General features: G+C 47.2%; 5 protein-coding genes across 9 annotated transcripts in view; all 5 read left to right on the forward strand.

Moving 5' to 3' along the window:
• RAB36 (RAB36, member RAS oncogene family) overlaps nt 1–7883 on the forward strand; it is an 18136-nt gene extending 10253 nt beyond the window's left edge. For 2 of the 3 annotated variants that reach the window (XM_087705918.1, XM_014070021.2), the window contains exons 5-11: nt 573–674; nt 2348–2412; nt 2531–2582; nt 5265–5346; nt 6290–6380; nt 6656–6775; nt 7203–7883. In XM_087705918.1, the coding sequence (XP_087562044.1) occupies nt 573–674; nt 2348–2412; nt 2531–2582; nt 5265–5346; nt 6290–6380; nt 6656–6775; nt 7203–7264 (574 nt within the window). In that variant the 3' untranslated portion in view covers nt 7265–7883. The remainder of the gene's footprint in view (nt 1–572; nt 675–2347; nt 2413–2530; nt 2583–5264; nt 5347–6289; nt 6381–6655; nt 6776–7202) is intronic. The other variant, XM_087705919.1, reaches the window with a different exon arrangement.
• A 4559-nt stretch (nt 7884–12442) lies between these two features.
• Nucleotides 12443–124049, forward strand: BCR (BCR activator of RhoGEF and GTPase). Its single transcript, XM_014070014.2, has 23 exons — nt 12443–14183; nt 63225–63409; nt 65761–65865; nt 66293–66478; nt 67638–67745; nt 68362–68422; nt 69274–69326; nt 70189–70329; nt 75168–75289; nt 75914–76082; nt 76680–76799; nt 78609–78684; nt 79120–79224; nt 80129–80203; nt 80469–80566; nt 81540–81671; nt 88747–88806; nt 89687–89796; nt 104253–104392; nt 116715–116849; nt 117620–117725; nt 119253–119415; nt 121370–124049. The coding sequence occupies exons 1-23, from the start codon at nt 12848–12850 to the stop codon at nt 121457–121459; spliced, it is 3876 nt and encodes a 1291-aa protein (XP_013925489.2). The 5' UTR covers nt 12443–12847; the 3' UTR covers nt 121460–124049.
• On the forward strand, nt 43241–44688 carry LOC148048909 (uncharacterized). Its single transcript, XM_087705920.1, has one exon. It carries the CDS (start codon nt 43283–43285, stop codon nt 44567–44569), a length of 1287 nt encoding a protein of 428 aa, XP_087562046.1. The 5' UTR covers nt 43241–43282; the 3' UTR covers nt 44570–44688.
• Nucleotides 124050–127971: 3922 nt separating the features above from the next.
• SPECC1L (sperm antigen with calponin homology and coiled-coil domains 1 like) lies at nt 127972–197650 on the forward strand. Of its 3 annotated transcripts, XM_087705921.1 has the most exons (17): nt 127972–128050; nt 137318–137506; nt 143918–144077; nt 146404–148037; nt 149082–149289; nt 166585–166658; nt 168129–168304; nt 169795–169958; nt 170892–171014; nt 172277–172368; nt 173964–174054; nt 177295–177378; nt 177980–178136; nt 186010–186112; nt 192146–192262; nt 194752–194811; nt 195285–197650. In XM_087705921.1, exons 2-17 carry the CDS (start codon nt 137354–137356, stop codon nt 195372–195374), a joined length of 3486 nt encoding a protein of 1161 aa, XP_087562047.1. In that variant the 5' UTR covers nt 127972–128050; nt 137318–137353; the 3' UTR covers nt 195375–197650. The 3 variants fall into 3 exon arrangements, with proteins under 3 accessions (XP_087562047.1, XP_087562049.1, XP_087562048.1); XM_087705923.1 differs by lacking the exon at nt 170892–171014; XM_087705922.1 differs by lacking the exon at nt 195285–197650 and having other exon boundaries at nt 194711–194811.
• A 9174-nt stretch (nt 197651–206824) lies between these two features.
• On the forward strand, nt 206825–216511 carry ADORA2A (adenosine A2a receptor). Its single transcript, XM_014067969.2, has 2 exons — nt 206825–210466; nt 215512–216511. Exons 1-2 carry the CDS (start codon nt 210117–210119, stop codon nt 216374–216376), a joined length of 1215 nt encoding a protein of 404 aa, XP_013923444.2. The 5' UTR covers nt 206825–210116; the 3' UTR covers nt 216377–216511.
• The last annotated feature ends 42993 nt before the right edge of the window (nt 216512–259504 follow it).

The following is a 259504-nucleotide window of genomic DNA, read 5'->3' on the forward strand; positions in this document are numbered from 1 at the left end:
TACCATATCAAATGCTGCTGTAAGGTCTATGAAAGCAGCAAAGTTGTTGTAGGCATCATAAAAATAACAAATGTGCTTATTTGAAATTTAACTGTTCTTGGGCTTTTCTCAAGCTCACATCACTGAAATTTCAGAAGGAATGTGCAGCATATTTTTGACTACCACATTTTATTTAAAAGCAGAAGCTTCCGTTCCCTTTATCAGATGTCGGGAGCAGTTAAGTTCATCCCTTTTCTCTGCCATTTTGTGTTCTTCCCACGCTGATCGGCTGGCCTGTGTGCTGAACTGTTTGTCTGAACTGGACTGTCTCCCAAATGCGCACATAAAGGGACAACCGCAGCCTTTGGAAAGAACTTCCAAGATTTAACCCAAAGGTGATTTTTCAAGAGGCAGCTGGACTTTCTGGTTTTTCTTTGAAGACGTTTCGCTTCGCATCCAAGAAGCTTCTTCAGCTCTTTGCCTCTTGAAAAAGCACCTTTGGGACAGCCATGACCGGGATGACTGAGAATCTCCATAGACTACCAAGACTTAAATGAGGTGCTGTTTTTTCCCTAACCATTTTTCAATCACAGGTTTTGTAAAGAGGTTTTTGACTGGGATTACAAGGCAACCATTGGGGTGGATTTCGAAATTGAGCGTTTTGAGATCGCTGGGGTGCCCTACAATCTTCAGATGTAAGTTGGAAAGCGCTCCTGTCCCCATTTCCAGGTATATGGAAGGTTCACTGGAATAACCTTAAAGCAGCATTTCTGATGGAAAAGGCAGTCTTGAGTTTCAGAATGCCTTCGCTTGAGGGAGTTTGCATATTTTATGCGCATGCACTTACCCTGACAGACAGAGAATGAAGCGTGTACTCGGGATGTTGGGCATCGTGCTTCAACTCCCAGATTCTGTCAGCCCTCTGTGGTAGACCAGACTGGAACCCCAGAGTGCACAGATGACTTTTATTACAGAGTTATGGTGTAGATAGTCCTTGACTTATGGCCACAATTGATTCTGCCTGCTTCGGTCATATGTTGTGACAGTTGTAAGGTGGGCCACCCACATGACAGACCCGATTTTACCTCTCTCTCTTTTTTATGTGGTGTTAAACAAGCCCATTGTTAGCTAGGGGGCATTTTTGCTGGAATGCCAGTTATTGGCAAAAACATCGTCATAAATTGTGGCTACATGACCCTGGGATGCTTCAAACAGCTGTAAATGCAGACCATTTCCTTAGTGCCTGAAATGTGGTCACATGACTGCTGAAGAAGGAGCCATTCAAACTCTGGAATTGGATCGTAAATACCTTTGGTTGGGGGCGGGGGTCTGTTGTAAGTTGAGGACTACCTGTAACAGATTTTTGCAAGCCTGTGTGTGCCTGCCCCCTCGCTCTTGGGAAATAGGGTGAGTCCTGTCTGAGAAGCTTTCTCAAATTAGTTTCTGCCCCAATTCAGATTTTTTTTATCTGACTACTGCAGCTTTTCCTCCTGTCCCTCAAGGTTATTCCTTCTGCCTGCTAGAGACGCCCATCCAGCCCTGTAAGCTCAGATCTGAAATCCCAAAGCCTTTGATGAGGAGGGAGGCTCAAGAGTTTGGGGTCTATGTGGGCTTTCTTAGCTCAGCCTAAAAAGATGCCTCGGGCCCCATCGGAGCCCTCCAGGCAGAGCAATGGAGAGGGTTTCCCAGCAGAAAGCCTCTCTGGAGAAGAAAAGCTCATTCCGAGGGAGGCGATGTGCTTGTCCTGGCCTTGGGGCTTCTTCAATAGGCATGGTCTCTTAGGGCCTTCAGCTGAATGTGCCAATGAGGACCATAACCGGTGACCCAGGATGGAAGCTGGCTGGCTGGGATGTCTCGGAGGGAGCTTCTTCATTCCAGCCTTTATGGGAGAAATTGGAAACTCTGGCCAGGACTGGCAAGCCAAGATGGTTGTAGCCCCTGAGGGAACAGTCTTCCTGGGAAGACTGTTGAGCAACGTCTGAATGCCAAGCATAGCATCCCCATGATCACATGATTTACTTTCAGATGCTTGACAGCTGACTCATACTTATGGCGGCTGCAGTGTCCCAGGGTCACATGATCCCCTTTTGCGATCTCCTGACAAGCAAAGTCAAGGGGCAACCCAGATTCACTTCACAAACTTGTTAACTAATTTAACAACTGCAGTGTTCTTTTAACAAATGTGGCAAGAAACATCGTAAAATGGAGCAAAACTCACTTAACACTGTGTGTGTGTATGTTTTAATTTTGAAGAATGGGAGGAAGTTGTTCTTTGGGCTTCCTGCTTACTCTATACTTTAGCTCCGTCAGTGGGAGAATTTAGGTCCCCTCGGAGCCCCTGGTGACTTTCTCCTTCCCTCCTGCCCAGATGGGACACGGCCGGCCAGGAGAAGTTCAAGTGCATCGCCTCCACCTACTACAGAGGAGCGGAAGGTGAGCCCAGGGTGAAGACACACTCCTTCTTTGCCCCCCCCCCCCATCTTTGGCATGGCCAACCGGTGGCTCAGGTGCTGCTCAAACATTGCACAATCTTATTTTACTTTCTTGGCAGTGATTGTCACAGTTTTCGACTTGGCTGACATCCAGACTTTGGATCACACCAAGTAAGTCCTCTCTGGTTTTCCCTTGTGACTGACTGACTTTGCCTATCCCACTGAGCCACGAATGACGGGACCAGGTTTACTGGCTGAAGAAGATCTGCCTGCTTTTACACAAAGCCAAAGTCGAGCAAACCCTCTTACAATTCAACCAGTGTTTGGCCAAAATAATACCATGGTGGGAGACGTCAGTGATATGGGGTCGGCATACTAGGAGTCCGTGGTGGGTGGAGAAATGGCCTATTAGTGTCGCATCATGAAGCATTAAGCTTACCAGGATGATTAAAGGATCCGATCCTGCATACCCACGCACGCACGCACAGGCAACGGAAAGGCCTTCAAGCTGTCCTGTGCCATTTCTGTAACAAAGAGTCAAACTCGTCTTCACTTGGAATTTGAAATCATGGCTCCTCCACATTTAGCTGAGAGCCTTTGCCTCAGAAAAACCCCAAGCGAGTTAAATATTAATTTGCATGCGGAGAAGGGGCATGCGTGCATTAAACTATGTGGGGGACATGGCTTCACCCTGCCTGTCAATGAGGGAGGCACCGTTTTCTTCCTGCTGTGTGGAATCAAGCTGGGCAGGTCTTCCTAAAGGGCCCAGGAGGAGGAGGCCAAGGGAGGCTGAAGGCTTGGCTCGTCCTGATGCCCTTATGCCAGTTGACTCCGAAGCGCCTCTGCAGGCTGCGCGTGAGAGGAGGGCACAGCCATTCTGGGTTCTGATAAGCGGCTTCCCTCCAGCGTTGCCTCCGGCTCAGCTCCTTCGGGCTCCGGGGTCCTTTGGCTGGTGTGGTTTCACCCCGGCTCTTTCCAGAGGGAGGATCAGCTGGCTTAACCAGCCTGGGTGGGCAGGCGGCCTGTATGGGAAGGGCCTGGCACAGGGAGCGTCTTGTTTGCTGAGCAGGAGAACAGATGGTGCACCTTCCGTGCCTCTGCCCTCTGCCTCTCCTTTTTTCCGTATCACTCGGGGCATCACTGGATGAGTTTGCCGGTTCAAAGGAGCAACGGTGCAAACATGGGCAGATGGTCGGCCGCCCCCTGATTAGCTTTGCAGAGAGAAAAACAGGCTGAATGCTGAGAGGCAGAAGGCAGGGATCTATTTATTTAAAACGTTGCTCTAGCTCCCCCCGCCTTAGAACAGAGTCGGTGGTTCCCAATCAAGAATTAAAGCAACATAAAATAATATTAAAAGCCATAAACACCGACGAAAGAAACCAGGTACCATGTCAAGCTTCCAACCTGCAGTCACTCCCATCCCACCGTCGGGGGAAAGGGGGGTCTTCAGTGCATTACGGAAGGCCAGGAGGGAAGAAGCCTGCCAGGTTTCAGGCAAAGGGGCAGTGGCTACCATGGAGAAGATGGGCTTCCTACCTCCCATAAAATGGCTATATTTTGGTGAGGGGACCAGGGCTGTGCCCTCCTTATTTGATCTGGAATGATGGATAGAGGTCTTAAGGCCGTGGGAGTAAACCTATGGCACACGTTTTTGAGGACATGCGAGGCTTGGCCCTGTCAGCTCCATCTGTGCACTGGCCAGCTGATTTCGGCCTTGATTTTCTGCCATTTTTTGCCCTTCAGAGGCTTCTGGAGGCTTCCCAGAAGCGTCTGGAGGGCAAAAAACAACGCGCAAACCAGAAGTTTGGGAACTGAATTCTGGTTTGCACATTGGGTTGTTTTTCGCCCTCCTGAGGCTTCAGGGAAGCCTCCTGAAGCCTTTGGAGGGAGAAAAATGGCCCAATGGGCAACCTGGAAGTCCGTTCCTGAACGTCCGGTTTGTGTGTTGGGCCGTTCTTTGCCTCCCGGAGGTTTCAGGAGTTCCCCGAAGCCTCTGGAGGGTGAAAAACAGGCCAACACACAAACTGGAAGTCCGAAAAAGGGCCGTTTCTGGCCTTCAGAGGCCTTGGGGGGGGGGGCGTTTTTGCCCTTCCCAGGTTCCTAGAAACCCTCGAGCCTGGGGAGAGCGAAAAACGGACCTTCTGGTCTGACCAGAGGTTGGCAAACAGGCCTTTTTCGGCCTCCCCAGGCTCCTAGAAAGGGTCTGGAGCTTGGGGAGGGTGAAAAACGTGTCCACTGTGCCATCACGTGCCAAAAGCAGGAGGAGTGCAGGGGGTCGCACGCTCAGGCATGGGGGGGTACAGGCACATAGAAGTATGGGTGTGGGCACGCAGACGCATGTTCCCCCACCGCTTTTGGCACGTGATGGCACAAAGCTTAGCCCTCCCTGTCCTCGGGGAAGGCAGTTCGACAAATAACCTGGGTTTTGGAAGTGGTGAGCAGCATCTTGAATTGCACCTGGAAAGAGACTGGGAGGCAGGGCAGGGCAGGTCACGCCCCAGAGACACTACATGGGCCAAGCGTGGGGGGCAGGGATCGCTGTTTGTGCTGCTGTGTTCTGCACTAGCTGAGGTTTCTGCATGATTTTCAAAGGCCGCCCATCACAGTGATCCACATAGGGGACCCAGGTCCCTCTTGCAAAGAAGCTCTTTCTTTACTGCTCTTCCAGACCAGATAAGCAGGTGGAGGCTGCCCATTGCAGCAGGACAGGGAGAGGCATCTTTGGGGCTGGGATGGCAGAAAAAGGCCTCTGCAGGGGGACTTTTTGGCCCAAGCCAGGACTGATACAGGTGTGTCTTCTCAGTGTGTCAGATGATCCCTCCCTTGCTCACCTGTCCTCTTCTCCCTCTCCAGACGGTGGCTGGAGGATGCCCTGCGGGAGAATCATCCCGGCTCCAGCTTTGTCTTTCTGGTGGGAACTAAGAAGGATCTGCTGGTGAGCCTGAAGGAATCTCTCTCTCTCCCTCCCTCTCTCCTCTGCCAGAAGAGACCACGGGCATCAAGATGGCAGCCAAAAAAACAGGCGGAACTTCCATTACCCGGTTCTGTCTCCAATCTTGGTGTTTCTGACCATAACCTGTAGACAGGTGTTAAGAGACCCTGGTGGGGTTATCCCCTAGACCCATTCTTTTGGCATGGGGGCAGTTTATTTGATAGATCAAGAAGATGCACTGGGCGCCCTTATGAAGCGAATGAGGGTGGTGCCTTTGCTGCCCTCCACCACAAAAAGTCTGTCCCCTCCCTCTGCCCTGGGCTTTCCTTTCTCCTTTCTCTAGGGAAGCGGCTGCATCTCCCCATTATTGATTTTCTCAGGAAGCTCATTTGGGCTCTTCTTGGAAAGGGACGGGTGCTGTGGGTGAGGCTGGGGGCTTCCCCTGTGGAATCTCTTTCATGCAGACTAGGCCAGAAGGGCAGGGGGTATACAGAGGACCCCAGCCTGTCTGTCACCCCTCCCACCACATTCCTTGGTGTTGCTGGCCCCCTCCCTTTTCCCTTGGATGTAGGAAGGATCCAAGCCTTGGAGGGACTGCTGGGCTGGCTGTGTGGCCCCTGATGCCACGTCCCTCACTTGCGGCATTCAGGCCTGGCCCAGCCGCCTCTGGCCAAGGCGAGTCCATTGCCCTGATCGAGGAGATACTGGACAAGGGCAGCCACTCAGCCCCCAAGAGTCCTCATATGCCAGGCTGCAGTCAATTCTGCTCCCTCTAGATCTCCTGTGGAGGCCTTTCAAGCTCACTGCCCCACCCTATTCCTGCAACTGGGGATTCCCCCACAACCCCTCATGGCCTGGAAAGAGGGCAGTGGAGAGACAGGCATTTGGTTTTGGGGGGGGGGACAGCATCTCATTCCCCCTCTGTGGCTCTGCATTTCCATTTCAGTCCAATGCCGAGAGCGAGCGGATGGAGCGGGATGCCATCCATCTGGCCAATGAGATGCAGGCAGAATATTGGTCTGTCTCGGCCAAAACAGGTCAGTTGAACCCCAGGAAGGTAGCACAGCAGATCAGGGAAGGAATGGACCCCCCTCGCTTCCCCCTAGGACTGTCTGGAAGGTTTGGTGCCCTCAGGAGGCTTCCTCGCATGCAAGGGAGATCTTGGGCAACAAGACTCATGTGCCTTTGCTCTCCCAGCAAGCGGCCATGTTTGTCCCTTCTCTGACTAGAGGAGCAACAGCTAGCCAATATATCCACTTGCCGGGTTTTAAGGTTTTGAGGGGGGGTCTTCCCCTTTCTCCTCTTTATTCAGGGGAAAATGTCAAGGACTTCTTTTTCCGGGTGGCTGCCTTGGCCTTTGAGAGGTCTGTGCTAATGGAGCTGGAGAAGAGCTGCAACCGGCTGCTGCCAATCGGCACAGGAGACCTCATTAGTATGTTGGCCCGACTCCCCCCCTCCCCCTCCTCAGGACAGCAGTCAGAGGGGCTCTTTCCTTCTACAGCAGCGTTTCTCAGCCTTGGCTCCCTGGAGACGGGGGGACTTCAACCCTCTGGATTCCCCAAGGTGCTGAGTTGATCCCCCAGCCATCTTCAAGCGGCCACGGCTGAGAATGAGGCAGAGGGGGGGGGGGGCTCTAGGGGGCTCCTGCCCAGAAGCAGCTCCTGGGGGATCCAGTGGGGCTTCTTCTGCTTGAGCCCAGGGAAGGGCAGCATTGGCAGCCACTCTGGTTCAACTCTTCCGAGGGAGCGGAAGGGACATCCAAGCCCATCCTGGAAAACACAAATACAATAGCTGGCCTTTGGGGGTGGGAGGAGAGGAAACCTGTGAAGCCCCTTCCCTCCCTTGGTCTCCTCTTGCAGGAATAGAAGAAAACGTGGCGTCTTCACACGGATCTCATCCATCCAACCTGAACTGCTGCTAAGGGCTCCCAGGGGACCCACCGCAGTGCAGGCTTCCCCCATCACTCTTGGACAAGGAGGGAATCACTGGATCTCGGAGAAGCACAAAAGAGCCAGTCCCCACCTCCGCTGCTCCCAAAGCCTCTCTGAGCCATGGAGGCTCACCTGAGGACAAGACCAGTCTTTCTCTGGAAGGGCCCAGTTTCCCTGGAAGCTCTTCGTGCTCCAAATGCAAAGCATTTGCCTCCTTGTTACCTGGAGATGAGACGAACGGACCAGATCGACTGACTGGGCCAATTCAGGGCAAGAGCCCCAAACCAGCTGACTCTTCCTGGCAGCCGCAAATTCTACTTGAACTGGACATCTAGTTAAACCTTAACCACGAAATAGCTGTTAAAACCGGCAGGAGAAATTTGTACTTCAGAGTGGGAGATCTGGAGTGAGAAAATCTGGTGACCCCTGACTGTCTCCGACTTCAGGCCTGTCTACTGGCCTCTGGACACCAGAGGGTCTTGCTCTGACTTAATTGCCTGAATTACTTGTTAGTGTTGCTTAGAACGAACTGCCAGGGCAGCCCCTGTAAAACAGAGCTTTCTTTTCATGTCCTTTGTACAATTAAAGGCTCTGCCGGAAGGCCCAGTATTCTGTGCTGTGCTCCCCATCACTCAGTAAGACCTTAGCAGCAATTGGTGAAGCCCACTAGCCATGGCCCTTAGACTTATATATATGCCGCTTCACAGTCCTTTCCAGCCCTCGTCACGCGGTTTACAGAGTTGGCCTATTGCCTCCAAATCTGGGTCATTTTACAACCTCGGAAGGACGGAAGGCTGGGTCAACCTTGAGCCAGAGAGACTCCAACTGCCAAACTGCTGGCAGCCGGCAGTCAGCAGAAGTAGCCTGCAGTGCTGCATTCTGACCACTGTGCCACCAGAGAGCTGGGTTCAAGATGCCAGTTCTCACACTTTCGCTTCAGGGAGACCCCTCGGCTAGTGGTGGAGAGGCATGTCCAGCATCACAGAAGAACTCTGAAGGAGAAATAAATTTCCACAACTGCCCCCCCCTCGCCAGTGGACATTACCTGCAGCACCCAGTAGCCTTGCTGCATCCTATGCCAGAGCATGGCACTGCCCTTCTTGGTTGAAGGGAACATTTACCCATCCCAGGCAACGAACGTTTCCTGCCTCCAAACGATGCACTGTGGGAAATGGCTTTGTTTGCAGAGATTTTCCTCTGGGCTATAATTGTTTCACCACACAGAAGCTTTTAGTAGTATAGGTAGTCCTTGACTTACAACCACGATTGAGCCCAAAATTTCTGTTGCTAAGTGAGACAGTCACTTTTGCCCCTTGCCAGTTGTTAAGTGAGCCATTGCAGTTGCTAAGTGGGTAATAGTTGTTAAGTGAATCTGGCTTCCCCATTGACTTTTGCTTATCAGGTGGTTGCAAAAGTCATGTGACCCAGGGACACCGCGACGACCTTCATAAATATAAACCAGTGGCCAAGTGTTGGAATTTTGTTTACATGACCGTGGGGATGCTGCGACCATCATAAGTGTGAAAAATAAGTCACTTTTCAGTGCTATTGCAACTTCAAACTGTCACTAAGTGAAGGGTTGTAAGTCGAGGACCTGTATTGATGATGCCCAAGAAGTAAATGGCGCAAGCAGGCCTTTCTTTAGCCATAAACAGCCTCTGAATCCCGTCAAATAACATGTCGAGCCCAAATAATTTTGGAGGCTTTTTGCCATGTGGGGAAAGAAATCCTTCTAACGGGTAAGGTACCCCCATGCTCCCAGCACCCAGGAGACTGGCAACCTGTGGGACCTAGCCAGTTGCTGTGGAAGCTTCTGGCTAGAAGAGGTCCCTGGCTCTGCGCTGAAAGGCAGCCCCTCTCGGCTGCCTCTGAATTGGCCAGCAGAGAGTTGCTTTGGGAAGCAGATGCTGGCCCATGCGATGCATGGCGGGGGAACACACACTCTTCCAACCACAGATCTGCTTTGTCTGGAGATGCTTTTCTGTAGCATGTCTGTCATTCCTTCAGCAGGCAGAGAGAAAACATTGCTGCCTCTGGAGCTGATCTGGGGTGCCCCTGATCAGGCACTGCTGTCATAACATCTTTCCCACATCATCCCCAGCACCACAGGGCAAGAGTGTGCTGGGGGGGGGGGAGGGCCTGGTGCTGCTTTTTAGGCAGAAAGGAGACTGTTTAGGTCTGCCTGTGAACCGCCCGAGAGCCCAGTGGCGGGAGAGGCACAGCTTTGCCAAAGGATTCGGGTTACAAAATCACAGCAGAGAGAATTGTTTTCTTCTATTTTTCTCCCCAAATTGCAGCGCTGTCACTAAGCTTCCAGGCTGCACTGAATGTGACCATCTGATATTTCTCCCGAATCTCCTTTGGACCATGGATACATGGCAGTGTACTCAGACATGCATATGCAGTACATGCAATACAGTACACACAGTGCAGAGTCTACCACAGGGCTGTCAAACTCATGGCCCGCAGGCCAGATGCATCCCATGCTGACCATGCCTATGCCCAGTTTAGCGAAGGGGGGAAAAGTTGCGATACGTAACATGTTGACACAAGTTTGGACACTCCTACCATACTCTAAATGGAGGCAGCTTCCCTATTATGTGTCACAGAGGCTGCCAATTGCACCCAATAGCCAGACCATGAAATCCACATGGAAGACCAGCAGAGCCTGTATTGAGAGTGGCTCTTGTGCTGTCCCTCCTCAGCCTCTGCTTATTCCACTTGCAAACATTTGTCTTGTTTTTCAGAGTTTAAAAAGTTTCACACACACCCCCTTTGCTCAGTCTTGGTTCTTGCATATTTCCTTCAACATTCTCTCCCTGACTCTCTTTCCTACAGAGGCTGGTAGAGCCAGTCACCTTTTGGTGGTGAGCTGGCAAAATTTAATTTTGTGAATTTGTTTTTAAAAGTTGCATTAACCAGGAACCACACACTCCCCCCACCCTTGGTTGTAAGTCTGATTTGCAAAAGTATCATTGTATAGAAACACCAAGGAAAGTTCATTCTTTGTTTTGCAAAATGCCATGGGTGGGAAGGAAGGGATGTCATTATGGATACCTCTGGCTCTTAAAGTTTCTCCATCCCTCTCCCACCCTTTTAAATCTTTTTAAATTCCTTGTGGGTCCAATCACACTTGGCCAATGAACTATTCTACTCGGATAACAGGAAGCAATTTTGTAGCGATTGTGCCCTTCTCAAGACTTTCTGCTATCCTGGCATCAATTCTCCATGCTGCTCTTTTCCTCCCTTCCAGACTTCAGTCTGGAAAATTAGAATTGCAGGTTATTTCTGACTCCTTTTCTCAGCATCATATTGCCCACCTCAGAAGAGAACACGGAGAGGGCTACAGCATGCGAGAGAAGCCCACAGAGATAAAATAGATGACTTATTGAACCCAGAGAAGAAACAATTAAAAGAAAAATCTGCCTGGGATTATCTTAAGGCAGGGTTGTGTGAGAAAGTGAAATTTTAGGGATAGAATCAAGATCATGGGAAGTGTTAATACCACTTTATAATGCCTCAGTAACATCACACTTGGGATATTGGAATATTATGGTCTCCATACTATAAAAAAAGATGCTAAGACTAGAAAGAGTGCAGAGAAGAGCAACCAAGATGATTAGGGAACTGAAGGCTAAAACATACAATGAATGGTTGCAGGAACTGGGCATGTCTAGTCTGATGAAAAGAAAGATTAGGGATGACATGATAGCAGTCTTCCACTGCCTCAGAGGCTGCCACAAAGAAGAGGGACTCTAGCTATTCTCCAAAGCACCTGAAAGCAGGACAAGAAGCAATGGGTGGAAACTAATGAAGGAGAGAAATAACTTAGAGCTAAGGAGAAATTTCCTGACAGTGAGAACAAACCAGTGGAACAACTTTCCTCCAGAAGTTGTGAATGCTCCAACACTCAAAAGTTTGTAAGAGACTAGATAGCCACTTGTCTGAAACGATAGGGTTTCCTGTTTGAGCAGAGGGTTAGACTAGAAGGCCTTCTGCCTCTGCTATTCTGTTACAAACAAATCACCAGCATTAAAAGATACAGCAATTTTCACATGCTGAGAAAAGGAGTCAGAAATAACCTGCAATTCTGTGGCAGAAGAGGACAAGCCCTGGAAAGCAGTCTGAGCCCAGATTCTCAGGAAGAATCTCATGGCGAGATGTCTCAAGATCTTTCTGCTTCTCAGGCTTTGTTGATGCTCCTCAGTTTTTCAAGAGACAAGCAATGAGGTGCTGCTTCTTCACCCTCCATAAGACCCACAGCACCAACATTTGCCAGCCTTTGTGTTTTCCTTCCCATGGATCTCGGGGTTCAGTCTCTCCTCCAATGGAAAATGGTGCTCCAAGGACTGCAAGGACTTGGGGATCGATTCAGCCTCTGGGAGCCACAGGAAGCCACAGCCTCCTCCCTGACCACCAAGGGGGGCAAGAAGAGACTTTGGCGTTGGCGATGCCCTAAATACCTCTTGGGGGGAGGGTCCCCCTAGTTCTGCTGGCGCTGGACGGACTCTCGGCTTTTCAGAAGCTTCGCGTCTCCGGCGTTGGTTTCCATAACTAAGAAGGGATCGGAGGCGCCCCGCCTGCCCCCAAGAAGCTTTTGCTGGCTGGCTAGATCTAGGCCCTTCGGAGACCGCCCTCTTCTCCCGGGACCCGAAGCGAGTCTGCAGAGCGGGGATCCCGAGAGGGTAAGGGGCCGCCTCCTTTGGCGCCGGGTCCCGAGAGGAGGAAGCCAACGGCGGGAGGTTCGCCTGGCCCCGCTGTCCGTGGGAGGCGCTCCGGCAGAGCAGGGCGCACTCCCCCTGGCCTTTCGCTTTTGCCGAGCCCGGTTGGAGGCAAGGTCGCAAGGCAGCCCGCGCACACTCACCACACCGGCCGGGGAGGCGAGGCCAGGGACCCTTGGCGACCGCCCGGCAAAAGCCCCGGCCTCCGGAGGCGGAGCGGCCTTCGGAGACTCGGAGCTCTGACCGAGCAGCTACTCGGCCCCCAGCGCCGGCTCCCGCCTCGGGGAAGGCGAGCCCGGAGTCCGCGCTCTGCACGTGCGCAGAGGACGCGGCCACTCCTCGCCGCCGCCACTTTAAGGGGCTGCCCCGCCCCGCCCTCGCCCCGCCCCTCCCGCGCGGCCGCTCCCCAGAGGCAGGACGGGCCGGGCAGACGAGATGCCGAGCCGAGCCGGGCCGCCGCGTCACCTGGGGCTGGTTCAGCGCGTCCCGCCCCACCCCGGCTAAGCGCGGCCGGAGCACCGCGGGATCTTGGGCGGCGCGCAGGCAGACGCACGGGGAGGAGCCGCAGCCCCCCGCCTCGCACCCGCCCGGCCGGCCGGCGCGTCCCCCTCGCCTCGCCCGCTGCCTCTTTGTTCTTGCCTGCCGCCTGCCTGCCTTCCGCCGCCGCGGCTCGGAGGGGTGTGGGGCCCGGCCATGGGCGGCGGGGCCCAGAGAGCTGGAGGCGGGTCGGGACCGCCGCCGTCCCGGAGCAGCCCGCCCGCCGCCGCCCTCCGGAGATGAGCGTCGAGCGCTGCCCGCACTGCACACCGCCTTGATCCCGCCTTCGCCCGCGGCGGCGGCCGGCCCGTTGCCATGGTAGATCCGGTGGGCTTCGCCGAGGCGTGGCGCGCCCAGTTCAACGACGCGGAGCCGCCCGCGATGGCGCTGCGCTCAGTGGGCGACATCGAGGCGGAGCTGGAGCGCTGCAAGGCGTCGATCCGCCGCCTGGAGCTGGAGGTAAACAAGGAGCGCTTCCGCATGATCTACCTGCAGACGCTGCTGGCCAAGGAGCGCAAGAGCTACGACCGGCAGCGCTGGGGCTTCCAGCGCGGCCCCGAGGCCGACGACGACAGGCCCGCCCGCCCGCGCCCGCCCGCCCTGCGCAAGCTCTCCGCGCACAGCGACGGCAGCTCGGAGGCGGACGCCGCGCAGCCCGACCAGGAGGAGCGCGCCAAACCCGCTGCCTCGGACGAGAAGCCCCGGGAGGAGGGCGCTGCGGCGGGCTCCCCGGGCAGGGCGCGGCCGGTCCCCAGCTGCAATCGCCGCCGCCTGCCCCCCGCTGCCGCCTCAGTGGAGCGGGACGTCTTGGAGTCGGGCGCCAGGGAGCGCGGCCAGGGGGGCGGCGGCGCGGGGCTGCTGCGCTCCGGCCTGGAGCGCGGGAGGAAGGCGCCTTCGTCGTCGCCGCCGCCCTCGAGGCCGCCGGACGGCCGGGAGGCGGGCGAGAAGCCCTTCTACGTGAACCTGGAGTACCACCGCGAGCGCGGCCTGGTGCGCGTCAACGACCGCGACGTCTCGGAGCGCATCAGCGCGCTGGGCAGCCAGGCCATGCAGCTGGAGGCGCGCAAGAAGCTGCCGGGGCCGCCGCGGGGCCGCTCGGCCGACGCCGCCTATGACGACGGGGGCGAGTACGAGGACGCGGAGCTCAACGCGCGCTTTCTGAAGGACAACCTGTTGCTGGACGGCGCCGGCCGGCCCGCCTGGACGTCCGCCTCCCCCGCCGCCTTCCAGCCCTACCAGAGCGCCTTCGGGGGCGGCCCGGCGGGGACGGCCGAGCAGCCGCTCACCTGGCCGCGCCGCTCCTACTCGCCGCGCGGCTTCGAGGACCTGGGCGGGGGCGGCGGCTACACGCCGGACTGCAGCTCCAACGAGAACCTGACATCCAGCGAGGAGGACTTCTCGTCCGGCCAGTCGAGCCACGTGTCGCCCAGCCCCACCGCCTGCCGCCTCTCCCGCGAGAAGAGCCGCTCGCCCTCGCAGCAGTCCTTCGACAGCAGCGGCAGCCCCCCGACCCCGCAGGCCCCCAAGCGTCACCGGCACCACGCGCAGGCCGCCGGCCCCGAGCCCAGGAAGAGCGCGCCACCCTGGCCCTGCGACGGAGAGTCGCCCGCTGCGAGGGCCGCCGCGGACGGCTGTTTCCATGGCGACTCAGGTGAGCCCCAGAAATGTTGGTGGCGGGGATCTGCGGGCGGATTCCCGAGTCTTGGGGGGAAGGAAGTGGGTCCAGTCGGTTTCGCCCGATGGGTCTCGGAGGTCTCTACACAAACACAACACACCTGCGCAGCTTGGGAATTCTGTGGTGGTGCCAAAGTCTGGGGGTTCTTCCCCCTTCCCCTTTGCAGTCTGATAGCCCTGGGGGGGGGGAGAGGCAGCAGCTTCTTCTGGATCATTGTGGGGGGGCAGAGCCTGCTGCCATCCCAGCTCCTTCTCATCCTTCCCTGAGGTTGTGTCAGGCCTGTCAGATGCCACCAGGTTCAGAGTCTCTCTCCAAGGCCCCTCCCAAACAGCAGCTGAGTCCCACCTGCACCCGGGGTCCCTTTTGGGTTGCTGCGCAGCAGAGGCCAAAGGGGGCAAGGCCAGACTCTCCCACTAACAGGTGCAGGTGGCCAGTGAGTTACTGGGAGGCCTGGAGTCGCTTGCCTGGCGTTGGGGCTGCCATGGTTGAGCCAGAAAGGGCAAAGCTCCCCCCACCCCATTTGCTTCAAAAGGCAGTCAAGAGGCTCCCAAGAATCTGGTCTGATTTCCCTGAAAGAAATTCTGAGTTTCAGAAGAGGGGTAGTTGATGTTTCCTCCTGGCTCCCCAATCACTGTGCCCTGTGGTTAGGTTGAGACAGTTGGGGCCTCCTTTCTAGCAACAGCACCTGGAGCTCAGCTGACAGATCAGCATAATTTGGCCACCTGACTAGAGAGTGGATCCCATCTGTGGGTGTGGGGGGGTCTGTCTCACCACGCCTAAGACAAGATGGGCCCTGGCGCTTGCCCGCCACCTGCGGCAGAGGCCCTGGTGTGATTTTTCTTGGGACATTGGCCATGCGAGGCAGCTGACCCGTCCCTATGGCCCTGCAGCCCAGAGGGACCTGCCTGTAGGTCCTCCCTCCCCTTAAGGAAGAAAATGGGCCGCCTTTGCTTGGCAGTCTCCTGTCTGCTATTGACCCATCAAAATGGCTTGGAAGAAACAGGCAGAGCCCATTGTAGGTGGAAGGGAAGTGGCTGGAGCCCAGCTGCAGGCCCCCATGGGGAAACTCGGTGGTCAGTGGTTGAAGGGCAGGCCTGGAGGACGGAACGGGAAGCTGCAGTGGGTCCCAGGGGCAGGAAGGGTCCTGGGCGGGGTTCCATGGGGGGTCTCACTTCTGAGCATCACTTCTGTCTGGGAGGCTGAACACAGCTGCTGGGAGGCTGAGCTTGGCAGATGGTGGTCCTTAGCCCTGCTGCCCTGGAGAGCGAGGGTGGGCAAGAGGCAGGAGTCCAGGAAGGGATTAATAAAGCAGAAGGAGTGTTATTGTAGTCGCCCTGGGAATTATTGTCGCTGTTTCTCTGCCAGTTATGAGTGCCTCGCAAGGGTCTTCAGCCTGCAGGTTCTGTTTTTCTAATAGCAGCCATTAGATCCTGGCTTTCAGGCCTTGGCAGGGGGCCTGGAGCAGGAGGGGAGACCATAGCAAGGGGAATAACTGCAATGCTCAGCTCTTCACAACCAGGTTGGGCCCTCAGAGTGGAGCTTCTGGATGGAAAGCATGGGGGGAGGGGCAAGCCACAAGGAGAAATAAGTGCCCCCTTAGTCTCTGCTGCAGCATCATCCTCGCCCATCTTTCGGAGTTGATACTTAAGAAGGAGCTGCTTTTGGAAAGTCCAGAGTGCCCACTGAGGTTGGCACCTTCTGTGTTGGATGAGGTCCCCCGTAGCCCAGAGATGCTTTTGTCTGTGGAACCAGAACTGCTTGGAGGGTGGGTCGTTTTCTCCCTCCACCCCAGCAAATCTATATCTATCTATCTATCTATCTATCTATCTATCTATCTATCTATCTATCTATCTATCTATCTATCTATCTATCTATCTATCTAATCATCTCTCCTCCATTAGGTGGGTTTGCATTGCTAGCTTTGTTTGGCTTGATAACAGCTCCTTTGTGGGGCACAAGGGGGGTCTGCTCCAGACTGGGGAGTGGCCATCCTCCCAGGGGTGCCTTCAGGTGGCTGAGGGCTCTGCTGGTGTAGAGGGCAGAGAGAGAGGAGCTTGGGACATGCCAGGCTCCTGCTGCCCTTGCAAGGAAGAGCTGACCTGGAGTAACTCACGGAAAAATGTTTGGTCATCTGCAGAGGTCTTGGACATCCTTCCTTATTGCAGGAGGAGGTCCTTTCTGTCCAAGGAGGGGGCCATGAAGTGGGCTGCAGCTTTTGTGCAGGTGGTGCTTTCCAGATGTTCTGTCAACAGAGGTCAGGTGCCGCCCCTGCCCCTGAACATCAGGAGGGGGTTGTTCAGGTGGGCCATCTCAGGAGTCACCCGGAGACTGATAGATCTCAAGTGACAGGAGCCCCCTCCCCCTCCCTTTGGGGGTGAGTGGCCCCGTGGCTTTGTCTCTGTTCTGTGGAGCCGCAATCAGTTTCCGTCTCCCCAGCCAGTTAACCGTCCGTGACGAGAAAGCTCTGCCGATTTGGACATCGTTCAAAGCAGATGGCAGATCAAAAGTCTTCCAGCTGAACGAAGAAGAGCAGAAACCATTTTGGACAAACGTGGGGCTTGCTTGGCTCCGTTGCCTTATTTCATTTACACCTCTACCCCGCAGTGGCCTGGCGACTGCTTGGACACTTAGACTACCATCACTGCGCAGGTGACCACAGGGTTTGGGGTATAATCTGAACTCCTGGTTGTGCCATTGAAGCCCTACCTGTAGGTCTTCCAGCTACTTACAGGGCCGTCTCTTCTTCCAACAGCTTCCTTGGTCCCTGATGAGAATTATGGGGGGGGGGGTGTACCCCAGTGAAATCACAGGAGTGGGACTGAACCACATGCCTCTCTAGGCATCTCTATGGAGAGGGAGCCTCTGTTTCCTCCCTGTTCCACCCAGTACTGGGGCCTCAGGTGTGTGGCTGCCTTTTAGACAGATGCTTAACTTTGCTTGCTCTGCAAAGAGGAAGAAAACAGGTTGCAACTGGGCCATTTGCTCGGGAAGAGCAGGACAACAGCCGGCATGAATATATTATAAAAGGAATTTACCTGGAATCCTGTTGTTGACATCCTAAGGATTTCCTAGGCCAAGGAGGAGGCAGGTGTGACTGTGGAGGCAATTTTAAAAAGTGGCTTCTGTGCCCTGACCTCGCCTTTTGCAAGGGGTCAGCAGTTTCTAGGAAAAGGGATTTTGGCCTTTGTGCTGATTACATTGATCAATGCAAGGCAAGAATTATTTTGGATGCCACTTTAGGCCTGTGCTTTTCAACCTTTGCTGCTTCCAGATGTTTGTGGACTTCAACTCTCCTGGCTGGGGAATTCTGGGAATTGAAGTCTTGGACATCTTCAAGTGATCAAGGTTTAGAAACACTGTTTTAGTTAACCTTTTGTGAGCAGGTAATCCTCAGCCTACGATCCCAATGGAGCCCAAAGTTTCTCTTTTGCTTAATAAAAGACATTTGTTAAGTGAATTTTGCTCCTTTTTATGACTTTCCTTGCCGTGGTTGTTAAGTGAATCAGTGCAGTTATTAAGTTAGTAACCTGGTTGTTAAGTGGATCTGGCTTCCCCACTGACTTTGCTTGTCAGAAGGTTGCAAAATGGGACCATGTGACCCCAGGAAACAGCAACTGTTGTAAATATGAGTCAGTTCCCAAGTGTCCAAATGTTGGCCAAGTGACCCTGGGGATGCCGCAATGATGGGAAGGGTGAAAAAAGGGTCATGGGTCTCTCCTTCCCTGTGCCGTTGTAACTTCGAGCAGTCACTTAGTAAATGGTTGTAAATTGAGGACTACCTGTAATCTTTTGAGGGAATGTCAATTATCAGATTGAAAAAGAAGAAACTGCCCACTTTCTGGCTGCAGTGTGTCAGCCTCTGCAATCCTTTTCCAGTGAGTCAGCCTCTCCCTCTTTGGCAACACCTGGCAGCAGGTGGAGGCTTTTCGGCCGGGAGGCGCTTGCTGGGGGAGTGTTTTGCAGTGCTGGAAGGTATTACCAGCCTGTTTGGATGCATCTCTCTGTGTTGCTCATTGTGGAGGTGACCCCAAGGCTTTGCCAGGCTCTGATCATAATTCTCTCTCTCGGTGGATTCATCAGCCTTTCCCATGCTGACGTAGGGGAAACTGATCTGGGGTCAATATGGAGTACTGTGACTTGTTTTCTTGATACCTTTTTGTCATGTATTCGTTTATTGTTATTTGGTTTATTTATATCATACTGCCTTTATTGTTTTTATCAATAACTCAAGGCAGCAAAAGCATCTCGCTCCTCCTCCTGTTTTCCCCACAACCCTGCAAAATGGGCTTGGCTGAGAGTATTTTGCCTCAAAACGCCCAGCCAGCTTTTGTGCCTAAAGCAGGATTAAAACTCACAGCTTCCTGGTGTTGGCCCACAGTTACTCAGGCACTTTCATGCCTAAGGCAGGACTAGGATTCCCAGCCTCCTGAACTCACCTGATACCTTAACCCCCTAGACCAGTGGTTCCCAAACTTGGCAACTTTAAGACTTGTGGACTTGAACTTCCAGCAGAGCTGGCTGGAGAATTCTGGAAGTTCAAGTCCACAAGTCTTAAAGTTGCCAAGTTTGGGAACGACTGCCCTAGACAAATGTTTTTATGAGCTTCTTTAAAGCAAGTCTAGACATAAGGGTAAAGGGAAACAAGAAGAGAGAATAAAATAAAAATGAAAGACTTGAGATATTTAATTATGTCAGGGAGTTTTCCAATATAACATTAGTTGACTATGAATAATTGAATATATTGCATCACTTAAAATAGCCATTCCAATTACTACAAATTGGCTGGGGGGAGAGGCCTTGTCTTGAGGCGGTAGGGGCTCCTTTTGAAATCCAGCTGGCCACCTCTGGACAATCTAGGCTGGCAGCTCCTATCAGGGCTGGTTTAGCATCTCAACACCAGCCTTGCCAGCTCTGGATTCGGGCCGAATGAGAAGATGGGATGAGCACCAAAGCCTCAGGGGGCTTAGGCAGGAGAGGAACAATCAGGGGCTCCTTCTGAAGGTGGGGAGTGGGTGATGCTAATGCAGGGTGGGGGCAGAGAAGAAGCAGGAATCTTTTGCTTTCTCACTGACAGTCTGGGCTGTCCTGAAAGTTGAAATTTGCTCTAGTCTAGTGGCTAAGGCACCAGGAGATGGTGAATTCTAGTCCTGTCTTGGACATAAAACCAGTTTGGGCCAATCCATCTTTCTCTCAGCCTAAGAGGGAGGCAAACTAGTTCTGAAGCCTTGCCAAACAGTCTTGAAAGAGGGATGGAGAGAGGGAGGGGATGTAGTCATTTGAAATACTAAAAACAAGACAAATCACCCATCCAAGGCATTGTAATTATATTTGTGGTGCCTTTCAGTGGTGCCTTCTTGGCCTGATTGAGAGACTAGCCAGATGCAAAGCCTCTCTCTCTGCTCCCCCCCCCCACTCCATGTTGCTTTCAGTCCTTCTCAAGGGGGATCTGGCCTTGGAGAGCCAGAAGGGAAGGTGAAACATGAATGGCACCATTGATGTTCTGGCCGCCATTGTGAGTCTTCTGGGTCCTGGCCAGATGAAGGCAGAGCTGAAGGGAGAAGGTGGCTGGACTCAGGTTCCTCTGCTGTGCTGGCTGCTTCTCAAGAGACCAAATCAGTTTTCACTTCCTGGTGAAATGCAGACTCCCCCCACCCCACCCCCAGCCATTCCCAGCCAAGCGGCCTCTCTCCTTTTGCATTCATTTCTCGCACATGGGTGTGTTTGTCAACCAGTTGCAGCGTAGCTAAGCTGCCTGCTCTGCCTTTGGGCCTTGGGAGTCCGGCCTTCCTTTGGCCTGAAGGTGACACCAGAGACATCATTGAGCACATCATTGTCCTTCGGTGAAGCAGACTGTCAACCGTGGCACCCAGAGCTCTGGCTTAGGTGGCAATGGCAAACCTTCAGGCTGGAGAGAAGTGCCCTGGGGGCAGGGGTGTAAACCAGCCTGCCAAAGCCAGATCCGCCCCCAGATGCTGGATTTGCCCTACATCTTCCTCCCCTGGGAAAGGTGTGGCCTGGTGGAAGTGAGAGGTGGGCATCTAACCCATTTCTTCTTTGACCCCCGTGGCCGCATGAGGGGGCCTGTAAACCACCGGGCTGGGCGTTTTGCTGAGAGTAAGGCCTGTTCTGTATTCAGAGTACACTTTGTGCCACACACCAGATATTTAATTGGAAGCCTGCTAGGATGAAGCCGCATTTCAGCTTTGTTGCTCTCGTTTAAATCGATGGATACAAGCTTGATTTCCAACTGTAAAAGGATTTGGTTGCTGAACAGAATGGTCTTGAGAGGAAGCTTCCTCCCCCGCCTGTAGATGGCTGCTGAGACGGGAAAGCATTCAAGAAAGCTTTTCTTGGCCTCCACACATTCATAATAACAGAGTTGGAAGGGACCTTGGAGGTCTAGTCCAACCCCTGATCAGGAAGCAAACCCTACACCACTTCAGAAAAATAGCTGTCATATGTCTTCTTAAAAACTTCCACTGATGGGATATTGACAACTTCTATCTAGAGGCAAGCCATTCCTCATGTCAGGAAGTTTCTCCTTAATTCCAGGTTGCTTCTCGCCTTGATTAGTTTCTATCCATGGTTTCTTGTACTGCCTTCTGATGCTTTGGAAAATTAAGTTGCCCCCCTTTTTGTGGCAGCCCCTCAAATATTGGAAGAATGCTGTCATATCACCCTGACTTTTTTCTTTTCACTAGACTAGACAGACCCAGTTCCTGCAACTGTTCTTCATACGTTTTAGCCCCCAGCACCTATTCATCTTTGTTGCTCTTCTCTGCACTCTTTCTAGAGTCTCAGCATCTTTTTTATATTGCGGTGACCAAAACTGGATGCAGGATTCCAAGTGTGGCCTTACCAAGGCCTTATAAAGTTGTATTAACACTTCACATGATCTTGATTCTATCCCTCTGTTGATGCAGCCTAGAACTGTGTTGGCTATTTTGGCTGCTGCTGCACACGGCGGGCTCATATTTAAACGGTTGGACTTCAAGTTATTGAGCCAGGTACCCCCTGTTCTGTACCTGGGCATTTGGTCTTTCTTGCCTAAATGGAGAACCTTTACTTTTCTCACCATTAAATTTTCTTTTGTTAGATAGGGCCCAGTGTTCCAGTCTGTTGAGATCCATCTGGATCTTGAGCCTACCTCCTGGGATGTTGGCTATTCCTGCCAGCTTGTTCTCCTCTGCAAATTTGATGAGTTCCCCTTCTATTCCATCTAAATCATTTATGAAGACACTGAAGAGTCCTGGGCTTAAGATGGACCTTGGGCTTCCCTCCATGTAGCTGTGATTTCATTAAGGATTACCCGCTGAGTACGGGTTGCAGCCAGTAACAAACCTATTTGGTGGCGATGCTGTTTATCCCACATTCCTTGGGCTGCCCCTCTGAGCTCCTTGCCAGAAAGCTGTTTAGGGGCTCCTGCTTCCCTCTTGGTGCCCAGGCTAAATTGCCACATATCAGCAAAAGCTATAATACACTCAGTCTACAGTCCTGGGGACAGCATGGCCTCCCTGGGCCATTTCTACATCATTTGAAACTTGTCTCAGGCTTTCTGTTGACCCCTTTGATGAGAGAGCTGGGAGTTTGGGGATGTGTATTTGGTTGACCAACCCAGCTTAGCGGCTGGTGATGACATAGTGTTGTGGTAGCCCTGGTTTGCGTTGCTCTTGCCACATCAAATTTGATCGCATCACATGATATCACATGATGTGTTTTGTCTTTGTGCAGCTGGGGTAGGCGTGGCCTGTGTGTGATGCATCTGGCCTGCAGGCCACCAGTTTGGCACCCCTGTATCTTGACTAAGAGGCAGCATTTCCAATCGATTTACCTGCAGGGACCTGCCCCAAAAGAAAGGTTGCACACTTGGCCTGTTTGAGGTGGACGGAGGGATGCTGACTAAGGGCCCTGGACTCTGTCAACGTGTCACTTGCTTGGTCTCCATGGCAGTGTCCTTGCAAACATTGACCCCAACTCATTTCCTTGAGTTGCTCTCAGTGCTCTTCCATATCTTTCCTCACGGAAGGAGAGCCACTGTACTGGAGGAAGCATCTAGGGACTGGACCCAATGCTGAACACTATGAGTTTATCGGTTGTGTGAAGGTGAGGAAGATACATTACAAAGCATTCTTAGTTTATTTCTTTGTTGTCATGTCCCAGTTGGAAGACCCTGTTGGTAGTCCCACTTCACTTACATTTCTTTGTACACCCTGGACAATTGGCCCCAATTGCAAGAACAGCCAACTTGGCAGCAATAGCAATAGCAGTAGACTTATATACCGCTTCATAGGGCTTTCAGCCCTCTCTAAGCGGTTTACAGAGAGTCAGCATATTGCCCCCAACAATCTGGGTCCTCATTTTACCCACCTCGGAAGGATGGAAGGCTGAGTCAACCCTGAGCCGGTGAGATTTGAACCGCTGAACTGCTGATCTAGCAGTAGCCTGCAGTGCTGCATTTAACCACTGCGCCACCTTGGCTCCCAATCAGGCAGGAGAGCCAGTGCAGAGGTGAGGGAAGACTCTTTCCTATCGTGGTCAGAGAGGAGGCTCCAAATTTGGTTTGTTACATGTCTTCCAACTTCCTTTTTCTCCTCTTTGATGGTGCATTGAATGAACGTAAGGACATTCAAATCAAAGCCTGGGATTGTTTCTCCCCATTCTGTAGGTTGGGTCACCAGGACTTTCACCAAATAGCCAGTGAAACTCCGGGTCTCTTGGGCTCGTTGCTCTTCTCTCGGGGCTCAGAGCCTCTGGTCAGCTTAAGGGGGCTTTCATTGAGGGGACGGTGGGGTCCTCAGGAGGAAGAATAATAAACATCCACACTGAGGTCATGTTGCAGAGCTCAGTTTGTTAAGTGACCAAAGGACAGGAATCACCGGAGACTTTGGGTGGTGCATTTACTGGCTAATAGGCTGCTCAGTTGCCTGGACTTAAGGCAGTATATGGTACCTGGCTTTCGTAAATGAGGTTAAAACCATCCACATACAGGAATGAAATTTTTAAAAAGCCAATTACTTTGATCAAAAACAGTGCTGGAGGGATCTGCACTTCCACACCTGGACCCCGAGGCCTGCGGGAGGAGTCTGCTTGGGTGGGGCTGGGGGACTGACTGCTGCTTCATAAAAAGGAGGCGAAGTGTGACCAAAAGGAGGAAGAGGCGGCACCCCATCTCCAGGACCTGAAATTTGTGTTCCTTTGGCAATTTCTGGGACCCAAAAGTTGTCTGAACCGCAGCACACAACAGCTAGGATAAAGCAGAGATTTTTCTCAGGGGAACTCAGCCTTTGGCCCAATGAGCCTGAGATTGTCTCTTCCCCACAGAGACCCAAGCGCAGCTCCATCTTCCATGCGGAGATTCAGTGTGAAGAATACCTGCTGGGTCTCTGCTTACTTAAAACGGTACTGGGGCTGGGAGCCGGCTCTTTTGGGGGCTGTCCTGGCTGGGGAATGCTGGACTACAGGGGGAGAATCACTACCCAGGAGCCCCCCCCCCCCCCCTGGGGTTGTAGCTTCCTCTGGGTGATTGTAGAAATAGGTTCAAATCCTCCTCTTCCATTTCTTTTGTAGATCTAAATGGCCAGTCTTTCCCCAGGCTTATGGTTATGGTTCTGGGGGATTTCAATTTGCCTTCGCTCGGTGAACACTTTGATGGGGCGCAGGAGTTCATGGCTTCCATGACAGCCATGGGCTTGACCCAAGTAATTCGGGGCCCAGCCCACTCAGCGGGTCACATGCTCGACCTCGTATTTCTCTCGGAGCAGTGGACTTGTGATCTTGGTCTGAGGGGTAGTGAGATCATACCCCTGTCGTGGTCAGACCACTGCCTACTGAGGCTTGACTTTCGGAGACCAAACCCCCACTGTAGGGAGGAGGAACCGACCAGATGGTTCCGCCCCAGGCGACTTATGGACCCCTTGAGGTTCCAGACGGAGTTTGGGGTTATTCCTGATACCCTCGCCCACAGTCCGGTGGAGACTCTGGTTGCTGCCTGGAACTCGGCAGCGACGGAGTCTCTTAACTGGATTGCGCCACTACGGCCGCTCCGAGGCAGTGGATCCAGGAGGCCCCCTTGGTTCACCGAGGAACTCCGGGAGAGGAAGCGCCGGAAGAGACGCCTAGAGCACTTATGGAGATCCAATAAATCCGAATCGAACCGAGCACTTCTAACATCTTGCATCAAGGAATACATCAGGGCAATCAGGACGGCGAAAAGAACTTATATTGCCACCTTGATTGCCTCCGCTGAGTCGCGCCCAGCCGCCCTGTTCAGGATAACCCGTTCCCTCCTAAATAGGAGGAATACAGGGGATCCCCTGCAGGGTAGGGCTGAGGATTACGTCCAGTTTCTAGCGGACAAAGTTGCTCGGTTTCGGTCGGACTTGGACTCCGATTCCGCAGATCCAGCCGAGGCACAAGGGGATAATCTGGTAGACCATCGCTGGGTTGAGTTTCAGGATGTTGCCCCTGAGGACGTGGACAAGGCCATGAGAGCTGTGAGTGCCTCCACATGTGTACTGGACCCCGTGCCCCTCCTGGCTGGTTGCTAACAGCAAGGAGGTGACACGGGGCTGGATCCAGGCGGTTGTTACCGCCCCCCCTTCGGGAGGGGGTCTTTCCCCCCGCACTTAAAGTGGCGGTGGTGAGACCCCTCCTGAAGAAACCATCCTTGGATCCAGCCGTTTTAAATAACTATCGTCCAGTCTCCAACCTCCCCTTTGTGGGGAAGGTTGTTGAGAAGGTGGTGGCCTTTCAGCTCCAGCGGTCCTTGGAGGAAGCTAGTTATCTTGACCCATTCCAGTCCGGCTTCAGGCCTGGCTACAGCACAGAAACCGCTTTGGTCGCATTGACCGATGACCTCTGGAGAGCCAGGGACGGAGGCTACGCCTCCATCCTGGTTCTCCTTGACCTCTCAGTGGCTTTCGATACCATCGACCATGGTATCCTTCTGCGAAGACTGCGGGAGGTGGGGGTGGGAGGCACTGTTTTGCGGTAGTTCTCCTCTTACCTCTTGGACAGGTCGCAGTCGGTGTTAGTTGGAGGGCAGAGATCGACCCCTAGGCCCCTAACATATGGGGTGCCGCAGGGTTTGGTCTTGTCCCCCCTACTTTTCAACATCTATATGAAACCGCTGGGCGAGATCATTCGGTGGCATGGGATAAAATACCACCAGTATGCGGACGATACTCAGTTGTATCTGTCCGCCCCGTGCCAACTCAATGAAGCGGTGGACGTGATGAACCAGGGCCTTGAAGTTGTTAGGGACTGGATGAGGGCTAACAAACTTGTGCTCAACCCAGATAAGACCGAGTGGCTGTTGTGTTTCCCTCCCACTAATTCGGCAAGTATTCCATCTCTCAGGCTGGGGGGTCAAACACTACGCCCCTCAGACAGGGTCCGCAACTTGGGAGTCCTCCTGGACCCACAGCTGACTTTTGAACACCATTTGTCAGCTGTGACCAGGGGGGCATTTGCCCAGGTTCGCCTGGTGCACCAGTTGCGCCCCTACCTGAACCGGGAGGCTCTCACAACAGTCACTCGTGCCCTTGTGACCTCTAGGCTGGAGTACTGCAATGTGCTCTACATGGGACTGCCCTTGAAGAGCACCCGGCGACTTCAGCTAGTCCAGAATGCGGCCGCGCGAGCGATTGTGGGTGCACCTCGCTTCACCCACATAACACCTATCCTCCACGAGCTGCACTGGCTACCTGTTGATCTCCGGGTACACTTCAAGGTGCTACTTGCCACCCATAAAGCCCTTCATGGTAGTGGATCTGGGTACTTGAGAGACCGCCTACTGCCAATCACCTCCACTCGACCTATTAGATCCCATAGATTAGGCCTCCTCTGAGTCCCATCTGCCGGTCAATGTCGACTGGCAACCACGCGGAGGAGAGCCTTCTTGGTGGCAACTCCGACCCTATGGAATGATCTCCCCGTGGAGATTCGTACCCTCACCACCCTCCAGACCTTCCGCACAGCCCTCAAAATCTGGCTATCCCGTCAGGCCTGGGGCTAAAGACCGTAACCCACCCGAATGGTATGAATGTTGAGTTTTTTAATGACGTACTGTCCTACGTGTTAAATGTTTGTTTCCCCCCCCCCTTTTCGAGTTGTAAGCCGCCCTGAGTCCCCCCAGGGAAAAGGGCGGCATATAAATAAACTTCTCAAATCTCAAATCTCAAATCTTTCAATATTTTGGTAGCTAATTTTACAATCCTGATTATCCTGTGATTTTAAAAACTGGAACTCGTTAATGAGATCCAGTTTGGTCTCAATAATGAAAGATCCTGATTTAACAGATCACAACAATTGAGGTATTCTGTTTTTCCTTCAGATTTCTCTCCCCTTTTAACAACTACAGTAGTCTAGGAGTTCTCGCTTCAGTCATGAAGCTGGTCCAAGGAGGCTGTTTTGTCTGGGTGGGTTTCATCCACTTCCCCCCCCCCCGCCCAAGCACAGAGAGGCTGGCCACGTGGGTAGGGTGGATTGCTGAGATGCTTGGTGCAGGCTTCAGTCTGTACTAACAGACATGGCGGCCTCCTCCCATTGGCTCCTGACAGCCTTTGCCCTCCTGGTGCCCTCAGGAGCCCTGGGGCTTGCCCTGGACGGTGGCATTTCTCAAGGGTCACCCTCTCAGCCCTTTCCCACCGCTTTGTTCCTGTTTTGTGCATTGGGAGAATTTAGGGTATCTCTTTCCTTGAAGCATCTCAGTGGGTGTGCAAAAGAGCTATTTGCACTCTCGGAATCCCATCAAATCACCTTGCAAGTTAGGCAGCCATAGAAATGGTTAAATCATGACCAAACCTTCAGTCTTGGCCTTCTGATGTTTGAGCAAGCTGTCTTCTTTGAACAGAGAGCAAAGGCGGAAGGTTGCTAGAAGCAGCTCCATTCTCCAGGAGGCCCCTGGCTGCGTTTGCCTTGAGATCAGAGCAGCAAGCAGGGCCTGGAAGCCCCGGGGCTCCCTTGAGGTCAGTCCTGGCTGGGGCAGAAGCCCAAGGGGGCTGCCTTCCCTGCAGAGGATCCCTGGCCTTCCTTGAGGGAGGGGAGGTCTCTCATTGCCCCAGTGGGATTCTGTTTTTGGAATTGGATGCCTCCTCTGGTTTGCAAGCATAGAAGACCCCCATGCTTTTACAATGAGGCTATTCACAGCAGGTATCTACTGTAGAACCCAGGCCTTGTGCCAACTTACTCCTAATTCTGAGAGAGAGGGGGGAGGGAGGGAGGGAGGGAGAGAGAGAGAGCTTGGTGGGGCTTGATTCAGCCAATGTCCTTCTCCTCTGTGGGGGAAGAGCCTCTCAGCTTTGCCCCAGATCCCAGAGCTTGGTCAACACCCTGCTTGCCATCTTGGGTGAAGATTTGTCGCTCCGAGACTTCCTTTCCTCCAGAGAAGCCACCCATGGCCTCTTCTCCCTCCCCAACCAGGAACCCACAACTTTCCCGCAACTGGTGTGACTTTATTTCCAACCTCTCTCCTAGCAACTTCCTTTTTCTCTCTTCTCCTTCTCTCTAATTTTGGGGCAGTCTGGCAGCATGTCCCCATGTCCGGGAGGAAGTGAGGGTCCCCTCATCCCCACAGCAGTCTGGCTGCTGCCTCAACATCTTCCCACCACAATCCTGAGTAGCAGCCGGTCAACTCATCAGCCAGCTGCCCTCCAAGACCAGAACTGAGCACTCTTCTCCCTCCATTTGCTGAGTTCTGCCAGCACAAAGGCAGCATGCCAGTCCCTAAAACCATATGCCACACTCAACTCTTGAAGGAAGGCCAAACCAGGTTCTTCCTTTGCCCTGAAGGCAGAGCCACTGCTCTGGGAGGAGGATATGATGTTGGCCTGAAATGTTTGGCAATGAATCCCCACCCCACCCCCAATGCAGCACCATCTCTACCAGGGGTCTCCAAACTTGGCAACTTTAAGACTGGTGGACTGGTTGGGGAATTCTGGAGTTGAAGTCTACAATTCTTAACATTGCCAAGTTTAGAGGCCCCTGAGCTATACAGAAGAGGAAGAAGCCACCTGAGCTCCTCCCATAGAGCTGCATGCAGTAAGACTTGAGCATCTTTCTTGAGCATCAATTTCAGGGCAGTAGAAAGTTGCCATCCAGGTAGATCCTTGCCCATTCAGGCAAGCTTCAGCCAGCTCTTTCAGGAGGTAGAAAGCTCTAGGAAGTCTGTGGCTTGGAAACCCAACAGCACCAGGCATGGTGAGATGACCTCCAAGCATCTTGCTTCTGGACCAACTTTGGCATTACGAGAGCTGTGTCTCCTGCAACTTTCCAACTGCCTTTTCAGTGGTTTTAGGGACCATGATCTTCTGAGATCCCTGAAGGAGCAAGCGTCTGACCCTGACTCCTCTACTGCCTCCCTCTTGGAAGGCTCAGGGTGCAGAGGGATGATCAGATCTTAACTTTTCCAGCAGAAGGGGGCAGAGAAAGGTCCTCCCAGCTCAACCTCTGGAGGCTTTAAGCCAGAGGTCCCAGTTGCCTTCATGGGTTTCACTCACAACCTCTGGAGCAAGGGGGTTCTGTGGGATTTCCTGTCTTTGTTTTTCCTCTGAATCTGCAGCTTCCATTTTGTGAAATCAGCCATCAGGTTCTTGCTTTTCTGGCTGCCTTCCTGGAATGATGGGCTTTCATAGCCCGGCAGAAGGCTGGTTAAAGAGGGTATGGTGAAGCTGTTCACCAGGGAAGAGCATTTCAAGCTCGGAGCATAGGAGGAAAAAGAACCCCATCCTTGCCCTGATGGCACCGCATTGGATTCCTGCAGGGCAACTGGGTGGGGCTGCTCTTGAAGGACATTTGGAAGCTGCAGCTGGTGCAAAATGCAGAGGGGCTGCCAGTTCTGGACACACTCAGCTCCTGTGCACCATGAACTGCATTGCCCATTGGTGGGCATCCAAGTGCAATTCAAGGGCCTGGTGGTGACTTTTAAGCCCTTCAGGGCCTGGTGTCTGCGTCTCTCCCCAGTGGTGTCTGCCTGACCCATTAGGCCTGAATGGAACAGAGTCTGCTCTGCATCCCCCACGCGAGAATGCCTCTGGCAGGAGCCAGAAAGAGGCCTTTTCGGTGATGGCCCCTGTAACGTCGGCTCTCCCAAGATCAGCCTTGCCATGACCCTGCTTGCCCTTTTGGACCCACCCAATAAAACGGCTCTGCCTTTCCATCTGGAGCCTCAATATTGAGGCTCCGCCCGAGTGGTGGCTTCTTGGAGAGGTTTGTGAGCATCTCAACTGCTACTTTTGCTGTGTTTTGAATGATTTGTTGAGACTTTACTTCGTTTTTTGGCCTTAGTTATGAGACCTCCAGAGTCACGTAGGTGATGGAGGTGGCCATAGGAAATAGAAATTGGATTTTTTTTTGGGGGGGGGGCTCATTCAGGTATCCTGGGGAATCCAAATTAGGGATATGCAAAGCTCCTTGATCCAGGAATGAGACATTCGCTTCTGACCAAATTACTCTGTGATTTGGCATCCTGATTTGGAAGTGAATTCTCAGAAAGTGCCGTATTCTGATGAACCTGCCTTGTGTAGGTCTGGGTCCTTCCCAAGGTGCTTTGCCACCTTCTGGGTGGGAGGTCTGAGGGAGGGGGGCTGAGAAGGGAAGTGGGGTGGATGGAAACCTCCAAGTGTTGGAAAGCAAATCCTTTGGTAGCCAGGCCCATAAGCAGCAGCAGCTCAGCCCAGATGGGGAGAAAGCTTTCCCATCTCTCGGAGGCTCTGCTGTTCACTTGGAGCTGGCAGCCCTTCTTGCAGCGTCCGGATACAGCAGTTATTCTGGGTTAGCATTAAAAACTCCTTCCTGAATCTTGCCTTATTTTTGCTCTCTTGATCTTGCCCAAATCTGTGGTGCTTGGTGGGACGAAGGGGAATCCAGCAGGGCTGGGAGGGAAAGGGGACCGTCTGGGACTTTTGGGAATTCCCAATTCCCTTTCCTAAACCATGTGGGGCTCTAAGGCTTTTCTATCCAAGTGCAGAAACAAGCAAGAATTCGGCCTGGTGCTTTTCCCGTCAGTGGTGGGATAGCTGGGCGTTCTCTAGAGGCGGCAGGGAGCTTTCTCTTGGAACTCCTGGGGCAGAATCGGGGCCGGCGGCATTTGTTCCTCTCTGGCGGCATTGGAGCCGTGCTTTCTCCAAAGCTTTGAAAGGCACCTTCCGCTCTTGGCAACCCCTGCCCACATTGAGCTAAAGCCACAGCCAGGGATGTGGCTGGACTATTAACATGTAAATCTGCATGGTTTGCAAAAGATTCACAGAAGAGTTGGCTTTTCCACAAGCAGCACAAATCCTCTGGTGTTTCTCAGAGTTTTGCAGGAGCCTGGAGCATCTGCTTGAAAAATCACCCTAGATCTAATGTCTTTCTTAAAGCAGCACCGCCTTTTCCCAGGCTTTGCACAGAAGGGGGAGAATGGAGGGGGTGCTTTAATGAGCGGCAGGGAGGGGTTCTGCTTGTATAAGGTCCAGCGGACTTCTTCCTAATCTGGTGTGAAGGTTGTGCCTGAAAGAGGAACGTGGTTCCCTCCTGCCTCCAAATTGTGTGTGTGTGTGTGTGTTTTAGAGCTTTCCTTGTGTCCCTCAGATAGGGTCCGTAATCTGGGAGTCCTCCTGGATCCACACCTGACTTTTGACCATCAGTTGTCGGCTGTGACCAGGGGGGCGTTTGCCCAGGTTCGCCTGGTCCGCCAGTTACGGCCCTACCTGAACCGGGAGGCTCTCACAACAGTCACTCGAGCCCTTGTGATCTCTAGGCTGGAATACTGCAATGGGCTCTACATGGGGTTGCCCTTGAAGTGCATCCGGCGACTGCAGTTAGTCCAGAATGCAGCCGCGCGAGTGATAGTGGGCGCACCGCGGTTCGCCCACATTACACCCATCCTCCGCGAGCTGCACTGGCTACCTGTCGATCTCCGGGTGCGCTTCAGGGTACTGATGACCACCTTTAAAGCACTCCATGGTAGTGGATCTGGGTACTTGAGAGACCGCCTTCTGCAGATTACCTCCCTTCGACCGATTAGATCGCACAGATTGGGCCTCCTCCGGATCCCATCTGCCAGTCAATGTCGACTGGCGACTACACGGAGGAGAGCCTTTTCTGTTGCAGCTCCGACCCTGTGGAACGATCTCCCCGTTGAGATTCGTACCCTCACCACCATCCAGACCTTCCGTACGGCCCTTAAGACCTGGCTCTCCCAGCAGGCCTGGGGATAAGTTCTTAAATTACCCGCCCGAGTGTTGACTGTTGAATGCAAGTTGGTGTTTTATTATTTATCTGGTTTACTCACTGTTTGTCTTTTATTATTGCACCCCCTTCCCGTGATTGTAAGCCGCCCTGAGTCCCCTCAGGGAGAAGGGCGGCCTATAAATCTTAATAAATGTCAAATGTCAAATTGCTTGAGGAAGGAGCCAGACGAAGAAAAAGCAGCACGGGAGGGGGGGGGCTTTGTGGCTCCAACCATGGCTGTGTTGTGGGGCAGGAGGAGGGGGGGGCGGCATGGCCCTTTTTCTCCTGCAGAGGCCCAGCCTTGTGTGGCTGGCAGAGCCTTGAATAAATAATGGTGAGTGGCCGTGACTGTTATCTCTCTGCACTGCACTGCTGAAAGGGAGGCTCATCTCTTGCTCCAGCCACCCACCCCCCCCCACCCGAAACTGGCTGGCAGAGGGAACAAATGAGATTTCCAAGGAGGCTGGCCCAATCCCCCCCACCCCCCACTTCCAGCTTCCAGAGGCAACCTTGGGCCGGACTGCCTCCCCCCAAATGCCATCTCCAATTCTGGCTGGGCCAGAAGGAATCAATGAACCTTTCCATCCAAAGAGAATCCAGCTAGAAAAAGCATCCTGGAGGAGGAGGAGGAGGAGGAGGAGGAGGAGGAGGAGGAGGAGCAGAGCTTGGCAGACGTTGCTGGGGGTGGTTTTCTCTGCTGATGTTTGAAAGAATCCGTCCCACTGCACTCCTTGCCTCTATTGGAAGATCTTAATTGAAGATCCGTAACAGTGGCACGCACACGCACTACAATAAAACAATGCTCACTATATTTAGCAGTGCCAGGAAAGAAATTCACAAATCTTCTGAAAAACCATAGGAATAAAAAGAAAACTCTCTTGATACCTAAAGGAATGCAAAGTGGATGCCAAGTGAGTTTCTTTGGAAAGGGCACTGCCCAGCCAGGGTGGGGGCCACTGTTGCGAAGATCACGCCTTGCGAGTGCTCTTCTCACCCCGCCCTGCCCCAAGGTCGCCAGTAGCATGAGGAAGTTATAACTCAGGTTGCTTGCAAGGTACTCGGTGTGGTATATATTTGTGGTTTGCTAGCCCAGCATATTGTCAGCTGCTACTACCCAACACAGCAACAGAGCAGCGTTTGTCATGCAAGCGTGGCTTTCTCCTAATTCTCTTTTCTCTGGGCCTTAACTGCCCAGGCACACCCCAGGGTTAAAGGTTGCAAGGCCTCCTGACCCTACTTGCCTCTGAGCTTGGGCCCTGAGCTAATGAGCTGCCTTTAGAGGACGTTGGGGTGAACGGGACTGGCCTTGGGGGTGCTGGGTGACTGGGGCCTTTGGGGAGGAGTCATGCTTGGCGGTTTTGGTTTTAGGTGGCATGGTGTGAGAAGGGCAGCCGTCATAGAAGCAGATGAAGGAATGAATCAGATCGGTGGGTCTCATTGGTGCTCTGGTTGCTTCGGCCAAAGGAAAACTCAGCCTCCCACTGGGGGTCTCCTGAGGCTTCTGCCAATAAGGAAAGCGTTCCGTGAGCTGGTTTTGACTGGAAGCCTGCTGGCACTGGCTGGCCTGTCAGGAAGGAGAGGCTGGGGGCTTGGTGGCCCTGGAGACGGCCCACCCCTCTCCTCTCCTAGATGCCCACGGGAGACGGTGGCTCTGGGGGCTAGTTTCCCCTTGGGGCTGCCAGGTTTCCTTTCCTGCTAACATGTTCATGACTGGTGTGATATTGTATAAGCGTGTGCTAAGGCGTGCAGTTGACAGGCTGGTTGCAGTTGCGTGTTACTGCTAATTTAGTTTTGGTGTTAATGAATATGGAGCTTGTTCAGCAGCAGCTGTCTGAAAAAAAGTTAATTACATTTTGAAACAACCTAATTTGGTATTACGGCTCACTGTTTTGAAAGGCAAAAGGTGATCAAAAGATGCTGCAGTGTGAACTTAAAAGAAGCACAGGGGAGCCCCAGAGGAGAGTCACGGAGGTCAGGACAGTCTCTGTTGCAAGCCCAGGATTACTGAATTTTCTGCTCTGGAGGACAACGGTTATTCCGGTTTCTCAAAGTCTGCCAGCCATCTCTGGATTGCAGGAGGAATGTGCTGCCTTGGAGGGAAGGGTGAAGGGTGTGGGAAGAATGCTGGTTTGTGTATAGTTATAGTTATAGTTATAGTTATAGTTATAGTTATAGTTATAGTATAGTATAGTATAGTATAGTATAGTATAGTATAGTATAGTATAGTATAGTATAGTATAGTATAGTATAGTATAGTATAGTATAGTCTTTATTGTCATTGTACTTAAATACAATGAAATTGGTTTTAACCTCACTGGTGCAAAATTATAACAGAAACGAAAAAAGAAAGAAAGAAAAAACTAGCATGTGCATTGAGTGATTGTGGTTGTTTGTGGAGCATTCCATAGGCCCAGGCCCTAGCCACACTCGGAGCCCCCAGAGACAAATGTCCCCTGTGCCCAGCAAACAGGCTGGGCCTGTTTGGGCCAAGGGTTGGGTGGGGAAGAGCGGCCCTTCCTTTTTCTCCTTGGGGTCTTTGCCAGAGGAAGAGAAGTGGCTTCTGATTCTGGACTTCCTGCCTTTTCTACCTGTTCAGAGGGGGCTTCTAGTGCAAAAGATGGATTTCATATGAAATAAAACACCTGATGCTGCCAGACTCTCAAGGAAGGAGAACTAAATGTCAGGAATGCTGAAGTTGCACAGCCAACATTTGCCAGGTTCGGAGGCAGGAAATCTTTTCTGCTAAGGGAAAAGCTGAGCCCTATTTTATCTCTGGGCTGCCAAGGGCCAATTCTGTCAAGTTGCTGTTGAGGAAAAGCAGACCAGCAAGAGAAAAGCACAGAGTGGGGTGGGGGGTGCACTGGGGCACCTGGATACCGCCTTGGCCTCAGCTCAGCCTCCTGCCCCACCTGGGCATGTTGTTATTGCAGCCACAAATAGACTTCATGCGTTATAAAGAAGGCTCCTTATTCAAGACCGACAATATTTGGAGAATGTTGCATGTGAATTTCTCCTATGCTGGCCCATGAATTTGGGGAGTCCACAGGTAGTAAAGTTGTTGTAGCTGTCCACTCCGGGTCAGAGGGGAGCGAGGAGGGGAGGGGGCTGCTCTCTGTCTCCAAGTGAGACATCTCGGCAGGGCAAAGCACCTTTAAAGACCCACCCTTGGCCTTCAACCCAGGTGAGCAGGGAAGGGGGTGCCGGGGGGGGGGACAGGTGACGGCCGCCTGGATGGCTTCAGAGGCACAGCTCTTAAAGCCCAGAAGAGGAACCCAGGCTGAGCCTTGTTGTGCAGTGTGGTAGATCATCTCTGATTTGGGCGTGTCTTACATTTAAAAGAAAACCACACTCAGGTCTGAAACGTTGTGCTGGCAAAGCCTGCAGGTGGCTTTTAGGAAATGTCTAAATTCTCCTCTAAAATTAGACCTCCGGTGTTTTTCTCAGCCGGTCACTGCCGGCATCCTTACTTGCGCTGGGAGCTTCGAGGTGAACAGAGGAGGCATCCAAGTATCTCTTAAGCCAGTCAAGGATCTGTCAGGTTGGAAACCAAGTGCCCGCTATGTCAACCCAGGTCCTTCCTTCCTGAGTGGATCCCTCTTTGTCCCTTTCCCTAGCAGCCGCCCTCCCCCTCCCCCACCTGCCCTTGGGGGCCTAGGAAACGCCGGGGTGGCTTTCCGGCCGATGCCAGCATGATGGAAAGAAGCCGGCTCAGGAAGCGGCAGTGTGTGAGTTGAGCATTGTGTGGGTGTGCGTGGCGGGGTGGGGTGGGATCAGGCACAGCCTGTTCCATGAAGGTTTTCCTCCTCTGGAGCTTCTGGAGCCCCATGCAGCCGCCTCTTGGTTTTCCTCCTTTTTTTTAATATGGAAAGTGTTGCAGAGTATTTGGGGGTTTTCTGCTCATGACGGCTGCAGCTGCCTTGGAGTTTGGGAAGAAGTTTTATTCCAGGCCTCCCATTCTGCAAATATATTCTCACACCTCCTGCATTGTGCTAATCCGTCATGTTGGGATACAAGCAAGTCTGTGGATCCTGTCTTCGTGTATTATGCAAAGCCAGCCCATTGACACTCAAACGGAGCCTTGCTGTAACCCTACCTGGCAGGCCAGCCTTGCTCCTGGGTTGCAGTTGATGGGAGAACCGGAGGCTCCTACCCTGTTTCAAGGCTGCTCAGCCTCCTGGAAAGGCTCCCTCATCCTTGGCTGGCCTTCTTCCCAAACCTTGGAAGGGCAGCTTCAACAAAGGGCCCTCAGAGCAGGATGGTGGAAGGCGGGCCACTTACGTGGCCTTTGCTGGAGGCAGGGAGAAGAGCCCCCCTTGCAAAGGCCGGTTCTGCCCTTACGTTGCTGGTTAAACAGAATTGGGCAAATTGGAAGCCATGAGGTTGGGGGAAATGTAATAAAAAATTCACACTTGTTTCCTGCAAATATCAGCACTGGATGATCCTGTGGCAATGGGTAGACGTCCCGAAACCTTATGCAGTCAAAGCCGGTGGATGGAAGGTGGAAGGATCCCATGGATGAGGCAATGGATGGGGCAGAGACTCTCCTCTACCCATCCCACAGCCGGCTGAGTCACCTGTGGGATGGGGATGGCCCTGGTAACGGGCAGGCATCGTGAAAGCAAAGGCCCCAGGGACCCTTAAGGTTTGGAGGAGGAAAGAGATGCGCCCCAGCGTTGGGTGTTCTCTGCGGCTGCTGGCAGCCAGCAGAATGTCATTTTCTGGGGCAGTTACAGATTGCAGAAGCCCTCCAGGGGGTTGACCCTATATTTTCCATTTTTTTCCATTTTCCCTTTATTTGTATGCTGCCCTTTTCCCTGGGGGGACTCAGGGCGGCTCACAGTAAAAAAAAAGGGGGGGGAGGACAAACAGTTTCCAACATACAGACAATACAACATATTAAAAAACACAACAGCCACACAATTCGAGTGGGGTTAGAGTCTTAACCCCAGGCCAGCCGGGACAGCCAGATCTTTAGGGCGGCGCGGAAGGACTGGAGGGTGGTGAGGGTCCGAATCTCCATGGGGAGTTCGTTCCAGAGGGTCGGAGCAGCCACCGAGAAGGCTCTCCTCTGGGTAGTTGCCAGTCTACACTGGCTAGATGATGGAATTCGGAGGAGGCCTAATCTATGCGATCGTATCGGTCTAGTGGAGGTAATTGGCAGTAGGCGGTCTCTCAAGTACCCAGGTCCAGTACCATGAAGGGCTTTGTAGGTGATAAGTAGCACCTTGAATCGCACCCGGAGATCAACAGGCAGCCAGTGCAGCTCGCGGAGGATAGGTGTTACGTGGGTGAACCGAGGTGCACCCACGATTGCTCGCGCGGCCGCATTCTGGACCAGCTGAAGTCGCCGAATGCTCTTCAAGGGCAGCCCCATGTAGAGCACATTGCAGTATTCCAGCCTAGAGGTCACAAGGGCACGAGTGACTGTTGTGAGGGCCTCCCGGTTCAGGTAGGGACGCAACTGGTGCACCAGGTGAACCTGGGCAAATGCCCCCCTGGTCACAGCTGACAAATGATGTTCGAAAGTCAGGTGTGGGTCCAGGAGGACTCCCAAGTTGCAAACCCTGTCTGAGGGGCGTACAATTTGACCCCCCAGCCTGAGAGATGGGACACCTGGCCAATTCGCGGGAGGGAAACACAGCAGCCACTCGGTCTTTTCTGGATTGAGCACAAGTTTGTTGACCCCCATCCAGTCTTTAACAGCCTCAAGACCCTGGCTCATCACATCCATCGCTTCGTTGAGTTGGCACGGAGCGGACAGATACAACTGTGTATCGTTCGCATACTGGTGGTATTTTATCCCGTGCTGTCGAATGATCTCACCCAGCGGTTTCATGTAGATGTTGAAAAGAAGGGGGGACAGGACCGAACCCTGCGGCACCCCATACGTTAGGGGCCTAGGGGTCGATCTCTGCCCCCCAACTAACACCGACTGTGACCTGTCCGAGAGGTAAGAGGAGAACCACTGTAAAACAGCACCTCCCACCCCCACCTCCCACAGTCGTCGCAGAAGGATACCATGGTCGATGGTATCGAAAGCCGCCGAGAGGTCAAGGAGCACCAGGATGGAGGCGTGGCCTCCATCCCTGGCTCTCCAGAGATCATCGGTCAACGTGACCAAAGCGGTTTCTGTGCTGCAGCCAGGTCTGAAGCCTGACTGGAATGGATCGAGATAACTGGCTTCCTCCAAGGACCACTGGAGCTGAAAGGCCACCACCTTCTCAACAACCTTCCCCACAAAGGGGAGGTTGGAAACCGGACGATAGTTATTTAAAACGGCTGGATCCAAGGATGGTTTCTTCAGGAGGGGTCTCACCACCACTGCCTTTAAAGCGGGAGGAAAGACCCCCTCCCGTAGAGAGGCGGTAACAACCGCCTGGATCCAGCCTCGTGTCACCTCTCTGCTGTTTACAACCAGCCAGGAGGGGCACGGGTCCAGCACACATGTGGAGGCACCTACAGCTCTCATCGCCTTGTCCACATCCTCAGGGGTAACAGCTTGAAACTCAATCCAGCGATGGCTTACCAGATTATCCCTTAGTGCCTCGGCTGGTTCTGCAGAATTGGAGTCCAGGTCCGCCCGGAACCGAGCAACCTTGTCTGCGAGGAATTGGACGTAATCCTCAGCCCTGCCCTGCAGCAGATCACCCGTATCCCTCCTATTTAGGAGGGAACGGGTTATCCTAAACAGGGCGGCTGGGCGCGACTCGGCAGACGCAACCAGAGAGGCAATGTGTGTTCTCTTAGCTGTCCTAATTGCTCGAATGTAATCTCTGGTGCAGGTTGTTAAAAGTGCTCGGCTCGATTCGGATTTACTGGACCTCCATAAGTGCTCTAGGCGTCTCCTTTGGCGCTTCCTCTCCCGGAGTTCCTCAGTAAACCAAGGAGTCCTCCGGGATCCACTGCCTCGGAGCGGCCGTAGTGGCGCAATCCGGTTAAGAGACTTCGTCGCTGCCAAGTTCCAGGCAGCAACCAGCGTCTCCGCCGGACTGCGGGCGAGAGTATCAGGAATATTCCTTAGGGAGGGGGGGGGATTCTCAGAGCACCTTTCTCCTACAAAAAACAATCGTGCTGCTGTGGCCTTGAGAAAAAAGAGGGCGAGCACAATGGGTGAGTTTGCCCCCTCCCCAAGAAAATCCCAGATAATGAGGGCCTCTGTAGCCTGGGGGCCACCTGGAACTTCCCAGGCCCTTTCAGCAGGGACTCTTAGCAGAGGTGGCTTGAAAGGCACCTGAGTGGAGAATCCCTGGGCTGCAGCCTCCGTGACCACCATTAACTAAAAATGGAACGTTTGGCTTCAGTGCTGCCCTGAAATTCTCTGGCTCAGGAAGAAGTTCTGTGCTCCTGGCCTGCCAGCTAGAACCAGTTTCTTCTTTTTACAAGCATGCCGATTGCCCAACTTGAGGTAAACCACATTTTCCATAGTTGGCAGTGATGGTTTTAGTATTTTGGGTGTGGCTGCTGAGGGGAATCTCTTTAACTTGCGGATATTTATTTCTGTGTCAGTCATTTGAGATGCTCTGTGCTCCAAAATGTAGCGTGAAAGACTTTAATTCAGTAAATTTGCAGGAAGTATTAGTCACGGGAAAGAAAGATGATTTCTTTTCAAAACTTTCAGTGTTTTTACTGTTCAAGGGAAGCGGTTGACATCAACAGAGCCCGCCCTCTCAGGGCTGGGGATGATGGGGATGCTGAGTTTGCTATCGGCATATTATGACAGCTTATCTGAAGAGGAGACGTGCGGGCAATTTGGAAGTGAGATGTTCAACCTTCCATTGGGGGAAAAGATACCAATTAAGTTACTTAGTGGAAGGGCCCACAGCCCATGACTTGGTATCTCCACAATGCACTTTCCCTCCTGGCCTCTCCCAGAGGAAGGGAAGGCCTCCTCCTCAGTTTGGCCTCTTCCCCTTTGGTCCAGGCTGATTTCCTTACTCCTCCTGGCTCTCCGTGGGTGTGCAGTCTTTGTAACTTGAGAGAGGGCTACCACCACCATCTTCCTGGGCTCAGTCCAGGAACCAGCTGTCAGTGGTATTAACCACGGTTCCCACCAAACCACGTCTGCTGTTTCTTCTGTAATGATGCAACCATTCTCCATAGTGAGGGGGGAGGAGTATCCAGAATGGGTTGACCTTATCCTCTCGTGATTGGATTGAGTCAGATAAGCTCTTTGGGCAACGCCAGGAATCCCCAGTTTTTCTGACTCAAATCGATCGTGAAAGGTTGCTCATTCTGGATCTCCAGCAATTTACTAGGATCTAAGGGAAATTCAGTTGGATCCGTTGAGTTTGCCTCCCTGCTCCGCGCACAGCCTCCTCCTGCAGGATTGGGACTGCCACTAGCCCCCTGGGGCGGCACACTGCCCTGGCCACTGAGCACATCTGAAGACACTCAGTGAGGACCTTGGCCGGGCAGCAGGAGGATGGGCAAAAGCCTCCAGCAGGCAGCCCTAACCGCTGAGGCTTGTAAGTTGCTCCCCTCAAGGGTTAAGCAACGAACCAGGGCTTCCCTGGAGCGCCCACGCTGCTTCCATGTGGCCAGAGGATCGTGAGGAAGCCGAAGAAGCCGTTCCTGGCCACAGTGGCATCGGAGAAGAGGCAGGAGGAAGAGAATCCGGCTGGGAGCGCGCGCGGCAAGCTCTCTGGAGCACAAGCCACTCTTCAGGCACTTTTAAATTTCGTGTCCCTTTGCAAGCTGGGAGGACACACGTGGTCCAAGATGGCGGTGCCCAGCAGCTACTAGGAAGGAGAATCCCAGGCAGCTGCAAGCATGGACTGCAGCTCCACCGGAGGGGCAGAAGAGCAAGCATCCAGGTCAGTGGCTTCCCCAGAGACTGCCCGAGGAGGGGGGCGGGGAGAGGAAAGGCTAAATGCAAAACCAAGCACCTTTTCCCCAGGGCAGATCCAGAGGAAGGGGGGGTCACAAGCCCTCCAAGCCCTCTAAGTACGAGCGGAGAAGGCATAAGGCTTTAGAGAGGCTCTGCAAGAAGGCTGCCAGTCATCAGGACACCCCAGGCAAAGGGGGAGAAAATCCAGGCACTCCCTTATCCAGTGGAGGCTCAGTGGAGAATCCAGCCCTGCCAGCAAAGATCCCTATAGACACCTCGGGACTTTGGGGCTCTACTCAGGGGTGGCAATCCCATACCACCCCTACTGTGGGGGCAGCCTTGCCCACTGGCTTTCCCCTCTTGGGCAGTCCCCCTGCTCAGGGGAGCATCAGCCCCAGCCAAGCACCTCCCACAGGGGCACCCAACTTCCAGGAGTTAATGATGCAGGCTTTTCAGCAATACATGGCAGCAGCATTCCAACAGCCACAGCCTCAGGGCCCCCCCCTCCCACCCACCCCCAGGGCTTCTGAATTCCCAGAAGCCCAGGAGGAAGAGATTCACAGCTCCTCAGATTCATCCCAGGAGGACAGTGACAATAGAAGTGAGGAAGGTGAGATCAGGGAACTCAAGCTGTCAGAGGATGAAGGCATGCCTCCTCCTAAACCTACATTCACCGGGTTGTTCCAGCCCTCACTGTTCAAGTCCCTGCTCTTCAAGGCCAAGGCAACAGTCAAGCTAGGCAACAGAGCAGCGGAGGCCACACCTCAACACCAGGGCTTCTCAGCGGAGAACATCTTCGATGAGCAGGCCATCGAGGCAGACACCGTTCCTATGCCCAAGACCTTCCTCGACCTGATAAGGCGCCAATGGGCATCTCCTACAACTGGCCCCTCACCCTCCTCTTCAGACAGGGTGTTCTTCAATGTGGACCAAGAGCTGGCTAAGCTACTTGCGCAGCCCGCCATAGATGATCCAGTCGTGGCTCTTCATACAGCCACCAGCATGCCTGGGGAGCCAGAGGATGCCTTGAAGGCGGAGGACAAGAAGGCGGACCTCACCTTGCAGAGGGGTCATCAAGCAGCGGCCTGGGCTGTGAAAGCATCCATCACAGCCTCCTTCATCATCAGATCATCCTTGCTGTGGCTGCAGGAGCTACAGAAACGCACCCCCATAGCAGATGCCCGGTCACATTAGGACATCAACAGGCTGGCAGCGGCCATCCAGTTCTCATCGGATGCCACCCTGGCTGCAGCCAGATTTGCTTCCAGGGCGATCGCATCGTCGGTGGCATCACACAGGCTGCTGTGGCTACGACAGTGGCAGGTGGAGGTTTGTCACAAGTGGCGCCTGGCTTCGGCCCCCTTCACAGGGGACTCCCCCTTTGGCTCGGCTTTGCACCGGTTCCTGATTGAGAACAAGGACAAGAGGAAGGTCCTTGCCACTGCCCAGAAGAAAGGCAGCTTCAGGTCGACTCCATACCCCAGATGCTCCTACTCCCGGGGTCAGGACTCTGGTTCCTTCTTTCGGGGTCATGACTCCTTTAAGGGGTCAGAGGCAGGGTTCTCTGGAAGCAGGCAGTACCAGGGGGGATTTCCTGCTAGGCAGAGGTACCCAGACAGACAGCAGAGAGGCAGGCAGCAGAAGCGGCCCTTTCAAGGGGGCGGAGGAGGTAGAGGGGGGCGCTCCTTCTGCAGAAATTAAAGCTAGGCCCAGCGTTCTCCCCATTGGGGGGTGCTTAGCGCACTTCGCCGGCCGCTGGGACCTCACCTCCTCTGACAGATGGGTGCAGAAGACCATCAGGCATGGCCTTTCACTCGAATTTCTTTCCAGTCCCCCGAGCTTCTTCCGGATATGTCCGGTTTTTAAGAACCCGACCCGGAGGTTGCTGATGCAGGAAGCCATCCAACACCTGTTGGAGATCAGGGCGATCCAGCCGGTGCCTCCAGAGCAACAGGGTCAGAGGCACTACTCCATCCTGCTTGTCATCCCCAAGGCCTCTGGGGGCTGGAGAGCGATCCTTGACCTGAAACGCCTGAACCGTTCCATTCGCTATAGGAGGTTCAAGATGCACTCCCTGCACTCTATCTTGGAGGGGGCTAGACAGGGAGACTTTCTCACTTCAATAGACCTCGCTGAGGCCTATCTGCACATTCCCATTGCCCAGGATCACCGCAGGTATCTCAGGTTCTGCTACATGGGACACCACTATCAGTAGCGGGCCCTCCCCTTCGGGCTGTCTTCGGCCCCGAGGGTATTCATGAAGGTAATGGCAGCGCTGGCAGCGCACCTGAGAAAGGTCCTGGTGCGCATTCAATGTTACCTGGATGACCTGCTTCTGCAGTCATCTTCTTTTAGAGGCGCCCTGCGAGACCTAGACATCACCATGACAGTCCTGAGGGACCACAGGTTTACAGTGAACCTAGCCAAAAGTCACCTCCACCCCTCTACTAGTCTGATTCACCTAGGAGCCAGAATAGACACCCAGGTAGGCATGGTCTTTCTGTCACCTGACAGACAGATAGCGCTTAGACAGCTAGCCTCCTCGATAGCCAGGAAGCGCAAGGTGTCCTTAGCCACTCTGTCTAAACTACTAGGCACCAGGGTCTCTGCCATTGGCATCGTTCCGTGGGCTCACCTCCACACCAGAGATCTCCAATGGTTCCTCTTGCCGTTCCAGCGAAGGCGCACGAGCTGTTCACAGACCAAGGTACTTCTCCCGGTAGAGGTCTCCTGCTCCCTGACTTGGTGGACGTCCCCAGCGATCATGAAGGGCGAAACCTTCTGGACACCAGACCGCTTGACGGTAATGACGGACACCAGTCTGAGCGGGTGGGGTGCCCATCTGCTGGCTCAGATGGCACAAGGACAGTGGACTCAGGCGGAAGGGATTCACAACATAAACTGGTTGGAGCTCAGGGCGGTCTGCCTGGCCCTGTTACGGTTCCAGAACTTAGTCAGGGGCCAGCACATATTAGTCCTCACAGACAACATCACCACCACATAAACAGACAGGGGGGGGACCAGATCAAGGGCCCTCATGAAGGAGGCCAAACGTCTGGGTCAGTGGGCCGAAAGGAACCTCCGGTCTTTGAGGACAGAACACATAGCGGGGGTGGACAACACCAGGGCCGACTGGCTCAGCCGGGCCAAGGTGGACAACTCAGAGTGGAGGCTACAGCCTGCGATATTCGAGGAAGTGGCCGAGCGCTTCGGGCGCCCGGAGGTCAATCTGTTCGCCACTCCCCTCAACACTCAGCTCCCAAGGTTCTTCTCCAGGTACCGGACATGGGGGGGCAGAAGGGACAGACGCTCTGCGGAGCTCATGGCCCAGGGGTCTTTTGTATGCCTTTCCTCCCTTGCCCCTGATTCCCAGGGTCATACCGAAGATCCTTCAGGAGGGGGCAGAAGTGGTTCTGTTGGCTCCTCATTGGCCCCGGAGGCCTTGGTTTGCAGATCTCCAGTCTCTGTCGGTGGAGAGGCCCTGGAGAATCCCCCAGGAGAGGATATCCCTCAGCCAGGGGTCGCTGGAGCACCTGGATCCTCAATGGCTCCAGTTGACCGCTTGGCGATTGAGCGGAGCATCCTGAGGAAAGACCTCTTCTCCCCCAGGGTGATAAGAACTATCCAGGCTGCCCGCAGACCCTCCACAGAGCGCATCTATGGCTCCACGTGGCGGGCCTTTGACTCTTGGTGCAACTCCCGGGGGTACAACCCCATCCAGGCTACGGTGCCACAGGTTCTGGACTTCCAGGCGGGCCTGGATAGAGGGTTAGCTCCTAACACAATTAGGAGACAGGTTTCAGCCATCTCATCAGTTCTCCTGTGTGGCAGAAACCAGAGTTTGACGCACCACCCCATGGTCAGGCAATTCCTTAAGGGGGCCTCCAATCTCAGACCACCTACGGTACACAGGTACCCTTCCTGGGATTTACACAGGGTATTGGATGCTCTAATGGGCGCTCCATTTGAGCCGTTACGAACAGATTCCCTTAGGTTTCTGACCCTGAAGGTGGCGTTCCTGGTGGCCATCACCTCCGCCAGGTGGATATCTGAACTGCAAGCGCTGTCCACCAGGGAGGATCTCTGTGTCTTCCACCAAGACAGGGTGGTGTTACAGCAGGATCCGTCCTTCATCCCCAAGGTGTGCTCCTGCTTCCATCGAGCCCAGGAACTGATTTTGCCCTGTCCGGACCCTTCTCACCCATTGGAGAGGAAGTGGCACACTGGACGTAAGGAGGGCTCTGAGGATTTACCTCAGGAGAACCAGGCCAAACAGGAAATCCGAAGCCCTGTTTGTCTCCTTCCAACCAGGATCCCTGGGTAACAAAGTAACTTCCACCACTATTGGCAGGTGGTTGCGAACCTGCATTGCCACTGTGTACCAATCGCAGGGTTTACAGACACCAAATCATATCCACAGCCCACTCCACGCGGAGTGCAGCCACATCCACGGCCTGGGCCACACAAGCATCCCTGTCCGAAATCTGCAGGGCAGCCACGTGGGCTTCCCCCTCTCCCTTTGTTAGGAACTATAAGTTGGACTCTTTGCCTCGGCAGAAGCCTTGTTCCGCCGCAGGGTGTTGCAGGCAGTTCAACAGGCCTGAGTGGGGGACACGGGGCCTCAGGGGTCTCCCTCCCTAGGGACGTGCAGGCTTTGGTACATCCCATTCTGGATACTCCTCCCCCCTCACTATGGAGAAAGGGCGTTGGTACTTACCTGATACGCCTCTTCTCATAGTGGGGGGAGGAGTATCCAGCCCCTCCCTGACTATGTTTGTACGACTAAGTGTTATGTTCATTGTTTATGTAGTTATTTAAATATTGATGTTGAAGACAATAAAAGCTAAAAACTGAATCAAGAGTCTGGAGTGAATGATGCAACGAGTCAGATAGAGCTCTTCGTCATTAAAACTGGGGATTCCTGGTGCCAGGGGGCGTTGCCCAAAGAGCTTATCTGACTCAATCCAATCACGAGAGGATAAGGTCAACCCATTCTGGATACTCCTCCCCCCACTATGAGAAGAGGTGTATCAGGTAAGTACCAACGCCCTTTCTCCGACCTTGGAGACTAAGGTCTATCACAGGAAACAGCCGGAAGGATGAGGATTAATAAAGGGGCTTCACCCAGGACTTTTGATGCTATAGCATGAGAAATGGCCACATGATTCACAGAATAGCTCTAACGCATTGTGTTATGGATAATGGGCTTTTTTCCCCTCTGAGGAGACCAATATGCAGCCTTGTGCCCTTCTCCAGAATCGAGCTGTGCTGTGCTGGCTGCATCAAGGCCAGCGCTTGCAAGATTGTGGAGCACAAGACCCGGCACCACTTGCAAGGGAGCCTGGAGGGCAGGCATCTATAGAGTGATCTGGGCCCCCTCCACATTTCTTCTCCTCCCACAGTCTTTGAGTTGATGATATTGGTGAAAATCCTTTATGTTCTCCCTGTCAATGGCAGGAGGGCTGCTGGGCTTGTAGTGAGTCCATTGGAGTGATGCCTTCAGCACAGGATGGATAAAAATTGATGGGTTTTTTTTTAAAAAGGAAAAAATTGATTTTTTAAATTTAAGTTGGATTTTTTTTATTTTTATCAAATTTATTTTAATAAAATGCTTTTGGAGTAAAAATCTATCTAAAGATAGTTTTCTACTTAAGATACATTAATAATGTAATTTATTCAGCATAAAATGGACAGTTATGTAGCATGAGACTGTATATTCTGCAATATTGGGACTGTCGGTGAATCAACAGCAGGTCAGAGGAGGAGCCGCTGCAGGACAGATGACAGTAGCTCTTTAAAAATTATGATTTAAATCGAGTTGATTTAAATCAAATCCACCCTGCTTCAGCAACCTCTCTCTGTGGACTCCTCCTGGATCATCTAACTGGGGAGGGAGGGAGGGAGGGGAGGGGTCTTGGCTGTATGGTACCTTAGTGGCTCTAGTCCTACCTGCCCCCTTAAGTGGTAAGGAGGATTTAAGGCTCCTGATCTTGTTGTGGCCCTTGGAGGGAGAGTTCAACGGAAGGGTTGCACTACTTTTGCACAGGTGCAAGTGATTGCGTCTAAAACGTGCAGTGCAGGTTCTTCAGACTAAAGAAACACCTTGTAGTTCCAGATAGCCTCTGACAGCCAGAACTGTGTGGTGGAGATGTGAGGCTTGGTCACTCTGTTGCCTTACAATTGGTCCAAGCAGGAAACTTTGCTTGTGTCCGTTCATCCCTTGGACTCCAGCACCGATTCACTAAGTCCCTCACCTTGAAGTCCCTGAGGCCTGCCTCTCCTAGTCAGGAACGTTGGGCTGAGACTCCCAAGGGCTGAGAAGCTGCCTGGGTATGTCAATGCAGGGAGGTGCCGGGGGGGGGGGGGGGGAGACAGCAGCTGGTTGCCCTTTGCATCCCTTGCCAGGAAAAACAGCCTTGGTTCCTGATGGGTTGCTTCAGGTTTCCTGAAGTGTCATGAATTCTGCTTTGTGCTGTTTTAATGATGTTTCCAAGAGCAACTGGAGTGTTAATGTATTAAAGCAATTTATATCAGCTGCATCGGTTAGTTTCTGAGCTTGATGAAAAGTGTTAATATTAATCTGGTCTGGAATCACTGAGGGCTGGAAAACGGATGGGTGGATGAATGCGTCAGCTTTAATTTTTCCAATCAAAATAGTTTCTTTTTGGTTTTGCATTTCAATGATTCTGCAACAAATGTACATGGAAATTCATCTATGCTTTTCCTTCCCTGTTTCCCCGAAAATAAGACCTCCCCAAAAATATTGCAACACAGCAGCAGCCATGAGGTGACCACGCTCGTTGCCTCCTGCACCTCAAAAATAATAAGACCTCCCCGAAAATAAGGCCAAGTGTTGGAGTCAAAAGAAAATAAGACCTTGTCTTATTTTCGGGGAAACATGGTATTATGGTTTTCTAAGTAATATATATATATGTGTGTGTGTGTGTGTGTGTGTGTTTGCAGGCAATTACCCTAAGACATTTTTGTGGATTTTTCCCTAAAATGCTTATTTTTATTTTTTAATCTTTAAAAAAAAATTGAATAGAGAACTTGTGGGCTAAAATTTGGAAACCAAATCCCGTGTCTCAGTTTGTATATTTGTTCTGCATATCTGAATTACATAGACTTTCATTAGAAAGCCAGCAGAATAAAATTGTCTTCTCTTCCCTTTGGAGGGGAATTTACAGGCTGCTGCACTGAGATAAATCTCCCTCCGCTTTGTTCTGTGGGTTGGGAGGAGGAGGAGGGGGGTCAGTGTGTGTGTTTGGGCAATGAGGGTGCCCAAGCCTCCTTGGTTTCAGGATTGCCTCTTCCTTCCGGAAGGAGGTTTAGAGAAGGGAGGGGGATTTCTGCTGGAATCTGCTAGTTCAACCTTGATTTCTTTGTAAACAAACTAAAGCTAAAGTTTTTGCCCTTTTAGTGTGATGTCTTCCTGCCTGGAAAAGTGGACAGTATGAACACTTGAAAGGCTTTTGCAATTTCCTGCTTGACATTTCATTTCATTTCATTGCTGTGCACATGCATACACACGCACACATGGTAACCCGCCCGAATGGTATGAATGTTGTGTTCTTAAATTTGTATTGTTTTATATGTCAAAGTTTGTTTTCCCCCCTTTCCCCTTTTTAAGTTGTGAGCCGCCCTGAGTCCCCCCAGGGAAAAGGGCGGCATATAAATTTAATTAAATACTAAATACTAAATACATCCCTCGCCCTGGGCCAGCCTGCCTCTGGGAGGAGCCTTCCCCAACCATCGCTTGACAGGATTTCCAGCACTCGCTGCTCTCCTGCTCCCAGGGCCTGCTGGGCAGGGCAGAAGAGCCCCCTCCCCAACGGCAGCAGGAGCGGAGAAAGCAGGTGGCATCTACGGCAGGGTCCCCAAACGTGGTCACTTTGAGACTTGGGGACCAACTCCCAGCTTTGCTGGCTGAGAAATTCTGGGAGTTGAAGTCCACCAATCTTTTTTTTTATTAAAATTTTAAAAAAGCTTTTACAAATATTTACCTCCTCTTCCCTCCCCTCCCCACCCAAACCCATCCCCCCCACCTCCCCCCCAACCTCCCAGAGCAAATACAGGGTATAAATCTTTAACAATCATATTCTAAAGTAAACTAACAGAATTTAGCATCATCCTTCACTTGTACTTTAACTCCCTTTTGTTGAGCTAACTCTAAACAAATTATATCATTCCTTGCTTCTTCAGTCATAAACTATCTGGAGTTTCTTAGTCCCATATTTATTTTGAATATAGTCAATTCACCTTCTCCACTCCAGCTTATATTTCTCATCTGAATGGTCCTTGAGATATGCTGATATTTTAGCCATCTCTGCTAAGTTTGTTACTTTTAATGTCCATTCTTGAATAGTAGGCAAATCTTCCTTCTTCCAGTACTACGCCACCAACAATCTTGCTGCTGTTATTAAGTTCAAAATCAAATTAGTCTCTATAACAGAACAATCAGTAGTTATGCCTAACAAGAATAACTGAGGGGTAAACTTTATCCTTTTTTTAAGAACATTTTGCATAATCAACCATATTTTTATCCAAAATGCTTTAACTTTTTTGCAAGTCCACCATATATGATAATACGTAGCATCAGCACAATCGCATCTCCAGCATTTAGGTTGTAGGTTTGGATACATACAAGCCAATTTTTTGGGATCTAAATGCCATCTATAAAACATCTTGTAGAAATTCTCCCTCAGATTTTGGGCTTGCGTGAATTTTACATTTCTTACACATATCTTTTCCCATGTATCCAGCATTATTGGTTCTTCAAAATTTTGTGCCCACTTTATCATACAGTCTTTAACTAATTCTGTTTCAGAGTCCATTTCTATTAATAAGTTATATAACCTTTTTATATGCATTTGACTTTGATCCCTAATTTTTTTAGTAGATTGTCCTCATCTTGTGTAATACCAATTTTCTGATCTTTTTTCCATCTGGCCTGTAACTGTCCATACTGAAACCATGTTTGGATTACCATTTCCTCTTTTAGTACATTCAAAGGTTTTAGCTGTAATACACCTCTTTCTATAGTAAGAAGCTGTCTATATATGGTTACATCCTGTTTTTGTGCTATACTTATATTCTCTATTGCATGTCTGGGAATTGCTCACATAGATATCTTATCATTTAATTTATGTTGATATTTTTTCCAGACACGCAATAAAGAGTTCCTTAATATATGACTTTTGAAAGTCTTATCCACCTTCTTGTTGTATATCAAATAAGCATGCCAACCGTATACCAAATCATGCCCTTCGATATTCAGTAATCTATCCTCTGTTGAATTAATCCAATCACTAATTATTGATAAAACTACTGCTTCGTAGTATAGTTTTAAATTTGGCATTTTCAAGCCTCCTCTCTCACGTACATCTTGCATTATTTTAAGTTTTATTCTCGGTTTCTTCCCTGCCCAAACAAATTTATTAATACCCTTCTGCCATTCAAGCAAATTTGCATCTTTTTAAAGCATTGGTATCATTTGAATAAGAAATAAAAACTTAGGCAGAATATTCATTTTCACTGCTGCTATCCTTCCCAACAAAGACAATTGTAGTTTTTCCAATTTTTTCATCTCTACCTGTATTCTATGCCATAATGGTTCCTAATTATACTTATATAGTTTCCCATTTGAAGTTGTAATATAAACTCCTAAATATTTAACCTTGTTAACTCTCACATCCTGTTATTCTTTCTAATTCTTCCCTTTGATTAATGTTCATATTTTTAACCAACATCTTTGTTTTCCCTAGTTTTATTTTGAACCCAGATACTTGGCCATATTGATTAATCATATTCATTAAGACCTTAGTAGATTGCCCTGGTTGGGTTAAAGTTATAACCAAGTCATTTAAATAACTACCGTCCAGTCTCCAACCTCCCCTTTGTGGGGAAGGTTGTTGAGAAAGTGGTGGCCTCTCAGCTCCGGCGGTCCTTAGAGGAAACCGATTATCTAGATCCCTTTCAGTCGGGATTTAGGCTTGGCTACAGCACGGAAACCGCTTTGGTCGCGCTGACCGATGATCTCTGAAGAGCCAGGGACGGGGGCCATGCCTCCGTCCTAGTGCTCCTTGACCTCTCAGCGGCCTTCGATACCATCGACCATGGTATCCTTCTGCGACGACTGCGAGAGGTGGGGGTGGGAGGCACCGTCCTATGGTGGTTCTCCTCTTACCTCTCGAACAGGTCGCAGTCGGTGTTGGTCGGAGGGCAGAGATCGACCCCTAGGCCCCTGAATTATGGGGTGCCACAGGGTTTGGTCCTGTCCCCCCTCCTGTTTAATATCTACATGAAGCCGCTGGGTGAGATCATTCGAGGGCATGGGATAAAATATCAGTATGTGGACGATACGCAATTGTATCTGTCCGCGCCGTGCCAACTCAGCGAAGCGGTTGACATGATGTGTCAGTGCCTCGAGGCTGTTAGGGTCTGGATGGGGGTTAACAAGCTTGCACTCAATCCGGACAAGACCGAGTGGCTGGTGTGTTTCCCTCCCACTAATTGGCCAAGTATTCCATCTCTCAGGCTGGGGGGGTGTCAAACAGTACGCCCCTCAGACAGGGTTCGCAATTTGGGAGTCCTCCTGGACCCACAGCTGACTTTTGAACATCATTTGTCAGCTGTGACCAGGGGGGCCTTTGCCCAGGTTCGCCTGGTGCACCAATTGCGTCCCTACCTGAACCGGGAGGCCCTCACAACAGTCACCTGTGCCCTTGTGACCTCAAGACTGGACTATTGCAACATGCTCTACATGGGGCAGCCCTTGAAGAGCATTCGGAGACTTCAGCTTGTCCAGAATGCAGCCGCGCGAGCGATTGTTACACCTATCCTCCGCGAGCTGCACTGGCTGCCTATTGGTCTTCGGATATGCTTCAAGGCGCTAGTCGTCACTTATAAAGCCCTTCATGGTATTGGACCTGGGTACTTGAGAGACTGCCTACTGCCAATTACCTCCAATAGACCGATTATATCCCACAGATTAGGCCTCCTCCGAATTCCATCTACTGGCCAATGCCGACTGGCGACCACTCGGAGGAGGGCCTTCTCGGTGGCTGCTCCGGCCCTTTGGAACGAGCTCCCCGTGGAGATTCGGACCCTCGCCACCCTCCAGGCCTTCCGCAAAGCCCTTAAAACCTGGCTGTTCCGACAGGCCTGGGGCTAATGAGTTTTTGTCCCCCTCTCGAATGGTATGGCTGTTGAGTGTTTTAAATTGTAGTATTGTTTTGTTCGTGTTCTTTTTTCTTATTTGTACCCCCCCTGACTTGGTTGTGAGCCACCCTGAGTCCCCTCCGGGGAATAGGGCGTCATAGAAATATAATAAACTCAACTCAACTCATCCACAAATGCTCGTAATCTATATTCGTGAAGTCCACCAATCTTAAAGTTGCCAAGTTTGGAGAGTCCTGGTCGTCTGGATAGAAATGCTCTCTTCTGCTTTTAATTCTCTCCACTGACCAACTTGCACACCCACCCTCCCCTCCCTTCCCATCCCCTGCTTCCTGCGGAGCCCTGGCTGCTCTTGCTTCTTACCATGCCTGTAGCTTGTGAACGCTGTCCGAGCGCAGGTGCTGAGGTGTCCTTTGGGGATGGGTCTCCTCTGCCCCTCAGTGCCGAAGGGAAGAGCTTCATGGAAAGCTTGAAATGCAAATGGGGGGTGGGGTGGACAGATGGGATTGTGTTAGATTACAGGTATCTGGCTGGAGGCCTGCTCATCTGAGCCAGCCCCTGGAGCCCTCTTCTCTGAAGGAGGGGGGATTTTTCCTCCTCCACCCAAGCTCTTCCCCAACTCTCTGCTCTTCCAAGGCCAGGCTGACTGTTCTGCCTGAGTGGGGACATGGGTCCCACATAACCTTTGACCAGGGTTTGTTTTCCCAAAAGCTCCATGAAGAGCCGAGACAAAGCTGCCCCACACTGATGTGCAAGTTTGGTCCTGCATGCATGGAGTTGGAGGCTTTAAGGGCAGAAAGCTTTCTGACTATCAGGGTATTATTTGAAAAAAGTGGTGAGATTTCATAGAAGCAGCCGGGGTGCAAGGCAGCTTCATGCAGAGGGCAGCTGGGGCAAGGGGGGGGGCGGAGAAGAATAGGGAGGGTACACTTGTCCTCTGGGGATTTTGAGAATGCTGGATGGGGTGGGCTGAGCAAGGCTGGTGGGAGGGCGAGATGCCTACGAGGTCAGGGAAAATGGCTCTAGGCCAGCAGTTTGTTACAATGACCAGGCCTAAGTGTTTACCACTCCCTTCTCCCCAAAGCTGAGGATTTGGTCCATTGTTTGTTGAGCAGGAGAAAGAGGGACAAGAATCGACCTTTGCTTTGACTATAAATAAATCCTTTTACACTTGGCAATTGCTGGATTTCTCTTTTAATGGTAAACAGTTCCAGAGCTCTGCCTCTTTCAATCACTGCCGGCAAAGTGTCTGATTCACTTTATCACACACACAAACACACACACAGTGTGCTTATGTTGTTGGAGTTTAGGTTCTCCTGCTGAATCTACCTTCCATCTGAAGGATAAGTGCCACACTTGTGGAAAGGGGGCATTTTACCCACAGATGCACTAAGCTAGAAGTGTCAAACTCCTGTCATCACATGACGTATCATGGCTTTTTTCCCCTTCACCATACCTGGGGTGCCCAGTGTGTGATGCATCCGACCTGCAGGTTGTGAGTGTGACAGCCCTGCACTGAGCCCTTGCTGTGGATTGCGTAGTGAGTTTCCCACCTCAGCTCAAAGGGGGGGGGGGAACCAGAATTAAGGGGCCTTCAGGTCTGTAATGCCAAGCATTGAGAATGTCCTCCCTGCATTTCTTCCTGGATGGCCTCTGCAATAAAATTCCAAACCCTGATAATTCTGGTGCCACAGGCGGCTTCCTCAGCTGTTCCATTCCGTTCAGATCACCGTGTCGACCTAGGCTGTGGAACCTCCGGGGAGGGTAGGAGCTGCTGGTGGAGAATCGGCTTCTAAGGCCCGGACCAATCTGACAAAGGTGGTTTGGAAAAAGTTAACACGAAGTCCCTCTTGTCATAGCACTGATAGTTTTCATATGTGCAGGCTTGGCTAGCTGCTCTTCAGAGTGACCCACCCACTCCTTTGCTCCTTTTTGTGGGGGGACGCAAAGAACAATTCCACAGGAGAAGGGGATATTCTCCCTTCCCTGAAGCAGGACTTTGTAGCTGTGCCGCAAAGACCAGCTAGCAGGATATTCTTGAGGGTATAAAACTATTGTTTATTTTGCTGCCCGAGCAGAGCTGAAGGCTTTCGCTTCCTCTCTCTTACCTGTTGGGTAGCTTTACAACTTCCTCAGAAAGACTTTGGGACACCTTAACTGGAGTTTGTTTCTGACTTGCCAGCTGTTAACAGCCTCAATGCTAGCTTGGTTGTAGTCAGACTCTTTTTTTCTCACTCCATCCCAGCCTTTCCTCCACGCCAGAGATCATTCCAACACCAAGTGTGCCCAGCTACCTGCTTTCTGATAAAGTTGTCCAGTTTACTGTCCATTTTGAAGGTCTCTATTTTAGATCTTCTTTAGATCTCCATTTCTTTTAGATCATCTTCTACAACTCTGTTTGATAGTGAAACGGAAAGGCTGGTTCTACCAAGGAACAATCTCTCCATTGCCCTGTCAACTGTAAGCAAGAGAGCCGGCCTGGGCTTTGATTGTTGGCTGCGTTCTAGCCTAATCCTTGTGCCTAATGCCTTCCCATTCGCTTCCGTGACTGATGACTCAGACTTTCTCCAGGAAATCTAAGCAGCATCTGGTCACACCTGTTGTGTTGTGCAATTTCTCAAGAAACAATTAGTTCTTTCCAAGGCTTCCAAAGAACGGTCTGCTGGCTGCCATCATCATTAAAGGACCCACAGTCCTTCCCCCAAATTTTTTTGGGAAATCACATGTACCTTTCTTTCAAATTCCTCCATTCCACACAACTGCTTAAGAAACCGGATGCTAAGTTAATCAACTCCATAGGTTACTACATCATTTTGTATTTTGCTGATAGCTACTATGAATATTGATTTCCACCTTTTCCTCTGTGCCCTTTAAGGCTCTACCCTACTAAACTCTTTCATCTTGGGGCAGGGAGAAGCGAAGAAGTTGGACACATTTTGGATCCTGGGGTAGAAGAGGCAGACCAGAAGGGCTGCCCAACCACAGATCTCGGGAAGAAGCAGAGGCCATCCCTCTGCCCAACTCTTGGCAGTTCCTTGACAATACCTGCACACGGCCAGGTCCCTTGGCAGCCTCACCATCTGGCCTCAAGGAGAAGACCACAAAGCTTAGGAATGCAGGTGGGGATTGGATTATATCAATAGAGGAATGTCCCAGCGAAACTGGGAGATTTTTAGATAAGAAAGAGATTTTCAGCAGGAATGGACATTCTCCCACTGCTGGATCTACCCATATGGATGAATTCTGGAATTGCCACTGGAGTTGACCTACTGCCACCTCTGATGAAAACGCTTCTCCCAGATTCCAGCTGATGGGGGTTGTTAATTGCACCAGGGCTTGTATCAGAGTTGCTCTTGCTGGTCTCTGCACCACGAGGCAGATTTGTTGAACAGCCCCAGAATCTGCTGCCTGCTGCTCTGACAATATAGCCTCTGAACTGAACCTGCTGGTGAGAACGCAGCAGGGACAGGAAAAAGCTTGTGGAACAGCTGCTCATGTGAAAGTGACTTTGGCAGGAGTGACGGGCTGGGCTTCCTTCCAGAGAGCTGCACAACTCGGAGCTTCTGGTCCAAGAAGCCCAAAGCCGCTCCTCAAAGGGGCCCTTCAGCTGGTCAGGAACCCTCATTTTGACGTTTCTTAATGTTATCCATTCCTTAATCCACATCAGATTTGTTGCCTGATAATATAGCTCCCAGTCAGGTAAGCCCAGCCCTCCTCTTGTTATAGCATCTTGCAACACTTTAAGTTTTATTCTTGCTTTTCCCCTCTGCCATATAAATTTCAGTACCATTTTATTTAGATCTTCAAAATAGTCCTTCCCCAACCTAATTGGGATTGTCTGGAACAAGTATAAGATTCTAGGTAAAATGTTCATTTTAATTGTTGAAATTCTCCCAATCATTGATAATTGTAGATTTTCCCATTTCATCAAGTCCGTTGCAATTTGTTGCTTCAATCTAAGATAGTTATCCTTTTTGAGAGTACTACATCTAGCTATTAAAAAAATCCCCAAGTACTTGACCTTGTTCGTAACTTGCATCTCCAAAATTTCCGCCAATTCTTTTTGTTTTGATGGTAAGTTCTCTGTCAAGATCTTTGTTTTATCTTTATTTTCAAGCCTGCTACTTTTCCATACTCCTCAATTCTTTCTATCAATTTAGGTGCAGATTCAAGTGGCTCCTCAAGAATGAAAACTAAATCATCTGCAAACGCTTGTAACTTATAGTCTTCTTTTTTAATTGTCATTCCCTTTATTTCTTCCTCTTCTCTGATCCTTCTATTTAAAACTTTTAGCATTAAGACAAAAAGTAGCGGTGATAACGGGCAGCCTTGTCTCGTACCTCTCTTTATTTTAATAGGATCTGTCAATTCTCCATTTATCATTATCTTAGCTGTTTGTGGTATACCTGTCAGCCTCTGCTTTGCTGCTGCTTTTCGGCTGCCATTGAAATGGGGAGGGGAGCATGATATTTGGGAGGGGAATCATTATGGGCTGGAGGATTGTTATTAGAAGCTGTACTGACCATCTCTGCGCATGTGGAAGAAGGGAGTTTCCCGCCAAGGCCAACTGTCCAACATTCCATCCTGATGATGCTTTTTGAAGATATCTCCCACCTGACAGTTGGGTCAATTATTATTGGACTATGAAATGGGGTGCCAAGGGGAGGGGATTGAATTATACATGATATCCATTGCTTTCGCGCCAATTTATTCAGACTCAACTTTGCTTTGCTTTGCTATGCTACTTATCGTTTGTAATTAGTAAAAGTACACTTAATTCTAAGAATGGAGTTGAGTGGTTTATTTCCTGATTATTAAATGAAGGAGCACCTGACAATAAGCTAAGTCTCACCTCGCACCCAACCCGGAGCGAACACCTTCCGAGGAGGATGCCCTCACAGAAAAAAAAAAGATGTCTTTACACGACAGTGACCACGAAGAAGAAATGGGAGCAATGGCAGCACCATCATTAACAGAAATGCTGGGCGATCTGAGAGTGGAGGAGCCCACTGTTCGACCCAGGTGGACTTGGGGAGTGGGACAGAAAGAGGAACCTGATGAACCACTAACTGGAGTCACGAGGAGGAGGCCCAGGAAACCAGCTGCTGACTGGCGTGGCTCTAAGGATGAAGACTACAAGATGTCCCAAGCCATGAAACTCCTCGAAGAGGTGTGGGGCGAACGCCGGGCTCGAGAGAGTGCTGTGGAAAGGGGATCGGCGGAGGAACTAGAGAGAAGGTACCTGTTACTTAGCTTAAGGGAGACTGGGGGGGCCGAAGGGGAATGTGCACAAGAAAACCCAGCACCGACCTCTCCTCCTGCAGCTAGAGACATTCCGAGAGCGGGGGGGGCAGATGATGCCGGATGGCTAAGCCCCCCTCCTTAAGCGTAAAGTATGATGGAGAACCCAGTGGTTTGGGGTTGTTTATAATTCAGGTATGGAATTATATGCAAGTATATGGGCCTGATCTGGACTCTGATGAAGCTAAAGTAAGAATAGTGTTAATGGCCCTAGAGAAGAAAGCAGCTGACTGGATGGTCGGATTACATAATAGTGACTCCCCTCTCCTGAGGAATTTTGATGGCTTTATGGCAGCAATGAGGAGACGCTTTGACGACCCTCTCACCGAGCGACTAGACTAAAATTTACGACCCTCAGACAGGGGAAAAAGACTGTGCCTGAATATGTACAGGAATTCCAAGAATTATCAGCTTATATGAGGGGATGGTCTGAAGAAGCCTTGTTAGATCGGTTCGCAGATGGCTTGAACAAAGACGTTTACCAGCAGTGTGTAAACAGAAGAATTCCCGCCGCTTAGAACCTTGGTACGAACATGCTGCAGATATTGAAGTTGATTTGGCTAGACTTTGTTACAAGGAAGAGGGAGGAGCTGAAGATTCCCCTCCCCCCACTAAATCTCCCCTCCCAAAGGGGAAGGGGAGGATTCACAGGCAAGCCCAAGCCTTCCACCTGCTTCCACTGTAGGAAGGAGGGGCACCGTGCTGTGAATTGCCGAGTCAAGATGACCCACACTGCTCTGCCCCCTGGAGGGAGAAACCTGAGAAGCCTTCAGCAAGAAAAAAGAACCTGCTTTGAGAGGGGAGGAGATTTCTCGATGCTTCGAGCCAGAGGAAGGGGGGAGTGGAAGCCCCAGTTCGTCTGACGACAGTGACTGTTAGGACGCAGACTGCTGGGTAAGTTCCCGCTTGGGACCCATGCTTATCCCAGTTGAGCTTAAAGTGCCCTCTTCTGACACAAAGGAGAAAATTCTGGCTCTTTTAGATTCTGGTTGCTCACGTTGCATTATAAGCCCAGAGATTGTTGAGAAAATGGGCTTGAAACAGAGAGCTTTAAAAATCCCAATTGCATTTTGCCAATTAGATGGCTCTATTGCGGGGGGCAGTCCTGCTCATTTTTCTACTGAACCCGTCGAGATGTGGCTGGGAACCCACCAAGAAATGATAACTTTTATTGTGGCCCCAGGGATGGACCGGCCCCTTATTTTAGGACTCCCCTGGCTCCGTAGATGGAACCCACGCATTAACTGGAGAGATGGGTGGTTGCGGATTCGGTCTGCCACACCCCCTGAGAGGAAGATGGAGACTCCGGAGTCTGATGAAACTGTCCCCAAACTAGCGGCCAGAGGGCAGAAAAAAATTGAGGGGGAGGAAAGAATTCCGAAGGAATATTGGGACCTGAAAGATGTTTTCAGTGAAAAATCTTCTGATAAGTTGCCCCCCTCATAGGGCCACAGATTGCACCATTGATATTCTACCTGGGGTGAAGCTCCTGAAACCCCAAATATATTCAGTGACCCCTAGGGAGATGGACGAAATGAGGAAATTCATTGATAAAAACTTGGAAAGGGGCTTCATTGAACCAGCGAGGCCCAAGGTAGCTGCCCCGGTGTTGTTCAGAGAAAAGAAAGATGGCTCCTTCCGTTTATGTGTGAATTTCAAAAACCTGAACTGCATTTCTCCCCAAAACCTCTACCCTTTACCTCTAATTAAGGACATGCTAGCCCAACTAGGGAAGGGGAGAATTTTCACTAAATTGAAGATAGTATGAGAAGCATACTATCGGGTCAGAATTAAGGAGGGGGACGAATGGAAGACTGCTTTCAACTGCCCCCTTGGTTGTTTCCAATTTCGAGTAATGCCATTTGGCCTCTAGGGGGCGCCAGCGGTCTTCATGCAAGGAATTAATGACCATCTTTACAAAGGCATGATGGTCTATTTAGACGATTTCCTTATTTACACGGAAACATGTGAAGAACATGTGAAGCTTGTTCGCACTGTTCTGAAGAAACTCCGTGCTGCAAAACTTTATGCCAAGTTGTCCAAGTGCGAATTTCATCAGGAGAGGGTTGATTACCTGGGCTATCGGATCTCCCACAAGGGAATAGAAATGGACCCAGCAAAGGTTAAGGCTGTCACCGAATGGGAGGCCCCACGCACACGTAAGCAATTACAGAGGTTTTGGGGGTTTGCTAACTTTTATCATCAATTTATTCCCTCATTCGCTAAGATAGCTCTCCCTATCACTAACCTCCTTAAATCGAAAGGAGCAGCAAAGCCCAAGTCTAGCAAACTGTTGAACTGGACTATGGAATGTCAGGCTGCTTTCGAAAAGTTGAAACGCCTGTTTGCAGAGGAACCGGTCCTGAAATACCCAGACATGGACGCACCTTTTGTGGTCCAGGCTGATGCCAATGATGTGGCGGTGGGGGCAGTACTGCTTCAAGCAAATGCCCAAGGTAAACTACAGCTTACACCTCTCGCAAGCTGACCGACACTGAGAGATGCTGGGCTATTTGGGAAAAGGAGGCTTTTGCTGTTCGTTGGGCTTTGACGACCTGGCATCACTTTCTGGAGGGCGCTAAGCACCCTTTTGAGGTGTGGACTGACCATAAAAACTTGGAAGCATTGAAAACCCCCAGGAAGCTGTCTCCCAAACAGATGCACTGGGCTCAACATTTCAATAGGTTCAATTTTACTTTGAAATACATTCCGGAGGGAAGAATTTTATGGCTGTTGCTTTGTCCAGGCTTCTGCAATACAACAATTCAAAGCTCAGTGTGGTCCAACCTGTCATTCCCACAAGAAGTCTGGCTGCTCCTGTTGTCACTAGATGTCAGACAACTTCTAAGCTAGAGGTCACAAAAGACTTTATCTCTGAACTAAAGGGGGCCCTTACAAAGGATGATTGGTTCCAGCAACATATGAATGAATGCACCATGAAAGATGGATTGCTTGGATTGGTGCAAAATTATACGTCCCTGCATCCCTTAGAACCATCCTCCTCCAACGGGCTCATGACTCTCGCATGGCTGGACACTTTGGATTTGTCAAAACCTTGCACCTCATTAAGAGACAATTTTGGTGGCCTTCGTTAAAAAAAAGACATTGAGTCTTATGTGGCTAGTTGTCCCATTTGTGCCGCTGCAAAACGCCCTCCAGGAAAACCTCAAGGATTGCTCCAGGCGGTAGCTCACCCGGAAGCCCCGTGGAAGGAGATCTCTATGGATTTCATTGTTGAACTTCCAGAGAGTCAAGGAAATACAGTAATCTGGGTTGTTACTGACTTATTCTCCAAGCAAGTTCATTTCATTCCTTGCTCCAAGATCCCATCCGCCAAATCTCTGGCTAATATGTTCATCTCACATATATATCGCTTGCATGGGGTGCCGGACCGCATCATTTCAGATAGGGGTATTCAGTTCACCTCCCTGTTTTGGAAAGAATTCCTGAAACTCATTGGCTCCACCCAGGGCTTAAGCTCCTTCCACCATCCTCAGACTAATGGGGCCTGCGAGAGGACTAATTCTGTGCTGTAGCAATATCTTCGTTGTTTCATCAACTACCGGCAGGATGATTGGGTGGAATTGTTGCCTCATGCTGAAGTGGCATACAACAATTCCGTGCACAGTAGCACGGGCTTTACCCCTTTCCGTGTTGTCTACGGGCAAGATTTTGTGCCCATTCTGGAGATTCCTTGCGAGAAACCACAGGTGTCCTCACTCTCCGAATGGAGCGATCACCTTCGGGAGATGTGGCCTTTGAGGCACCGGGCGCTGGATGCTGCACACCGCGCACATAAGAAACAGGCTGATAGGAAACGGTCTACACCCCATGACTATAAGGTTGGTGATCGGGTTTATTTATCCACTAAGTTTCTTCAAACGACTCAGAAGTCAAAGAAGTTGGGCCCAAAATATGTTGGCCCGTTTCCAATTATCAAGATCATCAACCCTGTTTCCCTCCGCCTCCAGTTGCCTAAGCATCTCAGGCGGGTTTATAGCTTGAATAAAATTCTTACCAAAGTTCATTTGTTCCATTTATTGTATCATGAATCGCCAGTTCATATTATTGAAAGCCTTCTGCGCATCAAGAAAATCAAGGCCATTTGCTTTTCAGAATGAGCCTCATAGTATTCCAAGGTATGTATTCCTGAATCCCCAAGGGGCGGGCAGAGACCCTGGTCTGCGGGGAAGAGAGAGATTAATCTTTGGAGGATCAGCAGGATTTGGGAATGGTCAACGGAGAGGCATTCATGAAATTTCTTAGGAGCCATGAGTGTTGTGTGGAGGGTTTCTACCCTTAACTATATTTCAAGGGGTTCCCCTCATTCTAGAAGACAGGCAAGGAAAGCTTTGATTGATGTCCTAGTTGTGGTCATTCAGAAATGGTGTGTGTGGAGGATAATCATGTTTTGGTCCTGAACGGTTATAGAGTTCTACTTGAGCAGACTAGAAGACCTCCAAGGCCCCTTCCAGCTCTATTATTCTGTATTCTCTCTCTGTGTTCTCTCTTGATTTAGTCAGTCGTAATTTCGTAATTTAATGGGTTTATATGCCGCCCAATCCCGGGGGGCTCAGGGTGGCTTACAAATACGAATGAAATAAAATAACATACAGAGGGAGAATACAGACAATAACAAACAGTTTAAAAACCCAACATACATCCGGTTTAATTGGGGGTTGAACCTGATTTGAATCAGGAACCCCAAGCCTGCTGGAACAGCCAGGTTTTGGTGGCTTTTTGGAAGGCCGCAAGGGTGGGAAGGGTCCGGATCTCTGCTGGTAACTCGTTCCACAGAGCCACAGTGTCAATTCACTTCGGCCTTCACTTCAGCTGGTGTTTATATCTCAGTGGACCTGTTCACATCACACGACTTCAGTTGGAGCTGTGTTGACTTTGAGTTAGTTTGTAAGTGCCATCCAAGGCGGTTAAAGTCCTACATAGGATAAGACCACAAATGTCTGCTTCAGGTAGCATCTGCATGGCCAGGGCATGTGGAGGATACCTGCTGAAGGTTCCCCTTGCTGGGATGTTTGGCAGGTAGGATTTAGAAGTGAGCATTCACTGTGAGTAACACCCCCCCCCCCGGAATCTAGATTGTTTCAAAAGGTCATTTGGGACTAATCACATGCAATGTGAGATGCTGATGCCCTTGAATTATGGTGTATGCAGTTATTCCTTGTGTTTAAGATAGGCTGGTGCTTTATATTTATGTTCTAACTCTCTGCTGGCTTCTCCGTTGACTTTTCTTGTGGGAAGCTGGCGAAGGCATTGTGGCTGCCAGTCTGCCAATAGATTCAGTCTGAAAATCCTTGAAATTTCAATCCCAGGGGAGTCCTGGGTCCCAGATTTTGGATGCATTCTTTAAGTTAGCCCATTTGACGTACTTAGATTCAAAATTGTTGCCCTACGATGCTCCCGTTTTTCTCCTTTGAATGTTACAGATAAACAGAATTTGTATTATTTTTATTTTGTATTTTCTGGATTGGTAGAATATTTGGAGGGAGTTAGTTAACAGAGGTAGTGTAGGGAAATGGAGAAAGAGACGGATGCTTGTTTTCCCCAAATTCCACAGGATACTGGGGTTGGGGGGGTGGAGTTCGCATTCAGGCTTTGATCATTCTGTGACTGGAGCCGGCAGATTTGGTACCGGGGAGCCCTGCCCATGGTCACATGCCCATCTTGTTTTTCTCCCACCTTGTCAGATGGGCTATACGTGGTGGGAGAGAAGGGCCATGGAAGCCTCTCTGGGAAGAGACAAACCAGTCTTCCTCTTGCCCTGGAGCAGGGAATTGGTTGAAGGGGATTCATCAAATAAATCCTCAGCTTGCACGTTGTGTGCTGAAGGCCTCACTTGTCATTGTGGACATTCTCCTCAGGGCTTTTGCCTCCTTTTCAGTTTTGTGGTGGTCCCCAAATCTGTCTTTTCATCATGAATGTCCACATGGAAATGGTGTTATTAGCAGTTTGGTGGAGTCTCCAGGCAGGGGAAGAGGCAGCCATCTTCCGCATGGGCCCCACTCACCCCCCCTGAAGCAGAATGAGCTGGCCTGATAGACCTGGGCTCCTTCAGGGTTTTCGGTTCTCTGGAAAAGAGTCACAAGTCACACATCACAACTGCGGTTACAGATTAAGGCATAAAATGCAGCTTTCCATTTTCCCCACAGGTTTGTGCTGGGAGGAGTCCAACATGTGTTATTCTAGTAGACTTTGTACCATAACAAAATTTAACTTGTAGCTTTACATTCCAGTCATCTCCTGGTGACAAGACTGTTTTTCTGCATGCTCTGAAATTGAATTGATCTCAATTATGCTTTCGTTGGAAAGGTTGAGACGATTGTCCAAGGGTGCCGGATTAGCAAGGTCTCCCGGAGATCCTCTGAAGGAAAATGGGGATGATCAGGGAACCACAGAGCAGCTCCTGAATGCCTAGATCAAGCGGAGGAGCCCAAGGATGCTGTGGGGCCCCCTTCCTATTCTCCCTTCCCTTCCTTTTGCAGATCTCTCCTTTGGTGGCCTTGCACCAGGCTACGTCTACGATGTGGACAGAGCTGAGGAGCAGAGGCACCACCATGACATCATGCCCTTCATCGATGACTCCCCCTCCTCTTCACCCCATCTCAGCTCCAAGAGTCGAGGCAGCCGAGATGGCTTCTCCTCGGGGTCCCTGGAATCTTCCAAATCAGTGAGTTGTTGCTACATCGCCCTGGGGCAAAGAAGGGAGCTGGAAGTTTGGCTTTGTGGGGGGCAGGTTCTGTAGCCTCTGCCCCTTGGTGCCATTGGAGGCGTTCGCCATCCCTGGGTTGATGGCAGGATCCAGACTTGCACCCGGACTGGCCACCCCGATGACGATGTGCAGCACCTCCAGCCTGTAAGTCTGGGCCTACCTTGCAGGGTCCTCTACTCTGCGCAAGGGCAGCTTCACCCATAGGCCTAGAAGCCACACGAGGCCTTGGGAATCTCCTGGGGAGATCTCCTGGCTTATGTCAGGAAGTTTTGACCACTCAGGCTGCCCTGATGGCTTCACATCACATAAAAACCGGCCCAAACAGGAGGCAACAAAAGAGTTCCTGATTGGGCAGGAGATGGGATTCCTTTTGCTGAGGGAACCTGGATTCTTTTCCTGCATCTCCCCAACTTTTCTACAGGTTGTCTCTGTTTGCTTTACCCCGGCCCTTCTCCTGTGCACGCCCATGTGCGTGCGTGCATGCGTGTGTGTTTGTCTTCGTCCAGTGCTGCTGTGCTGGGTTCAAAGCCCTTCCGGGCAGGAAGCAACTCCCCCCCCCACAAGTCTCTGGGTCTCTCTGAGGGCCTCCCTCAGGCACCTCCCCCCAGAGCTCTCAGTCGTGTCCCTGGGTGAAGGGCCCTCTTCCTGCTTTCCTTCCCGTGAAGGCGCTCCCTCTGTTCCCCTCCCTGTGGAATTCTCTCGGGGTGAAGGGAGGGGCCTTTCTGTTGTGCTGGTCCTTCCCAGAGGTCATCCCTCCCAAGGGCCAGCCACAGTCCTCCCCACACCCCAAGAGGGAAGGTGGAGCCTGGCAGAATTCATGACAGCCTTCGCTCGTGGGCTCTGCCCCACAGAAGCCCCCACTTTGTGGATCTGGATCCCTCCCCCAGGCCTCTCTTCTCAGTGTCGGTTGGGACTCAGAATAAATCAAGATGCCAACTGTAGAGGTGAAGAATTGGCTTGGCCACGGGCTTACAGGCTCCTGCTCCCGTCCCTTGTGGTGCCCTCTGCAGATAGCAGGCAGGGCACCAAGAGAGGGCAGGTGCTTCTTTGGCAGATGCCTAGGCCCAGAGATTGGCAGGGGCCTCCCCGCATTCTCTGCAGCGTTGAGCAAAAGCCAAGGAAGGAGACCCCTCAGACTGAGAGGCACCCCTTTCCCAGCTGTGGCATGCCACATGCCCTGACAGAAGGGGCTCTCTGGGCACTGCAAGCCTGCCCCTTTGAGTTGCCTTGGCTCCTCGCCCCTTTTAATCTGCCAGGCTGTGTGTCCTGGGAGAGGGGGTGGTTGGGGGAGAGGAAGAAGGGGAGAAGGGACAGGGAGATTTTGCTTTGCGGAGATAGATGGGGCGTGATCAGGGCCTGAAATGGGTGTGTGGAGAGAGCTTACTTAGTAGGACCAGTGTGGTGGCTTTGAAGCTAAAATCTTGCAGGCTGAGGGAGTGGCTCTCTGAGAGCTTTTGCCAGCCTTTTCCTTTTGTGCCAAGACCTCCCCCCCCCTGCAGCTGGCTCCCTTCCTACCTAACTGGCTAACACCCCCCTCCCCCCCGCCCTTCTCCTTATTCTCTGCTGTTCAATGGCTTTTCTGGAATAGGCAGGCCCTTCCTGAGCTGAGCTGGCAAGGATGCCATTGGCGGGTTATAAATAAGCTGACTCTGCTTCTCCCCTCCTTCACCCCCCCACCTGAAAGCTCCTTGGCAGTACCTTCTGAGAGAGGAAAGTCCCCCCCCCCTTTGGGGCTGGCTGGGCACATTGGCTGGCACCATGCCTGCGGGTCCAGAGCGAATGGCACTCGAGCCCGGAGGCCCTGAGGAGGGAGCCTTTCTTGGTCCCCTAGTCCCCAAAGATCCAGTGGGATCCACCCCCTGGCCTGCTGGGGATGGGGTCGGGGATCATGGGGGCTGCTTTCAAGGAGGGCCAAGATATGTTGGGGGGAGGAGAGGGGGTGGCCGTCCCTGGTCTCATTTTGACATGGCAGCCATAACGGTGGGTTGGTGGGCGCTGGGCAGGCATGGCTCCAGAGTCAGCCAGGAGGGGTTCTGTGAGGAAGGGACCCAGGAGAGTGAGGAAGGGTCCCAGAGGGAGGAACTGGTCCGTCTCTCACAGGCCAGTTTGGATTCTGTTAGCTCCTGCAAGCCCAGAGCCAGTCATGCTACTCCACTGCCCTCGGATGGTGGCTGTGAACCTGGGCCTCAATGCTGGGCCCCTCCCCCTCCTAGCTTCACTCTCTTTGGCCCTTCCCACCCCCTCCCCAAATCTCCACCTTGGGCTCAGAGGCCTGGCCTCCCATCGTCTCCCCCTCTTCCTTTCTCCAGAGTGAGCCAGACCTGGAAAAGGGCCTGGAGATGAGGAAGTGGGTCCTGTCGGGCATCCTGGCCAGTGAGGAAACCTACTTGGGTCACCTTGAGGCTCTCCTGCTGGTAAGGGCACCAGGGGATTGGGGGGGAGGAGGGAGGGGGAGTTTACTCTCCAGCTAAGCTACGGCTGGACTTGGGCAGAAGCAACCAAGTGACCCTTCCCCAAGGGAAGCAACATGGGGCAGTTACTGAGAAATTCTCCTGCTTGGGCTCCATTCAGCAGCTTGGGAGCCGAGCAAGAAAGTTGCTGGATTCTTTCCCAACTTCTGCTCAGTTCCTTATGGCTGGAGCCATTTCTGGTGATGGGGCTGGGGGGGGGGGATCCTTTGTGCCCCGCAGTGGGAAGCCCTGAATGGCCCGTTGCACTGTCCCACAAGAGCTCCGGCCTTTCCTCAAGGGGGGGGGGGGCTTGAAGAGGCAGGCCGATGCCCAGGAAGGTGGCCAGTGGGCCACAGAGGGCATATCTGGCTCTGTGTCTGGCCTCTTTCAGCCCATGAAGCCTCTGAAGGCAGCTGCCACCACCTCCCAGCCGGTCCTGACGAGCCAACAGATCGAGACCATCTTCTTCAAAGTGCCTGAGCTCTACGAGATCCACAAGGACTTCTATGATGGGCTTTCCCCCCGCGTCCACCAGTGGAGCCACCAGCAGCGGGTTGGCGACCTCTTCCAGAAACTGGTGAGCAGGATGTTTGGGTGGGCTTTTGCCTGGCTCAGAGCCAGCTTGAGGCTCTGGTTCTCCTTTACCAGCAGGTTGCTGGGCATGTGCAGGGGGAGGAGAGGGGGAGGCGGTGCTGGAAACCAGTGGTGGTGGGGGAACAGGAAGGAAGGCTGGCAGCATGCTGTGGTCTGCCCCTCTTCAGCTGGAGAGAGCCAATGATGATGATAATGATGATGATGATGATAGGCAAAAGACTTGCTGTGGATTTCGCTAGTCATTGCCAACTCTAGGGGGGCTGCTCACCCCCTTTTCAAGGCTGCTGTGGCCAGCATGAGGCCTCCGAGCGCAGTGACCTTCCCACCAGAGAAGCACCTGCTGCCTTCACCTACCTGCAGGCTTTTGAACCGCTCAGCTGGCAGGAGCTGATAGTGCTAAAAATCACACGAAAAACCTAAAACCACAATTGGGACTGGAAATCTGGTTGGAAGTCATGGTTGGAAATGGAGGCGCCCACCTGACAGGCCTTGTTTTTCTGATATTTCTCACAGTGGTCATTAAGTGAACTGCAGAAGTATTAAGGAAAGGGTGGCTATTCTTCCAATGGGTTGGTTTTTGCTGAAACGGGCAAAAAGGGCTGCCAATCACCCCAGCGACTGTGGGAGAGATGGTCATAAATGCAGGCTGGTTGCCAAGGGCCTGAAGCTCAACCATGTGATTGTGAAGGCCGGGGGCTGGGGTGTGTGTGTTGGAAGTGCCAAGGCCATCCGGTTGCAGAGATGCTGCCCCAGGGGTGTCATCTGGGCCAAACCCCTCGTCGGGTGTAAAGCATTCCACAGTCGTTCCAAGTGTGTTGGCCATGCAGGACTGTCGCTCTTTCCCAAAGGAAATGGCTTCATGGCCAGATTTGGACCCGTGGGTCTCTCCCATCAAAGAGGGGCCACTTCCCCCTGGGGGCCAAAGGCAGTGGGGCCAGTCTGGGCGTATCTCCCCCTTGTGGCTCAGCCATTGGCTTGGGGCACCTGCCAGTGGCGGGCGGAGGCTGGTGCAAACGTCTCCTCTGTTTCCCAGCTCTCCAGACAGCCTCCCGAGAGGGCAATGGCTGCTGGCAGCCATCTCTACCCTCCCCTGCTCTCCCGCACTGGGCTGAGTCTCATTCCGCCTTTGCCCCCCACCGCAGGCCAGCCAGCTGGGAGTGTATCGGGCCTTTGTGGATAATTATGAGGTTGCCATGGAGACGGCCGAGAAGTGTTGCCAAGCCAACGCGCAGTTTGCAGAAATCTCAGAGGTGAGCAAGAGGCCGTGGGCCGTGCCTCTCCCTGCATAACGGCTCCCCCAATGGGAGGGGTGGGACTCACCTGGGTTACACCCACAAGGGAGCTGGTGTTGCAGGTTCTGTGGGTCTCTGGGTGGTGAGGCTGGCCAGGAGCCCTGATGCTGGGGGCCCCCCAGGTACATTCCCTTATCAGAGAAATACTTTCCTTCCAAGCAAAATCCTTCCCCCCCCCCCATTACCTGCAAGGTGAGATAGCAGAGGCCAAAAGCCCTCCCCAAACATCTCAGTGGGGCTTGAAGGACCCTTGAGAGCAGACTGAGGTCCAGCACTGCCTGCTCTTTCTCTGGGCTGCAGGGGCTGCTTCCAAGGCACAGGGCCTCCCTGGCTTGCTGAGATTCCAGCTCGTTAGTCTGAGCTGCTCATCAAGCCCCCCGTAAACTGCAGGGGAGAACCTGCATTGTGACAAGAGGCGTAACCTCTGAGCTGTTGCTTTCTGTGCTGGAAGATCATGTGCCTCATCTCGGTTTGGCACGGGAACCAGGCAGCATCTGTTGCCAGACAAGGAACAGCTGGCAAGTCACGATGCAGGCTGGAGAAAGTGAACCTGAGCCTTACGCATCTTTTGCAGAACCTCAAAGCTCGAAGCTCCAAGGATGCAAGAGACCAGACAACAAAAAACTCCTTGGAAAGTAAGTAATAGCAATAGCAGTAGACTTATATACCGCTTCATAGGCCTTTCAGGCCTCTCTAAGCGGTTTACAGAGAGTCAGCATATTGCCCCCAACAATCTGGGTCCTCATTTTACCCACCTCGGAAGGATGGAAGGCTGAGTCAACCCTGAGCCGGTGGGATTTGAACCGCTGACCTGCTGATCTAGCAGTAGCCTGCAGTGCTGCATTTAACCACTGCGCCACCTTGGCTCTTGGGGTGCTGTGTTACCCCACTGGATTCGGGTTTTCTGGACAATAACAGTCCCCCATCCCATCCAGAAGGAGCTCCATATGGGGCCAGGGGTTTCTCTGGGTTTTTTTCTTCTGCAGAGGCCTGTATGAGCAGGGCTGACCGGCTTGGTTCGTTATTGTCTTTTTTTTAAATAAACATCCCAACTTCCCTTATGCAGTTTGTTGTCTGGGTACAAACATTTCTGTGCAACATCGTTCCTTTTTTGCCACATCTTTCACATTCATCTTAACATTATTTTCCTAAGTTTAGTATTATAATATATTGAGCATTTAAACATTATATAAACGTTTTTAAATTTTTTGATCAGCCAAATTGCTGGCTGTTGGAGTGAAGCCCTTGGGATTAACAGTAAAAGGGGACTCAGCTTCCTATAGTCCTCCATGGTGCAGGAGATGGGAAGGGGGGTGGGCAGTAGCAGAGGTGAATTGCAATGGATTGCAGCAGGCATGTTGTCAAAGAAGGCATCTTTTCCCATGAGCTTCTGCTTAGAACCTTTTTCCTCCTCCATTTGGATCATTTTGCTCCCCGGAGAATTGTGTTGCCCTACAGCTTCTAATTTTCCTTTATTTCCCCATAGCTCTCCTCTACAAGCCGGTGGATCGGGTCACACGCAGTACTCTTGTGCTCCATGTAAGTTGCCATGAATATTAATGTAGTTGGCTTTTCTGCTGGAAATTGGAGGGACTGCTTCATTTCAGAGAAATCTATGCACAAGCAAGAAATAACACAAAAGGGTGGAAAGAGTGGCCAGACATGGTGTCTTTTCCACCAGCTGCAGAACACAGGTTAGCAAAGCACAGGTGTTCCCTTCACCTGACATGCTCCATGCAGCATCTTTTTGGCTGAACCTGATGGTTGCTTCATACAGCAGAGTCCAATAGAGGTTGGGTTCCCACAGCACACTGGATCGCATTCAAATGACTCCTGGTTGGCGTAGGAGGGGGGGCAGGAAAGACACCCCGGGAGAAGAAGTTGAATGGAGGTTTGGAAAAACAACGCTGCTGGTAGGAAAAGGAGCTGACTTGAGGTGCTTGGAGCATAAAGGCGCTTGTGCAGCTACTGCTCCATGCAGAACCACAAACAGCTTTACCAGGAGTCCAGCCGTGGAGAATCTCAGGCCTTGATCACTTGTGGAGGTTCTTTCCCTCATCTCTGAGCTGAGGTGAAGCAAGATGCCAACATAACTCTAGTTCTGGGCTCCTGGAGATTCAGCTGCAACTGTCAGAGCAGATTTCAGCAGCCTAGGAGAAGAGAGACATCTGAATGGACAGAGGCCGTGGGACCCCTGAGAGGGAGGTCATGGGCCGGTTCAGGCAGAGCCTGGGCAGCCATCTGTCTGGGATACTCGGTCCCTGCATGAAGGAGGAGGACCTTGGATCTGATGGTTGGTTGTAAGCTTAAGTTAGACAGAAAACCCTCCAGAAGTGAAGCCCCCGTACTGCCAGTGCTGTGCTCTAAGGGTCTTTCTCCTCCCCCACTTCTTGTCAAACAGGATTTGCTGAAGCACACCCCCTCGAGCCACCCCGACTACCTGCTCCTGCAGGACGCCCTGCGCATCTCCCAGAACTTCCTGTCCAGCATCAACGAGGAGATCACACCCAGGAGGCAATCTATGACTGTCCAGAAGGGGGAGGTGAGTGCCCAGCTGGCACCTGGCACCCACTTGCCCAATGAGGTGGGCTGCCTTTTGCCTGGTTAGCAGGACTTCCCAGAAGGGGTGATTGTTTGCAACCTACAAGAGCTCTGAGTGGGCAGGAACCGTGCTGGGACTGGAGACATGCGTCATTCTCCTAGACCAGCTGCCATTTCTATCCCCTTTGGGCTTTGGGTCTTGAGGCCATTCGCTTGGCAGCCTCATCCTTTCTTGCCAACAATAGACTCCTGAAGGACAGTGAGGCCCTCAGCCCAGCAGCACCTGGCAGTCCTTGAGGGAGGAGGCATCCTTGGATGGGGGAATGTAAGCCCACTTGACTCAAACGCGGGACTTACTGAAATGCAGAGATGCAGGCTTGGCTCCGTGCAAGGAGGCCCGTTTCCCCTTTGCAGAGGAGTTTATATGGTGCAGGGGAGAAAGGAATGGAGGGGAGTCTCTCTAAAGGGTGGGCAGCGATGGACTGTTAGGCACAAGAGACAACATACATCATTGTATTAAAAAATATATTTGAGATCGTAACACAACGTCAATTTCAACTCTCTTAACCGCACAAGTTCCCTTTGATCCATCTATGCATTACAACCAAAATTCTTATATACATTTATTGTACACTCTTTCCTCTGCAAATACATGTTCATACACAATTGCATTTCAAATGTTGATTTGCTTTGTTCCATGCCACAAATATTTTTATCCATTTTAAATCTTTCAGATAATTGTAAATGGGACAATCATTGGTAATCACAGTATATCCTTCCGCTATTAATTGTTCTCTTGATTTGATTTTTTAAATTCCACTTGATAATTTTCCAGTAGGTCCCAGTATGTCCAACATTTATCTGCTGTTTTTCTTCTATAATATGGTTCTTGAGCTGAGATCCATAAAAGTGTTTTTGGGTGCAGCCTGGCCAAGAATTCTGTTTTTAAAGCCAGTCTCTGAACCTCTCCTTCCCTTGGACATGTTTTAGAAGAGCTGCTGTGTCAGCACATGGGATAAGCAGTCTTGAAGTCCAGCCAACACTCAGTTCCTCCTCCCTCCAGGCTTCAGCTGTAGGGTTTCTCCACCTTGGCAACTTGAAGAGATGTGGACTTCAACTCATCGAGATGCCTGGAGAATTGTGGGAATTGAAATCCACACCTCTTCAAGCTGCCACGGTGGAGAAATCATGGTTCAGAGAGTTCCTGCGTAAGGTGTCGATGCTTATCTATAGCTCTCTTGAGATTGCAACTGACAGCCTGGAACGTGGCCTTGTGTTTGCTCCAGGCTCTGGGTGCCAAATCGTTGTTACCAAAGAGTCATTTCTGAGTAGCTCTGGAGTGGGGAGGTCTTGGGAATCTGTGGCTAATGCATTTGAAGGATTTTCACCTCAAGAGCAAGAACTGGTTTTCATGCCCTAGAAGAAGGTGGCTTCTTGGCATTCTAGCATCTTTCTCGTCTTTCCAAGTATCACCATAGATCCAAAACTATTGGAGAGTTGAGGGGGCTTGGGGGGGCGGGCTGGTGAACAGAGCAGATGCAGTACTTCTGTGGGCTTCCTGCCCCTCCCTCGCAACCAGAGGAAACCAGTTTTGGCTTTTCTTCGTCCAGACAAGCCTGAACCAATAATAAAGCTGCGGTATTGGTACTTCCTGAAACTCTCTCTATGCTCATTTGCTGCAGGCAGGAAAATTAGAAGTTTTGCATTCTAAACTCCATTTAGCTGAAAAAGTCAGATCTGCAGGCTGTTCTCATTTGCTGCAGCCAGAGCCTGACCCTGCAGCTTTTGAGGGAGGGGACAGGAGAAGCTCTGCTTGCAAGGCACTTTTTTGGAGTTCGGTTACCAATGAAATCTTGGAATGTCGGGCTTGGGGAGTTTTCTATGTTGGTGGCCTCGAAAATGTCTTTAGCCTGCTGGACATCCGTTGGAGCCACTGGATGGCAACCTCCAGGGTGTTTCCTGAAGAGGAATTTGTAGATTAACAGATATTTAACCAGAGATACTTTCCCAAAGCTTGCCTGGAGTGTCTCCTTTTTCACAGAGCTCCAACAGCACTTTTGTCTCCTGCTTCTAACCCTAAAACCTCTTGCTGGCAATAATTTTGAATTGCTGAAAGAGGAAACTTAACAATCGCTGTATAAGCCACCAACCGAATGCTCCAGATCCACCTGGGGCAACTGATTTCAGGAAAGTCTTGCTACTAGTTTAAATCCAGTTGTGTATCCCTTGACACCCAGGGGGCCTTCATTCACTGTGCTTGTTCCTCGGTTGCCCTTCTCCTGCCTGCCCTTGCTGCTGAGAGGGAAACTTCATAGCTTGCCAGATGGGTTGTCCAACCCATTACTTCCTCTTGGCCTGTTGACCAAGGAAGCATGACAGGAGGTGCCCACTGAGAGCCCCGAAAGGAGATTCTGGAAGGGAAGAGCCTGACTTGCTTCTCTTCAGCTCAGGGAACCTGATTCCTCAGAGTGCGGGAATAATGGGTTCACACCATAGGGAAGCAGATTCCATCTGCTGTTTTGTTGTTGTTGTTGTTTAAAAAACTCACAGTCTCTGCCACCCTTCCCTGAAGGGAACAGATACGATAGGCCAGATCCACACACCTCAAACCAGCTTGGTTAGAAAGGCTACCAGTCTCTTGTGGAAGTGAAGTGATAATCAGAAGAAATAACTATTCCTCCTCCTCCTGGAAACACGGGACTTTGGACAGGTTCTGCTTCAAATATTATGGAAATAAAAGATTAAGTAAAGTCTTCATCAGCTTGACTCCCTATAACATCCCTGGATTCTTCCTTGCTGTTTCCTTGGGATGATATGGAAGTGGGGTTTGCCACAGCTTTCTTCCAGGATGTTTTTCAGTCTCCTAGTTGAGCCCCAGGGCCCTGAACATTTTAAAGGGCTTCTTTGAATTTGTTTGGAGCAACTGAAAAAGTGAACCAGGTTGAAGGTGGCTTAACTGACCATAGTAATTTGGGTAAAAAGGACTTCCCCCCCCCCCCAACTTTTCCATTTTAATACTGAACTACCTCTCCCTGGATTTCTTCAGCAGACGAGTCCTTACTGAGCGATCTCAAAGTAATAAAAGTCCCGGGTAAGCAATAAATAGCTTAAGGACAGTCCTGCCTACTTTAGACTTTCTGCCACAAGGAAGGATTTGGACACAGCCTGCCTAAAGGTGATTTTAGTTCCCTTGTTGGGAAATCAGAGAATGCCAAGGTGGAATCCGTGGTGGTTTTCCCCACTTGCGTCTAACCATGGAAGGAACCTGGCCTGGCAGCCCCTCCTTTCCACTGCAGCTCTGTGATGCTGCCTTCCTCTTGTCTGCACCTGGTGAGTGAGAAAGGCTGAAGTCCCCCCCCCTCCCCAGCTGTCCCTCTATTCCTTCCAGATAAAATTCTGATGGTGCCTCCAGGTGTGTAAGATCTCTTAGGCTTTGCCACCTTGGAAGGGAGTCATTGACTGCAGAGAGAAAGGCAGGAGAGGAAGTGCAGTGGGACAGAATACTTCTCAATTGGACAGTGGGGGGGACACACTAGCTTGGCAGGAAGCAAAGATCCTTCGGCAGCTCAGTGATGGCTACTCAGCAGGTGAACCTTTCTCACGTTCCAAAGGCTGACCAAGAAGGTTAGGTTGGGGTGTTGGGCATAATCTTTCTTCCTGGCTCTCCATTTATCTGTGATGTAGAAAGTAGGGCAAGTTCGAAATGACAGTTCCAGGTATTCTCAGCTTGGAGTAAAATATCTGCACTTCTAGAGTTTTGTCTGGAATCTGAGGCATAAACTGGGCAGTTTCAAAGGTACTGAAACCCTTGAGCTTCATAATTGTTTTTAAGTATTACCGACTTGGAAATTATTTCTTTCTGTTGCATTTCAGCCTGGTTTTTTTTTATGGATGGGAAGTTACATAGCAGCATTGAGCATGGAGAGTTGCCGGTGGACAAAAAGTAGTCAAGTTTGGTTTGACTTTCAATTTCAGCATAGGCCTCCGGATCATCAGTTGTTTCAGGCTGCAGGGATTGCCATAGCCTATTGCAGCCTCTGCAAGCCCCATTTGCTGCAAGGAGGTAAATTGCTGGGAGGCAGAGGCCAAAGGGTCGGGGCTGGGTGGTGGGTGGTGCTAAATTCAATGTATAAGATGCACCCAAATTTGCACTCTCTTTTGGGGGGGAAGGTGTGTCATACTCTGAAAAATACGGTACTTCTGAGTCCATCTGAGCTGCTTTGGGGACAAGTTGGGTAGTCAAGTGGTTGCTCTTAACCTGGCATCTCCAGGGTAGCGGCTTCTTAGAGCCGAGGTAGCGCAGTGGTTAAATGCAGCACTGCAGGCTACTTCAGCTGACTGCAGTTCGGCTGTTCAAATCTCACTGGTTCAGGTTGACTCAGCCTTCCATCCTTCCGAGGTGGGTAAAATGAGGACCCGGATTGTTGTTGGGGGCAATATGCTGACTCTGTAAACCGCTTAGAGAGGGCTGAAAGCTCTATGAAGCGGTATATAAGTCTAACTGCTATTGCTATTGCTATTACTCCCGGGGACAGGAGTTGCACTACTCCCTCTTTGCCTATTGGGTCATCTCTTGGCTGCCCTTCTCTGCCTTTTGCTTACATCTTTAGACTCCCTGGTTTAAAAGCTGCTCTGATTAAAAAGCTCAAAATTGAAAAGTTGCCTTGTCATCTTTGCTGAGTTCCTCCATAGTTAGATTATGGTTTTCTGTGGGCCAGTTTTTCCTTTCCCACACTGGCAGAGGTTGCTCTTGGGTGCCCCCTCTAAAAAAGCCAGGCGGGGTGTGGCCTGTTTGTCCCTTCTTTCCTAGCTAATTGGCCTGGCTCCTCTTCTTGACAGCACCGGCAACTCCTGAAGGACAGCTTCATGGTGGAGCTGGTGGAGGGATCTCGGAAGCTGCGTCATGTCTTTCTCTTCACGGATCTTTTCCTTTGTGCCAAGCTTAAGAAGCAGATTGGAGGGTGAGCCCCACCTGGGTGCAGTTATGGGGGAGGGGGGGAATAGAGAAAGAGCTGTGATTGGATGGAAGGAAGGAGGCCTTGAGAGAACCTCCTTGGGGATGGATGCCCAGTGGCCAAAAGAGCACTTCTGAACTATGCCAGGGGTCTCTCTTTCTAAGGGAGAAGGGGGAATTCCACTTTAGATCCAATGTCCTTGGCCATCCCCCAGAGGTTCTACACTTCTGGCCCTGCAGCTTTGAAGTTTATGTGATTTTCTTTGAGGCAGAAATTGCAAATAAAGTTTGCATCATTGGAAAGTTATGCTTTTATGAGGTTTCCAAAAAAATCTCTGCAACTGTCCAGGAGATGCTTCTTTGCAACCAAATCTAGCAAATGTTTATCTGTTTTCCAGTTTTTTTTGGGGGGGGTGTTGGGTTTAAGTGATGGGTTCCCCAAATCCAGGCTGAGGGGTTTCAAGGTAGAGAAGGAGAAAGGGGAGCAGTTTGAAACAGGTGCAAGACCACCACTGCAAGCGGCTCTCCAAAGCAAATGCCTGCGGTTGGCTTCACCGTCTCTTGCTGGGGGCTCTGGGGACGGATGAGGTCAGGGATGAGTCACTCACCTTCATCCTTCTCCCCTTTGCAGGAAGAGCCAGCAGTATGACTGTAAGTGGTACATTCCCCTCTCAGATCTCAGCTTCCAGATGGTGGATGACTCCGAGACGATGCCGAACATCTCTGTTGTGCCAGACGAGGAGCTGGATGCCATGAAGATCAAGATCTCCCAACTCAAGAGCGACATCCAACGTGAAAAGGTAGGAGAAGGGATGTGAAGCTCTTTGGGATGGCAGGCTATCACCTCTTTCCCACTGGACAGACTGACATGCTTAGATTAAAAAAGACTGGTTTTGTTAGGGACTGTGGCTCCTTCATTGTGAAGGCCTAGTGTGAGTTGGATAGCTAAGCACCCTTAAAGCAAACCAGGCAGCTGCACAACTGCTTTATTCTGAGGAGGGTTATCCTAATGGGAGCCCTGCACACCAAGGCGGGGTGGGGGGTGGGGGCTTAGAATAGGCAACTAGGAATGCTGAGCTCATTGGGTGCTGTGGAAACCCTCAACTCTTTAGTGCGACAGACTCCTGTCGTTTTCTTTGTGCTTATGGGTCTGACCATGGAGGCAGGAAAAAATCTCCCTCTGGACTCCGGGCACTTGGATATCAGAGCCCCAATTGCTGCTGTTTCCAGATGACGGAGAAGGAGAACTTGGCCTAAGAAGGCCAGATGGGCTGTGTGGAACCAGACCCCGCTCAAACCCCCTGTCGTTTGAGGAAACAAGAGGTGGGGTCCCCCGCAACCCTCACGTTGTGAAGAGAGGAGAACACAGTCTTTATCTGGGCTTCTCTCCCCCTCAGAAAGCTAACAAGGGAAGCAAGAACTTGGAGAGGTTGAAGAAAAAGCTGTCTGAACAGGAATCCCTGCTTCTCCTGATGTCTCCTAATATGGCCTTCCGAGTGCACAATCGCAATGGCAAAGTGAGTGTCCTCTGGATTTCTAAGCTCCCTCTTCTGGGTTTCTCTCAGAACCCACCTGGGTGGCCCATCATACATGCCTATTTCCCAAGGCAAAGGGTTATTTGCAGAAGCACCTGGAGCCCTTTCCCAGCTCGAGGCAAAGAATGTGGCTTGTGTCTCAGCTTTCTTGAAATGCTGTCACCGCCTCCTGGTACTGCAGCTTTGGTTGGGATTGGTGACTTTCTCTGGCTCGGCCTGCTGAAGACCCGGGCACAGGAAAGGCTGCCTTCAACAGGACGCGGAAGCTGTTTTTCTGATCAGTCGTCCCGGAATTCGGCACCTCAGGGGTTTTTTACATTTCAACAGTCCCTGGCATGGAGTTCCTGAGACACTTTGCTTGCTTCAGCTGGGCTATAGTGCCTCTCAGGCCCCCAGTCAGTCATCTTTGGCTGGGGGGGGGAGGGGATGTGGCACTCTGAACTTCCAGCCAGCCCCCCTCAGGGCTTTGAAAGGAGATATGCTGCAGTAGTCAAGGCTGGTCCTGGGTTTTGGGAATCATATCAGCAGACAGGAGCTTCTCAGCCCCCAGGAGAGATTGACACCCCCATGGCTTTAGCCTTCCATGCAGCCTCTACTCCCTCCCATGTCCAGTCTGCCCGGCTAGAGTGGTTGAAGGTCTCCAGCCTTGAGGTCCTATAGCCAGGAGGAGATGCCACTCTGGAGCAGGGTCATGGAGCTGGCTTGGGTGCCTGGGCGTCCTCAGAGGAAGGGGGGTCCGATAGTCAAGTCCTTGTGGTTGCTGGTCAAGAGATCCGCCTGCCTTCCGTGCTCTCTTTTTCTCTTTATGGTTCTTTTTACTTCATACAGAGGTAGTCCTTGACTTGCAAGAATTGGTTTAGCAACCATTGGGAAATTACCATGGCACTGAAAACAGTGACTTATGGCTGTCCTCACCCTTATAACTGCTGTAGTATTCCCACTGTCATGTGACCAGAATTCAGGTTTTTGGCAACTGGCACAGATTTGTGACGGTTGGGGCAACCCAGGTCACGTGACAGGCCTGTGCAACCTTCCTAACAGCCTCTCAGAAAAGTCAATGGCAGAAGCTGGATTTTCACACAACTCAGTGAGCAACTGCAGTGATGGGCCTAACAAAACAGGTCCTGATAGAACCTCCAGGCCTGAGTGTGGCTGTAGCAATAGCAATAGCCCTTAGACTTATACACCGCTTCACAGTGCTTTCCAACCCTCTCTAAGCGGTTGACAGAGTTGGCCTTTTGCCCCCAATAATCTGGCTCCTCATTTTACCCACCATGGGAGGATGGAAGGCTGAGTCAACTTTGAGCCTGGTGAGATTTGAACTGCCAAATTGCAGGCAGCCGTCAGCCAGCAGAATTTAGCCTGCAGTACTGCACTCTAACCACTGTGCCACCATGGCTCATGTAAGGCAAAGACCGCCAGCATTCCCCAGAAGGATATTAAGTACGCTGATGAATCCATTGCAAATCCTCTGGGTGGAGAATTTGCCCAAAATTTTATGAGTCCCCCAAAGGCCTTCTTGCTTCTCACTTTCTTTCTCACTTGTATACTTTGTGGCTATTATTTCATACTCTTCATTATTGTTTGTGGTGTAGTTTTGCATAGTGGATTATGTAATGGAAAGCTTTACGTATCTTGGGCTCCATGTGTTATACATCATATTTTAGTTCTTTCAGTAAAGCTGAAGCAGAAGAGGCTGACTTATCAGACAGGAAACTTCTAGAGTAGATTTTGGACAAACAGCATTGCTGGATAAAACCATGCAAGGTTTCTCTGTGCTTTCTCCCTCAGAGCTACACCTTCCTCATCTCCTCGGACTACGAACGGGCCGAGTGGCGAGAGATCGTCCGAGAGCAGCAGAAGAAATGTACGTGCCCCCGCAGGATCATCTCCCTGTGGGTTGGCCAGGTGGCACTTGGGGTGTGCCAAGGCCAGTCCTTCTGCCCAGGGAGTGCATCACAGCCCAGTTCCTTGCATGGGCTGGGAAGGGCCAAGGTGGATGTGGCCCCTGTTGCCTGCAGAAGTCTCTCCTAGCGCTTCTCCTTCCACACCGCCTCAAGGGTGGCTCCATGTCTTCCCCCCACACTGGCCTCTTTGCCAAATGGGTCCAGGGCTAAGCCAGGCTTCTTGCTGTGAGGGAAGGCGCCTGGGCCGAAGGCTTTGCACTGTCCGCACAGATAGAAGGGGTGTGTGTGTCCCAGGTGTTTCCGGCAGGATTTCCCAAATCCCAGGATGGTCCTTTCCTGCTTCCAAGCAAAGGAGTCTCCCTGCACCAAGCATGTCAATCTCCTTTCAACTGCAGGCTTCAAAAGCTTTTCGCTGACATCGGTGGAACTCCAGATGCTGACAAATTCTTGTGTGAAGCTTCAGACGGTGCATCACATTCCCCTCACAATTAACAAAGAAGGTGAGTGTGCGAGAAGGACCCGGCCCCCAGCCTTCCCTTGCACTAATCTCTTGCCTGCTTCTCCCACTGCGGAACGGAGCCCGGTTCCATGCGCCCAGCCCCTGCGGTGACTTTTGGAGCATGAGGTCAGGGGGGCTCCTGGACTGAGGGGGACTGGGCGGAAGGGGGGGGGTCAGGCCTTAGGAAGTGGCCCTCCTCCCTCTCTGTGGTTCTGAAGGCCCCTCCCTGCGATCCCTGGAAAGAGTTTGGTGCTGTCTGATGAGAAACAACTTTTCTACTACAGGTAATTCTCTACTTACAACCATTTGTTTAGGGACTATTCAAACTTACAACAGCACTGAAAAAGTGATTTACAACCAGTCCTCATATTCAAGACCTCTGCAACATCCCTGCGGTCACACAATCAAAATTTGGACACTGGGCAACCGGCATGTCTTTGAGACAGTTGACATGGTTGCCGTTTGTGGTCTTCCCAACAAGCAAACTTAACGGGGAAAGCTGGATTCACTTAGCAACCACGTAATTTACAACATGCATGGTGATTTGCTTAATGGCCAGCAAAAAAAAGTCATGAAATTGGATTTGATACAGTTAGTGGCCACCTCGCTTAATAGCAGTGGTTCCAATCCCAATGGCCAATGGAAGTTTAGGACTACCTGTAACCTGATCAGTGGATTTGGAAAGGGATTTCAAAAAGTTTGTTTGGAACAATTGGAAGACTAAAATTGATAGAACTAAATTGATGCTTCCTAGGTTTCTCAAGCACCAACATCACGGTTATCCAACTGGCTGCTCCGAATGTGTGAATCTCCTCCCCCCCCCCCCCACTCATGCAGAATTGTCGCCTTGCTCTGGGGAGCCCCATGGAGCTGCCCTGATCATTCCTTCTTTCTTTCTGAGACAGATGACGAACCTTCCGGCCTCTATGGATTCCTGAATGTGATTGTCCATTCGGCCACTGGCTTCAAGCAGAGCTCCAGTGAGTGTAGATGCTCGGCAGGTGTGCCAGTGGGACGGAAAGCCCCCCTCGGTGCTTAAAATTGGGCCTGAGTTAAAGGTCTGGCTTACAATCCCAGGGGGGGGCAGGGGGCGGGGGGGGGCTCAGTGCAAGAAGGCCCATGGAAGGTGCCCGAGGAGCGACGTTCCCTCCTGATCCAAGGGCTGCCCAGTGTGCCCTGTTGGCAGAGACCCCCTGCAGCCCCAGGGGACCCTTACTGGAGCTGTGGCTTCTGTCTCTTCCACAGGCTTGTACTGCACCCTGGAAGTGGATTCCTTCGGCTACTTTGTGAACAAGGCCAAAACGAGAGTTTACAGAGACACTGCAGAGCCCAACTGGAACGAGGTAGGTGGGAGCAGTGCTGGGGGGTCTATGCACTTATGTGGCTGAGCTTTCAGGCACCTCCTCCTTGCCTTATGCCCTGGCTTGGGGGGGGGACTTTTGGGGTTCAGATGGACCTAAGAAATCCTCCCTTGGATGGCGGGAAGTAGGGGGGGGGCAGCAGCCCCTCTCCAAATGGGGAGCACTGCAGAATAAGAGCCATTTGTACACTAAGGCACCAAAATGTTTGGTTTTGTAAGGAAAACTGGGAAGGCTGCTTTACAGATCAATTACTCTTCAGAATAAATGGATCTAGTATTGCATTAGATCTAACCCAGTATTGAGTTGTGGGGGATGGGGACAGTTTCAGGACAATAAATGAGCTAGTACTATGGTAAATATGAATTAAATAAGTGAATAAAATAATTGGGTGATATATCTTCTAAAAATCTTTATTTTATCCATGTTTGTATATCGAGCTCCTGTCAAAATGATGGTTCTTTTCTAAGTTTGCATTGTAATTTTATTTTTCTCAAACCACTTTTATCGTGATTTAAGAAAATGCATTTCGTAACCAGTCCTGAAAGGGAGTAACTGACTTCTGCTCCTTGCTCAGAAAAAGGGCTGCTTGTGAGCTGTGTTGGAAGACATAGCACACTCGATCTCAGGTTCCCTGGGGCGCCTGGGAAGGAAAGAGCTGTGCCGAGGGTGTTTGAAGGACTTTGGATGTAGCAGTGAATCTTGGAAAGAAAGCCGCAAAGAATTGGCAGAATATCCCAATTTGAGGCCGGCGCAGTGCAAGGACCTCCCAAAGGCTTTGAAGGAGTTTCCTTGGCTGTTCTTTCCTGTCCAGAGTTTGTGGTCTCAAAGGTCATTGTAGGGTCTTCTGAAATGAGAGTTTGTGGGGGCTGAAACGCAGGCACAAGGCCTTTCTGTCAGTGAAAGGAAAGACCAGCCTGAGCCCTATTACCCATGGCTCCTTCCTCCTTCCCTGCAGGAGTTTGAGATAGAACTGGAGGGCTCCCAGACTCTGCGCATCCTGTGCTACGAGAAGTGCTACCACAAGAGCAAGCTCACCAAAGAAGACGGCGAGACCACCGACCGCATTATGGGCAAAGGCCAAATCCAGGTTGGGGGGGGGGACTGCCTTGTGGGGGGAAGCTGTTGACCTTGGAACTGCACACCAATGAGGAATGGGTGCATTCAATTTCCACTTAGCCTGAAATGAAAATCACATATACAGGTAGTCCTTGACATACAACCATAATTGAGCCCAGAAGTACAGTCGTACATTGTGGCTGTTGTTAAGTGGGTCATTGGGGGACCAATAAGATTTTACAACACTTCTTGATAGGTGCCATTAAGCATATCACCATGGCTGTTAAGTGAACCTGCAGTGAATCCTTATGTGAATGCCACAGTTATTAAGCAGAGAGGCGTTTTTTGCCAGAAATCAGAAGTGAATTCCAGTTTTGAGCAAAAAGCTTCATAAATCACAGGGCCCTGCAAATGGCTGTACATCCAGCACCCCAAATGTGATTGCATGTCCATGGGGGGGGAGGGGAGGCTGTCATAACCTCAAATCTGGATTGCAAGTATGTTTTTGGGGTCCACCCTAACTTCAAAGAGTCATAAGTCAAGGACTATGTATTCTTGGCTTATGTCGCCATTGTTTATGTCATATTCCCCGCCTCAGATTGAAAGTCTGCACTTTTGTAGGGAGGCTTTGGGGGTCACTCTTTTTTTTTTTTTTTTGAATTTTTATTTTATACACATAAGCACATCAACAGAACACATAAACACCTTAACAAAAATAACCACATAACTTAAAAACAACATAGGAACAATAAGTTCCATCGTATATCATACAGCAGTTCCGAATCGGTTTCTTTGCAGTTAGTGTTTTCCTTTCTATACATTTCTATCTTGCGTTCATAATCTCGTTATTCATTATCCATTTTTATATACATTTATTTATTTATACTTAGCTACTTATGATCAAGTATTATTTACCTATATTGTGCTTTATATTTTTACTGTCATCTATTCTCTTACATGCAGTTCTAGGTATACATTCACATAGTTATTCTTTTTCTTTGCCATTCTTATATTATTATTATTCCATTTAGAAGGATATAAGGTATAATTTGGAATGTATTGTTTACCATCCTTCACACCTGCTATGACACCACCTTATTTTCTCTTTCTTTTCTTTTCTCCCTCCCTTCCTTCTCCACTTCCTTCCTTCCTCCTCTCCTTCCCCTTCTTCCTTCCCTTGCTTCTCCCCTACTCCTACCCTCTGTCTTCTCGTTCCCACCCTCTCTCCTTCTCTTTTTCTCTCTTCCTCCCTCCTCTCCTTCTCTTTCTCTCCCTCCCATCCACCTCTCCTAACCTCTTTCTTCTTCCCCTACCTCTCCTCCACATCTCACCTTATTTTCTCTTTCTTTTCTTTTCTCCCTCCCTTCCTTCTCTACTTCCTTCCTTCCTCCTCTCCTTCCCCTTCTTCCTTCCCTTACTTCTCCCCTACTTCTCCCCTCTTTCTTCTCCTTCCTACCCTCTCTCCTTCTCTTTTTCTCTCTTCCTCCCTCCTCTCCTTCTCTTTCTCTCCCTCCACCCACCTCTCCTTACTTCTTTCTTCTTCCCCTACCTCTCCTTCACATTTCTTCTTCCTCTCCTCTCTCTCTCTTTCCCACCCTCTACTTCTTTCCTTCGTCCCTCCATTCTCTACTTCCTTCCTCCCCTCCTTTCCTTCCTTCTTCCCTTCCTTTCTTTTTCTATTGTTATAGGTGTCTCTTTCAAATCCAGTTTGTTTTCTTGAGGGTGTTATTTCCACAAGTCCATTTTTTTTCATATCATTTCCTTTTTTCTCTATCATTCTACAGTCTATATGCCAGCTATCATCCTGATTTGATTTCACCAATCATGACCCCCTTGTTTTACTCATAATTATTATTTTTGAGAGTTGTTCTATTCTTTCATTGCTTTTTATTTCTTTGCTCCATTCATCTATACCAATTAACCCATATCTGGTCTACTTTCAATTTCTTAGGAATATTAAACATCTGGGCTCTTTTTTTTTTAGTGCATTCAGTCCATTCAAGTTTATCGACATAATTGTTATTTCTTGATCCATCTTTAGTTGAGATTGTTTCTTTTACTTCTAGTTTGTATCTGACTTTTCCCTCTCGTGCCTTCCTTCTCTGCTCTCTCTCTTTCTTGCTTCTGTTCTCTCCTGCTTCTTTCGCTGTCTTCTGATGTTTCTTCCACTTCACCTCTGTATTCTAGTTCCTCTTTGCTTCCTTGTTTTCCTTCCCTATTACAGTGTTCTTCATAGAATTTGTGTGCTTCTTCTAAATTTTCTATCGTATATCTTTTTCCTTGCCAAGATACCAGAACCCCTTCTGGTACCAGCCATCTGTACATTATTCTGTTTTTATTCAACTCGTTTGTTAAAAATTGGTATTGCCTACGTTGTTCCCGGATTCTCCGTGGGATCTGTTTAAGCGTGGTCAGTTCTTTTCCCTGTAGTATAATCGTCTCTTCTCTGGTTTTTTTGTACACTTCATCTCTGGCAGTTTTCTTAGCGAATCTTACATGTACTTCTCTCGGGAGCCTATGTCTCCTTGCATAATTAGTATTCACCCTGTAAGCCTCATCAATAATTCCTCTCACTTCCTGTTCTGTTTTTTGCAGAAATTCAGTAAGGATATTAATCATTTTTCCTTTCAGATCTTCCTCCTCTTCTGGTATGTTTTGAAATCTTAGGTAGAATGCTGCTTTTTCGTTTTCGAGTTGCATTATTGACAATTCCAATTCTTTATTAAGTTGCCTATATTCTATTTCCATTTTCCCCATCTTCTGATCTGAGTGTTGTATTTTTTCTTCCATACATTGGATTTTCTGTTCGTTGATTGTTAAGGCATTCTGTATCTTTTCAACTTTATTGTCTACATTTTTGATTGTTCCTTTCAATTCTCCCATTTCATTTTTTAATTCTTCATGATTTTTCCTTGTCTCTACTTGACTTATAGCCAAGGTCTCCTGTATCATCTGGAGCATCGATTGCATGTTTTTCTTTTTTTTTTTTATTAAATGTTTTTTAATTTTAGTTTAAAATGGGTACAGCATCTTTCTTAATATATCAATCAATTACAGATAAGTTTTGGTACATCTCCTCCACAGTCAACCAACATAACTCATATTAACTCAAGCATTATTATATATCCATTTTCATTTAACTGTGATTATTATTTAGAAATATTGGTGGGAGTAATAATCTTGAACAAAAATCAAAAAAAAAGAAAAAAAAAGGACAAATAGAAAATTAAAATTAAAATAAAAGATAGTAAATAATACAAAAAAAAGACAAAAACGACAATCAGGAAAACAAAACAAAACACAAGTGTCTACTATGAAAAAAAAAAGTATATCAACTGATTACAACATGTTTTGGTGCTTCTCTTCCGTTAATTCATATTAATTCAAATATCTTAACTCGAATATTTACCATATCAACATCATTATACCTTCAGTTTTAATTATTATGGTTATTTAAACATCCTTCATCCTTAGCTATGCTAAAGAATTAGTCCATAACACATGCTGGCAATTCATTTACTTATTTGTAAAATCCTCTATTATCATCAAATCCTCATATCCTATTTTAGCTAAACATCCATAATATTCAATTATATCATATATCATAACATTTTCCCAGTATTGATTAACATTTGATTGTATGAATTTTATTTGGTTTTTTAATAGTGATAATTATTGTAGTTAATACTCTTTATGTATAGTCTAAAGGTGTTTTCTCATATCCAATTGTTAGTTATCATATCAACTCCACATTATATACATTACTATCAATATCAATTATTATTCAGCTATATCTGTTACAAGAAAAAGCAATTAGGTTTAACTAGTTTTCAATTGTATTCATCAATCTATCAGCCAGTTCCAAATTATATATATTGCTATCCATATCAGTCATTATTCAGCTATATCTATTACAAATTGAAGTAATCCGATTTAGCTAATTTTAAGTTGTATTCTCCCATCTGTCAGCCTGTGTCCCTCCAACAACGAGATTTCCTCAGTCCAATAGCCATTCGTTGGATAAGTTTACCAAATGTTTCCATAAGCAAATCCAAACAAAAATATTTCGGCACCTTTGGATTCTGAATGTCGGCGATGAAATAATAATGTTGTCCTAGGCTTATAAAATTTCCCAAATTAACTTTAATTCTCAAGGGTGGATTTTCCATTCCTCCTGCACTCTGTCTCTTTAAATGAGTCGTCTTTATAGCTCCCCCACTCCTCTCTTCCTCTGAGATAGACCAGACACCATTTCTCACATTTTCCATTTGTGTTTCAGGAACATTTAAGCATTCAACGATCTCAGTTTTAGCTTCATATTTTATAATCAGTTGATCCAGTTTTCTTTCCAGTTTTTGATAAGAATCAAAAAGTCCTCTACACGCAGAAAAAAGAGCCTGAAATGAAATCTTAGAGGTATTTTGGGACGCCATGATGTGTCGTAGTTAAAAATTAGAAGCTCTCTTTTTTTTTCCCCACCGGCTTCGAAGTACTTTTTTTTAGTCTCTTACAGGCTGTCAATCTTATCTAGTTGTAAACAGAACTAGGTAGTAAAGTAATAAAAATGTCGAATCGTGACGAGCTAATTAGTAGGAGATAAGTTTTACGATCCACTTAGGGAGATTCAGAGGGGGGAGGATGTCGCGGAGTTTCTTGAAGCATTTAAGAAGTAAAGTAACCACCAGTCATAAATCCATTAGAATAAGCCAATTCGCCGCTAAATCTTCCTGTTCTTTGGTTTCAATTAGCTTAATTTTTTAACACGAACACCCTATTCTTATATCAATAAATGTGTCTCAGTTTTGTTGGTTGTTCAATATTCAGTTCTAATAATTAGTCTCTCTAAGTCACTCTCTCTTTAGTGTCAGTGTTAATGTCCACGAAGCAAAGACAGACCTCTATTTCTTGTCTCTGGTACTGCTCCTAGTCAGCTCAATATCAAATACTTTAAAAATTCAACCCAGCGGCAGAAGAATTGGTAAGCAGAAAAAAAGGGAACTCGGTTCCAAATCCTTCTGGCAAATTTTATCCCCTGAAGTCCATGTCGGGATTTTGTTCTTACTGTGGCTGATCTTACGGTTCTTGCGGCTGTCCCTTCCTGTCCATTCTAACTCAGCCTCTTTGCACCGCTTCTTTTTGGCAAAATTAAACTGTAAAAAATAGCCTCTCTCCCGGCTCCTTCTTCTCTCAGCTCACCTACTTTGCCAGTTTCGCGTTGCTTTCCTCTCTGGATTGTCGGCAATAATAACAAGCACCCGAATTTGTCTGCTTCTATTTCTGTTTCTTCCTTCTATGCGGCCGCCATTGCTCAGTCCTAACCAGATGGTAGGATATTTCTTCGTCCGTTTAGTAGGGTTTCTCCTATGTGCCGGGGGATTTGCCTTACCACCCCGGCGTCTGCAGAATATCCCCTTTGATATGTTGGTCTCTTCGAGATCAGCAGTGCTCCAAAAGTGAGCCCACACGAAGAAATTAGAGTTAGGGGTTAGAGGAGCTCCCTTATCCCGCTCTAGGCACAGTGACATCACCACCCGGAAGCCTGGGGTCACTCTTAACTTTCCAGCCTTCCAGAGTTTCCCCCCAAAACCTGACTTTTCCACTTCCTTCCATATGTTGGGGTGCGTAGAGAGAGGAATGCAGACCTCCCTTTCAGGCAGGTGGCTTTTTTTTTATTTTTATAAATAATATTTTATTTCCATTTTCATAACACACACATGTATACTATACATAGCCAATATCATATAGTATTAAATAATAATTACATCAGTTCCTCTTGTCAACAATGCCCCAGAAAATAGAAACCCATTATAGCTCTTCTGCTCTCCATACACCTCTTTCTTCTACCACCCTCCAACTTTCTATCTTCCCTCCATCATCCTTTTCTACTCTACTTCCCCTCCCTTTCTGCTGCTCCTCTCTCTACAATCCACTCCTCCTTATCCTTCTCATCTTACCCTCTTACCCTCTCTCCTATCCTTCTCTACCCATCTTTCTTCTTTCCCACTCCTCCTCTCCAGGCAGGTGGCTTTTGAATGATTGTTGGCTGTAGTAGGATTTGCAAATTCAGCATTTCTGCATTGCTTTATTTAGCATTTGATGCATTGTGAGAATAATCAGAGTAGTTTTTAATTCTCTGCACAGAACCTGATTGTGCCTGGAAAACTGCCCCCTCTTCAGCTACCTCTCATTCAGCCTGAGCTTCTTGTCTCTTCAAAGGAGACCTTGGAGATAGCATCCACCCATTGTTTTGGGCACTGCCAAATGTCTGGAATGGGATGCAAAGGGGGAGGCAGGAGACCTCTGGCAATTTTGTGCATCAGAGCTTCAAGTCGGAGGTCTGCAAAATTCAGCAGGAAGCATCTGCAGCAGAGAAAGGTGCCCAGTCACTTAACTCTTGTGGCATCGGGGCTCTCGGAAAAGCAGGCCTGGTTCACCCAAGCCTGCTGCTGAGGTCCCACTAGTGGTAGTGGCGTGTGGAGAAGACCTTGTGGTGGGGAGAGATGCTGCCCGGGGAATGGTCAGATGAGAGACTGCACCCCCTGCAGCTGGGTAGTGGGGAGGAGGGCAAGAGGCTCCTAAAGGGACTATCCCTCGTGTCTTTGTAGTCCAGAGAGAAAGAGTCTGTTAAGGCAGCCTCCCAGGGAAGCAGACTTAGCTGATCTGGTTGGGTTTCCTGTCTGGTCTGCCTGGAAGGCTGATCCCCTCCCAACCCATCCTGGCTCGGGGTCCCTCGAAAGCTGTCATTGCCTCTGACAATCAGAGGCCATGACAATCCCGTCTCAGGCAAGGGAGACTGACTGCTGGGTAGCACTGCCAGAAATCTGGTGTGGCTGCAGTGCCAAAACCAGGAGAAAAGAAGATGGACCAGGGTTTGGGGCTCACAATAAATCTACCTGTATCTGAAACATCTTAGCCTAACCCAAAGCATAAACAGGAGCATTTTCTGATTTATTTTATGCTGTGCAGGTCTATGAACCTTCTGTCTTACAAGAAAACTGGGTAGGATTCTTTTCCAGGGGATCTTGATTTGTCAGGTAAAATAATGACAGAGTCTCTGATTTGGCCCCTTGAGTGGTGGTTTATTTCTGGCTCAATGTCTTTTCCAGCTGGATCCCCAAACCTTGCAAGACAAAGACTGGCAACGCACGGTCATCTTCATGAATGGGGTAAGGAGGCAGAGCATGAGGAGGGCGGCAGGTTGTGGAGATTCTCAATCATCCAGGTCAGGGTTGCCCCAAAGCTGCTTTGTTCCAAAAGACAACGGGACTTCCTTTGGGGTTTTTTTCTTTGATAACATTTCACTTCTCATCCAAGAAGCTTCTTCAAAAAAACCAAGGATGTCCAGTTGCCTTTGGGGACAAAGTGCCTTTGAGATTCGGTCTACAGACTCTGCAGCTTCTGTAGTACAGATTCCTTGTTTCCAGCTCTCCCTGGTCATGCCATCAGGTTTGCACACACGTGTTATGATGCTTCTTGTCTTATCTTTGCTGAAAAGAAGCAATCAGCCATCTAATTCCTTATACTTACATTAATGATGAATAATAGAGAGTCATCTTCGCTCAATCAAACAAACCCATTATAACTCCTGTAAAAGGAATTGGTCTCGTATTTGGATAGCAGCTTATGCCCAAAGAAACAATACCTGGAAAACCGTGCTAAAGTAAAATGAGCAAAGCATGGATCGGTCAGAGCTAAAGCCATCATCGAAAAGGCTATTTATGCAGGGCATAGGGCAAAAACTGACCTTTTATGAAATATTACTTTGCAACCACCAGAAAAATATTTGCTGTCTTATTACATATTTTAATTAAAAGAAGCCTTATCAATTGATGATGAGTTATGTTTTCTTTCTTAGATGCTTCCTCCTTTTGTAGCTTTTCTGTTTCTTTCTTTTGGACTTAGTGGGTGAAGAATGCCAGAGTGGCCCTCTGTGGCCTGGGCATGGGGGCCTCTCCCCAAGGCTCCCTTCTGCTGTCTGCCCTCTGCAGCCCTGGGGGAGTACAGCATAACCTGGAACATGGAACTGAGAGTTTCTCTCTTTTCAAGGTCGAAGTGAAGCTCTCCGTGAAGTTCACAAGCAGAGAGTTCAGTCTAAAGAGGATGCCATCTCGAAAACAAACGGGAGTATTTGGAGTAAAGATTGGGGTTGTCACCAAGTAAGTTCCTTCCTTCCTTCCTTCCTTCCTTCCTTCCTCATCTGCTGTGGGGTTATTTTTAAGTTATGATCAGTAAGTTGAGCTGAGAGAGGGGGAAATTCCTTTTATGCCTTCCTAGTCCTGGTCTTAAGAATTAAGGCCCATAGACCAGAGAGAACACTGTTTTGGGCCTGGCAATTGTGGTTCATCATTTCCACCAAATTTCTGAAGGACTTTGACCCCCTTAAAAGAGCCTGGTCAGATCTCAGTTCCTGTCACCTCATAGTTTTATCTCCTACCTACACCCTTTTGGGAGGGTACTAGCACACCAGCTTTGGTGAGGAAGTGTTGTGTAGGGAAACAATCCCATTTCTTCAGCTTTGGCCCTTCAGTCCCTCAGCCCACTAGATCCTCTGCCTTGAAGTCCTGCTGTGCTTAGCAGGAGGAGGACTTGCTGCTTCTGCTACTCTTTTTTTTAAAAAAAAATTAAACAAACAAAAACATAAAACACGTACAACCATCTTCCATTTCATACAGCATGTCGTTTGGTTACAAGTTTTTGTGCGGTCCTTTCCATAGTCACCACTTACAATTATATATCGAATCACAAATTGTTCATTAGATAAAACATGAGTATTGTTATATGTCAATTTTTCAACTGTAATTATTATTCCTTAATTTTAAACAAGATATTCTAAATATTGAATTCATACATACAATCTCATTTTGCATCAATAGTTCAACTCCAATTATTATTCCTACATTTTAAACAAAATATTCTATATATTGAAATCATACATACATCATTCCATTACATCGTTCTAATCTGTTTAACAGGGCTAAACCCTTATAGTATTACATATATCATTCTATTATTCTTAAAATATAAAAAGTTCTCCCACTTTTTCCATTACCATGATTTTTTATCTAACCATTGATAAAACAAATCCCAAACCTTGTAAAATTGTTCATCTTCTTGTTCTCTAATTTCAAATGTCAATTTATTCCTTTCCGCACATTTCATAATTTTTTGAATAATTTCCTCCTGCGTTGGTATTTTCTCATTTTTCCAATTTTTTGCAAATACAATTCTAGCTGCTGTTAAAACATTTACAATGAAATATTTCAAGTCTCTATTATATATTTCTAATATAATTCACAATTAAAAAGTCTCTGGTTTAAAGTCTATATTCTTTTTGTGTCATTTTCTCCAACCACGTTTGTATCTTAGTCCAATATCTTTTAGCTTCTGCGCAAGTCCACCACACGTGGTAATATGAACCCTGATGACATTTCCAACACTTTTCTGATTTATTCTTGAACATTCTTGCTGTTCTTGTCGGGGGTAAATGCCACCTGTAAAACATCTTACACAAATTTTCTTTATATGCTGTTGACATTGTCATTTTGTAATTTTGAGACCACAGTTTCTGCCACTTCTCTAATTCAATCCCATGCTCCAAATTTTTCCCCAAGCTATCATAGTTCCTTTCACAAGTTCTTCTTCTAACTTAACCTCTAGTAAATGTCCATAAAGTTTTTTAATTACTTTTTCATCAGTACCCATCAAAATTTTATCTAACTCAGTCATTTTATCATAAAAACCTTCCTCTTTACGATCCTTGTCATATCTAGATTGTATTTGCACATATGAAAACCAGTTCATTTTTATACCTTTCTTTTCCAGTTCTTGCATAGATTTAAGTTCACCCTCTGCATTCAATAGTTCACCATATCTAACTGTTAATAGTTGATAGCCAGACTGGAATTTTTAAATAATATTGTCTTTTAATCTTCTCCCAATTTAGTAGCAGAGCCTCCCGTAGGTAATGTCTTCTAAAATACCCTTGTGTTTTAATTCCTTTGTACCATAAAAAGGCATGCCATTCCAACAATAGTTCATGTCCTTCAAGGGTCAATAATCTGGTATTCCTTAGTATTATCCATTCTTTAACCCACATCAAACTTGCTGCCTAGTGATATAGTTCCCAATTGGGCAGGCCCAATTCTCCTCTTGTTCTTGCATCTTGTAACAATTTTAGTTTTATTCTTGCTTTTTTCCCCTGCCATATGTACTTCAACACTATTTTATTTAAGTCATCAAAATATTACTTCCCTAATCTAATTGGAATCATCAGATATAAAGTTTTAGGTAGAATGTTCATTTTAACTGTAGATATTCTCCCTATCATTAAAAATTGTAAATTTTCCCATTTCTTCAGATCCATCTCAATCTGTTGTTTGAGTTTATAGTAGTTGTTGTCTTTAAAAGCGCTGCATCTTGCTGTTAAATATATCCCCAAATATTTAACCTTGTTCGTAACTTGCATCTCCAAGGTTTCCGCCAACTCTTCTTTTTGTCTTGTTGACATATTCTTTGTCAAGATCTTCATTTGTCTTTATTTATTTTTAATCCTGCTACTTTTCCATATTCTTCTATTCTTTCTATCAATTTAGGTGCTGTTTCTAATGGATTCTCTAGAATGAAGACCAAGTCATCTGCGAATGCTTGTAGCTTGTATTCTTTCTTTTTGATTTTCATTCCTTTTATTTCTTTTCCTTCTCTGACATTTCTATTTAAAACTTCTAACGTTAAGACAAAAAGTAATTGTGATGATGGGCAGCCTTGTCTCCCTTTCTTCATTTCTTTTATGTCAAATCTCCATTTATCATTAACTTAGCTGTTTGTTTATAATATATAGCAGTGGTAGTCAACCTGGTCCCTACCGCCCACTTGTGGGCGTTCCAGCTTTCATGGGTGGGCGGTAGGGGTTTTGTCCGATACTGAAGCACTTTCCTTTTTTTAATTTAATTGACTTCCCTACTTTATAAATCACCATTACTGTGGAACCGGTGGGCGGTTAGAAAATTTTACTACTAACAGTGATACAAAAGTGGGCGGTAGGTATAAAAAGGTTGACTACCCCTGATATATAGTTTGTATGGCTTGAGTAAATTTCTCACCAAAGCCCATCTGTTCCAGTTGTAACAGCATAAAGCGCCAATTCACATTGTCAAATGCCTTCTGAGCATCCAAAAACATCAATGCCAATTGTTTTTCCGGATGTGCCTCATAATATTCCAAAGTATCTAAGATTATCCTCATATTATCTTTAATTTGTCTCTTTGGCAGAAACCCATTTTGATCAGAGTGAATGAAACTACTTAAGTATTTTTAAGTCGTTCTGCCAATATTGAAGCAAACAATTTATAATCTGAATTTAACAAGGAAATTGGTCTGTAATTCTTAATTTGTAGTAAATTGGCTTCCTCCTTTGGTAAAAGTGTAATATATGCTTCTGACCATGATTTGGGTATTTTCCTCTCTGACATCACCTCATTCATAACTTCTAATAATGGAAGAGACAACAATTCCTACAAGGTGTTATAAAATTCTGCTGGTAGCTCATCCGGCCCTTCGGCCTTCCTGTTGTTTTGTTTTTTAAGTGCTTCAGTTAGCTCCATCATAGTTATTTTGCCTTCTAGCATTGTTACTGTTTCTTTGAGCATCTGGGGTAAGTTGGCTTCCTGTAAGTATTGTTTCACTCCTGCCTCTTCTGTATTCTTGTGCTCATATAGTTTAGAAGAGTAGTCTTGTATAATTTTTTTCTTCTCTTCAATCCCATAACAAGTTTGCCCTTGATCATCCATTAACTGCAGTATCTTCTAAGAGTCCCTCTTTTTTCTCAATTTGTATGCCAACCATCTGCCTGGTTTATTAGCATTTTCAAAGTAATTCTGTTTAGCACGTCTAAATTTTTGAGCTTTTTCCATTAACCCAATTTCATGTTTAATCGTATCATTCTTACTTTATTGTCCTTCTTTTGTGGGGAGTTCTGTAGTTCTTTTTAAGACCTTTATATTCATTGTCAAGTCCTTTAAGTGTTTGTCTTTTCTTTATATTTCTCTTCCTTGTATAGTCAATTATCAGGCTTCTGGTATAGGCCTTCATTGTGTCCCAGAGGTTCTGCACTGATGTCTCCTCTTTTCTACTTTCTTTAAAGAAAAAGGCCAATTCCTTTTCAATTTTCTGTACAAAGTCTTTCTCTTTTAATATAATGTCCACCTAGATCTTTTCTTTGCCCTTTCCATTTAATTATCATTGGGTTGTGGTCTGCCCAAGTACTTGTTTCAATCTCAATTTCCTGTATGTTGTAGGCCGATTCAGTTACTACCTATCTCATGTCGATTCTAGAATAAGTTAAATGTCCGTTTGAATAAAAAGAATATTGTTTTTTAGTAGGATTTCTCTCTCTCCAAACACATCCTTTAAACCTGTCTCATCAATCATTTTAAAAAAGGATTTAGGGAGTATCTTTCTATTTGACTTGTTGTTTTTTGTGAGTTATAGTCCATATTCTTATCTACAATTCCATTAAAATCTCCCATCATACTAATATTTAAGTAATCCAAATCCATTATTTTCCTGTGTAATTTTCTGTAAAATTCATCTTGCTTATCATTAGGCGCATAGATTGCTATTAGGAGCATTTTCTTATTATTGTCCATAATTTCCACCATCAAAATTCTTCCATTGTCATCTGTATAAATTTGTTCCACTGGGATTGTATCTTTGATGTAAAGAATCACTTCTCTTTTCTTACAGTTTGCCAATGAAGTAAACATTTTACCCAGCTTTGGTTGCCTTAATAAGTATTCATGTTGCTTTTGAATATGCACTTCTTGTAGACAAATTATATCCAATTTTAGTTTCCCTAGTTTGTGAAATATTTTCTTTCTTTCATTTGCTGAATTAAGTCCATTTATGTTAATTGAGATCATTTTTTCTCTTCCATATTTATGTTTTATACATAGTGCTCTACATGGGGCTGCCCCTGAAGAGTGTTCGGAGACTACAATTGGTCCAGAATGCAGCCGCACGAGCGATACATAGGTACACCCATGTTACACCTATCCTCCGTGAGCTGCACTGGCTTCCCATTGGTCTCCGGACACGCTTCAAGGTGCTGGTTATTATCTTTAAAGCCCTACATGGCCTAGGACCTGGATATCTCCGTGACTGCCTTCTGCAACATACCTCCCAGCGCCCAATAAGATCACACAGGGCGGGCCTTCTCCGAGTACTGTCGGCTACGCAGTGTCGTCTGGCGGCTCCTCGGGGGAGGGCCTTCTCTGTAGCTGCCCCGGCCCTTTGGAATGATCTACCCCCTGAGATCCGGACCTCCCCACTCTCTTGGCCTTCCCCAAGTCTGTTAAGACCTGGCTGTTCCGGCAGGCCTGGGCTGTTGATCTTGACTGAACTTCAACCCCATTAAAATCGAGTGCATGTTGTGTTTTGCTTTTAATTTGTTTCTGTCTTGTATTTTAATCTTTTTTAATATTTTTAACTGTTTTTATGTAAGCCGCCCGGAGTCCTTCGGGATTGGGCAGCATACAAATCTATTAAAATCGAAATCGAAATAGGATTGGTGGCTCTAGGTTCTCGTAGTTCTCTAATATCCACGCTACCTACAGCACCTTCTTTTATCTTGATCCTGCCTACTGCTCCTTCTTTTTCCATTGAAGCTGAAGACACCGCTCGTGATTCTGTCACCGACTCTTTATGTCCGGTCTCCTCAGCCTTCCCTCTGAGATGTTCTTTGAAAAATGCTTCTGCTTTTTCAATTGAATCTATTTTGTATCTTTGTCCTTGCCATACAAACATTAAAACTTTTGGTATCAACAATCTGTAATTAACACCTTTTTTGAGTAGGATTTTAATCAAAAATTGATATTCTCTTCTCGATTCTCTCATTTTTCTTGGTATTTGCTTCAAAACTACAATCTCCTTGCCTTTGTACTCCAGTTTTCTATCTTTTGCTTTTTGAAGTATTTGCATCCTAATTGCTTTCTTGGTAAATCTTACATGAACTTCCCTTGGCAGGTCATTTCTTGCTGCATATCTTGTATAAACTCGAAATGCTTCATCTATAGCAGTGTTTTTCAACCACTGTGCCGCGGCACACTAGTGTGCCGTGACATAGTGTAAGGTGTGCCGTGGGAAAAACACCCGCCGGGTGTTTTTGCCTCGGCCGCGCACGTGGCAAGAAAACACCGCGCAGCCGTTTCAAACTGCGCGCAGTGATTTCTGCCACAGGCTCCCGAAGCTGAGGGGAATAGCTGCTGCTGCCTCCTCCTCCTCCAACAGCACTGCCGGATTTGCTGCCCAGCGCTGCAGCCGAGGTGAAGCCTCCAAAGCTCCTGCAGGCGCCCCCGCCCATGGCAGCGGCGGCGGTGCCATGGGCGGGGGCACCTGCAGGAGCTTTGGAGGCTTCACCTCGGCTGCAGCGCTGGGCAGCAAATCCGGCAGTGCTGTTGGAGGAGGAGGAGGAGGCGGCAGCAGCTATTCTAGTGGCGGCGGGGGCTCGTTGGCATCTTCAGCGGCAGCCCTGCCCCCTGTGAAAAAAACCGAAGATAGAGCAGATCCACGCAGATGACGTTGCTGCAACATGACTGGAGGAGGAATTCTGGGAGTTGAAGTCCACAAGGCTTAAAGCTGTCAGGTTTGAAGACCCCTGGGTTTTTTTTTCCTAAAGGGTGTGCAAAGGTCTTGTAACTTGACAGCTTTAAGACTTGCATGCTTCAATGCCAGAGTTCCTGAGCCAACATGACTGGAGGAGGAATTCTGGGAGTTGAAGTCCACAAGGCTTAAAGCTGTCAGGTTTGAAGACCCTTGGGATTTTTTTTTCTAAAGGGTTAGGGGTGAAAAGGTCTTGTAACTTGACAGCTTTAAGACTTGCATGCTTCAATGCCAGAGTTTCTGAGCCAACATTTTGGTTGCTAAGCAGGACCGTTGTTAAGTGATACTGATATTATATAACACTTTTAATTAAGCGGGTACCTTGAATAAACATAACTTTGAGTTTCAAATAATACTGATTTCGTTGTTGTCTTAGGTGACATCTGTGAAAAAAATTCAGGTGCTCAGGCATGAAAATATGCCGCTCAAACACTATACTTTTCTGCTCACACTGAAAAAAAATTAGAGGGAACATTGTCTGTGTCCCGGAAGTTGCTTTCGGGACACAGGGATGCCTCTATTAAGTCCCTGCGGCCCTGCGTTTACTTTAAAAACGCGGGGACCGCCGGGAGGTAGCGCACACAGGGACGTCACTGACGTCCCATGCGTGCGCCCATAGCAACAATCGCGGAGGATTCAAGAGAATTACTTTATATATAGTCAATATAGGCACAGAGTTAAAATTTTTTAACATTTTCTAATGGTGGTGTGCCTCGTAATTTTTTTCATGAAAAAAGTGTGCCTTTGCACAAAAAAGGTTGAAAAACACTGATCTATAGCATTGGCCATCTTCTCTTGGGTTAACTCGAGAACATTTATCAAAATTTCTATCATTATTTGTAAGGTTTTCCACCTTTTTCTTCTTCTGTTTTGGAATCTTAGAAAAAATTCTGACATTTCTATCTCCCAATTCAGTATTCCAATATTATCTTTTTCGACCACACTCAGTCTATTATCAATCTCCCCAATTTTCTTCTCTCTCTGGTCACCTTTTTCTTCAATTTTTTATAGTCTATCTTCATATTTCATCACCATTTTTTTTTATAATGAAAATTTTGAAAAAAAACTTTTACAAATATTTACTTCCCTCCCCCCACCCTCCTCCCCAACCCCCCCAACCTCCCCCCCCCCGACTTCCCAGAACCAATACAGGGTATAAATCTTTAACAAAAACATTCTAAAATAAGCTTAAAAAGAAAAAAAGTTAATAACATCTTTCACTTGAGCTTTAACTCCTCCTTGCTAGGCTAGCTCTAAACAATTTATATCATTCCTAGTTTCTTTAGTCATAAGCTATCTGAAATTTCTTAGTCCCGTATTTATTTTGAGTATAATCAATCCATTTTTTCCACTCCAGTTTATATGTCTCGTTTGAATGGTCCTTAAGATATGCAGATATTTTAGCCATCTCAGCTAAGATTGTTACTTTCAATGTCCATTCTTGAATAGTGGGCAAATCTTCCTTCTTCCAGTATTGCGCCACCAACACTCTAGCTGCGGTTATTAAATGCAAAATCAGGTTAATCTCTACAACTGTACAATCAGTAATTATACCTAACAAAAATAACTGGGGTAAACTTTATCCTTTTTTTAAGAACATTTTGCATAATCCACCATATTTTTATCCAAAATGCTTTAACCTTTTTGCAAGTCCACCATATGAAAGTATGTAGCATGAGCACAATCACATCCCCAGCATTTAGGTTGTAAATTCGGATACATAGAAGCCAGTTTTTTAGGATCTAAATGCCATCTATAAAACATCTTATAAAAGTTTTTTCTCAAATTTTGGGCTTGTGTAAATTTTACATTTCTTACCCAAATCTTTTCCCATGTATCCAACATTATTGGTTCTTCAAAATTTTGAGCCCACTTTATCATACAGTCTTTAACTAGTTCTGTTTCGGAATCCATTTCTATTAATACATTATATAATCTCTTTATATGCATTGGACTTTGATCTCTAATTTGTTTGAGTAAATTATCCTCGACTTGCATAAAGCCGACTTTTTAATCTATTTTCCATCTGGCTTGTAACTGCCCATACTGAAACCATGATTGAATTGCCTTTTCTTCTTTTAGTACATTCAAAGGTTTTAACTGTAATACACCATTTTCTAAGGTAAGAAGCTGTCTGTATGTAATTACATCCTGTTTTTCTACTATATTTATATTTTCTATTGCATGTCTAGGAATTGCCCACATGGGTATCTTATCACATAATTTGTATTGATATTTTTTCCAGACCCGCAGTAGAGCATTCCTTAAAATATGACTTTTAAAGTTCTTATCTACCTTTTTGTTATATAGCAAATAAGCATGCCATCCCTATACCAAATCATGCCCTTCGATATTAAGTATTCTGTCATCTGTTACGTTAACCCAATCACTAATTACCAATAAAACTACAGCTTCATAATATAGTTTTAAATTGGGTAATTTCAAGCCTCCTCTCTCACGCACATCTTGCATTATTTTTAATTTTATTCTCGGCTTCTTTCCTTCCCATATAAATTTATTAATGTCCTTCTGCCATTCTAGCAAATTCACATCTTTTTTAGGTATTGGTATCATTTGAAAAAAATAAAAATTTAGGTTGAATATTCATTTTCACAGCTGCTATTCTTCCCAGCAATGATAATTGTAATTTCTCCCAATTTTTCATCTCTGTCTGTAGGCTATGCCATAGTGGCTCATAATTATACTTATATAGCTTCTCATTTGAGGTTGAGATATAAACTCCTAAATATTTGACCCTTTTAACTATTTCACATCCTGTCATTCCTTCTAATTCTTCCCTTTGTTTAGTGTTCATATTTGTAACTAGCATCTTTGTTTTCCCTAAACTTATTTTAAATCATGACACTTGGCCATATTGATTAATCATATTCATTAAAATCTTACTAGATTCCTGTGGTTGGGTTAATGTTATAACCAAGTCATCCTCAAAAGCACGTACTCTATATTCTTGCTGCCTAATCTTGATTCCCTGTAAATCATCTGAGCCCCGTATTTTATTCAACAATAGTTCCAACGCTATGATAAATAATAATGGGGATAAGGGACAACCCTGCCTTGTACCTGAGCTGATGTCAGGCCGTCTGTACCCGGTGCTTTCCCTACCTTTAGCTGTTTAATTACCTGGAAAATTTCCCCCGAAGTTATTGGTTAGTTCAATCTCTCCCTCTGCTTGTCTTTAACTATAGGTATTTTTTCTTTATTCAGGTATCTGTCTATATCTAAACCTTGTATTTTATCATTCATATACAATCCTGTAAAAAAATCATGAAAGGCCTTTTGGATCTCATCCTGTTGATGCACTTCCTTCCCTTTATAATGTAATTTCGATATGTTACGAGATTTCTGTTTTTTTCCTAATCAAATATGCTAACCATCTACCAGATTTATTTGCATTACAGAAAGTGTTAGGTTTTGCATACAACAAATTAGTAGGTACCTGGTCTGACATCAGCATATTAAATTGCTCTCTTAATAAGGTAATTGCTTCTTTAACCTTTTTGTCTCCTGGTTTTAGAATTAACTCCTGCTCTCTCTTCCTAATTTCTTCTTCAAATTCAATTCGCTTTCCCCCCTGTTTACGTCTATGTAGTCTATTTAAATTTATCAGAACTCCTCTCATATACACTTTACTTGCGTCCCATACCATTTCCATAGATGTACCCTTATTCATATTAAAAACAAAGTATTCTCTTAACAATTTTTTACATTCATTAATATTTTCCACATATCTAAATAAATTTTCATTCTATCTCCAAGTCCTTCTTGCTTGCATCCCAAATCCCAACTCCATCCAATCCAGATTATGATCTGATAAGACTCTGGAACATAGCTTCGTCTTCTTTACCCTAGAAAGCAAATCATTGGTTGTTAGTATGAAGTCAATCCTAGAAAAGGATTGGTGTCTATCAGAAAAAAATGTGAAGTCGTATTCTTCTGCATTCCTTTCTCCCCAGATATCTCTCAATTCAAAATCGTCTACCATGTCGAAAAAGGACTTATCTTCATATTTCATCACCATTTGTTGAATACTATGAATTTTTTCGTCAGTTTTAACTGCTTTTTGTTCCATGTTCTCCGTTTGTTGTTCAATGTTTCTCGTTTGTTGTTCTATTGTCTCAGTTCTTTTTTCCATGTTTTCTGTTCTCTTTTCGATTGTATCTGTTTTTGCTTGCTAATTCTGAATTCCTTTTTTAATCATCTCTAAGGTAACTGCCTTCTCTCCCTTTTTTTTCCTGTTGCAACATTGTATTGATCTTTGTCTTCCTGCTGGTGAGGAGGAGGGAATTGTTGTTGCAGAACTGGTGGTTATTATTCTTTTACTCATCTTCAAATTTTTCTGTATTATAATCCACTTGGTATAAAAATCAATTGCAATCCAGAGTGACCATGAAGTGATCAAAGGTTAAAAAAGAAAGAAAAAAGGAAAGAAAAAAGTCAATTATGGGGTGGTCCAGGGTAAAAAAAGTTAAAAGTTAAAAGAAAAAGGAAACAAAAAGGCCGAAAAAAAGGGAAGAAGATTCTGTGAAAAAAAAAGCCAAGAGTAAAACAAGAAGGCAAAATGGAGATGGTGGGTGGATTTACTATCAAAAATGAAGGAAAAAGAAAAAAAAGAAAAAACCTTAAAAGAGAATAAAAATCTTCAATCTTTTTTATGCCATAATCCAATTGAAAAAAACCAAAAATTGAAAACAACCAGATATGGGACCCAACTTCACAGCAAAAAGAAGTAAACACTGCCACCAGCAAAAAAAAGAAAAGAAAAAGAAATAGTTTCAATTTGACTCCTTTCAGTCGGGCTTCAGGCCGGGCTACAGCACGGAAATTGTTTTGGTCGCGCTGATCGATGATCTCTGGCGGGCCAGGGATAGGGGTCACCCCTCTATCCTTGTGCTCCTTGACCTCTCAGCGGCCTTCTATACCATCGACCAAGGTATCCTTCTGCGACGGTTGCGAGAGGTGGGAGTGGGAGGCACCGTCCTTCGGTGGTTCTCCTCCTACCTCTCGGACAGGTCGCAGTCGGTGTTGGTCGGAGGGCAGAGATCGACCCCAAGGACCCTCAACTACGGGGTGCCGCAGGGTTCGGTCCTGTCCCCCCTCCTATTTAACATCTACATGAAGCCGCTGGGTGAGATCATACGCCGGCACAGGGTTAAGTACCACCAATATGCAGACGATACGCAGTTGTATCTGTCTGCCCTGTGCCAACTCAGCGAAGCAGTAGAAGTGATGTGCCAGTGCCTGGAGGCTGTTAGGGTATGGATGGGATCAAACAAGTTGGCACTCAATCCAGACAAGACCGAGTGGCTTCTGATGTTCCCTCCCAAAGATTGGCCAACTATTCCATCTCTCAGGCTGGGGGGTGAAATTATACGCCCCTCAGAGAGGGTTCACAATTTGGGAGTCCTCCTGGATCCCCAGCTGACTTTAGAACACCATTTGTCGGCTGTGACCAGGGGGACCTTTGCCCAGGTTCGCCTGGTGCACCAATTGCGACCCTACCTGGATCGGGAGGCCCTTCAGACAGTCACTCACGCCCTTGTGACCTCAAGATTGGATTATTGTAATGCGCTCTACATGGGGCTGTCCTTGAAGAGTGTTCAAAGATTTCAATTAGTCCAGAATGCAGCCGCGTGAGCGATTGTGGGTGCACCCAGGTACACCCACATCACACCTATCCCCCGCTGCACTGGCTACCCATTAGTCTCCGAATCCGCTTCAAGGTGCTGGTCGCTACCTATAAAGCCCTACATGGCATCGGACCTGGGTACCTGAGAGACCGCCTCCTGACGATTACCTCCCATAGACCGATCAGATCTCACAGGTTAGGTCTCCTCCGGATTCCATCCGCCAGCCAATGTCGGCTGGCGACCCCCCAGGGGAGAGCCTTCTCTGTTGCAGCTCCAGCCCTCTGGAATGATCTCCCTGTCGAGATCCGGACCCTTACGACCCTCCCGGCTTTCCGCAAAGCCACCAAGTCCTGGCTGCTCCAGCAGACCGGGGGGCCTGTGAAACATCCAGCCCCGCGGAAATTGTGAATGTTGCAGTTTTGTTTTTAAAGTGTTGTCTTTGTCTAGTCTTCCCCCTTCCCTTGTCTATTGTGAGCCGCCCGGAGTCCTTCGGGAGTGGGCGGCATACAAGACAAATAAATACAAATACAAATACAAATTCAAGGCTTCTTGTAAAGTTAAAGGTCTCTAAACAAAAGAAAAATAACCTCAAAACTTTTATAAAATGAAAGCCTTTCAAGATCACTCCAGGCTTACTCTTACAGTTGTTATCTATTCTCTCCAGGCAGAATTTCCAGGACTGAAAATTTCAGAGTGAGCATCTGTGTAAATAACTCTTCTCCTATCAGTCCTGACTGAGCCAGTAACCTTAGAGAGCAACCTTTTCCAAACATTTATTCAAACAAAAAATAGAAACAAAGTTTCAAAGCCTCTAGGTGGCAGTGTTACTTATCCAAAACTTTCCCTCTCTGTATTGTGTCCTCTGCCTTATATCAAACAGTCCAAAAAGTAAAAGACAGAAAAACGGAAAGGAAAAAAGCCCGCTCCATTTAACACTATGCTGAATAGAAAGTCCAGTCAGGCTTCCGACAATAAAAAGGAGGGAAAAAAAGTACAAACTTTCACTTTGACTGTAGCCTTATATTCGCTGCTTGATCTCTCTCATCAATCTTTATTTTAGATTAGTTCTGTTCATTTAGGGTGTTCTCATAAAACAGAAAAAAGGTAAAAATCTCACCATGAACAACAAGCTCTCTCCTGCACTTTCACTTCTGAAGCTGTCAGCAGTTTCACCAGCCTTAATGGCTGCTTCCTAACCGCGGGCAAGAGGGCTATTCCTGGATCACCAGAGACTTTGTAGGTGTCTCTGGGATTGGCAGGATATGCCCCTTCCAATCACCATCTCTTCGGGATGGTTTAGGTCCAGTTATACCGTCCTGCGGCTGGAATTTCAGCAGCAGTCTCGAAGGCCCGAGATTAACCATTGTGTCACCACAATGTCAGCTTCCGGTCTCTCCGCTTCTGCTACTCTTAACGCCAAGGGGCAAAGAGGGTGAGCTGAGGGGACACGGAGCCCACCAGCTTCCATTTCACAGCCTCTGGAGGGAGTGGGGCCAAACTACCTTCTTACATGCTTGTAGGTTTTGGAGGTTTATGGGGAAATGGGGCTCTTAGACCTTACAGGCCTTGGGGCCTCATTTCTCCCCTCAAAAGTCTTCCAATCTCCCTAGAAGAGATTCCTGCCCCAACCACTTTTGGACTGGGATCCTCGGTATCCCTGCTGAATCCTTCCAGGTAACTGAGGAGGCCCACTCCCTTCTTAAACATTGTGGTGGCAATATTGAGAAAGTATTACTAAAATGACGACTATTTAAGGTTCTCCCCCCCCCCCTCCATTTAATAACAGCATGCTGAAGATTAGAATAATTTGGACTTCTGGCCTCAAGAAGTTTTGTTCACTACCAAGTGGCACAATTTCTGCCACTCCACTAAATGTCCAGAAAGGGGAAATGGGAAACTGTCTGTGATCCATAAAAGCTCTCCTGGTGTAAACTTTCCAGAAAATTTATATTCAGCATTTTGAATAAACCAAGCAATGGTTTATCTGTATTTTTCTTTACTGTCCAAACAGTCACAGTATTAAAGTTGCTGAGTAAATATGATTCCTGACCTTCTACACCAAATGCACTGAATTATTTTGCTGTCATTGATGATGCTGGGCCAGAACAGAGCTGGCTTCTCCTCTCCCCAGGATTACGCATGGGATGAAGGAAATGGTTTTTGCAGAATTCTCCCCACTTATCCTCCATAACCCAGTACTAAGAAGCCATTCTGCTCCTGGTCTGAAGGGGGGGCACTTGGCCAGCCTGAACAAAAGGCTGTGACCCCATGTGGCCCCTGCTTTCTCTAACCACTTTATCCCTCTTTAGGAGAGAGCGATCCAAGGTGCCTTATATTGTGCGCCAGTGTGTGGAGGAGATTGAACGTCGGGGCATGGAAGAGGTGGGCATTTACCGGGTCTCTGGAGTTGCCACAGATATCCAGGCTTTGAAAGCAGCTTTTGATATTAGTGAGTATTTACTTGGGACGTTTCCTATTCTACTAAGAGGAAATCCATTCAGTGGTTTCTCTAGCGCAACCCATTGCTACGGTCAGTCATGAAAATGTGACCAGAAGGGCCATTTGTCCATCACATGTTGTTCTCAGCTGGTTTCTGGGCGATGTCATAACTTGAGATATTTTCCATATTGGTAGTCCTCTTCCATTGTTACTTCTGCTAGGATGCACAATCCATCCAATGGTTTTGCTGCTCAATTTATTCTTTGTCATCATGTCAAATTACTCCACATTAGGCATTGCCATTAAACCGGACGTGGAAGCCACTGGATGAAACAAATTATAATTCTCCAGTACGCTGCTTAGAGAATCCAAAGGAATGGATTAATATCGGTCTGCTTGCCTAGAGACTGAATTGAATAAACGTGGCCACGCCTCCCCTTTTCACTCGGCTCCCCAGTTTTTTCAATTCAGTCTGCCTGAAGAGAGGTAATCACATTTTCACCTTGTGCTTCAGTCCTTTGGATTTTCCTTACAGATATTATTATTTTTCCTTTATTCTGGTTAGCGTTGTGGTATTGGTTTTTGTGAGCTTTATTTCAGGGGGCATGTTCGTTTTCCCGGTCCGCCGTCATGAACCGCCGCTGGGGTCGCCCCATTCTGGGGGAATGCATGTGCGGCGAGGCTCCTGATTGACTAGGCTAGCTGGAATCCTCCCGATTGACCAGGCTAGCTGGAATGGATTGCCGCTTGGATCTGAGGGCCATGAGCTTCGGTGCGCAGGCTTGAGCCCCTCTTGTTGCGCTTGGAGGCTTGGTTCGCGGTCCTCCTGCCGCTGCCTGTTTTCTCCGGCTAAAACGCATGGAGCTGCCATTTTGAATAGTGCTTTGAATTTTGCAGGTGTGGGTGGCGCGAGGCTGCTGGGACAGAGACTGGATGTCTGGCAATTAAGAGCTGTTAGGCTTGGCGCCAATTGAGCTCCGGAACAGCGCCGGCCATTTTGACCACATTGAGCCTCATTGCGAGCTGGTTTGTGAGACAAGCAGCAGTGTGATTGCGATCTGGCTGTATTTCCTCACCGCAAGCGATCCAAATTGAATTGACCCTTGGCGCTTCTCCGATGACTACGTATCACCCTTGAGTTGCCAGGATCACAGGTTTTGGGAAGTTTCCCCTGTTTTCCCCTTGTTCACTTTGGGTACATATGGAAGGATATGGCTGACCGTTCCTCTATTCCACCATCGGGGGCAACAGTTTCCCCTGGTAGCTTGCCTTTGAGGGATTCCCCTCCCGGCAGGGTGGGAAGGGCCACAACGAGAGTGGCCGGCGGATCAAAGGCCCCTTCCTCATCAGCGGCTGCTGATAAGGATGCCCACAAAAAGCACAGGGCTTCCACTAAGAAGGCCTCCAAAGCCCCTATTCCAGATAGGGTGCCTACTCCTCCCCCGCCTTTGAGGCTGGAGAATTACTTGCCCTGTCCCTTCAAGGATACCCTTCGAGAATGGCCAGGGACTGGTCCCCGGACAACATTCATCTGCAAGACCTCTCTGCTGAGAAGGTGGGCCTAAGCGCCAGTTCCATGTCAAGCACCTCAGGCCAAGCGTCGTACAGGCCCCCCAGGCCAGGCATTCCACACCGGAATCCAGGCGCTCACCACCCGAGGCAACATTTACCCCCAGAGCTGCGGGGCTCCGCGAAAGGGACAATCAAGTCCTGGATCTCCCTAGGGATCTCATATCAGCTGCCATATCCCAAGGGGTCGAATATGAACAGAAGAAAGTCTAGACAGTCTAGGGCACCTGCTAGGTCAGCTTGGGTTCCGACTCGGGACCCTCCTTCTCCCATCCATTCTACTCACAGTGAGTATTTGCTTCTGGGTGATGAGGAGCAAGGCGACCAGGAGTTGGCCGATGATAAGGATGCCCCCCCCCCAGATGTCCCCACTCCCGGGCGTCTTTTCCGGCCTACCCTGTTGAAATCATTGCTTTTCAAAACGAGGGCCACAGCCAACATGGACAAGAAGGGTACCCCAGTGGAACCTTCGCTTGGCCTGGATTCCACTGAGCGCTTATTTACAGAACCAGTTATAGAGCAAGAGGTTATTCCATCTTCCAAACTTTTCCTGGATGTTATCCAGAGGCTAGTGGTCCCAGCTGGCTGCCGTGCCTCCAAAATGCCCACTGTGGATCTGCCCGTAGCTGCCTTGACCTCTCCCGCCATTGTTCCTTCAGATGCATCTGAAGGATTAAAGGCGGAGGACCGCAAAGCGGAGCAAACCTTCCACAAATTGCACCAGTCGGCTGCCTGGGCAATTCATGCAGCTACTGTTGCGTCCTTTTTCAATAGTACTTCTCTGGTGTGGCTGCGACAGTTGCAATCCCGTCTGGCACCTGAGGACATGCGCCTACCCCAGGATGTCAGTAAAATGGTGGCGGCTTTAGAGTGTTTCGCTGATGCCACCCTAGCGGCAACTAGTTTGCATCCAGGGCATTGGACACCACTGTAACATCCCGCTGCCTCCTTTGGCTCCATCACTGGCAGGCAGATATGCGTTCCAAATGGTGCCTTGCGGCTGTCCCTTTTAAAGGAGGAAAGCTTTTTGGGGAAGCCCTTGATCCCATCCTGATCGAAAACAAGGATAAAAAGAAAGTGCTCCCCTCTGTACAACAGCGGGCGGACTGTAGGTCCCAACCTTGCTCATGCCAGCAGCCCTTTCGGGGGGATTTGGGGTCCACCGGGCTCCAGTATCACAGACCATACTACCAGGGATGAGATTGAGGCAAGGATAGATCAGGATTGAGGGGCAGGGGCAGGCAATAGCAACAGCAACAGTCCCAGTCCAGACAGGGAGGCTGAGGTTCCGGTTACCGACCATACCGTTGGTACCGCTGACTCCCAAGTTGGTATTCCCATTGGTGGGCGCCTCATTCACTTCGTTGACCAATGGGAACAATCAACCTCGGACGCTTGGGTTCTCCAGACTGTGCGGATGGGCCTCACTCTAGAATTTCTTTCCACTCCCCCGCGGAGGTTCGTCAGGTGCTCCATTCCAAGCTATGCAGTCATGAGGGCTCTCATGGACGCCATGATCTAGCACCTTCTGGACATCTGTGCCATTGAACCTGTCCCACTAGGCCAGGAGTGGAGGGGTTTCTACTCCATCCTGTTTCTAGTGCCCAAAAACCCGGGGGAGTGGAGAGCGATCCTGGATCTCAAGAAGCTGAATGTGTACAAGCGTTTCAAAATGCAGTTCCTGCAAACCATCTTGGGCTGCATTCGCCAGGGAGACTACCTAACATCAGTGGATATCAAAGAGACATATCTGCACGGGCCCATTTGTCACTCATACCGGAAGTTTCTACGTTTTTCATACACAGGGTGCCATTTTCAATACCAGGCCTGCTGATCGGGCTCTCGTCAGCCCCAAGGACATTCACAAAACTGCTGGCCACAGTAATGGCCTATCTCAGGTCTCGTCCCATCAGATTCTAAGCCTATCTCGATGACGTCCTGATCCAATTGTCATCTCCAAGCCAGGCCCATCGGGATCTTGGTGCGACGATTCGGTTGCTACAATTCCATGGCTTCATGGTAAATATGGACGAAAGTCAATTGTTACCAGCCACATCTCTAATTCACCTGGGGGCGGTAATAGACACTGTTCAATGTCAGGTGTTCCTGTCTCCAGACCGTTGCACCAGTATCCACTCCTTGGTGACTCAGGTGCTGACCCAGAGGTCGGTGCACCTGTCTGTCCTCTACACATTGCTCGGGAAGCTAATCTCTTGCATAGGGGTTGTTCCCTGGGCCCAACTCCACGTACGACCTCTTCAATGGCTTCTCCCTCAACATCAGAGGAGAGACAGGGGCGTTCCAGACATCACGGTGCGACTGTCTGCCAAAGTGATCTGCTCTCTCTATTGGTGAACCTCCTCCGCCTTGCGGACAGGCTGTCTGTTCAGGGAACCGGATCGGGTCACGATCACGACCGATGCAAGCTTGTACGGTTGGGGCGCTCACACCCACACACAAGTAGCCCAAGGACGCTGGAGCCCCCAGGATTTGGCGAACAACATCAATTGGTTGGAACTTCACGCCATCCATCTGGCCCTCTGGGAGTTCAAAGACCTGTTGGCAGGGTGGCACGTGTTGATCCTCACAGACAATGTGGCCGCCAAAGCACACATCAACCGCCAAGGGGAACACAAGATGTCAGCCTCTGCTTTGCTGCTTGCTTTCGGCTGCCATAGAAACTGGGAGGGGGGGGCATTGTATGTGGGTGGGGAAGTGTCGGCACAGGAGTGACTGTAAAAGGGAGGTATTCTCACCATCTACTGCGCATGCTGCAGATAAAGGATTTGCCGCCATGGCCAACTGTCCGGCATACTAGCTACTATCTACTCATGACAGTAAAAGTACTCTTAATTCTGCAAAATGGAGTTGAGTGGTTTCTTTCTTGGTTACTGAGTGAAGCAGCCTTGACATTAAGTATGGTCTCAGACACGCACTCATCCCAGAGCTGATAACTTCCGAGGGGAGTGCACCCAATTCCTACACCACCACCACCCGGAACATGTCCAGCAAGGCAGCGACCAGGGAGAGAATGAGGAGAGCCTCATGAAACAATTTGCAGAGGCTTGGAAAAAGAAACATTCCAGTCGTGACCCTGGGAAAAAAACGGACCTCCATGGAACAGAGGAGAGGTCTGTAAACAGATTGCTCTGCCTGAGAGAAGCCGGGGGGAAATCAAAAGATTTATGGTTCTTCCTCAGGCAGCTGTGGAATTACATGCAACAGTTCGGAGACATATTTTTCATTGAAGAAGCCAAGGTAAGAAAAATTGCTACGCCTTTGGGAAGTAAGGCAGCCATTGGGATCGAGGCCCCGCATGATGCTGACTCATCGGAGGATAGTGAAACCGAAACTGATGATGATCATCTAGTAAGCTCCCTATCGGGGCCCATGACTATCCCAGTGAAACGTAAAGTGCCCTCTACTGGAGCACAAGAAAATATGCTGGCTCTTTTAGATTTGGGTTGCACATTGCATCGTTAGCCCCGAAGTAGTAGAAAAATTGGGCCTAAGACTAAACACTTTGAAGGTCCCAATTTTTTTTTTGCCAATTGGACGGCTCGATAGCTGGAGGGAGCCCAGCCCATTTTGTGACTGAGCCAATAGATATGTGGATAGGAACTCACCAAGAGTCAATAAGTTTTATTGTGGCCCCAGGAATGGATCGACCTCTTATATTAGGCTTACCCTGGTTGCGTAAATGGAATCCATACATCAATTGGAGGAAAGGGTAGATACGCATCCGATCTGCTACACCCCCAGAAGGAGAGGGGGAGGCTCCCAAGCAGAGTAAAAGAGAGCGGGAGGCTCCCAAGCGGAGTAACACTGACCCTAACCTAGCAGCCAGGGGGCAAGAAAAAATTGAGGGGGAGGAGAAAATCCCAAAAGAATATTGGGACTTGAAAGATGTTTTTAGTGAGAAGTCATCTGATAAATTACCCTCACATCGTGCCACTGATTGCAGCATTGATATTCTTCCCGGAGTAAAACTTCCAAAACCTCAAATTTATTCAATGACACACACACACCCGTGAAATGGATGAGTTAAGGAAGTTTATTGACAAAAATTTGCAGAGGGGATTCATTGAGCCTGCTAGACCCCAAGTTGCTGCTCCAGTTTTGTTCAGAGAAAAGAAAGATGGCTCCTTTTGCTTATGTGTTAATTACAAGAACCTTAACGCAATCTGTGTACAGAACCTCTACCCATTACCGTTGATGAAGGACATGCTGGCCCAGTTGGGTAAGGGGAAAATTTTTTACGAAATTAGACCTCCGAGAGGCCTATTACAGGGTCAGAATTAAGGAGGGTGACGAGTGGAAGACTGCGTTCAACTGCCCTCTTGGCTGTTTTCAATTCCGGGAAATGCCATTTGGCCTATAGGGGGCGCCAGCTGTTTTCATGCAATTAATTAATGATGTTTTGCATGACCACCTCTACAAAGGCGTGATGGTCTATCTTGATGACATCCTTATTTACACGAAAATGCGTGAAGAACACGTGAAACTAGTCCACTCAGTGCTTAAAAAACTCCAAGCAGCGGAACTGTATGCAAAATTGTCTAAATGTGAATTTCATCAAGAGAAAATTGACTACCTTGGGTATTGCATCTCCCATGATGGCATCGAGATGGACCCAGCAAAGGTCCAAGCTGTCACTGAATGGGCGCCCCGGCAAACAGTTGCAAAGTTTTTTGGGATTTGCGAATTTTTATCGTCAATTTATTCCCTCGTTCGCCAGCATCGCCCTCCCTATTACGAACCTCCTGAAATCAAAGGGGGAGGCCAAACCTAGACCAGGAAAACCCTTAAATTGGACTATGGAGTGTCAAGCTGCATTTGAAAAACTTAAACAACTGTTTGCAGCTGAACCAGTTTTGAAACACCCAGACATGGATTCGCCATTTGTGGTCCAGGCGGATGCGAGTGACGTTGCAGTGGGGGCGGTATTACTACAAGCAAATGCTGATGGAAAATACAACCTTGCGCTTACACCTCTCGGAAGCTAACTGAGACAGAGAGATGATGGGCTATATGGGAAAAGGAGGCTTTTGCAGTCAGGTGGGCTTTAATGACCTGGCAACATTTCTTGGAGGGAGCTAAACACCCTTTTGAGGTGTGGACTGATCATAAGAACTTGGAGGCGTTAAAAACTCCACAAAAATTATCCCCCAAACAGATGAGATGGACACATCACTTTAACAGGTTCGATTTCACTTTAAAGTATATCCCGGGGGGGGGGGGGGAGAACTTTATGGCAGATGCTCTTTCCAGACTCCCTCAGTACAACAGCTCAAAGCTTAGCGTGGTTCACCCAGTCATCCCAGCGATGAATCTCGCTGTTCCGGTGGTCACCAGAAGCCAGAGCAGTTCTAATTTTGATGTCACAAAGGACCTCGTCTCCAAACTTAAGGAGGGCCTTGTTTCCGATGGTTGGTTTAAACAGCATTCCAATGAGTGTACCATGAAATACGGTCTTCCTTGGATAGGGGCTATGTTCCTGCTGCCATTAGAACTTTGGTTCTACAATGGACCCATGATTCACGCATGGCAGGCCATTTTGGATTTGTGAAAACTCTGCATCTCATTAAAAGGCAAATTTGGTGGCCGTCATTGAAGGACATTGAGTCTTATGTGGCCAGTTGCCCCACATGTGCTGTTACAAAACGCCCACCAGGGAAACCCCAGGGCCTGCTCCAGGGTGTGGCCCATCCAGAGGCTCCTGGAAAGAGAGATCTATGGATTTCATTGTTGAATTACCTGAAAGTCAAGGAAATACTGCGATTTGGGTCGTTACAGACTTGTTTTCCAAACAAGTTCATTTTATTCCGTGTTCCAAAATCCCGTCGGCTAAATCCTTGGCTAAATTGTTTATTACACATGTATATCGCCTGCATGGTGTACCAGATCACATTATCTCTGATAGGGGAGTCCAATTCACCTCCTTTTTTGGAAGGAGTTTTTGAAGTTGATTGGCTCCGCCCAGGGGCTAAGCTCCGCCCACCATCCGCAAACTAACGGAGCTTGTGAAAGGACTAATTCTGTTTTGGAACAGTAACTCTGGTGTTTCATTAATTATCAGCAAGATAATTGGGTTGAGTTATTACCTCATGCTGAAGTGGCCTACAACAACTCAGTGCACAGCAGTACGGGTTTTACACCGTTTAAAGTAGTGTTTGGCCATGATTTTGTACCTATTCCAAAGGTACCACGAGAAAAGCTGAAAGTCCTGTCCCTTTCAGAATGGAGTGACCAACTCTGCAAAATCTGGCCTTTGGCATAAAGGGCATTGGATGCTGCTCATTGAGCACACAAGAAACAGGCTGACAAGAAGAAGACTAAACAGAGAGAATACAAGGTTGGAGATCGTGTGTTTTTGTCTACCAAATTTCTCCAAACCACCCAGAAGTCTAAGAAACTGGGTCCTAAGTACGTCGGTGTGTTTCCTATTGTAAAGATTATTAACCCTGTATTGGTGCGACTGGAACTGCCAAAATACCTTGTGTTTCATGTCAACCTTTTGAAACCGGAACACACTTCCTCTCTGCGAGTTCCTCTACCTGCACCACCTGCTCCTTTTCTCATTGAGGGGGAGCAACATTTTGAGATTAAGGAGATTTTAGACTCTCGGAAACATAGAAATCGGATTCAGTATCTTGTTTCCTGAAAGCATTTTCCCCCCTCTCATGCTGAATGGGTCAATAAGTCCCACGTGGGGGTGCCTCGACTTTTGCGAAAATTCTACTCTGCCTACCCCGACAAGCCTTGACCTGGATTGGCGTGGACATTTTCATCTTTTCTTGTTCCTGTTTTCTGTTGTTTGTGTGTTTGTTCTTTTTCTGCAGGGATGAATTCCTTTCCTGACGGAGGGCCTGATGTCAGCCTCTGCTTTGCTGCTTGCTTTCGGCTGCCATAGAAACTGGGAGGGGGGGCATTGTATGTGGGTGGGGAAGTGTCGGCACAGGAGTGACTGTAAAAGGGAGGTGTTCTCACCATCTACTGCGCATGCTGCAGATAAAGAATTTGCCGCCATGGCCAACTGTCCGGCATACCAGCCTGATGATGCTTTTTGAAGATGTCTCCCAAGTGACACCTGTGGGGTGTGCTGATTGGAATCTGCGCTGAGGTTACCAGGGGGAGGGGGTTGGGTCCCATCTTGATATCTATGCTTACGCGCATTTTTGCCCCAGACCTTGCTTTGCCTACCTACTATCTATTCATGACAGTAAAAGTACTCTTAATTCTGCAAAATGGAGTTGAGTGGTTTCTTTCTTGGTTACTGAGTGAAGCAGCCTTGACACAAGGGGTTGATGCTGGAGGCGCAGGGCCTCTGCATGTGGGCGGAGGCTCATTGTCTATCCATCGGAGTGGATCACATCTCCGGCTCGTCGAACCTGCAGGCAGATTGGCTGAGTCGCGAGACACTGGACCAGGAGGAATGGAGGCTCCACCCAGAATTGTTCCAGGAGATGACCCGCAGGTTCGGCATGCCACTGTTGGACTTATTTGCATCTCAAACCAACACTCATCTGCCTTGATTCTTCAGCAGATTCCGGATGACTGGGGTGGAAGGGGTCAACACTCTCCGTTGCCCCTGGCCCCAAGGCCTTCTGTATGCGTTTCCACCTCTACTGCTCATTCCAAGGGTGATTCACAAGATCCTAATGGAATAGGCGGAAGTACTAAAGGTCGCTCCACATTGGACCCTCAGATCCTAGTTCGCCTGACAAGTCTGTCCACTCCCCCCCCCCTGGAGGATTCCAGTCAACAGGATAATCCTCACCCAAGGGGCCCTTCTACATCTGGACCCCCAGTGGTTGCAGTTGGCCATCTAGAAATTGAGGGGGGACATTCTGAAGCGGGATAACTTTTCTGTATGAGTCATCCGCACTATTCAGGTGGCCAGACGTCTGTCCACTACACAGGTGTACAACACAACATGGTCGGTTTTCTGCAGGTGGTGCGGCCCCTGGGGATTATGCCACAGTCGGCCTCACTTCCTCAAGTCCTGGAATTCCTCCAGGACAGCCTGGGCAGGGGCCTGGCCCCAAACACCTTGCGTAAACAGGCGGCGGCTCTCTCCACAGTTCTCCAGTGCCTGGAGGCTGTTAGGGTCTGGATGGGAGTAAACAAGCGGGCACTCAATCCAGACAAGACCGATTGGCTATTGATGTTTCCTCCCAAGGATAGTCCAGACTCTCCATCTATTAGCCTGGGGGGTGAAAGTCTACACCCCTCAGAGAGGGCCCGCAACTTGGGTGTCCTCCTGGATCTGCAGCTGACATTAGAACACCATTTGTCGGCTGTGACAAGGGGGGGGGGGCTTTTGCCCAGGTTTGCCTGGTGCACCAGTTGCAGCCCTATCTGGATCGGGAGGCACTTCGAATGGTCATTCATGCCCTCGTCACCTCAAGGCTCGATTACTGCAATGCGCTCTACATGGGGCTGCCCTTGAAGAGTGTTCAGAGACTATAGTTGGTCCAGAATGCAGCCGCGCAAGCAATATCGGGTGTACCTCGTTACACCCATGTCACACCTATCCTCCGCGAGCTGCACTGGCTCCCTATTGGTCTCCGGATGCGCTACAAGGTGCTGGTTATTACCTTTAAAGCCCTACATGGCCTTGGACCTGGATATCTGAGAGACCACCTCCTGCTACATACCTCCCAACGGCCGATAAGAACTCACAGACTGGGCCTCCTCCGGGTGCCATCGACCGGACAATGCCGGCTGGCGGCCCCTCGGGGGAGAGCCTTGTCTGTAGCTGCTCCGGCCCTGTGGAACGATCTACCCGCAGAGATCCGGACCCTTCCCACTCTCACAGCCTTCCAAAAAGCCACCAAAACCTGGTTGTTCCGGCAGGCCTGGGGCTGTTGACCCATGAATGAGGTCCAGCCCCCAGCTAAGTCGAGTGTATGGTGTGTTCTTTTAAATTGTTCCTGTCTTTCCCCTATTTTTTATTTTGTTTTATCTTGTATTTGTAAGCCGCCCGGAGTCCTACAGGATTGGGCGGCATATAAGCTTATTAAATTACAAATTACAAATTAGTTATGAAGGGTGCTGCCAACCTCAGACTCCAACAATTCATCGTTACCTGTTGTGACTCAGCAGCAGTCTTCTGTGAGTCTTTTCAGGATGCAAGTTTAACAATGCAGCTGGGGCTTGTTAGTGGGTCTTTAAAGGGACGGATGGTGCCACGCCCTGGTTGCAGGAGTCAACGTTCATTCATTCATTCATGCATTCATTGATCATCGGTTGTGGTTTATTGGAAAGACACTTGGAGAAGTGATTTGTTTTCTGTAACCCTGATTCAAGGATACACTTGGAGAAGTGCATTGCTTTGTAAGAGTTTTGTTTTGCATTCTTGTCAGAGACTTGATTTATGGTTATTTTTGGGCTCGCAGCCAGTCTGACCTGAGAACTGATAAAGTTCTTTCCTTTTAAGTTTGTCTGCCTGTAGTCTGTTAACAAGCGGAGAAGGGGGGACAGAACAGTTACCCATCTAGGGAACTTCCCATCGTGCTTGAAGCCTTGATATCTGCGCCCTACGAACCTATTCGTTCCATCAGCCCCCGTCTATTGACCTTGAAGGTGGCCTTTCTTGTGGCCATAACCTGAGCGCGCAGGGTCTCGGAATTGGCTGCCCAGTCTGTCCACAGCAACCTCTGCATTTTTCATCCTAGCAGAGTGGTCCTCTGGCTGGACCCTTCCTTTCTTCCGAGGGTCAACTCCTGTTTTCACAGGGCCCAGTAATTGGTGTTACCATTTGCCACTGGCCGGCGCACCCTCGCAAGTAAAAATAGCATCATCTTGACGTGCGACCGGCTTTCCGACGCTACATCAAACGCACAGCATCCTTTTGACAATCGGAAGCCCTCTTCGTCGCCTTTCTTCCTGAATCCAACGGTCAGAAGGTATCCTCCACAACTATTGGATGGTGGCTAAAGGCCTGCATCGCCAAGGCGTATGAAGTGCAGGGCCGCCCAGCACCCCATCACGTCACAGCCCACTCAACACATAGTATGGCCACTACCACGGCCTGGGCCATGCAAGCCTCTGTTGAGATTTGTAGGGCGGCAACGTGGTCATCTCCGTCGCCCTTCATTAAACATTACAAACTGGACATTTATGCTTCAGCTGAAGCAGCCTTTGGATGTCAGGTACTGCAAGCGGTACCCGCCCTTAGGTCAATATGCTCAGGCATATCCCATTCCTTTGGATTCTCTAAGCAGCACACTGGAGAAAGACAGTTGTACTTACTTGAACGGTCGGTGCGCTGCATGAGAATCCAACCCCGCCCTTTTTTTGCGCTTTGGTCCAGAGTAGTAGGGGCAGGGGGGTTTCGAGGCTAGGAGGGCATTTCATGTGCTTTCATCTCTCGAAAGAGCCATGCCTTCCATTGAAAAAAAGGAGGAGCCGAGTGAAAATGGGAGGTGTGGCCATGTTTATTCAATTCAGTCTCTAGGCAAGCAGACCAATACTAACCCATTCCTTTGGATTCTCGCACAGGGGAACGACCGTTCAGGTAAGTACAACGGTCTTTTGGAAGCAATCATAATCTCTGGCAATCGCCATTTCTTAATCATGGAGGAGTTGATTAGTTCTTAACAGTTGCACAAAAGAGAGAAGGGGATGTAAATCCACAGATTATGTTTCTCACAGATTTGGAAAATTCCTGCTGTTGTGACTGATGTCAGAGAACAAATTTGTGAGCTGGAGCTGGTAATAATCCTGCCTAAGTAAAGGACTTTCTTTCCTTCCTGCAGATAACAAAGATGTCTCCATCATGATGAGCGAGATGGATGTGAACGCGATTGCAGGAACACTCAAGCTCTACTTTAGGGAGCTGCCAGAGCCTCTCTTCACAGATGAACTCTATCCCAACTTTGCTGAAGGCATTGGTATGTAGTGGCGTTATGCAGGTGCAAGGAGGAAGAACTGGGCGGCGGCGGCTGCTTCATGGTTAGCTAGCAGTGGGAAGAGACTGGTGTTACTGCTTTCAGGTTCAGATTACGGTCACACACAGCCCTGGAAAATTGCCACACTGAACTCACTTCACAACTGAACATTGAACAGTGACGCATGCATTCTTTAGAATACATGGAAAACCATTGAATTTAAAATAACAGCAAACTTTTACAGATTATAAAGTATATCTATTTGCTTTTACACACACACACACACACACTCACTCTGTCTCTCTCCCACATTTACCCAATGTTCACAACTAGGCTGCTAGGCACAAGCCAGAGGGACTCATGCCTGGGATCCAAAAAATGACTCAGAAAGGCTAGGGAGGCTTCAGGGACCCCTTTTATCCCTGAAAGCCCTTGCTTTTATTTGGTGGGGAGGTCTTGGTCTTGCCATGTGCTCAGACCCAACTTTGTCCTTTTGTTCCCTTAACAACTTGGTTCCTTCCCTGAGGGAGATTTTCCTGACTTTTGTCCACCTTGCTGCCGTGCCTCCACCCCTTTTAGGCTTGGTGTCTTCGGCCTGGTCTCCCCCTGGCAGAGGCTCCCTCCAGTAGCTCCCTTTTCTGAACCTCAGAGAGATGCCTCCTTAACTCTCCTATTTTACCTTAGCTCGCTACTCAGGGGAGGCAGAGTGAGCATTATTAGCTGTATCTGCACTTGTAAACCTTGTGAACCTTTTTCTCGTCCTCTGGCACTAGTGTTGTCTGACCCGGTTGCAAAAGAAAGCTGTATGCTGAATTTGCTGCTTTCGCTTCCGGAGCCCAACCTGGTCACCTTCCTTTTCCTCTTGGATCATTTGAAAAGGTGAGGCCGAAGCTCCTTTCCTCCAGCCTTCCCAGCCATCATTGTCAAGGGACGTTCTGGAACATTGGTCTACGTGACCGATTGTAGAAAAAAGTGGGGCAGGGTCCTTGTGTGGTGTGCAGGGCCTCTGGGCTGGAGCCTCTTTCCTCCCGAGCCCTGCCTGGCCCTGCAGGAGAAAAGTAGCAGCCACTGAACGTTTTCACTCAAGCATCCTGGCAGGAGGACTGGGGGCGCTTCAGGGCTGTTTACCCAACTCCCCCTTTTAAATAACAACAACAACAACAACAACAACAACCTCTGTGATTTTGGTCCTTCATCTCAAGCTGCAAAAGCCTGGAAGAGTTCCCCCCCCCCCCTTTCAGTCTCCAGCTTTTCCTTCCAGGGAAAAGCTTAAGTTTCCCTTGGCAGCCATGGGGGATCCAAGAGCCCAGAAGAGAATATGGGCTGAGGCCATGCAGGCAGGCAGGGCATCTTTGGCAGAGCAGCCTTCCTCCCCCCAATCCATCCCTCTTGCTGAGCGGGGGGGGGGGGGGGGGGGCAAGGACAGCTCTGACCTTCCCTTTTGGGGAGGGAGACAGTAGCAGGAGGTTATGGATTCTCTGGGCTCCTGGGAGTTCAGACCTGGGCATGGGGCAGAGGCTACCCTGGGGACTGTCCTGTGGCAATCTTTGGATGGAGTTGGCGCAGGCCTCTGCATCTTGGCTCTTTCAATGACATGTGACCAAAGTCGTCTCCTGAGCTGCTGCGAAGGTGGGCAATTGGGGGCAGGATGATTCTTTGGTTCCATCCCTACCTGAGCAGGTGGGTCCAGAGGATGGGCAACACAGATTGATGGAGATTTCTGTGATGTATACCATCCTGGATGCAGAGTAGCTTTTATTCATTGGACATTTTAATGCCAATGAATTTTTGTGATTTCTGGTAGTTGAAATATTGAATATTTGAATATTAACAGCTTGAGTTGGTAGTTAGGCTGTTGGTTTGAAAATATAGAAATATCTGAACAAACAACATTCAGACTACGTTGCATCTCAGTAAAAGGTTTTTAAAGGCCTCCGTTCTGACAAACGAGCAAAAAGGTTATTTCTTTTTTTGCCACAGGATTTTTAAAAAATCCACTCTGGATACCTTCTTTTCAAAGTGGGGATTTGCAGAAATTCTCCTGGCATTTTGGACATATTTGGATCAGTAACAGAACATGTGAGATCAAATCTGCCTGTTCAAGACCACTGTTTCCCATTTGGTCCTGACCTGACAAGATGTATAAGTTAGGATAGTGTTTCTTTTAAACTGCCTCGCCTAATTATCCCTTTTCCCAATTGTGAATCATATTTTCACTCTCACAAACAACCAGACTTTCTAATTTTATATCGGTGTCCAAAACTGAGCCATGATTCACAAACAAGTCATTACAAATTGCTCCATTGCCCCCAGGATAGGCTCCTTGGGAGTCATTTCCCCCAGTTTGAATACCACTGTGTTGGATCATAACTTTCTTTTCTCTTCCTATCCTATCTATTGTTTCAGAGTTGCTGAAAAGGAGAACATCAACAAGATGTCGCTTCACAACCTGGCCACCGTTTTTGGACCAACATTACTCAGACCGTCAGAAAAAGACAGCAAAATTCCTGCCAATCCAATGCAACCCATGGCCATGACTGACAGCTGGTCACTCGAAGTCATGTCCCAGGTAAAAAGCAAATGGGGTGTCTAAGTCAATGTTTCTCAACCTTGACAGCTTGTGTGGACTCCAACTCCCAGAATTCTCCCAGGCAGCAGATGGAATTGAAGTCCGCACTTCTTCAGGTTGCCATGATTGAGAAGCTCTGGCCTAAGGAAGCTTCGATCCTTAATGTCAGCTGATCAACAAAACGCAGGGTTTCACAGGGACCCAGATTTCTCTTGGGACCCACAGGGATCAAAGGGAAAATGAGGGAAGAGCCCATAACCCATAGTGGGAGGAAAGGATTTAGATCCCATTGTAGGCCGCATTAGAATTTTGTTTGCCTTGGGGGAGGCTGGCCTGGTCGTTGCTGCCAACTGGGGGTGGGGTGGTCTGGGGGGAGCAGCATGGGCTGGTCCCTCGCCGTCTCCAGGACGGCCCCGCGGGACAACTCTGGCCCCATCGCTGGTCAGTTCCAGCCCACAGGCCGTGTGTTTGACACATCCGATTTAGATGACCCCTTTCTAGCTGATTCCCATAACCCTCTGGGGAAGCAGGGAAAATGAACCTTCCATGTCAGAAGATCTCAGTTGCACAGCCATTTTACATCCCACCCTTCTTAGAAGGAGCTCAGAAAAGGGAAAGGAGAAAGGATAGCGGCTTGTCCACAGCCATTGAACAACTAGTTGATCAAAGAAGATTTGAACATGGACCCCTTCTGGCCTGATTTCCAACGAAGCAGCCCAAAAGATTTGATCCGTTTCCTTTATTTCATTCCTTTGAATTTAGAATTCAGAAAAGATTCTTTTCTGGAGATGCCCACTAGGGAGGGAAATAACTGAAAAGAACTGTAAATCAGCCCACTAGTGCGCCATGAGGGGGTTTGCAACTGGACTGTGCAAACGGCTGGTGAGCATGTGCACACGCACATCCTTGCACGAGCAGCAGGGGAGCGCATGCATGTGCATTCCATTTGCATGAATGGCAGGCAGGCGGCACGCCACTTGTGGAAATGGAGCTTCATGTGTGCACATTTGCAGGCTGCACATTTGCACTACTCACCCACTCCGGCCGGTCCGCAAAGCCAGAAACATTGAGGAACTCTGCTGTAAATGACCAGGGGAGGGAGGAGAATATTGAAACCAGAGAAAGTAAGTTCTGGGAGCAAAGAAATGCTCAAGGTTGACTCAGCCTTCCCTCCTTCCCTCCTTCCCAGGTCAGTAAAATGAGGACCCAGACTGTTGAGCACAAGAGGCTGACTCTGTAAACTGCTTAGAGGGCGCTGTAAGGAACTGTGAAGTGTCTAAGTGCTATTACTATTCAGGTGCTAGGCATCCAACATGTATTTACAACGATTGTAGGTTCCCAGGGTCATGTGATCTTCTTTTGCAACTTGCCCAGCCAGCTTCAGAGAAGCAAAGAACAACAGAGTAACAATTGGAAGGGACCTTGGGGGTCTTCTAGTCCAATGCCCTGCTCAAGCAGGAGACTATACCATTCTGGACAAATGCCTGTCCAGTCTCTTCTTGAAAGCTTCCAGTGATGGAATATCCACAACTCCCAGAGTCCAGCTGTCCCATTGATTAATTGCTTTCCCTCCCAGGCAATTAATTCCTTCTTAGTTTGAGGCTGTTTCTCTCCTTGAGAAAGTCAGTGCTGGATTCACTGAACCCCGGCATGATTCATTTTTAACAAGCAGGGTGATTGCTTAATGACTGCAGCAAAAAAAAGGTTGTAAAATCAGGTGTGAGTCACTTAGCTTTGCTTAGCAACAGAAATTCTGGTCCCAATTGTGGTCGTAAGTAGAGGACTACATGTACAGGAAAGTCAATTAAACTATCCTTGCAAGTGGTTGTCGAGTCTTTTGAACACCTGCAGAGTTGGAAAATCGCCAGGCTCTCCTGGTCACCGCCTCTATTGCTGTTGCCCCTCCCCCTCACCAATTGATCTGTTCCCCTCCCTTCTCTTGTCTGTGTTCCAGGTTCAGGTTCTCCTCTATTTCCTGCAACTGGAGACAATTCCCACCCCGGACAGCAAGAGGCAGAGTATCCTCTTCTCCACTGAGGTGTAGAAGCCAAAAGCTCCATCCATCCATCCACCCGTCCCTTCCTCTGACCTTCCAGCCTTTCCATCTCCTTGGGAAGGAGAGAAAGCCCTCCCTCTCTCCCCCTCTCTGTTGACCAAGAAGCCACTGGGGGAAGATTATTGTCTTCAGGGAAAGATTCCTTTCACCAGATCAGGAAAAGAGCAACAGAGGAAAGCAAGCTGCCTTGGGAAGGAATGGGTCCCCGAAGGAATTCCTGGGAGGATTTTTGCAGTGGAATTCATCTGACGCTTGGGAAGTTCTGGGTGTCTTTTCTTCTTGGACGCCTTTGAAGAGCAGAAGGATTTTTCTTTGATGACCACTGTTGTGGATTTGAGTGGAGTGCCACAAGGATGTTCAACCGTCATGGCCATTACTTGCAAATTTAGAACTCAATTTAAACATTTCTTTTTAATAAGTAAATAAATTAGGAGCTTTCATGCACAATCAGGACATTAAAAAAAATCTTTTCCTTGCCTTTTATCCTTTGACTCTCTTTTGGTGGAAAGTTTTACTGAAGGTGCATCATCTAATCATTTAGAAGAGAATAAAGGCCAGAATGTGGAGGAGAAGGAGGTGATGGCCAGCTCTTAAGGCCTTCTCCTTTTCCACGAAGGATGGGAGGTGTGTGGAGAAGGTGCTGAGGTCTTCAGGCGTTGTAAAGACTGGAGAAGATAATCTGCAAAATTGCCCCTTTCATAAAGGCCTCGTGCCCAGTTTTAACCCGACTGCAGCAGCATAAGGACATAAGCCGATGGTGGGTTTCTCTGCAGTTGGGCCAAAGCCGTCCTCCCCCCTCCCAGCTGCTAAACAGTCCTTGGATCCGCTGGCGGGAATTGGGAGGGCAGGATTGGGCCTCTCTGCTCTTTCTTGGTTGGGACTTTGGAAAGACTTTGCTTATGGAAAATATTTTTTTCACTGCCATCCTGTTTTTGCTGGGAAAGAGAAATGTTTTGATAAGATGTTTTAATGACTTGTACAATGGTGATTGAGGGACCATTTTATATTTTTCAGAAATTCCAACAGTTTGTTTTAAGATTGACAGGCATCATTCATGGATTGTAATGCTGGAAAAGAGTCAACCCTGGCAGTCAGAAATAGGGATTAAGCCCAGAATCCTCACACAGGAAAGGATCTCTTTGTGTTTCATATTTGTCAGAAACAATGTCCGTATTGGTCCCATACCATCATACAGCATAAGTTTTGTCTTGTTAATTCAAAGCCACTTTTTCCTAGATGTTCAGAAGTGACTTGGAAGGCTAAAAAGTTCAACTCTGGCTAATGAGCGAGAAACCAGGAAGCTAAACTGAAATTCTGGTTTTGTTCAGAGAGATTATTAATAGGAAATGAGGAGCTTTGCCCACAGTTTCCCATGCTTTGGGTAAGTAATGGGGACTATCACTACAGAAGCATGAGGCTCCGTAGCTGCTTTGATCCCCAAGTTGTACAATTCAGCTATTTTAACACTGGGAAAGAACCCATCCCGAGAGTGGCCGGATTGTGGTGTCTGACTATCTCAGCATCTCTCATTCCAGGAAATATTTAAATAGGAATCCCATATTGCTTTTCCTTTCAGAAGTTTAGAAGTTAGAACTCTGTTCTGCTGTCCTAGTTTGGATGGTGATGTACTTCAGTATATGAAGACGAGATACATAACCCTTTTTGCTGAGGTGCCCATATATTTGTTCCTCAGTCCTCCTTTTGCCAAAACTGGATTTTTTCTCCCAACTTTCTACCATGGAAAGGGGCTTTCAGACAAGCTGATGGAGGATCAAGCTGTCTGTAAATCCAGGGACAAAAAGCATCGCCTGTCTTTGTGTCAGTTGAAGGAGAAGATTCATCAACCAAAGGTCCCTTCTGAAGAGCACCTCAGTGAAGTAAGGGTTCTAAATAGGGGGATCATTTAAGTAAGATTTTTTTTAAAAAAAATCAAAGCTAAATGTGATGGTATTTTTATTACTGTTATTTGAGGCAACCAATATTCAATAACCCTATAATGAAAGTCTAGACTGAAGCTTTCTCATTCCATCAGCCAGTCATATGTTTATTCTTCTAAGGTAACTGTTGTAGGTTACTCCCTTATAAAAAGACAGGAGAAAAGATTGTGAAGACAGAAAGTGTTCGGGTACAAGGTTTGTTCATCAGAACTGAACCACCCCCAGTTGTCATCTTGCAGAGAAATGGTTCACATTGGCCCAGGAGTCTCCTACGCCTTGCCTGCAGTATCCTTCTTTTCTACTCGGCTTGCTCGAGATTAGGCATCAAGATATTCACTCACAGAATAAGGGGGAGTCCTCCCCAAGTTCCCTAGAGTGCCAACTAAGTATTTGGACTACAATGGAAGGAACTTACACCTTTCCCTCTGTTCTGAATCCTCAGACAAGTATTGTAGGCTCTCCAAGTCCTGCTTATAGGGCCCAGTAGTATATTAACAGCCGGCCCAATGGGGTTGTAAAGATTGGGAGTGTTAATAAAGCTTATTTGAGTCACTAAAAGTCATAACCGGTTTAAGGAAGGCCACAGTGTTGTTTTGTGAACTTGAGGCATGTCTTGAAAATTAAAGTTTTAAGGGCTTTTATTTATTTATATTATTGATTTCTTTAAAGCAGTACGATTACTGAAAGGCTGCAGTTTCCCCCTTGCATTGTTATTCCATAATATCCAGAGCTGCAGGAATGGGCAAAGCCATCCCACCGAAGAAATGGGCCAATCTCTTCTGCTTGACTGCTCTTTCTGGCATTTTTGATTTATATATAGTTGTTCTGTCCGTATTGAATTGATGAAGCTAGATAAAAGGAAGACAGTGTGTGTTGGAGATCTGCAAGAGGATTACTTTGATATCCAGGCCAATTTTACATGCAGGCATGTAGGTATGGAAGAGATTGTATAATTTAAGCATTAATTTGTTTTAATTATAAACCTATGCTTTTCTGAAAAGTGATAATCTTGTGCTTCAGAAACGAATGTCTCAAATGGAACCGAGCCGAGGGGCTCATTTCTTTCCAAGAAGTAGCAACATCAAATCCCTCCAGTTCTTCCAATCCCTTCTATTTTTCTAGGTCCTCAGTTTTGTGAAGTGGCTCCAAGAATTATTTTCCTTGACTCTGCTTGACTTTAAAACAGCCAGTGTTTTACAAAACACTGAATTGCAAAATAGCTGACAATGTTTTAATATTACATGAATGAATAACGCACAACCTCTGGCTGTTGCTAAATGACTTCCTCCTGCTGGAAATACAGACACTGAAAGATGTCGCAGGTGATGCAATTTTGTGCCAATCCAGCCCATGGGATTAGTTTGTGGTTCAGTGTGTTATGTAAACCTAGGAAACTGGTTTGAATAAACCGTGATTAAATTAATGGGTAAATGTGTTATCCAAAGACACCCAATGACAAAACCCTCCCCCTCCCATGTCTTTAACAATGAAATGATAAGGAAATCAAGAGCCAATTTTATACAGCGTTTCCTCATCCGTTTTGTCTCTCTGTGATTCTCCCCTCATTCTGTTGGTATTTGGATTCTGCTCTACTGACCAAGGATCGACCTGTATTTTTGAAGGTCACAGTTGTCAGGCAGAAACTAGTTTCCACACCAGGAGCTTCTATTGCATTCTAGAGGAATGGACTACAATTAGCCAGACAAATTGGGAGAAGAAAGACTGTCCTATGGCCTCCCCAAAGCCAAGTCAACACATGAAAGCTTAGCCACCATTCAGTGTCCCATCAGATAAGCCCTATTCACAAATTTCAATTTATTGTTCATTTATTTAGCGTGCTGCATATCATACATGGACTAGCGCACGCGCGCACACACACACTTCACCTATATTAGTAAAACACAATAAAATGTTTAAAAGATCTATGTTCAAATACAGTCTCTAAGCCATGTAACCATTGAAGTGCAGCATCGTTTATATTTTTTTTTAAAACCAGATGCTGGGCCGCTATAGGCCCTAAGCTCACAGCCAGTCACGATGTGATCTACGGTTGGATGTGGGACCCTGCATGTATGATTCCTGTTCATGCATAAAAGGAAGAAAAAGATCCGGTGTCACTTTGGGAACATCTGAGCCTCCTGGAGTCACCAAGATTCCACTGATCACTCCTAAGATGAAGCAACCCTTGAGGCGGTTATACTCACTGTGGCTGGTGCACTCCAGCCCCTGGAGTTGCCTAGGGTAACCCTGGAGAAAACTCGATGGTGGGACTCACATTATCAATGTAAACACAACTTCTAGAGGAAATTGGACAAGCTTCCAGCTGAATTTTTTAGAGGGATTTGGTCCCTAAGACAACACTAACAGGATCTTAAATTCCAACTACATACATGAAGTCCCAACACTTTCTCAAGGCATGAAATCATAAATTTGCCACTATTGTAGCAAATGCAAACATGCTTCCCTCCCCACCCCCAGGAATTCCCTCCCCCAGGGAGGGACCAGCACTGCCTGGAAGGAGAGAAAAGAGACTTGCTGGCAATTCCTACTTGACCCCCAGGTAGCTTCCTCCAAATGTACCTAGCAAGTTATACAAGCCCTAAAGCACTTGAATGAAAAATTAATAGTTTACTAATTCAGCCTGGTTGATTTCTTGCATTTCACTGGTCTAAAACTTTAACCCATTACACTTTGATCTTTTTTGAGCACACTGGAAAAATTGAGTGTCTTGTATGGACTGAAAAGCAACACTAAAGTTGAAACAGTTGAGAAACACTGGCCCAGAGTGAAGTAGGGCACTGTGGAGTGGACATTCCAAAACACTGTGTATGTGTGTGTTTTACACTAGAAGACACCCTAATCTTGTTGAGGGAACTAGAGGGAAAACTATGACCCTAATAGGAGGATGCTGTGAATCATATGCGCCATTCATATGAACCTTTTGGAGGTGAGGGCACTGATCACCAGCATTAGGAAAAAGCTGGCATTTGTCTGCCAAGGTTGCTTAGGATCCCTACCGGAGACTCTGCTGCCAGCTGAGGCCACAAAGCAGCTGCCAAGGATGTCCTTCAAGAAAGACACCTGATTCTAGCAAAATGGGTCTGAGGTGGGGCCCCAGCCGTGTGTGCTGATACTTGCCCTGAAGCAGCCCCTGGCCTCAAAGGGGTGTTTTCCTTGGCTTGGGCAACTCCTGTAGGAAAAGACAGGTGCTGACAGGTGTGCATGTTCCCATTCCCCCCAAGGCACCTGGAAGCATAACAGCCTCTCTGGAAGTTCCCCATGAAACCCCTGGAGAGCTTGCATGGCTTCCCTATCACAGCCTGGTAATAAGATACCGGGTACCTGAGAGACCACCTCCTGCCGATTACCTCTCTCAGACCAATTAGATCGCACAGGTTGGGTCTCCTCCGGATTCCATCTGCCAGCCAATGTCGGCTGGCGACTCCCCGGGGGAGAGCCTTCTCTGTTGCAGCTCCGGCCCTCTGGAACGAGCTCCCTGTTGAGATCCGGATCCTTACTACCCTCCCGGCCTTCCGCAAAGCCACCAAGTCCTGGCTGTTCCAGCAGGCTGGGAGGAGCTGAGAAGCATCTACCTCCACAGAAATTGTGAATGTTGGTTTTGTTTTTAATATGTTGTCTTTGTCTTGTTCCCCCCTTTCCCTTGTCTTTTGTAAGCTGCCCGGAGTCCTCCGGGAGTGGGCGGCATACAAGACAAATAAATAAATAAAATAAATAAATAAGATAGCAAAACCATACATATCTGAACTGGGCGTGTAGGGAGGGTGTGTGTGTGGGGGGGTCACAGTTTCCCCTCCCCTCCACCAATTGAATTGGGTTGTCACTCAAAGTACTTCCTACTTTCATCTCCTAGTCCTCGAAATCCTGGGGGCTTCCAGACGGGAGTCGTTGCCTGGGCTTCCCTTGAGCCCGTCTCCAGAGGAGGCTCAAAAGCCACCAGGCGTTTTTACTGGAAGCGCCGGCGCTGCGCCCGCGGTTGCCAATAGCCCGACCAAATGGGGAGATGAACCGCAAGGGCCGCAGGAGCCAGAAGGGGCTCCCGGCTCAGCACTTCGCCACCAGCCAGCCCACCCTGCCGAACCCCCTCGGGAGGGCGCCAGGAGCGAAGGCCTCCCGTGCACTGGCGAGGAACGCGCAGGCAGCCGGCTCAGCCGGCTCACTCCGCCTGCCGGAGCCCTGCAGGGCCACCAGTGGAGATTGGAGCCGCGGACGCGGAGGGAGGAAAAGGAATGAAGTGGTAATGATGGAAAGGGAGGGAGGAAGAACGAAGGGAAAGAGAGGGAGAGAAAAAGGAAGGAAGGAAATGGGAATGAAAGGGAGGGAGGGAGGAAAAGAAAGAGGGAGGGAGGAAAAGAAAGAGAGGGAGGGAGGGAGAAAAAGTGAGGGAAGGAGGGAGAGAAAGAGAGGGAGGGAGTAGCACTGCACAGCCGGTGAAGAGCAGCAGCAGCTGACCCCGCCTCTGCCTATGCGCGTGCGCTCTCCTCTCGCCAGGCTTGGGGCGGGGCGCGCTGTCGCGTCCACATCGGCGCCTGCGCAGTGGCGCCCAGCGCGCTGAGGGACCGGAGGAAGAGCGCCGCTCCCGCCGCCCGGTCTCCCTCCGCCGAAGGAGGCAGCGGCGCTTCAGGTAAGGCCGGGACAGCGACCCAATCCCCGGAGGTCCGACCCGCGACCCGACCGCCTGCCAGCCGCGCCGGCCGGCCTCTGGCACGCTCTGTCTTTGGAACCTGGAGAGCTCGGCGCGCGGGGCAGGTGGGCCCGGCCAGTCCGCGGCGGAGACGCTGCGGGAGGGCCGGGAGGGCGGACGCGGCTCTGAGGCGGCCCTGGCGGCGTCGGGCGTTTGCCTGGAGAGGGGCGTTGCGGGGCGGGCTGCACGGGGGAGGCGCGTCTGTGGGGCGCGGAGGGAGGGGAGGTCCCGGAGGCTCCCGCGGGGGGAAGGCGGTGGAGTGGGGGAGGGCCGCGGGGGCTTCCCCACCTGGGTCTCCGAGGCCTGCGCAGCGCAGCTCCCAGGACCCCCAGCCCGCCTCGCTTGCAGTCCGCCCGTCTTCAAAGTGGGAGACCACGGTTGCCCCTCAGTCCCAGCTGATGGACGGAGCCTGACCATCACCTGGAGCCCTTGGAAGGGTTGTCCACCCCACCTGGTCTTAGCTCTGGGCAGCGCCGGCCCTCGAAGAGCTGCATGCAAGGAGATTTGATTGTAATGGACGCCGATTAGTGTCCATTCAAAGGGACAATAACCTTATTCTAAGCCTGGCCTTTTGGGGGGGGGGGGGGAAGCCCTTTATGGAAGAAGAGAATCGGCCCTTCTCGGCCTGCTCCTCTTTCATGGACAATTAATCAGTAAAAGTCCCAGATTCCTGGAATGTGATTGGGATGCTGTTCGTGACAAGCTCATCAATCATTTGAGGAAGAGAATTGGGACTTTACATAGTTTAAGTCACTAGAGATCTTTGTACCCATAATTCAAACAGAGAGTCTGAATTGTACTGGGCATCTGGAGTCCAGTATATGAGATTTGGGTACTGTAATGAGATTAAAGCAGCAGGACTAATTGGGTAAGAAGCCTGTGGTGGATCTGTCTCTTAAGTAAAGATCAGAATGAAATCTGAAATCCCTGTGAAATACAGGATGAAACCAGTATTCAGGTGGAAGCCAATGACTTCAAGTTGTTTGTTTATTGGCCTCTTAAAAAAAGATTTGCTAAAGCTGTTGTTCAAACCTTTGATTCAAATGTGATTGAGAAATTAACATAATTTTTAGCAAGAATTGGGTGTATACAAAATATGGCATGCTTGTATCTGTCCAGCTAAATGTGTCTTATTGCAAGCTAGACCACAGCAAAATGTTGCAGCATATTCCTGTCCAAGCTAGAGCTAGCTAGCAGCCTCTTTCTCCCACCCTACTTTCTGTAGTAACAGCGTATACTGGGTCTTCATTGAGCTGTCGATGATAGCCCACTTCTCCGCCATCCTTTTTTGTAAAATAAAATAAATTTTTCTTTCTTGCAAGTCCCCTGTGTGTGAGTGGTACTCTTTGGAGTATATAATGATTGACATTGTGCACAATTTACTGTTAAGGAGTAAGTGTAACTGGTTTTGAATGTATTCTTAGATTTAAAATAAACTTGTAGTGGAAAAGTTAATACTGTTCTGAGCTTGGAATGAAGCACCTTGCATTCCAGAACTTTGTTCCAAGCTTTGGAAAAAATTTAGTGAGCTCCTTCCATGTTGTTCCAAGCATTCTGATATCCTGTAATTAAAATTCCAGTAAGCCATGCAGAGTTTGTGGGTACATTTCTCATTAGAACAGTAGGCATGGGCATGGCAATTGGTTGGAGTTATTTGAGAAGGAATGGAAGGGGGAGACATTTGAATATTATTTATTATCAATTATTTAAATGTTTTATAGCCCAGCTATTCCAGAAAATTCTGGATAGTTTACCAAAGAGGGGACCTGGAGCACATCAACAGACAATTGTAGATACATGGTCCCTTGTATAACTACGTTATATGCATTGAAGAGCCTTATATAGCACAAAGAGCTTTGTAGGTGACAGCATCACCCAGAAACCCACTGTCAACCAATACAACTTGTATAGCATCAGTGACACATGGGCTTACCTAGCCAAAAATGCCTGCTACTGCTTGTGCTACTGCATTTTGAATCAAGTGTTTGGTCTTCAAGGGCAGCCTGGGGTAGAATGCATTATAGTAGTTCAATTACAAGATGATCAGGGCATGAGTGACTGTCTGAAGGGCCTCCCAGTCAAGGAAGGAAACACTGGATGAACCCCCCATTGATTGCAAACTGTCCCCATCCAAGACTAACAGTGAAACCTCACTGACCCAGGGGGCCAAACAGCCAGACACTGATTGACACCTTGACAACTTCACTCTACATGGGGCTGCCCTTGAAGACCCACCAGTTGATTCAAAATGCAGTTGTACCAGCAGTAGCAAGCACCTTTTGCTCCACATGCCTATGGGTTAGATATAAAACTGCCACAACCTGATACTGGTACTGATGATACCAACTCAATGGATGGCTTCGACCAGTGGTTTCATGTAAAGGTTAAATAGGAGAAGGGAGAGTGTCAAGCTCCAAGTCCATCCCTCCCCCCACAAGTGGGTGGTTCACCAGCATGATCCCTTCTTCCCCTCCATCAGCATAGTTGGGAGTGTACTGTGTACCATCCAGTAAATGGTGTATAGAATGAAGATGGACATAAGCCACATGATTGAAATGTTGATGTGAAGGTAACCAAAACTGAGTTGCAGTTTGATGGTCTCCAGAGTACCATTGGTTTACAAAGGGCTAATATTACTAGAATTAATCTCATAGAGCTGCTATTGCCAGATTTTGCCACCACAGGAAAGAGATGCTTAACAAGAAGCAGATTGAGCTTTGTGTGATACCAATATCTTATCTCAAAAGAGCATAATAAGGTGGGGCTCTGAGTAAGTTTGTGTATTTAAATGAATATTTAAGTGTAAGCGTAGTAAGTGTACAGAAGCATTTTTTTCTTGGACTGAAAGCTACTTCCAAGCAATTTTTATATACTTGTGAGTGCAGAGAAGAGCACAATCAGCCAAGGTTCTGGTTGTGCACATTTTATTAGAAAAGAACACAGCAGATCCTGGGCAAATTAATCTCTAAGGAAGTTAGAGACCATGAAGAATATGTCCCTTCTTTTCCTACCATGTTTGGGTTCCGTTCTTTCCACATTGTAAAACTGGGCATCCTATAGCTTAGTCCTGACCAAAACATGATTGCAGATCCAAGTTTGGAGGTAATTTAAAGAGTCAGGGCCTTCTTCACCCTCTCTATTGCAAAAGTGACTCTATAGATACAGCAGGCCATGGGTCAAAAACATTGACCCAAAAACATGGTTTCTCCAGTGCGCTGCTTGGAGAGTCCAAGTGTGGGTTAACACAGTCTATCTGCCCTAGGACTAAGTGAGTTTTTTCTCTCTTGGCCACGCCTCCCTTTACCTCCATTATCTCAGTTTTAAAACTCAGTCCGCCCGTTTGGACTGTTTTGGGGAGCGCTCCAGTCCTAGAGCAGATATCTGGCCTCCCCAAGCTCAATTTCTCTTTAAAAACTTTCCTTTTTCATTATTCTACGAGATCTTCATACCTTCTACTTAATTGCATTAGCTGAGAGGGCGCTGGTCCGTTTCTCCACCCTCTGGTTGCATGCGGGGCGGGAAGCAGTGAGTAGCTTGTCCGGTGGTGGCCGGCAAGCAAGGGGACGGGTAGGAGGCTTCCCGAACCACATGGGTTCCCCACCGTTGTGTTAAGAGAGCCGCGTGTGTGGCTGGGCGCCCCAGCGGCTACAGTGGTGATCCGTAAGACCGGCAGGGACGGCGGAGGCCATTTTGGTAGTTCGCATGCTTTTCTGCCCAGAGCTGGGTGCACAGCGGCTGCCATTTTTTCTTGAGCCTCGTGCAGAGCAGGTCATTTAGAGCGTGCCGTCGGATCGCAAAGTGAGATCGCCTGAGCCCCTCAGCTGCGGATCGCCGCCAGGAAGATCATGCCTTGTCCGGGACGCCTGCCAGGCCTGTCTTTCATTTCCTGTGCCCGGATTTCCCGGGGGAGCTGGAAGGGAGGTTTCCGACCCTTGGGAGGCCCTCCCTCCACTGAGGATTTGCGGACGTGCTCCTTCCGACTGGCTGAGCGTCTGGTGCGTATCCTCTGTGAAACATCCCTTCGGCCCAGGAAGCATGGCAGACGATGGAACGGAGATGCAGGAGGTACAGACAGGACCCTCCGCCAAGCGCAGCAGGATTGAGGTTCCCCCCCCCCCAAGGGTAATAAGGGAGGGAAAGGCATCACCAGGAAAGCCTCCCCGGGGGTTTCTGGGGCCACTAGCAAGGCCAGGGAAGGCCCCCGGAAGCAAGAAACTGTGGAGGCCAAGGCCCCACAGCAGCAGGGCAAAAGCCAGGCTCGCCCATTCCCCAAGGGGGGGGGGACGGGACTCCCCATCCCCTCAGGGTAGCAGATCCCCATCCCCCATGGGGGAGGGGTGCAGAGCTTCCTCCCCAGATGCATCATGGGGGTATCCGGATTCCCTAAGTTTGTCCCTCAGGGAAGAACTGGAGCCTTTCCAGGGCCTACTTCTGACAGAGGAAGGGAGAGGGGAGTAGCACTGGGAGTCGCAGGAGCAGGCCTGCCCGGCCTGGTTCTCGGCCCAGGGAAGACAAATAAGCCGAAATGAGGGAGATCATTTCTATTGCTATTTTCCAGGGCATAGCCGAGGGCATGAAGTACAGGGAGGCCAGTAAACCTGGCTCATCCAAATCTAAAAGGGCCCCAGCCCATAGTCCTATTCAGGCTCCAGCCTCTCCGGGCACCTCAGTGGCCATGGAGGAGTCGGTTTGGGAGGAGGAAGAGGAGGCTGAAGGCTTTATGTTATCGGAAGATGAGGATCTTCCCCCTAACAAGCCGGCCTTCACTGGCCTGTTCAAGCTGACCTTGTTTAAATCTATTCTACATAAGGCCAAGGCGGCCACTGAATTGGGCTCTGCTCCCAAGAGTTCGACAGTTACGCCCTCTTCTTCCAGGGATCCTAAGGAAGGTCTATTCAAGGAAAGAACTCCTACTCCGGAGGTCATTCCTGTCCCAGACCTGTTTATGGACGTTGTCCAACGTCATTGGGCCCAGCCCGGTACGTTGACCAATCCTAGTGGAGGGGACAAATCCCTTTATTCTGTTGAGGGTAAGGTGGAGGACGTGTTGAAATTGCCCGAGGTGGATGCCCTGGTGGTTTCCTTGACTTCTTCTTCAAACCTGCCAGCTGACCTCCTAGAGGGTCTCAAGGTGGAGGATAAAAGATCTGAGAAGGCGTGCCACAAGACACATCAGGCGGCCGCCTGGGCTATCAGGGCATCCACCTCGGCTTCTTTCTTCACCAGAACATCTCTTCTCTGGCTGAGACAGTTGAGGGCTAAGCCTCCCACCAGGGGATCCCGATGGAAGCATGACCTCAGCAAAATAATTACAGCAGTTGAGTATTCGGTAGATGCCTTATTGAATGCCGCTAAGTTTGCCTCTAGGGCGTTGGCATCCAACGTTACCTCACGTTGGCTGCTGTGGCTTCGCCACCGGTTAGGGTTAGGGTTAGGGTTAATGGAAGCTTGCTTCAGCTCCGTTTAACAGGGGCAGCTCTTTGGGGACGCCCTAGACAGGTTTGTCATCGAATGAAGGACAAACGGAAGGTCCTCCCAGCCACTTTGAAAAAGAACGAACGTAAGAACTCTGGTTCCTTTCGTAAGCAGTCCTTTCGGAACCAGGATACTAATCAACCATCCACCTCTTCCATAGACCCTATTCCCAAGGACAGGGGCTCCTTCGGATCACGTGGTAGGCAGCAACAGCAGTCCTTTCGGAAGCCATACCAGGCAGGAACTCTTCCCGTCAGTTCTGCAGGGGCAAATGACTATCACAGGGATCCTCCCATAGGGGGTCGGCTCCAAGTGTACGCCGACGTGTGGGAGGAGATCACCACAGATTCCTGGGTCCTCAACACAATCAGGAAGGGTCTAGTGTTAGAGTTCCTGTCCTTTCCCCAGAGGTCATTCATTCGGTGTCCGACACCAAAAATCTCATGCAGGCAGAAATCCTCCACCTTCTCCAGATCAGGGCCATAGAACCCATACCCCAGGGGCAGGAGAGGCAGGGATTCTACTCCATCCTCTTCCTAGTTCCCAAAAACTCAGGCGGATGGAGGGGCATTTTGGATCTAAAACATCTAAATCGGCCTACAAGAAGTTCAAAATGCAGTCCCTCCACTCGATCCTGGAGTGCATGCGATGGGGGGGATCTACTCATGTCAGTAGATCTGAAGGAGGCCTATCTGCACGTTCCGATCCACGTGGCTCACAGATGGTTCCTGAGGTTCTTCTACGACGGGAGGCACTACCAGTACAGGGCCCTGCCCTTCGGCCTCTTGTCCGCACCCAGGACATTCACAAAGATCCTAGCGGTGGTGGCAGCCCATCTCAGAAACCATCCAATCTGTCTGGAATGTTACATTCCAGCAGCCGGAGTCAAGCCAGGCGGGACGTTCAGCTGACCATGCTCACGTTGCAACAGCACGGCTTCTGAGTGAACCTAGAAAAGAGCCATCTACAGCTGACCATGCGCATCCAACACCTAGGCGCGGTCATAGACTCGTTCACTTGTCAGGTCTTCCTCTCTCCAGACTGCCTGCAGAACCTCAGGCGCAGGGTACAGCAGTGTCGGAGATCCAGGTCGGTCCCGATCGTCACGCTATCGCAACTCCTCAGAGTCATGATCTCCTGTCTGAAGGTGGTTCCCTGGGCTCGACTCCATGCCAGGGAACTCCAGTGGTTTCTCCTGCCAATGCAGAGAGCCAAAACCAGCAATTCCTCAAGGAAGGTGAGTCGTCGTCCCCCCCCCCCCCCCGGTCCTCTGGTCCCTCTCGTGGTGGAGGACGACAGCGGTCGAGAAGGGGTGTCTCTTCAAAGAACCCGAAAGGATTGTGGTAACCACAGACGCCAGTCTGAGCGGCTGGGGGGTTCACTGTCAGGGCCAGCTTGCTCAAGGTCTGTGGAACCAGGGGGAGGCCGCCCAGAGCATAAACTGGCTAGAGCTGAGGGCCACCCGCCTCACCTTACGACAGTTCTCGCGCCTGGTTGTGGGTCACCATGTCCTATTGTTGACAGACAACGTGGCCACCAAGGCCCACATAAACAGGCATGGCGGGACTCACTCCAAGAGGCTCATGACAAAGGCGGAGTCGCTGGGCAGGTAGGCAGAATGCCACCTGGCATCCATAAAAGCGGACCACATCTCCGGGACCAGCAATCAGGAAGCAGATTGGCTGAGCAGATAACAGATCGACCACACCAAATGGCAGCAGCATCCGGACTTGTTCCAGCAGATCATGAGGAGATTTGGCAAACCGCAAGTAGACCTCTTTGCCACACACTCCAACACACATCTGCCACGGTTCTTCTCCCGATACCATTCCCCATTGGCGGAGGGGACGGATGCGCTGAGGTGCAAGTGGCCCCCAGGACATTTGTACGCATTCCCTCTGCCACTCATCCTGCAGGTTGTGACCAAGATACTGGCGGAGGGAGCGGAGGTCCTCCTGGTCGTGCCTCACTGGCCCAGGAGGTCCTGGTATGTGGACCTGGTAGGTCTCTTGGTCCGGAAACCGTGGAGATTTCCTCAAGACCAGATCTCCCTTCGCCAGGGTGCCATCAGCCACCCGGCTCCCCAGTGGTTGCAGTTAGCCGTCTGGCACTTGAGGAGGAGCTCCTGAGGAAACAAAGACTCTCAGACAAGGTCATTCGTACTATCCAGGCATTCAGTGCAGATAGACTGTGTTAACCCATGCTTGGACTCTCCTTGCAGCGCCCAGAGAACGACCGTTCAGGTAAGCCAACGGTCTCCCCCCCCCCCAAAAAAAACCCCCCAAATTAACCTGAACAAGAACAGACTCAGCACCTTAATATTTCTCCAAGTAACCCTACTGAGAAATCTGGCTAGTCAAGGGAGAAATATTCCAACAAACCCCTACAGTTCTAACTCAGAAAGGAAACCTCTTCAAGTAGGTTGAACAAACAGCCAAGACTTCCAGGGTGGATTCTGTGGAATAGAAGTTAGAGAGATCCAACTTTGTGCACATTCAGTAACAGAAAAGCTGCCTTCTGTATAAACTGAAACTGCCCAACTATTAGTGGAAGAATTTGTAATAAACTGGCAAGAAGATGACTACAGTTTGAGTCACTGCAGCCAAATTAGTAACGGTCAAACCAGCTTTAAAGTTAACATTCTGTCACCTAGTGTCACAAATTACAAGACTAAATAATTTATTACACCAAAACTTTTGTGGGATTAATACGGTGTACAGAAAAGTATGTAGGGTATTTTAATTATTTCAATTATACTGATGCAGCTTTTGCCCCAACAAGCTTGTTTGAAAACCTAATTATCTTTGTTCTATTTATATTTCATTTCTACATGAAAAAAGTTGGTTCTCATTTTTCCTTGAATGTACATATGAAATTGCAGATACTGGGAAATGAGAAAACTTTGGTGCCTTAGCCTAGCCTAAACTCTCTATAGATTAAAAAAAACTACAGACTTCAGAAAGAAAGTGTTAAAGCCAATGTAACTTGTACTAATTTTCTGATTACTAAATTATCTCATTTATATTTTCAATTAAGAGACTCAAATACATAAATATTTTTGGAGAGATGAGAATCAGAGAGGATAAAGATTTCAGATTTATTGGCCAATAATTGTTTAGAATCAAAGTAACAAAGTGCAGGGCAAAAGCTCTGCTGAATTTGGGAAAAGCAGAAAGAAGAAACAACAGGCTTATACTGCTATGGAACTGCTTCCGGACTCAAGTTGAGGGGGGCGGGAGCAATATTCCCTTATGTGTTTCAATCTCCAACCACCACTGAGCCACAATAGTATTTTAATTTGAGTAGAAAATAAAGGTGAGCATCTTATCCTTGTTGTTCTAACAGTCTTCGTGTTTGGAGCTCATTTATAGGCAGGCAGAGGTCTTTTTAATTCTAGACTATTAAGAGACGCTACTGAAGAAGAAAAGACTTAAAGTTGTCTATCAAACAAACACAAATGTATTCTCCAATGTAAAAAGAAGACGAGGGGAACAAAAGGAAGTGCCTCAGTGATGCTAGAAAATGAGTAAGAATTCCAAAGTTACTTAGAATCTAGGTGAATCTGGGTTTGGACTGAGCTGAGCAGGGTCCAGGGAGACCGGAGGTATTACTGTAGGATTTGTAGTCTGTGCAAAAAGTGCTAGGCAGGGTGGGACTATTTATAGGTGTGTGAATAGTTACTATATAAATAATCATGCCCTCAGTTTTTGAAAATCTGTTTTCTCTCTGCAGATTGTTAGTAAATGTATATCAAGCAGGCAGCCAAGAATGAAGAAAGCAAGCCGGAATATTAGTTCGGTGCCCAAAGTGCCTGGAATAACTAAAATGCAAACAGTAGAGAAAATTAAAACAGAGACCAGTTCCACAACGTCTGCAGCAACAAAACTTCCAAGAGCAGGAACAGCAGCCTCTTTCCTGAAGGTAAGCCACAACTCTTTTGAAGTACCGGGGAAAGAGGGCAATATCAACAGAGGACCCTGGCATGAGCAGCAGAGAAGATGCTGCAAATACGCCTGTATATTGTATATTGACAGTTTTTTTATTGTTGCCTCCTGTACATGGGGTTATACATTCTCTACAGGTAACAGGTTTTCTAACTGTAGAGAAATACAGACACAGAGAAAGCAGAACCTGCACTGTTTATGAAGTCTTGCAGATAGAAATAATTCTGCCTTCGGTGAATTTGAGTTGGACTCATCCAATTAATATTCCTACATTTTCACCCTTTTCCCATGATGCACTTAAAATTGAGTCTGGCACTTAGGTACAGCAGCTAGTCCTGAAGTTACAACCCACTCATTCAACAACTGTCCAAAGTTATGATGGCATTCAACGAGTGGTTTTTACAATTGGTGCTTTAGGTTCTGGCTGTGGCAGCACTCCCCAGGCAGGGAGGGCCAATTGGGTACTTAGCAACCAGCTTGCACCTGCTGTGGTTGCAGTCATCCTGCTGCTTTTCACAAGCAATGCCAATGAGGAGACCCAGTCCATAGCAAGTAGTGCCTGAATCCCCCACCCCCACTTGTGACCCCCACCACATTCCCTAGGCCCCATTTGCAGCATCCCCCTACAGCAATCGTGCACCCTACTGTGTTCCTGATCTGAAGGTCATTAAAAAATATAAAACATTTTTAGCTGCGAAGTTGTGTCTGACCCATCGCGACCCCATGGACAATGCTGTCCATGGGGTTTTAATGGCAAAGATACTGGAGTGGGTTGCCATTCCCTTCTCCAGTGGATCACGTTTTGTCAGAGCCCTCTGCTATGACCTGTCCGTCTTGGGTGGCCCTGCACAGCATAGCTCACAGCTTCATTGAGCTACGCAAGCCCCTTCACCACGACAAGGCAGTAATCCATGAAGGGGATTAAAAACATAGCAGTTACGAATAATTGCCTATGATGCCCAAGGTAAATAGTGCAATGCAACCATAAAAAACAAGGGAGCTCTGAACTCCTGATCCAAATACCTGGGAAACAAGCCAGAGTCTCAGTGTCTTGTGAAAGGCTAACTGAGTCAGGGCTACCTGTATCTGTAGGGGATGCTGTTCCATAAGGCAAGTGCTGCCACAGAAAAAACATGATTTCTGTGTCCAACAGGATGACATATTTTAAATGGAGGGGACCCAAACCATGCCCCACTGCTTGCCCCACTCAGTGCCACAAGCAGAAACCATGGGAGAAAGGCAGCCCTACTCTAGAAAGGAGAGAGTAGTTTTGGGAAAGAGCAAAGTTCTACTACCAAGGCAATAAACAGATAAACATAAACTTTAGTTCCTACCAAGGTAGAGATTTATGAAACCAGCCTTCCATTCCCAATTCATATGACAATACAAGGCAGGAGGGGAAATATATTCAGACTTGTGACTACAAATATTCTAATAAAGAGACTGCCTACTGCCAATTACCTCCAATAGACCGATTAGATCCCACAGATTAGGCCGCCTCCGAATTCCATCCACTGGCCAATGCCGACTGGTGACCACCCGGAGGAGGGCCTTCTCTGTGGCTGCTCCGGCCCTTTGGAACGAGCTCCCTGTGGAGATTCGGACCCTCACCACCCTCCAGGCCTTCCGCAAAGCCCTTAAAACCTGGCTGTTCCGACAGGCCTGGGGCTAATGAGTTTTTTGTCCCCCCTCAAATGGTATGGTTGCTGAGTGTTTTAAATTGTGGTATTGTTTTGTTCGTGTTCTTTTTTTCTTATTTGTACCCCCCCCCCCCCGACTTGGTTGTGAGCCGCCCTGAGTCCCCTCTGGGGAATAGGGCGGCATAGAAATATAATAAACTCAACTCAACTAAAAGTGGTTAGGGTTGGGTTTGTCCACACAGGATTTTATAGATTACAACTGCCTTGAATCGCACCTGGAAGCTTTCTGTGAGCCAGCACGGCTTGCAGAGATGTTAGATGGATGTAGCAAGAGGTATCAAAAACTACCTGCGCTGTTGCATTCTGGACCAGTAGCAGCTTCCAAATGATCTTCAAGGACAGCCCCATGTAGAGGTCATTGCAGTAATCCAATTGGGAGGTGACTATGGCATGAGCCTTATGAGCCAGAAACTGGTGCACAAGCCAAGCTGTGCAAAGGCACCCCCAGCCATGGCTGCTACTCGCCCGTGAGCAGGAACCAAGAGGACCTTCAGGTTGTCCACTGATTCTGACTGGAGAAGTGTAGCCACAGGCAGAGTCGGAAATGGGATATCTCCCGTGGGGGGCTTTAAACCCACCGCTGCCGCTTGCCAGAGTTCAGCCAAAGTTAATTTCATATCCCGCCCCTCACAGCCTGGGCCTTGGCAATGTTGCTTGGTCAGCCAAGAAGGATACAACTGTGTATCAAATAGGATGTCAGGGTTCCAAGTAGCGTACTCATAGCAAACAAAATTCTCTGAGGCAGGTGGATTCCTCAAAGAATGATTTTATTAGGTATGTCATAGGTGAAAACTGAGGCTGGTGAAAACCAACTGACTATTCTTGCGATATTCACCTAATGAAAAGTAAAAGTTTGTCACTTTTTCAAAACAATCGGTCACATGGTCCAATCAGAATACTGTCCCATTGCTAGGTGACCCCAGTTCCTCCTCCTGAGCACCTGCAGAAATGTCCTTGGTTCCCAAGAGAAAGTATTTTTGTTTTGACTACAACAGCCCAACTATCTCTATTTGCCCCCCCTCCCCCAGTCCCTCTTCTCCAGTATGTCAGTGCTGGTCTCAATATGGTCTCAGTCAGGTCAGCTTCAGGGTTGACATAGGAATGGTAATAGCAGAATTGGAAGGTACCTTGGAGGTCTTCCAGTCCAACCCCCTGTTCAAGGAGGAAACCGTTTACCATTTCAAAGTGAATGTGGTGAGGAAGTAGAGCCCCAGAGCACAGGACCAGGATGGACACACACGCTATCCTGAGCCTGCCCAAGATTATCCAGTGTGATCAGTGCCCTTTCAGTATTGTCCCTGGGCTGATTCCTGACTGAAGAGTCCATATAATCTATTGCTTTCAGAGACCTTTGGAGCTATAAACCAACAACCTTCTCTAAGAAGGGAATGTTGAAGACTGTACAAAAAGGTCAGCTCTATTGGGTCCATTATGGGGCTTCAAGGCAGATGGGACCATACCCTCCAGCAGAGGGTCCCTCGCCTCCCAGAAGATCTTGATCAACCAGGAGGAACACAGAACTGAAATACCGGTGGTTGAACACACAGCCCCAAGAACCCTGTTCGGTTCTCAGACTGACATCAGGAACATCGGGGCCAGTAGGTTGAACTCTTCCCGATAACTGAGCCAGGCTGTGCCTCAGGCAATTGCAAAAGACCGGTACAGTCAGATTCCAACTCTGAACAAATCTGAGCGATTTATCCAGTTGATGGCTAGAATAGTTCTCAGCACAGCCCTGCAGTTATCCCTGTGGCCTCTCCTTGCCCAGGAGGAACCGAGCTGCTCTGGCCACTGCTTCACATTTCACATTTGTATGATAGGCATAGATGCCACCCATGATTTGGTGTACCTTATTTACTTGGTTGAATGGGGCTGCCTGCACTCATTAATTCAGGCCTCTCTCTGTTGAATGATCATTAAAGATTCATGTATAGTAATTATAAGTCTGTGTAGCAAATAATAACTAGGGTTGAAGGCTTATGGTTTATTTGCATACCACTGGATCTGTTAAGAGTCCCAGCAGCTAACAATAATAATAAAGTAGAATGATGTGAGTTAATTAAAAGCACAGCATTATAATTCACATACCTGTCATAGTTATTTGTTAAATGTCTGTCAAACTGACAAGTTTTAAGGAGACTACCCTGACTTGGGAAGTAAAAGAACTAGAAGCAAAAGTGATTTGAATAAGCTGGTTTACTGGGTAGAAAATAACATTTTCGTCCATTCAGTTTTTTCTCAACAAAAACTCCTTTTACTATACACTGGTGGAACCTGTTTAACTAGTTGTGGAACTCTTCATTTTTTTATGCATGGCAGTTTGTGGGCACTGTAGAGGGAAATCATTATCTTTATCTAAGGAAGAAGCTTAATATTTCTTTCCTTCTATGTTTAGAGCAGCTCAGCAGTAAAATCAGTGCAAGCTTTCTGAGTTTTCAGCGCAAGTAATCCTTGAATTAGGATCATATTTTCAGCAACCATTCGACATTCCAGAGTCACTAAAGAAATGGTGGGTAGAATGTGTCTTTGGAGTTCCAGCTGTCCCAGCATCCCTGCAGTCACATGATCACAATCTGAGCTCGCGCTTATGACCGGTTGCAACAGCCCATGATCATGTGATCGGCATGTGCGACTTTCACTGCTGACTTCCACAGAAAGTCAATGGAAAAGCTGGCAGGGAAGATGACAAGTCCCTGGGGTAACCCCCCCACCCCGCAGCCTTTCTCCCCTCCCACCCTGCCAGCCATTCCCACAACCCCACCCCTGCCCCCTCCTCCTCCTCCTCCAACCCCACCTGGCATCAGCCTCCCTCTCCACCTGCTTGAGAACTACTGAGTTGGTTGTGGGAAGCAAGCAGGAAGTTGCCTAGTGAAACCATTGTGTTAATGGTGGGTTTGCCGTCACTAAGCGATACAGGTGTGCTTTATGACTGCATTGCTTAGTGATTGAAATTCTGGTCTCAATTGCTGTCGCAAGTCAAGGACTACCTGTATATGTCTTCAAATTAGTTTCTTCGGTGTTATGCCTGGCATATAATTACTTTTTTAAAAAATTGTATTTTTTTAAATTTCCAGTATTGTATCTCGTAGTACATTCCCCTCCCCCTCCTCCACCTTCTTCCTCTCTTCTCTTGATATGCCAGAGTTTGGTTTGTTCGCAATTTCAAAATGGTTTTTTTTTGACATGTTTTATCTTCTTTTGAAATTTTGTCATTTTCACTAAATTAATTGTTGTTTAACTTTACTTAATTCTTTCAATGCTTGTGCATCTAGACTGCTTTTACAAATCTCTTTTAATTGTGATTTACATCTATTATGGCCTTTTTTCTGATTTGCAGCAAGCCCAGCTCAGATTCCTCTCATAAGCTTTACATGTCTCCCATATAGTTGTCTCTGACATCCCTGGAGTTGTAGTTACTTTTTAAAAAATAATTTGCATTTCTGCTGTGTGCTTTCTTGAAGTACTGACACCGCCCTATAGTGACGTCGCCCTCTGAAAGTGGGAGGAGCTTCTTCCCGGCTGCATTTGGAAGCCAAGAGGGTGAGCCAGGCTGGTCACCATTTTCGGGGTGGATTTTTGCAGGCTGAATCATGAAGCTCTTTTTACAACTTGACCTATTTAGTTCCTTAATAGACTGTTCTTACCTACGCAGCATGTCTGTAATTAATCTACTTAACTTTAAAAGAAAAAAAAAACATGTGGTAGAAATGCAGATGGTGAGAAGGAATGCTTAATCTAGGTAGGTCTGTTAAGGATGAGAGTGGACCCTCCATGAAAAGGATGAGAAGTTTGTTCCATTGTGTTGCTGCGATTTTTATTTTTTTTAGTCTGCCTTTTTGCGATAGATAAATGGAAATGTTCTCACCTGATCATGACAAGAAACCAGACAAAAGATTTTCATGCAGATTAAAAGACAATCGGGATCATATGACCATGGAGATGCTGCAACGATCATGTGAAAACTGGTCATACGTCACTTTTTTCAATGCTGTTGTAACAGTCACTGAATGGTCGTAAGTGGAGGACTGCCTGTATAGGAAGGAAATTCTGTTCAGTTGAACCTCTGATGCATTGAAAAGTGTGCCATTCTTTCCCTTCAGGGAAGAGGATTCAGCTATGTTTTATATGCAGGAATGCTGGTTGTTTTTTTTAAATTATTATTATACAATTGTATCACAGCGGCCAGTTGTTTCACCGGATTTGGCATGGGTTACTAGTCGGGCCCCATCCAGGGGCCTAGGATGTTGTAACGTATTTTCGTAATATGTGTGCAGATCCAAGCAGTGCGGCTTTTTGCATTTGACTGATGGTGATTTTGTCAATTTTTTATTGTTTTAAATGTAATTCCAGTGCTTTTGGAATAGCACCCAATGTGCCAATTACCACTGGAATTACCACTGCTGGTTTGTGCCATAGTCGTTGAATTTCAATTTTTAAGTCCTGGTATTTTGCGATTTTTTCATGTTCCTTCTCAGCGACCCTGCTATCACCTGGTATTATTATTATTGTTGTTGTTGTTGTTGTAACTAATTATATTTTAATTCCAAATCTTTTACATTTATTTTTATTTATCATATGCTATCCATTTCTCAGAAATTTGACTCTTGGCATAGGTGCCTATAGTTAAAAAAAAAGTTTGAGCTTCCGGCCAGACACTCTTAATGTGTGGCTTTGCCCCTGTCCTGCAGACAAAGAGCAACGATGATCTTTTAACTGGAATGGCCGGAGGGATGAACGTCAGCAACGGGGTCAAAGGGGGCAAGAAGAGTATTCCTACCTCAACAGCCCCTTCTGCTGCAGGGAACACCACCATGAATCCTGCGGAGAGTAAATCAAAATCCACTGCAGGTACAGATGCAAAGATCTTTTTCTTAAGGCCACTGGGGCTTGACAAGCAAGGGACGTTGGCTGCACGGTGCTATCCCAGAGGTGTTTCTTCAAGAGGCAACTGGACTTTCTGGCTTTTCTTTGAAGACTTTTCACTTCTCGTCCAAGAAGCTTCTTCAGCTCTGACTGGATGGTGGGATATGGAAGGATTTATACTCTTTGGAGACAGCTGGACATTTGCATTCTTTTCGGGAGGTGTTAAGGCCAGCTGGAGGTTTATCTCTCATCAGGGTCACCTGAGTGGTGGAAATGGGTGTGGAGCCTTCTTGGAACTGTTGTTGTAGACTGGAGATAGATGATGTCCTATCCCTCCCCTTCTGTTGAGAGAGGGCTGTTCAGGTTGGACATAAATGCCTCTTTGATCCCTCTTTCAAATCAGCGGTTCTCTCTGTTCAAAATGTGGACTTTGCTGTCTTCAAAAAAGTGGCATTTGTGGACTGCTGAATCTAGTCCTGATGGGTTTGTTCTCCTGTGTTGTGCCATGCACTTATAGAGTAGTTATTTTGTTTCCCCAATGTACAAATCTGCACATGGCTCACTGCATTGTACTGAATATACCACGTTGCTCAGTTTCTGTCTGGGTGTTTTATACTTGGGGTGGACGAGCTTCTGCCTTAGTATATTCTTGGGTTTGAAGTGTGCATGAATGTTATGTTGACTGAAGATCCTCTTGAGCTTTTCCGATATGCCTGCAACCTACGGAATGACAATGTTGCTTTGTTTATTGTTTTCCTCATTATGTGTCATGGAGGAGCTCCTGTAGGGTCTTTTTGGAGATTTGATGAAGGCCCACTTGGGATAGCTTCCTTAATGCGTTTCATTCTTTTTCATTCCCATTTTTGCTAGTAGGGAGCCCTTCAGCTCGGTGGTGTAGGGCTCTGCTGACTCCCATTTTGTGTTCCAGTGGGTGGTGGGATTCAAAATGTAAATATTGATCTGTGTGGGTGGGTTTTCTGTAAACTTAAGTGTCAAGGCTTCTCTCTTCCTTAATGTGTGCACAGTCCAGGAAGGCCAAACTATTTTCCATAACATCTTCCCGTGTGAATTGGATGTATCTGTCCACAGAGTTGATATGTTTGGTGAACGCTTCCAATTCCTGTGTTTTGATCTTGACCCAAGTATCCTCCACATACCTATACTAGTGAGTGGGTGGAATTCCTGTGAAGAATTCTAAGGCTTTGGTTTCTACCTCTTCCGTGTTTGATCCTGATGACACAGATAAATCTCCAGGTGACCTTAACAACGAAAAGAATGCAAATGTCCAGCGGTCTGTAAGGAGTATAAATCCTTCCATTCCCCACCATCCAGTCAGAGCTGAAGAAGCTTCTTGGATGAGAAGGGAAATCTTCAAAAAAAAACCAGAAAGTCCAGTTGCCTCTTGAAAAAGCACCTTATGACCTAGATGACTGAGAATCTACATAGACACTGCATGGTGCTAATGCTCATTTACAGCTAGTGGTGCCCAGTTGACCTTCTCTGGGCTCAGAACCTAAGCAGGCATGGGAGACCACCATGTAATTTCAGTTTGACTAGATCGACAAGTTTAAAAAAATGGGAAAAGTCAATGGCCAATCATGCCGTTATTCCTAAGAAATCTGCATGGCTGGGTCTCAATGAAATGAATCCAGCTCAGCTCAAATGGGGCCTGTTCATATGTCATGGCCTATATGACATGTTAATCAGGACATGTTTAGTTCATATTCAGTTACCCAGGATCATGAACGGATTACCTGCTTGTGCATTTGTTATATTTTTTAAATGTTTACTGCTGACTATAACTTGTCAGCTGTATATAACATGACATGCAAACAAATTAGCAAACAGAAATTACTGCTTACTTTCCATGCCAGAACTACAAAATTATTTTGAATTCTGGTTTTGGAGAAGAAGAAGTAAACAATTGTGCTTGTGAAAGGAAGACCTTGGTACAGTCTTTGACTGCAAGCGGAATACAGACCATTAGTGCAACTGGAAAAATGAAGAGCTCCATTTTGGTCATCTGGATATGAAACTTTCTCAGAGACTTATCAGGGACCCACTGCGTTGTTGTTTCTCCTATTTGTAGTATATGTAGCTACTCAGCATTAACTTTTATGGCTTATTGTGGTATGATTATTTTTATTTTGTATGTTGCTACACACAATTGTTTTCAATCATTAACTTTCAAATATGTGCATTAGAATTTATAGTCTCGTATTCCTGAAACAAATACTTTACCTTTTACAGAATTGTGTCTTTACCTACCAATTTAATTCATTTTTAATTTATTTTTTTAAAAACAACACAGGTACAAATTCTTCAGCTAAGCGTAGCACTTCATCTGGAAATAAGGAATCCAGCTCTTCTCGGGAAAGAATTCGTGACCGTTCGCGACCAACACAAAGCAAAAAACTGCCCCTGACTGGTCAGTCGAACAGCGATGTCCTTCTTGCAAAACGTTCCCGTAGCCATGCCAGTCAGGATTCTGATCTCCGCATGAGCAAGTCAAAGTCAGACAATCAGATCAGTGATAAATCTGTTCTAGAGGCAAAAGTGAAAGATCTCCTGATGCTAGCCAAAACAAAAGACGTTGAGATCCTCCACTTAAGGAATGAACTAAGAGAGATGCGTGCTCAGCTGGGCCTTCATGAAGATCCGTTTGAGGGTGATGAAAAATCTGAGGATAAAGAAACAATTGTGATCCACCAGCCGACTGATGTGGAATCCACACTGCTGCATTTGCAAGAGCAAAACTCTGCCATACAAGAGGAGCTGAATCAGCTGAAGAATGAAAACCGGATGTTAAAAGATAGATTAAATGCCTTGGGTTTTTCTCTAGAGCAAAGGTTGGATAATTCCGAAAAGCTGTTTGGCTACCAATCTCTGAGCCCAGAAATAACAACTGGAAGCCACAGCGATGGTGGAGGAACTCTTACTTCTTCGGTGGAAGGTTCCGCTCCTGGTTCCATGGAAGATCTTTTAAGTCAGGACGAGAATACTTTAATGGACAATCAGCACAGCAACTCCATGGATAATCTAGATAGTGAGTGTAGTGAAGTGTATCAGCCACTCACTTCCAGTGACGATGCTTTAGATGCTCCCTCGTCTTCAGAGTCGGAAGGATTGCCAAGCATAGAGACCTCAAGAAAAGGGAGCAGTGGCAATGCCAGCGAAGTGTCCGTGGCTTGTTTGACAGAACGGATTCATCAGATGGAAGAGAATCAACACAGCACAGCAGAAGAACTTCAAGCAACTCTTCAGGAACTTGCAGATTTACAGCAAATTTCCCAGGAGTTGAACAGTGAGAATGAAAGGCTTGGAGAGGAAAAGGTTATCCTCATGGAATCTTTGTGCCAGCAAAGTGATAAGTTGGAACACTTTAGTCGACAAATTGAGTATTTCCGCTCTCTTTTAGACGAGCATCATATATCCTATGTTATTGATGAAGACATGAAAAGTGGACGCTACCTGGAGCTAGAGCAACGTTTTATGGACCTTGCAGAGAATGCACGTTTTGAAAGAGAGCAGCTTCTGGGTGTCCAGCAGCATCTGAGCAACACTTTGAAGATGGCTGAACAAGACAATAAGGAAGCCCAAGAGATGATCGGGGCATTGAAGGAACGGAATCACCACATGGAGCGAATTCTTGACTCAGAGCAGAAAAGCAAGGCCACCCTGGCGGCTACTTTGGATGAGTACAAAGCTACTGTCTCCAGTGACCAAATTGAGATGAACCGGTTAAAAGCACAGCTGGAACACGAGAGGCAGAAAGTTGCTGAGCTCTATTCTATACACAACTCGGGTGATAAGTCAGACATCCAGGACTTGCTAGAGAGTGTCAGGCTCGACAAAGAGAAAGCAGAGACGTTAGCTGGCAACTTACAGGAAGAGCTTGCTCGGACACGTAATGATGCCAACCGTCTCCAAGATGCCATTGCAAAGGTAAAGGTCCAAAAGTGTCATTGAATAGGAAGGCTTTCCCAGGTGTGTTGAAAGTGGGAGGCAGACAAATTACTTGGAAGCTTCTGTGAGCCACATATATAACCTCCCGGACCTGTCCTTTGGTTCTCCCTTAAATACCTAGGGCTAGTTGCTGAGCTGCTCAGCCCCTGGACAGATCCTGCTTCAGGACCATTCATTTCAAGGTTAAGCCTCACTTTCCCTCAGAATAATAAAGGTAGGAGTGCCGTCCTTATGTTTCAGCTCTGAGCTTTGAGTAGGTATACAAGCATAGATGTGTCCAGTGGTGATGAGACGTTTTTCAGTAGCATGATAAGTACATTGGCCTGGATAAATATTGGAACTAACCATAGTTGTGTTTTCCACATCAGGGAGCATACATGATTCGCAGCTTGAAGGTGTGTGGACTTCAACTCAGGAAGGCTGAGTGCAAGGATGACTGGGGAATTCTGGGAGTTGCAGTCCACACATCTTCAAGTTACTAAGGTTAAGAAAGACTGCTCTTGTTCAAAGGGTTCTCAGGCAACTGGCAAAGGATAACAGCCGTGGTGGTGCAATAGTTAGAGTGCAGTTCTGCAGGCTACTTCTGCTACTTGCTGGCTGCCTGCAATTGGGCAGTTTGAATCTCACCAGGCTCAAGGTTGACTCAGCCTTCCATCCTTCCGAGGTGGGTCAAATGAGGACTCAGATTGTTGTGGGGCAAGAGGCTGACTGCTTGGAGACAATTATAAAGCACTGTGAAGCAGTGTATAAGTCTAAGTGCTATTGCTATTGTCAGGCTGACACCTCGGAAGGCCTAATGAAGACAGGAGGCCAAGCTGGAGAGATTCGGGTTCTCACGTTGATAGGAAGTTAATACCTCTTTACTGATTCGGTTATTGCAATATCTAGCATGACAGCGTATAGGGAGACTTCAGCCGAGATAGTTGGCATTCTGCAATGTGTAATACAAATTTAATCCTGGACGCAAGTGTTGAAATCTGTTTGGAAGAAGCAATTAGAGTCTGGCCATTTATCTTAAACCAGATAGAAGATGAGTACAGAGCTTTCCGAGAAGAAGCCAAAAAGCAAATTGAGGATCTGAACATGACCTTAGAGAAAATACGCACAGATTTGGAGGAGAAGGAGACAGAAAGGAGTGACATGAAAGAAACCATATTTGAACTGGAGGACGAAGTAGAGCAGCATCGAGCAGTGAAACTCCATGACAACCTCATCATTACTGACTTGGAGAGTAAGTATCCTCTGGGCTTTCCCTGGGACTTTTGCAGTTGTTTTTCTCGGGGTGGGGTGGGGTCAAGTTCTTACAACAATTAAAGCACCGCAAAAACAATAAGAAAATTAATTCTGTCCTTCCAATGCTTTCATTTTTGTTAGTGTTGTTATTTTCTAGTGGGGAAATACAGTAGTTGTCCCCAGTTTGACCATGATGCCTGAATTTGAATTAGTTTGATTGTGACAATGCGGCATTTTCATGAACAGCTTTCTCTTTTAGAAAAAGGGTTACTAGAGAGATGTTTTGTGATCTGGATGGGGAGGGCAGATCCATCAGCCCTCTTCTGCGGTTGGATCTTCCTTGGCACAGTTGAGATTGATTGTGGGATTGTAGTTGTACAAATTGTAATTAATTTTTATTGCTTTTTTGGTTGATTTCATATGACTTTATCCAAGAAGGGGCCTTGGAAGAAGATCTCTCTCAATAGCTTGCTGCCATTTAATACAGAATTATTTACAGACTTTTTTCTTTTTAAAAACTTTTATTTACACTATAGTGAAAATATAAAAGCAAGATGCATATAACCTACTTGAATTAAATTATCTAGGAGACTTTTCAAATAAATGCAGATCTTCTGGATGTAGTATCTTCTAATCCACTGTGCTTTAAATATCAGGGTGTCATGAGAGAGAGAGAGAGAGAGAGAGAGAGAGAGATATCTTTTAAATAAAGAAAATGTATGATCAAATCTGTAGATATATTTCATTTCATTTGTGAAAGAAATGCAGCATAGATGCAAATAAAATAGAGATGGCAAAGATGTTTATGAAATCAAGATTTTATAAAAATGGGAATTATTAACCTGCACTTTGAATAGAGGCAATATTATGCTTCACATTTTGAAATATTAAAATAGAGTAAGGGAATGGATTTGAAAACAGTTTTTAAGCGGACTAAGATTTTATCAACACAGCCCCAATTATTTTAGTATGGCATTGTAGAAAATATTGTCTTGAGAGAGCTTTAGTGTTAAGATTAGAGATTTGAAATTTACTTGGGGCAGCGGGATATGGAATGCAGGTAATTTTGGATAAAATGGATTATAGGCTTTTAAATGGGAGGGGATGTGGGAAGTGAAAGGTGAAATCAGGACATTTGACATGGGTCAAAATGGTGATAATTGGGGTTAGGGAAGTAGCAGAGGGTGAGGGTGAAGGAAGATGGTGGGGAAGAGATGTCAGACATTTTAGAGAAGCCATTTGGACAGTAAAGGAACTCTGGAACCCTGGAACCCTGGGCACTCCATGCTCAGTGAGGCATCGTAAGGAGAACTGGCCTCCAGGCAGTTGAAGGACGACCTATGACACATGATTTACGGAGACAACACTGCCAGCAAGCATTCTTAGAATCTGCCAGGGAAAGTCGGACATTATTGTCCAAAGTGCTACAAAAGTGGAAGGGAGAGAGAGTGCAGCTTTGAGCTTGCAGGCTCCGGCCTGAAATGAAACTGAGAGGCAGGGATGGATGGATGGCCCAGAGTCTGGATAAGAAGACTGTGGAGTGCTGATAAGTGATGTGGAGAGAGGTACGTAGTCTTTGCTTGACTGGGAAGAATATGTAAGATGCTTTCTGTGTTGTGCTCTCCAGGAAGCGTTGGAGAGGGTTGGTGAGGGCACCCCCTGAGAAAAAGGAAGGGACCAGAAGGAGAGATATCTGGTAGGGTTGATGGGCACTTCCCAGCCTGAGATATTTGAGGAAGATTGGGGAGAATATTTAGTTTGATAGGCAGGCAAGGAAAGATGGGTGGTTGGAAGGAATGCTTATTGTGTATGTAATTAACCAGCCTATTCTGGGGAAGTGACCACCCAAGGTGGCTAACACTGGCAGAATGAGTGTAGTGCATGACAATAAGAGGACGGGTCCAGTTCCCTGGGTTGTGTCAGCCTTGCGTGGGAGTCCAAACAAGAAACACACCCAGATGAACTAATCCTACTTTATGGTGAGATTACATTAACAGAACCCCGCAAGTTCCCCTCCTCTCCTTTTAGTCTCTGGAAAAATAGGGAGGGTCCCTTCTAAAAGGCTTCCCCATTTAGAGATTGAGCTACCTCTTATCAGAGCTGCAGGTTTTCCTTTTGTCTCCCAAAGCTGTTCCACATACCATTACAGGTTGTCTGGATGGGGACCTGAATTGAAACCGTGATGGGCTGGGGAAGATATGACGACAGACGCAGGGTGGGCCATTCACAATTATTATTTTTTTTAATATTTTTTTTATTTTTATACATCTCATTGTGGGATGGTTTGATTCCTGTGTGTCATTCAGTTCAATGCCAATAAACAACAGCATTATTCCTAGTAATTATATTTCATTTCCATTTTTAGTTTTACTAGCACGTAATTTCTACTATCATCCTTCAATTCTAAATTGTCGGGTGCTGCTTCATTTAATAATCAGGAAAGAAACCACTCAACTCCATTTGTTTGAAATTAAGTGTACTATTACTAATTACAAATGAATAGTAGCAAAGTAAAGCTGAGTCTGGTTAATTGGGCGCGAAAGCAATGAATATCATGTATAGGTCAATCCCCTCCCCTTGGCACCCCAGTCCATAGTCCAATTATAATTCACCCAACTGTCAGGTGGGAGATATCTTCAAAAAACATCATCAGGGTGGAATGCTGGACAGTTAACCTTGGCGGGAATCTCCCTTCTTCCACATGCGCAATGAGATGGTCAGGACAGCGTCTAGAATATTCCTCCAGCACATAATGATTCCCCTCCCAAATACCATGCCCCCCCTCCCCGTTTCAATGGCAGCCGAAATTCCCGCTCTGGGCCCATGTTATCGCAGTTGAGCTTAGAGTGCCCTCTTCTGGCGCAAAAGAGAAACTTATGGCTCTTTTAGATTCTGGTTGCTCACGTTGCATGATAAGCCCTGAAATAGTTGAGAAAATGGGCTTGAAACTAAAAGCTTTGAAAATCCCTATTGCTTTTTGCCAAATAGATGGCTCTATTGCGGGGGACGGTCCTGCTCATTTTTCTACTGAACCCATCGAGATGTGGATGGGAACCCACCAAGAAATAATAACTTTTATTGTGGTGCCAGGTCTCCCCTGGCTCCGTAGATGGAACCCACGCATTAACTGGAGAGAGGTGTGGTTACGGATTCGGACTGCCACACCCCCTGAGGGGAAAATTGAGGCTCCAAAGTCTGATAATACTACCCCCACGCTGGCGGCCAGGGGGCAGGAGAAAATTGAGGGGGAGGAAAGAATTCCAAAGGAATATTGGGACCTCAAAGATGTTTTTAGTGAGAAATCTTCTGATAAATTACCCCCTCATAGAGCCACAGATTGCACCATTGATATTTTACCTGGAGTGAAGCTTCCAAAGCCCCAAATATATTCAATGACCCCTAGAGAGATGGAAGAAATGAGGAAATTCATTGATAAAAACTTGGAAAGGGGCTTCATTGAGCCAGCAAGGACCAAGATAGCTGCACCGTATTGTTCAGAGAAAAGAAAGATGGCTCCTTCAGATTATGTGTTAATTTCAAAAACTTGAACTACATATCTGCCCAGAACCTCTACCCTTTACCACTAATGAAGGACATGCTGGCCCAACTAGGGAAGAGGAGGATTTTCACTAAATTGGACCTACAGGAAGCGTACTATTGGGTCAGAATTAAAGAGGGAAACAAATGGAAAACTGCTTTCAACTGCCCCCTTGGTTGCTTCCAATTTCGAGTAATGCCATTTGGCCTCCAGGGGGCGCCAGCAGTCTTCATGCAACTGATTAATGAGGTTTTGCATGACCATCTTTACAAAGGCGTAATGGTCTATTTAGACGATATCCTTATTTACACGGAAACACGTGAAGAACACGTGAAGCTTGTTTGCACGGTTCTGAAGAACTTCAAGCGGCAGAACTGTATGCCAAACTGTCCAAGTGCGAGTTTCATCAGGAAAAGGTTGATTACCTGGGTTATCAAATCTCCCACAAGGGGATAGAAATGGACCCCACTAAGGTCAAGGCTGTCACCGAATGGGAGGCCCCACGCACACGTAAGCAATTACAGAGGTTTTTGGGATTTGCTAACTTCTATCGTCAGTTTATTCCCTCGTTCGCTAAGATAGCTCTCCCTATTACTAACCTCCTTAAATCAAAAGGAGGAGCTAAGCCCAAACCTAGCAAACCATTGGACTGGACTATGGAGTGTCAAGCTGCTTTCGAGAAGCTGAAACGCCTCTTTGCGGAAGAGCCTGTCCTGAAGCACCCAGACATGGATGCGCCTTTTGTGGTCCAGGCTGATGCTAGTGATGTGGCAGTGGGGGCAGTACTGCTTCAAGCAAATAGCCAAGGTAAATTACAACCCTGCGCTTACACCTCTCGCAAACTGACCGTTGGGCTATTTGGGAGAAGGAGGCTTTTGCTGTTCGTTGGGCTTTAACAACCTTGCGCCATTTTCTAGAGGGCGCCAAGCACCCTTTTGAGGTGTGGACTGACCATAAAAATTTGGAGGCGTTGAGAACCCCCAGAAAACTTTATCCCAAACAGATGCGCTGGACTCAGCATTTCAATAGATTCAATTTTACTTTGAAATACATTCCGGGAGGGAAAAATTTTATGGCTGATGCTTTGTCCAGACTCCCACAGTACAACTGTTCAAAGCTCAGTGTTGTCCAACCTGTCATTCCCACAAAAAGCCTGGTTGCTCCTGTTGTCACCAGAAGTCAAACAACTTCTACATTAGAGGTCACAAAAGACTTTATCTCTGACCTAAAAAAGGCCCTTACAGAGGATGACTGGTTCCAGCAACACATGGATGAATGCACTATAAAAGATGGATTGGCTTGGATTGGGGCAAAATTGTACGACCTTGTGTCCATTAGGTCCGTTGTACTCCAATGGGATCATGACTCTCGCATGGCTGGACACTTTGGTTTCGTCAAGACCCTACACCTTGTTAAGAGGCAATTTTGGTGGCCCTCATTGAAAAAAGACATTGAGGCTTATGTAGCTAGTTGTCCCTTTTGTGCCGCGGCAAAACGCCCTCCGGGAAAGCCCCAGGGATTGCTCCAGGCGGTAGCTCGCCCAGAGGCCCCGTGGAAGGAGATCTCCATGGATTTCATTGTTGAACTTCCAGAAAGTCAAGGAAACACAGTTATCTGCGCTCTACATGGGGCAGCCCTTGAAGAGCATTTGGAGACTTCAACTCATCCAGAATGCAGCCGCGCGAGCGATTGTGGGTGCACCTCGGTACACCCACGTTACACCTATCCTCCGCGAGCTGCACTGGTTACCGATCGGTCTCCGGATACACTTCAAGGTGCTAGTCGTCACTTATAAAGCCCTTCATGGTATTGGACCTGGGTACTTGAGAGACTGCCTGCTGCCAATTACCTCCCAAAGACCCATTAGATCACACAGGGTTGGCCTCCTCCGGGTTCCGTCTACCAGCCAATGCCATCTGGCTACTACCCGGGGGAGGGCCTTCTCTGTGGCAGCCCTCTGGAACGAACTCCCGGCAGAGATTCGGACCCTCACCTCTCTCCAGGCCTTCCGAAAAGCCGTTAAAACCTGGCTGTGTCGGCAGGCCTGGGGTTGATGAGTTCCCTTCCTCTCTCGACCTGTGTGTCTGTTGGCTATTTTAATTGCTTGTATTGTATTTTATGTTCCCTTTCCCCCTTGAGTTGTTCGCTGCCCTGAGTCCCGTTGGGAATAGGGTGGCATATAAATAAAACAAATCACAATCTCAATCTGGGTTGTTACTGACTTATTCTCCAAGCAAGTTCATTTCATTCCTTGCTCCAAGATCCCTTCCGCTAAATCTCTTGCTAAGATGTTCATCTCACATACCTGGGGTGCCCGACCGCATCATTTCGGATAGGGATGTTCAGTTCACCTCCCTGTTCTGGAAAGAGTTCCTAAAACGGATTGGCTCCGCCCAGGGAGCCCCACCATCCTCAGACTAATGGGGCCTGTGAGAGGACTAATTCTGTGCTGGAACAATATCTACGTTGTTTCATCAACTACCAGCAAGATGATTGGGTGGAATTGTTGCCTCATACTGAAGTGGCTTACAACAATTCCGTGCACAGCAGCACTGGCTTTACCCCTTTTCGTGTGGTATACGGGCAGGATTTTGTGCCCATTCCAGAGGTTCCTCGCGAGCAGCCGAAAGTGTCTTCACTATCCAAGTGGAGTGGTCGCCTTCGGGAAGTATGGCCTTTGACACTCGGTGCTCTAGATGCTGCACACCGCACTCATAAGAAACATGCTGATAGAAAATGGACTAAACCCCATGCATATAAAGTTGGTGATCGGGTTTATTTATCCACTAAGTTTCTTCAAACGACTCAGAAGTCGAAGAAGTTGGGCCCCAAATATGTTGGCCCATTTCCAATTGTCAAGATCATCAACCCTGTCTCCGTCCGTCTCCAGTTACCTAAGCACCTCAGCCGAGTTTATCCTGTTTTTCATGCTAATCTCCTGAAACCTGAACTTACTTCTTCGTTGAGGGATCCTCTTCCGCCTCCACCCGCCTCACTTTTGATAGAGAGTGAGCAGCATTTTGAGGTCCGTGAGATTTTGGACTCTCGTAAGCGAAGGAACCGTATCCAATACCTGGTGGCTTGGAAGCATTTTCCCCCATCTCATACTGAATGGGTTGATGTCCCATATTCGGGACTTCTCATAGTTCTACCATACATTGTATCATCTTAACCTCTGTTTTTGCTATTTCCCTCCTCTTTATTTCTACCTCTAGCCCCCCTTTAATCCCCCTTCTATCATTCTAATATTCAGACGTGATCCTTATTTTTTTCATTATTCAATATTTCAATATGCACTTCTTTTAATTCTTTTATTTCACCTACTTTTGCATTATAACTATGCCCTCTAATTTTGTCTCCCTTGGCCCTTTCCCCCCACTGTTCTAATTCTTTGACTACCTGTTCTAACCCCTTTTTCTTCTCTCCAGCTGTCTTCCTGTTTCTCCTGTTTCCTTTTCACATCTTTTAGAGTATTTCCCTTCTGTTCTACTCCCTTATTCACAATCAATTGTACTAATATCTTCATGTTGTTGCCTTCTTCTTGTTGATTTCCCAATTCTGCTATCTCCTCTGCTCTTTCTGATGATTTCATTTTTTCCTCATTGTCCCGTTCTTTACTTGTTGTTCCTTGTATTATATTTTCCAGTTTTTCATCTTTATGTTCTGTACAACCAAATATTTCCTTCATCTCCTTGTGTTGTTCTTTTATAAAATCCTTAATGTCTTGGTACATTAGCTCTATTTCATTGTCTCCATTTTACAATCAATCCAATTTAAGAAAAAAAAGCCAGGGGGTTGTCCATTCCTCTTCCAATCACTTTGATTTGCTCAACAATATTCAGGGTCACTTGACTAAAGGTCTTGTTTATTGTGTAAGTTTCCAGTAATTTTTTAAAAGGTCCCAAAGTTGCACAGTTCTCTTTTAGCAGCAGATGGCACTCAAACTTCAGCTTGGCACTCCCTCCTGCATAGTGCTGATTTTAATTATTTTAATTTGTAAAACCAGGAGGGCAACATTTATAATAATAAAAAATGAGCTCCAGATCAAATTCCAGTATTTTTTTAAAATACCTTTTCAATACCACGTCTTCACTTTGAGAGTTCAATTTTCTTTTCCTTAGTTTTCTTTCAAAAAAATTATCTTCTTAAATATTCTGATTTTTTTCAATATGCTTTTTTTGCTGCAGGGTTAGGGGTCACTTTTCAATAAAAAATAGTCTCTTACCCAGTTCACAAGCCACTCACTTTCTCTACTCCTACACAGTCTTAGGTTTTCAGCTTCATGGCAGCCATGTTTGCTGCCACTGCTCCCTGTCATCAGCTGAGGGGTCTTTCCTAGTCAGGGGGGGAGATGAGTCTCCCCTCTACTTTTGGAGTGGCTATGGTCCAAATTTGGACCATCCGATAAGGAGAGATCAGCGCTCACCACGGAGTTCATTGATCAGTCTTCCGAAGGTGCCGGAAGTACAACTGGAAGTCCCCACCATTCACACTTTCTAAGCCAGCTGTCCTGGCTGACCAGTCCCTACAGAAATGAAGAACGTTCTTGGTTGTTCTAGTATCTTGACCTTGCCTACTTTAGAAGGATGAGAGATCCAAACACAGAAGGAATACTCCTGAGGGGAACGTCTCTCTGCTGCAGGGTGACCTCTCTCCAGATGTTGCTGCCCCGATTGGCAGGTAGCTCAGGGCCACATTCCAAATCCCATAATGATCTGGACAGCCTTGTATAGCAGAGCGCTAGGTTCTGTTGTGGGAGAAATGTTTCCCACAGGGTTATTTAAGCCTGGAGACCAGCACAAAATTTCACTGATACCCATCTGGTTTATTTTCCAAACTGGAGTCAGCAAAGCTAACCTAAAAAGGGCAGGATGCAAACTACCTCTACAGAGTCGTGCAAGTTAGGCGAGATGTTTCCTGAGTTAATCAAGGCAGAACAAGGAAGTAATGGAGAACAGTGGCTTCTTTTTAGAGAGCTACGAGTCAATGGTCCCTGTTTCCCACGGCTCTGCCCACCATCTGGTATCTTCTGGTTTCTCCAGGCCATTTGAGACTGGGCTGAAGGGTGCTTGTTTCTCAAGTCCCTAGAAAGGTCACGAGGAAAGGAGTGGTCCAAACAGCATTATGTCTTCTCCTACAGTCATGATGGCGAACCTGTGGCACGCATGCCACAGGTGGCACGAGGAGCCATTTGTTAGGGCACACGAGGTGTTGCCCTGTCAGCTCCAGCGCACATGTCCGCTCTGGCCAGCTGACTTTGGCTTTCTTTTAAGGCCGTTTTTTGTCCTCTAGAGGGTGAAAAACAACCCAATGCGCAAACCGGACGTTCGGGGACAGACTTCCAGTTTGTGCGTTAGGCCATCTTTTGCCCTCCGGGCAAACCAAAAGTCCATGCCCAGGGGGACAGGGGAGGCTGTTTTCGCCCTCCCCTGGCTCCTAGAAAGCCTCTGGAGCCTGGGGAGGGTGAAAAACATGTCCATCGTGCGCTAAAAGCGGGAGGGAGGGCAGGGGGGTCATGTGCCCACACACTACCCCCCTGCGCCCCCACCCCCTCCTTTTGGCACGCGGTGGGAAAAGTGTTAGCCATCACTGTCCTACAGTACAGTGCACTACAACTTTACAACTGATTGGAAATCAGTTGTAAAGTTGTAAAACTCCGTTGTTTCAGATTTAACTAATGCTTTAACTCCGAGACTTCCCTCCTCCAATTGAATGGCAGTATTACTTTTAGGGATGTGACATGCTGCCGTTTTTTAGAAAAAGGAGAGATTCACCTGTGAAAAAAATAGGAAAAGAAATTGCATCATAGTATTTTAACAAGGTTTGTCAGGGTATTGGGAGTGAAATTTTTTACAATAGGGCAGGGGCCCTAATGTGCTGTTTCTCTACCCATTCATTTTGGGCTGAAGGTAAATGCTTCCAAGCAACTAAGTATTGGGTTTTCCCCCTGTGGGTCCTAGAGTCCAGGATTTCCTTAATTTCAAAATGTTGTTCACCTTCTATCATGATAGGAACAGGAGGTGTAGGTGCATGTGGTCTGAGTTGTGAGATTACTTCTCATTTGAGTAAACTAATGTGAAACACTGGGTGGACTTTCCTGAGTGTCTTTGGCAGGAGTAATACTGGGTTGATAACTTTGGTGATCGGGAAATGTGGTCCTAATTTCTTTGATGGTTGCAACGACTTCAGGAATTTTGTTGATAGGTATACTCTATCTCCAACATGGAAGGGTTTGGGATCTACTCTTTTTTTGTCAGCTTGAGTTTTGAAAGCCTCTCTAGCTTCCTGTAATGCTAATCTAACCACTGGCCATGTGTTTCGTAGGTTATCTATCCATTCTTTTAGTTAGGGGATGGTGGGTTCCTCTGTGGGTAGTTCAGGCATGGGGTTGAAATCCTGGCCTGTTGCTACTCTAAAAGGGGTGAACTCAGTGCTTGAGTGCACAGCGTTATTGAAGACCACTTCTGCAAAAGGTAAAAGAACAACCCAGTTGTCCTGTTGAAAATTAATAAAACATCTTAGGTATTGTTCTAGAACCATGTTCCGATTTTCAGTTTGACCATTAGTGCATGGATGCTGACTGGAGCGCAGTCCTTGGGTGATGCCCAGTAAGTTTAAGAATGCCCCCCAAAATTTTGAGGTGAATTGGACCCCTCTGTCAGAGATGATTCTCTGCGGGGCTCCATGAAGGCGATAAATGTGTATCAGGAATAACTTGGCTAGACTTTTGGCAGTTGGGATCTTTTGGCATGGTATAAAATGTGTCTGTTTTGAAATCAAGTCTCTTATGACCCAAATGACAGTATTCCCTGCGCTTTCTGGTAGTTCGACAATAAAATCCATAGGTATTTCTTTCCAGGGTGCTGAGGTCTCAGCTACCTTCTGTAACAGTCCTGGCATTTTTGCCTTGGCGTCTTTTGGCTGCCGCACAAATTGGACAGCTGGCTACATAGCTCTCTATGTCTTTTTTAGTGATGGCCACCAAAATTGCCTTTTAATTAGATGTAAAGTTTTACAAAACCAAAGTGTCCTGCTAGTTTGGAGTCATGCCACCTTTCCATTAAGTGCAGTATTTGGCTGGTTGGAACATACAACTTCCCTCCCACCCAAGCTAGGTTATCTTTCATCAGACTTTGTGGCTCAAAAACCATTCGTCAGTGGTTAAAGCTTGTTTAAAAGTTTGGATGGTGTCATTGTCCTCCAGAGTGTCTCATTTTCCCTGGGATCTGGTGGTTACTCTAGCAGCTAGTTGATTGTCTTCTATCATGGGTTTGATTATGTTTGGCTACATACTACTGTATTGCAGTTTCCTGGATAATGCATCTGCCAGGAATTTTTTTTCCCCTGGGAAGTATCTGAGCGTAAATTTAAAACTTTAAAAGTACTGAGCTCATCATACTTGTTTTAGAGAGAGTTTCCTTGGGGTCTTTAGGGCTTCTAAATTTTTATGATCCGTCCAGACTTCAAAAGGGATCTTACTCCCCTCTAGGAAATGTCTCCAGGTTAAAAGAGCCCATCAAACTGCATAAGCCTCTTCCTCCCAAATGGCCCACCTTTGCTCAGATTCATTCAATTTTTTGGATGTGTAAGTGCATGGTTGTAATTGGTCTTCCTCATTTTTCTGAAGTAAGACGGCTCCTATTGCCACATCACTAGCATCTGCTTGTATGACGAACGGTTTCTCTGTGTCCGGGTGCTTTAGGATCGGTTCTGCCGAAAACAGCCTTTTAAGTTTTTCAAATGCTGCTCGGCATTCCATTGTCCAGTTCAAAGACTGCTTTCTGTTTCGGGTTTCCCTCCCCCTTCGTTTTTAAGAGCTTGGTGATGGGGAGAGCAATTTGGGCAAAAGCGGGGATAAACTGCCGGTAAAAGTTTGCAAATCCCAGGAAGCTTTGCAACTGTTTGCGTGTTCTGGGTGGTTCCCAGTCAAGTACCGATTGCACTTTCGAAGGATCCATTTCTATGCCCTGGTGTGAAATGCGGTATCCTAAGTAATCAATTTTTTCTTGGTGGAATTCACATTTGGAGAGTTTAACGTATCTCAGAATATAATAAAAATGTCATCAATATAGACTATGCAGCCCTTATATAGATGCTCTCGCAATACTTCGTTTATTAATTGCATAAATACTGCAGGGGCCCCTTGTAGCCCAAATGGTAGCACTTTGAATTGATAGCATCCAAGAGGGGTGTTAAATGCCGTTTTCCATTCATCTCCCTCCTTAATCCTGATACGATAGTAAGCCTCCCTTAAATCCAGCTTTGAAAAAATTCTCCCTTTGGCTAGGTGTGCTAGCATATCCTTCATAAGTGGGAGGGGAATATACATTTTCCATACTGATTGAATTTAAATTTCTAAAATCAACACATAAGCATTTGGAGCCATCTTTTTTCTCTCTAAACAACACTGGGGCTGCAACTTTTGGTCGGGCTGGTTCAATGAAACCCCTTGCTAGGTTTTTTTCAATGAATGCCCTCAGTTCTTCCAGCTCCCTTGGAGACATACTATACATCTTGGGTTTAGGGAGTTTGGCTCCGGGTAGGATTTCTATTGCACAGTGAGTGGAGCGGGGGGTGGGGGGTGGAGCTCATCAGATGCTTTTTCACTAAAAACCTCAGCCAAGTCCTTATATTCTTTGGGTATGCCCTGGGTTGGCATAGTGTAAGTAGGCATTGCTGTTTCTAGGTGCTCTGCCCCCTCAGTTTCTCTGTCTGGATTTTCAGCAAAAGTCATGTGCATCTGCACTCTTATGGTGCCTCACTTCCAATTAATTTTGGGGTTCCATTTTTTCAGCCATGCAAGACCCAGAACTAGTGGCCATTCCATGCCAGGCGCCACTATAAATGTAAGCATTTCCTCGTGGTTTCTGATGCCTATCTGTAGAGGCTCAGTGGCAAATGAAGCTGGCTCCCCCCCTGCTATTGACCCATCTAGTTGGCAAAAAGTTATGGGGCTTTTCAGTTTCCTTACATTAATCCTCAACTTCCTTACCAGGGTTGGGCTGATCAAACAGTGGGTGCATCCCGAGTCCACTAAAGCTGAGATTTTCATCCCCCTCTCACAGTTGGGGTTAAATAGTCTCAGGGGCAAGGTAAGCGGTTTAATTGGTGTCAAGCCAGCCTCCCTCAGCAACCAAGAAAGAAACCACTTAACTCCATTTTGCAGAATTAAGAGTACTTTTACTGGTTATGAGTAGATAGCAACTAAGCAAAGCAAGATCTGAAGCAAAAGTGCGCATAATCATACATATCAATATGTGACCCAACTCCCTCCCCCTGGTAACCCCATCCCATAGTCCAATCCGCACAACCCTCAAGTGTCATGTGGGTTCCATCTTCAAAAAGCATCATCAAGTATACCGGACAGTTGGCCTTGGCGGGCACATTCACTATCTCCAGCATGCACAATAGATGATAAGAACAAAACTCCCTTTTAACAATCACTCCTGTGCTGAAGACTTCCCCTCCCAAATACCATGCCTCCCCCTCCCTGTTTCAATGACAGCCGAAAGCAAGTAGCGAAGCAGAGGCTGACAATTGGTTTGCTTACCAGTGGTTCATCCTCTGGATCGCTTCCAGATGAGTATGGTTCCTCCTGCTGCGAAGCCAGGGTTTCCTCCTCAAAGAAGGGAGGGAGTGGAAATTCTATGGTCTCCCTGCTCCTCAGGGCCATCTCCTTTCCGCGCTGGTCAGGTTTCATAGGTTTTCCTCCCAATGGGCGATCTGGTTTCTTAGCTAGTGCCTGAGAACGGCATTCTGCAGCTCGGTGCTCCTCTTTTCCACACTTGAAACAGACTAAGGATTTCGGAGAAGGTGTTGTTTGCGGTTTAAAAGGTTCTTGTTTCTATTGGGGTGGGGATTTCTTCCACATTCGTCCTGCCCGATACTGATTTCTGGCCATGTCGATCTCTGCCTCTTCAGCAATAAGATACCACTCATGTAGATGGGTTGGGGCACCTCGGGCCACGCAAGCATTGTAGAGTTCATCACTCACCCCATCCTTGAACCAGCTTACCAGGATATCGTCTGGCCAGTTCACATAACATGCCAGGTCTCGGAATTCTTCAGTATACTCTGCCACTGGCCGGTGTCCCTGCTTCACAACTTTAATGCAATCACGTGCTTTGCGGTCTGTGAGGGGGTCCTCGAACCGTCGTCGCAGGGCCATTATGAACTGTATTCTGGTGCATCGGCATCATGTAAAGTCACCATCCATCTGGCAGCGACTCCTTCCAGGGCTAGGGTGACCACTCGTACTCAGGCTCCTTGGGTTCGAAAATCACACCCATATTCTTGCATGTAGGTGAGCACCTGTGCCACAAAGAATCCCAATTTTTTCGGGTTCCCATCAAATTTTACCCCTAGGAAAGGAGTTTTCCTTTCTAACTGCAGGTTTTGGGGTTGGTTCGGAGTGGCCCCCAATCCATGCGCCAACTGGGGGGGAGGGTTTTCTGGGTTCCTAGCTGTTGCTGCTGTGCCATCAGCTTGATCAGCAGGGATGAGATGGGGGTTAGTTCCCCTGGCGTCACCCCTGTTTGCTGTCCTTCCAACGCTTCTCGGTTGCCGGTCTGGCTCCCCCTGGATGTTGAGATTTTCCAAAATTTCCATCACCAACTGGGTTACATGCCTCTTCAGAGGATCCTCCCTCAGTGCGGCTTCATTTAGCTCCTCCTGGTCAGAGGGAGCTTCTAACTCCAATTTCCACCCTGGTTTTTGGCTACCTTGGATAAGAGTGACTCCCCTGGTCTTCCTTTCCCAGCTGTCTTTCGTCCCAATTCCGATTGACCAATGGGGCTTTTTGGGGTCCTCCAAGCTCAGTCCGTTGTCTCCGCCAGGATACAGGGAACAGGTCTCTGGTTGCGGAGGGGTTTCCATCTCCCTCCAGCAGTCAGTTTCCCCTTGTTCGCTGTTATGCTCAGACATGGTTTGCTGGGTCCCCTCGTTGAGTAAAAATGTTTCTCTCCCAGTTGACCACTTTGCAGAGAGATGCTGCTTTATGTAATGGCTCCTCTCCGAACTTGAGAAAGTAAAGAATCTTGAAACGGATTATTTCAAAAGGAACCTTTAATCAAGCAGGATGGAAACCATTAGAAGCAAAACAGCATCTGAAAAGCTTTAGGCCATGCAAATGGGATTAAGCTGATAATGACCCCTCCCCTTTGTCCGAATGCAGATTCTGACCAATACACAAGCGTGAAGATGCTTCCTTAACTCTTCTGCCCTGAGAGTCAATAAAGCACACGTTCCCATGGCTATCTCTAGTTAGACATCAAAGTTATATATCCCACATGACTACCATAAACATCCCTCCAGCGATGTTGGGACCTTCAGTCTCCCGGTGACAGGAAACCAGTTGTAAAGTTGTAAAACTCAGTTGTTTCAGATGTAGCTAATGATTTAACTCCGAGGCTCCCCTCCTCCTAATTGCTTGAAAGATGGTTTCATTTCACTCGGCCTTCAGTTTATAGATTTAGTGGTATCCATCTTGGGCAGAGCAGATACATTTGATTAGTTACTCCTTTTATTGTTACAAGTTATTTTTGCTTTTATAATTTATCATGTTTGTTATAGTCTACCCATTACTTTTAGTTTTGAGAAGTTTTTAAAAAAACTAAGAGCCATGGTGCACCATAGAGTACAGAATTGCAGGCTGTTTCTGCTGACTGCTGGCTTCCTGCAGTTTGGCAGTTCGGATCTCACTGGATCAAGATTGACTCAGCCTTCCATCCTTCCGATATTGGTTGGTAAAATGAGGGCCCAGATTGTTAGGAACAATAGGTTGACCCTGTAAGCTGCTTAGGCTGTAAAGCACTGGGAAGCGGGATATAAGTCTAAGTGCTATTGCAATTACATAAATCTTAGAGTTTTATCCCCTCCCCCACCACACCACCCCGCCGCCGGTACTTCCATTAGGATTTCTTAATACGTAAAGGTAAAGATCAACTTTACTTAAACCAGGCATTCAAATCTGTGTTAGGGAAAATTGTATCTTAAAATAGTTTAGGAGTATTAGCCATTACACCTTTCTCAAACATTGCCAGTCTCCGGAAACTCTGGAATTCATAAGCATTTTTTCTAAAATTTGCATTCAGAAAGAAAAAGCTGCATATAAGTAGAAAACCATATCTTAAACCTTGGAAGGAGGAGGCAGGTTCACAATTTTATAGGTTTTCAAGTGAAATATATTTCCATTATACTGAATAATAAAAAACCACACACACACACACACACACACACACACACACACACAAAATTCAGTTTCCTTTTCTAAACAAGAGATAGCATTTACTTTCACCAGTGTAAGTGGTTGAAAAATTAGCCCCATGAACGCTTTGATGGAAAACACTCTTGTCTGGAAAACGTAAAGGTGGTTTTCCCCAGTGATTGAACTTGCTTTCCTATCAGTGCAGGAGGCAGCAAAGCTGTCTGGCTTGTTCAGATGCAACCCGGCCAGTCTTGAGTGGATCATTTTTTCCTTGACTGTTTCTGTTTATCTGGTGCTATTTTGTTATTAAATTTGTCTCACAGATTTAGGAGTATTGTAGGCAATGAGACTAAGAAATAAATTTGTTACCATTAGTTTTAAATCAGGTGTAATAATAACTGAAAGATTGATATTGAAAATTTAACATTTTACGACTAAGCCGGTTACAATATTGACACAGTCTTGCCTACCTCAGAGATTAAGATGTAAAGAAAATAATTTTACAACCATTAATTTAAAAAGGAACAGACATAGAAAGGTTTTCCCAAATTGGGCCTTTGCTTTCTCCTTGAACTTCTCACTAGATGGCGGTCTTAGATTTTGAAAGCTGGTATCATAAGCTGGAAAGCCAAACTCTGAAAGACAATGTCTTAATTTTGCTTTTGAGCAAAACTGCAGTACAAGAAAAGTTAATCTGAAACAAACATATTTTGTCCTGGAGACAAGCTAAGAAACTTATATTAAAATTCAGTAGTGCCCTTATGTGTTTGCATAAAAATAGGGAAGTGAGTTGAGCCAAGAGTCATAGGTGTAGGCTACCACTTTTGCCATCGAGCACACACTCTGAGGTGTTTAGGATACCAGTCTAATATACTTACTTCTCCCAAGACATCATTATTATTTTTATACATGAGGGATATTTACTTTGATAAAACATTTTTGCAGTCTATCCAGAGAACTTTGGTCATTAGTTACTGTATTTTTCGGAGTATAAGATGCAGTAAGGTTTCGAAGAGGAAAATTGAAAAAAAAAAGTTTTTGCACTCTGCAAACCTCCCCAAAATGGCCTGTTTTTCACAAAAGCGGGCCCGTTCCCCCCCCAAAAAGGCATGAATAGAGCTTAGGAGGCTTGTAGTGTGTTCCTGGGGGGGGGACGGACCAAAAATGAGCAAAAAATGCCCCATTTTTCATAAAAAAACTGGCATAGATAGCCTTTAGGAAGCTTATAGAGTGCTCTTGGGGGCGGGGGGGGGGGCAAAAATGAGCAAAAAAACGGCCTATTTTTTGCTCATTTCTGCCCTCCCCAGCCCTCGGGAGCTCTCTAAAAGCCTCTATAAGGGTATGCGTGGCCATTTTGGTGAAGGGGGTGGGGTTTCGTGAGGCAAAAAATGCTGTATTCAGTGTATAAGATGTACCCAGATTTTCAGCCTCTTTTTGGGGGCGAAAAGGTGCATCTTATACTCTGAAAAATACAATACATTAAAATATAATAAATGCGTGAAATGCGTTCAGGTTTTTTGTTAAATCCTGTGCTACTTTTTATTTACTAGACACAGTGAAGAAGCTTCAGGATCAAAAGCATGACATGGAAAGAGAGATCAAGACCCTGCACAGGCGGCTGAGGGTAAGTCATCATATTTGTTGGGCTGAGAAAGAGAGGGGGGGGGGACTGGCCCAAAGTCATCCAGCTGGCTTTCATGCATAAGATGGAAGTTAAGCTCACAGTCTCCCATTTTCTAGCCTGGTGCTTTAACCACTCAAACAAAATAGTTCCTTATTTAGTCCAGTTGCCTTCATGTTCTTTTCCATAAGGGTTTGAAAAGAATGCATGTCTTTTCTGCAGTTCTTTATTTATAAATTCATAAGAAGCCTCATAGGCCATTAGATCCCTCCTTTGGGTAGGAATCCAGATCTGAGGAATGTGGGGATGCCTCTAAGACTCCACTTGAACACATTCACATTCGGAGCTGCCACCTCTCTTGGCCATCCATTCGGCTCTCCAGCGGCTCCTACCGAACAGGAGATCAGATCAACACAAAATGCACCCTGGAATGGGAATCGCTCCTGCCTTGGGCTTTTTGCTACCACAGTGTATGCTGGATCATATTCAGTAACTGATCAACTCACAAGATCTTGTCACAATATTACTGTTAAATGAAAGATCCCTTACCCTTGATCTTTATCTTTCATTTCAACTTCACCTTGTTTCTGTTAAATCCCATAGTGATATTTTCAGCCTGTTTCTCCAAGCTGTCATGGTCTTTTTCCATGTGGTTTCTGTGATCTGGGTTCTATGCTATCTATTCATTGAATTTTGCTCTATTGCAGACTTACTAAGCAGTCTTTCCATATTCTCATTCACATTGCTAATATAAACACTGAAGGGCCCTGGACTGAATTTTGTATTACCCATTCCCTCCAATTTGATAAAACATTGAGAAGGACGTGTCTGACTTTTGAGCCAGCTCCAGAGCTACTTAATTGTCTCGCCATTCAGCCCACACTTGCTGATTTACATGCCATGGAATATTTTGCCAAATAGTTTGATGTAATCAAGTGCATTTTATCTATTGCATTATGCTATTAAGACATTTCCAGATCAAAAAATAAGATTAATCTGAAATAACTTATTTTTGACCAATTTTTTGCTAATTAATTTTATTCACCATCTTGTTTTCAAAGTGTTTACCGATCAAATTCTCATCCTAGAGTTCTTCAAGGTATCTGGCTTTCTGACTATTTGAAGATACGACAACCCTCCCCAGGGCTACTTAGGACCGGATTTGAAGTATAGGATTTTAAGTTCATTCAAAATAATCGCATATTCCTTTGCTCCACTGTTTCTCAAAGTGTGGATTGCAAAATCCAAGAAGATGGCAAGAGTTGTTGGAGATGGCAAGCTATTGTCATGAGAGAGTTCCATCCTGCCGGGTGTTTCCAAGCAGGGTGTCAGCTGTTTGGGGTTTCATCCCCACCCCCTCACCTGAGTACCCAATCTCAAAAGATGCCGCTTTCCATTGTCTCTTCCGATTGAATTGCACCCCTGTCAGATCCCTGCCCAGGAATCTATTGCCTGATCCCTGCTTATTTTCAGGAAGAGTCTGCAGAGTGGCGCCAATTTCAAGCAGACTTGCAGACTGCGGTGGTCATTGCTAATGACATCAAATCTGAAGCCCAGGAGGAAATTGGAGAGTTGAAGCGCAGGCTGCATGAAGCTCAAGAAAAGAATGAAAAGCTCACCAAAGAGCTCGAGGAAATAAAGTCACGCAAGTATGTTAATCAAACTTAATTATCATCTATAATGTATTTATGGTAATTTCTTACATTTCTGAAAGCTGCACAGCATGCAATTGTTTAGCACAAGAGCATATCAGATAATTACAGGGGTTTTTTGTTCATCTGTTAGAGGAGGTTTATAAAAATGATAAATGTATTAAAATCCTTTTTTTAAACTACTGATAGTCCTCAACTTTCAATTAGTTGCTCAGTGACCATTTGAAGTTACAGCAGCCTTCCCCAAGGCTACTTATGACTGAATTCGAAGTTCCCACAGTCACACACCCCCAGTGGTCACATGATCATATTTTGGGTACTTGGCAGCCAGCCTACATTTATGGCTGTTTGCAGTTATATGCTCACAACACCACAATTTACGACATTTTTTGGCAGAAACCAGCATTTCCAACAAACTGATCGTCTCACATGCATGCATGCCAGAAATCCGGAAGACAAACATGCAAGGCCACGCATGCCGGGAGACATGGCGTCATGTGCCACTTTGAACCATGCGTGTCATAGGTTTACCATCATGGCTCAAAGGCATTAAAAGACCCTTGCAATATGATCTTCTTTCTTTAATTTCACTAGGAATTTTTCCTTTTGATTCTTCTGTAAGAGCCTCCCATCTGTTTTGTTCTGAAAAACTGCCTGAGGGAAAATTCTCTTTGAACCAAATCTGGGTTTCTAAAACTTTTGCTGGCTTCCTCGCTTAGAGTGCTGGTGGAGGAGGAGGCCTTGAACCAGGGTCCTTCAGGAACCACCCATACAGGGAGGCTATCAAAGTCAGAACCATCTCTGGAGAGTCGGAACAGAAACTCCCCATTTGCTATGGAAAATTGGCAGTCAGTTGCTAAATATTTATCACAAAACATCTCTAGAATGTTAATGGTTTGTTATCTAGGTTTTTCTAATCTTCTATTTTTTTCAATGATTGATATTTAAGCCCTATGCATACACATTATGTAAAATTCAGTATTAGAAGTATTTTAGAATTTATATTTGTGTCCCTTTCAAAATTTGTTTTTAGAAATTGGTATTGCAATAACAATCTGTTTTCAGTTTTAAGAAATGTTCATTGGGATGGCAAAAATATATATGAATGTGATGCCCCTTGCCTGTTACGCCCTGTATCCCCATTTTTTCACCTCTTGGGAGCATCTGACTGAGCAGTTCCTGATTTTCCCTCCCTCTCCACTTACATGAATTTAAGTGTAAAATACACTCTTTTTGCTTTAGCTTCATCTCTCTCTCGAGCATATTTATAGATCACCGCATAGAAGGCACTTGACAGTACTTCAAAGTATGAAAAAATCCTTCTTTGTTTCCAAGTGGCCCCGTTTTGTCTTAGTTCCATATGTTTCATGTCGTAAAGGGTTTACTGCTTGTTCTTTCCCTTAAGAGTTTTAGCATTTCAGGCACACTGGATGATGTGCTAGTCAAACCGTTGAAAGTGAACCTTGTTGGGTTTCTTCTGACCACAGGCAAGAAGAGGAACGTGGCCGAGTTTACAACTACATGAATGCTGTGGAAAGAGATTTGGCAGCCCTGCGGCAAGGCATGGGGCTGAGCCGGAGGTCCTCCACCTCTTCGGAACCAACCCCCACGGTCAAAACACTCATCAAGTCCTTTGATAGCGCCTCACAAGGTAATTTTTCTTTAAAGATCTGCATAAAATTAGTGAAATATTACACAGGAACGCCACATCAGACTCTTATTGATGATAAATGTAGCTTTATTTTACAAGATGTGTTTTCTTTTCTTTTCTTACGTTCTGCCATTAATGTCTTACTGTTCCCCATTGATTGCCTTCACTCTGCATAGTCCTACTTAGTCCCAAAGGGTTTACCGGGATGAGTAGGTTTGTGTGTAGGAGTTACAGAATAAAAGTGGCTGAAAGGAAACGACAGCTTAGAGATCACTTTCCAGTGGGACAAATGCCTTCCCAAAAAAGGTCATTACTAATTGGAATCTGTTTTAAAATAGATATTTATTCTGTTGCAGTTTTTAAAAATACAGACAAAATAGAGGTCCCCAACCTTTCTGGGTTGGGGGCCTGGAGGGGAGGAGCGGTAGGCGCCTTTATGCATGCATACACACACGTGAACGCGATCGTGAGTGCCCACACAATGCAAACGGGGCCACACGCATCCATGCAACGCAAACAGCAAGTGTGCCTGCACGACACTTGCAGCAATGCTAGCACAAATGGGAATATGAGCCAATCGTGGCCACAGCCCGGTAGTGGGCCCTGGCCCACAGGTTGGGGGCTCCTGACTTACAGCACAACAAAAATAGTAAGAACAAACACAAAAACATGGCTAAGAGAGGTTATATACAGCCATCTAGTGAGTAATCTCTTTAAGTTCTTTTAACAAAACAAACAAAAAAGAATAAGCAAACAATAAGGTTCAAAAATTAAAGGAACTGCACATTTCCTGAATCCAGTTTTTGAAGCATAGAGAAATAACACCTTTTCAGTCTCTTGGTGTAAATTACTTAGCTATTTCCCACAAACAATACGACCAAAGTTCCACAAAATTTTTTGGAATGTGATTAGAACATTTATCCACCTATCTAGTTATATATGCTACAGAAAGGAACCAGAAAGGAACCAGTCGCACTTCGGGCCAAATCATATGGGACAATGCATCATCAGACTTTTCTGTTACCTACAAAGAAAATCTACACTCCGTCCTTTGGGGTGAGCATGGAATAAAAACTTCCAAATGAGTTGATTTTCAACCTCAAATTCAGAGAAATAAATTTGATATTTTTAAAGATTTGCATCCATTGATGTTCTATTATCAGATATTCCAGCTCTACAATATTCCATTCATCATAAATGTTGATAGTTTCCACTTTAGAGATATTTTAATTTTCTGATATAAACACAAAAACTCCCATATTGCGTTCCATATCAAAAAGCTCTGAATGGCACTTAGAAAATCTGTGCATTGACAGTATTTCCATAGGTCAATTGCAAAAGGCCACATGGCTTGGATCTGCTCATGTAATACTCTCGTTACGCCAACACCAGCTAAAGAACTGGCAGCTGTGATTTCACATTGTTGTGTATATAGTAATAATTTATTAAATGTGTACTACTTCCAAATCCCAATGACTCTGGGCAATATACAAATTGCTAGAAACATTTAAAAACAAGGAAGCAACAACAAAACCAAATTAAGATGGCAGAAAGGGGGGAAGTGGGTAAGAATGAAGAAAAGAGAGCTCAAACATGAGACCATCTCTGGATGTTTTTTGAGACTGCTAGAGAATCTGGTCCTTGTACATCTGTCAAAAGCATTTTAATTGGCAGATGCCATAAGAAAGTACCAGTTTAGCTTCTTTAGATCGAAGACCCATCAGAGTCCCTTTCATTCATCTTAGTATCGTTTAATTGTCCCGCTCTGTGCACCAATTAAATTCTTAGTTTGTCTTTATTATTTTTAATTTCAGTTTGTATCCTAGGAGTAAAAGCAGCACTAAAAATTAAACAATCCATCCTTAAAGTAAATTGTTCGACATTCTACTCACTGTTTAACATTCTGACTGTGAAGGGACTAGTTGAAATCTATTAGACTTAGGCAGAGAGAAGGAAATTCAAAAACTCCAGTGCTGCAATAAGAGGAGTCCATGCTGGGGAGATGGGGGCTTACGGGGCAACACCTCTGGCTCTGTAGATTGTAGATTGGACCCCCTTGAACATCCCCCTGAAATGCAAATTCTAGGGAATTTTCCTTGCCCCAAGATCAGTCTAAATCTTGCCCTAAGAAAGCAGTGAAAATGCCCAGGTTGCACGGGGACACCCAGAGGGTGACGACTCTCCAGGGGGAGCTGAACTTTCTTGCCAGCCATGCTTGTTTCTCTTTCCTTGGTATGAGGAAAGGTGAAGAGGGTTTCTTGCTAGGTTATTTATGCCATTAGATATAAATCTGGAGCTGCTTTCTTCTTCTTCCATAGTTCCTAGTCCTGCTGGAGCTACAGTCCCCCGAACTCCACTGAGCCCAAGTCCTTTGAAAACCCCTCCGGCAGCCGCTGTCTCCCCAATGCAGGTCAGTGCATCAACAGGTTTTATCAGGCCTGGCGCAGGTTAGCAACAGCAATAGCCTTATGCCAAGAAACAAACCCAGAATGTTTTTCAGGAAAGAGTATTATTTATCATTGGCTTCCCATAATAGTGCCCAAACTACATGAGTTGTGTACCTCCTGCTGTCTCTTTGGAGAAGCCGTGACTGGCCATGTGGCTTCACCTGTCTGAAGGTCTCCTAGAGGGGACAATCCACCTATTTCTTAGGCTGCAAAGGGGACAGCCTTCTTTACTGAGCCACAGTTAGGAAAACAGTGAGACCCAAAGTAAGACATGCTAGTTTAAAACTCCTTACAAACCATGATTAACTGGAACAATCAGAACTGCAGTGCCTGAGATCAGAAATCGGGCAGCCTTTTCAGCATTGGATTGTGTGAGAAGTAGAAATGGGGGCAAACCCTCTAGCTCCGTGATGGCAAACCTATGGCACACGTGCCAGAGGCAGCATGCAGAACTCTCTGTGGGCAGGCACGCCATTGCCAGCTGCTCTTTTAGTTTCCAGCGTGCCCATGTGCTCTGACCAGCTGGTGCTGATGGGCGCCGGACCACCAGAAACCCAAAGATCAGCTGGCCAGTGCACATTTGTGCTGTAAACCCGAAGACCAGCTGGCTGACGCACACATCCATGCACCGGCCACCTCGTCTTTGAGTTTACGGCACTCTGGCATGCGCACACATTCCAGTTTGGGCACTCGGTGTCAAAAAGATTCTCCCTCATTGCTCTAGCTTGTTATTTGTTCCTGTTTTTGCAAGCACCCCTAGTCAGGAATACCAGCAATACAGGAAGTCCTTCTTTAACAGCCAAAATTGAGAGGGCAAGTTGATTATTTAGTAACACGGCCATTAAGCAAGACATGACTTGAGCACAATTTTATTGCCAGCTGCTCCATTGCCTCCACATGGCCAACTGTGCAGATCTTGTGAGTGTGAGATATGGCAACAGTTGTAAATGTGAAGATTGGTCATAAAGTTACTTTTTCAGCAATATCGTAACTTTGAAAAATCACTAAATAGGGCCGTCGTTAAGCAAGGAGTATCTGCATAATACTTGAGAGACTGGCTTGTCCCTAACTGACTCTGCCTACCCAGTACACTAAATGGGTGCCCTCCATTAAACGTTGGCATCTTGTGGGACTTGAGCAGGGTGCCTTCTCTGTTGAAGCCCCTCTCTGGAGCATGATTCCCCCAAAGATCGTGACTTTCTCTCCTGGGGTTCCGTAAAGCTTCAGTCTTCAGCACTGTGAATGTGATGATTACAATATAATTAAAATACTCAATTACCCTCTAGGGAATCTTGAAACAAGGTCTCCAGCCAAGCCCGACAACCACAATCTTTGGAACAAGTCATTTATCTTCCCTAGTGAGGGACCCACGACTGGGAGTCCAGCATAAACTGATGGTTTGGCTAGTTTTGAGCCTGATCTTCTGCCATTACTTGCTCAGCTAAATCATAATGACCTACTGGGGTTAGTGGTGCCTCTCTTGGAGATGTCTTTAAAATTCAGATAGGAGCATAATATTCAAGTGGTGAATGACAACAGTTGTGTTTCCCCCCTTTAGAGACATTCCATCAGTGGACCAATCTCTTCTCCTAAGCCGCTTGCAACTTTATCAGACAAAAGGTCCAGCTATGCGGAAATTCCAGTTCAAGGTATGAAGCGTCTTTTGCTATGAACATCACCAGGCACATTTTTAGAATCCTCCAGACGTTTCCATAATTCAGAAACATGCACTGATGGGGGCTGAGCTGGGAGGACCTTTGCAGAAGGAAGATTTACCCCAAGGTGGAGTCACTGACAGCCTGCAATATCTTTTAAGAGCTGGCTGGGCTAAATTGTGGCTTGTTGTCTGTCTTCTGGACCCTTCCAGTACAAGAGAATGGTTTGTCTTTGGAAGCATCTTCTGGTGATGGCTGAGCCCAAAGGCGAGACACTTCACTGCTCCAGTAGGCAAAAGGTTCCCTCAGCCAATTCCCCCGTGATTGTTTTAAAAACACATCAATTCCTGGAGTGATGCTAAAGTTGCCTGTTTAGAAAAACTTTGCGTGGCTTTATGCATTCTATCACTTCTGTTGGAAAGGAATCACTTCGGGACAGATCAGTGGTTTTCGCTACCGGTTTGTTGGGCGTGGCTAGGTGGGGGAGGGGTATCATGTGACTGAGTGGGCATGGCTAACTTTATGAAACTTACGCAACTCAGTCACATAACACCCCTCACAAGCCACGCCCACAGAAAAAGGTAGGAATTTTTTTTGAACTTCTACCTATCTACCTGCATGCCACTCCACCCTCCCTTCGCCAGTCGCACGTGTCACCTCGTTTCCCTTCCTTCAGCAGCCCCGGCCCTAGCCCTCCTTCCTCCCCCACCACCGCCTCTTTGGTTGGAGTACTTACCTTCCTCCCACGGCATCTGGTCTGGACTCCAAAAGGCAAGCTGACCTCCAGTAGTTTTCGGCAGCCGCCAGCCAGCCGTTGCAGCCACAAAGCGGCTCTCAAAGAGGCGGCAACTGGGAGGCTTCTTTGCCAGCCGCTTCCAGCAGTGGCAGCTGGCCGGGGGCCACTGAAAGCTACCGGAGGTAGTTAAGCAGCCCAAACACAGGTGGTGTGATGAGGAAGGAAGCAGGGGGAAAGAGGGCGATGTGTGCGACTTGCGAAGGGAGAGCAGGCAGTAGCTCGGCAAAGCCAGAGCCAGGGAATGGCGCATTACCTGGGGTCTCAAGGAATGACGCATCCCTGGGGCACCGGCACCTAACCCAAGGCGAAGGGTGAGCGGGCAACATGCTTACTAGTGAGATGAGCAGAGCGGGCGAAGCGCGGAGTGACTAGCGAAGTGCGGAGGCGACTGGTGAAATGTGTGGCTGAGCCGCATGGCGAAGCGAAGGCAACTGCCAAGCGTGCCTCCTCCAATAACCAAGAAAGAAAACGCCCAACTCCACTTTTATAGAGATAAAGATACTTTTACTGGTTATGAAAAGAAAGCAGCAAAAGGAAAGGTAGATCTGAGCCAAAATGGCGCGAACGTGTACATATCAAATATTTGCCCATCACCCTCCCCCCAATTACCCCAACCCGATGAGCAACTCCCTAAGGTGTCATGTTGGGTGCATCTTCAAAAAACCTCATCCAGTTGGTATGCAGAGATGGTTGACCTTGACCAAGTCCAACCACCAGCCATCAGCATGTGCAGAAGATGGTGAGAACTAAACTCCCTCCTGATAACTCCTCCAGCACCAGAAAATCCCATCCTAAATACCTCAAGCCCCCTCCCTCCCCATTTCTATGGCAACTGATAGTAAGCAAGCAAAATAGAGGCTGACAGCAACATATAATGGGATCAGCGAGGCAAGCAAGAGTTGGACAGGCAGGGTGAGTGAGTGTCAAGCGGGCGGGCAGGGTGGGCGAGTGAGCAACCGGTGACCAAGCGACCGGTTCGGAGGCGTGACCAGCCAGCAGTCGCTACCAGTTCAGTGACCTGCGCCAAATTTCCGCTACCGGTTTGCGCGAACCAGTGCGAATTGGCTGAATGCCACCTCTGGGACAGATCCCTTCTGCCCTATGCTGAGGCTTTCCTCTTAGAAAAGTCCTATTGATGAAGATATTCTACTTTGAAAGTGGTTGGGATGAGATCCCAAAAGCTGTGTTTTACCAGTGGAGCATTTTAGAAACCATCTTCTCTACACATATGAACGAGCTGCTTTTGGAAGGTTATTCAGAAGGGGCCTGACTTGTGTGTTTAATGAGGGGAAAATCCAAATTCAAATGTTCCTCTATATAGAGATTTCTTCATACCACACCTGCACAGATCTTGTATACAATCTACTTTCCTTATTCACTTTTGCTTCTACTGGGACAGTATTTCTTGAACAAAAAATGAGACAATAGTGAACTATAATATTTATTTCTCCATTTCCAAATATTTTTCTGGTGCTTGGTAGGTTTACTTATCAACTTTTCCTTTCAAAGGCCCCTTCCGGTAAGAATGAATGGTTTTCACATCTGGGTGTAGCTCTTTGATTTATGGCTGGGGCTTTTAAAATAGACTTTCACAAGAATAGTTTTCTTGTGAACAAGAAATAGGCTTCCTTTTGAACTTGGACAAATAACAGCAAAGCATCAACAATAGAAATTCCTCCACCACTTAAAATAATACTTTGTTTTAGTCCTTTTTAGTTGTTTTTTGAATGCCATTGGCATTATTTAATATAAACGGGAAAGTAAATTGGAATCCAAATATATTATACTCTATACAGAAATGGGAAAGGGCCTGCCACATGCTTGCATCGCTCTGCCCCAAATCAGAAAATACTACATACCTGGGTTTTATGCAGTATCATTTGGTTTATTTTACCTAATCACTTTTTATCCCATTCTTTTAATTGAAAAATAATTTTCAGTGTGATTTGGAACAAATGCATCCCAAAATTAAAATTAAACAAATACAGTGCAATGAAAACAGGATGATAAGCTAGAGAAAAGAAGCTACAGTATGCATGCTAACAATTTGAGACATAATAAGGTTCTCAGTAGAAGAAAAGTATATCCAGCCCGTGGAAGAATGTATCTGAGAGAAAAGAAAAGCCAATTTTTGCTTGCAGAGTAATTTCCCAGCCAAGTTGCAGCATCAGAAAAAGTCTGTCTTTCAGCCCAAGTGACCACTTCTTCATAGCTGAAGGCAGCATTAGATGAAAGTTTTGTTTAAGTCTCAAGTTTGGGACCCACCACATATGGAGCAGTAAGCCAGCTTGCACATATGTGAACATATGCTCATACACACAAGTACTCGGTCTTTATTGTACTGGGTCATCCACTCTGCCATCTCTCCCTGTAGGCAGGATCAGGTCAGGTCTTGTGCTGAGGTTGAGGTGACGTTTCCTCATTCCCTTTCTGTGCAGATCATTTGTTGAGAACTTCTTCTACCAGCAGACCAGCTTCTCTGCCAAGAGTTCCTGCTATGGAAAGTGCTAAATCGCTCTCTGGTAATAATGGGGTAATGATGGGTACTAGGGAAGCAAGCCATTCTTTGTATACTGTGCTGTGAACACCCTTAGAAAATGTCCATTTGTAAGAGTGTTCAAATAGGACTTCTGGATACGTTGGTATGAAAGGCCACTTCATTATAATATTGGTGGTTTGTGAAATAACACATAGAAATGGGTGAATCTCAACCTTAGCTTTTATCTAATCCCAGGGAGCACAGTTAAGGGGTGATATGTAAAGAAAATGGTTATTGCTATGTGATATTCCTCTGTTTGTAATCGGACAGAAGAATAGATATTTAAAGCAGACACAGGAGATTTGTTCCTCACCAAACACATTTTGAGATGTGTGTGGAATAGAACTTCTACAACTTAAGATCTAGATCAGTAGAGTAAGTGCAATTTCTTTCTAAATAACATCTTAAGCCCTTAGAGTTTGTCCTTTGAAGTTCAGGAACAAGCCTAGATCTTACTTCTTTGACCAAACTCAGGGGTGGCAACACCTACTGGGTGGGGTTGTAAACGGTACTAAAATGCTCAGATTGCCAATGTAAGATCCAGTATGAAATTGAACACCAGGCTTTCCAATTTTCCATCCAAGTGTCTCGCCGAAGCAGTGAAGAAATCAAACGGGAGATGACCACTCCCGATGGAACATCTCCAGCCTCCCTCGTAGCAATTGGGACCGCTTCGCCACAACTGTCACTCTCATCTTCACCAACAGCATCGGTCACTCCTACAACACGGAGTCGAATAAGGTACAGCTCATTGGTCTTTTCCATTCAGGCCCTGACCAGCAGAGCTAGTGAAGTTCATCACTGGGACCCCCAGTTGGGCTTCCTAACCCTGAGGGTTGACTGGCACTTGCTGCGCCACTTGGGAGCATGTCTGCTGGCCATTGTCAGAACATTCACTGGCCTTTGCATGCTTTTGAAGCATCCCCTTGGCTTGATGTAGGGCACTCTCCCCTCTTGCTTTTGGCTAGTTGCTGTTAATCCCTAGCATGGCGCAAGAATGCCCCTCTCTCTCATTCCTGCACCCATTGAAATCCAGTGCTGCATGGAGTGAATGAGCTGAGTAGTATTTAAAATACACCCTGTGAGCTCTTTTAATGGTGCATGAAGCATATTTGGATACGGCAACAAACAGCAGTCTGAGAAGACAGCAATAGTCCATTGAAGGGAACTTAAAACATGAGTTTCTGCTCAACTGCTTTGGTACTCTGAGAAAAAAGAAACTTTTCATACATAACTCTCTTGCTATCCTTTTCGGGAGGAATTGGGCACCTCGCGTAGTCCAGCCCCCTCCCCCCCCCCCTCCCCGTGCTTTGCAGGTGGAGTTAGAGCCGTCTTCCAATGAAGTGCCCTTTAAAGAGAAGGTGGCGGTGGCAGCAGCAGCCTTTGAGGAAGACGTTCACTGTTAAGCAACTCTCCACACTTGCGCTTACAGCCACCAGCCATCTCTTTTTTTATAATTTTTTTATTGTTTTTGTTAAAGAGAAACACAAAAGAAAAAATCATCTTACATTGCATCTTGTAGAAAGCCATTGGTTACAGGTATATTTCGTGCATTTCTTCCACAATCATTACATATATTTCATTCAGTTTAGGTTGTACATTATATAATTTATATATTTTACTATCACTATATCACAATTTTCATTTAATTAGGGTTTTAACGACACAACCAACCTACTGGCATTTTGTTTTTCCCAGTCACAATGAATCTGCCATAACTTTACATCTTTATACCATATTCTAAAAGAAAGTCGAATAAAAGGATATCTAACATTCCCTCTCCTTTCCCCCCCAAAAAAACTCACAGATTAACACTTCTGTTCATTTTGCTTTTACCAGTACAACACACCAGTATATATCATTAAATATTATCCATTAACATTTCTTTATTGTTATTGTAGTTAACTAAAAATTATTTACTATTTTTCTCACCTCTCCCCTTTGCAGGCCCAAGAGAGATTTACCTTTATAACTGTCTCTAAAGAGAAATTTATTAAGTGTTAACAAAATAACCATTTAAAATCTAAGACAATCTGAAAGATGTTGACATTTTTAGTTGATAATCACCAAAAGTATACATTAACATTTCCTTCTCGTTATTATAGTTAAGAGGGGGAAAAAACCAATTGTTTGCTATTTATATCACATCTCCTCTTCTTCTGATCCAAATTATTTATACCTTCATAACAAGATATAAACAAGAAATTTATAAAGTTTATAAGTCTTTTCACCAGATCTCAATTTACAATTTATGGTCCGGTTATTTATCCTAATTAAGGTTATCATTTCATTATTAATATCATAGTAAATTATATGTTAACAAATAAGCATTCAATGATGATCTAAAACAGTCTACCAAGTACTAAAATCCCTACTTATTAATCATCAAAGGTTAGCTAATTTTTATCAACAAATGGCATTATCAACCAGTGTCTTTCCAGTAACAAAATGGTCCTTTCTCGCCAGCTGTTGTGTCAATTCTCTTTTTAGCACCTTTTCAGAGTTTAGAACTTCTCTTCGCACTTTGTGGCTTGAAGGATCTCTCATGTAGTTTCGTTGCCCTTGAGTTGTTATTAACGTAAGCTTAACTTTGGTTGTCAAACTTATTTCTGGATGGATTTTTCTTCTTAATTCCATCCTTTTCGATCTTTTTTTTCTCCTGCATCTTGGAATTTGGGAGAAAGTTCCAAATTGTCAAAGTCACTTTTCCAGCTTCCCTTCTTTTCACTTTCACTCACATTTACTCCATTAATGGGTTCATCTAAGGTCTTGTCTTTGTTTTCTGTATTTTCATTCTCTTCTTTAATCTCTGGAGCTCCAACACTCTCCTCTTTTGCTGTGGTACCCCATAGTCTGCCCCATTTCTTGTCAAATCTCTCAAATTCTTCTGAAATGTCCAGCCAGGATGTTTTGGATTATTAAGTTTTCTTCATTTGAATATTGATCCATTTTTCAAAATGCAAAGGAATGTAAAGGAAAAGAAAAAAAAAAGAGGAATCTGCCATTCTAGCCTATCACATTTTTTCAATCTTAAACACAAGTTCTTTTGTAGTTTTCAAGGCAGAAGGGTTCTTGTCACTTTCTTTCCTTTTCCTTCTCTTACCAAAATATTTTCCAAGAGCACCAGCAAAACATTGATCATGCCCTTGAGTCTTTATCAGGTTCTATAAACAAGTTCCAAACCCTTCCGTTGCAAAGTCAGTGAAGTCAAATAGAAAAGAACAAAGGATACATTGTTTCAAGGCAGGAGAAAACTTCAGGCTCAGGCTTTCAAATGGCAGATTCAATTATTTTTTCCCTATGCTTTTTCCTTAAGTATCTTTAGTGTGATTTTATAACAAATAGAATTTGTTAAAGTAAGAATTTTTTTTGTTAGTTTGAACCAAGAGAAACAGTTAAGGTAGGAAAAAAAATAGGGAAAAAAGATCAGTCCATACACTTCAAGCAGAGAAACAGGAAACAATCACTTCAATCCACAAAACATCGTTACAAGCAGGAACAAAAAACTTTCTAAAGCAGTCCAATAGGGATTGAATTCGCGGCATTATTCTTGCTTAAAGGACTAATTATTTAAAAAAAAAAAAAAAAAAAAGGGTTTCTTAGGGCAATCTTGAGAAAGGAAAAAAAAACCTCATCAGATGGAATGCTTTCACTTCTCTTCCTTTGGGAGCCGTCTCTGACTATGTCAGTCTGGGGGCTGCCTGTTTGCCACCGGTTGGAAGCGCTACCCTTGGGTCGATCAGGGACTTTGCAGTGTCCCTGCGACCAGCAAGGTTTTCTCTTCCCACTCACCATCTCTTCGGGACGGTTTAGGTCCTGCTGGACTGTCCAAGGGCAAAAGTGTCATCGGCGGGCTCGGACAGTCGAGTCCGCACGATGTGCCGTCGTGACGTTGGCTCCTCCTCCCCATCAGCCATCTTTTGAGTTGAGTTGAGGCTCTGTTGAGTTGCTTCTTCCATGTCGGGCAGGAAAGATCAGTGAAGGTCCAATGAAACTGATGTATTGCTAATCATGTCAGTACACAGGAATATTCTCAATGAATGGGTCAGTTCCTGTTTGGATCCATGGAATTCAAGGGGGGATTGGACTTAATTTGCTTGTGGCTATGTAGGGATTCTAGGCTGATGCCTCTTTTACCTTTGCCCCCGGGTTCTGCCACTCCCTCGCATATGTCTCTCTGGTTCCAGTTTGGTTTTCTAGGGCACCCAAAACTCTGTCAGCACTTCTTGTTTCCGAGGCCATATACCGTCCTGAATCTTCTGCTCTCCAGAGTAGATATATCCATCCTCCCCTGGTGCTTCTCCTACTGGTTGTCCTCCCAGCTTGCTTCTTTATCAGATTTGTGTGCCTCAGCATTCTCCACGGGTTCCCAGCAAAATTCCCTTTCTTTTTCAAGTTGAATGACATACATTGGGTGGGTCTAGAATATGAGGCTAGGGTGAGGTAGCTTGATTTGAATAAAAGAATGCTTCTTTTAATGTAGCTAAAACTGGCATCTGTTTTTGGTAGATGCTACCAAATGGTGGTTTGTCTGCTAAATTGTGGTTAGTCTGCTAAAATGCTTAAATGTTTGTTTGTTTTGCTTATAAGCTGCCCATTCCCCAAGGCTGTAGGTAGCTAACAATATCAAAATATAAAATATAACCCCATAAAATCATAACCTTCAACTTGTATTGATGTTACTTTGAATCAAACCAGCTTTCTCCAGCTTGTAGTAAAGCACCGCAGGTTGACAATTGCATTGTAAAGAATAGATATTTTATTTTGAGCTAACCAAATGTCAATTCTTAGTGCCATCAGATGAAAGGATAGGTTATTAAGCTATTTCTGTATGTTTATTTAATATGTTAGTATGGATGTTAAATAATTTATTAGATATCTAAGTATTAAAATAAGGTTATCCTAAGAAATGAAAAAAGTATGGCTAAACAATATGCTAGTCAAGGTCTAGAATGCCAGCATAAAAAACAGTTAAACTGGTTTGGGCTTGGAATGTAGCTGACCTAACAGTCAGACTCATTTATAAGATTAATATTTGTTGTAAACCACTTCTCATTGTGTGCACACAGTTCATTTTATTTGTTTCCTGAAACATTATTTTCAAAACAAAGAACTTGACATAAAATGTGTTCCTCTCTGGAATTTAGAAACAAGCTGTACTGTTCTTTTGCAGTGTTACGGATGGTTTGATTTTTGTTTTCTTTTTAAAGAAAGATGTAGTTTAGACTTAAAATATTCCTAACATGTAGTTTATATTCTTACATCCATAGATATCTAGTTAAAAGTCTATCAACCAGACCCATAGACGAGGAAGTTTGGCAGAGCAGTGGTAATTCTAAGGAATCCTTGCAGAGACATTGGAGATCTTTAGGATTACAGACTGACTAAAAATGGATGCAGAATGAGAATGAGAAATGGGTTTGAGCTGGACTGGGTAGGTAGGAGTGAGGAAACACCACACCCCATAAAACATAATACCTGCCATTTCTTCAATCACATTTTAGCATGCTTGTGACTGTTAAATAGATAGTATCTGCTTCAAAGTAAGGAAAAAATGATCAGGCAAGAGAAGGATGTGTTTTAATACTGAGAGAATTGCAGAATTATGAAAGTTGAAAAAACCAGAAGAGTGGTGTTGCAGGTTTTTCCATTTGATAGGGAGAATATAATGCTTTTCTTTATGTTGAAATTATTTTACCGCTATTTGAAGACTTACATTGTATTTTCCATGCATTTCCTTTCTGAAAAAGGCAAAAAACTAGTAGGCCCTAGAAGTCAGATTAGCCAGCAGATTTTGAAAGAGGATTTACAGAAATCATTATTTAGACCTCTGGTTTGTCAGGTGAGGTATTATGAAAACTTGCAAAACTTGCTTTTGAGGGATGTTCACAGTTCCTACATGTGATCCTGATGGACCCCTATTGGAAGGATTGCATTCTTTGTGGATCAGCAGTTAGTTTGTGGTTACTCTTATACATAGAGAAAGCTAGTCCCTCCGACTATAGAAGGTGTGCATCAGATGGAAACTGCATTTCTGTAGCATTCAGAGGAAATGCACTGTGGTTCAGAGGTTCAGCACAGGTGGATTGCAGTTCAGCCACACTAAAACCTGGAATATTTGACTGGTTTGGGCTAAAAAAAAATCCTAGAGAGGCTTGACCAGCAAGCAGGGCAGTGCTGAAGCAGGTTCTCTCCTCTGCATGGCCTCTGGGTCATGCTGTCTTTCAGTGTTCCCAGGATCTTCCTTTCCCTTCCTCCCACTGGGCACCATCACACATATGAATTGAAGCCCAGCACATCCAGTTGGCTCTATGGGAATGCATGGGTGATGCTGGTAGCCAAGTCAGGGAGACGAAGGAAAACAACATACCAGAATGAGTATGGGTGAGCTGCAGGCGTTCAAGGCGGAATGGGACAACCTACCACAGCCAACTCGCTGCAGCCAACTTGTCATGGTCAATTCACCATTGCTGTGGGATAATTTAACAATTCTATTTAATTATTTTAATCTTTGTCATTCAAATTTCTTTCTATCCTTCCGTTTGCATCCTTTCTTTAATAATTCAATTCCACCATTTCTTTGATATTAGTGTAACTCTTGTCCCGCAGGGAGTTGGTTGTGGTTAATTGTCTCACGGTCAGTTGGCCGTGGCACGTTGGCCATGGCCAGTTGTCACAAACCCCATTCAAGGGTGTTGGGATTTTCCTTGTCCCCCCTTAGGCTCCCCAGTGCCATCTTTTCCTATCACCCCACAGCCCCTGCATGCCACCTGCCTCTTTGTCCTTCAGCCTGAAGGCTCCTGTTCTCCGTCCATGCCATGCCCAAGACCAATCACACAGATTTATTTGTGTCTAGACCACATATAAAGTTTTGCTCATCCCTGGTGAAATACAAAAAAATCCAATTTTGCAAAGGGGCTGCTGAAACAGGCTTCTTGTAGTTCTTGGCCACTTCAAAAATTGGGCGATAGAAAGCAGTTCCCTGAAGAACAACCTTTCTCCAACTGGAACTGCAGGAGGTGCAGCATCCTTGGCCGATCCCAGGAAGCATAAGCAGATCTTAATGTGGTTGGTTCTTGGTAGGAAATGTCAATGCTGAAGGCTGGATTAAGAATTGGAAAAGTACCTTGGAAGAAGGTAATAAAACAACTGCCACATTGTATGGTGTGGTATTGACCATTCCACACACTGCCACCAACGGATGGCAAATCTAAGCCTCTTCTTGAAATCGGACCATCTGACAGGACCTGAGATGTCTGCCTTTTGGTTAAGTCCCCCGCCCTCTGGAATACCCCCCCCCCTCCTGATACCCAGTTAGCCCCAATTCAGTTGACCTTAGGAAGGCCTGCCAAGCCTGGAGCCCCATCTGGAGGGGAGCCATAATGGCCTGTTGCAGGGCTTCTCAACCGTGGCTGCTTCAAGGTGTGTGGACTTCAACTCCTAGGGGAATTCTGGGAACTGAAGTCCACCCATCTTCAAGCGGCCAAGGAACACTAGCCTCTTGTGAGTTTTGTCTTGAGTTTTCATTGGCTTTTCATTCCATTGTTTATTTTGCTTTCTTGTCTTTTGGTTTATTGTAAACTACCTAGAACCACAATGTTCAAGTGGTGTGGCATATAAATGCCTTACATAAATTAAAATTAACTTTAAAAGAAAACAGCGTGAATCATGAAAACTGGATCGGAGGAGTTTACCTTTCCAAGTTTGAAATGAATGGATTTTGGCATAAACAACGACCTGCTTCTCCTGTTCACTTCCAGGCAATTGGCACAAGAGAGGCCCTCCTGGATTTGGCCAGAGCACTGCCAGATGTCTGTTCATTTCTGGTTCTGAAAGCAGCTGTTATGCGTTCCTTTCTTTTTTCTTAAAGGAAAAGGCCTCAGTTATTTGAGAAAGAGAAGCCCTAGGAAAGGTGGGATTTCTGTCTCAAACGTTATCCCCTCCCCCACCTTGTCAGCACATGCAAGGAAGGCCTCCTGGGACTGGAAGCTCAGTGCATCTGGCTAAGGCTCTCGGGGGGAGGGGGTATTTGGGCTCCAGGGCAGCTGCCCTCCCAAAAGAATTAGGGCCCATCGGCCTGTGTCTGGTTCCTGCCTCGCCTCGGCTTCTTGGTCAGAGAATGGGGAGGTCCCTCTGTGTGCGAGAGGACCACTCTGTGTTTTAAGGAGGTGATTTCAGGAAGTGGGCTGTTCTTCTCCACCCATTTGCGTTGCCTCGGTGGAAGGTGTCTCTGGACTTAACGCCCCCAACTGGTGAAGGTGACATTCTCAAGTAGCCAGGAGTCACAGGGAGATGTTATCAGTTGATTCTCTAAATTTGAATTAAAGTTTAGAAACTCTTTATGTTTACATCTCATGTATGTGTATCAAATGCTTCCAACTGATTCCATGATTATAAAAAAAAAAAGTGCTTCTGCCCCCATTTCCCCAAATCTGCCTCGGTGTGCTGAGCAACCCACCCAGCTTGGCTGCCACCTCTTAGGCAAGGGTGCTCCTGGGTGGCGGAAGGGGCTCTGGGCCCAGGGCCTTCTACCCAGGCAGGGCACAGCACACGGGTGACACCTCTCAATGTTTGGGGGACTTTGATTGAGCAAAGCCTGTTCCTTCTTTTCCAGAGAGGAGAGGAAGGACCCTTTGTCTGCCCTGGCAAGGGAGTATGGGGGCTCCAAGAGAAACGCCCTGCTGAAGTGGTGCCAGAAGAAGACCGAGGGCTATGAGGTAAGCCTGGCTGGGCCTCTGCTTACCGATCAGTCTCCGGATACGCTTCAAGGTGCTAGTCGTAACTTATAAAGCCCTTCATGGTATTGGATCTGGGTACTTGAGAGACCGCCTGCTGCCAATTACCTCCCACAGACCCATTAGATCTCACAGGGTTGGCCTCCTCCGGGTGCCATCTACCAGCCAATGCCACCTGGCTATTACCCGGGGGAGGGCCTTCTCTGTGGCAGCTCTGGCCCTCTGGAATGAACTCCCCGCAGGGATTCGGACCCTCACCTCTCTCCAGGCCTTCCGAAAAGCCGTCAAAACCTGGCTTTGCCGGCAGGCCTGGGGGTGATGAGGTCCCTCCCCTCTTGACATGTATGGTTGTGCGACTGTTGTCTACTTTTATTATTTGTATTTTGTCTTTTTACGTTCCCCTTTTTCCCCCTTGAATTGTTCGCCGCCCTGAGTCCTCCTGGAGAAGGGCGGCATACAAATAATAAAATACAAATACACAGGCTGAGGCGGCAAGGCTGGGGCACCTTCCGCCATCTCAAGCGTGAGGGAGCCGATATGTCCTGTGCCTGCAGGAACAGCTCCTGTGCTGCGTCCCAGCCAAACAGTTATTAATAGCTACTCTGGTTACTTTGCACAAGGTAAATATCTTTTCTGACAGAGCAGCTGACACTCCTATTCCCGGAGGTTGAAATGGCTGTTTTCCCCTCACGCTTCGGAAGAGAAAGAGCTCAGAATGGAACCTCTCGGAAAGGAAAAAAAACAAAAGGCAGTCGAGACTTGGAATAATCTCTGCTGGTCTCTAAGACTGGAAGTTGATTCCCTGCTCAAAAGAACCACAGTCCTCTCGTTCTTTGCTCTCCTTTGGGTGAGAAAGAGAGACTGCAAACCATTAAGGCTGCTCCTTTTAATCAGAGATGCCAAAGCCGAGCACCTGGTTCATCTGTACCTGTATGGAGAGGTGGCTGCTTCTGAGCATCGAGCCTCAGAGATTCACTTGGCTGCTTTAAGCAGAATCCCTCCCTGCTGTCTTTTCTCTGCCTGGCTTTTCTGTTGTGGAATGAACCTGGAATGGTGGGAGGGAGGAGGCTGTCTGTTTTTTATACTCGCACTCCATATATACCTTGTTGGGCTGGAAACAGCCATGAACAGTCTAAGCTTGTTCTGCCTGGATAGGGTTTTTTTTTTGAAGAAATATAATGATTATTTAATTTTAAATTCCCAAATTAGATTTCAGTGAGCCTTGTGCTCATTAGTTTTGCATATTACCCAGGTTTTCTAAATTCTAGTATTAATGCTTTAAATATGCCAGGTACTGTATGCCAAGCAGGTTGGTTTTATATATTTTGTAGTTCAGATGGAAGACTTCAAAAGTTTGTTCAGGAAATATAACCGCTGATGAATTTGTTTACCAAGATTCATGGCAATTCAGAAGACAAAGATAGTTCTCGGCAGCACCGTTTGTTCAGCAACCATTCAAAGTTACAGGCACACAACAAGGGGTACTGAGAGAAGGGATGGCTCCGCATGAGCGGCCCACAAGCTAGCACATTCTCGCAGCTCCATTTGTGTGAGTGGCATGTGGCGTGCACACTGCTCACGCAGACGGAACAAAGATGCACCTACCACCCATCCGCGCCTCTGTGGTCCGGTTGCAAACACCGCATGGCCCACTAGTGGGCTGTGGTCCAGACGTTGGTCCCTGACTTGGTGAAATGATGTTAATTAACAGGGGTCCTCTCGCTTTGCCATTCATTTGCCTGGTTGCTTGGTATCTTTAAGCGGCTGCCATTCTGGCCCCTCTACTAGCATTAATACCCCTACCCAAAGAGGGATTGGATTATTGTATGTTTTCTCAATATACAATAAAGACAGACTCCTCCTAACTGCCACCCAGTTAGTGAACATGTGGCTGATTTCTATACCACAAATATTTACTTTGGATGTATCCAAAGAATACCTCCCACCCACCCAAATACCCTCATTTAGATTGGGATATGCTCCCATTTGATCTGAGTACTTTCAGTGCAGCCTTTATGTTGCCTTTGGTTCCTCGGTTCCCCCGAGAGACTGGAGGAAATTAGCGGCAACATCTGTTGATCACCTTCCCAGAGAGATTTTTGTGGCATGAGATTCTTCTGTGCAAATTGGGAGTCATTGCAGTAGCACATAAGAATTGAAGCAATAACTACAACCAAGTAAGGTGCCTTAAAAGCTCTTCTGTTTCTGGAAGCAATCCTTGCACAGCACCAGGGCCTTCCTCAGCCAGAGCTCGGCTGCATCTGCCATGGATCCGGTTCCGTCTTTGGCTGAAGCACATCTCTCTGGCTGAGCCCTTGGGTCATCTTGGCCTCCTAAAGGGGTTTTTCCCCATCCCTGGGAAGGCAAACTGACTCCAGTCAGCTGGCATAGTCTCTCTTCTCATTCCAGACAATATCATCCCTCAACCCAGATAAAGTTTTAATGGAATTTAAACAGGATTTGAGCTATACACTTACAAAAATATAGGGCTAAAAACACCTGCTCTTATGATGGCCCTCTTGTAGGTTCTCCATTGTGCTTGTTCCATACAAGATATATATTTTCCTTTGATCAAATTGGTTTATTCTGGAGACTCCAGGCCATGCAATGCATCACAACATTTTCTCCCTTCGCGGAGCTGGGGTGGGTGTGGCCTGGGTGTGAGGCATCCAGCCCATGGGATGCCAGTTTGACACCCCTGCTCTAGGCAATTATACCGACTTGCTGTGGAGCTATCCTATGTGTGTCTGCTCAGATACAGAGGCCAAGCAACTACTGTGATCGTTGTGCTGCCCTTGGCACCTGACATTGTCATTCTGATCAGGAGATTACTCTTCCTGCGACAAGACTTAGCTGGGGCTCCTAGAAATCAGTTGATACCCTCGTCTCAACGTTAACTGGTTCAGATTGGGTGGGGTGGGTGGGTTTCCCATGTCTTAAGTGTTGTGCCTCCATTTTATGGGTCTGGGACTGTAAGCAAAAAAAGTAAATGTATTCAAAAAAGGTTGAGACCTATGAGCTCCAATTTGTCTGCTACTCCCATGATGAATAGCCTGGACCACCCAAGGCTCCGCCTGAAAGGCCCACCCGCAGGACCCCATGTGTCCATTCAGAGAACTCAGCCTTCCTCATGGAATGGTTGCCTGCTTCATTTCATAATCTCAGTGCCACCTGTTTGAGGTTCTTTGTTTTTTATGCTTTTGTTTTCTTTAACAAAGTCAAGTGGTTTACAGTATTATGACTCCCGAACAGGCACCTTAAAGAGGATTATAGTGAGCTAAAGTTGAAATATTGGGCTCAGTGAACTCTGTGATTAGGAAAAGAGGGGGACAACTAAAAAGAATTCTGACATCACTTGGAATCATTTTTTGGGAAGGGAGTTGAGTTTCTCTTCCTTTATATTTTTTTTATATTTGGATAGATTTTTTTTATCAAGATATGTCTATAAAAAGGTTTTTGCTTTGTTTCATTCTATTTCTTTTTACACATGTGTAGCTGTAGATGGTCCAAATTCAGCAAATTGTTCATTTATTTCTGGAGAATCTGTTTTTCCCATTTACATTGTGACTACATTTTCCCAGCCCTTAATCAGTCTGCAGCCTCCATTAAAGGGCAGTTAATCCACCGGTTTGTTTCTGTAGCTATCAAATGTCACTGTAGCAACTTGGGAGTCCTTCTGGATCCACAGCTGACTTTTGATTACCACCTGTCGGCTGTGACCAGGGGGGCATTTGCCCAGGTTCGCCTGGTGCTCCAGTTGCGACCCTACCTGAACCGGGAGGCTCTCACAACAGTCACTCGGGCCCTTGTGACCTCTAGGCTGGAATACTGCAATGTGCTCTACATGGGGCTGCCCTTGAAGAGCATCCGGCGACTTCAGCTAGTCCAGAATGCGGCCGCGCGAGTGATTGTGGGTGCACCTCGGTTCGCCCACATAACACCTATCCTCCGCGAGCTGCGCTGGCTACCTGTTGATCTCCGGGTGCGCTTCAAGGTGCTACTTACCACCTACAAAGCCCTTCATGGTAGTGGATCTAGGTACTTGAGAGACCGCCTCCTGCCAATTACCTCCTCACGACCCATTAGATCGCATAGATTGGGCCTCCTCCGAGTTCCATCTGCCAGTCAGTGTCGACTGGCAACTACGCGGAGGAGAGCCTTTTCAGTAGCAGCTCCGACCCTTTGGAATGATCTCCCCGTGGAGATTCGTACCCTCACCACCCTCCAGACCTTCCGCACAGCCCTCAAGACCTGGCTATCCCGTCAGGCCTGGGGTTAAAGATTATATTCCATCCCCGCCCGAATGTTGAATGAATGTTGCTCTACTCTTTTAATTATGTATTGTCCTATATGTCTTTGTATGTTTCCCCTTCCTATATAAGTTGTAAGCCGCCCTGAGTCCCCTCAGGGAAAAGGGCGGCCTATAAATAAACTTAACCTAACCTAACCTAACCTAACTGTAGTTTTCTGATATTCTGATACACATTTCCATTTACAATAGAGAGGGACAAACACAACAACGTTGTCAAAGAAGGATTGTCTAGCTAACAAATACATAAGCCAACCTGATGCCCATTTGTAATAGTGGAATTAATCCTGCATATAGAGAAATACAATTGCTTACCGAGTATTGGTTGGCAATGGTTACCTATACCGACATTTCTGTGCTGACAAATATATTTAACTGAGAAAAAAACTTAGCAACCTGTGTAGACGATTTCTAAGTGGTCTCTCAGCAAAATGTTAGAGACCTCATGCCCTGGTGTTTGAGCATCACCCAGAGAGAGATAAGCCCTCGGCATTTAGTTGTCGGTGGCTTAACAAATTGAGCAAACAGTGCCATGGATGGGAGCAAGGTTGCTGTCAGTCAGCAATTCCTCCATCAACCTGTAACATTATTACAAGCTCCTTTGCAGAAATCTTCATTTACCTTTGCTTGCTTAGAATTAAAGCTAAGCACAGTTGGGCATTTGCCAGTGACCTTAAATAGTTGAAGTGATCTCATAAAAAACCCGAATCAGGGGAAGTTTACACTCCCAAATGTATCAAAAACCTAAGTAATCTCCAGGGCTGCCAGAGGTTACTGACTATGGCAGAGATCCTCGCCAGAAGGGTTTGAGTGCTAAGCATTTTCTCAGCATCCACGAGACAAATGAAATCAAGCGAGAACACTGTCCACATCTTGTTTTCCAGCCCCTCTATTTATAAGAATATCCTTTGGGGAAAAAAAGCCACATTCAACCTTGTTTAAAATTCCCATTGTGCAGCTGCATCCGTTTCAGATTTTCACATACAAGCCATAGATCTTACAATGACCAGAGGGATGGAAGGGATCTCTTCTCCGCTGCTCTTCTGGGGCTTTAATCTGACCCAAGGACATCCTGTGTGCAGGGTTGCCTCAGAAGGGAAGAATCCAAGTAGCGGCATTTTGTGTGACAAAGCAAAACAAGAGAAAAGGGCAAAACGTTTCTCTTGAGAGGTTCATGTAAATGGCTCTTTTTCCATAACCCGGACGTGTAAACGACTACTGTAAAAGAGTCACAATTTGCTTGATAAAACCCGGAAGCCACGGGATGTGTAATGACGCAGAGAGAACCTGACACAAGGGCAGGGGAGGGCAGGAGGATGCTTGTATGAACAGAAGCTGAGAACCCCAAAGAGAAAGAGGAGGAGCCGGCATTCCTCCCAGGGCATTGCAGGGGGCAAGAGCAGTCAGGCAGGGCATCCCTTGATCCAGTGACCCAGTGGGGATTTTGAAGCAGACAAACACCCATCCATCAGGGATGCTCCAGTTTGCTTTCCTCTTCTGAGCAGGGTGCAGATTGGCTTTGATTGCTTGTGACTTTATGATTCTCGGAGGCTAGCAGCCCATGCTGCTCTCCCTCCTTCTCTCCCTTGTTTTTGTTTGCTTCCCGTTCCGTTCTATCTTAACTTGTGTTCTGAATCTAAGAATATAAGTCCCTTGCTCCTAGAAGACATGATTTCTCTTACCTGCTTTGGTTTCCCCCATTTCAGAATATCGATATCACCAACTTCAGCAGCAGCTGGAACGATGGCTTGGCGTTCTGTGCTGTCCTCCATACTTACCTCCCGGCACACATTCCCTACCAGGAGCTGAGCAGTCAGGACAAGGTACACTATCTGAACCTGCCCATACCAGGAGCCTTCTTTCTGGGCACAGCCTTCACAGCCCTCTTTGTACGCCTACAGTTCTTTCTCTCAGTATAGGCCCAGCAGGAAGTGGGCAAGGCTGCATCCCAGCAACCTGACCTGCATCCTAGCAGCCATCCCACTTGTAACAGACTGGAGTGAGTCCGAGGGAGGCTCTGCAAATATTAAATTTATATGCCTCCGATCTCACTGTCACTATCCAAAGGGACTCTGGTGGCTTTCTTTTAAAGAGAAGAGCAACAAAGCTGATTAGGGGACTAGAAGCTAGAATATATGGAGAACAGCTGCAGGAACTAAGAATGGCTAGTTAATTGAAAGAAGGACGAGGGGTGATACAATAGCAGTCTTCCAAAACCCAAGGGGCTGCCAAAAAGAAAAGGGGGTCAACCTATTCTCCAAAGCACCAAAAAGCAGGACAAGAAGCAATGGATGGAAACTAATCAAGGAGAGAAGCAGCCTGAAACTAAGGAGAAATTTCCTGACAATGAGAACAATTAATCAGTGGAATAATTTGCCTGCAGAAATTGTGTGCCAATACTGGAAGTTTTTAAGGAGAGATTGGACAACCATTTGCCTGAAATGATATAGGTTTCTTCCTTGAGCAGGAGGTTGGAATAGAAGACCTCCAAGGTCCCTTCCAATTCTGTTACTCTGTTAAACCATAAGGGGAGAAGATGCAACCATTAGTAACATTTGAGTGTAAATTGTTACTGTTTTTTAAATGTATTTCTTGGTCCCTTGAAGTTTAAATGATTTATAAGAGAACAATAAGAGTATCTTAAGTAAGTAATTGTTTAAGATGGTAAATATAAGAAGAAAAGGACAAGCAAACTATCAAAATACCCAGCAGGATGAACTCAGGGAAGCACTTTCAGAGAAGCCCCTGAGTTGCAAAACTGGTAGCCCCTTTTCTGACTAACAAAACTTTATTAAAAAGCCATTTGTCTGATGTCTGTCTGATTTTCTGCCCCATAGACTGTCAGGCTTTCCTATGAGTTATGGAAGTCAGAGAAAGATCAGAGGCTGCCTGGACCCAGGGAAGATTCGCTGAAACAGTGAAGAGGAAAGGGAGGCCTGGTTAAAAAAGGAGAAAGAAAGAAGAGAGAGAGTGTGTGTGTGTTTATTTGGTAAAATCACATTTGTGTTGGAGGAAAGGGCCTTTTCCTGCAGTACCCAGGCTGTAACTGCCAATCGTACATGAGCTGGGAGGTCATCTTCCAGGACTGGGGTTAAATTTGCTGACTGAGAAAGGCTCCTATGGGGCCATTAATGAAACACATTTCCACTCTGAAAAAAGCAGAACGTGGAACCTCTGGTGTGTTGGGGGGGGTGGGGAGTGAGCCTGGTGCCCTCCTCCCTGTCCTCCCTCCATGGGCCCTGCCTGCAATTCTTTTCTCACTGCAGCGTCTCCGCTTGTCACAGGAGTGGCTTGTCTTCATCTCCATCAGCCTTCTGTTCCTTGACTTCTGCTGCTACAAGGTCACCCACAAGCATATTTGACAGAATAACAGAGTTGGAAGGGACCTCAGAGGTCTTCTAGTCCAACCCCCTGCTTAGGCAGGAAATCCTATGCCACTTCAGACCAATGGTTGTCCAATCTCTTCTTAACAACTTCCAATGTGGAGCATTTTCAACTTCTGGAGGCAAGTTGTTCCGCTGATCAATTGTTCTAAGCATTGGAAAATTTCTCCTTAGTCCTAGGAGAAATTTCTCAAATTCCCAGAGATCCATTTTGGAAGGGGTGAAACATTTACTCATTTTCAATGAAATTTCTTTAAGGGAAGAATATATTTTATTTCCATTAGAGAATTTTTGATAAACCGTGAAAGGCGAAGGACATTGCAAAATCTTTGTAAAAGTGTACAAGTGGTGCTAATGAAGGGGAGGGTGTGAAGCTCAGGACTGACGATGGGGCTCTCGGGACTTCCTTGTTTTCTTGCAGATGTTTCATTCCCCAAACTGGCACCAATGATGTTACAGGGAGCAGGCTCAAAGAGCACCAAGGAGCCCTCAGGTGCAGGAAGTCCTCCAGTTACAACCATTCGTTTCATGACTTTTCTAAGTTACAACAGCACTGAAAAAAGTGACTTGTGCACATGGTCACATGATGAAAATTTCAGTGCTTGGCAACTAGCATGTGCTTCTAACAGTTGCATTCTCATGGGGTCACGTGATCATCGTTTGTGACTTTCCCAGTTGGTTTCTGACAAGCAAAATCAGGACCAGATTCACATAATGACCATGTGCTTCGCTTAACAACTTTTGCAAAAAGGTTGGAAAACGGAGCAAAACTTAACAGATGCTTTGCTTAGCAGCAGAAGTGTTGGGCTCAATTGTGATCATAGGTTGAGGACTATCTAGCAGTAATTAAGAGGGAAGACCTTTAAGTCTTTTTTTTTTGGTATTTAGGTTATTTGCTGTGCACTTACTGTGGCTTAACTCTGTTTCAGAGAAGAAATTTCACGCTTGCTTTCCAGGCCGCTGAGAGCGTTGGCATCAAATCCACCTTGGTAAGTCTGTGCAACGATGACGCCATTTGTGCTCAAGTGGCAGTCTTAAGCATTGAGAATAGTGCAAAGTTGGGGCATTGAGAAGGGCAGTCTCTCCCCCCTCCCCCCTCTCTCTCCCTGCCCCCTCCCCCCCACTCTCTCTCCCTCTCTCAACCCAATAGACGACCTGACGACATCACAAACCACTGCTCTCTTTGCAGATGAGTGCTGAAGCTGGTTCACACAGACCAGTAACCCAGATTGTCTGAATGCCAGCCGGATTTTTAGGAACTGTTTCAGCTTTGGTGTAAGGAAAGCAGCCCAGCCCTGACCTGCTTTCAGAGACAGCTTTTCTGTAGCTGAAAGCCTAGAGAATTTTATTTATTAATGTAATTACTTTTATAGGCAAGCTTATATTCAGAAGGGAAGAAGTTAATTCTACATGACTGGCATCTTTTTATGTTTCTGTTTTTTCCTTCTTGTTTTCTTGGTAGGATATTAATGAAATGGTACGAACGGAGCGTCCAGACTGGCAGAATGTTATGCTCTATGTCACAGCAATTTACAAATACTTTGAAACTTGAGAGCAGGAACAGTGGAGAGAAGCAGAAACTCAAGACTGTACCCTAAAACCAACTGGCCTCTTTTGGTGGACCCCTCTGGTCAGTTGAGTGAGCCAGGTCTAATTACCAGAATGATTGGGCAAACTCAACATTAAGTGTTAACGAAGATTTCATCCTTTTCTTGCCAGAGACTAAACTGAATATAAGCTGCAAAAAGCACAAGGCTAAAGAAGGTCATCTGACTGTATCACAAAGACTTTCTTTAGAAAGTGTTCCTAAAAGTTTGGTAAATATTAATTTTGTGACACCCCAATGCTCCCCAGAGCAGAAGAAGTGGCTTCTGGTAATCTCATCAAAGCCCTTTGAGATCATCTCCGTCTCTTCAGTAAAAGAAGTTCAAAGGTGCCTTCTCCTTGCCACCTTCACCTGATCGCAGGGGCTGTCCCACCGGGGCTGTGCGCAGCTGAGAAGTCATGTCTTAAGGCTGCCTCTTCCGAGGTTCGATTGCAATAAAGGCCCTGCGTCAATTAAATGGGGGGATCTGGGAGAGCAGGCGGATCAGCCCCAGAGTCCAGGAGACAACCATATGGAGATCAGTTGACTTTTCCTTGGGAAGAACTAACCTCTTTCTTCTTGGCTTTTCTTTTTGGTGGTGCTCCAGATAAGTTTATTTCAGGTGAAGAGAACGTTTGGGTCACAGGACAGGATAAACTTTTCAAAAACTGGTCAGCATAAGGCTCTTGCCCCTGTGGGGTTTTTGCCAGGGGCTTTGCAGCTTTTCCAACTGCTTAGCTGCTGTTCCTGTCTATGGACCGAAAGAAAAGGGATTTCTGGGGGTCTCCCTGTGCAGCACATTGAAGGGAATGATGCGTGTCCCGCTCTGCAGGCTGTGCTCTTGGGATTAAAACTGATTTAATAGGCGGAATTAGTCCTGATCAGGAGATGGAAGAACAACTTTGGGTTTCCACCTGTGGCTTTAAATCAACCTGGCCCAAAACCCTGTGGGGGGAGGCGAGTGCCTCACCTGCCCCTGGGAGAGCAGCAGCAGCCACCAGGACCAAGGAGCTTCAGGGAGTGCTCCCCCTCCCCTGGGAGACCTTGGCAAAGAGGTAGTGCTAGGATTTGCTGCTGGGCAATGAAATAAGAGATTTCTTTCACCACCACCCCTTTCCCTGGAGGGGCCAAGTGTCAATCTGCTCACACCCGAAGAAAACAAGTCTGTTTTCAAGTTTTTGAATATGTCTGTTACCTTTTCTTTGCAAATGTACTTTGCTTTTCCCACTCAACGTAATTTTGCATTCTTCAATGTGCCTGGCAAAGGACTTTGAATGTTGCCGGTGTGTGAGCTGTCGAGAATATAATCCAGTTCCACAATTTAGCCTTGAAAACACTCTGGATGGGCATTGAGACCAGTCAGAATGAACTCTGAAGAATGTAGCCAAAAAGTGTTCTTGTGCCTCTTGTACGTCATTCACAGTGCAAAAACATTTTACAAACTGTCAGCTGCCAAGTGGGTTCCCCTCTCCAATGCTCAGTTTCCTCAAGGAGCCTGCAAATACCGACAGATTTGCCTTGGGATTCCCTCTGTGCAGATTCGCATTAGAGGAAATAGATGGGGAACTTGCTCTATGCCTCCCAGCATCCTTCTGTTGGCCTTAAAAAGAGTCTTTGCACCAAACGGTGCCCTGGCCACCCCTGAACTCTCTGAACGTGAGGAAGGAAGGAGGCCTTCCGCCTCTTCTTCCAGAGTCTAAATTATGAGGCCTTGTGTCCTATGCCCCCCTCCCCCAATTGTATTGCATTCTATAAGAAGTCCTATATTTTTATTCTAAGCAGATGGCAATGTACTGTAGCCCTGCAACAAGAGGGTGAGTTTCATACAGGAGTCACTCCAGGAGTCCTTGCTCTGGCCTGGGGGGGGGGGGGGGAGGCCTCCGGGAAAGGGAGATGTGCAAAAAAGCAAAGCCTGGAGAATGAGAGGCACAGAGAGCAAGGGAAGAAAGCCTCTGACCCGCTTTCTGGCAGTGACGATCTGTAACTTTTGATAAAGAAGGAATTATATTAAGATCTCAAAAAAAATATTTTATCAAGGAAAGCAAGTGGGTGAAAGAAATCTAAAGAAGCTTCTTACTCTACAGGAGAAGAATGCTTAACAGGGAAGTTCTTTGTTAGATTCTTTAAATATTCTTGAATTCTTTAGCCATCTTCTAAAAACCAACTAACTTATGTAAAAATATATTCTTGTTACTTTTGTCTTATTAAATATTTTGAATATGCAATAAAAAAGCTGCTCTCAATGTTTCTGTTTCAGTAAAGGTTCCTATATGTCACTATTTTGATTTTCCTCATGACTGTTTGGGGAAGTTTTACCAAGACGCCTGGAAGGGTGGAGGCTCCATCCAGTGGGAGTTCAGATGGTTCATCCTTATTACTGTCTTCCAAGGAGAACAGAGGTTTAGGCAACTTACGCCACTTTGGGCTATCCCTGCCATGCAGGGCCTCACACAGAGAGAGACCCTATTTGGTGGCAGGGTTCCTGTCCACATTCATCTCTCCTCTCCTCTCCTCCTGGGATTAGATGACTGTTGTTTGTGTGTGGTTACTGAAGAGCAGTTCCTTCTCAAAATACTTCTTCTGACATTGAGATCCCCACGTAAATTATATTATCATGCATGGATGATAGGCGCTAGGGGAGACAACTGTCCAGGGAGGCAGGCATCCCTCACCACCAGTCTCACCTCAGCACTCGAGGAAAGATTAGGTTCAAATATGCCCCCCGCCCATGAGTGCTTTTTCAGGAGGCACAGGTAAATCTGACTGGATAGAAATCATCATCAACCAGGAGTCCCTGAGGACTTCCCTGAATTTGGCTTTAGTTTCTTCATCTTATGCAAATCCAGAGACGCTCATAGAGGTCAACACCTGTGATGACATAAACATCTCAGGGTTATCCCATAAAATAACATCCAGCTCCAGAATTCCAGGTGATCCCACCTGGGACCTTCATAAAGGGGGGGGGCAGAGGAGGGCCTGGTAATCTTCCATAGCCCACAGCCACGGAGAGATGGTGGGCCCTCCCAAAAGTACGTTCTGGCACCTGCCCTTAAGGTAGGAATGGAAGACAACAAACCAGAGGTCATGGGGCGAGGTTCTTTTTTTCAACAAAAAGTCCACCAGGGGCTTCCAGTCAGTAATAAATGTAATTATTATCCTTCCTCTAATCAAACAAGGCCATTTTGCCATCTCTGTAATCCTGTCATCTTCACCAACCATTGCGGGCATTTCAGAGTATTTTTATTTTTGCATATACCAATAATAATCTTGCAGCAGTTACCATATATAACGGTCTCCCATAACTCTTTTCTAATTATTGGTCTGTTAGTCCCAACAAGATTTCTGCTTTCAACTGAATATCAATTTTTTTAAAATTGCCCTATATATTTCAACCCAAAATGTTCTGGCTTTTAGCAAGTCTACCGGGTATAGCAAAAGCACTTAGATTTATATACAGCTTCGTAGGTCTTTTACAGACCACTCTAAGCGGTTTACAGAATCAGCCTCTTGCCCCCAACAATCTGGGTCCTGATTTTACCCACCTCAGAAGGCTGCGTCAACCTTGAGCCTGGTGAGATTTGATCTGCCAAACTGCAGCTAGCAGTCAGCTAAAATAGCCTACAGTGTTGCACTCTAACCACTGCGCCACCTTGGCTTGGTATAATATGTCCCTTCATGTTATCCACATTTCTGGGTAAGAAATGTGAAATTTACACAAGCTCAAAATCTGAGAGAAAATTTTTACAAGATGTTCTATAGATGGCATTTAGATCCTTAAAAGTTGGCTTCTATGTATCCGAACGTACAGCCTAAATGTTGGAGGTGTGGTTCTCGCGATGCTACATATTATCATATATGGTGGACCTGCCAAAAGGTTAAGGCATTTTGGATAAAAATATGGTGGGTCATGCAAAATGTTTTTAAAAGAAGGATAAAGTTTATTCCTCAGTTATTTTTACTAGGTATATGTACTGACTTTACAGTGGTAGAGACCAATTTGATTCTGCACCTGATAACTGCAGCAAGACTGTTGGTGGCGCAATATTGGAAGAAGGAAGACTTGCCTACAATCCAAGAATGGACATTGAAAGTAACAAACTTAGCCGAGATGGCGAAAATATCGGCATATCTCAAAGATCATTCAAATGAGATATATAAACGAGACTGGAAAAAATGGATTGACTATATACAAAATAAATACGGGACTAAGAAATTCCAGTTAGCCTATGCTTAAGATCAGAAATGATTTAAACTGTTAAAAGTCAGTTCAGTAAGAAGAAGCTAAGGTCAATGTAGAATGTCATTAATTTCTTTATTTCTTTTTTCTCAATAGATTTTAGACTGTGTTAGTTAAAAATCCATACCGTGTACGGGTTCTGGGAAGTCGGGGGGGGGGGAAGGAGGAGGGGGGGTGGGGGGGTGGAGGGAGGGAGGGGCACACACAACAAAAAAATGTACTTCAATGTCTTAATGATTGACAAATGAGGACATATTTGTGTGTTTTTTTTAAAGAAAAATAAAAAAGTTCTGTTTTAAAAAAGAAGGCTGCGTCAACCTTGAGCCTGGTGAGATTTGATCTGCCAAACTGCAGCTAGCAGTCAGCTAAAATAGCCTACAGTGTTGCACTCTAACCACTGCGCCACCTTGGCTTGGTATAATATGTCCCTTCATGTTATCCACATTTCCAACATAAATTTTAAGTACCTTTGTACATTCTGCATAATTCTTCTGGAGTCCTGCCTCAACTACACTCTGTGCACAATTGTTAGGCCAGTTGTATTTTGAAGGATTAATTTTGTTATTGAACAACTACAGTGTTCTCAGTCAATCCAAAATGTTAATAAACCTCAAACCTGAATAGTTAAAAAAGTAAAAGTGGATTTATGGCTTTCTTAGGAGAATATGTGTGCACAATTATTGGGCAACTATTAGTGCGCAGAATTATTATACAACTAAATGAAAAATGAAATTTTCCCATTCTCACTCATTTATTTTCATCTGTTAAAGTGAGAATAATAACTCAAAATTTACAAATAAACATTTCTGACAGTTCCAAAAAAAATCAGTGACCAATATAGCCACCCTTCAATCATAGTACAAGCCTTTCATTCATGGAATCTGTTAGTTTCTTGATCTATTGACGATCAACGTTTTGTGGACTCTGGACTTCATGCTGTAATGCTCCACTGGAAAGCCTGACAAAACCTCCACTTGCATTCCCTGCTCCTTCTCCTTCCTTCACAAGGCTGCATGAACTCTGGAGATCTGCTCAGGGATTTTAGTTACAGTGTCATTTTCTCTATGTTCTCCTTCGAGAAGCCTTGGGAAGGGATCAGTATTTGTGAGTTCAAAGAGTCTCAGTGGTCCATCCCTCACATCCTGCAGTGGGCACTTAGAAGACAGCCCACTTTCTCTTGTGTCAGGCCTTCATCCCAGCCTTGGTGGGGTCATCCACTGCAGTGTTCCTCTTCTTCAGAGATTCTTGGATTTCTTCAACCCATGGAGGGTTGACTCTTCTACTGTTCAACTAGTTCAAGAAGACAAGATTCCTGAGGTGACCATGGACTGTTTGCTAGAGCCTGATGCCAGTTGCCTCCTGGCTTTTCCAGATTAGACACTTCTACATCTTTGGGTTCTCTGGCATTTATTTTTCTGCCCCACCTGAGGAACTTTCTCCTTCCAGGAATTTCATCTTCTTTAACACAGGGTTTCTCAAATTTGGCAAGTTTAAGATGGAATCGACTTTGAGTCGCAGAATTCCCCAACCAAAATTCTGGCAGTTGAAGTCCACCCATCTTAAAACTTGCCAAACTTGAGGAACCCTGCATTAATGTATTACAGTGTAAAAACTCATTTTAACTCCCTTTTCTTTCTCCAATAAAGACACAAATGAACCCTTTCCCTGAGAGGAGGGCAACCTAGCAAATCTGTAGACCATCACGAAGCTTATTTTGTTTCCTCTGCTGCTTGGAAGTTGATGGAAGTCCTCATACTTTTCCTACCAAAGTCCAATGCACAGCTCACATTTAACAAAATAACAGAAGGGACTTTGGAGGACTAGTACACCCCCTACCCTGCTCAAGCAGGAAAATCTATACCACAACAGACGTCCAATCTCTGCTTAAAAATCTCCAGTCATGGAGCACCCACAATTATTCTGTCAGGAAATTTCTCCTTCTTTCTAGATTGCTTCTCTCCTTGATTAGTTTCCATCTAGTACTTCTTGTCTTACCTCACCAGAAGGTAAGGCAAGAAGCAATAGATAGAAACTACTTTGGAGAATAGGTTGACCCCTTCCTCTTTGTGGCAGCCCCTCCAATATGGGAACACTACTATCATGCCATCCCTAATCTTTCTTTTCATTAGACTGGACATACCCAATTCCTGCAATGGTTCTTCATATGTTATTTTAGCCTCCAGACTCCTGATTGTCTTCATTGCTTTTCTTTGCACTCTTTCTAGTCTCATTTGCTCAATTTTTATCAATGGTAACCAATAAGGATAACACAACTGACACTGCTTCTCCATCATTCTCTCTTTGGCTTGATCTTAGCAATAAAGGTAAACAAAGAGCCAGACCACAGATGCAAGCAATTAATACACACCGTCCAGCCTCAGAAACTGAAAATCCCCCAAGCTCAACTGGTGGCTGCTTTGTACATCTCTTCAGATACTGCTACCCTTGGGATGCAGTCTCTGCACAGACGCAGGCATTTTTTTATAAAATGCAAGATGAGTAAATCATGAAAGATAAGGGTTCAGACATTGCCCAGACATCTTTGTTTACTGGACAGGATTTGAGGTGCAGCAGAGGGCAGATAATCCTTTATGGCTCTGGCCCCATACTGAACCAATAAGTAAGCAGAGAAATGGGCTCTCCTTAAGAGCAGCCACCAAGTAAGAATGCAGCAGCCTTTCTGCTTCTGGTCCTTGTGAGTAGAATACTAGAATGGACCAAAGACTGGCTAAATTTCAAGGCAGATGTTAACTCTCTTCATTGTGAGTCATGAGAGGAAGAACACTGGGGAGGCTAAAACTGGGCAGAAGTGGCAGGCAGGGCCTCATTGCCACCTCCTGCGCATAGTCGGGCAATGAAACCTTTCGCTAGTTGAATTGAAGACACATCACCCAGCACTCTTGCTGCAAAATGTTGTTGCTTCCTAACAATGTAAATAAATTCTAGGTCTAAATATCTGGCTGATTGAATGATGATCCATAATAATAATACTAGTACTACCGTGCTAGTAGCTGGCAAATAAAATGAAAGAGACTGATAAAATGTCTGAGTCTGATCAGCCACCAGACACTCAAGCACCCAGCCACAGGAAGGTGATTGGGGCAATACCCAATGATGATCTGGATCTTCCAGGGCAAAACTTGTTTCCTTCAGGAGAGGCATTTGTGACTCTGGGCCTCCTTTAATCACGCAAAGCTCACTTGTAGTGAGGCACTAATAACCCCCCCCCCCACCCTACTAGGCCTCTTCTCTCCCCCTGGATGTGCCAACCCGCAAAAGCAAGGAACCCGTGGCTGGCCTCTACCAGGGCAGCACCCGTGATCTTCATTCGTCTCTGGAAACTGAAACTCGTTCCACAATGTCTGACCAGACAGACAGAGCCTAACTCTGCTGGCACAGGAATGGAAATGATGCTGGACAGACGGATACAGGGCTGCTCACCACAGCCAACTCACTAGAGGGAAATCCAATGTTGTATTAATCATTTCATTCGGGTCTTTTTATAATCGGTGACTATGTTTTCATTGAAATTATTGTAACACTTGTATTTCTGGATTGGCTTTATTTTATTATCATTGGCCACAGTTGCATCGAAATTAATGTAACCTTTGTATTTGTTGAATTGGCCATGGCAGGTTGTCCCATCCCACCTCCAAGTGCCTTGTGGGCAACTCACAATAAGCTCTACAATAAGCTCTGCAGCTGGCCAGATCACGGAGGCTCAGCAAGAAGCATTCAGATGAATCCCTTCCACTCTGGTCAGCTCCCAATCGGCTTCCCTCCTGAGCTGAGAAGTTACCAAAGGGCAGGAGGTGCCTCACCTGGTGGAAAAGGCTGGCAGGAGTCCCAGGAAAATGTGGTTAAGTGGGTAAACTCTCTTCTCCATGGGCAGACTCAACAACAGCAACAAGCCGAAGCCAGGAGTGCTGGGCAGAAACGCCTCTCAACCCTGCTGCAGTCCTGGGTCACAAGAGGACTTGAACTGGACAGATCCTGGTCTCCATCTTCTCCAATAAGGCCCTGATCTACTCTGACTGGGCTGGGCCTGGCCGGGAAGGGCAACGGAGCAGGGCCGCCCGCTCTGCCCTCGAGGAACGAGCCACCGGCGCCGCGCCTGGCCAGCAGAGGTCGCGCCTGCCCGGGGCCCGGGACGGAGGCCGGCCGGCGGGCCGGCCGAGCGGGGCGGGGCGGGGCGGCTGCCGGGCGGCCAGCGGGACTCGAGGGCAAGCAGCGAGCCGGGAGGAGCGGCCGGCTGGCCGGCGGCAAGCAGGTGAGGGCGGGCGGGACGAAGAATCGAGTGGCGCCCCGTCCGGGGCGACCCTGGTGGGGCGGCTGCAGAGACTGCAAGGGAGAGTGAAGTTTCCGTCGGCTCAGAAAGGCGCCTGCGCCCGGCGCCCCCTCGACGGAGCCTCGCCTCCGCCTCCCCCGCGCCTTCTGCCCCCGGAGCGGCGGCGGCGGCGGGCTTCTCTTCGGCGGGCCGGGCAGCAGAGCCCTCGGGTCGGGCGAGGCTGGTCGGGGCGAGAGACGTCGAGGAGCGCGGGGAGGAGCGGCGCCCGCCGAGCCCTGTTGGGAGCGGCCAGGACCGCCGCTGAGATGGGGGAGGAGGGCTGAACGAGCGCCCCCCCCCCGCGCCGTTTGCGCCGCGTTTGCTCCGTCACGGCTTCTGCCTGGGGAAGGGCTTCTTCTCCGGCGGGGGGTCTCGGGAGCGGCGGCGGCTGGCCCTGCATGGGCTGGTTCTGCCGGGCCTCGCCCGCCTCTCTGGGTCCGGGGAGGCGCTGCTGAGGAGTCCGGGAGTCGGAGGGTCCGGGGCGTCGGTCGGGGCGCCTTCTTGGAAGAGGCTTCCGGAGGGAGGCGGGAGATGCTCGCTTGCCCTCCCCCCCGAGGTTGCGGGGCCGCCGGTCCTTCGGAAGGGAGGCAGGGAGAGATGTCAGTCTGCTAAACCTCTTGATCCGCTTGGTCCCGTCTTTGGGGGAGGGGTCGAGCTAGGGAAAGGCATGAGCCTGGCCCACCTGGCATGGCTCTTTGATCTGGGAAGGGGAGGGGGGGCTCCCGCGGGTGCCCAGCTGGGCCTTTCAGGGAGAGGCTGCCTGGTTCTTGGACATTTCCCCTGAAACCTTTGTCCCCCCACCAGGACCCAGGAAATGTCTGTGGTCCCCTCCTACTTTGGGATTGGGGTGAAAGACAAGCCCCGATTTCAAGGCTGGTCTCTCAAGCAGGTGCCTCTCCCCCACCCCAATATACATGCAGTCTTCTCAGGCTTTGCGGTAATGCTGGGGATAATAAGGGGAGCTAATTTCTAATTGTCTTTTGAAAGTTCTTCCTCCAATTAGAGGCCCCCATCAATGGGATGGGGGGCATGGCAAGGCGAGTCCCTTCCTTCTCAATACTCATTGAATGAGTTGGGGGTGGAGTGGAAGGGGGGCTTACAGATCAGAGGAGAGGAGAGCTTTCAGGGAGACCCTGTGAAGTGTGGCTGGGAGTGCAGAGATGGTCATGTGGATACGGAGGGTGTAAGGAGTCCCAATCGCCCAGAGAGATGGAGGCTCCCTTCTCTGCAGGTGCTGAAGCTGAGGGCAGACAGCCCATCTGGGATGTTTTCTTTACCACCAGTGCCCTGGGCGGGGCTGGGACTCCCCGGCCCACATGGGGCCTTTCAAGCTCTCATCTGGGTCCTTTAACGTGTTGCTAATTAACCTTGCTGACACACAGTTGAGCCCAAGGGCAGCCGGGATATGTATCTTGGCTTCTGTCCCCCCCCCCCAAGTCCCTTTTTGCAACCGTGGAGCCCCACAGCCACCACTGTGAAAAAGAAACGGACAAAAACTGAAGCAAGCCCTAAAATAGCCCAGCCAGTATTCCAGCTATTTGTCCTTTTTGTCCTTTAGAGAACGCCCTCCCAAGATACTTGCTATCCGAAACTGTTAATAAGGCTCCAGTTTTTGTGTAATTATTGCTTTCCTGTAAAATACGTCCAGGATTAGAACAAGAGTTGAACCCAATAAATAACAGGCAGCAGCAGCTGAAAACATCTTTGGCTCTACTTAATAGCCAGAGTCTTTGCCAAAGCAGAAAATGTTTGCCAAAAAGAGTTCCAGTTCAGCAACCAATATCTTTTCCCCGGGGGGGGGGGGGATATGCCACCCACTCCCTTTAAAAAGGCCTCTTTCCCCCTTCCAGCGATTGGGGGGTGGCGGCACCTGGAAGACAGTTTCAAAAACGGGGGATTGTTTCCAACCTGAGCTTGGCAGAAGGAGAGCCGGGCCCTGAGAACCTGAAAAGGGTCTCCATGTCTCTCCATTTATTTATTTAGTGTATGAAATTCATTGGCTGCCTATCTTACCACAGGATAGCTCCCATCCTGGGAAGGAGCTGCTCACAAACCCTTCCTCAAGTTTGCAGCTTTGGAGGCTGGCATCGGGGGCTCTTCTGCATCTCAGCATTGCAGAGAAATTGTCTGGTTGAAGTTCAGCCTTTGTGCAGTGTGGGAGGGGGGAACTAGTCACCCTTTTTGTGGGAGGGGAGGGGCTTGGCAACCAGCAGGGTCCATCTGTAGGACTGGGAATCTGGGACAACCTCTTAGATCGAACAGGTAGTCCTCGACTTACGACTGTAACTGGGCCCAGTATTATAAGTCATGCCAGTTGTTAAATAGATCAGTCCTAATATTACAACATTTCTGGTCATTGAAAGAACCTGTTGGTCATAAAGCAAATGCCATGGTTGTTAAGCAAACGCTGTGGTCCTTAAGCAAATCCATTGTTTGCAATGGGAGGAACTAAATGGTAGTTTTCTACAAGAACATAATAATGTCTAACTCTCAGGCCTGTGACTGCAGGACCCTGCAAACAACCGTAAACCTGCGTCAGTTGCCAGGAGCCCAAAATGTGATGTGACCTCCAGCAACTCGAGGACTACCTGTCCCCCATGTTCTTTAGCCAGTTGCAGCCCCTCTTCAAACTCACTGGCAGGTCCAAACCTCTGCAAATGCCCATCCAGGACCCACCCTCTGCCCCTCTTCCCAAAGGAGGGCTGGCCGCCTGCTTCCTCCTCAACAGGTTTTCTCCCACAAATAGTGAAACCCAAAGAACCCGCTGGGTGAAGAGGTGGGTTGGTTACAAGCCAAGCCCACTTACGGTGCCCCTTCCCCTGAAGTGCCAGGGCTGCTCTGTGTGGTGGGAAGGCATGTCTGACTCAGAATGTAAAGATAGCTGGGAAGCAGCGTTGAAAGTGCTAAGAGGAGGGAGCCAACCAAGAATCTGGCACCCAGGCAGTAGTTGGCTTCTTTGGGCGGCTCATGGAAAAGAGGGGTGTGTGATGTCCTGGGTGAGGTGCAAGTTTGCGTTGCCAGGGTCTTAGTGGTGCCACTGCAGAACCCTCCTTTCCCCAGTAGGGATATTGATGTATGCTGTACCAAAATTGAGCAGCTGTCACTGTGTCTCTGGGTTCTCGGAGCATGTTCTGATCCCCAGATTGTATCTCCCCTCTTCCCATATAGTTGGGGGTCCACTTCCATAGCTTGAATTGTGGGATGTGGACTGGAGCACCATCTCCTTCCTATGCAGAATGAACCTAAAGTCAGCTCAGATGGAAATCTGGCACCCATCAGGTGAGAGGCTCTTTGGAGCTGTCCCATGTCCTGAAGATCAGCTGCCAATGGAGAACTTTACAGGCCTTCAGCCACACTAGAGGAATGGGAAGCCCAGAGGCTTTGCTGCAGAAGCTTGGGGGGGGGGGGGACTTGGAAATCCTGAATGATGGAGACCAGCCTTTGGGAAGGGCCGTTCAAGCCTCTTAGGCAACAAAAGTTTGGTTAAATAAGTTTTAGACATATTTTTGGAATGTAACCTGTGCATTTCCTGCATTCCTGCATTTCCTGCACATTCAACATTCAACAACATTCAACATAATACAGTTCAGATTCCCACACAGATGGATTTCCCCTGTTTTCTGTAAGCAGAGTAGGAATATTACCTTGCCTCCCTAAAGAACGGGCCACCCGGAGGGACATTCTCCTCCATGGGAGCCTTTCCCTGCAAAGCAGAATTGCCCTTTCTTGGTTGCTGAGTTGAAGTGCTCCAAAAGCCTCCTTGAGAAAAAAGAGCAGCCCAACGCAGGCTGTGCCCCGTGCTGATCCCCAGCCTGCTGTGGGATTTGAGCCACCTTGAGGCTGCCCTTGGACAGGGTTTTAAGAAGGAAAATAATGCCAACAAGTTGAAGAATTGCTAAAGAAATGGTTGTAAGTCGAGGGATTTGCAATGATTTGTTGAGCAAATGTTCAAAGCCGCAGCAGCATTGAAAAAAACAGCATCCGGTCCTTGCACTTACAACTCTTTGCAGCATCCCAATAGACACAGGATCAAAATTCAGGTACTTGGGAACCAGCCTGTATTTGCGACGTTTCCCATATTCCAGGATCATGTGATCACCACTTATGACATTTTCAGCTGGCTTCTGCTGAACAAGTCAAATCTGAGAGAAACCAGATTTACTTAACAGCTGCATGGTTCACTTAACAATCACCTTACTTAGCAATGGAAATTCTAGTCCCAATTGTAGCCATAAGTTGAGGACTAATTGTAGAGCTAAGGATGTGTCTCAGTTTTGGGAAGACACATGGCCTTCAACTGGCAGAATTCCACAAACAGCCACAGGAGTTGAAGTCCATGCATCTTGAAGCTGCCAGAGTTGAGAAAGCCTTCCTGGAGGGAGGGGAGCAAAGAAAGACCTCTGCCCTGGGGTCTGTTGGTGCCAGGGCCAGAGGGGGGACCCTCAGCATTGGGCAAAGCGGAGGCCTTCCCCAGAGGGAGAGCCTGGCAGGCACCTGGGCAGGGAGTGGAGCATGTGGAGGGGTGTAGGCCCTCCTTCAAGCAGCCATAAGTGAAGTGGTTGGATATTAATACTTAATTTCCTCTTATTACCGGAAACAGACCAAATATTCAAGATAGATTAGAAATGCAATTAGTGGCAAAGGAAATGAGAATGTTTATGTTCTGTTTCCATGACTACTATTATTTTATCAGCACACCAATATTAAGATAAAATGGCTGCTTCACTACTACCCTGTCTTGCCATGTCACCCTCCTTGCCCTTGCAAACCATGACTGACAATCGGTCCACATTTTAGCCCGGAAGGCCTGTTTTTTATTGCCCTGCCAGAATACTGTTTCCCTCCTTCAAAAATGGACCTGGTAGCATTTGGGAGACTATTTAGATTCCTGTGTGAGAGAAAGGGATGTGAATGTGTACAGCTGTGACTCCTGGGACTGCCTGGATGAGCCCTTGTTGTGTTCTTGGCAAGGTTTTTGAAGTGGCTTCCTGTTCGAGAACCCAAAGTCCTCCAGTGACTTGAATTCTGGAGGAGAACTTGGGACTCCTAGTTTGTAGATCAGTATCTTCAGCAACTACCCCAATGTGACTCGCATGATGAGGCTGGGCTGCCCTAGGAGATTAAGGCTGAAGCGGTAGGAGAGGTGAGCAGCTGTGCAGGAATGCAGATTTTACAAGAAAGTTTCTGTAATCATTTATAGTGGTACAGATGCTAGAGATGTAAACCTCTGTTTTCCAAAATCATGCTATCTGCTTACCAATGACCTTGTAATCCAAAAAGAGGAAAGGGAGAAGAGTTGGGGCCTAGCTTTGAAAGGCTCCTATGCAGTTGGGGGCTCGGGCTTGGCTGAATCAATGTTGCCGTACAGGTAGTCTCTGGTTAACGATGGCCATTAGGACGGGAATTGTCTGTGACCTGAGGATCCTGATTAAAACTACAGCTGCCGCCATGACACTCATGTAACCTAACAGAGTCTGGGCTTTTGTGGGGGTGATGAGAAGTGGGGGGGAGTATAGTTGAGTCAGACAGTTTAAGAATCCTTAATCTATAGTCAGGTGATGGGGAAGCCAAGACTCTCCCCTTTCCAAGGCCCAAGGCTTGGAAAAGTACAGCCACACGGGTGCTAGTCTAGGAATGGGAGACTCCTGCCCAAGTCCCCTTCTCTCATCCCCACTTTCCTCATGGGGGGGGTGTAGGGAAGAGGGGTGAATGAAAGGCGGAATAGGCTAAAGAATAAACAATGAGCTTTACCAGTCTGGAAGCTCAGGGGTGGCCTGAGTGGAGGCCGTCACTTGGCTTGCATCTCATCATCTTTTTCTTTTCCCCCTCCTCCTCTCCCCCATGCAGAAAGTCCCACGGAATATCCTCCCCACCCTCTCCAAAGGGCTTCCTCGGAGGAAAATAGAAGAGCTGCTGTCCCTGCAGGGGGGCCTTCCGCAAAGGCAAGGAATCGCCCAGCGAGTTTTGGGCGGAAACAGGTGTTGAGTTGCCATTTGGAGAATGAATGGGCTCCATGCGGGAGGCCACCTTTTCTGCGCTGCCTAGCCTCCTGAAGGCCAGCCCACCCGCTCTGCCATCACAGCCTGAAGTGGCCTGCAGCTATGGACACGAGGGTCCCCGGCCCCTGCTTTGAGCCACCCTCACCATGCTAGTGCCTGGGGACAAGAACTTCCTTACCGACATCATCTACATTGCCTTTGAACTGCTCATTGCCCTTCTGGCCATCTTTGGGAACGTCCTGGTGTGTTGGGCCGTTTATCTCAACAGCAACCTGCAGAATGTCACCAATTACTTTGTGGCTTCCCTGGCGATAGCTGACATTGCGGTGGGTGTGCTGGCCATCCCTTTCGCCATCACGATCAGCACCGGCTTCTGCACCTTTTTTTACAGCTGCCTCTTCATCGCCTGCTTTGTCCTGGTGCTGACCCAGAGCTCCATCTTCAGCCTCCTGGCCATTGCCATCGATCGGATTATTGCTATCCGTATCCCTCTCAGGTAAATATGCCAAAGATGCAGAACTGAATAACTGAGCTGGAAGAGACCTTGGAGGTCTTCTAGTCTAACCCCCTGCTCAAGAAGGAGACCCTATGCCATTTCAGACAGCTGGCTGTCCAGCCTCTTCTTAAAGACCTCCTTTAAGAGCAGCCATAGCTTCTGAAAGCAAGCCCTTCCACTGGTTAATTGTCCTCATTGTTAGCAAATTTCTCCATAATTCCAGGTTGCTCCTCTCCTTGATTAGCTTCCATCCACTGTTTCTTGTCCTGCCCTCTGGTTCTTGGGAAAATCTTTGTGGCAGCCCCTCAGTTATTGATTGCTTCACCATCAGGAGGGGCTTCTCTGCACAATTCCAAGGTTGTGGTTTAGCAGGGCCTGTGCCCCAGGTGCATGTGATTGTCATGCACAGCAGAACGGGCTCCTGCTGGCCCCAGGGAGCCTCCTTTCAAACATGCAGAGCACACTTTTGCTGGACACTTGAGAAATAAAGCAGGTGTTCTCTGCATCTTGTGACGTCTCAACCCTTGCCCCTGAATCAGCTGCCCCAGAGGCTAAAGGACATGGGCCCAGTTCCAGGAGGCAAGCCCATAGCAAAACTGCCCAGGAGAAAGCAGCCATCCCCCAGCGTTTCCTTCTGGAGTTTGTTATACAGGAAGTAGCACCATCCTGAAATGCAGAGTCCCAGCTTCCTAGCCAGGAAGGCTCCAATAGGATACCAAGGTTGAGTGGCTGCACAGTCCAAGACAACCGTCAGCCACCCCCTTCCCTCTTGCACAAGCCTTAAATGCGACATCAGCTCAAAACCTGGGTTAGAATTGCATTAAAACTTAATCTAGAAAGCTGTTTGTTCAAGAGTTTCTGGAGCTGTTCAGCAATGAGATTCCCTAGGGAGGAATGAGCTACAATTGGAGAAGGACTTCCAGAAGAGTAGAAGGCTTCTTTAGATAGGCACAAATTCAAAGAATCAAAATATTTGCTCCTTAATGAGAGCAATGAAGCGCCACCATTAAGAACCACAAAAAAGACAGAGACCCAATTCCTTGTTTGCTCCAGTTTTCTCCAACAAGGAGATAAGTGCTTTCCACTAGGAAAGGGGCGGGGAATAGGACAGAGGGGTGGAATTGAAGCTTGAGGTAGAGAATATCTGAGTTTCAGTCTACAAAGAATAAACTAGCTGATGAGCAGGGGGAAGCTTTCTCTTTGGGAAAACCTGGACAAATTACGAAGTGAAAGCGAGCAAAGGTCCTTTCTTTAAAGGAAGGGGAAAGGAATCTATGGGGAACTACGGACCTGACATGAATATTTGGGAAAATTCTAGAAGCAGATTAGGAGGCTGAGCTATAACAGCCTCCATGAAATGCTGCAGATTTAATCTATTTTCACTGAGGCAGAACATCTAACAAAGCAGCCCATGAGATTCTGATTGCAGGTTAGTTCATGGTGAGTTTATTTATTTATTTAAAACATTTACATAGCCACCCATCTTTCAACCAACTCTGGGCTGCTCCTAATCAAACATTAAAAATCATTTTTATAATTTTTAAAACTATAAAATTCAACCATTTAAAACATTAAAAACAACCAAGTTGGATGGGATAAAAATTAAGTTGATATATAATTGGCTAAAAATTGACCAGAGAATCAAATTTGAGTGAGGTGCAAGGATCAGACCTGGAACTTTTGTTTTTCAGGATTTTATAATAATGATTCAGGTGAACAAACACAAGAATGCTTAATAAATTTGCAGACAGCACAAGTACAAGTGGGATTGCTAGTATCCTAGAAGACAGAAAAAAATATTTTTTTAAAAAAAACTTTAATAGCACAAGTAAATAGGTTAAAATAGCAGAATTAAATTTAACAGAGAGAGGTGCCAAGTTCTTAATGGAAATGGACATTAAGAATTTCTTCATTTAAAAAAAAGGAATAGCAATAGCACTGCTTTTTATTTGTAATAAATGCTACTCCACATGGGCTGCTCTTTCTTTAAGAGCTGACATGAATGACAATTCTGCAGCCTTTGTTACAATCCAAAGAGCTTTTACTCCCTCCTGGTCACCATCTTCTTCTTCCCTTTTCCAAACTCTCCTTTTATTGTCTTTTTGGGGGCTTCACACCACAAGACTGTTGCTCTGCAGTTTCCTCCTAACTCCCAGCAATGGGTTCTCATCGGGCACCTTTTTTTCAAAACTGACCACCAAACATAATTAGACAGGGACCGCTTTTATTTTCATTTATTTATTTGGAAGACTTATCTGTCCGCCCTCTCAGTGACGTTGATTTCCTCCTTGGCTTCTCACCATTTTCTGAATCAACTCGAGATTATTGTAACGTTCAATCTTTCATGAATGTGGCTCTTAGAAATCCCCTTTATGAGCCCGGAAGGAATTGTCTTCAATTACAAAATCCCCCAGGGCCCCTCACAGACCTCGAAGGACTCTGCATTGGGAGTCTCCCGGGGCCTCTCCCACCATCACTGCAGAAGAGAACCCTCCAGGAGCCTCTTGGGACCTTCCAAAGGCCGGAAGATGGACTGGGAGGACAGCCTGGAGACTGTATCTCTGCAGGCCACAGGGGAGGGTGAGCTGGCTGGTTCTCTCTGGAGCCTTCCCATGATCCCCTAGCTTCACAGTGAGGCTCCTCCGTGCCTGGGCTTGGCCCAGGATTACTTGGCCCAGGAGGGGTTTATAAAGGGGGTGGGGAGAGGCATCCAGGTTCCCCTTCTTCTCCTCTGACTCCAGGAAAGTAAAAATCCTCCTTACAAAGGATTTTCAAACATAGAACGTTGCACCACAGAATACTTCAAACCCAGGATTCACCATAGCAGACAGGCGCACTTGGGGTTCATCAGTGGCACAAAATATTGTGAACATTCATTATTAATTTTAAATCCAACATCAAGATTGAACCTCTAAAAGTCACTTTTTTTGAAACTCTTTATGTGTGTGTGTGTTTTTTAAAGCAAGGTCTTTAGCAAACAGTTTCTGGTTCTTTCACAGCTCCTCCAGCTGTTGAGGTGTTCAGTTTGCCTCCCTCAATCTGAGAAGATGGGGCAGAGCAGCCTCAGGGAGCAGAACTGGCACATCCGCCTCAGGGACGTGCAGTCACTAGAGGCAAGGGAGGCGGAGCCTCACCAGTCTCCTCAGGAAAAAGAAAGAAATTTAAATAGGCGCCTGGCGGGGCGGTGGCGGCGGCAGCGGCAGCGGCTGCTTCAAGCGCTGCCTTGTCTCGCAACCGGGGCCACTCCGGGCCACCAGCCACTGGCACGCGCTCCTGTGAGAGCCTCTGCGTAGTGCCGGGAGGCCGTGGAGAAGCTTTGCTCCGTTTCTCACTCAGCCTTCCCCCAGGGGCGATCCGGGACTTCCAGCGGCGGAGCCTGGAGAAGCAGCGGACGCAGGCCAGGGCAGCGGGGGGGGCGGCAGGGCACTTTGCATCGCGGGAGCCGCCAAGCGCCTTTGCTGCAGACCCGGGCGCTTGGTTGCTCCTGCGATGCAAATTCCAAGCCCCTGCTGAGGCCGACTGCTGCCCTGCTGAGCTGCTTCGCAAAAGGATGCCCAGCTGAGCCTCACCAGGTATAAACCTCACCGCATGTCACTGATCCGCCTCCTCTCTTGTATAGGTCAGAAATGGTGTGATCAATAACCTGAGCTTGGCCATCCAGAAGCCAGGCCTAAAGACAGGACCTGGACAAGGAAAGCAAAACAGCCTTCCTTCCCAGCCTTGATTAGAGAATTCAGCCATGGTTTATCTGCAAAAATACGGATAAATGAAATCACCGATTGCATGTTCCTCAGGAGGGGCTCCTTGTCTCTTCTCAGCCCTTGTTCGGCTCCTGCTCTGCGCAGCAAAGAAGGATGGAGCTTGAAAGGGAGCTGGCAAATGGATCAGGGATCCTGCGCCTGGCAGAGGCCACTCTGGGCATAGCTAGTCCAGGGGCTTATCCGAATAAAACTAGGACCCCAGCAATATTTAATCCATTCATAATTTTAAAAATTAATTTATAATACTTGTAAGCTGTCTTCTGGGACAAAGGCCCCCTTCCCTTGTTGATGCCAAGGAGAGTCTCCCCCCCCCGACCTCTGGAGCAGGCAACCTCCAGGCCCATCAGCCCCATCACTGCTGGTCTCAAGAGTTCCAGCTGGAAGAGGAGAAGTTTCCAGTATTGATCAGAAATCTCTTTTTAAAGGAAAAGAACTATTATCAGCACAGGCAGAATAAAGCTCCTCATGTCATTGGTTCCAGGAACCGATATTACCCTGTTTTGTGTCACTCATGACCCTCATCTTCATTGCAAGAAACGCCACATGAAACTTGAATTCAAGGGATTTGGTTGCATTTGGGCCTGGATATGCGCTGGCCAAAGACAAGTCTCTGGGGCAATGTTGGGTTTTCCCTCCACTCCACTGATAGCGTCAAGAGGGTGGGCATTGATCCTGCCCCCAGGCCCCCCACCCCTTACAGCTGGGAAGAGATTCTGGCTGTGCTGAGTCCTGGCTGTACCCAGAAGGCGATTCCCTCTGCCTTAAATGGCCTCCCCTTCATGCCTGGGAACTGTAGCCGGGTGAATGGAGTCTCCAACAGACATCCTCACTATTCTGAGATGAAGTTTCCAGAATTCTTTGGGGAACTTCACAGTGAACAAATTCCCAGATTATTTACAGTATGGCTAGAATCATAAATCCCTGGCTTCCTGTTGATAGAGGATCCTTTTAGGATGAACTTAACAATGCTTGGTGGTTTTTTTTTAAAGGTGTAGGGTTCAGATCTCATCTGCCTCTAATGAAAGATCTAATTGGAACTGAGGGCAAGGCCTGACGTGGCTGGAGGCCTGCTGAGGAGGTGGATTGAATCCCACTATCGTCAGTCCACACAGTGCTGGCCACATTTCACAGCACCAGATCCCAGCTCTCTCCTGTTGCGATGGAGTGATACTGCAGCAAGAAGAAGCTGGAATCTGGACAGATTCTATCAATGGATCAGTCTGCTCTCTTCTCTTCCCATGTAGATGGGATTTCACCCATTGCCTTTCTCTGCTCTTCTTCCAGGTACAATGCTCTGGTGACCAGCTCACGTGCCAAGGGAGTCATCGCCATCTGTTGGTTCTTATCCTTCATTATTGGCCTGACGCCAATGCTGGGCTGGCCCAGGAATGCTCTGGAAGAGAATGGGCAAAGGGAGAATAGAACCAACTGCAGTAGCAATATGGTGCGTTGCCTCTTTGCAACTGTGGTCACCATGGATTACATGGTCTACTACAACTTCTTTGCCTGTGTGCTGCTTCCTCTCCTTCTGATGTTTGGGATCTACTTGAAGATCTTCATGACAGCCCGGCAGCAGCTCAAGCAGATGGAAAACAAGGCGATGCACGGGGGGCGGTCCCGATACATTCTGCAGAAAGAGGTCCATGCAGCAAAGTCTCTGGCCTTCATTGTGGGGATGTTTGCTGTCTGCTGGCTGCCGTTACACCTGATCAACTGCTTCACCCTCTTCTGCCCCACTTGCAAAGATCCTCCCCCCGGGGTCATGTACCTGGCCATTATCTTATCCCACGCCAACTCCGTGGTGAACCCCCTGATCTACGCCTACCAGATCCGAGAGTTCCGCTGCACCTTCAGGAAGATCATCCAGCGGCACATCCTGTGCAGGAAGCAGGGCTTCATGTCCGCTACTGCCAGCCGCAGGACTTCTGCACACGACGGAGAGACTGAGAACACAACTGTACAGATCAGCAACTACTCACTCAACTTCCACTCTGGCAGAGACTTCAGGAGCATCCATGGGGGCCATTCTGGGGGGCAAAGCATCTGCATGGAATGGACCCCAAGCCAGAACGGACTGGCTGGAGAAGTGAACGGACACCTTGTACTTTCCTGCAAAAATGGGGAGCTCCAGAAAAACGGAGCCCCTTAGCCAAGAGCCTCTGGGGTCCCTGGGTTTTATGGCAATGTGGAGGCTTCACTGGAAGCCCCAAAGGCATCCTGAGGGTGCTGGGGATGTTGCTGTGCTGGGCAGAACTTTCCTAGGCTGCAGGGATCCTTCTGAAGGGGGAGGGGAGAAGAGGGGGAAGGCCCCAGAACCGGGCAGGAACCTTTGCAGGCAGAGGGTCAGCAAGCCAAGGAGTTCCCTATGCACTTCAGGGATGCCTAAGGGGTCTTGGAGGATGGGGGAGGGGCAATAGCCCGCGTGATCTTACCAGTCAGAGGCCCAATTTTGCCACAGTCCAGATATATTCGAAGAATCAAAAGGCAAGGAATCGGCATGCTTTGCTGCAGGAGGAAGGGGGGGGAAGGCTGACCAGTGGTCGCTGAGTCCATCCGGCTGCCTGGTCAGAAGCCCCAACAATCATTGTGTAAATGCCGTTGTCTATGTAAGAACACAAGTAGAGCATTCTTCCGTGCAAACTCTTTGCTGTCCGGCTACTCTTATTCTACTAGGGGTTTTGAGGGCACGGAGGCTGCTCAAGAGGAGGGAGAGCAAAGCTTCCTCCATGTTGGGATTCCCTTGTCGGACATAAATGGGGCCAGAGCGGGGAAGGGGCTGATAGGAAGCAGAGCGAGGGAGCCCCCGCGGAGCAGCAGGAGCAGCTCTAAGAAAATGGCTGTCGGGAGACTGAAGGAGGGTCTTCTGCACCCAGGATGGGAGGGGGGATTATATCTCTGGACCTCTGAGTGTACAGCCCCATCTCTCCAGGCTTTCTCTGGCTGCTGCGTTTGCTAAACCTGCCGTCTGTTAGGATCCTTCGCCTGAGTCTTTTCTGCTTTCTCTTTGATTTTTCTCCTAACAAAATATTATAGTTTCTGCAGAAGCATAAAATAGACTTTAAACTATGAAAAGGTAACCTGTCAATCATGCCATTTTAATTGAAAATGTCCCCATAGACCAGGACTTCACTGCTCAGAGAGGAAAGGCCATACTGTTACATTAGAAACCATGGCCAGCTGCCAAGGAGTGCCGGGCAGGTGGATAGGGGCAAGGGAGCCGTGAGGGAGTCGAGGGCCAGGGAAGCCTGGAGGCCGTTCAATGCAGCAGCGGATTGATTGGGTTTCCAAATTGGGCACGGGGGCTTGCGAGGCCCACCTTGTGGGCCGTACATTGTGCAGCCCTCCCCTCAACTGTAGCTTGGAGTGGCGCAAATGGAAAATCCTCTTTTCTCTTATCTGGCATGAGGTTGAAACCTGGGACGCTGGTTCCTTTCCTGAGCATCTGTCCCCAAGTAGATAAATACATCTGTCTGCAGATGCTTTGCACTACAGTTCCCGTAATCACCAGCCATGCTAACTAGGGATGATGGTGGTTGAAATCCGATCTCTTTGGAGACACTCGTGGACTCTTCTGGACAGTGCCTGGGGCAAGGAGAGGGCGAGGAATCCCATTTGGGCCTCTTCAAAGCCACAGCTTGGCAGGGATTCCAAGAAGCCAAAGGCAACAGTTCCTCATATGGCAATATTTCCCATGGAAGAGATGCCCAGGCTACAGTGGCACTATGTTCCATGCAAGCAGAACTCCCCAGTTAAAAATAGCCTTGTGCTGCTCCTTGGCACCTTAAACCAAGTCCTGGAAGAGCCTGGCCTTCACCAGACAAAAAGTCAAGTTATTCAGAAGCAGCCCCCCCCCCCCCACTCCTTTCCAGCTGCCCAGCTCTGGCAAGATAACATGCATGGATGCAGGGGAGGGGGGAGTTGAAAGACCAAAGGCAAGGACTGCAGCCCCCCCCCCACTCATTATGATCCCTCGGACCACCCTTCATGCTTCTGAGCTAGAAGTCTTGAAGCCAGCCTGTCAAAGAAGCCGCCATCTGGCGCAAAAAAGGAGCAGAGCCACAGAGGCTGCTGAGAAGAGAAGGCTCATCCTGTGCCATTTCCCTTCCCAGTGTTTTCTCTTCCAGCTTCCTTTCTTGGTTCGCTGCAGAGCTGCTTTCCCAACTGGAAAGGAGAATTCCTTCTACATCCTGAAGAAGACGAGTGCACAGATCAAGGCTGGCTTTGGGCTAATGAACTTGGGATCCACAGGCAGCCCCAGTGTGGGAAAATACCAGAGGTGGAAGGGCTGACCTCAGGAAAAACTCCAGGATGAAGCATCAGGCTAGGATGCTGCTAGAAGAAATAGTGGTGGGGCCCCTCCCTCCCTCCCTCCCTCCTAGCCAAAGGGTGACACCCAACCCCTCCCTTGCTTTTCCAAGTTAAAATAGTGATAGTTTTCTGGTCTGGCAGGAAATGGAAGTGATATTGGGTGACAGAGGAAGAAAGCATTTTCCAGACACACATTTCATACCCCCAAAGGATAACAGATGCAGCAGCACCAATTCACAAAAGCTGCACTTAAAAACTAAGAAACATGTGAAACGAAGGCCTTGAACCATTAAACAGCGGACAAAAGGAGTTTGGTGACTAAGTAAGGAAGAAGAAGGGCTTGGCAAAGCACTCCAGAGGAGCCCCTTCTCCCAGCCGGGGGCCCTGCAGGGTGACTCCTGCCCTGGGTTGGGAAGGGGCCCACTAAGCTCCTAATGGAGGAATAAGTGGTGCACAGAGGATGCCTCCCCACTGACTGCCTGGCTGCGGCTCCTGATAAGAAAGACGGCTGTGAGTGCAAAGAGGTGATAAACCTCAGGGAGCTTCACTCCCCATTCAAAATGGTGGGGAACAGCTGCTTAGCCAGACGGAAGCTCGGCCTCCATCGGCTGAAGCCACAAAGGAAGCTCTGTTGCCTGAAGGGCCCAAAGGGAGCCCTGGCTGCTGAGCGGATGCTGCTGGCCTCCTGTTGGCTCTGGAGAAGGCCAGCGTGGTCTTCTTCCCTTTTCAGAGGCAGCTGCTTTTCCAAAGTGAGGACTTCTGCCACAGAGACCGGCGCATTCGGCACAATAATCCCTCAGGCATCTGTGGCAGCTTTATTTATCCTGAAATCCATAGTGGGAAGCTAAAGATGGTTTCTCTGAAGAGTAGGATGGGCAACACTTCCACCCCTTCAGTCTGTGACTCTTTCCTTGCAAAGGACGGGCTCTTTGGTGTGAGCTGCAGTTTGAGGGAGAAAATGCCTGCATTTCACTCTGGGCATTTACATCCTCTCTGTTTCAAAGCAGATTTCCTTCTTTCTCCCCCTTCTTTGCCTACCTTATGCCGGATTTCCAGTTCCCCTCCCAGTTCACGTCAGGGTTCTATTTCTGGGGCCAAGACAGTCCAAGCAGGAGGTCTCTCTAAAGCTGTTGGCACCTTCAGCTGCTTGAATCTCAATCTCAACCTTTCTACCATTCAGGGCTAACTGCACACCTGGTGCAACCTACATCCTGGAGAGCCAACATCCTCCCCTGGGATGAGGGTGCCACTAGTTCCACCGGAATGGTTAAAGGGTGATGTGTCGACTTCCAGCCCTCATAATCAGGAGGGGTGAACTCAAGGACCTCCACCCCTTGCCGTGTTGTCTCACAGGTTCTTGGAGCTGCCTTCTCTGCTCTCCTGGGTCACCACCACTTTGAGGCTGCGCTTGGCAGATCGGCATTCCACAGCTCGGTGCCCGTGCTTCCCACCTTTGAAGCACATTGTGGGTCGCAGTCTGAGCCCAGATTCACCCTTCACTGACTTCAGGGGTTCCTTATGCCCAGGAGGGGAGGATTTGCACCACCTGTAGCCGCCAAGTGTCAGTGCCAGGCTAGGCTGATCTCTCTTTCATCTGCCAGCACCTACCAATGTTGTGGAGTGAGTGGGACCCCACGCGAGATGCAGGTGTGGTCGACATCGTAGTAGAGGCCATCTTTGAAGCAATCAACCAGGATGTCTTCAGGCCATGTGTCCAGCCTCAGGACTCGAGTGCACACAGCCACTGACCATGGGGAGGGTCTTCACCTGGGACTGCGCCTTGGGCTCTGCCAAGCAGTCCTTGAAATCTTGGTGAAAGGCTGCCATAAAGTGGCTGTAGGTCCGCAGGGGGGGGGCATTATTATGGAGGGAGAGCATCCATTCGGCTGCTGCACCCTCGAGAGCCACAGTCACGCATCTTATGTGGGCTGCCTCCCACCCCAATTCAGCCCACACTCTTGCATGTAGTTCCAGCCTTGTGCCAGAAGGAACCTCAGTTGCTTGGGGTCTCTCCCGTACTTCACTCCTGAGGCTCTGAGGGGCAGCCCCTGCAGTGGAGGGGCTTGTGCAGCAGGAGCTGCTGCTGGTGGCACCAATGGGGCTGGCACTGGTCCAGACAGAGCAGGTGCAATTGTCGCTTGGACTGGTGGTGGGGCAGCTCCATGGCTTGACTGATTGCAACAAAAGTCAGGCTAGGTCTGAAGCAAAATGCACTCAAAAAACAAATTGAAACTAACCCCAAACCTCACCCCCTAGTAGCCAAGCAACCAATCATTGGTCAGGAAGATATTTTGGGAACGACTCCAGTCCAGGTGCATGCCAGTCGCAGGATGGTTGGCCTTGAAGATGTTAAACAACCTGGCGTCTCTGAGTCCAGGCCCCTCTATCGGTTCTCAGAGATTCCACTTTCACCTTCACACTTCCCCTTCCAAATACCCATTACTTTTCCCACCATTTCATGGAGCTGGCAACAAGCTTGAAAGATACAAGATGACTGCCATGATCCCGTCTAATGAACCTAAGCAAATCAGAACTCTGAGGCCGAGGTCTTCCTCTAAGAACTTCTTTATTGGCATGATCAAATGAAAAACTAACTCAGAATGTTTCCCAGTTTCAGTATAATTAAAGTAGGAAATAACTCCCTCCCCAAAAGTCACAGGTCATGTTTGCCAATTGGGTTAACTGCTGGGCTCTCCAGGCAGTTCTCCCCATCTCTATCCACCACCTGTAGACATGACCTTGGTTCCCATGAGAAAATTCTGTGTTTTGTCTAGCAATGCATTTCATTGTCCTTCCCCCTCCCCACTCTGTGTGGCAACTGAGGAATAAAAAATGGCTTCTGCCAGGTTCCATTCAAAGCTGACAATGACATTATTACTCAATAGCTTCCAATTAGGTTGTGGGTTTGTTTATTGCTGATTGTCTTGCCTCTATCCTGCCATTCCCCTGGGAGCTTAACCCAGAGTGTTTGAGTGTTTGAGTTGACATACCAAACAAAACACATCTCCAAAGCAGCAACTTACAAAGAAACTTCATGGAACTGTCACTCTTTGGCCATCTCAGATCCATTGAGGCAAAGAAGTTCTGGAGCTGAACTCACTGATTCCAACTTGCATCTAATCCGAGTCTCTGCTTAAGTCTCTGCATAGAAACGTCCACGAAATAGAGACTTTGGTAGATTAATGGCTTACTCCAAAGGATGCAGCTGTCCAGGTTTAAACTCTGGGAAAGAGGGAGCTGGTGCTTGGATCAATTTTCCATCCTTTTCCCCACAGCATCTGCCCCAATGCCTGGGCTGAAAATCCCCCCCTGTGTCTCCCAGGGACGTCTCTGCAGTGGTGGAGGCGCTGCTATTCCTCAGAGGCCGCTGCTTTCCACTTGCAAGTCCCCAAGGCCGTTCAGCCTTTCTCCTGGTCCCACTGAAGGCCCTGAACCGGGTGAAGCTTTCGAAGGAGGTGCAGCTATCCAGAGGGTCTTTCTGAACTAGGCTACAAACGTCTGCCTAAATGCCGGACTCTGGCCTCCAAGAACAGGCCAGTTAAACTCTGGCACTGCAATGGGAGAGTTTTCCTTAACGGAAGGGGAATTGTTGATGGGCTGCAAAACTCTCGTCGCTCTTGGCTTGTCAGGACCTCACTGGAGATCAAGCGAGGGAGGAAATTTCAATCGGGGTGGGGGGTGGGGTTGCTTATGTATCCATTTCCACCTTTATTTTAACAAGCCCCTTTCAGTGAGGAGGATCAGGTTGGGAAGCAACAATCCCTTGTTTCCCTTTTCATTTTTTTCCCTTGTGCAGTTTTAGACAGTGGAAACACATCCATCACCAAGTTTTGTTGTCCAGAACTGGATGGGAAAGTGTGCCCAAATGTGAAATTAAAGGTGCCAAAAGAAGAGGGTAAAAAGTGAGTGTGGTAGGAAATGTCGGCTGAGCCACATTTCCCCCAATGCTTGCTGGGGCCTCCTGCAAGTTTTCCCTCCCTCCCTCTGCCTATCTGTCCGTCTGTCCGTCCCTCCATTGGGCATATCCACAGGCCAGTTATTCATGGAAGATGCCAGTTTCAGGCATCAGAGTTGATCCGCTGGTCCTTGCAACAGGCACGCTTGGGAGGCTCGGGGGGGGGGGGGGCTCAGGCTGGACCAGCACTTAACTCCAGTCATGGGCCAACTGGTGCTTCCAGGAGCTCAACAGCCCAGAATGAAGTGTGTGTGTGAGCAGCCCCTGGAAGGGAAGGATGCACCAGGCACTGCCTTGTACGTCTGATCTGGAGAGGGAGGGGGCTTAGGGTGGACAGCTCTTTGGCCAGAGCTTCAAAACATGGAGAGCACTTGCAATGGGTTGGGAGTGGCAGGAGGGCAACCGCGATTGTTCCTGCCCTCAAGAAGCAGTGAGTGCCCCTCCTAGTGATGGGGCAAGTGCAAAGGGCAGACCATAACAGACCTCAGAGGGACGCCAGGGGCCTTGAGAAGTTGGTTGCTTCCATGCATGAGTCCCAGGGAGCCTGGAACTGGACAAAGCTGGGCTGCGCATGAGGAACGTCTCCTTAAATGGCCCTGGGCTTTAGTAGGCCTTTTTTGGGGGGAGGAAAGGTTTATATATGGCTCTCCTCAGCCAAGAGGGCTTTGGTGGAGAGGCTGGAGGAAGCAAGCAGTGGACTCTGCAGCCTGAGATGCCGAGATGGGAGCCGGAGCCGATGAGGTGAGCAGTGCATACAAGAAATGAGAGGCAGGAAGACTTTGGACCAAGGGAACTGGCTGTTTTGTCCCAAGCTGGGAAAACAATGAGCACGTGTGTCCTGGGGAACAATGGGCCTCAGCCAGCCCAGAGAGGCAGAATGCCAGGGAGGAACCTGGCCTGGCCTGTGGACTGCCAGCCAGGTCCTGCCAAATATGCCTTCTGGTTAAAATGCTCCCAGACCAAGGGCTGCACCGTCTCCTGCGCTGCTGGCTGGGTCATCAATGGTTATGCCTGGCTCCTACATGCAAAAACTTTGTATGTATGTGTGAGACTGTGCTCCCTTTGTGATCCAATAATCAACATGATCGTAATCATGAGTTTCCAGGCCATCTGATGCCCAAGGACTCTTATGCTTCCTTAGGTTTTATTCATTGGGGGGGGGGGAGGCTGCAGAAGCCTCCAGCCACCAGAACCCCCTCATTCCAGCATCTAGTTTGGACTGGGAGACGCTCTTCTGCCAGTTGGTGCCCTTCAGAGCAGGGAAGGGAAACATCTGGAGGATTCAACAAAAAACCCTTTGCTTAACTTGCCCTGCAAGGGGATCAGTTAGTGGGGCAGCAGTGACCGGGAGGCCCGAGGTGAGGCAGGCACTGGCCATGGATGTCATGATTTTTTTTTTGTTTTGCCAGCTGTGCTTATATTCTAAGACATATGGTAGGCTGGCTCAGTGGTGGATTTCAAAAATATTTGAAACCTCTTTTGTAGGTGTGGCCTGCTTTCTGGGTCCACTGGTAGAACCTCTTCTAACCGGTTTGGTAGATTTGACGAACGGGTTCTACCGAATAGGTGCGAACTGGTAGGAACCCACCTCTGGGCTGGCTCTTCTCTGTAAGCCTACTGAGCATGTCCATTCTTCTTTTTTTCTCTTTTTGTTTTGCCTGCCACAAGGAGGTAGGCTAGGAACTTTACCAAAATGTAGTTATTAGCCATTAAGTTTGTTTGTTATTTATTTTACAATAAAAATGTGTTTTCTTAGAATCTACCTCGGGTTTATTTTACTTAATCATAAGGTATATTCCAAGGAAAAACCACGATTCACCCCTCATCAAACACAGGGCTCAACTTCCAACCCTCACAATGGAGGCACCACATTTCATGCCCATTTAACTTTCTGCCAGCTCCAGGGTGAACGGAGAGCACGTAGTGAAGCACCAAGTCTCTTTGAGTCACACTGCTGTTGTGCCAGCAGAGCTGTGATAAGGCCAGGCGCCTTTCGCCTCAACCCTGGTGGAGGATGCAGGCTATCCTGCAAGGGGCAGCAGAGGAAGAGGCTGCCAGGCGGGACTCCTCGCAGACAGAGTGCCAAAGCACCGGAAGGAGTGAACAGACTCCTCAATTCTTTGCATGCTCTCTGTAATCTAATCCCTCAGCGAAAAATGCATTGATATATTTTTACTGAAACAAAATACAGTATATTGCAGTCTTTCTAAACTTTGGCAGCTTTAAGACGTATGGACTTTAATTCCCAGAATTCTCCAGTCAGCATGCAGAAGTGTTGCAGCTATACATTCAACAGCACGTCTGGCTGGTGAATTCTGGGAATTAAAGTCCACACATCTTAAAGCTGCCAAAGTTGGGAAATATTGTTCTACAGTGATGGAATCGGTTGGGAAAAATCCAAGCGAAGCAAACACCAGAGTTGAAAGGGATCTTGAAGGTCATCTAATCTGCCCAAGCAGGAGGCCCTCCTGAACAAATACCTGTCTACTCATTTTTTAAAGACCCACAACTTCTGGAGACAAGCAGTTTCACTGGTTAATTGTTCTCTCTGCCAGGAAGTTTCTCCTCAATTCTAAGTTGCTTCTCTTCTTGGTTAATTTCCATCCGTTGCTTCTTGTCCTGCTCTCAGGGGCTTCGGAGATTAGATTGTCCTCCCCTTCTCTCTTACCACTCCTCAGGTACTGGACAATTGCTACAGTATGTCCCCCCTAGTCCTTCTTTTCACTAGACTAGACATTCCCAGCTCCTGCAGCCGTTCTTCATAGGTTTTAGCCTTCAGTTCACGAGTGAAATCTAACAGCTTCTGACAGGCTCTGGAGAACAGGTATTGGACGTTTTGAGTAGTTTGGAGAACCAGTAAATACCATCGCTGGCTGGTATTGACTCCCATTGTTGGAAGGGATTTTGCAGTATCCTTCTCCTGCCACGCCCACCAAGCTACGGCCACAGAACCTGTAGTAAAAAAATTGGAATTTCACCACTGCTCCAGACCCCTAATCATCTTTGTTGCTCTTCTTTGCACTCTTTCTAGTCTCAACATGTTTTTCTAATATTGTGGCAACCAAAACTGGGTACAATAGCCCAAGTGTGGCATTGACACCCCTGCCGTATGCAGACATTTTCAGGCCAAAGATGGAAATGTCTCATAAATATAAATATGATTCTGGAAGTGATTATCATTTCAATGAGGAAAAAAAGGAAGAAGCCAGAAAACTAGCTTGTGGATGCAAGAGGAATGTTTAATTTATTCATTGATATTCTACCTTTATTATTTTTACAAATGGCTCAAGATGGTATACATATCCAACCCCCTTTCCTCCTCACATTTTCCCTAAACAACAACTTTATGAGGTGGGCTGGGCTGAGAGAGAGGGACTGTCCCAAAGCCCCCAGCCGGCTTTCATGGCTAAGGGAGGAAACTCCGTCTCCTGCTCTCTAGTCTGCTACCTTCACCACTAGACCAAATCTAAAATTTAACAGGCTCATGTAGAAGACGGGGAAGATGCCTGTCATCACCAAGAAAGCAATCACCAACATAGCAATTCAGAGATGCCAACACATTTTTACTTTTGTTTTCCAGAGCTGCTAGTTTTCCCACACTCAAGTCCAGGAGGAAAACTAGCCCAGTTTAGGAAAAGAAACCATGTTTTTCCTGGATTTTGAATCAGCCTCTTTGTATATGCGAAAGAGATATCCATCCCGTCTGCAATTTTGGCACTCGTGGAGAGTTTTAAAAGCTATTGAAGTGCATGCTAAGCACTGACTCAGCTGATGGGGTTTTTCTTCCCTGCAAAGTAGCTGAGGATTGAAGTCAATCCAAGCCAACTTTTGCCAAGCAGACAGATGGTGAATGGGTGATTAATACCCAACGATGCCATTCATTTCTGCCTTCCAGAAAAGGCTGCTTGTTCTAGCAACACTGTAAACAAAGGGTCTTCTACCTAAGAACATGACATCTCTGACCCCAAATAAACTACTTTAAATAAGCCAATAAGTAACTATGTATGCATATGCTTTATCGATTTATGAAGCCACCCATCTCACACTCACCACTCTGGGCAGGATGCACAAGTTGGCCTCACTGACTGCCCTCATGTGTTAGATATCCCCCCCCCTGACAGAGGTTTCCACCAAGGGTCTCTGTTCCAGCGGGAACAGAGGTTTAATCCCATTGGTCAAAAGGTATGACAGATCCCTTTAAAAGGGGATGCTGCCAGACCCTTCCTCAGCCAGATGTTTACTTGACTTGCAATAAAGAGCTGTTGCCTTTGTGTGCCTTCCTTTATCCGATCTAACACTGGTGACGAAGGTGGGATTGGAAGGCAACTAGGCAAACAAAAAGAGCAAATGTGATCCTGCAAGTACATCCAGCCTGGAGTATCCTGTGCGGCATCGAGCAAGCCATCACTGAACGTTGAAAGTGAATCAGGAAAACAATTAACATCATTGTTTTTAATATGAATAAGGGTACATCTATGGAAATTGTATGGGATGCAAGTAAAGCGTATATGAGAGGAGTTTTGATAAATCTAAATAGATTACATAGACGTAAACAAGGGAAAAAGTGAACAGAACTGGAAGATGAAATTAGGAAGAAAGAGCAAGAGTTAACTTTAAAACCAGGAGATATAAAGATTAAAGAAGCAATTACCTTATTAAAAGACCAATTTAATATGTTGATTTCAGACCAGGTAGCCACTAGTCTGTTATATGCAAAACATAATACTTTTTGCAATGCAAATAAATCTGGTAGATGGTTAGCATATCAGATTAGGAAAAAACAAAAATTTCCTAACATAGCCAAATTGTACTACAGAGGGAAAGAAGTGTTTCAACACGGTGAGATTCAAAAGGTCTTCCGTGAATTCTTTACAGTGTTGTACAAGAGTGACAAAATTAATGGTCTAGATATAGAGAGATACTTGGATAAAGAAAAAATACCCATAGTTAAAGAAGAGCAGAGGCAAAGATTGAATCAACCAATAACTTCGGGGGGAAATTTACAGGTAATTAAACAGTTAAAGGCAGGGAAGGCACCTGGTACAGATGGCTTGACAGCAGCTTACTACAAAAATCTACAATTAGAAATGGTAGAACCTCTTAAGGAATTATTTAATAAGATTCAAACAGAAGGTAAGGTACCTCCATCTTGGAAGACAGCTTTTATATCCCTGATACCCAAAGAAGACCAAGATATTACCCAACCAAAAAACTATAGACCTATATCACTACTTTAATGTAGATTATAAAATCTTTACTAAAATACTAGCAAATCGGTTAATGTTGGTTATTCAACAATTGATTCATAATGATCAAACAGGTTTTATTCAAGGGAGACAAATGAGAAGTAACATAAGATTAATCGTTAATGCAGTAGAATATTTGGGAAAGAATAACCAAATTCCTGCTGTGCTCATATTTCTGGATGCTGAGAAAGCCTTTGATCGAGTTAATTGGCAATTCCTGTTGAAAACACTGCAAAAAAATGCAAATAGGAGAACGTTTCTTACAATCAATTAAAGCAATATATCAACAGCAAACAGCTCAAATTATAGTTAATTGAAGTTTAACAGATTTTTTTCAAATTGAAAAAGGTAGAAGACAGGGTTGTCCCTTGTCCCCATTACTGTTTATTATAACTTTGGAAATATTGTTGAATAAAATACGGGGCTTGGAGGGCCTAAAGGGAATTAAGATTAGGCAGCAAGAATATAGAGTGTGTGCTTTTGCGGGTGATTTGGTTATATTAACCCAACCACAGGAATCTAGTATGACCTTAATGAATATGATTAATCAATATGGTCAAGTGTCAGGATTTAAAATAAATCTAGGGAAAACAAAAATATTAGCTACAAATATGAACACTAAACAAAAGGAAGAACTAGAAGGAATGATAGGATGTGAAATAGTTAAAAAGGTCAAATATTTAGGAGTTTATATTTCAACCTCAAACAGGAAGTTATATAAGTATAATTATGAACCACTTTGGCATGGTATACAGACAGAGATGAAAAAATGGGAAAAGTTACAGTTATCCTTGCTGGGAAGAATAGCAACAGTGAAAATGAATATTTTACCTAAATTTTTATTTCTTTTCCAAATGCTACCGATTCTTAAAAAAGATGTGAACCTGTTAGAATGGCAGAAGAGTATTAATAAATTTGTATGGGCAGGGAAGAAGCCAAGAGTAAAACTAAAAATAATGCAAGATGTGCGTGAGAGGGGAGGTTTGAAATTACCCAATTTAAAACTATACTACGACGCAGTAGCTTTATCTGTAATTAGTGATTGGATTAATTTAACGAATGATAGGATACTTAATATCAAGGATATGATCTGGTATATGGCTGGCATGCTTACTTGCTATATAACAAAAAAGTGGACAAGAATTTTAAAAGTCATATTTTAAGGAATGCTTTACTGCGGGTCTGGAAAAAATATCAATACAAATTAAATGATAAGATACCCATGTGGGCAATTCCTAGACATGCAATAGAAAATATGAACATAGTACAAAAACAGGATATAATTACTTACAGACAGCTTCTTACCCTAGAAAGGGGTGTATTACAACTAAAATCCTTGGATGAATTAAAAGAGGAAAAGGTAATTCAAACATGATTCCAGTATGGACAGCTACAGGCCAGGTGGAAAACAGATCAATAAATTGGTTTTATGCAAGTCGAGCATAATTTATTTAAACAAATAAGAGATCAAAGCTTAATGCATATAAAGAGACTATACAATGTATTAATACAGATGGATTCCGAAACAGAATTAGTTAAAGACTGTATGATAAAGTGGGCTCAAAATATTGAAGAACCAATAATGTTGGATACATGGGAAAGGATATGGGTAAGAAATGTAAAATTTACACAAGCCCCAAACTTGAGAGAAAACTTTTATAAGATGTTTTATAGATGGCATTTAGATCCTAAAAAGTTGGCTTCTATGAACCTACAACCCAAATGCTGGAGATGTGATTCTCTCGACGCTACATATTTTCATATATGGTGGACTTGCAAAAAGGTGAAGGCATTTTGGATAAAAATATGGTGGATTATGCAAAATATTCTTTAAAAAAAGATAGTTTACCCCTCAGTTATTCTTGTTAGGTATAATTACTGATTGTACAGCTGTAGAGATTAATTTGATTTTGCACTTAATAACTGCAGCTAGATTGTTGGTGGCGCAATACTGGAAGAAGGAATATTTGCCTACAATTCAAGAATGGACATTGAAAGTCACAAATTTAGCCAAGATGGAGCCCCAAGTACCTGCTCCCAGTCTCGGCTGAAGCTGCTCGACTTCTCCCGCTGGTAGAGCTCCCCATCCCCCGCCCCTTCGCTCCTCCGGCGCTGGCTAGCGGCCTCGCCCGCCTTTGCAAGCCCAACCCTCTCCTCCGAGTCGGATCACCCGGCTCCCAAGCGCCAGAGCCAATCGGCAAATGCTTGGCCCCTGAACTGCTTCCGCACGTCACGCTAAACGCTGGGCTTACAAAGAACGAAAAGAACGAACAATCTGTGGATTGAGATCCCGGCGATCGGCGAAAAGGAGTCCTGGCAGGAGATTAACTACTGGGCAAGCCAAAGAGGCATCTGCTTACGTGGGGGGCTGCTGCTGGACGGCCCCTGGATGGTTTTTGTGATCCCATTCTGGCCTCGGCGGTGTTGAAGACAGCGGGCGAGCGGCGGGCGTTTTTCTCAGCTGTGCAGCGCTGCCGGTGAGACCCTGGGTTCGGGGCTTGTGTTTGACTACTCCGGGCGGTGTGCTACATGAGGCAGCTTGCGCCTCGCCCTGAGGAAGGGGTGGCTGTATTCCAACGGCAAAGTGGTCGGGACTGGGCGGCTGGTTTTGCCGCCGCGGCTACAGTTTCCCCAGGCCGCCTCCCCCCCATCCCCCTTGTCTCTCTGGTGCAGCTCCTTCACTGCTCGCTGCTTGCGGCTCGCTGTTGCTGCTGCAGGCAGCGGGCAGATGATGGCAGCGTTTCTTTCCATCCCTGGGTGCCTGCAACATCTTTCGATGGTACCCGCCCGGTTTGCTGAACCCCTAGGGACTTTCCTGGACTGCCTCCGCTCCAGAGGGGGAGAAAACAATCTGGGCGCCCGTAGAGACTGGACGAATTGGGCGGCTGACTACAATTGCCATCGCCATAGCCCTTCCGGACGCCTCCCCCTCCCCTCCCCCTGTGGCTCAGCCTTTGTATTATCACTGCCCTCGTTCTCTCCTGAGCTCTGTTTGTTTGGACTTCTTCCCTTGGTGGACTGGGAGAGTTTCTCCTACAGCCTGTCATCGATATTGTGGAGCTTTTGTCTACTTCCCTTGCTGGTTATCTGGTCCTTTTCCAGCTGTGCTTTTAAACATCAAGTTTTGCCTAACCATAATCCCAGGGCCTCTGGACGTGCTATCTCAGCCCCAGCTGCTTTGACTATTACTAGCTGCAACTGCCCTAGGAATACCAATACCATCTTGAACAGCACTTATTTAATTTCATCTATCATAGTGCCTTGGTTTTTGGACAAACGGGGATGCCCACTGCGCATAGGAAGGCCTTCTGCTCCCCTCAACCACCTTAGACTCTTGGGACCTTTTCAACCTTACTGGAGGGGGGAAAATTTTTAGGAATGCGGTGTGAATGGTATGTCTGATTGATGACTGTACCCACTTTTTTAACTTCATTACTATTGTATTTTTTGTGTTTTAATTGACCTATGTGGGGAATGCATGGATGAGTGGCTGTGTTTGTGTGAGAGGATGACTGATTTGAAGGGCCTGTCGGGAAACGCGAGGGCTATAGGGGTGGGTGGAGGGACTACGGACACGGGAGTGGGCTGGAGCATTACGGTCTTAACAGGGAGGGGCAGATATGGCGGGGACTTTAGGACTGGCTATTACCGGGGAAGGAGGGCTTGCTACGTTACAGAGATCCCTCCTTCCGGCCCTATGAGTCCCACTCCAAGGCCAGATGGCGTGAGTAATCAGGACCCTGGTCTCAGGCTGCTGTCGCTAAATGCCAGGTCTGTAGTTCATAAGGCTCCCCTCGTCTGGGACCTAATTTTAGACGAGAGGGCAGACCTGGCATGTATTACTGAAACCTGGCTGGGCCCGGAGGGAGGAGTCCCCCTCGTAGAGATGTGCCCAGAGGGTTTTCAGGTGCTTCATCAGCCGTGATCTCAAGTAAGGGGTGGGGGAGTGGCTATTGTTATCCGAGAGTCTCTAGTACCTCGTAGGATCCCTGCTCCAGAGCTTGTTGGGTGTGAGTCCCTGCTGGTGAAGTTGGACCTCAAGGGTCAAGTGGGCTTGCTGTTAACGTACCTGCCTCCCAACAGCGTTGCAGCAGCCCTCCCCTCGCTCCTCCAGTCAGTAGCCGAGCTGGCAATTGAGTTTCCCAGGCTTATGGTTCTGGGAGATTTCAATTTGCCTTCGCTCGGTGAACACTCTGATGGAGCGTAGGAGTTCATGGCTTCCATGACAGCCATGGGCTTGACCCAAGTAATTCGGGGCCCGATTCACTCGGCGGGTCACATGCTCGACCTTGTATTCCTCTCTCGGAGCAGTGGAGTTGTGATCCTGGTTTGAGGGGTAGCGAGATCTTACCCCTGTCATGGTCGGACCACTACCTACTGAGGCTTGACTTTCGGAGACCAAACCCCCACTGTAGGGAGGAGGAACCGATTAGGTGGTTCCACCCCAGGCGACTTATGGACCCTTTGGGCTTTCAGACAGAGCTTGGCGTTGTTCCTGATACCCTCGCCCGCAGTCCGGCGGAGACTCTGGTTGCTGCTTGGAATTCAGCAGCGGCAGGGGCTCTTAACCGGATTGCACCTTTATGGCCGATCCGAGGCAGTGGATCCAGGAGGGCTCCTTGGTTTACTGAGGAACTCCGGGAGATGAAGCGCCGAAAGAGACACCTAGAGCAACGATGGAGATCCAGTAAGTCTGAGTCAGACCGAGCGCTTTTAACATCCAGCATCAGAGCTTACCTCCGGGCAATTAGGACGACTAAAAGAACACACATTGCCTCTCTGATTGCTTCCGCTGAGTCGCGCCCAGCCGCCTTGTTCAGGATAACCCGTTCCCTCCTAAGTAGGAGGGATACGAGTGATCCTTTGCAAGGCAGAGCTGAGGATTACGTCCAATTCCTCGCGGATAAAGTTGCTCGGCTTCGGACGGACCTGGACTCCAATTGCGCAGAGCCAGCTGAGGCACCAGGGGAGAATCTGGCAGGACATCACTGGATTGATTTTCAAGCTGTTACCCCTGAGGACGTGGACAAGGCCATGGGAGCTGTAAGTGCCTCCACATGTGTACTGGACCCGTGCCCCTCCTGGCTGGTCGCTAACAGCAGGAGGTGACACGGGGCTGGATCCAGGCGGTTGTTACCGCCTCCCTTCGGGAGGGGTTCTTTCCCCCCGCTCTAAAGGCGGCGGTGGTGAGACCCCTTCTGAAGAAGCCATCTTTGGATCCAGCCATCTTAAACAACTATCGTCCAGTCTCCAACCTTCCCTTTGTGGGGAAGGTTGTTGAGAAGGTGGTAGCCTTTCAGCTCCGGTGGTCCTTGGAGGAAACCGATTATCTAGATCCCTTCCAGTCGGGATTTAGGCCTGGCTACTGCACAGAAACCGCTTTGGTCGCATTGATCGATGATCTCTGGAGAGCCAGGGATGGAGGTTATGCCTCCGTCCTAGTGCTCCTTGACCTCTCAGCGGCTTTCGATACCATCGACCATGGTATCCTTCTGCGACCACTGCTGGAGGTGGGGGTGGGAGGCACTGTCCTATGGTGGTTCTCCTCTTACCTCTCGGACAGGTCGCAGTCGGTGTTGGTCAGAGGGCAGAGATCGACCCGTAGGCCCCTGAATTATGGGGTGCCGCAGGGTTTGGTCCTGTCCCCCCTCCTATTTAATATCTACATGAAACCGCTGGGTGAGATCATTCAATGGCACGGGATAAAATACCATAAGTATGTGGACGATACGCAGCTGTATCTGTCCGCCCCGTGCCAACTCAGTGAAGTGGTTGACGTGATGTGCCAGGGCCTCAAGGCTGTTAGGGACTGGATGGGGGTTAACAAGCTTGTACTCAATCCAGATAAGACCGAGTGGCTGGTGTGTTTCCCTCCTACTAATTGGCCAAGTGTTCCATCTCTCAGGCTGGGGGGTCAAACAGTACGCCCCTCAGACAGGGTTCGCAATTTGGGAGTGCTCCTGGACCCACAGCTGACTTTTGAACACCACTTGTCAGCTGTGACCAGGGGGGCATTTGCCCAGGTTCGCCTGGTGCACCAGTTGCGTCCCTACCTGAACCGGGAGGCCCTCACAACAGTCACTCGTGCCCTTGTGACCTCTAGACTGGACTACTGCAACGTGCTCTACATGGGGCAGCCCTTGAAGAGCATTCAGCGACTCCAGCTTGTCCAGAATGCAGCCGCGCGAGCGATCGTGGGTGCACCTCGGTTCACCCACGTAACACCTATCCTCCGCGAGCTGCACTGGCTGCCTATTGGTCTCCGGATACGCTTCAAGGCGCTAGTCGTCACTTATAAAGCCCTTCATGGTATTGGACCTGGGTACTTGAGAGACCACCTGCTGCCAATTACCTCCACTAGACCGATTAGATCCCACAGATTAGGCCTCCTCCGAATCCCATCCGCCGGCCAGTGTCGACTGGCGACTACCCGGAGGAGAGCCTTCTCTGTGGCTGCTCTGACCCTCTGGAACAAACTCCCCGTGGAGATTCGAACCCTCACCACCCTCCAGGCCTTCCCCAAAGCCCTTAAAACCTGGCTGTTCCGACAGGCCTGGGGCTAAAGAACAATTGCCCCCGTCTCGAATGGTATGACTGTCGCGTGTTTTAAATTATGCATGGTTTTGTGTCGCTTTTAATTTTGTCGGTATCACCCCTTCCCTGGTTTGAGTTGTGAGCCACCCTGAGTCCCCTTCAGGGGACTCAGGGCGGGCCACTTCAGCTGACTGTTATCTGCAGTTCAGCGGTTCAAATCTCACCGGCTCAAGGTTGACTCAGCCTTCCATCCTTCCGAGGTGGGTAAAATGAGGACCTGGATTGTTGGGGGCAATATGCTGACTCTGTAAAATGCTTAGAGAGGGCTGAAAGCCCTATGAAGCGGTATATAAGTCTAACTGCTATTAAAAGGGCGGCATATAAATAAAATAAACATTCAACATAAACATTCAACATATCTTAAGGACTACTCAAACGAGGGATATAAATGAGAGTGGAAAAAATGGATCGATTATATACAAAATAAATATGGGACTAAGAAATTCCAGATAGCTTATGATTAAGATTAGGAATGATATTAATTGTTTAAAGTTAGCCTAGCAAGGAGGAGCTAAGTTCAATGTAAAGATATTATCAACTTTCTATTCTTTTTTCCAATATATTTTAGACTGTTTTTGTTAAAGATTTATACCGTGTATGGGTTCTGGGAAGTCGGGGGAGGGAAGGCGGGGGGGTTGGGGGGAGGGGGGGAGGGAGGGATGTATATTAGGCTTGATGAGGGGCGTTAGATTTTAATGTAATATGATTGCACATGTATACTGTCTTTTCTTATTTTTTCTTTAAAACTAAGATAAATTAAATATATTGATATGGAAGCATAAATACCATCAACATAGAATGGAGTTTGCTCAGAAGCTGAAATACACCAATGAGAGGAAGAGTGGGAAACAGAGGAGAGAAGAAAGATAGGAAGAGAGGGATAGGAGAGAGGGTAAGGGGGAAGATGAGGAGGATAAGGAGGAGTGGAATGAAGAGAGAGGAAAAGGAGAAAGGAAGGGGAAGTAGAGTAGAAAAGGATGATGGAGGGAAGAAAGGAGGTAGGAGAGAGGTAGAAGAAAGAGGTGTATGGAGAGCAGAAGAGCTAATAATGGGTTTTTATTTTTCTGGGCGTTGATGACAAGAGGAACTGATGTAATTACTACTTAATACAATAGGATATTGGCTATATAATAGTATACATGTGATTATATGTTATGAAAATGGAAAATAAAAAAAGTATATTCAAGAAAGTGAATCAGGATGGCTATGCACACCCCACCAACTCCGTATGATCCAGCCACTGAGCACTGGGAATCGTACATGCTATGATTCGAGTGTTTCCTTGAAGCGAACGATCTCACTGGCATTCCAGAAGCCCGTAAGAAGAACATCCCGGTTACCGTGGCCGGGAAGTGTTTGAAATGGCAAAAAACCTCTCTGAACCAACCCCACTCCAAGCGGTGTCCTGGTCTGCACTACAACAAACGTTGAAGACCCACTACGTGCCCAAACCGTCCAAATTCATCCAAATACGAATTTAACATCCAAAATCAGATGGAGGGTGAATCTATCAAAGAGTATGTGGTGGCACTCTGGAAAGCAGCAGCCTACTGCAAATTCCGAGACCTGGACGAGCTGATTCTGGACTGCATAATTTGCGGCGTGCGAGATATTACTCTGCAGAGGAGGCTACTCGCTAAATCCAACCTCTCTCTGCAGATCGCACTAGATGAGGCTAGGGCATCCAAATGAACCGCCAAATCGACAGAAACCCTACAGCGTCAGAGCGTACCTCAGGATGTGCAGAAAAGTATCTGCGTGCATCGCGAGACTACCGAGTCTGAGAGTTCTGAAAGTGAGGAGGAAGACAGCTACCTCATGTGCAGTAGCCGCACAAAGCCAGTGCAAAAAATCAATTCGCAAGTTCTGCCCTGCGCCAGCTGTGGAGGAGACCATGCCCAATCATCCTGCCATTTTCACGAAGCAATGTGCCAGCGACGCGAGCAGAAGGGGCACATCGCCAAGGTGTGCCGCAGTGACTTCCCTACTGCCACCAGACAGCACAAAGGTCCACAAAGCCGCAAACAGCGGCCCAAACCAGGGGCTTGGCAAAAGTACCCACAGAAGTCAGAAGGCGATGATAGAATCGCCAACCATACATCTGTTACACAAATCCACACTGGGCGCCCAAAAAAGCTGAATGTCACTGTTCCAGTTAGACAAATTCGCTCCAGGGGCCCAAAAAAGCTGAAAGTCACTGTTCTCATCGAGGACTCTCCATGTGAGATGGAGATCGACACCAGGTTGTCACTGACCATAATCCCATGGTCAGTCCTCAAGCAAGCGATCCCAAAGCTACAGAAGCGACACCTCCGACACCTTGACATCTGCCTGCATGATTACCAGGGGAACCAGGTCCCTATCATGGGCCAAGGCACATGGGAGGGGAGGAGGGGTCTGTGGAAATGGGGATGGGCCGGAGCATCCCGGTTACGTTTGGGAGAGGCAGGTACGACGGGAGTTTCAGGGCTGGCTATTACCGGGGAAGGAGGGCTCGCTATGAGCCCTTGTTCCCTCGTTCCGGCCCTGTTAACTCAAGGACCAGGTGGCAAGAGATGTCAGGGCCCTGGTCCCAAGTTGCTGCTGCTAAATGCCAGGTCTGTGATTCATAAAGCTCCCCTCGTCCGGGACTTAATATTAGACGAGGGGGCAGATCTGGCATGTATTACTGAAACCTGGCTGGGCCATGAGGGAGGAGTCCCCCTCTCAGAAATGTGCCCAGAAGGGTTTCAGGTGCTCCACCAACCACGACATCAAGGAACGGGTGGGGGAGTGGCAGTTGTTATCCGGAAGTCATTAGTACCTTGTGGGATCCCTGCTCCGGAGACTGTCGGGTGTGAGTCCCTTCTGGTGAAGCTGGACCTAGGGGGTCAAGTGGGCTTGTTCCTAATGTACCTACCTCCCAGCTGTGTTACAACATCCCTGCCTGCGCTCCTGGAGTCAGTAGCCGGACTGGCGGTTGAGTTCCCCAGACTGATAGTACTGGGGGACTTCAACTTGTCATCTCTCGGTGAACGCTCTGATGGGGTGCAGGAGTTCACGGCTTCCATGACAGCCATGGACTTGACCCAGGTAATTCAGGGTCCAACTCACACAGCGGGACACACACTTGACCTTGTGTTTCTCTCGGGGCAGTGGAAACGTGATCTGGAACTGAAGGGCATAGAGATCACGCCCTTGTCATGGTCAGATCACTTCCTTCTGAGGCTCGATTTTCAGAAACTACTCCCTCACTGCAGGGAGGTGGAGCCGATTAAATGGTTCTGTCCCAGGCACCTGATGGACTCTGTGGGATTTCAGACGGTGCTTGGGGAGATACCTGACTCTCTTGCCCACAATCCGACAGAGTCCTTGGTCGCTGCTTGGAATAGAGCGGCAGCTGGGGCTCTTGATCGGATTGCACCTTTGTGGCCTCTCCATGGCAGTGGATCCAGGAGGGCCCCTTGGTTTACCGAGGAACTCCGGGAGATGAAGCGCCAAAAGAGACACCTAGAGCGACGCTGGAGGGCCAGTAACTCCGAATCTGACCAAACACAAGTAAGAGCCTTTATTAGGACTTATTTAGTGGCGATACGGGCGGCAAAATGTACTCATTTTTCTGCTCTTATTGCGTCCGCAGAATCTTGCCCGGCCGCCCTGTTTAGGATAACCCGCTCCCCCCTGAAAGGGAGGGATGCGGGGGAACCCTTGCAGGGAAGAGCTGAGGAATTCGTTCAGTTTCTGTCAGACAAAGTCGGTCAGATTCGGATGGACCTGGACTCCACTTGGACAGTACCTGCAGAGATGGCGAGAGTGGGCCTTGATCGGATTTCTTGGAGCGAGTTCCAGCTTGCCACTCCTGAGGACAAGGCCATGGGAGCTCTGAGTGCCTCCACCTGCCTACTGGACCTGTGCCCCTCCTGGCTGGTTTCGACCAGCAGGAAGGTAACATGAAGCTGGCTCCAGAGGATTCTTAATACCTCTCTACAGGAGGGATCTTTCCCGCTGCCTTTAAAGGATGCGGTGGTAAGACCCCTCCTTAAGAAGCCTTCTCTGAATCCGGCTATCCTTAAAAATTACCATCCAGTCTCCAACCTCCAACCAATTACCATCCAGTCTCCAACCTCCAACCTCCCTTTTGTTGAGAAAGTAGTGGGCTTTCAGCTCCGACGGACCTTGGATGAAGCAGATTATCTAGATCCCTTTCAGTCGGGTTTCAGGCCTGGTTACTCCACCAAAACTGCTTTGGTCCTGCTAGAAATGCTTCGAAAACTTCTTCCCTGAGCTGGGGGAGCAACAGGACAGACCATGAAGTGGGTGTTCGGAGTCTCTAACAATGCATCAAGCTCTAAGCACATTTCAGAAATGGGCCAGCAAAAAATGCAAATGGGAGGTGGTTTTTTCTTTTGTCATCCTGCACTGCCTGCTGAGTCTGGCCAGAGAATTGGTTCCGTTTTCCCTAACCGGACTTTGTTGGCCAAACAGCGGCCGTCTCCAGGGCTTTCGCCGACCCAGGAAATGCAGGCAAGGAGGCCCTCTGGTGCCGGATAAGTTCTCCACCATCATTAATTTGCCCAAAGCCCAACTATTCCCCCCTGGGAATGTTGTTTTTTAACTTCTATTTATTTTGAGCTTTTTTTAGCTTCCTATGTTGTTGACTTCTGGCTAGTTGCTATACAGTCTTCTGAAAACATATGGATTTGACAATACATTGTGGGCTTAAGCAAAGCATTTCCTGGTCAAGGCATAATTAATCAGCCTTCTGGAAAAGGTCAAAGAGAGGTGCCCTTCCACCTTGTCCCTGGGGAAAAAAAGAGGGATTGATTCTGGGAACGGTCGTCCTTCTTTAACCTTCCATCCACAACAATGGGCAACATTGCCAGAATTATCCCTACTGGGTTTAATGGACAGAGAATTAGAAAAGAAATATGGAAAACCAATACTGTACTTGCCACTAACTGTGGTAAGATCATTGTATGCAAAAAATTGGAAAGCAATGAAATACGGTTAGTGACAAAACTAACTGAAGTTGCAGCAGGGTAGAAAGCTGAGCAATTTAATCCAAGAAAAAAAGGACAAGACTTTTTGGAAAGATTGGGAACCTTATATGGACTTTTTGCTGACAGGAGAGGATTTGGGATAAAAAGGGATGAAGAGGTTGGGAAAAAAGATTAAAATGATAACTATGTGATAGAAGGGCAGAAGGCATACCGATAGTCCTCGACTTATAACAGTCCATTTAGCGACCTTTCAAAGTTACAACACTGAAAAAAGTGACTTATAACTGTTTTTCAGACTTACGACCATGGCAACATCCCTGTGGTCACGTGGCCAAAATTCGGCTTCAAATTCAGATGCTTGGCAAACGGTTCCTATTTGTGACCCAAGGGCACATCCCCTTTTGCGACCTTCTGACAAGCAAAGTCAACGGGGAATCCAGATTTGCTTAACAACCATGTGACTAACTTACCAATTGCAATGATTCACTTAACAACTGTGGCAAGAAAAGTCATAAAATGGGGCAAACTCACTTAACAAATATTTCACTTAGCAACATAAATGTTGGGCTCAATTGTGGTTGTAAGTTGAAGACTTCCCGCAATTGTATTTTTTCGATTCCCTCCCCTTTTCTCCTTTTCTTAGTTAGTTTTCTTAGTCTGTTTTTGTTTGTTTTGCAACTGAGAGGGTTGCAATGGCTCAACGGTTAAAAATGCTGACCTTGTCAGTTGGAAAGCTGACAGCCCAGGTTCAAGATCCAAGCGCCACACAACAGGGTGAGTTCCCATTCCTTGCCCCAGCTCCCACCCACCTAGCAGTTCGAAAGCATGCAAATGTCAGTAGATAAATAGGTATACCACTTTGGTGGGAAGGTAACAGCATCCTGTGGGCCTTTGGTATATAGCCATGCTGGCCAAATGACCCCAGAAGCATCTTCAGACAATGTTGGCTGCCTTGGCCAAGAAACCGAGGTGAGCTCTGCCCTCTAGTGTCAGACACAACTGAGCAAGGGAAAAAACTGTCAAGTTCGAAGCATGCTTATGCGGTCACCACCATCTTTGCTTCTCAGCTTGCCCCAAAACTAGTGGGGAGGGCAGATTTGGAATGCCATTTCGGACAATGTGACCTGCACTAATGGAGGGAGGGAAGAGTCTATTCTTTAATTATATGAAAACTACACAGGAATTAGGTGGAGTTGATTTTGCTAGATAATTCTAAAGCTACTTATCAAAAGGGTTGCAGTAAGTTGTCTATCCAATGGATCTTGCAATCAGAGGAGCAGGAGCAGGCCTGATCTGAAGTTGGGTGGAAGATGATCAAGAAAACTCAGTTAAAAGACAGGGGGAGCAAAGGGTATCTGGAGTAGAACAGAAATAATAGAAATAGAAGGAAGGGACCTTGGAGGTCTTCTAGTCCAGCCCCCTGCCCAAGCAGGAGAACCTATACCAGTGATGGTTAACATTTTTGGCACCAAGTGCTGAAACTGGGGTGGGCATGTGTGCGCATGCGTGCGTGCACTGGAGGGCTGGAACCCAGAAGAGAGCAGCTGAGTGGTGGACATGAGCGTGGCAGCCAGCTGTTCTTCTGGGTTCATGCATGTGCATGCCGGAAACCAGAATAGAACAGCTGACCAACAAGTGCAGCTAGCGATGGCGCACATGCCCACAGAGAGGGCTCTGCATGCCATAGGGTTGCCATCCCAGACCTATACTATTTCAGATAAGGGGCGGTCTAGTTTCTTCTTAAAAATCTCCAGTGATGAAGCACCTTCAACGTCTGATGGAAAGCTGTTCCACTGGTTAATTGTTCTCATTGTCAGGAAGTTTCTCCTTAGTTCCAGGTTGCTTCTTTCTTTTATCAGTTAACATCCATTGTTTCTTCCATTGTCCTGCCCTTCGGTGCTTTGGAGAATAATTTGACCGCCTCCTCTTTACACACATATATGGTTCACCCACAAATGCGCGAATGACAAAAGCGTGCCTGACTAAACCGCGGTGACAAAACCGCGCTGACAAAAGCGCGCCGACGAATGAGCACTGAAGCGCGCCAACAACAGCATGCCGACAGAAGCGCGCTGTAACCCTAACCCTAACCCTAACCCTAACCCTAACCCTAAACCTAACCCTAAACCTAACCCTAAACCTAACCCTAAACCTAACCCTAAACCTAACCCTAAACCTAACCCTAAACCTAACCCTAAACCTAACCCTAAACCTAACCCTAAACCTAACCCTAACCCTAACCCTAAACCTAACCCTAAACCTAACCCTAAACCTAACCCTAAACCTAACCCTAAACCTAACCCTAAACCTAACCCTGTCGAGGAACGCGGGGGCCATAGGGGTGGTTGGTGGAACTACGGACACGGGAGTGGGCCGGAGCATTATGATCTTAACAGGGAGGGGCAGATATGGCGGGGACTTTAGGGCTGGCCATTACCGGGAAAGGAGGGCTCGGTACGTTACAGAGATCCCTCCTTCCGGCCCTATGAGTCCCACTCCAAGGCCAGATGGTGCGAGTAATCAGGACCCTGGTCTCAGGCTGCTGTTGCTAAATGCCAGGTCTGTAGTTCATAAGGCTCCTCTCGTTCGGGACTTAATTTTAGACGAGAGGGCAGACCTGGCATGTACTACTGAAACCTGGAGTCCCCCTCGTAGAGATGTGCCCAGAGGGTTTTCAGGTGCTCCATCAGCCGCGAGCTCAGCGAAGGGGTGGGGGTGTGGCCATTGTTATCCGAGAGTCTCTAGTACCTCGTAGGATCCCTGCTCCGGAGCTTGTCGGATGTGAGTCCCTGCTGGTGAAGTTGGACCTCAAGGGTCAAGTGGGCTTGCTGTTAACGTACCTGCCTCCCAACAGCGTTGCAGCAGCCCTCCCCTCGCTCCTCAAGTCGATAGCCGAGCTGGCAATTGAGTTCCCCAGGCTTATGGTTCTGGGGGATTTCAATCTGCCTTCGCTCAGTGAACACTCTGATGGAGCGCAGGAGTTCATGGCTTCCATGACAGCCATGGGCTTGACCCAAGTAATCCGGGGCCCAACTCACTCGGCGGGTCACATGCTCGACCTTGTATTCCTCTCTCGGAGCAGTGGAGTTGTGATCCTGGTTTGAGGGGTAGCGAGATCTTACCCCTGTCATGGTCGGACCACTACCTACTGAGGCTTGACTTTCGGAGACCAAACCCCCACTGTAGGGAGGAGGAACCGACCAGGTGGTTCCGCCCCAGGCGACTTATGGACCCGTTGGGTTTTCAGACGGAGCTTGGGGTCATTCCTGATACTCTCGCCCGCAGTCCAACGGAGACTCTGGCTGCTGCTTGGAATTCAGCAGCGACAGAGGCTCTTAACCGGATTGCGCCTTTATGGCCGCTCCGAGGCAGTGGATCCAGGAGGGCCCCTTGGTTTACTGAGGAACTCCGGGAGATGAAGCGCTGAAAGAGATGCCTAGAGCACCGATGGAGATCCAGAAAATCCAAGTCGGACCGAGCACTTTTAACATCCAGCATCAGAGTCTACATCCGGGCAATTAGGACATCAAAAAGAACATACATTGCCTCTCTGATTGCTTCCGCTGAGTCGTGCCCAGCCGCCTTGTTCAGGATAACCCGTTCCCTCCTAAATAGGAGGGATACGAATGATCCTGTGCAGGGCAGAGCTGAGGACTACATCCAATTCCTCGCGGACAAAGTTGCTCGGTTTCGAACGGACCTGGACTCCAATCCTGCAGAACCACTGAGGCACCAAGGGATAATCTGGTAGGACATCACTGGATTGAGTTTCAGGCTGTTACCCCTGAGGACATGGACAAGGCCATGAGAGCTGTAAGTGCCTCCACATGTGTACTGGACCCATGCCCTTCCTGGCTGGTTGTTAACAGCAGGGAGGTGACACGGGGCTGGATCCAGGCGGTTGTTGCTGCCTCCCTTCGGGAGGGTGTCTTTCCCCCCGCATTAAAGGCGGCGGTGGTTTGTTTGTTTGTTTTTGTTTGTTTTATTTATTTATAGGCCGCCCTTTTCCCTGAGGGGACTCAGGGCGGCTTACAATCAAAAAGGAAGGGGAGTGTAGGACAATACGAAAAAAGAAATGTGCACAAAGTAAATTAGACAATAAAACTCAACATTCACTCAGCATTCGGGAGGGGCGAAATAAGATTATCCCCAGGCCTGACGGGTTAGCCAGTTCTTGAGGGCTGTGCGGAAGGCCTGGACGGTGGTGAGGGTACGAATCTCCACGGGGAGATTGTTCCATAGTGTTGGAGCCGCAACAGAGAAGGCTCTCCTCCGAGTAGTCGCCAGTCGGCACTGACTGGCGGATGGAATACGGAGGAGGCCAACTCTATGCGATCTGATGGGACGCAGGGAGGTAATTGGCAGAAGGCGGTCTCTCAAATAGCCAGATCCACTACCATGGAGCGCTTTATAGGTGGTGAGTAGGACCTTGAAGTGCACCCGGAGACCAACAGGTAGCCAGTGCAGCTCGCGGAGGATCGGTGTTATGTGGGCGAACCGTGGTGCGCCCACGATCACTCACGCGGCCGCATTCTGGACTAGCTGTAGTCTTCGGATGCTCTTCAAGGGCAGCCCCATGTAGAGCACATTACAGTATTCCAGCCTAGAGATCACAAGGGCTCGAGTGACTGTTGTGAGGGCCTCCCGATTCAGGTAGGGCCGCAACTGGCGCACCAGGCGAACCTGGGCAAATGCCCCCCTGGTCACAGCTGAGAGATGGTGGTCAAAAGTTAGCTGTGAATCCAGGAGGACTCCCAAGTTGCGGGCCCTTTCTGAGGGGTTTAAATTTTGTCCCCCCAGCCTGAGTGATGGTATGATGGTCAAATTTTTGGGAGGGAAACACAACAGCCACTCGGTCTTGTCTGGGTTGAGTATCAGCTTGTTTGCTCTCATCCAGTCTTTAACGGCTTCCAGTCCCCGGTTCACATCACGTCAACCACTTCACTGAGTTGGCACGGGGCGGACAGATACAACTGTGTATCGTCCGCATATTGGTGATATTTTATCCCGTGCCTTCGGATGATCTCGCCCAGCGGTTTCATGTAAATGTTAAATAGTAGGGGGGATAGGACCGACCCCTGTGGCACCCCATAAGTTAGGGGCCTCAGGGACGATCTCTGCCCCCCCACTAACACCGACTGCGACCTGTCCGAGAGATAGGAGGAGAACCACTGCAAGACAGTGCCGCCCACCCCTATCTCCCGCAGTCGTCGCAGAAGGATACCATGGTCGATGGTATCGAAAGCCGCTGAGAGGTCCAGGAGAACTAGGATGGAAGCATGGCCTCCATCCCTAGCTCTCCAGAGATCATCAGTCAATGCGACCAAAGCGGTTTCTGTGCTGTAACCGGGTCTGAAGCCAGACTGGAAGGGGTCAAGATAGTTAGCTTCCTCCAAGGTACGCTGAAGCTGGAGAGCCACCACCTTCTCAACAACCTTCCCTACAAAGGGGAGGTTGGAGACTGGATGATAGTTATTAAGAACAGCTGGATCCAGAGACGGCTTCTTCAGGAGGGGTCTTACCACCGCTGTTGTCGGTGCGCTGTTGTCCGCGCGCTTTTGACATCGCGGTTTTAGTGCCACGGTTTTGTTGGCGCGCTTTTGTCATTCGCGCATTTGTCGGGTCACGCATATATATATATATATAGGTTCACCAACATTTTATATTTGTGTATCATTACTTTCAATTGTATGTAAAATCATAAAACATCTATCAAATGTATATAAATACATCTTTATCATTGTGTCTCATATATTCAACTACAATTATTATTTCTTCATTTTAAACAAGATATTCTAAATATTCAATTCATATATATACCAATATTACATTACATTGTTATAAATCTATATAATCTATATGATAGTAATGTGTCTTTATGGTATCTCCTATCACATTCTATTATTACAATTCAAGATTGTGATAATTGTATCTATTGAGAGAACAAGTCCCAGATCTTATAAAATTGTTCATCTTCTTGTTTTCTAATTTCAAATGTCAATTTACTCATTTCAGCACATGCCATTGTTTTTCGAATACTTCCTCCTGCGTTGGTATTTTCTCATTTTTCCAATTTTTTGCAAATACAATTCTAGCTGCCGTTAAAATATTTACGATCAAATATTTAAAGTCTTTATTGTATGTATCTGGTATAATACCCAATAAAAAAGTCTCTGGTTTAAAGTCTATGCGTTTCTGTGTCATTTTCTCCAACCACAGGTGGATTTTAGTCCAATACCTTTTAGCTTCTGTGCAAGTCCACCGCATGTGGTAATATGATCCCGGTGTCTGATGACATTTCCAACACTTTTCCGATTTATTCTTGAACATTCTTGCTATTCTCGTTGGAAGTAGGTGCCACCTGTAAAACATCTTATACAAATTTTCTTTATAAGCTGTTGACATTGTCATTTTATAATTTTGAGACCACAATTTCTCCCACTTCTCTAGTTCAATCCCATGTCCAAAATTCCCCCCCAAGCTATCATAGGTTCTTTAACTTGTTCTTCTTTTAGCTTAACCTCTAGTAAATGTACCTTATCTAACTCACTTTTTATCATAGAAACCTTCCATTTTGCAGTCTTTGTCATATCTAGATTGTATTTGCACATATAAAAAACAACTGATTTCTATTCCTTCCTGTTTCAACTCTTGCATAGATTTGAGTTTATCCTCTGCATTCAATATTTCACCATATCTAACTGTTTGTTCCTTTTTGTATATTATTGGATATGAAAAAACTTCAATAGTTGATAAGCAGACTGGTATTTTTAGGTAATATTGCTTTTTAATATTTTCCCAATTCAATAACAAGGCCTCCCTTAAGAAGTGTCTAAAATAACCCTGTGTTTTGGTTCCTTTATACCATAAAAAGCATGCCATCCCAACAATAGGTCATGTCCTTCTAAAGTCAATAGTCTGGAATTCCTTAGTGTTATCCACTCCTTAACCCACATTAAACTTGTTGCATGGTGATATAATTCCCAATTGGGTTGGCCCATGCCTCCTTTTGTTGGCCCATGCCGCATCTTGTAACGACTTTAATTTTATTCTTGCTTTATTCCCCTGCCAAATGAATTTCAATACTATTTTGCTTAATTCGTCAAAGTAATTTTTCCCTAGTCTAATTGGAATTGTCTGCAACAGATATAAAATTCTAGATAAAATGTTCATTTTGATTGTAGAAATTCTCCCTGTCATTGATAGTTGTAGATTTTCCCATTTCGTTAAATCAGATGCAAACTGTTGCTTAAGTTTATAATAATTGTTCTCTTTAAGCGTGCTACATCTTGCAGTTAAATATATCCTCAAATATTTAACCTTGTTTGTAACTTGGATCTCCAATGCTTCTGCCAATTCTTCCTTTTGTCTCGATGATATATTCTTTGTCAAAATTTTCGTTTTATCTTTATTTATTTTCAAGCCAGGTACTTTCCCATATTCCTCTATTCTCTCAATCAATTTAGGTGCCGTTTCAAATGGATTCTCGAGAATAAAAACCAAATCATCTGCAAATGCTTGTAGTTTATATTCTTCTTTTTTGATTTTCATTCCTTTTATTTATTTTTTCTTCTCCAATCTTTCTATTTAATACTTCTAATGTTAAGACAAAAAGTAAAGGTGATAATGGAGAGTCTTGTCTCGTACCTTTCTTTATTTCAATGGAATCCATCAATTTTCCATTTATCATAATATTTGCTGTTTGTTTATGGTATATGGTTTGAATTGCTTGTGTGAATTTCTTGCCGAAATTCATCTGTTCCAATTGTAAAAACATAAATCACCAATTCACATTATCAAATGCTTTTTGGGCATCTAAGAAGATCAAAATATTCAGAATTATTCTCATATTATCTTTAATTTGTCTTTTTGGTAAAAACCTATTTTGGTCGGGATGAATAAAACCATTAAATATTTTTTAAGTCTTTCTGCTAGTATCAAAGCAAATAACTTATAATCGGAATTCAGCAAGAAGATGGGTCTATAGTTCTTAATTTGTGATAGATCAGCCTCCTCTTTGGGTAGGAGAGTAATATATGCCTCTGACCATGATTTGGGTATCTTACTCTCTGACATCACCTCATTCATAACTTCCAGTGGAAGGGACAGCAAATCTTGAAAAGTCTTATAGAATTTTACAGGCAGCCCATCCGGGCCTGGAGACTTGCCATTATTTTGTTTTTTAAGTGCTTCGGTTAATTCCATCATAGTTATTCTACTTTCTAATATTGTCTCCATTTCTCTAGATATCTGAGGAAGGTTAGTTTCTTGTAGGTATTGTTTAGCTCCTCCCTTCTCTAAATTCTACAGCTTACCATAGTAATCTTGTATAATTTCCTTCTTCTCTGCAATTCCATAACAAATTTGCCCATGATTATCTTTTAGTTGCAATATTTTCTTTGATTCTTCTCTTTTTTCAATTTGTATGCCAACCTTCTACCTGGTTTATTGGCATTTTCAAAATAATTCTGTTTAGCACCTCTAATTTTTTGTGCTAATTCCTCTTTTTCCAATAGATCCATTTTGTGCTTATTTATATCCATTTTTATTTTCATATCCTTTTTTTGTGGAGACTTCTGTAACTCTTTTTCAAGGGCCTTGTAATCATTCTCCAAGCCTTTAAGAAGTTGTCTTTTCTTTATATTTCTCTTTCTTGTATAGTCTATTATCAACCCTCTAGTATAAGCCTTCATTGTATCCCAGAGGTTCTGCATCGATGTATCTTCCTTTCTATTTTCTTTAAAGAAAAAAGCCAGTTCTTTTTCCATTTTCTGAACAAAATCCTTCTCTTTTAATATCGTATTATTTAATGTCCATCTGGATCTCTTTCTTTGTCCTTTCCATTTAACTATGATTGGATTGTGATCTGCCCAAGTACTTGTTTCAATTTCAAGTTTCTGTACATTACAAATCAGTTCCATTGTAGCCCACATCATGTCAATTTTGGAGTATGATAAGTGTCTATTGGAATAGAAAGTGTATTTTTTTTTGTAGGATTTTTTTCTCTCCAAACATCTTTAAGATTTATTTCATCTGTCATTTTAAAAAAGGCTTTAGGTAGTGGTTTTCTATTTATCTTTGTAATTTTTTCTGTTTTATAGTCCAAATTCTGATCTACAATTCCATTAAAATCTCCCATCATGCAAATATCAGCATAGTCCAATTCAATTATTTTCCTATGTACTTTTCTGTAAAATTCATCTTGTTTGTCATTGGGGGCATATATTGCAATTAAAAGTATTTTCTTCGAGTTGTCCATAATTTCCACCATCAAGATTCTTCCCAAAATTTGTTTTGCTGGAATTGTATCTTTAACATAAAAGATCACTCCTCTTTTCTTCCAGCTTGCCAATGCTGTGAATATTTTCTCCAATTTTGGTTGCACCAATAAATGTTCATGCTGTTTTTGAATATGTACTTCTTGTAAGCAGATTCTATCCAATTTTAATTTTTCTAATTTATGAAATATTCTTCTTCTTTTAATTGCTGAGAAGTCCATTTATGTTAATTGTGATCATTTTTCTCTCTTCCATATTTATATTTTATAATTAGGATTTACAGCTCTAGTTGATCTCAGTTCTTGTTGTTCTCTAATGTCGACACCACCTATAGATCCCTCCTGTTTGAATCCCACCTCCAGCACCTTCAAGTTTCTCCATCTCAACTGTACATACCTCTTGAAAGTCTACCAATAGATCTTCTCTTCCAGTCTTATCAGCCTTTCCTCTTAGATGTTCATTGAAGAATGCTTTTGCCTTATCGGTTGTTTCTATTCTGTATCTTTCTCCTTGCCATGTAAATATTAAACCTTCTGGTATGAGCCATCTGTAGTTAATGCCTTTTTAAAGTAGAATCTTAGTCAGGAATTGATATGTTCTTCTCATCTCTCTCACTCTTCTTGGGATTTGTTTCAGCACTACAATCTCCTTCCCCTTACATTCAAATTTTCTATCTCTTGTTTTCTGTAGAATTTGTGATTTAATTATTTTCTTGGTAAATCTTACATGAATTTCCCTCGGGAGTCTGTTTCTCACTGCATATCTTGTGTAGACTCGAAACATCACATCTATGCCATCTATCATCTTCTCTTGGGTTATCTCTAACACATCTTTCAATAATTCTGATATTATTTGCACCAAGTTCTCACCTTTTTCTTCTTCTGTGTTTTGGAATCTTAAAAAGAATTCTGACCAATCCATCTCCCTTCCTAGTATTCCGCTGTTATCTTTTTCTACCATGTTCAATCTACTGTCAATATTCTCTATTTTCTTCTCTCTTTCTTTATCCCTTTCTTCTATTTTTTGTAGTCTAACTTCATATTTCATCATCCATTGTTGAATAGTTTCAATTTTTTCTTCTTTTTTACCTGTCTTTTGTTCTATATTTTCTATTCATTGTTCTATGCTTCCATCCTCTTTTCCATGTTCTCCGTTCTTTTTTCAATGGTTTCCGATCTCTTATCAATACTCTCTCCTCTTGCTTCTAGTTTTTGTATTCCTTGCATAATTGCCTATAATGTTACACCCTTGTCCTTTTCCTTTTCCTGTTGAAGCATCATCTGTATTGATCTTTGCCCTCCTGCAAGTGAAGAGGAGTGGGTTGTTGTTGTGGAGCCAACAGTTGCTATTTTTCTACTCATCTTCCTTTTTGTGTTTTTGTTTTAACCATGAGGGGGTCAAAGAATAAAAAATAAAACAATAACTAACAATTAAGACAGCAATAAAAAATGCCAAAAAGAAGAAAAAAGGGGGAAAAGGGAAAATATGCAATAATATGGAAAACCAAAAATCAGGAAGGAAAAAAGAAAATCAAGAAATAAAAATAAAAGATCTTTGATCTCTTCTATGTAAAAAGTTATGAAAAGAAGAAAGGAAAAAAGAAAATAAAAAATGTTGAAATTTCCCTTAGTCCAGCACACTTGAAACACTCTGACAAAGAGAAAAAAAATCAAAACAGAAAAAGTAGACAGAGTGAAACCACAGCTTCCAAAACAAAGTAAGCTAAACACTGCCACCAAAAGGGAGCAAAAAAAGAAAAATTCAAAGTCTTTATAAGGTGAAAGCCTTTCCAAGGTCACTCTAACCTTCCCCTTTAAAAAGAAATATTTTTATTTATTCTTTCTAAGTAAATTTCCAGCTGCTGATAGTTTCCCAAGAAACATCTGCATTCCTCTCACTATCATATCTAGCTGAATAACCTTGAACAGCTTCTCTCCAAACATTCATGCAAGAATAAAAACATTGTTCCAAATCCACTAGGTGGCAGTGATACCTGTTTCAATCGCAATCCTTGTTACACTATTACACTCTGCCTTTAACTTTTTTTTTTTTTTTTTTAAAGAAACATGGTAAATAAAAAGAGAAAAAATTCTAGGTCAGTTCCAACTTAATTGTAGCAATAATTCCAAGAAATCCAACAAAGTAAGTAAGGAGAAAAGCACAAGGAGCTAGTCCAAATTAAAATCAAATTGCCTCATGAGTCCAGTCAGGCTTCCAGCATTAAAAAAAAGGGGGGGGAGGAGACCTTCAATTAACTATTTCTTAAGTCTGCCGCTTATTCTCTTATCAGTCTTTCTTTTAAGTAAAATCTCCAAGTTTTAGGGTATTCTCCCTCCAAACACAAAAGCAATTAAAACTCTCACCAAATTGACATGCTTGTCTCCAGCACTTGCGTTTCAGGGTGGTCAGCAGTTTCAGCAGCCAAAAGGCTGACTCTTAGTCGCTGGCAAAAGGGCCTTTTTCCCAGATCGCCAGAGACTTTGCGGGTGTCTCTGGGATCGACAGGGTGCACCCCTACCTGTCACAGTCTCTACGGGATGGTTTAGGTCCGAATGGACCGTCCAAAAGACCAGAATTCGGCGGCGATTCTGGGACTCCAGGAAATTCCGACCATTTCACCATGACGCCATGCCCTTATTCAGACTTATTCTGACCAATCCAATCTAGAGAAGTGTTGCATATGTGAATAGAGTGGAGCCTTGGGCAGAGGCTTCACTTCAGTCCTGCTCTTACATAGAAATTACCATACTGTGAGCCCATTGGTCAAACTGATCGGGGGGAAAATAGAGAACCCTCAGTGGCTGAGCTGCCTGACAGATCTGGAGGGATGTTTATGTTAGTCATGTGGGATATATAACTTTGATGTCTAACTAGAGATAGCCATGGGAACGTGTGCTTTATTGACTCTCAGGGCAGAAGAGTTAAGGAAGGATCTTCACACTTGTGTATTGGTCAGAATCTGCATTCGGACAAAGGGGAGGGTCATTATCAGCTTAATCCCATTTGCATGGCCTAAAGCTTTTCAGATGTTGCTTTGCTTCTAATGGTTTCCATCCTGCTTGATTAAAGGTTCCTTTTGAAATAATTCGTTTCAAGAGTCTTTACTTTCTCAAGTTAGGAGAGAAGCCATTATAGTGGAGCCTTGGGCAGAGGCTTCACTTCAGTCCTGCTCTTACATAGAAATTACCATACTGTGAGCCCATTGGTCAAACTGATCGGTGGGAAAATAGAGAAACCTCAGTGGTTGAGCTGCCTGACAGACCCCCTTTAAAAGAGGGAGCTGTCGGAAAGCTGTTCATTTCGATGTATCGGTCTACCCAATAAAGAGCTGAGGTCACTATGCAAGTCCTGCCTCTTCATGCGACCCCCAACTTAACACTGGCGACGAAGGTGGGATAGAAAAGAACAAAGGACAAAGAGCTGAGCTGACCAGGGCACCCACATGGCATCGGCCATCATCGCAGAAGTGAGACACTGCATCAGCATCCAAGATGACCACATATGCTCCACAAACCCCATTCAACTCAGCCAAAGGAAGCTGGAAGAAATATATGTTCTGATTCCAGTGTTTCCTGGAAGCCAATGATTTAGTGGAGCTACCAGACAATAGTAAGAAGGCGCTTTTCTTGAGTTATTGTGGACCTGAAGTCCTCAACATGGCTGAAGCGTTGTCTGAACCAGCGGATTTGCAGAAGGCGTGGCACGACAAAACCGCGCTCGTCAAAATCGCAGTGATAAAATCGCGGCGCTAAAGCCGCGACATCATCACCGCACGTCATCACCGCCGTGACAACAGCGCGGCAACAGAAGGGTGCTTTAAAAGTCGGCAGAAAGCCGACTTCAATTAAGGTAAGAGTTAGGATTAGGTTTAGGGGTCTGTTTTAGGGTTAAGTTTAGGGTTAGGGTTAGGTTTAGGGTTAGGTTTAGGGTTAGGTTTAGCGTTAGGTTTAGCATTAGGTTTAGGGTTAGGTTTAGGTTTAGGGTTAGGTTTAGGGTTAGGTTTAGGGTTAGGGTTAGGGTTAGGGTTAGGTTTAGCGTTAGGTTTAGCGTTAGGTTTAGGTTTAGGTTTAGGGTTAGGTTTAGGGTTAGGTTTAGGGTTAGGGTTAGGGTTAGGGTATTGAGTGCTTGGGAATGCGCGAATTTGCCCTCCGCGATTATGTCATCGCGGTAGAGTCGCGTTTTTCCTTAGCGCTTAGAACAGCGCAAATTAGTCTTTGCGCTTATGTCTCCGCGGATAAGGGCTCCGCGGATTTGTGGTGGAACCGCAGACGGTACCATGGCAAACACTCCAGGAATCGCTCCAGACACATTATGCATCCATACTGTCATCGATGGTGGACAAACATGCATTTTACCACCAGTGCTAAGGGGAAGATGAGACCATTAATCAATACTGTGGCTTTGCAGAAAGCAGCTGCTCGTTGCGAATTTACCAATATAGAAGAAGCCACGCTAGATAGACTGGTATTGGGATTGAGAGATATCGATCTACAGAGAAGGCCTAACCTCACTTTTAAAGCAGCATTAGAAGAAGCCAGGGCAGCGGAAGCAACCAACAAGTCAGCAGCAGTACATTTTTTACCATAGCTCTTCACACCTCTAATGTCCCTTGAGAACCCTTTTTAAAATAATTTGTTAAGAATTATAAAAACAAAATTCTACAGTTACAATATCTCAACGTTTTAAAAACTCCTGCTTAATGCAATTTCATCAGTCCCATAATTATACCTCCAAAGTCCCACTCTTTATAATTTAAATTTCATAATATTTATACAGCCTTATTACACAATATATCTCCAAATTATCCAAATTTTAAAGTCTTATTTAAGCTTTCCTTCTTTTTTTCTTTTCTTCTGGCCCTTTTCTTCTTTTGCCTCATAGAATGTTCTATCAAATAGCTTTAATAGTCCAAATCCAAATTAATCCACTATATTCTTCTACTCATTCAAATCCAAATCCAGTAACCAACTTTAGTAAGATTTAGTAAGATTTAGATTTGCAAGTTAGTTCCTTTTATAAATCTTCAAATGTAAAAGAAAGAAAAAGAACGTTCTCGAATTATTCCAATCACCTTCTAGCCGGTAGAGTCAAGATCAGCCCATCCTCCAGATGTTATTATTTCTATTCTGTGCATTAGTCTCTATGTGTATTGAATTAACTTTCACTGAGTATGCTGCATCTATGTTAAAAACAAGAAAAAGGTTAAGGAAACAATTGGTCCATTGCTGGGAGAAAGTGGCAAGAAGGTGACAAGCAACAGGGAGAAAGCAGAACTATTTAACTCATGTTTTGCATCTGTCTTTACACAAAGGGATAAAACAGGCCAACCTATCAAAAACAGCACCACAAAAATCAGATTAGGAACATAAGTTGAAATAGGGAAGAAAATGGTAAGTGAGCATCTGTCTACCCTAGATGAGTTCAAATCACCAGGACCAGATGGATTACACCCCAGGGTTCTGAAGGAACTGGCAGATGAGATCTCAGAACCACTGAACTATATCTTTCAGAGATCCTGCAGTACTGGGGAACTACCAGAGGACTAGAAAAGAGCTGATGTGGTTCCCATCTTCAAAAAAGGGGAAAAAAACCAGGTCCAGGAAACTACAGACCTATCAGCCTGACCTCAATACCAGGAAAGATTCTGGAAAAGATAATCAAGCAATGAATTAGCGAACACTTAGAAGCAAACAAAGTAATAGCCAAAAGCCAACATGAGTTTGTCAAAAACAGATGCCAGACTAGTCTTATTGCATTCTTTAATAATGTGACAAAATTAGTGGACCAGAGGAATGCCATCGATATAGTTTACTTGGACTTCAGTAAGGCATTTGATAAGGTAGACCATAACCTACTACTAGATAAAGTAGAAGAATGTGGGTTAGACAGCATCATCACCAGATAGATTCGTAACTGGCTGACCAACCGCACTCACCGTGTAATCCTCAATGGAATTGCATCTTCATGAAGGGAAATATGCAGTGGAATACCCCAAGGCTCTGTTTTGGGCCCAGTACTCTTCAACATCTTCATCAATGATTTGGATGAGGGAATAAATGGAGAACTCATCAAATTTGTAGATGACACCAAGCTGGCAGGAATAGCCAACACTCCAGAAGATAGGCTAAAGATACAGAAGGATCTTGACAAACTTGAACATTGGGCACTATCTAATAAAATGAAATTCAATGGTGAAAAGAGTAAGGTTCTACATTTAGTCAACAAAAATGAAATGCACAGGTACAGTATAGGTGGTACCTTGTTCAATAGTAGTAACTGTGAGAGGGATCTTGGAGTTCTAGTGGACAACCATTTAAATATGAGCCAGGAGTGTGCAGCAGCTGCCAAAAAAGCCAACACAGTTCTAGGCTGCATAAACAGAGGGATAGAATCAAGATCACGTGAAGTGTTAATACCACTTTATAATGCCTTGGTAAGGCCACACTTGGAATACTGCATTCAGTTTTGGTCACCACAATGCAGAAAAGATGTGGAGACTCTAGAAAAAGTGCAGAGAAGAGCAACAAAGATGATTAGGGGACTGGAGACTAAAACATATGAAGAATGCTTGCAGGAACTGGATATGTCTAGTTTAATAGAAAGGAGGACTAGGGGAGACATGATAGCAGTGTTCCAATATCTCAGGTGCCTTGGAAACTCTTTTCCAAGGCACCTGAGGGTAGAACAAGAAGCAATGGGTAGAAACTAATCAAAGAGAAAAGCAACTTAGAACTGAGGAGAAATTTCCTGACAGTTAGAACAATTAATCAGCGGAACAGTTTGCCTCCAGACGTTGTGAATGCCCCAACACCTCTCCCTCTCTCTCTCCTCTCTCTCTCTCTCTCTCTCTCTTCATTTGCCGCTAGGAGATATCTTTTAATATTCTTGCTGTTATATCCAGTCTTTAAGGTAAAAGTTGGTAATTATCTCACCCAGTTTCGATGTTCCGCCCATACATTGCTCCTGCACACATCTTGTTGTCTCACCTTTGTGACTGATAAAAAATGGTGGTCGTCTCTGCTGTCGTTAGGGAGAGCTTGCTTCAGACCTAATGAGGAAAATGCAAGTTCCTGGTGGTCAGCGAAGCGAAATGCCTCTCCTTCCTTAACCCGCTCTACAAGGTGGCTATGACCCATCGTGGGGTCTCCCGACAGTGGACACGGGTTGGAGCCCCACTATTTTTCAGCTGTTCTCACCACGATTTCAACCGGAAGTCTCCAGGCTTTGTTTCTTAAGGCCACCAAAGATATGTCCCATCTGGGAAATGGATCCTTGGGTTATTTGTTCTCTTTTTCTTTGGTGAAAACCATGCAATGAAGGGTGAATTGGGCGTGGGGCTGGGGAAGAGAGATTCAACTTGGCTACCAGTTTCATTTTTTAAAAGGGAATCAGAAGACAGTAACATTGCACAAGGACCAAAGGAATGGTGATGCACTTAAAATATACACCTCCTTTACTTGCCTTCCCCAAATTATAACAAAAATTAATGCAAACCTAGGATTAACTTGAATGTTTCCATCAGTGGTGGGTTGCTTCTGGTTTGCCCAAACCAGTAGTAGTGGCAGTGGGAGGTCCCGCCCGGATGCTTCTGCGCATGCGTGGGAGTGTGCCCGAACCAGTAGTATAAATATTTGCAACCCACCATTGGTTTCCATCCCATTTGAAAGCAAAACTCAGCATGACATAATGTGCTGTGATCTATCAGCTGACTTTGGTCCTGCTTTCCAGGCTTCTAGTCCAACCCCCTGCTGAAGTAGGAAACCCTTTATCATTCTGGACAAATGGCTGACTAATTTCTTCTTAAACGCCTCCACTGATGGTGATGGAGCCCTCATAACTTCTGGAGGGAAGCCGTTCACTGGTAATTGTTCTTGCTGACATGAAGTTCAGCAAGTGAATCTGCTTTCCAGGGATATCTGCAGGTTGTGATCCATATAGTGAAGATGGTGGCTCCAATGGCACAATCAACACCACACCTGTTTTTATGTCTATGGAGCAGAGTTTGGGGGCTGCCACCTTGACCCCCACAGCTTCCTGTGAGCAGACAGGCCTCCTGCCTTTTTCGCTGTGCACATTTCTGATTGCATTTTGTACTCTACTCAAGTTTGCCTTATGCCAAGAAACACTCTGCAGACAAAAGGGCTTCCTTCTCCATTGAGCTAAGTTGCTGTAAAACGTCCTTTTCCTAAGTCATCTTTCCTTTCGTGGGATCAACTCTCCAATCTTCATCCTAGCCGCCAGAGAGTCAGCTCCTTGTGCGAGCGAGTGAGTGGGCGGATGGGCGGGGAGCGAGCTCGCCTTTCCAGCCCCACTTCCACCCGGACAAGCCGTGGGAAAGCCTCTGCCTCTCCGCGTGGGCATTCAAGGAATCCGGCCTTAAAAAAAAACAAAAAACGCCGGATTCCTTGAATGCCTGCACGTGTGCGCAACGCAGCGAGGCGGGGGGGGAGCTCCGCTTGGGATGACCCTGCTATGGAGGGGCAGCGGCAGCAAGCCAGGCAGGCAACCTGCTTGCTGATGAAGACGCGCTGGACGTGGCAGGGGCCCGCAGCCGGGAGCAGAGCCAGCCACTGCTGCAGGGATTGGGTGCTGCTGGGTCCCTGCGGCGGCAGCAGCAGCAGCAGTTAGCGTAGCAACCCTGCATTGCTCATAATCTTGAGGCTCCACGCGAAAGGGCCGAACGCGCAGGAAAGGAAGGCGCGTCGGGCATCCAGATCGCAGTGAGGAGGAGGAGGAGGAAGGGGAGGAAAAAGGTGAGGGTGGAGGGAAGCAGGCAGAAGCAGCCGCAGCAGTAACAACCATGCTGCTTGGGGTGGGCGTGTTCAGCACCAGCCTGACTGCCTGGGACATCATCCTGCTTCTAAAGGATGAGGGCTTCGCGGTCAATGCACTCTGGGGCTGCACTCAGGAAGAGGCGGAAGAACTGGCCAAGGAGATGAGCGTCCCCTTCTACACCAGCCGGATAGACGAGGTCCTGCTGCACCAGGATGTGGATTTGGTCTGCATCAACCTGCCGCCTCCCCTCACCAGGCAAATCGCGGTAAAAACTCTGGGTGAATCTCCGCGGCTGCTTGGGTTTGCCATTTGAGAGAGAGAGAGGGAGGGAGGGGGAGAATGCGAGTGTGTGTATCCCTCCTTCCTTCAGCCCAACACTCTCTGGCATCTGGCTGGCATTCTGGCCAGATGAGAGGGACTGCAGAGGGTCTAGGGCAGTGAGTCATTCGATGGGAAACTTGCCTCTTGGAAGGAATGACCTGGCTTGGCTCCCGCTTCTCTCCTGCCTCTTCGCTTCTCTGTTCGGTCGTTGAAAGCGGCCGCTGCTGGGAGCCCGTCCCATGCCTTCTCCCAACCCCCCCCCCCCCGCACCCCTTCTCTCAGCTACTTTCTGCCTTGAGATTGCTGTCTCCAGGCTGGCTCTCCTCTCCTATTATCATGGAAGGCGTCTCATTGGGGGCGGGGGGGGGGGGAAGCAGGCCTTTCTCCATTCAACAGATCCAATATACAGAGTTTTATTTTTTGGCCCTAAAAATATTGTCACTGAGGATGACAGAAATTTCTTCATCATTGCTATTGGCCTCAAGTAGCAAATAATTAAACATGGTTTTTAGTGTACTTAGTTAGCCATCTGCTTTTTAACATTACATGTTATCAGTTTCAAGAATGCATGCATTCCTGAAAACTTGTAACAAACTTGTTGAAGGGCCTATGAAATATTTTCTAGTTTAATGTAGAATAAGTATTCTTGATAATAGCAATAGCAATAGCAGTAGACTTATATACCGCTTCATAGGCCTTTCAGGCCTCTCTAAGCGGTTTACAGAGAGTCAGCATATTGCCCCCAACAATCTGGGTCCTCATTTCACCCACCTCGGAAGGATGGAAGGCTGAGTCAACCCTGAGCCGGTGAGATTTGAACCGCTGACCTGTTGATCTAGCAGTAGCCTGCAGTGCTGCTTTTAACCACTGCGCCACCTTGGCAAAATAAAAAAGAAAGAGTCATTTTTATAAAAGAAAAAGTCATTTTTATTTAATCAATTGCATTCCTTTTTATAATGACATTAACTAAACTGGAAATAAATCTATGTTTTGCTAGAGTTTTAAAATTAAAAAACCTTACATTTTGTTGCTATTATTTTAATCAGAGTTTTGCCAAGTGAAATTATATAATGGTTCCTCATGTCTCTGTAATTTTCTAAATTTCATCCAGAAGTACCACAGAATCTGGCATTTTCAGCAGAATGATGCTGATGCTAATAAAACATCCTGATTTTTGGTTAAAGGATGGAAGGAGGAAGGAAGGGGGAAGAGAGATCTAAAGAGCAGAAAGACAGAAGGTAGATAGGCAAGAGGAAGGAAGGAAGGAGAAAAAATGGAAAGGGAGGAAGGCTAGAAGGAAGAAAGAGGGAGGGAGGGAAGGAAGGAAGGAAGGTGAAAGGAGGAAGGAAGGAAGGGGTACTTCCACTTGTAGGCCTGGGACTGAATGCAGGAGGAGTCTCTCCATAGGATCAGCTGCTCCTCTGATCATGGTCTATGAAAATGTTACTGCCTGCCTGATGCAAATTTAGACAGATGGTGCTTTGGGCTGCCCCTCAAATCCCCCCTTTACTCCTCCCCCTGTAGAATTCAGCCCCCTGAGTTTTGCCTTTGAGGGGCATGTGTGGTTATGGCAGATGGCAGAGTCAGCTGAAGGTTGAGGGGGGATTGGGGGCTTTTGTCCGCCTGTGGAGTTCTCCCCATGGACAGGATGGGATGTTGGCATGAAAGGGATCTGGGCACAATCTCACCTGTTCCAAGTAAAGTTGCCTTTTGTAATTGGCTACCAGTAATCCTCGACTTACGACCAGGATTGATTCCCCAACTTCTGTTGCTAAGGGAGATGTTTGTTACATGATTTTTGCCTCATTTTGCGACCTTTTA

Source organism: Thamnophis sirtalis, unplaced genomic scaffold (assembly GCF_051295495.1).
Source record: "Thamnophis sirtalis isolate CommonGarterSnake01/CBP01778 unplaced genomic scaffold, rThaSir2_p1.2 scaffold_2, whole genome shotgun sequence".
In the NCBI taxonomy this organism is placed as follows: Eukaryota; Metazoa; Chordata; class Lepidosauria; order Squamata; family Natricidae; genus Thamnophis; species Thamnophis sirtalis.

Bases quoted from the DNA above. Each gene is read 5' to 3' on its own strand.
- BCR (XM_014070014.2), top strand. From the start codon at position 12,848: ATGGTAGATCCGGTGGGCTTCGCCGAGGCGTGGCGCGCCCAGTTCAAC. The intron at 88,807-89,686 runs GTAAGGAGGCAG...TCTCTTTTCAAG, and splicing joins CGGTCATCTTCATGAATGGG to GTCGAAGTGAAGCTCTCCGT. The intron at 104,393-116,714 runs GTGAGTATTTAC...TCCTTCCTGCAG, and splicing joins GAAAGCAGCTTTTGATATTA to ATAACAAAGATGTCTCCATC.
- LOC148048909 (XM_087705920.1), top strand. From the start codon at position 43,283: ATGAAGGAGGCCAAACGTCTGGGTCAGTGGGCCGAAAGGAACCTCCGG.
- SPECC1L (XM_087705921.1), top strand. From the start codon at position 137,354: ATGAAGAAAGCAAGCCGGAATATTAGTTCGGTGCCCAAAGTGCCTGGA. The intron at 148,038-149,081 runs GTAAAGGTCCAA...ATCTTAAACCAG, and splicing joins TCCAAGATGCCATTGCAAAG to ATAGAAGATGAGTACAGAGC. The intron at 194,812-195,284 runs GTAAGTCTGTGC...TTTTCTTGGTAG, and splicing joins TTGGCATCAAATCCACCTTG to GATATTAATGAAATGGTACG.
- ADORA2A (XM_014067969.2), top strand. From the start codon at position 210,117: ATGCTAGTGCCTGGGGACAAGAACTTCCTTACCGACATCATCTACATT. The intron at 210,467-215,511 runs GTAAATATGCCA...CTCTTCTTCCAG, and splicing joins GCTATCCGTATCCCTCTCAG to GTACAATGCTCTGGTGACCA.